Source organism: Tyto alba, unplaced genomic scaffold, assembly GCF_018691265.1.
Source record: "Tyto alba isolate M040663 unplaced genomic scaffold, T.alba_DEE_v4.0 Super-Scaffold_42, whole genome shotgun sequence".
NCBI lineage: Eukaryota > Metazoa > Chordata > Aves > Strigiformes > Tytonidae > Tyto > Tyto alba.
The window spans coordinates 6200553-6488233 of NW_024881318.1; the positions used below are offsets into that span (position 1 = coordinate 6200553).

The window sequence follows — 287681 nt, forward strand, 5'->3', positions numbered from 1 at the left end:
GAAAAAAAATCCTACAGTCTAGACTGGAAGTCTGAAGCTGAGAAACTCCTGCAGTGACTCTGTCCAGGAAGAAGAGACAAGCTTGCCCACGGCGTGCCAGTGTAAGAGAGCTCAGAACAGGTCTCTTCATTGTGAGAATCCTACAAGCACATATGACCATGTGGTTACCTGAAAAAATTTTTGGTCTTTTATTAAAGCCCATAAATCCAAGTCCTATTCATGTGGTGCATGGGGATTGGAACTGGGCTGTAGACATGTCTCTCCACTCCATCTTCCTAGGACCTACCAACTTCATTGCTTGTTTCTTTTATGGCTGACCTATCTGCCAATAAGGTCAACATCAGGAAAATGAAGTCCGTGCCACCATGCACTCCTCATGGTGTAGAACAGACCAACGCCAACTTCCCAGGCAGGGACAGGTCTATCTTTAAAGGCATTGTCCCCCCAACAAAAGTTCTAAATACTTTCAAGCTCTCCATGATATGAGTAGTAATTGAGGATGCTCTACCTCCCATGTGAACCAGCTTTGTTTCCAAGAATATCAAAAGTTCTTTAGATTACTTTGGCATCTCATCCGAAATAAGCCCATTGAGTTCTTGCTTTGATCATATGTACTAGGTTTGTCCAGCATTCCACAGAGCACAAGGCTATAGAATGAGAAGTAACTCAATCCTCTGCTTCTGTATTAACTTCCTCTCACCTCACATATCTTAAAAATTCCCAAGAAAACCATAATTGGTGTTTTTTATTATCTCTTAGTGTTAGTACCCTCACAATCCTGGAGGATTTCTTCAGTCTCAAGCAGTAGCAGTTCCTGCTCCATAATGGCTTAATATCCAAGTGACCGGGCAAGTCAACAGAGGGCCATCAACCAACACCTTGGAAATGCAAAGACCTTTAGGTCTTGGCCTGTTGGTAAGATCTGAGGTTTTAAACTTTGGTTATCAACACAGACAGGTAGGTCCTCCTGCTCTTCTAGCCCATGCCATTTGAGAGATCAGTTTAAGCTACACAAGAGGAAGGGGTTTAAAGTCCCTATGAGATGTCTTTCCTGAGCAAGGGCTATCTGGTTACAGTGGTACTATTCTGCTGCTAACTCTGAGCATAAAGACCAGTTCCTGCCCTGCCTGTCCTCACCTGGAGTGCTAAATCTGGTGAAAAGGCACCAGTTCAGAACTATTCACCTGGAGCCGCACCTGACTGGTGTTTACACCAATGACCAGGCCAGAAAAGCAGCACAGCAGGCAGGGAAGGGGCACTCTGCAAATACTTCATGAGCAGACCTACTGAGGGCAATGAAAGACATGATGACAACCGGCTTGTTTCAGCATGTCCTTTGATCCCAGTCCAGCTGCTCTTCTCTCAGTGCTATCCACATCACTCCATGAGCAAGCTGTGGACGAGCAAAGGATGTCCTGCTCTCGGGTTCACAGAGGATGAGCCATGTACCAGCAGGTAAAAGCAAGACAGCAATTAGAATGTAATATGCTGGTAGATAATATTTTGTCCATCATAGCCAACAGGGGACGTGGGGAGAGATGTGTCACCTGCAGTGACAGATGAACTCACATTTTGCAGCTAACAGCTTCCCTTGCATTCCTCTCACTGCTCTATACCACAGGCTGCTATTGCTTTATGGACATCTTCTCTTGCCCCACCCCTGGATGGGTCAAGAATGGAGAATGACTGGATTTCATGTTATATCACAAAGTGACAGGAGGTGACAGTGATATGTGTCCCCTCTACATGCCATTTCCCACGAGGCCTAGAAAAGATCATCATACTTTATTTTATGATCGGTGGGTCATTCATCTATATCTGCTTTGAAGCCACAGTAAACTTTTTGCCAATCGCTAATAGAAACTAAATAAACACAGCCAAACAGTGTCATCTATCTGTGTGGTGAGTAATTATGAGGGATTCCTCTTTAAATAGATGCTTAAGTAAATATAGAAATATCGTTTTACAAATGCTGGCTCAAGAAGAGATGTTGGGGAGTTACAAAGGAAGGACACCTCACTTACATATGTACATATGTAACAGTGTAGGGTCACATCTGCACTTATCAAGTACATAGCAAAGGAATTTATTTTGGCTTTTATAGACATGTGTGTACTTTCTTCAATGCACCATCCTCGAGATGGAAAAGTACTTTTTCTATTTCCAAAGCTTCATTCATAAAAATGACATTTTCATTTGAATGTTTTCAATCTAGTATGGAACACCATTTCCCAAGGAGGCTAGTGGGAGACTGTTTCATACAATAAGTTACACGAGTTTGTGCAATACGATGAAGGGTTCTCTACCCTATATATGTGTGTATGTGTGTTTATTAATGACCCTGTAGCACTGAGCCCAAAGTAGTGCGTGTTCTGGCTGATGCAAGTTATTTTGCTCAGCCTGCTTCAGTCCTTCCTCTGTGTCACCAGGACGCAGTATTCAGCCTCATCTCTGCTCCTGTAACGTCAGGCTGGGTTGTGGGTCAAGAGGGGGATGTTTCCCAGTGCCATGCGGATCCATTTGCTACCTGTAATGCAGTAATTTAAGGATGGGTTGGTTAGGGAAGTTCAGCTCTCGGTGAGAAAAGCTCAACTGCGGGAAGAGAGAAGCAGAAATCAGGAAGAGGAAGCGATGGGGAAGCAAAAACGGTTTCGAATGGCTCCGTAATTGCCTGCAGGTCAGAGAAGTGGCTGGTGATTCCTGCTGATGCCTGCCAGCATAACATCACGATGGCTTGCTCGGCCAGCTGAGTTCAACTGATTTATCTGCCAGACAAATAATGGAGATGGTATAGGGGGAAGGGGAAGACATGCAAGAGAGAGTGGGGCACAGGGCAGGCACGAAACCAGGGCACCCAAATCTGGAGAAAGATGGTAAGGAGGTCCCTGCCATGGCCAAGTGAACAGAGGCACTTGGATCATCTGGGGTTTGAGCACTGACTGTCATGGTATTTTTAACATTTTTTCTTCCTTCCCTCCGCAGGTCAACCCCTTCAGCCTGCACACACTCACAGACCCCCTATTCCTACCAATCAAACTCTTGGACCAGAATGGGAGAAATATGCAGGACATCTGCAATATCACTGCCATTGCATGAAAATAAGTTGGCAGGAAAGCCACGAGTCAGGATTCCTGGGACTCACAGGAGGAGACAGTAATAGGACACGGGCTTTTGCAAGAGGACATCCCTACTTCTCCAGTGCTCAGTGGCCCTGAGCTCAGCAGGATTACATGGCAAAATGCCATATCATTGTTTGCTTTCTCTGAAACCAGGCCATGCTGTCACTTTTTTAGGAAAATGTCTGCTTTCTGACTGCCTGCATCCATTGAGTGGCTGCTGTGGCCAGGCACATGGACTAGGTACAGATCAGACTGTGGGCAGCAGGGCCAGGGAGGGGATTCTCCCCCTCTGCTCCGCTCTGGGGAGCCCCCCCTGCAGTGCTGGGGCCAGCTCGGGGGCCCCCAACAGCAGAAGGACCCGGAGCTGCTCGAGCGGGGCCAGAGGAGGCCACGGAGATGCTGGGGGGGCTGGAGCAGCTCCCCTGGGGGGCCGGGCTGAGAGAGTTGGGGGGGTTCAGCCTGGAGAAGAGAAGGCTCCGGGGGGACCTTCGAGCGGCCTCCCAGGGCTTGAAGGGGGCTTAGAGGAAAAGTTTCATAGGTCCTGTAGCCATAGGACAAGAGGTAATGGTTTTAAACTGAAAAAGAGGAGATTCAAACTACATAGAAGGAAGAAATTACTGTGAGGGTGGTGAGACACTGGCCCGGGTTGCCCAGAGAGGTGGTGGATGCCCCATCCCTGGGAACATCCCAGGGCAGGTTGGATGGAGCTCTGAGCGACCTGATCGAGCTGAAGATGTCCCTGCCCGTGGCAGGGGGTTGGACTGGATGGCCCTTGAAGGTCCCTTCCAACCCAAACCGCTCTGTGGAACAGCTGCTCCCAGCTGGGCGGTGGCACCATCTCCCACCACGCTGCTGCAGACCTCCTGGATGGAAGCGTTTGTTGGGGTGCAGAGCAGCCGTCCCCAAAACAAACCTTGCTGAGCTGCAGCACATCACCCGCCTGTGCCTCACCCTGGTCTGTGCCTTACCTGGGCCACGCAGATCCCTGGGCATCTTCTGGGAGCAAAAGGGGTCCCACCAAGGTCGCTTCACCCACACTGTGATGGGTGTCAAGGAAAGGGAGAGGAATTGCCCTCTGGAGGGATTTGTCTCCTCTCAGAAACACTGAAGAGATCCTAGATGACATGAGAACAGAAATCTAACTTTTATCTGGCCATATTTAGGTAAGGTGAACACTGTCTTATAAATGGCCTGGACAGGTAAATACCAATAGCAACATGAATTATTTCAACCAATATCAAACATTCTATGAGTTAATTGAATTTTACCTATTCAATCTAGAGTAGAGAGATGAAGTGCCTTGGAATATGCTGGAACAGAAATACACACTGCCCTCAGGGGTGCATATAATGGCATGGGATTTCTGTACGTTACAACATTCCTTTAAAGCCATGTCATCTAATAACAGACTTTCTTCTCTTTGTGGGGAGGGAGAGAGAAATTAGCTTTGTTATACAATTTCCTCCCTCTTAGCTATTTCTCATTTTAGTATTCAGATAGATGCACATCATAGAACATATGTTAACTGTAAATAAAATACATGTTCTGCTTCGTAGTACCTGCCTTTTCAGAGCCTTGGAGGAGTAACTGTGCATCTCTGGACTGCCAGTAGTTCATCAGCCTTGGAGTAATAACTCAGTGAGGAACCTGTGAGTAAGCAAGGTTACAGCCTGGTAAACTGAGGGAGGGGTTTGACCCTATTAAAATACAGTATCATGGACCAGGGATTAAACCAGCAGTTCCATACAATATATGAATATATGAAAATCTACGCAGACACACAGACCCTCTGAGGGTGAAGGGTGGTGGGAGGGAATCCCCCCACCCACAGTGGTGGTTCCCCCCTCCTCAGTCCCCAGGGCTCCCCACCCAAGAGAGGACCCTGTGGGCAGGCAGACGGCTCAGGCTGCACCGAGACTGGCACAGGTTTTGCGCGGGGTTGAGCAGGGCAAGCGCCATGGGTCACAATTCTATATGTTAAATAAATCATAACTAATTTTATTATTTCTGTTACCAAATATTTCATGTTTGTGCAACTGAATGGTGCTCTGAAGTTGTGGAGCAGCTTGTATCTTTTATCCCAGGGCTGCACCCCAACCGGTGCTGTGCAAGCAAGAGCCTTGGGGGAGGGGGGGGGTGTTGTCAGCAAAATTTTGTACGTGCTTAAAATAGTTCAGATGTATAGAAAACAAATCCCTGCTTCTGAGACTGAGTAGTCTTGTGTTCATGGTAAATCAAAGCAATTAAGAGGGCTTTCTGGCTTCACTTAATCTAATTTGCCACATTTTTTCTCTAATGAATATGTTGCAAAATAGTTTAACTAGTCCAAACTAAACGAACCTTCAAATTGGGGCCAATTTACCTTACCTGCTGTTCTGCAAACTGACATGCTCGCTGGTGTGCAACAGAGGAAGATAATGCATTTAGACTCACCTTAAGACTCACCAGAGGTAACAGGACAACATGTCATGATGTTTCTAGCTTGAACTGAGAAGCTGAGATCTTGCTGTCCCTTCTTTCCCTTTCCATTCAAATTCCTCACTGATTTTATGAATTCAGTTATTGGAGTGGAACATGAAAAGCTGGAGTTTGCAAGCATAAATGGCCAGCTGTATATTTTCTTCACATATATATGGGTCAAATCCATAATCAGGATGATGTAACTGGTCCTAGCAGGGCCTTGCAGGGGGCCAAGTGCTGGTGGGGGAGCCCTGAGGGCTCTAAAATCCCACTGACGCCCTTTGGAGGTGAGGCTACTCCTCTGAGGAGTCAGCATGGTCTTGAGAAACCTGAGCTGCAGACTTCCTAGAACATCACCATAAACAAAGAGAGTAATAATAATAATAATAATAATCATACTTAGCACGTAAGGACAATAGCTTTTGGGGCTGTGAATGGGATGGTTCTTGCAAACCTCTGGTTATGGTGCCAGTGATATCACTCAGTCTGGCAGGAGGTCTGCAGCTCGGATTTCTTAAGGTCTTTAGGAGGTGGTAATTGTCTCACTTTTGCTTTAAATACAGTGTTAATTATGTTTTTAAACAATGGCTATAAACATGGGCTTTAATACTTTGTGAAGTGCTCTTCCATGTCTCTATGATTTGGGGGGGGGGGGGAGATGAGTGTTGGAAGATGTTGGGGGGCATCACAGTTAAATACTACTGCTAGGGCTATCAAATGAAAAATAAAATTTAAATTTTGTTTGTAGTAGTTGATACATTTTAGTCTCAAAATTGTGTCTTTCTTTGAACTTGAAGGCACAGTTAGCACAGTATCCATTACAGTGCACTTTCTCTGCTTCAAATCAATTTTCTTCTCTATTCCATAAGTCATGTTGGGTGGTTGAACTTTGTGTCATTAAGTTATGCCAGCAAACCCCTTAAAAAATCTTAAAATAGGGAAAAGAAAAAAAAAAAAAAAAAGTTCCTGTTACATCATTTGAATATTTCAGATCCAAACTTACTTTGACGTCTTTGAAAAAACTAATATTAATACATTTAGGAAATGGTGGGCCCTGTTCTGCAGTCCCTAGAAGACCCATCCAGCAGCCCACAAGTATCTCAGCCAGTATGGCTGCTTTTACCTTCTCACATAATATGTAATTTTTCCTCTTAAAAAAGAGTAAGTCTGGGCTTCCTTTGGATTAATCATTGCTATCAGATGGCATGCCTTCTTCCCTCCAGATGAAACGAATGTGCAGGTTTGGGTAAGGTGCTTTTGAAAATCCAATCTTTAAATTACACTTTACTATTAATACTTTCTTTTTCTTCAGTTCATGCAATTTGGATTGTGAAATCAGGGTAGTCAGCTCTTGTCCAATTCTCTTTCTTGTTTACCTGAATCTCTCCTATTTCAGGTTCAAAGGAAATGTCTCATTCTGGAGGTAGTCACTATCAGACAGGATCCCCATTTCACTTCAGTGCCACCCTCCAGTTCTCAAGCAATTTCCACCACTTGGATATTTTAGAGGAAAAAAAATCAATCCTAAGCAGGTTGCTTTCCCTGGAACTGGTCCATGTGGGAGACTGTCATGAAAGCATTTCTGTTGGGTTTAATATTTGTAAAAAGCTATTAAAAAAAATCCCAACCCTGCATTTAGACAAATGAAGACTTTTCAATTATCTATTTTAATACACTGGCTCTACTAATTCATAAATTATCAGGTACGAAGGGCTATTCCTACTGTCTAGACTACCCATCTGAGTAACTCAGGGCAGAAAGACTCCCTGCATCTGTACAGGTTCAAACCAGCTGGAGCTCATCTTCTGAATACCACCAAAACCTCACTTCAAAATTATTATTGACAGAGCATCCACCACAACCAGTGGTTAGTTACTGTACCTGGATCGTTACTGGTGGAAGAACGATGCTTTGTTTCTCACTCGTATTCTCCTGGCAGAATGTCCCAGCTTTTGGTTCATCCTGTATCTGAGAGACTCAAGAAACTGTTATTAAAGCCTTTATTCCCCCTTACAGGTATTTTGTGCCTAAGTCATTGTAGACTTCTAGATAAAAGACTTTACTTGTCTGCAATCGTTCTGATTTTGGAGCATCTTTTAATTATTGGCATGCATCTTCCCAGTTCCCTCTTAAGTATAGCATAGGGGTGTATCACACAGAGCCCAAAATGTTGTCATATAGAGATATAATGATCCCATAGAAATGGAATATAAAGAAGCATCCAAGAATTTGTTATTTAAAATGAGAATTTGTACTGGATTTGAGGACAAGAAATCTAAACTGTGTCCTTTAAAGCAGGCTGTTGCACAATGTAACTGCAATACTCTACACTTAAAATGTCAGTGGTTTATAAAGTGCTTGCATCGCAGATGTCTGATCATTGAATTATGTTTTTATGTCAAGCTGTAGGTCAGTATGAGGAACACAAAATTCCCATTAGCGTCAGTGGGAATTTTCCCTAGAAAAGTCTGTGAAAAGCATAGACTGGTATCTTCACCACCCCTGAGAACATGGCTAATGTTTGAGGGAGAGAAATCAGCTCCACGATGCATCTGGCCAGGCCCCCGTAATAAACACAGAAAGACACATAAATGATGGTAAGGTCATGACCTATCCCATTAAAAAGGAAGGAACTCCAAAATTACACCCCTACCTGCTAGCAATAGGAAACATAGAAGCTGGTGATTTCCCCCTCGCTTTGCCTGCTACTCTCCCACCCCCTTTACAACGATTTCCTCCTGCCAAAAAGGGGTTTGGTAGTTTTTGTTTGTTTTTAATGGAGGAATTGCAAGTGCCTCCTGCCAGTAAACTGGTCTGCAGAGCAGCGGCACCTCGGTCCCCTCTCCCGGGGAAGGAGCTGGTGCCGAAGAAGGGCACATCCCCACATCCATCGTGGCTGCCGTCCCTGCAGCCCAGCTTTCAGGATCTGATTAACACCCCTAAAGCTAATGCCTCCCGCCAGAAATCAGGGATTAGCGTGATAACTTAGGACCGAAATGCTGTTTTTAAGTGGCAGACACCCCACCCTTCCCAAGTCCCCCAGGCATAGGTGTCATATATACCATATATTCAGCGCCCAGGAGGCCGTGGATCCGCAGGTGGGAGGTACCCCGAGGTCTGCAGGCACAGCTGGACCACCAGCTGAAACCAGAAAGTGGCTGTCTCCAGCACTACTCTGGACTCCAGAGGTTTCAGGAGAAGGAACTGCTGGGTGACAGACACCCTGATTTCCCACGTCAGCCCCAGCTCTTCACATATACCCCATTACCTGGTCCAGAGCTTGCCATGGGTAACTATAGGTGTAGAGAATTAGAACCAGAACACTGCAGTTCTTACGTCTGGCAGACGTCCTTACTTGAAATACGGAGGATTTTGACTTACACCACTGAAATGAAAATGCTGAAAGGGGGGTTCCAGCTATATTGTCCACATGTGCCCACCTTTAACATGTTTCAGCAAAAAACACCTTGCTTTCTGCTTCCTTATAGAAAAAAAAATCCCCTTTTGATACTTTGCGTATCAAACCAAGCCTGAAAATTTGAAATATTTACTATTTTGGACATCTGAAACCCATCAGAAGTATGTGCACAATACAAATGAAGGAAGAGTTACGTGTAAGGTGGCACATTAAGCTTGTATATTTTATTTTGAGATCCACAGAGTACATACAGATCCCACAGGCATCGGGATCACTGGGCTGGACTGCTGGGGGAAGAAATCCTTCTTTTCCTCAGCATAGTATGTAGCAAAAGGGATTTGCAGGCTTTATCTGTAAAGTCAGATATTCCACCCGCCTCCGATCCTCCCCTTTACGTCTCCCCTTCAACAGACCCGCGTCTCCTCTGTCTCGCCGGTGGCTCCCAAACTGTGTCACGTTCTCCTGCGCTGCAATCCCCAGCTCCCGGGTCATCCCCCTCCCAGACTGCCTGACCTAAATCCCTTTCCTCTCACCTCCCGGTCATCAACCCCACCGGTGGCATTCGGCAGGAGCCGGGCTGATCCTCGGCCCCACGGGTGAGGCGGCGGGGCCGTCGCGGGTTATTTGGGGGGGGGGGGGGACACGGCGGTGTGATGTGGGCGAAGACGCAGGTGTGACACGGATTACCGGCCGGCGGGGATGCCACGGAGGGCAGGCACCGCTCCTCCCGCCCGCCTCGGGTCGCGTCGCGGCCCTGGGACACCAGATCCTCTTCTGCAGCAGCACGCGCCCTCCGACACCGGCCCACGTTCCTGCCTCCCTTCCACGCAGCACGCTTGCGTCCGGCCTGACCCCTGCACCGTGCACATTCCTCTTCGACGGACATCGTTTATACCAGCATCTTCTGTGCAAAACAGCAAATTAGGGAGAGATTATACTGATTTAATATATATTTATATGCGTATGATTTCCTTTACGTTAGCATAAGGGAGTCCAGGTAAGGAAAGTGCCTTGTTTAACCCCAGTCTAGATAAAAAAAAAATTAAGCAATGCACCATTTGCGTGGTTGAACCATAAAGCTAACAAAATTTCAGCTGTCAAAGCACATACCCGAAGTCAGGCATGTGTGAGTGCTTTGATGAATCCCAGTATTCCGTTGACTGATGAGTCCCCCAGAGCCAGTGCCGGTGCCTGCCACAGCTACTGATGGACCACTTGATTCGGATGGAGAAAGGAGTGGGTTTTTTCCCACCCCTGATAAGCACAGGCAAGGGTCCATCTCATGGCATCTTTTTATTTTTTCCTCATTTATTCTACTCAGCTGCAGTGAATCTCTTTCCAACAGATGCAACCTTGGAGAGGCTGACAGCACCAGCACTGAAATGATGGCTTTAGCTTGCCATGACGGGTGAGAAGAGAGAGGACACGTGAGGTCCGTGTCCCCCCGTGACCTGCTGCTCAGCACATCGCAAGGCTGCTCGGAGAAGGGTTTTCTTTGCAGACCTGAGGTCTCGTAGCTTGAATTTGCTGCGTGCTGTGTGAGCTGCTGGAGAGGAAGGAAACCTCGGCTACAGCCAAAATGGCATCGTAACCCAGACTTTGAACACTGCTTGAGAGCTCTGCTCTGAAAATAATGCATAAAAATAGAAGCAGGGCCACAAGCTTAGCTATTTCTAAAGTGCACAAAAGGATGGGAGAGTGCCAGGAGCCTGCCCGCGCTGCCTTTGCTCTGCCATCAGCCTGGGTTGTTCTCTCCCACCTCCCCTGAAAGGCTTTTCATTGCTGTTAAAAAAGAGAGACATACCCCCAAAAGAGCAAAGTGTGTTTGTTATTGACCCTCCCCTGGAAAGTGTATGAAGAGGAATCAGCTCTGTTTGTTTGTACCCAGTAATGATGTCAGGAAAAGGTTTTTTTCCCCAAGTCTGGTTTTATCCCCTTTGTTGGAAGTGCCTTTGGTGAGTCTCACACCCTGGTGCTGTTAGCAAAACAATTAAGTTAACAGTGCCTTGGCTCCAACTGTCTGTCAAAGGCTGAATTGCAATGCAAATGAACTCGGATTTAGCTCTTCAAAGACAGCTGGGTTCAGGGAAGGTCCCCAGAAACCTCCATGAGAATTGAGGTCTAGGGATTGTGAGTGTGGCCTCGGTGGGATTTTACATACAGGACCTAATGTGTTTCGCATGAGGGATGCAATGCATTATAGAAATACATTCTACAAATGCAATACATTATACAAATCGTTTCAATACTTACAGGGGGCTTACAAGAAAGATGGGGACAGATTTTTTCGTACAGCCTGTAGCTATAGGACAAGGGGTAATGATTTTAAACTAAAGGAAGGGAGACTCAGACTAGATAGAAGGAAGAAATTCTTTACTGTGAGGGAGGTGAGACACTGGCACGGGTTGCCCAGAGAGGTGGTGGATGCCCCATCCCTGGGAACATCCCAGGCCAGGTTGGACGGGGCTCTGAGCAACCTGATCGAGCTGAAGATGTCCCTGCTCGTGGCAGGGGGTTGGACTGGATGGCCTTGGAAGGTCCCTTCCAGCCCAAACCATTCTGTGATTCAAACAGATCTTATTCCTTCCTTTAGGTTGGCAGCAACCCTGGCACATTTTGGGACAGGTTTCTGGTCCAGGCTGACGTTTACCTGCCCATGAGCAATGCCACCCACAGCAGCACAGGCTGTGGGCATCACTCCCCCCTTTTTCCCCAACCCAGGTACCATGCCCATTTTTATCAGCTTTTTTATGCTTATTTCTGTGTTTTCCATATGGACATATACATATGGCCTGTTTAAAGAAGCTTGCAGGGTTAATTAGAAAGCAGTTCTTTATCAGTTATTTAATATTTAGCACTTCTGGAGTGATTTTCACCTGCAGAGATCACAAAGACAGGCAAGTGCTGCTGGCCCAGCTGTACTGATGGGCAACCAGAGGTGCTAAAGCCCAGGTCCCTTACTCATGGGGAAAGGGATGTACCCAAGGTCACCTAGAGTACCCACCGCAGGGCCAAAAAAATATATTAACTCCTGGACCCCATTCCTATTCTCCATCCCTTCACAGCATACACCATGTTATGCTTTTTGTCACTTTGTTCATGACAATAAAGTAATTGCAGTCATCAAGTCATTGGCAATGCAAGAGGAACTGCAAGGGGGGGGGGGTGGGGGGAAAGACATCAATCTCATTTATAGCAGCCTGGAAAGTTTTTAAAATTTAAAAAGTATAATGCATGTATTAATGGGTATGTCCAGTGTGCCTTTCACCAGTAGATATGGGAATGAGACGGAACTCTTTTTTTTTTTTTTTTTTTTTTTTCCCTATCAATTTACCATATGCATCACAGTGGAAAAGGGATTGAGGTTCTCTAAGGAAATTGGCCTCTGTGTACATGAGGTCACTCCGGAGGTTGGTGAACAAGATGTCAAACTAAAAAATGTTACCAAATTTCCATTTTTCGGGATGCAGAAGCGACCATTTCAAAAGCAGTGGGATTTTCTGGCCGAGGCAGCAGACCCAGACACTGACACTGTCCTGCTTTGGCACCCTCCTCTGTCACCCCAAGGCCCGGTGGCTGCACCCCGGCCACCCCGTAGCTCACCCGACCTCTGGAACGGCCTGGGCTGCTGCATCAGCAGCGGCAGAATTTGATGGGCCATTTAATAGGCAGCTCATACTCGCGCTGTTAATTATTTGGAGGTGAAGGGAGGAGTCCATCCCATTCCTCAGACTCCAGTTTAATAACAAACCACCTACATTTTTTTATTTTTTTAAGATGCTAGGAAATGTTCTTCCCCTACTCAATTTCTTCATGCTATTTATCACCAAGCAGATTTTGGGCTTGGGCCCCTATAGTCTCATTATCATTCAACAAGGTTGCACCAAAATCTAGTAGTCCCTTTCTAGTTAATGTAGATCCAGGTGCTGCAAATACCGCGAGCGATTCCGGGCCTGCTAGGAGTCTCCCCTGCCCGCTCATGTGAACATTCGCAAGGCTGGGGTCTAAAATTATCCCCTGCACCTGAGGCAGGCAGCCAGGACAGACAACCCCGGGAATACCCTGCCTGCCCCACGCGCTCGTTTTGCCCCCGCTGTGTCTCACGGAAGGGTGTCGTGTTTAGTTGGGTGCAACTGTGTTAGAATTGGGTTTGTTTGGAGCTGCCACGATTTAAAGAGTCTCGGCTCCTGCTTCCAACGCGGCAACTGACTTACCGAGTGACCTTAAGCAACTTGTCCGCCCACAGTATGGGAAAAAGGAGCCACTCAGCCGTGGGTGTGCGTGGGGACAGGGACCCTCGGGGACTTCTGCCCCGCACACCCTGGCACTAAGAAATCTTAAACCGTATTTCCAGGCTCCCCTACACAAGCCGCACAGGCTCGTTGGTGACTCAGCTCCCCCATCCCCGGCAGGATCTGGCCAGCAGAATGCGAAGGGGGGGACCTGCGGAGTACCCCAGGTGTCAGAAATTATGACAGCCAGCTGTACCCCCCCCTCAGGAATACTGCTACGCGCTCATTACTTCTGCTTATTTTTGTGAGGATTGGGGTACACTTACCCTCTCTGAAATACTTTCCTTTGGCGACAGGTGCTCTAAAAGTGCACAGCGTTATTAGAATTACTGCTTTTTGTGATGTGCCCTCTTTCGACGCCCAGAATCATATTTATATATTTTAATTATTTTTGTGGCTGAATCAGGTTTAATGCTTCAGTACTTACAGCGCGCTACAACCCCCCCCCCGCGCCTCACCCAAGCTTCGGGAACAACCCCCGCGCTTTGCCTACGCGGGTTTGCCGCGCCTGGGTGGGCAGGGGAGGGAAGAGCGACCAGCAGCTCTCCGCACCCGCGCAGCGCTGCCGGCGGACCCCCGGGCGCTGCCGGTGCATCCCCGCGGAGGTGGGGCGGGGGGAAGCACCCACAACCTTTCAGTAACCCGAGCCGCCGCTTGCGCAAGACGGTTTGAGATAAATATAATATATATATATATATATATATTTTTTTTTTTTTTTTTTTCCCGGAGCGACACAGTGTCTAGACGCCCACGTGACGGGGCCGGGGCCGGGCCGGGCCGGGGCCGCGCCGCTGCGCACTGCGAGCCGCCGCCGGGAAGGGGGGGAGCGGGGGGGGGGGGGCGGGCGGGCGCGGCCGAGCGCGTAGGATCCGCGCCGCTGCCGGCTCCGCTCCCGGGTCGGCCGCAGGGGCTTCCCCCCAGCTGCCAAGGGAAAGACGGAGGCGCTGGTGGAAGGAGGGAGGGCGGCTCATTGCAGCGAAGGGAAGGAGGGGAAAAAAAAAAAAAAAAAAAAAAAAAAAAAAAAAAAAAAAAAAAAAAGGAGAGGGGAAAAAAAAAAAAAAAAAAAAAACAACCAACAAAAACCAGCCAACCCAAGAAAGGAGGAGGAGGAGGAGGAGGGGAAGGAAGGCAGGAAGGAGGAGAGAGGAGGAAAAAAAAAAAAAAAAAAAAAGCACCAAAAAAGCAGCAAGCCAGACGCGCCGGCAGCACGGAGAGGGTCGCCGCGGGCTGCCCCCGCACCCATGTAAGCACCGCCGGGAGCGGCGGCGGCTGACAGCGGCCCCGGCGCGGAGGGGCGCGGAGGGGCGCGGAGCGGCGCGGAGCGGGCAGCCCGGCGCTTCCCCGCCCGCAGCACGCTTCTGGGGAAGGAGGGGACACAGCCCCACTTTTTTTTTTTTTTTTTTTTTCCTTTTTTTTTTGTTTTTCTTTCTTTTTCGTAGCAGCCGGATCAAGACTCCGTGTGTGTATGTGTGTGGATTAAAACCTTTGGGAAGAAGGAGGAAAAAAAAAAAAAAAAAACCAAAAAACCAAACCCAGACCCCGCATCAGGACGACCTGGGCTTTAAAAAGGGATACAACACTCTGGATGCGCTTGTTCTTCTCTTTTGTGACAGATGCTTAAACCGATTCCGACGTCTTGAGTCTTAGGGTTGGTGTTTTGGGTTTGTAAAATTGAAAAATTTTTCGATTTTTTTTTTTTTTTTTTTAATAGGCATCATTTTGGCTTGCCTTTTTTATCTTTTCGATTCTGCCCTGCCTCGCCTCAACCCCGGCTCTCCCACCCCCTCTCTCCCCCTCCACCCCCCCCATCCCCCCCCCTTTACCCCCCCCCTCCCCAGCACGGGCGGGTTGATGGGAGCCGCGGCCCCCGGGAGGCCGAAGCACACCCGCGGCTCCAGCCGCGCTCCGCAGCCGCGCAGGGCGGCGCGGCGCCGGCACCCTCAACCCTCCTCCCCCAGCGCGATGCGCCGCAGACTGTAGACGGGCTTTTTCATTTTTCTTTTCTTTTTTGGGCAAAGCCGCAGCGAGCAGCGGCTCCCCCCCTTCTCCCCTCCTCTTCCCCCCCGCTTTTTTTCTTTTTCCTCGCCCTTTAATTTTTTTTTTTTTTAATTTTTTTTTTTTTTTTTTTTTTTTTTTTTTTTTTTGGGCTGTGCCTCTCGCAGCGGGCAGAAGCGCGGGCCGGCGCAGCCCCCCGCGGGAGGCGGCGGGACCCGCGGCCCCAGCGCGGAGACTGGCGCATGCCACAGCCCGCCTCGGCCCCGCCGCCGCCCGCCGCTGCCCGCCGCGTCCCGGCTCCCGGCCCCTTCATGCGCGGCGGACGACATGCCCGTTTTGTAGCCGGGGGCCCCTCCTCACGTCCCGCATGTTCAGGACCAAACGCTCGGTGCTCGTCCGGCGGCTTTGGCGGAGCCGTGCGCCCGGCGGCGAGGAGGAGGAGGAGGAGGAGGCGGCGGCGGGCGAGCCCGGCTCGGCGGCCGAGGCCCGGGCGCATGTCTGCGGCGGGGGGCGCGGGTGCTGCCCGGGCAAAGCGGGCCGGGCGTCCGCGGGCGCGGAGGCGGAACTGAAGGCGCAGACCCACGCCGTGCTGAAGCGTTTGAAGGAGCGGCAGCTGGAGGGGTTGCTGCACGCCGTGGAGTCCCGCGGCGGGGCGCGGACCCCCTGCTTGCTGCTGCCCGCCAAGGCCGACTCCCGGCTGGGCCAGCACTGGTACCCGCTGCCGGTGCTGCTCTGCAAGGTGTTCCGCTGGCCCGACCTCCGCCACTCCGCCGAAGTGAAGCGGTTATGTTGCTGTGAATCCTACGGCAAGGCTCACCCCGAGCTCGTCTGCTGCAACCCGCACCACCTCAGCCGGCTCTGCGAGCTAGGTAAGCGGGCGCGGAGCGGGGCGGGGGGGGGGGGGACGGGGCACCCCATCCGAGGGCACGGCGGCGGGGTGGGGGGGGGGGAGATGCAACAACACCCCCCACACCCCCTCGAACTTTTATTTTTCAGAGGAAAGCCACCACCAAAAAAACCAAAAAAACTTTCCATAGCTGCGCTTGATGATTTGGGGGGGGGCTGGTTGTTTTTTTTTTTTTTTTTTTCCCTTGTTTTTTTTTTGTTTGTTTGTTTTTATTTTTTGTTTGTTTACTTGCTTTTTTTTGTTTGTTTGTTTACTTTTTTTTTTTTGTTTCTTTGTTTGTTTTTAATTCGGGGGGGTGTGTGTGTGTGTGTGGTGCGATGGGGGGGCCCCCGGCGCTGCCTCCCCGCCGTCCCCGCGCGGTGCCGGGGGATTAGGGGCCGGTCGGCCCCGGCGCTGCCGCGGCTCCGCCGAGCCAAGGAGGCCCCGATCAGACAGCCCGAGCGGCAGATAGCAGGGAGACTGGCGCCAGACGGCCCCTTTTGTTTATCTGACAGCTAAATATCAAGGCAATCACCGCCTCGCTGCCCTGCCTCCAACCCCCAGAGCTAAGACAAACAGTTTTGCTAAAAGAATGCCACTGTTATCATAAGTTCCTATCTTTTTTCTTTTATTTTTTTTGGTTTTGTTTTTTTTTTTTTTTTCCCCTTTCTCGTGGCTCTGCCTTTATTTTCTCTCTCCTCTTCTAATTCCAGAGTCTCCCCCTCCACCCTACTCCAGATATCCAATGGATTTTCTCAAACCAACTGGTAAGTGGACTTTTTCAATGCAGGCTGCAGATAAAAAAAAATAAGGAAAGCAGCCCCTTTCTCAGGGGAAGTGTCTCCTGCCTTTTGTCACACCGCGGTGCATTTTGCTTGTGGTGGGCTGCTTGCGTGCTTCTGTGCCTTCTGATACCCCTGGAAGAACTAACGTACAGTTTATCTGAGACACCCCCCTGCACAAAGTAGGATTTTAAAACTCTGGCAGGAAACTTTAGGAGGGATTGCAATGCAGCACAGGCCTTCGCTCCTCGAGTCACTTGGAAAGCCAGGAAAACTATGGGCTTCCGTTGCAAATGGCAGTGCTCCCGTACCCCTGGGTGAATTTGTAGGGATTTAGGTTGGGATGCAGCAGAACTCTGGCTAGCATCTCCCTGATGGCTGGTAATCCCAGTGAGTCCTGACAAATGGAGTTGTTAGAAACCTTTCTGTGTTTTAAAGGAGCCTAATCCTGCCTTGTCAGGTTGAAAAAATTAAGAAAGGGGGTTGAAAAGTTAGGGGGTTTGTTTTTTTGTTTTTTGTTTTTTTTTTTTTTTTTTTCTCTACCACCACTCTGCATGCCTGTTGCTTGTAATTGAATGTCAGGGTGCCAGGGGAGAAGCCCATTTGAGGCTGGCACCAGCTCTTTTGCGGTTGTCTGCATAAACTCTTGGTTGGCAGCGAGCTCGCCGGGTGCGAGATAAATCGGGCTGGGAGAAGGAGGAGAGGTGGGGAGAATCGGAAACGGGGGGGGGGGTGCTGGGGGAGGAGCAGCTCCTGGCTCCCCGAGGATTAGTGGGTCGGGAGTGTTGGCTGGAGCACGGTGGTCTCTGTGGTCACGTCCCTTGGTCACAGCAGGCAGGAGGGGCACAGAGGTGCAGGGAGGCAAAGATGGATGTGTTTCTGAAGACCAATACCAAGACAAGACTTTTTTTTTTTTTTTTTGTGGCCGAAAGAGAAGTTTCTGTAAAGTTGCTCCGCTTCAGTTTCTCGGGACTGAAAGAAACCCCAAATTCGCTTTGAACGCATGGGGGAGCCTTGTGGGTTGGTCCCATCCTGCCCACTACTCCATGGGACTCTGGACTGTTGTTTTTCCCCCTCTGCAGACTCTAAGATAAAGACTACTAAGTCTTTCTGTGCCTTGTGAGAAATAAGCAGAGCTGTTTAACAAGCAGCTAGGTTGTAAAGCATGAAATACTTTGCCTCTGCATGGAGAGACAAGAGATAAGGCTCATGAATGAAAGGAGGGATATCAGGAGTAGGTTCAACAACCCGAGCAGGTGCTGGGATGCAGAAAGGTTGTTCTGTAATAGAGGCTGAGAGTCTGCTGGGCTGCAAAGCTTTGTGGGTTTGGGTGAGATTGGCATCATTTCGACTGCATCCCTGGTGGGGAATGCTCCGCTATAAGTTTGTATTTCTGCCTTGATTGCCTTTCTTTCTACCCAGCGGTCATCCTGGCATGGGACTCAAAGGGGTTCAGAGCTGCAGGAGAGAAGGGTTAAAGCTTGCCTGGGGTTTCCTGTAAAGATGTTAGGATAAATCTATTAGCAGGGTTTAAACATCCAATCTGCCTCTGCCAGGACCTCATTTTCAGTTAGCCGAGTGATATATTTATTCATTAGCAAGTGTTGACATAAGGTAGCAAAATGTGTGTAAACAGAAAAGCCGCAGAACATGAATGTGCCATTTCGAAAGGAAAAGTTATTCCTATCGGCCAATAGGAAGTGATTAACGCTGCCCATCGGAAACGCAGAAACAACTGGGTTACTCACCAAAAAGTCCTCCTTTTTTTTTTCCCTTTTAAAAGAAAAATCCGCTTGGCAGCTGAACTCTGACTAACGGGGCCGTGACAGGCACAAGCGGAGCCTGGAAGTCTGTTGTTGCAGGTGGGTTTTGCAAGCTCAGGGTTTCTCGGCGTTTCCTCTGCGGAGGGACCGAGGGTTTCCCGTCCCGGTGTTGGTGCCATCTCCTGCGGCAATTTCCCAGCTGGATGTTGAGGATTGCTCGCCACGGGCTGGCTAGATGGCGGAGGGACAGTAGATGACGATGGCAAGGCGTGAAGCCTTTTACCTGGCTGATGCACACGAGACATCTTCTCCCCTGGGACCTTGGGTGGGAATGGCTCTTCCATTTAGACTCGGGCAGCTGCGTCTGGCAGTGGAGCTGGGAACGTGGGCTCGACAGGAAACTTGTGCTTTTCCATCAAGCGTGATACTGGTCATAATATTTAAGGATTTAGTGCTACATCTTGTAAGTGCTTCGTATGGACAAACAGGAATACCTGGACCAGCATGGGCTCTGGCAGCGGTCGCCAGTGCCCACAATCATAGAATCACAGAGCGGTTTGGGTTGGAAGGGACCTTCCAAGGCCATCCAGTCCAACCCCCTGCCACGAGCAGGGACATCTTCAGCTCGATCAGGGTGCTCAGAGCCCCGTCCAACCTGGCCTGGGATGTTCCCAGGGATGGGGCACCCACCACCTCTCTGGGCAACCCGTGCCAGTGTCTCACCACCCTTATTGTAAGAAAATGTTTTCCTTCTACCTTGTCTGAATTTCCCCTCTTTCAGTTTAAAACCATTGTGATGGGGATTCCATTTATTTTTGGAGGTGGTGGAGGTTGGGACAGGCTGTGTCGCTGGCTGGGGGAACGCTGGGATGGACAGGGAGCTGAGGGGGTCTGCCGTAGGCAGTGGAATGTCACGTCGGTCTGGGTTGATAGGATAGAGCTGGTGTTCGTGTGCTTGGTGGAGAGTGGGAAGATCTACCCTTGACAGTTGGATTACCTGCAGGAAGGCTGTAGGTCCAGGCTGGCTTGCTTGTTCATCAAGAAGAGGACTTTCCCTCTTTCTTAACGTGGGATGGTTGCAGGGATGGGTGACGGTGGCTTGCACGGGGCCGGGCCCACCCTGCAATCCTGGAGGTGTGCGGGAGCTCAGCATCCCCAACGTCCCTGCAGGAGCTGCCACTTGCGGCTGTGCTGGAGGTGAGATGGATAGTGGTGCCCCCAAAATTATTGAAGCAGATATTTTGACCCATCATTAAGTGGGACAAGGGGCTGCGAGTGGCGGTGTCCATCGTGCTCCTGGGTGGGTGGTCATGGTGGTGCTGGAGTGTGAGAGTGCAGGAAACCCACTGAGATGTCGCTGCAGAGCCAGCTGCCCTCCCGTGGCGTTGATTTTCAGGGGCTTTGGAGTTTTGGCAGCTTCCAGGAACTATTCAGCACCGTACAAGGTTGGGCTGGTGGCCACCAGGAATAAATTGTCTCTGTGATGGTTTTATACTGCGGGAAGACAGTTTTGGGAGGAGATTCACCAGAGTTGGATTGATCCAACCTCAGTGATCCTGTGACCTCTGTGGTGCTGAAAATAAAACAAGCCTGAGTACCCTCTACTAGCACGAGCCCTTGGCGGATCTGTGGGTGATAGGAAGAGCGCAAGGATGAAAACAGCCATGTGTAGGGCAGAGAGCCCAGGAGGGTCCTGCATTTGGGCTTAACCCACATCTGACCATCATGCTTGGTCTCGAGTCAAGGTGCATCAGCTCTGTGTCCTCTTCAGAGGCTAATTAATTGATCAAGGGAGCTGGACGTTGGATGATGGGGCACAAGAAGGGAGCTGACAGCTGCAGAGCTATCATGAAAGCGCATCACACCATTGCTAGGCATTTAAGTCGGGATAAGATTTTTCCTGCCATCCTGTCCGATGTGCTAGCAGAGGACCTGGTCATGTACCTAGAGCAAAACAACATGGAAAAGGCAAATTGTTCCCTGTATCCCACAGGGATTCAGGGAGCTGTAACTGGGGGCAGGTGGAGCCCAGTGCAGGGCAGGGTCATCCATCCTGCGTTCAGAAAGCATCTGTAGCCCAAGCAGTTGAAGCCATCTCAGGGGAAGGGTAGGGGGACTCTTCTGTCTGGACTAGAAAGGGTTAAAAAAAAAAAAAAACCAAAACATATTTCTTTAGAGCATAGAAAGCACAACAAGGCATTTAGAGAGTGTATCGTATACTGTATTTCACAAGTAAGTCCATTTCCTGTCTACCCTATTGTTTTCAGTTTGATTAAGTATATCCTGTTAAACTGTATATTCCTGTTAGGGCTTCTACTTCGCTCTGATAAAATGAGGTTATGCAGTCAGGAATTTGATATTCACTGGGATTTCAGGGATGAAAACTGGAAAAATTCCTGTATCAGTAGGGGCAAAATTAACTCTGCTCTCCTGTTGGTGGCCCCTTGCTTTGAGATACAGCCATGAGCAAAATGATGTCATTAGGAATCCCAAATCTGATGAAACCCAAAGTCCCTGAGAACCTGCTGAGGACCAGAAGGTTGCATGAATTTCATGGGTCTTCTCAGGCTTGTCCTTGAGCTTGTCTCCCCCCATAGTAGTGACCGAAAAGCTGGAGTTTACCTGTAGGACCAGGGGATTTGTGTTGGCTTCTGGCTGTTGTCACCTGGAGGAGCAGTCCTGGGATGGAAAGGTCCAAACCTTGAGCTTGAAACACCTCCATGCATCAGGGGAAACCTCTAATGGGGCAGCTGCTCTTGCCCTGCCCTTGCCCTTCGGTGGTGCATGGGGAAGTAGGTCCAGTTGCCCACCTGTCCCAGGAGGTGACAGCGGGGTGTCAGATCTGCCAGCAGCTGGCAGTGACGAAAATTGAGCAGAAGAACACAAACACAGACCGTTTGCCACAAAAGGGTGGTGACGAGACATTTCCCTTTCGGTTCCCATTTCGGTGAGTTACAGGTGTTGACTAAATTGGGTGCATGAAGCCACGATTTAAGCATTTTTGGGAGCTCGCTTACATCAGAACGACGACAACCTTGATCTCATTACCCGGTGACTTGGCCGGAGAGGTGGCAGCCAGTCTGTAATTTTTGCTGGTCTATAATCAGCGTTGGCTGGTGATGAAGCGCAGCGTGCAGCCTTGATTGAGGCGATGGGTTAGGGTGGATGCTTCTTGATGAACTACCGTCTCTGCACGGACAATTAGTAATCGCTTCCTGCTAAACCCTTTGGAATGTGTGTTCTGCTCACGGCGATGCTGGGAGCCTGCGAGGAGCTGCCTGTATCCTGATTTTTTTTTTTTTTTTTTTCTTTTCTTCCACTCCAGCAGATTGTCCAGACTCTGTGCCTTCCTCCACTGAAACAGGGGGAACTAATTGTCTAGCCCCTGGGGGGCTTTCAGGTAAGACATCTCTCATTGCCCTTTATTTTGGCTGCGGGTTGCACTGACCAAGTGTCCCAGCGGAAGGTGAAGTGGTGCTGGGGAGTTTTGGGGATGCATGTTGTTGAGAAAGGTGTGCTCAGAGGGGGAATTAGGTTTCCTTTCAGTAGCAGCTGTGTACCTCTTGTGCAGAGGATGTGTTGAAATCCCATCTGAGGCTCTCTATCCCCAAAAGACCATATTTCCTTCGAATTCCAGCCTTAAGCTCCATTAATTTTTGGAGTGAGGCAGGAAGAGGCATCTTGGGGAAGGCTAAGCAATGTTGGCCACCCGTTTGTTCGGACGCCACCCGTTTGTTCGGACGCATGGATTATTGGAGCAGGTGCCGTTGTGCCTTGCAGAAGGATTTGGTGTCAAGTTCTTCTTGAGTTGGTGGCACCTTTTGTCTCTGGGAGGAGAGCCGTGCTTGGGCTTTGCTCCTGGTAGGGTAACGAGCATCCTGCATCTAATGCACGAGGCTCGTGGTGCTTGGGGAGGAAAGTTGACCCCTTTTTTTGCAGAAGGCATTACAAAGGGAGTTGGACTCCATCCTTACGGGTCCCTTCCAACTTGAGATACTTGGTGATTTCCCTTGTTTTCCCATTTGTCATCTCCTTCAGCCTCCAGGTGCCGTTACGGGACGGGTTGGGTTCGGAAGGTGGTTTCCCCACCCCTCTCGGGCTTTTCATAGAATCCTAGAATGGTTTGGGTTGGAAGGGATCTTTAAAGGTCATCTAGTCCAATTCCCAACACCTTTTTTCAAGGTGTGATGTCTCATCTTCCACCCCAGACCGGCCGAGTCTGTGGCTGGGCTCTGTCTCTACCAGGATTAAAGTGTCTGAAACCATGTACTGCATGTACTTGCTGATGTTTGAAGGTGCTTCCCTTTGTGGGGATGTCTCCTTGATTTATGGTTTATTCAGCACCCTGAAACTGGAATTTCAGAAATAGATCGTCATCAGCCGCACACGTGCGTGCATCTGCCCCTGCCTCTCTCCAGGAACTGCGTTTGGTGTGGATGTCTTTAAGTGAGCCTTGTTTGTTTTTCTTTGGGTGTAATATATACCCTGTCTGTTATTTGAGAGGGGAGCATATTGTTTGTTCAAAGGCCCTAATGAGAATTAATCAAACAGAAGAGGAGAGGGAACAGAGAAACTTGTTGCTGTTTTTTTGTTTTTTGTTTTTTTTTTTTTTTTTAATGCAGAAGACTTTTGGGTTTTTCTTTATTTTTTGCTATTAGAGCCTATAGCTTTAGGGAAGAAAAAAAAAGAGACTGTAAAAAGAAAAAAGACAAGAAGCAAAACAACACAATAAGGATGTTGTTAGATCTTTTTTTTTTTTTTTTTTCTTTTTCCTCCTGAAATACACCCTTTGCAGAGGGGAGGAGAGAGTTCAGTTCCACAGGATACCACATGAAATAAGCAGAGGAAGTACTCGCTTTTAAAAGGGGGCTTTCTGTAAGGTTCAGCCTATTGATAACATCTCGTCTGGCTGCTCTGCCTCTGAAGGGAAGGCGGGAGGTGGGGGCTTGGGCTGCAGGAAATAACACCGCTCGTTCCTGGTGCCTCCCAGAGGGCTGCGGGAAGGAGACCCCCAGCTCCCTAGTAGAGCCTCCTCCCCAAAAGAAAGCACGTTCCCCTCTAAAAATGCAATTTTTTTTCCCCACTTATTTTATTCTGGTTTTATTATTTCATTGGATTGGGTTTTTTTTTTTTGGTCTTTCTTATCAAAGGTTCCACCCCCCTCCCTCAAAGCCTGGAAACAGAACCTTTACAATCATTAACCGCTCTTTTTTCCTCCCCAAATGTAATTGTAGCCATTTAGTTTAATGAGGAGCTGATAGGAGAGTTGACTCATGAAGGGATACGGTTAGCTACCCAAGCCCTGAAACAAAGCCGAATGCCTCCACATGAAAGAGCATTTGTTTTGAATTTACTCTGATTTACTGGCATCTCCCTTCCGCGCGCAGAAGTGCAGCGCTGAAAATTCCCAACTGGAGAGACTCAGTCGAGAAAGGAAAATAAACGCACTTTGCAGCAATCCTCCAAAGCTCACTTTCTCCTTCTTTTTTCTACCCCCTCCCCCTGCATATTTTAGTTAGCAGAAGAGTGTATTTGAAGAGGGCTTTAATGAGTTACTGGCAGGGTGCACGGGGAGTGCTTTGGCTTGGTCTTATCTAAGTTTGGGCCGATGGAGGTTGGTGATGCAGGGTGGAGAATCCATCATCTCGCATCCCCTCCAGACCGGGGCTGTACGTGCTGGATTTGCGGCTCCTTGATGAAAGGACGGCTTTAAGAAAAGCGAAAAAAAACCCCAATTTTGGTAGATTTGGAAGCTGGAGCAGGAGGCTGTGTAAGACCTCATGGGCGGATGGTGGTGGTGGGTTCCTGTAGCGTCATGGCCACCTAGCACTGCAGGCTTTGGTCACCAGCGATGGGCAGTGATGCTGCTGTAGTAGCGTTTTTTCAGAGCCAGTAGACCTGCCCTAACACATGGAAACTTGGAAGGGCAGGGTTTAGTGAGGCAGATCGCTCTTGGCGCCGAGAATTTGGGAACGGGTCCAGCGTGGGGTTCACAACTACGCTGTCAGGAAAACGGCATGGCAGGGGTGAGAGGGTGGTGGCAAGAGGAGCATTAAAAAGGGCATGGAAGTGAGCGCCCTTACAGCTCTCCCTGAGGATCCTTTGGTGATGAGGAGTCTCGGGTCCAACCAGCTCCAGGGTTGCAGTCTCCGGGAGGCTGAAGGCAGTTTCATTGGTGGATACCAGAGGTGCTGGAGGGTGTGGGAGGGGGAGTGGCGTGGCGTGGCCGGGGCGGGAGGGGGGGGGATGCACAGGGGGTGTTTCCCCCTTGTGATAACTGATCTGAGCCGCTCTTTCCCTCCCTCCTCCTTCTGTTCTCCTTCTTGGCCCAGGAATGCAATATTGAGTAGTCCTTCATGATGTGCTGGTGTCCTCATCCCATCCCACCTCTGCTGTCTGTCACCAGACATCCTCCCCTTCTCCAGCTGATGCTCTCCTTGCTCCCTGGAGGTGCTGGCTCTCCTTTCCATATTCTTGCCTTTATTTATTTTCTTTTATTTTTATCGGTGGTCACTCTGCGGGTAGGTCAGGACTTCTTGCTCACAGTGTCTCCCACCAGGATGGTTGTGCTCAGGTATTAGCAGTCCAGATACTTTTTATCCTTGATGTGGTTAAAGAAGAGAGCGAAAATATCCCATTGGAGATAAAAATAATTTCCATAAATAGGCAGAGGGTGGTTTTTCCTGTATTTTGAGCTGACTCGTTCTCAGGAGATGTGTTTGGTTGGGGCTGTTGTTTCAACCAAGCAAAGCCGTGCTTGGAGAGCCTGGTGGTGGCTGCCCTGTGTTCTGGTGGCATCTGATCAGTGAGTGCAGAATTCCTGTACGACCCGTGGAATCGCACTGCTCAGCGAGTAGGAGTGAGCCGATGGTACTTGGTGGTGTTGGTGCTGGGTCTCCATGCTCCCCACCCAGCCCTGGACATCTGCCTTTGACCTGTGTGTGGCATGGGGCTGGTGGGCTCACGGCTGATGGAAGATTGTGGTGCCCATGGTGGGTAAGAAGGTGTCCCTGCTGCAAGACAGATGGAGGGTACTGGATCTGCTGGCAACTGAAGATCTCCAAGAAGCCCATCATAGAGGGAAAGCAGTATGAGCTGGTTTGTGTCGTCGCCACCTCCATTGCTTTTTTATTATAGGGGTTATTCATCAAACACCAAACTCAAGAGTTTACCCAGATTTTATTCATAAAATACCAAACCTGAGAATTTACCCAGGGCAATCCAATCTTGTTGACTTTCCCTGACTCTGGAACCACCCCAGGGTCTCCAGGAGCCAGTGAATGTTGAGTGATGGTGCTTGGTGGGTGCTGGACCAAGGCTCTGCAACGCTTGATGCTGGGAGACCCCCAAGGCTCTTCTGGAGCAAGAGCAGCCTCAGTTTCTCCCTCCTGACTCCTCTGCACCAAAAAGATGGGAAAAGTCCCTCTGGGGCTTGGAGAAGTATCAGCATTCCTTCCTGCTCTGGCTCTCCCGGCGGTGGGACCTTGTCTGGTCTAAGGGACCGCTTGGGTGAGTGACATTTCATTCCAAAATCGCGGGCAGGCCGGGAATGTTTCACTATGCCTCTGATCCCCGCTGGTATCTGCTCGCCGGGGAAGAAGCACCTTGTCCAAATCTGGAGCTATTTGCCCCCCGAAGCAGCTCCCCATCGCTCCCCCCTGCCATGTAAACAGGATCCCGCACCGTTTCTCCAGCAGAGTCCTGCCTGTGTTTTCCCATTCCCCCTCCTTCCACCTCCTTCTCGTACAGAGTTTATAACCTCCTGTGAAATGCCTTTATTTACAAATTGGCATCCTATTATAATCTGAAATTGAGACATCTTCCTGTGGAACTAGGATTGTATATTTGTCCCAGGGATAAACAATTGCTTGGGAATTTTTTTTTTTAAGTCACTTATTCTTGGTTTATTTTTGAGCGTATGTCCTTTTAATATTTTTTTTATTTGCTTTCAGTATCGCAAGGCAGTGCACCCTTCACTTTCTAGACTTGTTGGAGACACGACCCCCCCCCCCCCCTCCACCTTTCCCTCCCCCCTCCCATCCCCCCCCCGCCCCCCCCCCCCGCCGCTTACCTAAAAACCACCGTCCCGTCCTGGAAAGGACAAGGTTATCAGGGGTTAACGCCAAGATGACAGCACTGGAGCCTCTGGAGCAAAGCAGGCTGCCTGCCAGACTAGGAGCCTCCCGGCTCGCCTCGCACATCATCTGACCGTGGCTGGCGGGGAGGAGGGAGCCGGCGCTTGGCACCAACCCTGGGGCTCTTGGCTTGGCCACCCGCTCTGGCTCCTTCAGCCCTGTGGGTTGTTTTCAGGTTTTTTTGGTGGGTTTTTTTTTTTTTTTTTTTTGTTTTTTAAGGGGGATCTTCCCCTGAAGGGACTCACCCCCCCCTCCTGCCCCAGGGACACAGATGAGATAGATCCCATTCTGCCAAGGGGATGCTTGGAGGGCTGGCTCTTGGCTAATTAACTCCCCCCTCCTTCAAGCAAATAGGACCCACTTCATAATTAAGTCCTTCAGAGCCTTTTGATCTTCCAGGATGGGTTTAAAAAAAAAAAAAACGTGATGGCAGAGGTGCTCCCCCCCACTAAGTGCTAGGTGTTTCAAACCATCCCCTGTCCATTAAATCCCACTTTTCTGGGCGCTGCTGGGTTTTCCCAACCAAACGGTGCCTTGAGAGCAGTTGACAATAAAATGCAGAAGACGAGCCCCGGCACTAGTGATTCCTTCATGGTGGGGACATGATGTGTACCACTTGGGTTTTATCCCTCAACCTGGCGCTTGTTAGGGGAGGAAGGAGGACAGAAAGGTGAATTTTGGAAGTCAGGTGCCAGTTCAAACCATGCTCTGCTCGCAGGAGGTGCCCCGATGAGCATGGGCAACTTGATCGTTGGGGACATTTAAAACTCGATGGGACGAAAACACTCGTAGAGGAGCAGCCCGGGGCTGGCAGGGATGCGGGCTGCATCGTTTCCATCCCTGCCGTCTGCCAGCGGGTATCACTTACACTAGAGGAACCAGTAACATTAACCACATGCATTTCCCCGCCGCCGGCATGGGGGGATGCCTATTTCTAACCGCGGCGGCCAAGACCGCAAACCTTGATGCGGGGAAAGCGGAGAGGGGGGAAACGGGGTACAGCCCATTTTGGGGTGCAGAGGGGAAAAATGGGGTGTCTGGAACACCTTCCCCGCCCCAGCCCTGAGCGTGGGTGCTTTAGTGGGGTGACGAGCCGGGCGGCGGGTGGGTGCCAGCCCCAACGTCCCCGGCTGGCTTGAATGACCCACGCCGCAGCCTGGCCGCCTGCCTACTGTCACAAAGGAGCTTCCTTTCCAGTTTTATTTTCAGCGCCGAGATATTATTAACCGCTGAGGCACGGTCTCTGTTCTAACCACCCTCGCTTTTTGCCTAAATCGCTTTGTTTTCAGCCCCCGTCGGCGTGCCGAGGCTGCCGGCTTGGCCGCGGTGCCGCCGGGGTACCGGCTGCGTCACGGCTGCTGTTGAGGAACGGGAGGGCACGGAGAAGCGAGCGGCCTGATCCTGCGCGGGGCTGAGGCCGGGGAAGGGAGGGAGCTCAGCGTCTTGCAGGATTTCCGCTCGCTGACTTTGGATTAGCCCATTGGTTTGGTTTTGTTTTGTTTTTTTTTTTTTTTATTGTATTTTTTAACTTCTCTTAAGGAAAGCAGCATCTTGGGTGTTGTTGGTTTCCACTTTCTTTGCAGTTTATTTTCTTTAATTTTTATTTTTAAAATATTTTCTTATTTTTCTCTTTTTTTCCTTTCTTTTTTCTCTTCTTCCTTCTTTTTTCCTTTTTCTTTTTTCTTTTTTCCTTTTTCCTTTCTTCTTCCTTTTTACTTATTTCTTTTTTCTCTTCTTTTTTCCTTTTTTCTTTTTTCTTTTCCTTTTTTCCCCTTTTCCTTTTCCTTTTCCTTTTCCTTTTCCTTTTCCTTTTCCTTTTCCTTTTCCTTTTCCTTTTCCTTTTCCTTTTCCTTTTCCTTTTCCTTTTCCTTTTCCTTTTTCCCGTTCCCTTTCCCTTTCCCTTTCCCTTTCCCTTTCCCTTTCCCTTTCCCTTTTCCTTTCTCTTCTTTTTCTTTTCCTTCTTTTTATCTTTCCTCTTCTTCTTCTCTATTTTATTTTACTTTTTTAATGCAAGAAAAGAGCTTTCCTGGGCAAGCTTTGCAGGGACTTTCCATCCAGAGAAGGGTGGGGGCCCACATCCCCTGTGTACGGACCTGCTGTGGGAGCCACCCCTGGGGGGGTTCTTTGCTGATGGGCTCAGTTCATCAGGTCCAAAAACCTTTTTCCAGTGGTTTCTGTGCCATTGGGGTATGATGTAGTGTTTGCTAACACACAGCCCTTCTTACCCCTTTCTTATTTATTTTATTTTTTATTTTTCCCTTGTTTTTTTCCCCTCCCCTCTTTTGGGTAACCATTTCAATGTGTGATGATAACTTTCACCCTGTTAATTAACAGGAAACATTGGGACAAGACAGGAAATTACATCAGTCTTTTATGAGGAAAGAGCCAAGGAAAAAAAAATATAAGAAAACATAGTTATTAGTGAAAGGAAAGAAAGTGCCGGGGGAGGAGAAGAAAAAAAAGAAAGGAGAAAAAACCCCCATGCCATGGGCCCTGCTTTTCCGAGGGAAGGTGCTCCAGTACTTGATTTTATTTTTATTATGGTGAATAATATTTGACTAGCGGGGTCACCTTTGCTTTAGCGCGACACTTGAGCTTCCCGAGGAATCTCTTTTTTTTTTTTTTTTTTTTTCATGCCTTTTCTCAGCTTCCTTCCCCAAACTGTGAGGCCTAGGAAGCTCTTGGCCGGGAGACTAATTTTGGTTTGGCTGCTCAGCCCTTCAAATTGGTCCCCACCCAGTGTCATTATCTTGGTTTTAACTTGCAAGGGGAAGAAAAAAAAAAAAAAAAACAAAAACCTGTAAGAGCTGGCTCAGCCCTTCTCTGCCCTTTTAACCTCGCTGCATAAAAAACCTCTCGGCTTCAGGTCACCGGTTGGGCTGTGCCAGCGACGCTGAAGCACCGCGGGGTGGTTGCAGGAGGTCCTGGTGATGCTCCTCCGTGTGTGATGACGGGTGCCTGGCTCTGTGGTCCTTCCTCATCCTCCCTCGGGGAGGAAGTAAGATGCCCGGTGGGGGTGCTGGGTTTTGGCGAGCCGTCTTTGGGGTGAAGTCCTGGCTTCTGTGGGCTTTCCTGGCTTTTCCCTTAATACCTGAGCAGGTGGAAAGGCAGAGTTCTCCATTAAATGAGTAACTTGGCGCCTCTCAGGCTGTTACGCCTTGTTGCAAATATGTACATATATGTGTACATAACAAACGAGGGTATGGATGGTTATATGTTCAAGCAAATCTATGCAATCTGTATATATGTATAGGTTGAACACATGTATTGAATATATTCAATATATTATATGTATAATTACATATATAGGATATATTAATATAAACAAACATCTATATAATGGTATATAATATGTAGGTTGAATATATTAAATATATATTGAATATTTATGTATAATTATATATATATAAATAGGTTGAATAGATTTTGTTTGTAGAGCCACCAGAACTGCATCTACAAGATCTGGCTTTGCACTGGAGAAACTCAGGTGTTGGGAAGGTGGTGAAAGTTGAAACATCCTTGGCTTTCACAGACGGTGAAGTTGGCTCCAGATCTGGTGATTTGTGGTGATGGAAACCGATGGGTTGAACCTATAGATGCTAGAAATTGAAGGGCATTGCGGCTGAGCGGGAGCTCCCTCCACGGCAGGTGATGCAAAATGGTACCGGAGGGGTTGTGCGTCTGTTTGCACGTTGGTGTGCAAGGTGAAGTTTGAGTGGAAAAGCAAGTAAAATAGCGAAATAATGGAGAAGTTAAACGGCGAGATGGGGTGCTGTTCGCCCACGTGGGACGGCTGCCGGTGACCCCGTGGCTGGGCTTCCAACGGCACCTTCCCAGGCAGAGCGGACAGAGTAAATAACTCCATAAAATCATCTCTTGAGCAGGAATCAAATAACAGGAGTTTTATTTGGAAAAGGAGTTGGGAGCCTGAAGTTACATCACTGCGTTTGAACTGATGAATTCATTTTCTTTGGAAGCCGGGCTGAGACTTTTTAGCTCATTATAAGGAACAAACCCATAAATCTTCATACGCAGAGGCCCGTAGTTTTCCTGTTCTTTGTCACAGCCGAGCATGGAAAATGTATCCTGGGTGTCGAGACCATGAAGCCTTGACACACCTGAGACGTTTGCACCACGGTTATTTTCTGGAGCAGCCGGCACGGTGCTGGGTTTGCTGAGCCCCAAATCCCCCGGGTTTTGCCCCTGTGGGAGGGTGCTGCTGGGTCTCGGTGGTGCCCAAATCTCTGGGGTTTGCCCCTGTGGGAGGGTGCTCCTGGGTCTCAGTGATACCACCCCGGACACGGCACGGTCCCCGCCTGGGACACAGCTCTGCCACTGCCACTGAAAGCGGGGTGGGATGAGCACAAGGCACTTTTTGGGTTTGATTTTTTTTGTTTTGGTTTGGTTTTGGTTGGGTTTTGTTGTGTTTTTTTTTTTTTTTTTTTTTTTTGTGGGTTGATTTTTTTATTGTTGTTATTGTTTTTTTTGTTTTGTTTTTTGTTTTTTTTTTTTTTTTTAATCGGGGTGCTGCCGACTTGCCCCATTTTATAGCCTGGGGCAAACCTCCGCCGGCCTCCGTCTGCGAAAGAGGGGGGGGTGGGTGCCAACTCCACCGGAGCGCCGGGAGGGTTAATTACTTAATGAATGTAATATTCTCTATAATTGCTAAGCGTTATTAATCCAGAGCAAAGTGAGAGGCGAGGGGAGGGGTGTGTGTGGCCAGGCTTGTGAACTCCATCCGAACGCTGTCTGTCTGTCCATCCCTTGCTCGCCCCCTACCCAGGTAGGGGCTGATGCTGTCCGTCTGTCGGTCTGTCCGTCCCTGGGTGGCGACCCTGCCTGTACGCCAGCGTGCTTCGCTGCCTGCTCTTAGGAATAGGCGTGATTAGATTATGAAGGCAGACAGAAGTAATGATTAACTTTTTCAGTCTGCATGCTGTCTCCAGTCTGGCGCTGGGTGTTTTTTTTTCCCCCTAAGTAGGCCCTGGCCCCGCGTCGACAGGGTATTAGGTTGTAAAGAAAGCCAGGAGGAATGAAGGCAAGGGAGGGAGGGGAAAGAGGGGGGAGCCTTTTCCATCGGATCCGGGACTGGAATTTATTGGCAGGAATGCAGTAAATGCTCCAAATGCCAGCCCAGCTAAACAGTTTTCATAATTGTTACGGAGCAGGGCACGACGAGCGTGAAAAGGACTTTTGTTCCAACCCTGCTTTTTGCATGGATTTACATCCCTGCAAGGGATGCCGCTCTGGGAAAGGGAGCTGGGGGAGGTGGTCGTTTTTTGAGGAGGTGCAGGAGGGTGGGGAACAACATATTTATGTCTGTTTTCAGTCTTTGGGGAGAGTTCTAGGTCGGTGTGCTGCGAGGAGAGGCTTTTTTTTTTTTTTTTTTTTCTTGTTACTGAAATGAGAGCGGCAGCGATGCCGTGTGTGTGTGGAATGCAGTTGGGGGGGGGGGGAAATCCTAACACACATCTGTGTATTAGGTATCCGTTTGGAAATCCTAGACTGCTCTGCCTCAGGTTTTATTAAGGTCTTTACAAGGTTTTTAACGTGTAACCCACATAGCTACATGTTGTCAGTGGAGAGCTGCGGCTTTCCTGGGGGCCGTATCCCTGCCCTCCCTGGGGCATCGCTGGGTACCAGGGGATCTCTCCCCCTTGCAAGAGCGGAGCTTTATTTTTAATTGCAAAAAAAAGAGTTTTAAGGTCTTTGTGCTTTCTAAAACTGAGCTCAATGGCTCTGTCGAGGTGGGGGGGGGGCTGTGACCATAGGGCTGGCGTGACCCGGTGGCCTCTGGTGGCTTCAGCATCCGCGTCAGTGATTTATCCCCATGCTGGAAAGGTGATGGGCAGGGTGCTGTCACGGGAGCCTCCGGCACAACCCAAGCCGGGAGAGGTATTTTGGCAAGCTCATCCTCGGGTCTGATTTGCATCGTTGTAAGTCAGGAGCCCTTTGTGCGCTGGTTTCTCCTTCTCAGGAGGTTTCTGGTTGAGATCTGGGTTGGGTATGGGTGGAGAAGAGGTGTGTCTTGGTATCTGCTGAGGACAAAGCATGGAGGTGTTCGCTCACCTCCAGGAGCTGGGGCTGGTACCAACTCTGAGTCGCTTGGTGGTCGCACGGCAGCATCTCATGGACGCAGGCTTGGGCTTCCTGTGTTTCCCACAGGAGCCTCTTGGCTGATTGTCATTAAAATGTGATTTTTCCGGGTTGCTGTCAAGGCAGGGGAGGAGGTTGGAGGGTGAATGGGGCTGCAGAGCATCCTGCAACACCTCCCGAGCCAGCAAGTCCTCCCAGGACACCCTCCCCAGCACGGGAGAACAGCAGCAGGGAAAACAGCAAACATAGGATTTCTGGGGGTTTTCCACGTAGACCTGCATACCCTCGTGCCTATCCAGGTGGCCTGGGGGGTAGGGGTGTCTTAAAAAGCACATGAACGTTGGCAGCACCCCTCTGGAAGGGTCTCCTTTCTTGAAGCATCTCTTCATCCCACCTGGCTGCCAGGTTGGAGCTTGGGGAAGGGATTCCCGTCCTACTGCTTGTTTGAAACAAGGGAAAAGTTTTCCCACACCTTTGAGGAGTGCAGAAGGAGAGGCAGATAAAGAAGGTTCTTTAAATTAAAACTTCAAAAATAATTAGACTGACTGTATACTAAACAACAGCAAAGAGGCCCATTTACTGTAAATATTATGAATGGATTTGGCTGGCTTCTTCATCCCCACCCTTCCTCTAAGGCTTTTCTCTGAGCTGAGTTGAAATTCGGCCTTCAGACAGCATGGTACTCTATAATTTGCATGGCTGATGAGGCCTGAAGCCTGGTACAGAGGAAACTGGAGTCAGCTGGCTCCTCTCTAACCGCTGGAGACAGGCAGACAGGCATTTTTGGTGTGTGCCTCTGTAATTTTTCCCCCCTCCTTGTAGCTGCAGCCTTGCTTGGCTTTTAAAGAAAATGCGTACAAAAAAAGTTTCTTCTTGAGTCGTTTTTAGCCATGGTAATTGATTAATCACCGTAATTAGACAGTAGCAGTGACTAATAGGATGTTTATGAATCAAATTTCTGGTTTGGTGGACTCCATGAACTCAGCAGTTTCACTTTGGTTCTTTCTTTGCTGTCCTTCAGTGCAGGGGACATCAGGGAGCTGGGCTTCCTTCACATGTATATATTGATTTTTTTCAAGCTTCGCCATCACTCCTGGGCCAGCCTTGGCATTTGCCATGCTGGTGCCCGCTCCTGAGGCTTTGTAGGTCTGCAGCAGCATTCTTGCAGGGACCCTTTCTCGGTTTGTTTTCTGGCTTTTGTGTCCCATCCCTGAATTAACCCTCAAAGGTCAGGGCTGGCTTCCAGGCTGAGAGAAGGTTGACTCAAGGCACGACCAAGTTGGGGTGGGAACCTTAGGGGATGTCCTCAGGGATCAGTCATTTCTATCCACAGTCTTACCTGACCTCATTTTTGTCCTGATTTCACAAGAGGGTTTTCCAGCCATGGTGAAGGTGTTGGAAGTTCTCGTTTGGGTCACCAGGGGACTGAGCAGAGCACTCCCAGCCTCATAGGTTGCTGCTAACATGAGTCTGAACCAAAGCCCTAGTTACAAATACCAGGAAATCCCAGACTCCTCCCCCCGATGGCTTCTGCCAGATTTTATCGGTTGTGTCCCCATCAGGCTCACAAGGTTTCAAAACCTGTTGGCAACATCTCAGCTTCTGGATACCAGCCCTTCAAAAACTTCAGCAAACTGAAGTCTTGCGGGGGAAACACAAGCGGACATTTATTTTCATGCAAGGTTGTCTTACTTTGCAGGAGCAAGGAGTCATTTAAGTGATTGGGTGGACACTTGTTAATAAATTGAAGAAATAATCTTAAGGCTCTTTAGCCTGCATGACTACTGTATATGCTGAGTAATAAGAACTGCCTCATTAGACGTAGACACAAATTTATGGTCTAGCCTGTCAATCTGCGGATTAAGGACTCTGTAAGTACCTACTGACACGATGGGCTGTAATGGTTCCTAAAGAGATGTTATGGTCTATCGTGTGAATAATCCACAGATTAAGGGCTCCCTAAGTAAGTGTTGACATGACCGACTGTCCCAGCTCTTTGGGGGCTCTTGTGTTGATGCGGTGGAGGGACCCCATGGGCCACCTTGGGCAGTGGCATCCCTGCAGTAGGTAAGGGCTTATTTTCTCTGCAAACAACAGGAGCTTAACACATGACCATCCTCTAAATTAGCCTTTCAGAAATCACCCCAGCCATCAAAAGCAGGGGGGGTTGTCAGGGTGAGGAAGCTGAAGCTGTCTAACCCTTGTGTGCAGGGAGATATAAAAGGTTTGGGGCAAACATTGCCATGGGTGGTGTCTCCAGGCTGCCCACAAACTCCGTTAAAGGCACAAAGACCCTTTTCTGCAGCAAGATATATCCTTTAATTTGGATTTTTTTTTTCTTTGCTTTTGCAAAGCATACCTGGAAATCTGGCTTTGAAGGATTTTTCTTGGGGCTTTTTTTGTTTGTTACCCTGCCGAAGTAGCCTGTAAATTACCCAAGAGACTAGAAAGGAAGTAAAATTTCCATTTTTGGTGCCTGTTTTTCTTTTCTTTGATGAGCTGTGTGGTTACACGTCATGCTCAGCGTTGTCCTCACCTTGATGTAATGCCTGTTCGCTTCTTGAGTAAGAGTTGAGGGGTGTGTTTTTCCTGAGATCCTGCAAAAACAGCACTTGCCAGTGACACGAGGGGCAAAACTGCAACAGGAGTACCCTGAGTGGCCCTGAGGACCCTCGAGAAGAGCATGCAAAAACCCATAAACAGCTCCGGGGTTTGTGGCACCATCTCTTCCATCTAGGCGAGCAGAAGATGGGGGGGCATGCCTCTGCCCCGGGCTCACAAATGCTGCTTAAGGTCAGCCAAGAGAGATTACCGGGCGTGAGACACGCTGAGCTTGGTCTCAGCCTTGGCCCCGGTCAGACGACACGTTGTGCTGACACCAGTCCAGCCAATTTTTTTTAAGCACAGATGCCCTCCGCGTGTGCTGGTGGATAAAGGAGGAAGGACCGCGTGTTCATCTGCTCCTTGGTGGTGCTCGTTTTCCATCAGAAAGCTGCCTCCTGGGAAGCCAGGCAGGGATCTCACTACCCTTCCAGGTCTCCTTGCTGCTTCAGGAGCTCACGTCTGGGTCCTGGTACTTTTGGGAAAGGTCCATAAGACCAGTCTCCTTTTGGTGGTATGATTTCTTGGTGGACACCTGCATTAATTTATCTGTTGCCTTTACCCATTCGTGTTGGGTTACTGGTCGTGTGCGTGAGTGGCCCAGATGAAGGTACCACAAAACCTGAGCAACCCGGTCTTAGTTGAGGGTGTCCCTGCTGATGGCAGGGGGTTTGGACTAGATGGCCTTTAAAGGGCCCTTCCAGCCCAAGTCGTGCTGTGATTTCCTGATTCTATGAAAATGAGGAGACATGAATGATGCTGTGGTGAGTATTGTGACAGGGCTGATGTTTGGTGTCAATTCCAGCCCCAGGGATCACAGAGGAATGAGGGGGAGGAAGGGGTGTGATGGTGAGAAGTTTAGGAAGAGCATGAGAAGATGTTTTCCTAAAAAAAAATAATTCTATAAATACATATATATACACATATAAAAATATATAAAGAAATATAAATACATAGTTTGAAGCACTTCTACAGTTGGATAATTTAATTTGCATCTAATTCTCATATCATTGAGGAAAGATCCAATTATAAGCATTTAAAAACCTAATCAGGAACACAGTTGTATTCCCATTTTCAGCGACAAGTTGTTATTATCACAGATATCAGTGACAATTTAGATAGCTCTTGACTTGATCAGATGGGAGTAGTCCCGGCGGGTGAGATAGCTCAGTGTGTGCTAAACTTGCTGTTTTCTTTAGAGGTCTGTTGATTACAGGAAAACCTTTAGCTATGTCAAAACAAAACAAAGCAAAACAAAAGATTCCCAGCCCACCTCCCCTCTATGCTCATGAACTTGGCACTGGGACAAGGCTGAGATCCAAAAGCTGGCCAGGAGCTGCGCTGGTTTTGTTGGGGTTTTTTGTTTTGGTTTGGTTTGATTTTTTTTGTTTTTAATTCAGTTTTGCTCAAATGTTTTAGTTCTTCCTGAATGAAAAAGGAACTTTCTTCCCATACTCCTAATAAAACTGTCGAAGCTCAGAAAGAAAAAATACAGATGACATAGTTTCATCATCTTAAAAGCTTTCATGCGTCGAAAAGCCACACCATAAATTTTCTGCCATTTCCAAGTGATGTGAGTGAGATGTGAGTCCTCCTGCCCCAACTTGGGAGAACCAAGTGTGGGGCTATTCCTGATAAATTTGGGTGTTTCCACAGTGTGAATCTCCCATACCCACCTTCATCTGGACCTCCTTGGTTTCAGCAGCTTTTAACTTTTGGGAGTTATTGCTCCCATGTCCCATTGTCCAGGATTTCTGTATGGATGTAGCATTTTCTGCAGCATCCCTCCTTGGAGGAGGATGATGCCCCGAGCCCTCGGGCAGCATGTGCACACCCAAAGCTAGAAAAATCCCGTCTGTGGCCTTTTATCGGGCAATTTTGGGCAGGACTTGATGTTCTCAAGGGTCAAGGCAGGTGGTGGGGAACCTCACAACGTCTCATGCTGGTTGATGTGTTGGGAAGTAGCTGGCATGATACTTTTGTGGAGGAAATTCTCACCAAGGGGTGCTCTGGTAAAAGTCAGGGCAGCCTCTCAGGAAAATACGGGAGGGTGTAGAAAATACAGAAGAAAAAAAAATTTCTACTGGGAATGTGGTATTGAATAACATGGTTGCACTGGGGCACTGCAGGCCCAAATTTCTAAAAAATGTTACCCCCAACTTGACTTTAGGGTTTCAAGTTACTGCCTTTATTTCTCCACTCCATGCAGATGCATTCTGTGCTTTGAATGGCGGTTCTCTGTAGGCCTGACAATGAGTGATCAATACAGCTAATTCTCTAAATTCCTGAGGGCTTTATTTTCAGTTATATTTATGTACATTTTTTTTTCACAATAAGCTTGCACAACGCGCTGGGGGAGCCTGATGGAGCCCCTAGGCAGGCTGTAATGCAAACCATGAAAAATAATAATAAGCCAATGATAGCAGTAAATGGAGGGATGCTTAATAATGAAATAAGAGCGCGGATGTTTATAGCATTAAACATTATCATTGTTTGCTGGAATATGGGAACGCTCCCAGTTTGCTGGGAGTTTTCCAGGCATTTAGAAAGGGATATGTTTGCTCCGAGGAGCTCATAAAAATGATGCTTTTGACTCAAAACAAGAATCCCAGTGCGTTTCTCAGCTGTTTCTGGGCTGTCAGATGCAAGGATATGTTGCGGGTGATGCGGCGGCAAATTTCCCAGGATCTGGGTTTTTGTGTGGGTTCGCAGCAGGCGGAGGTGGGAGTTGGACTGTGGGTCCAGACGAACCCGGCGGGGTGGTTTGGGGCAAAAATCCACCTATTTGCTCCATTTGCCCGGATCCATACTTGTTGCCACGAAAACAGCCTTTTTTTGGGGAAAAAAATCTCCGTCACTGTAGGAAGCATCTCTGCCTCATTTTTTTCCTCCTCTCCTGCAACCTCTTCTCCAGCCTTCACTGCCCGAGTGATGCCACCAGCTTTTCCCACCCTTTTTCCTGGCAGATGCAAGGATCAGGGAGGCGGGTGGGAGCGGGGGAGCTCTGCCGGGGTCCCAGCAACCATGAAAAGCGGCTTTGGTGGCGGCTGGCAGGGAGGCCTGATCCTGTTTATCCAAGCTCAAGTCTTATATTCTCATGGCTTTTTGACTAGACATCTAGTCAACAGCTGAAGCCCGCAAACGGAAGAGGCTCTGGCATATTTATACTGTGTGCTGGCATTAGCTCCTTAAAAAAAAAAAAAAAAAATCCCAGATTACCTAAGACTTGTCCTTGAAGTCTGGTCACCCCATGTCATTGAAAAACCTAGTGGGATTCATTCATGAACTTCCAGCCTTCCATAAAGGTCTGTTCATTCATAGCCAAGGCAGTTTTCTTTCTTTTTTTTTTTTTTTTTTTTTTTTTTTTGGTGAGCTGGCAATTAAATAACTCTTTGTAAGTGGCAATGAGCTACTTGTTAAGTGGTCTTCACTAATGCAAGCACAAATATCAGGTGAAAACATCTTTTTTTCCTCCCCCACCTCCTTCTGACAGGGATGCTTTTATGTTCGAATGAATAAAAACTTACAGGAATTTCAGCAGGGCTCAATGGCTGTTGCTCCAAAATTCCCTTAACTGCTGTAAAACAAAAACCAAGAAGCTCTGAGCATCGCTGGCAGGCAGTCAGTGGGGAGGGTGTGGCAGAGGTGATGGATGGTCAAGATGGGGATGGATCCAGGAGCATCATCCCCCTGGATCCAGGAGCATCTCCCCCCCCCCCCCCAATTCCTCTGTCTCCTGGGTGGGTGAGGGAAATGCCATCCTGGGGCTGTTTTCTTGCCCTGCTGGGTGCACCCTTGGGTGGGGGGCACCCCATTTGGGTTAGGGGGAAGGTGACCCAAGCTGCCCACCCCGTCCCCCCTCGGTCCCTTGCACGGTGCCCAGTTTCAGCAGCATATAAACTTATCCTCAACAAAGTCTAGGGAGGCACCAAAAAGGGGAGATGGAAGGACAAACTGGGGCATGCCTTGATGGATGCTGTCTTGGGGACAACCCCCCCCACTGCTGGAACCCCCGTCCTCGGTCTCATCTGGGAGCAAGGGTCCCTATTTTGGGGGGTACACAGTCAGGCCCATTTTTAGTAGCTGCCTCCAGCAACTGGAGGAATATTTTCCTCACTGGCGTAGAAATGAGGAAATTAAAAGTGTGTGGTTGGGCTTTTTTTTTTTTTTTAAAAAAAAAAAAAAGGCACAGTGCAGGGCTTGAAACACAACTTGGAGACGGGAGAAAAATGCCTGTGCTGGGGAAACAAGCTTATTAATAGCAGAAAATATAGGAAACAGGGCAGCCAGTGTGCCGCTGCCGTTGCTCATGCTGTGGGGGGGAGGTTTTTGGGGCTGCTAAGGTGATGCAGGGAGAGCTTTGGGGTGCTGGGTTACCCACTGTCCCCAGTCCCATAGCTGCTCCCCTGTGCAGGGAATTATTTCAGTAGCATTCACTAACTCACATTCCCAGCTTAATTTTTTTTTTTTTTTTAATTTTTAAATACATTATTTTTTTTTCAGATACAATTATAGTGATGAATAGTTCCCAGGTCTTAACTTGTCTACTGAAGCTGGAGGGAATTACCCACTGAGCAGCGCCAGGCTGCTAGGGATCCTCCGTCAGCAAAAGGGGTTTTTTCACATTTTTCAGCCCGCCCCCCACCTTGCTTTTTCCTCCTACGTCATATCCTTGCTGTTGCACAGGGTAGCTGCGGGCAAGGGGGTCCAAAGAATGGCTATGGGAACAGATACCTGGCTTTTCTGGGTATTTTTTAGGCCATTTTTGTTAACAATTTCTGATCCCCACAGGTCAGGGCTACATTAGACATCTCCACCCTCTCCATCACCCAAGCTCTGCCTACAGGCAGGGAAAAGCCTCATGAGCTAAAGCAGGCGAGTCCTTGTCCCCTCTGGTCCCATGGGGTGATGTTCAGTGTGCTTTTTGTAGCAGCACCTGATTTTTTTTTTGGCTTCTCTGCACAATAGGTAGTTGTTTATGGAAACAGATCCATTGTGTGGTGGGTGCAAATAAGGTGTTGTAGGGTGTTTGGTCTTGCTGGATGCAGCTGGCTGGAGCATATCATCTCTCCTTTTGGCACTGAAGGTGATCCTGATGGTGGTTTGGGTGAGGGATAGCTGCGCCATGGGTGCTGCTGGCGGGTGTCAACCCACTTCTGATGGTGGAAGTGGTGATTCAGGACCCGTAACTCCAACCAGAGCCAGGCAGTGAAGCAGCACAGGAATCCCCCAAACCTGGGTCAACTTAAATGGTTTTAATATTGGCCTTAACACGTAGCTTTTGGACGGTGGATGTTTTATGGGTATTGCTATGTGCATGAAGAGCATCACAAAGACATGGGCAGCCGAGGACCTGCCAGCGTGACACTGCTTTTTGGTCACATTTCGCCCGTGGTGCTCAGTTTCTTCTTTTCTTCTTTTTTTTTTTTTTTTTTTTTTCTCCTGTTGTATAGATTCCCAAGTTCTTCAGGAGCCGGGGGATCGGTCACACTGGTGCGTGGTGGCATACTGGGAAGAGAAGACGCGTGTGGGTCGGCTGTACTCTGTCCAAGAGCCCTCCCTGGATATCTTCTATGATCTACCTCAGGGGAATGGTTTCTGCCTCGGACAGCTCAACTCGGACAACAAAAGCCAACTGGTGCAGAAGGTCCGCAGCAAGATCGGCTATGGCATCCAGCTCACCAAGGAAGTGGACGGCGTGTGGGTGTACAACCGCAGCAGTTACCCCATCTTCATCAAGTCGGCCACACTGGACAACCCCGACTCCAGGACGTTGCTGGTTCACAAAGTGTTTCCAGGCTTTTCCATCAAGGCTTTTGACTACGAGAAGGCGTACAGCTTGCAGAGACCCAATGACCATGAGTTCATGCAGCAACCATGGACCGGATTTACTGTTCAGATCAGCTTTGTGAAAGGCTGGGGCCAGTGCTACACAAGACAGTTTATCAGCAGTTGCCCGTGCTGGTTGGAGGTTATTTTTAATAACCGATGACTTGAGACAGAGTGGACTCACAACATTTATACTACTTTGCTGCTATTATTTCCTTCTGAGTGCTTGCTTTTCATGCAAACTTTTTGTTTTGTTTTGTTTGTTTTTCCCCCACCCTGTTTTGAGAAATAGCTTATGGAAAGATGTTTTTGCCTTGGGTATTTTGATAAATATATCTATTTTTTAAAAGTGTGAATGACCAATAACTCAGAAGGCCGAGAGGAAGGTGCAGGGGGATGGATTGCATGTGGTTATTATTTCACGCATCTGAAAGGATTTTATCCTATATGATCAGTGAATTTGTAAGCCACTTGCTATATGTTACAGCTCCTTCTCTCGGTTAAAACAACAAGATACCTGTATTTTTTACTCACCACCTTTCCCTTGACATCCCTGGTGACGGTGACACCAAGACCCCTTCCCTAGCAGTGCTAACCCCACGTTGCCGCCAAAGGATGGTGCAAAACCTTCCCAACCAGGTCTTTACCCACCCTTTTAATTTTTATTTTATTTTCCTTGTTGTTGGGTTCATGTCTTGTCACTGTGTTGATCCTTCCACTGCTTTTGTTTTTTGTTTTTTTTGTTTGTTAATGATCATAGATTGATGCAAGGGGAGAAAACAACAGCAGAGAAATCTCGTGCATGGCCTGTGCTTTATAATTTCAGCTGAGATGCAAAGCGACAGAAGCCTAAGCCTAAAAAACCAAAACCAACAAAACAAATGAAAAACAAATGGGGAAAACAAAAGAAAAAGTGTTCACGATAGTTGGTCTGCTGTAACCTGCTTAGATCAGGTTATCCTGGTACCATCCTATCTGGAGATACAGTTGTGCTTTCATTTCTTCTTGAATTCATACACGAGTATGATACTTTTACACTGTTCTTAGCTCAATGAGCATGTTTAGACCTTAACATAAGCTATTTTTCTAAATATAAAGGTTTAAATGAACAAGAGAGCATTCTCATTGGAACTTTAGCATTGTAGTGCTTTGGAAATAAAACACACACAAAAAAAGGACTCCTTAAAAAAACCCTGAGATTTATTAAAGAAAAAAATGTATTTTATGTTATATATAAATATATTATTACTTGTAAATATAAAGACGTTTTATAAGCATCATTATTTATGTATTGTGCAATGTGTATAAATGAGAAAAAATAAGAAAGATGCACTTTGCTTTAATATAAATGCAAATAACAAATGCCAAATTAAAAAAAAAAAAAAAAAAGGAGAACACAAGATTGGTGTTTTTTTCTATGGGTGTTATCATCCAGGTGAATGTTTTTTTCTAAAGGAGTTTATGTTCCATTAAAAAAATAAAAACATACACTTGATCCCAGACTGTGCCGAGTGGCTTTTTTAGTGGCGAGGGTGAGGCAGGCAGGAGGGGTGCTGCTCTAAGCGGTTACTGCATGGGGTCAGCGGTGGGGACACCCACCCCAGCCCTGTGTGGGACCACTCCGGCGTGGATAGAGTCACTCCTGAGATTTGGGCTCCACTGGGCTGATGCGGTGCAGGTGGCTCTGGGGTCACCAGCTTGGGTGCACCCAGTCGGCCCAAGCCTGGAGGGGCTGGTTGGATCCGGGCAGGTTGCACAGGGGTGCCCAGCTCAATTCCCAAAACCTGCTGGCGTTATTTTTGTTATTATCCCCATTTCTCACAATTTCATCGTGAAAGAACCCCCGTGCTAGAGACCCAGCTTCCATTTATTTCATGCTGCACCAGTCCCTGAAATAACCAGGGGAGGCCAAGCTTCTGCTCTGTGCTGGGACACTGGTGGCCCATGCACCTAGGCAAGTAGGAAAACATAAGAAGAAACAAGGAGGAAATCCAGTCCTTGTTGTGTTTTCCTCCAGTATTTCCTGCGCCCTTCATCTCTCATGCCTCTGGAAATAAATATTAATTCTCCTTTTGGCCCACTCACCCAGCCTTCAGATGTTCACTGCTCCACTGTATCGCACCCTGCTTGCATGTGTCCTCTGCCAGGGAGAAGGTCCCTACAGCTAGTTCCTGCCTTATGTGGAGAGGGACCTTGAGTGGAAAGCACCAGCGTCCTGGAGATGGAAAGATTTGGAGAAATAGAAGGTTCAGATGGGCTTGTAAGCTCCCGCCCTGCCAAAGCGCCTGGATCTCGGGAATGTGACTTCCAGCCTCTGCTGTCCTTCACGTGGTTGATGGCCACGGCAGTGGAAAAGGCTTTGTGAGCATCTGGACCAGGTTTGCTCAACACTGCCTTTCTGTTCAATAATGTGCCCAATCCAGAGGCATTTATTGAGATAGTATTTGGTTTGTTCTGAATGGTGTGTGCCTTTAGTTGGAGTTACATCACTGAGCCCATGACCCAGCTTCAAAATGGCTTTTGATCATGTTCAAGGTTTGCATTGTCATTTCAATTTCCAGGCTCTTGCATCTCGTCCTTTAAGTGGAAGTCAGCATCAAAGGCTGAGGGCATGATGAGTGCACTCACCCTGTCTTGATTGATATGCACTGAGAGACACTTGAAAGGGCAAATGTTGGGACAATGTCATCTACGCTACAATTCGGCTCATATCCTTTCCAATCTGTGCCAGCAGACATGAAGTATCCAATAATCACATCACACTTTTGTGGGCCAGCAGCAAAACTAGCACTGATGTCTTGCATCAGAAGCTCAAGGAAGAGTGCTCCCACCCATGTCCTAACACCCACCCAGGCAACACACCATCAAAGGCTCTACAGATGAAGGATAAGCCAATGACTATTGCAAAACTGGCTGTTGACTCCTTTGAGCTTTTGTAGCATTTATCTGTGGGATCAGGCTGTGCAGGCAGTAGAGATCTGGGGTTAGAAAGATCCCTCTAAGTCTAGGAGCCACCAAGCCAATGGCCACACTAGGGTTACGGTAAACTGACTGAAAAGTTGGCTTTCACTCTGGAATAACCAAAAGATAGGGATTACTGGGCTCACTCATACTTGGCAACAAGCCACATGGGCACACCAGAGGACTCCGCGTTTAAGAGATGTTTTGCAGATGTTTTCATCATGTTCCAGATGTTTTCACCATGTACGTATCATATCCTTGTGATTAAAGTTCTGACACCAAATCATAGCATAGATGCTGTCCCTTGAACTGAGATCTGGTTTCTTGTCCCTATTCATCGGTCCATGAGATGTGATCAAATCATTTAATGTTGCTGTTTCTCAGGATTTCCACTTGTGAGATAGAGAGGCTACAAACCTTTGCTCCTTTGGAATGGATGCAGATAGAGGGTGGAAATACTGTACCCCTAAACGAGCACTCTTCATAGCAGATTTCCAAAATGCGTAAGGACCAGAAAAATGATCTTAGGTCTTGAGCAACTTTGCTATGAGGCCAGGCTGAGGGAGTTGGGATTGCTGAGCCTGGAGAAGAGAAGGCCCTGGGGAGACCTTAGAGCCACCTCCCAGTACTTAAAGGGGACTCAGAAGAAAGATGGGGACAGACTTTTTTGTACAGCCTGTAGCTGTAAGACAAGGGGTAATGGTTTTAAACTAAAGGAGGGAAGATTCAGACTAGATAGAAGGAAGACATTTTTTATGATGAGGGTGGTGAGACACTGGCACGGGTTGCCCAGAGAGGTGGTGGATGCCCCATCCCTGGGAACATCCCAGGCCAGGTTGGACGGGGCTCTGAGCAACCTGATCGAGCTGAAGATGTCCCTGCTCATGGCAGGGGGTTGGACTGGATGGCCTTGAAAGATCCCTTCCAACCCAAACCATTCTGTGATTCTGTGATAAGGCAAAGAGGAAAAATGATCCAGCAAATCCCAGAGGCTGACTGTGGAGGCATGCCCATGATGGGTGCAGTGCTTCTGGGCTGTTGTATGACTTGGAAGGTGCAGCGAGAGTCTGCGGGGCCTGGGCTGTCCTCCACACATCACATTTTACCCTTGTCCTACGTGACTACCCCTGGCCGTGTCTGGAGACATGTTGAGCTGGCTGGACCTTCAGCTGGACATGGCTTTCCAGCTCAAATGTTACAGTGATCATCTGGAGAATGAGCTGAAACACCTCGTGGAGCACTTTGTTTTATGGGATCTTTACTTGCATTCATCTGTCAAAATAAAAGACCAGGCGAAGCTGTTCACAGTAAGAAAGCTGGGAAATAATCAGCAAAACTATGGCTTTTCAATACTATGGCAGCTTTAGCTAAAATGTTCCAGTCTTCACCTCCTGCTGAGCTAATTTTATCCCTCCTTCAATGCAAAAAAAAAAAAAAAAAAAAAAAAAGAATGCAACAGAAGGGTACCAAGCACCAGTTCATGTGTCCCCATTCACCCAGAGCTTATTCAGCTCCAGGGCTGGTAGATGCAGGGTGGCAAGTAGTCTGAAGATTCAAATAGAGATTGGGGGTTAAAACGAGAAAGAAATTCCCCTTGGTTGGGGTTTGCCAATGCTGTAAATTCATCTTTAGGTCTCAGAAAAACTGCAGCCACATAAGACGAAGTGCTGACCTGGTATAAACCTGGTCCGACATGGTCCTGGTGTCATTGTCCTGTCCAGCTGGAGACTTTGTCTGGTTGTACCACTCTCACTTTATATGAGACCCTCTGCAGCTGGCAAAAAGCAGGACTTAAACACACACGCTTATATAAACCCCGAGTGCTGGAGGTAATTTGTCAGAAATGCAGTTATGTGGCCACTCTTGATCTGGTCAAATTTGAATGACCCAGTAATGCTTGGATTAGGGAGCAGAACCACAGCCCTGACCTGCCCTTGGACGGAGAAGCTGTGGGCAAGGGCAGAGCTGGCTCCCTCCCAAATGAAAATGCTGATGTCCAGCCTCCAGGTCACTTCTGTCCAGCAGCATGATGTCCTTCTTGATCCATGCCCACAGCACCAAAATTCAGGCCCCTCCTCAAGCATGAGGACCCCAGCTGAATGGGCATCCATGGACATCTTCCAACAGAACAGTGGTGGCCCTAAGACATCACGTATCATCATGCTCTGTACAGCTTAGCTGTGGTTTCTGCTCTTCCCTCCTTGGAAATCACCTTACAGAAATCTCATTCTCGTAAGAGGCTCAGGCATTAGCTGGTTGAGACAGTCTGAAGTCCTGATTACCCAGTGGACGGCAGGACATGTCTCCATCCCCTCTTCCTCATAAAAGGATTTCTCTGGAAATCAGTCTATTCGAGTTAACTGTAGTCTTGCTTTGGACCACGGCTCCAGCATAATCAGTGCTAGATCTTCTAATGATATACTGGAACACAGTAAATTACAGCACCATTGAGCCTTTTTTCCCCAATGTTGCTGAGTGGTAACTGAAAAGTGAAATAAAGAAGGGTCAAACGATGTAAGTTTTTGCTGCCAAATCGTATGTGAAATATGCTCAAAGTGTCAACTGCTGGTAAAAAATGACGTCTATAATGGCTGATGTGCTGCAAGAGGAGGAGGTAAAACTCCACCACCTCGAGATCATGGTTTTCCACATAGGAAAACCATTTGAAAATGGATTTCCACTGGGATCATGGTGCAGAGCAATGATCCCAGTCTCACTTATGTGATGCTCATTCTCCATCCTCCCCAAGGCATCTGTGGGCTCTTGTCTTGCAGATTGTTTGCAAGCCCATCAGGTGAATGGACCCTTTTGTCCATGCAGCCCTCAGGACAATGGGGTGGCTATGGGTTGGCAGGTCCAGACAATTTGAAGAGTGAGTCCCCGGAAAACTATTTGCTTTATGCTGGTTGTACTTTGCTCTCACTGTTGGTGTAAAGTTGCCTCAGTGGAGCTTATCTCAGTCTGCACATGGTAGCTCATCTGGGTCTGTGGATATATATGTAAATCCTGGTCTGCAAGGGCTCCTGGAAGCAAAGTGGTGAAGAACTGGATTATGATGACATAATAAAAACCACCCATGTGTGGAAACAGCATTTGCTTTGCTTTGCTTTGTCTACATCTGTTTAAAAATGAATCCTGGTTTACTGGGCACACAGAGATGAGATGCCAATGTGGGGATACACCTCTGGTGGTTTAAGGGAGGAGATGAACGTGGGCTGGGACAAATGGAACATTGGGAGAAATGTTCACAGCAAGAAGTGATGGTTGGAGCAAGACCAGGTTTGGACTTGAACGTCCAGCCTATGGTTGGAGAGGTCTATCCCCCATGGCCCCACTTTGCCACCAACCTTTGACAGGAGGATGTCTCTGCCCAGCCTTTGCACATTTGCACAGCAGAGCCAGAGGGACATCCCTGGGCATTCCAGTGAGTCATTGCACAATTTTTTGTGTGGCTTAAAGATGAAACAAAACAAAAACTGAAACACTTGAGTGGCTCAGGCAGCTCTTGTGGTTAACAGGGAAGTCACCACTGTGTCACGTTTACCAGCCAAGGTCCCTGTCATCAGCTTTGGTGGAACAGCCTGGGACGTTTCCTCTTCATCATGCTGACTGGACCAGCATCACGAACTACCAAATTACTCTTGGTGATGAATCTGACCATCCTCTTTTTTCTTTTCTTTTTTTTTTTTTTTTTTTTTTTTTTGTAAACCCTCCAGTTTCTGAAAGCCAAGAGGGTCCAATGCTCACACATCTGTCTGTCTGTCAGCTGCACACCAAATTACTCCTGAACCTTGTGACAATGTCAATCACGTCTGAAAGTGTGATGGAAATCTAAGAGTGACTTCAGTTCCTGCTTTCAGAAATGAAAAATGGTGGGTGAGGGGAGAAGACCTGAATTAGCAGCTGCCCTGGAGCAGAAGCTGGTCAAGCTGTGCCACGACACATCCTCCTTGAAAGACACTGTGGTGAAAACAAGGAGAATTCCTCTGGGCTGGGGCAGTGGTCCTTCAGTTTCCAGGCACTTGAGATGCTCACTGGACCAGTGAGGAAGGAAAAGCAGGACTGAGCAGGAGCAGGACTCTCCCTCAGTGGATATGACACCCTGTGCAAAGGGACATTGATGACCCTGTCCCAGCCCCAGCGTGTGGCTGGTGCCATATGCAATAGTGAGATATTTATTGAAGAAGCTGGGAAGACCATGCACTCTCTCCTCTAAATTCACACCCATTTGAGCAGAAACAAGAGGGGGTCCCCTTACACCCTCCTCTCACCCAACCACCCACAGCTCAGTCTGTAGGCACCATCAGGAGGTGGGGGCTCTGAGCTCCTTCAGCCAAGAGGTGATGAGCCCCTCTGAGCCCAGTTGAGCCAGATGTGGGCAGATGCTCAAAGCTCCTGGATCCGTCACTTGCGGTCTTGCATCTGTGCAGGGTTGGGGCTAAAGGAAGGGGGTGGAGGCCTGCTGGATGTTAGAGTAGCTCTGGGAGTAAAATCTGGCTGGTTTCATTAGCTTTCAGCGGTGGTGAAGTGTCTGCAGTCTTTCTTCCTATCAGACAGGAACAAAGCAGTGTAAGTCAGATGATGATATGGGTGCTGTCAGTTACCAGGGTTACAACATGCATGGGAAAAAGGAAAAAAAAAAATCTATATAGCAAGGAACTAGCTATCAGTTTTGCTGTAGTGGCAATACTTTGAACTGGCATCACCATGGGATGTATTTATATCCTTTGTCTTGTAGAAAATATGTAAGATACTCTGAGGTATGTGCCTATCTGGAGCTGGAGCTGGGCCAACAGAGACCTCTGGGGAGTTGTGTGAGAGCTGAGGGGGTTCCCTGTTGTTCCCTATAGCTGCCCACATGAGAATGCCAATCTGAATATGCTTAAAATTAGGAAAAATCACCTTCTAACCCCAAAGGTATCTGTTTTCAGCAAGGCATCCTGCAAAAAGGAGTAGGACAGCTCAGGGTCCCATCATTCAAGCAGTGAAGGGACATAACTGGCTACCAGCATCACACTTACTGAAGCTTGAGAGCTCAGTTTAGAGCCAAGCTACAGTGGAAAATAAGTCAGAAAACTAGTTTTGCCTCCCATGCCCAAGGCAAGACAAGTCTGAGAGCTTGCGAGAGAAGGAAAACATGAAATAACCATTGTAGAAGGGGTCTGGTGAAAGAAAGCAGAAACCGAGTGTCAAGGCATTTGCCAGAGCCCAATGGATGTGAAAGAAGGGCAACAGGGCAACCAACCTTCTTGATCTTGACAGGAGCTGGGGAGGCTGGAAGGGTGGTGGGATCTTGCAGAGCTGTGGATGGGCAGGGTGCTCAGCTGAGGTGGCTGTGGAAGCCAAGGGGGAGCACTGGTGCCAACAAACCAAAACCTCTGGAGATGCTCCAGCACCCCCAAACACCCCACTGGAAGTGGTATTTACTCCTTCCCCTGAAAGTGCAGGCCCTGTGGTTTGCTTTTTCCAGGCCAACATGCCATGAGGAAGCTGGGATGAATTTCACGGTTGGAGAATTTTTTGGTTTTAATAATTGATCGAGAGCGAGCAGTGGGACAGAAAGGCCTCGTGCAGCAGCTCGGTTGCCTGTGGGCTCCCCGGAGGAGCCGCTTCCAGCGGGGAGACGAAGCTGAGCAGGGCTGGAGGCAGGGCAGTGTCTCCCCAGGATGGGCTATTAAGGGTTTAGTGACTCCACAACCAGGCAGAAGGGATTGCTTTCATCTTCCTGCCTGCAACATCTGGAGCATGGACTCGTAAAACAGTCATTGTTTCTTTTAACTCTTCAGGTCCTTATTTTTAGTTTGTTGGTTTTTTTTTTGGGGGGGGGAGGGGGTGGGAATGAGGTTGCAGTTGGTAGAGCAATAAGCCCATGCTGCAGCATTGCTAGTTGGGGGCACTGCTGGCTCCGTCTGCTACTCATGGAGAGAGGGACAGTGGGGCCTCAACCCACAGCTGGGATCATCCCCTGGAGACCTCTGGCCTGAGAGATGCTGTTGGGCTGGACCACTAGCAAGCACTGATGTTTTAGTGGCTATCCTATAAAAAACCCCTTTCTTGGGACTTCTGAGGTCTTTTTCAGGGATGCATCATCACTCTTGGCAGCACGGCTCCAGGGTTGGATTGATTTTCAGCACAGTCAAGCCTGATGCTCCTAATCCAAAGCCTTTTAGCTCTTGGAGGTCATACTGAGTTCAGGAGGCAAATTTCTCACCTGAGGCATATTTTTGTTTCAGGAAAACAGATCTCCAGATAGGGACCTGCTTTGTTACAGGAAACTGATTTCCAGATATAGACCTGCTTATAGCTTGGGAAACTCCAGGGAGATGGAAACAGGGCAATTTTGGTGATCAGAGCTCAGAACCTTCAGATACATTCACCTCCTTCCAGTGGAGATGGAGAGCCCAGTAAAACCACCTCAGCTGAAGCAATAAGGGGCACAGGATCATGATAAAGCAGAATTCAAAGAATGTCTAAATTGGGCCTGAAAGTGGAGATGATTGACATGAAGAGCAGGAAACCACAGGGAACGGTAAATCTCGGTCATATGCTTCTGCCCCAAAATCTCAGCTGCTTTTTTAAGCTCTGTGTAGGGTTTCCACCCATGGGCTCTGCTTGGTGGCTCCTGGGTGTTTACCAGAGATTCACAGGCATCTGAGAGCTCCAGGAGCTGTGTGGGCATGAAAAAGCTGAAAGCACACACAACTTTCCAGTCCTCCAGCTGCAGGAGAAATTTGAAAAGTGTAGGCTGAAGACTCATAGGCTGGACAGGTGAGAAAATAAAAGGTTTATTAGGAGTTATCTTGACTTTTGAATCAGCCTGAAGATCTAGGTGTTTTTTTTTTTTTTTTTTGTTTGTTTGTTTGGTTTTGTTTCGTTTTTTTTTAATGGTTGGATTAGCAGGGCTTGACTGGGCTCTGGGGCTCCTGATGGGAGTAGCTGAGGGACATCCCCAAGCTTGACATGCCCAGGGGTATGTAAAAGCTCCTCTGTCAGGCACTGAAACTTTCTAAACTGAATGATGTGAGAGATTCACCTTGTCCAAGTGAGCTGCACTGTGCTGAGTAATGTGGGAGGAGGGAAAACGGGAGACCTCACACAGAGACAAGTCGTCACAGTGGATGTGGATATATGCTTCCATTTCCATCGTCTCACGAAGCAACAAATTTCTACCCCTCCGTGGTTTTACTCTGAGTGGTTGTATCTCAAGGTCTGCCCCAGAACCCTAAAAGCTGGACTTTAAGCTTGGCTTTTAGTATCTGGCCCATGGGCATGATCTCTCCCTCGCATCTCATGGTTACGCAGTGGTCCAAGGTCCATGGTAGCCTCACTCTGACAGCTTCTCCCACTGCTGCAGCCTTTATGATGCATCCCTAAGCTTGTCACATCACATAAACACTCTGAACAACCTCAGACAAGCCGATTCTGCCTCAGTTTCCCTTTATCCCAGATATCAGCCCCTGTGCCTTGACAGCATCTGGGGTGACCTTCCTCCACCAGCAGACGCTGCTTATTTTAGAGGCTGGTGATGGCTTCTCCTCAGTCTATTTCTACACTCGTTGCCCAACTGAGTGCTGGAGATGAAAGCCACATGCCTTCCCGAAGGAGAACGCTCCATGGGAAGGGTAGGTGCAGCAGGAACATTAGTGCCGCCGCCGCCGCTGCTGGTGTTTGTTAAACCTCCACGCCAGGAGACATCAAAGAGGGTATGGCACCCTCGGCTCCCAGGCAGCGGGGAGGTGAAATGCCCTTCCAGTTCAGGCATGCCTCAGAGTTTGTTAAAAAAACCCACTTCTTATTAATCTGCGATTGAAACTGTAATTATGTCATCGCTCTGAACAACCCCATCGACAAGTTCAGGCATGAGGAGAGCCTGAATGGTCGAGGCTGGTGCGCTGCATGCTGTGCACAGACCAGCCTGGCCTTCCCCACTGCACTTGCTGTCAGGGTTATTCAGGCTGGCGAACCCCACTGTGGTCCATGGTGTCCTCTCCAGTGGGGCCAAAACGCGTGCCAGGGTCCCCGGGGGGCAAAGCCGCTGGTGGGAGGTGTGATGGGCTCGTGCGGTGTGGGGTCACCGTCCCCCTGCACCACTGCTGTAGTCTCGTGGCTGTCCCTACCCTCGTGCCACAAATCTGCGTGCCCATCTGTCACCACCTTGCCTTCACCCCGCCTTCGCCAAGGTCAGCTTCCTCCATTTCATGCCCGAATCGGCACCCTTTTGCAAATGGGGGGCTCAGCTGCTTCTGCAGGATGCTTAACCCAGGCAGCAGACCCTCGACGCACCCGGGGCTTTGCCTGGAGGGTGCCTGGGTCCCAAAAGGGCCTCAGTTTCTGATGCTGTTGGTCTCCTACCTCTCTAAATGCCACCTTGAGTGACTGGTGCTGTCCCCACACTGCACACAGCCCCAGGAGCCAGCATGCACAGAGCATCTTCCATCCCAGGAATGCTCAGCCCTTCCTCCACCCAGGGCTGTTTGATGCACCAGTCCCCCCCCAACCACATCTCTGAGCTTTTCTCTCCCTAGGAGCTTCCACCTCTTCAGGTGCCCCTCATCCCCCAGTAAGCCAACCCTACTCCCCCAGCCCAACACTTGCCTCTGCTCCAAAAACTCTGGTTTCTGCTTTCATTGCTCTCAGATGTTTTTTTGGACCTTATTAAATAACATTGCAAATGCTGATGTTAATTAAAATTCCTCCTAACCGCTCCCCGCTCACCCTCGTCTTGTAACCCCTCCTTAAAACCTCATTAATTTTTGGGACCTTCCCAAGCTGAGGCTCTCCAGACCCAGCTTTATTCAGAGTGTTTCTCCATGCCACATGCCTCCTCTGTAAAAAAAAACTATCTGCTTTTTCTTCATCACCATCTTGCTATCATTTTAGCTATCCTTGGAGTTTAAGCTTGAAGAACATCGAAAAGATTTATCGCACTTATGCTGGTCTTTATCTGTGCCAGGAGCACAAGAGCCCGCACTATCAACAGATACTTAACATCTTGTGAGAACAAGTCTTCGTCTCCCGTGTTCAGGGTTGGTGCTGGGTACACCTCTTCAAAATATGACATTTTAGGAGCCAAGCTTCCATCTGTTCAGCATTGGACCTTAAATATCTGAAATAATATTTACTAAATCCTTGAGGTTTGCTGTTAGTAATCTCTGCTCTAGGTTTTTTGGCCCCCCATGTGTGTGTCCTTTGGAAATTTGTTAGCCTTGCTGGAGGAGAAGCTGTCTTCCCTGCAGTAAGACTGGTCTGCAGGCAAGGGAGAAAGATGCTAAGAAGTGAGCCATTTCCTTAAATTTCAAAATGCAACCCAATCAAGGAAGAAAAATAAACGGAATAATAGAAAATGGGGCTGGAAGAGAGCACTGAAAATCAGCTAATTTAATCCTAAACGCAAGGACAATTTAGCTATTCTTGAGCCATCTGTGATTGGTGTTTTTCCAACCTGTTCTTAAAGATCTTAAATGCAACTCTACTATTGTTTCAGGCAATTTTTCCAGGCCTTAATTATCCCCTCCACTGGCAAACTGCCCTCTGTCACCCAGGCTGAATCTTCCTTCCTGCAGTTTAAGTCCATGACTTCTTAGCCCCTCCTTTGTGATTAGGAAGAGTCTATTTCCTTTTTCTCAGTAAGTACATTTTACAATTTACTGTATCCCCTCACCATTTTTTCTTCTCCAGACTAAACAGCCCCAGGTCCTTCAAGCTTCCTTTTTGGGATATCTTTTAATTTTCTAAGCACTTTATTCACTCTCCTCCAGACTCCCTCTATTACTAGTTCACCACCTTCATTACTAAATCATTATCTAGCATTCATTAGACATTACTTATTCAGGTAAATGCTATTTATTATAATATCTTTATTCTTCTCATTATTATAGCATGTAATAGCTGTTGCCCAGCCATCTGCCAGCTCTTTATGGCTTTACAGAGGTGAGGGACGGGTGTGTTAAGAGCGGTTATTCTCAGCACCGATTTGCAATGGGACCATAGGGAGCTTGGGTGGGTTGAACGAGAACCAACTCAGTGGTTCCCAGACTTCCCAACCACCGTTCGGACATGCTTGAGGACCCTGTTCCCAAAAAGGTGTGAAACACACACCAGAAATTTGTGGTTCCGCCGAAGCCTACATGGTTTTGGGGAACCCCTGGATTTGCAGGGTCCTGTGGAAAATCAGGGTGAAGTTCCTAGATTTGTGCTGGGCAGGGAGGACCACAGCAGCCTGGCCACGTGTTAGATGAAGGCAGGAACAAGAACACCACTTTTTATCCATTTTCAAGTGATGTTTTTCTCCACAAAGGCATTTTGGTAAGAAAAAGTATTTTGTGGTATTTATTGCAATTAACTCTGAGTATTTGGTTGACTCTGCTGAAGGTAAGGACCCTGGAATTGCAGAAACAGCATCAGCAATGAGATAAGCAACAGCCATCAGTACACAGTGGTTATCTGTTTCAGATGGAGGACATCAGATCCCCTACTAGAATAAAAATGTCCAGTCCTACCCAAACACGCACAGCTAGAAATATTTTTTCCAGTGGAAGATCTGGCCTGGGATCTGTATGATAAAGCAGAAAATCAATGCACGTGCACAGAATTTTTTTTTTTTTCCCCTGCTTGAAAAGCGTGTTTTTGGTGATGATGTCTGCATGCACTGGAGATGCTTTGGTCAAAGAGCTCCACTTACTCTCCTGCAGATTTTAATTCAGGCCATTTGAGACTAAAATGCACACTACATCTAACTGTATCTTCACTAGCTTTTAATGGTGTCAGCTCCATCAAGGGTGATGGTCCCAAACACAACCTCCTGAGGCTCAGTTTCAATCCCACTGCTGCTTAGAGAGGTGGGAGGAGGTGGGATGTCCATGGCGTGGACATCATTCTGGAGTAGAGACACCTCCACTAACGATGGGCAGAGCAATGAATTGCCCCCCAAAGCTCTGCTCCCTGGATCAAATATGTTGGATCTGGGAAGTGGTGGCTGATCCCAGGGAGTTTGGGCCTCTGAGATGTTTAGTCATGTCCTGAGAGCCATTTACTTGAGAGGGAGAAGATGCTCAGGCATTAGGGAAACAGGAGGGGAGCACGGGGAGCAGAGGCACAGGGAGGAGGCATGAATTTCCGTGCAGGATCCAGATGGCTTTTCCACTCACTGCTTGAACGTCCTCTTCTTTTTTCCCCTCTTTCTCCCTCCCTCAGGCCAGGACAAGATCTCTTCCTTCATAAGTGCCAGGTACCTTTGTGAAGTGACCCTTAGACTTTTAGGTGAGCAAAGCCCCCACCAGCCACTGCTGATTAATTATTACTTCCATCCTCATGCTTCTCAGCCTTGGAAAACTGATCTGTATTGGGTAATTCCTATTTTTTTTCTGTGTTCACAAATGAACAACAGTCAAAATATAACTTGCCCCAGGCTTAAAAAGACATTGCCTACCAAAACTGCAGGTCAGAGACAAGAGAATCTTTTGGAAAAGGGACCATGGATGGAGAGATGCCCATGGGGATGTCCCACCTCAGAGGGTTAACCTGCAGGTTAATCTGCACCAGGGCAGCGGTATTTGGGAGCAATATTTTGTGGTGACGTTAGTGGCCTGGCAAAGGGACATGGTGGAGGCTGGCTGTTACGACACTGAGCACTTCTCAGCACGATTAACACTGGCACCTGCATTGGGAGCCAAGCGGGAGACCTTTGCTCAGCTTCCTATTAACCATTTAGTTTTAATTAAAGGCATTCACCAGTCAGCTGTCACTGACCACCTGAGAGACTGAATGGATGATCCCTAAACACCATGTCCACCTATTTTTTTTTTTTTTTTGACTAATCTGGCCATTTTGGGTATCACAGAGGAGGGGATGAGATGGGTGCAAAAGGGGTGCTTAGGTGTGAGGTTGTGCTGGAGCTTTTGGGGAGAAACGGCAGGAAAACTCTAACACTGCAGAGTGCAGAGGGATGAAGGAGACAGTGATGCAAAAGCCCTCTTTGTCCAGCCCGAACTTGAACCCTCTCCCTGTGTGTTATTGTGAATGGCTAGTTTTGGGAGTGCACACCCAAGAAGGAGGGTAAACGCATCACCCCAATCTACCCCAAGTGCTTCTGCCCCGATGCCCCCCGGCTGACCCAAAGGGTGGGGGAGCTTGGGCTGTCCTCACCATGCCCACCCACCAGCATCAGGGCTGCAAGTACCCCTCCAATGGTGTCCCCATGCCCCCCCTGCTCTGTCTCTGGTGAGTCTGTGTGTGTGTGGGGGGGGGAACAGCAGCAGGGTGACCAGGCTGCTGGTTGCATCTTATCTCCTTCCTCTGCCTTATCTGTTTCCAGTAGAAATTGAATTGGGAACCGGCACCCTGGGAGCGAGGCGAGGAGCTCGAAATGGAGCAGCTGATGGGGGCGGCTGATAACGGCGTTTCCTGGAGACGGAGCACTTGGGCAAGGACTCCTAGAAACAGCTCACAGGGACGGTGAAGCTGAGATGGTTGAGATTAAAAAACCCCTCTGCATCGCTGGATTCCTCATCTGCCTGCAAAACAGCCGGCGCTGAGATCCTATCTGACACCTCGGAGACAAAACAAAGTGGCGAGAGACCCTGAGGACCTGGGATGACCCCGCAAGGCTGGGGGAGGATGGATGATGCTGGTGGCCAAAGCTGCAGCTGCCATGAACAGGGAGTGAACAGGGCAGCTCTTGCACCAGGCATGGTGCAGGAAAGTGGGTCATGGCTGGAGATCAAGACTTGTCCTAAAAAACATCCCAGGGGCGGCCAGGTCAGGTAACTGCCCATGGGGTGAGCGATGTGGGTCAAGCCATGGTGAATACCCCTTGTAGGCGAGCACAGGTACACGGTCCCCTGGGACCAGCGATGCAAACACGGGAGGGATTTGCACCAGGGCAACCCATCACCATCTGCCCTCATCCCACGAGTCGGTCGTCCCACGTAGTGGGGTGCAAATCACCCCCCCGGCAAGCCCTTGGAATGACGTGGGGTTGGGGTTTGCATATGTAAGGGTGACAGTAAGGGACAGAGGCCACCGGTTGTCCTCCGGAGACCCCGGCTGAGCGCCCTGGGTGGAAAGCGCGGCGGTGCCCTGACGTCTGGGCTCCCTTCCAGGCTCGTCATGGGACTCCCAGCAAATCCCCCAGAGCAATCCGATCTGCAGGACGCGGGGCACCTATCCCTCCCTCCAGCACGTCGGGTTTTCCACGGTTTAAGGTGCCAAAGTTCATTGACAGTCCTGGCGGCTTGGGCACACCCACAGCTTGTGCCACCCTTCGTGGGATGAAGCAGGTCGCCCAGCAAGGATGAAAGAATATACGGTGCAATAGGGATAAAGCCATTTTGCGCCCATACATAAAACCTTGGGGGAAAAAGAAGGAAAAAAAAAAAAATCACCCTCCTGACACATCCCACTTAAGCACCAGAGGTTATATTGCTGCTAGTAGATGTTAGCTGGTTTTATTTCACGGAGCAGTCAGACTTGATGATGAAACTCTGTCTGAAGCTTCACGGAGACAAATGACACATGTTTCCCAGTAGTCCTTGAATGGCTATCAAATGTGTCATAGTTAGGAGCCAGCCTGGAGGGACTTTTTCTCCAGTAGCTCCTGTTCCAGGAAATGAGTCTGCCTTGTGCATTCCCTAAATTTGTCGGTGATCTAGGAGGCATCTTTGTTAAAATTAGAAGGTCTGTCTTGGTAAAGTTTCTACTAACTCTTGAGTAATTTAGGAGGTGAAATACCCAGGTGGCAAAAGGCTCCCATCTGTTCTGGGAAGGGATGATCGGCTTGTTGGGAAACACAACTCACCCAGGAGAGTGATGCCGTGCCATTTGTCCCATTGCAGCTCTGCTAGGGGCCCGATGTGAAACCTTCATCACCATGTCCCTGTGTTGGTGCTTGCACCAGCTCCCATGGCCCCGAGGGGACTGTCACCCCCCCGAGTGAGGTGCACAGCCCCGTACGTGCTCTCTGCACCACCCACACGCCTTCGCCCGGATGCCAGCAGCTTGTACAACCCACGGGGCCAGGGTCAGGGCCATGGAGCATGGCTCTGGCTACAAGGTCCCTTGGCACATGTCCAGGCAAGCAAACTCACCTCCACTAAGGGGTGGCCACATAAAAACTGAGGATTAGGAGTAGTGTCAGGTCCACATGAGCCCCTCAGTGGTGCTGGAAGGTTGCCTGGAGGGCCAGCTAGATGGCACGGGACAAAACTACGCCAAAAAGCCCTTGAAGCACCTCATTGCAGAGCACTGTGGTCCTTCTGCACAGTGTTTTACCCACCAAAACCACTCCCGTTTTCCTCTTTGCCTTCTCATTCTGGGCTGGGCTGGGCCAGACCCAGAGCCAAGCTAAGGGAGGCACAAGGAAGTCTTGGTCAGCCCTGCACTACCTGAACCCCAAATATCTGACATGAAATAAACAACTGCGGCAGTATTTGAGCCACCACATCACCATCTCGAACTGGAAATACTGCGAGAAGGGCCTTTCCACGCAGATGGAACACCAGCAAAATCACAGAGAGAGCATGTTAGCAAAAAAAAAAAAAAAAAAAAAAAAATGCAGTGCCCCCCCCTGCTTCTTGCCTCCCTCCCCATGAACTCTTTTGAACTTGGAAAAACCAAAACAAACCAGGGCTGAGTTCAGCCTCAGTTCAAGTCATAGATAAAGTTCAATCTACTTCTAATTTTATCCCAAGAGTTCCCACCAGAAAATAGGCTCCAGCGCGGCGCCGTGGGGGCAAACCAGCCCTGACACTCACCCCTCAGCCAGCTCCCCTGGGTGCCCCCAAATCCCTCTGACCACCAGTTGCCATGTCCAGGTGGAACATCAAGAATGAGGCCATGTGCCCCAGCCACCCCACAGCAGCATCTCCTGGAGGTGGCCGTGGTGCATCACCATCCCATGGGGCTGGTTGTCCCCTGCTGTGTCCAGCCAGGGACACACTGGGCTGGGCCAGGTCTCCACGTGATGGCTGGTGTTGGACTTGACTTTGCTCAGGGCTCCTCTGTTTTTTTTTTGTTTGTTTGTTTGTTTGTTCTTGTTTTGTTTTTTTTTTTTTTTTTTTTGTGTTTTTTTTTTGTTTTTTTTTTTTTTTTTTTTATTGCTTCCCTTGGGAGAGGCGCTTTGATCCAGTGCCACAGGGGCAATTACGTGAAGTGGAAAAGAGGGTAATTAGAGGAGGAACTGGGAGGCAGTGGGTTGTGCATGGAGGGATGGAAGGAGCAGGGGGAGAGGAGGCTCCCTGCCACCTCTTCGCAGCATTTCCACGGGTGACATCGATGCACACGGTGGTGGCAATTGCTGGTGGGACTTTGGGATGCAAACCCAGCACGCACCAGGCAATGTGTCTGCAGCAGCTGAAAGTGTTAAAAAGGGAGAAAACCCTTGTGCAAGGAGCTGGGGATCTAAATGGGAACTGCAGGGACCAGGGGTAATCACCAGTCCCCAGAAAGGTGAGTGCAGATGGGGACTGGCACAAGGACAAACCATCATCCCCAAGAAGGAGACCCCCTTGGCTGTGGAAAGGGAGCCAAGGTGTCCAAATGTGACAGCATGGAGCTGGAGAGGGAAAGGAGCCGTCTCTGCAAACAGAGAGAGAAAAGAGTAATTCAGGTTACAGCACAAAGAGCAAATAGGGAAAAAAAAAATGGGCAAATTGAGCTGAAAAACAGAACCCAAGAAGCATAACTGGGTTATTTGGGCTTAACCAATTTGGGACAGTGGTAAGCCCCCACAGCACTGTTTTTAAGTGCTCGCAGAAGCAAAAGAAATGCAATTTTATGTAAAGAATATGTACAGGAGTATCAGTCCATGCAATGGTTGTAAAAACCACCTGCAGTCTCCACATGCAACACAACTCCTCTCCCAAATGCTTCATCTCCCTGAAAACAAGAGACTGCATTTATCTTTAGGAAATCAGCACAAAACCTATTCTAACAAATACGCCACATTTTTGTGCTTTAGAAAAAGAGCAGAGCAGGCCTAAGAACTGGGGTTTGATTTCTCACACGAGTTGTAAAATACACCCCTAGGCATAGAAGTTACCTTAGCTGTAAAACAATCCACGAACTGGATTTCACAACCTTTGTCGTCTTTCTTTCCCCAGAGCAGTATTTTACAGCGTTTTCCCTGAAACCAGTTTTTCATCAGATGATATGTGTAATTACCACCAGACAGGTTTTTGGTAACCCGTCTCCTGACGCAGTTTTAACTCCCACCCTCATGCTGTGTCGCCTCTGATTTACTGAATCTGGCCTCTTCAGACTTGTTTTGAAAGGTGAATTTGAGCTCTTCTGGAGTTCAAAATCTAAAAATATCAAAAAATGTAGTTTCAGAATCGATCTCTGAGCTTGAAGGGTGCTCTTTTTGCCCCAGTGTGCTGGTGACTTTGACTACGGGGAGACGTGGTGTCAGTTCTCTGCCCATGGGACCGATGGATGAGGAGAAATGCCTGGAGTTTTCTGTAGTTTCTGGGAGTTTTTGGGAGGGCCAAGTCCCAGCTATGGTCCCTGATTACCCTGGAGGGCTTGAAGGGGACATGGTAGGTGAAGAGGACGGTCCTGCAAGACTGCTGGAGGGGATGAACCTCCAGGAGACTGGATGCATCCCACTGCTATGGGCCCTTCTGCAATGCATTAAAACACAGTTTTCCCCTTAGCACCAGTTCTGGGACCAATTTGGGACACACTCACCTGCAGTAAGGGAGATCTGTAGCTCTGGGGCATGGCTGGACAGCACACAGGAGGATTTGTCCCTACCCATGATAGGCCAAACCTATAGGAAAACCACGAGGATTCAGGAGATGTTATCAAGGCAGAGAGTAGTAAATGTTGATCAGGGTTTTGTCCCATGGGCAAAGAGGTCCCAGTGACAGATAATTTGGCTGTGGTTGACACATGGGACCCAGGGAACCCCTCAGCTCAGCTGAAGCCTGGCCATGGCACGTCAGGCTGATGCTGCTCATGACCCACCAGTGCCCGGCACCCCGGCTCCAGCTCCTGCACCGGGGGTTGCACATCTGATGCTGGACCACGGGGGCTGTGTGCCAAGAAAGCCCAAGGTCCTGCAGAGCTCACTATTATTATTTTTAAAGGTAAGAGAGAGCTACTTACTCCCCATCTCCATGCACAGGACAACAGCTAGGAGGAACTCCTCTCTGGCGTATGCATGAAGCAAGAGCCGATGGGATTTGTCTCTTGCACCAAGAAGATTGAGGACCCCACCAATATTTCCGAGCATCCCCCAAGTAAAACTCAGACTCCGTGCTGCCTGCGGAAGTGTGGAAATGGCCTCCCTAACCAACCATTTGGACTTTGCACAGGTCCTAGACGCCAGGGAATCTCATGGACGGCTTTCTCCGCCTCTCGTGCACATGCAGACACTCGCTGCAGTCCAATTCCTCAGTCGGCTCAACCAGTTGCAAAGGCACCGATTTGCTCCAGGACCTGGTTTCTTCTCACAGCTCCATCACCAATGACCACTGTGGGGTCACCAGCAGCACCAGCGGGGTCGGTGCAGCTCCCTCCCCGTCTTGGCTGCGAGCCCACACGTTCATGTCACGTATATGGATGTCTAAGAACGACACATGTGGAGACAGACATAAAATGTCCATGTATTTCCCTTGGGCAAGGCTGGGAGGAGACACGCAGGGGCTGAAGCAAGCCCAGGACCATGCAATGCATGGTGGAGGTGACTGCTCCCATCAGACCTTCGCCACCTCCCGGCATCACTTTCCCAAAGTGGAAACTTTTGACGGAAAAGCTCTATGGGAAGCTATTCAGAAGCTCTGTGCTAATAAAGTCCAAACACTTTGTTTAAATGTTATTGCTGCAGCAACGTAACATACATTAAAACAAAATGCTTTGTTTGGTGAAAAACTCGGGACGATTTAGGACAGAAGGGAGTTTTGAAATCTTGACATTTCTCTTGAGAAGGACTTTCCATTTTTTCCCCATTCACTCTGTGGCATGGCTACGATTGGTGGGAAATGGTTAGTCAGCTTTGATCCGGCACAGGATGAGGCCCTGGCTCAGCATCTGATCCACCAAGGCTTTGCCCTTTGCAGCGTCACTAACCCCGGCCAAAGGATGCAGCTCCGAGGGGAGTGATGCCTTTGCACAGGGTGGAGGAAGCCAAACCTCCCTAAGAACGCTCCATTTCGGTGGCCTGCCCTGGGACCACCCATCCTTGAGACCCTGCGCTCATCTTTAACAGCGAGGATAACCAGAGAAACCCTCCAAGAGTTACAGGCAGTGTCTGCATCCCTGGAAATGTTTAAATAATTGAATTATAGCTCAAGGATGGGATATTTTTTTGCAGAAATCTGGCTCTAGGAATTAATTCAGAGAAGTCCTGAGTGGGATAGACATAAAGCTAGGCTCAGTAGTCACATCTGTATAGCCACCCAAGTCTCTAGCTTTATAATTAGTGATCACAACATGGAATCCAAAAGGAAGAGGCCATATAGTCCTGTACTGCGCGTTATTGTTTTGATATCATTGTTCTTCTCGTTGCACCCCAAGCATTAATCATTTAAGCTACAGTTCAGCTTGCAAATATGGCAGCAATGCTGTTTTACATTAACTGTGAATGTGCTTTGTCACTTAGGATTTATCTTTGTTATCCATTTTGTCACCAGCACAAGCATTTCAAAACTCTGCTTATTATTCAGTATTAGAAGTGGAGCTGCTGGAAGAGGAGAACATCCTGGCTCTTTGCAGGTTTGCCGTGTTTTAAGAAAACCAAGTGAACTTACTCTGATTCATGGTGTGTCTTTATTTGCTGCTGTCTGGATTTTTTTGGCAGGCACAAGGAATTCACAGAAATATTCCTGCATCTTGAAAGCTTCAGATCTGCACCAATGCCCACCCATCTGCTCCAAAATCTTGTGTTTACTGCAGGTTATTTTCTCATTTCATATATCTCAGTGGTCCCAGGTACCATCCCTGCTCTTGGCTTGGCTGCTCCCAGCCCAATTCCAGTGTTGATAAGCTCTTTCCAAAGCTGGTCCAGATACTCACATCGATTTGGTGGAACGAGCCAAACTCCAGCTCCAGCACGCCCTGGAGCTTAGGGTCTGGCTGTAGGTTGGTGCTGTTGATGGGGATGTTTAGGGATGGATTCTTGGAAAAAATGGCTTTGGAGGAGAGATTTGGATCGTTTTTATTCCTCATTCACCAGCAGTGATTTGTCTCACTTGCTGCAAAACTTTCTCCCACCCAGTTGATGCTTCCTTATGGGAAGGACCAAGGTGTAATTAGAAATAACATGACAAAGCCAGTTCCTACTGGTTCAGCTTTCCAGCGGCAGATGGCACAAACCAGCTTACTGTTTTTCCCTGTGCTATCATCAAAATAACCCACAGTAATGTCTGATGATTGTCTGAAGGACGAAACAGGGGGTTTATAGATGTCTAATTTACAGCCCTATGCGAACATCCAGGAATGACCCCGTGGTCCACCACAGGACATTTTGGGGGGTCAGTGGGGAATCTGCCCTCGATCACCAGAGGTTTTATGAGCAGGCTGGACAAGCTGCCCCAGGAAGGATGCTGGTGTGGTTGGTCCTGCTTTGGGGAAGAAGGATGGATCAGGTGGTGCCCCACATCACGAGTAACGGTGCCTGGTAGACCATGTCAGCCACCTCCTGTGGCAGTACAGAAAGGACCAGGACAGACACCACTGTCTACAGAAAAGACACCACTGTCCCCCGCAGCTGCAGCAGAAATGGGCTTTTGGGGTGGCAGATAAAACACAAGGGATTATGAAAAAGGAAAGCAAGCATCATGGATCAACTTGGTTACTTTAAGGTCACTCTCCACCACCTGACCTTGCGCATGTCTAATTTACCAGAGTGGATAATGCTTATGATGGCTGAGACCTTGACGGCAAGGCAGAAGAGCAGAGAAAGGCGAGTTCTTTGGAAAATCGAGATGAACTCAAATAAAATGCTTTGCATGGACTTTAGCATTAATATCTATCTTCTAGGAGATGCAAGAGGAGGTGATCCTGAGATCAAGCAGCACAAGTCAGGAAGCATTTAATGAACCCAAGGCTTTTTGCTTAGGCAGGGATGGGGTTGCGTGGAGCACTGGGTGGCTTGCGCCGGTGGCAAGTGGCCTGCACCTTGTTTTAACATCTCATCTATTTATTTGTGGCCTTACAGCAATGAGCTGAACCCCCAGCCAGCAGCAGGGATCCCTCTGCCAAGGCGCCACCTTCTTCCACCTTTTTTATATTTGTTTTGTGGCTCAGCTGCGTCGCAGCGAGCTCCGAGCACACGCACATGGTCACGTAGGCCATTTCGCAAGAAAACTTCTTCAAAAGCAGGAACCGCTTCACCTCCAGTTTTCCGGCCGGAGCCCGAAGACACATGGGCACAAACCGCTCACCTCCAGTGATCTGCGCAGCTTTCCGGGCCAACACGCATATTTCAATTAGCCAAAAATTAATTGGCTTGGGCTAGAGGAGGGTTTTGCCAGAGATTTCTTATAAAAAATTAATTTTTAATTTTTTTTTTTTTTTTTTTAAAGAGGAGGCCGAATGCGGTAAAAGGTGGAAGTGGCTTGCGAGCCCCCCGCTCCTGCTGCGTGCTGTAGCGTTGGGTGAAATGGATGTGATAAACTGGGGGGGGGGGTTCCTCCAGCAGAGCCCCAGGACCAGCCGAGGTAGGACACAAACGGGCAATTCCCCTGGGAGAGAGGCTGGGGAGCGGGTGGCTGTGGAGGGGCCCAATCCATCACCCACGGACCTCTGAGCCCTTCGCACCAGTCCCATGGGCTTCATCCTCACCCCCCGTGAGAAGTGATGGGGAGAGGGGACAGCCCCAACCGGAGCCTCAGCACCACGCAGGATCCCACCCAGTGCCGGCAGCACGGGCTGAGCCATCCCCGCAGAGGGAAGGATCAGGCCCTCTGCTACATTTCCAAGTAGACTCTGTTAGGGATATTTTCCCCCGCTCTGTATCTTCCTTTTCTTCCATCCGAAACAAAAGGAAGGTCTCTCCCAGACCAGCACAAGTACCCACAAAGAGATGGGGAAATGTCAAGCTTTAAACATTTATTACTCAGATGATGCATTTTATAGCATACAGTGGATCTGGATGTTCTATAAACAAAGACTGAATTGCCACAAAGAGTTATTAGCTCCCTTGTTTTAACAGTCTCTGAAATTCTGAAAATGATGAGTTTGTGTTTTCTCTAGTATGAATAGCTAGTCCTTATTCTCCCCAAAACCTTCTTCCTTTTTTTTTTTTTTTTTAAATTTTTTTTAAAGCGCTTAGTTTAACAAATATGATTAAATTAAAAATGTCGCTTTTTCAAATGCAAATAAATACATTAAAAAAAATAATGAATTGCTAGCGTTAACTCCGTGTTCTGCAGGACACCGCAGCTCCCTTGGCTATTGACAGTGGACTTTGCAACCCTTTGTGTTATTTCTCCTGAAAAATACTGGAAGTAACACCAGGACTGGCTAATAGCTAACACCAAGAAGAGCAAAATTACTGTAAAGCCATAAAATACCCAGCAGGGAAATTAATAATAAAAAAAAAAATCATATTTAAGATTTTGAGAGACATCCAAGTCAGGGATGTTATAAAAATAAGCATGAAAATAAATCATAAGTTATTCTGACAAGTTTTCCTTCAAAGCCATCAATCATGTCAAGAATAGATACTAATTAATCTCCTTCGGGGGAAGAGGGGAACTAAGCAAATCGCTTACTTTTCCCTTTTTTTTTCCCCATTTTTGTTTTACCTCCGTACACATGAGACGTCTCCAAACAGGGGTGAAGTCCCTCATGGAGAAGTTGAGCAAGTCACGTTGTGGGCAGCAAAAATCTTCAGTTCGGAAATAATTTCACCAGAAATGAGGTGAATTAGTTGCTGGGGAGTCTGGCAGGGCGCCGGCAAACCTGCCCTACATCCGAAGGGGACCGGTGTGGTGGTGGCGCAGATGCTTCAGCCACTACACCAGCCCGAGGTTTGGCCCCACACGTGTTTGGCCCAAGGAGGTTATTTTCACCTTTGCTGATGTAGCCGCATGGGGAAAACTTATTAAAACCCCCTGCGGATACTTTTATTGTACAGTGAAGACTGAATCTGGCTAATCGGGGGAGACACAGCTGGTGGCTTCACACCTTCAGAAATGCAGATTGTAGAATTACACTCTTTGGCGACCATTTCTTAAGAAAGCCAAAAAAAAGAGAAGAAAATACTCAGTGACATCCCTAGGTGCTCTCACCAGGAATCCCAAAAGCTTCCCAGTGCTGCTCCCCATACTACTCCATCAAATGACCTCGTGGTACCTCTTTCGCTAACATGGTACCGTGGTTAATGACACCACATGCCTGTCGGCTTCTTACTGATGGACTTCAGAAAGATACCATTGGCAGCATGTGATTTTGGGGAAAAAACCCCCCATTTTTGGTCAACACTTTGATTCTCACGTATCAACGGAGCGACTGACATATCAAAGCGGTTAATGGCTGGATGAATGTACGTTAAAGCGGAGATAAATGGCAAGACATTAAAAAACGACACATTTCACATAAAAGTTCTTCAGTGGGAGAAATCCCAGTGTTGGAGGGGTAAGTCATGGGCCAAGCCTGGTCGGTGGGGGTTGCAGGATTGTACTCCAACAGGAAAATTGAATAAACCCTCATGGCTGGTAGGGAAATGCTTAAGCAGAAATACTGCCATGTGGCTTACACTTTGCCTCTGAATGTCTCCTGATGCACTGATGGATGAAAATTCAGGTTTTTAGAAGCAAAATCTGTTATCTGGATTTTTGTTTTGTTTTGTTTTTTTTTTTCCTTCTTTCACTACATCCCAAGAGAAAATTCTGGGGGAAGGGGAAGGGAGAAGCTGCAGGGGCCGGAGCAGTGGTCTGGATCGCTGCCGGCAGGATCCCTGGCACCCCGACCCATCAGGCTATGCCCCTGTTACAGGATTTTTTTTGTTCTTTAAAAAAAAAAAAAAAGAATCAAGACAAAACTGGTTTTCAGGTCTTTTCCCAGAAGACTGATGCTGTGCCTGGGCGCACTACGATGGGTGTTAAATCCCCTTATCCTCCGCTCCCAAGAAATCAGGGAGCAGAAAAAGCCAAGAGCAATGGGCACAACCCTGAGCCTTGTAATACTGATGGGCTTTGCTGCCTTAATTAAGTTCAGCTGCTCATTAATACTATCAAACTCCATTGCTACTAACATAACTGACCCAACGCAAGGCGCTGTCATCATGTGAAGCTTCCAGGCTCAAATCCATGAAGCAGAAATTAATTTTTCCAGACAAGTCCAGTGCATCCAGCAATAATTTTGCTGCTTTCTGGGTAGACAGGAAAATTGAAGTTCCTGGTTCCAGCTCGCTCCTCTTGCTGCACGTGTGGATTAGAAACCGTATCAGCAGACAACCAGATGAAAATTCAAATAATATTGAACTGCAGCATCAGGACTCTCATCTCCTGCAATGCATTTTCTTCTGAAAATTTCTGCCCTTTAAATTTTGCAGCGAAATCTCTCTCCCCATCGCGGACAGACCAACACATTCATAAGGCACCCAAGAACATACTGCACGTCCAAAGAGGTTGGGGCGAAATCTCTCTTTTCCACAAGCCACCAGAAATTCAACGTTTTTCTTGGAAAAATGGGTATGAGCTGCTGAGTTCAGACCCAGCCTGCCTAGTCCAGGGTCCATGCACGCCCATGACATGGCATAAATTCTCTTCTTATCACTGGGAAAGAAAAGTAAATTGAATAATGGGAAGAAAACAGGACAGGCTGCCAGCGTCATGCCTTCCTCAGCTCCTCTCCCACTGCGCAGAAGGGATGGGGCAGCTCGCACCCCCATTAGCCTTCACCGAAATGAGCACCAGAAGTGATGTAGTAGGTAAAAGCATCGCTAGGCAAGAAAATAAGGAGACCGCCAAGCGATGCAACGGCGTGGCGTGTCCCTCCATACCAGCCCCCTCGCCCTCCGGGCACCTCCTCGCTCAGGCAGCATCCCGCCGTCGCCCCCCGCAGCCGCCCCCTCCCTCGGGATGCTCGGGCACGGAGCAACCCCAGGATCCCGGAGCAAGCCGGCGATCCCTGAGCAAACTCTCCCCCTCCGAACACGTCACCCGTCCCTTGAGGACATGGTGCCTTTTACAGCAACCACAGGACAGAGCTGCTGCTGTACACCGCGCACCTAGAGACACTGTATAGCAAATTCAGCTACTTAGAAGCCAGGCTCAAAACCTCCCATTTTTGGATTTACCTATTTTTTCCTCTTCTTTTTTTCCTTCTTTTTTGCCATACATTGCTTGTCTTCTCCTTACCAGTCTCCAAAGAACATCAAACCTTCATTTCTCCCTCGCCCTGTACATCATTAGGCCCAACTATAAGAGGCCTGAATTTAAATGTATAATTACAACCATGACAGTAATTACAATAAAAGCACTCCTTCAATGGAAACAAAAAGAATTATTACCAAAAAAAAAAAGGGATATAGTAGCTGAGGGATAACGGTGACTTGAACAGCAAGTGCTGCAGAATCCCCTGTTCCTCAGAGCTCCCAGCTCAGAGGACATATTTCTCAAGCCATCGAAGAGGTTACTGGCAAGACGACGGTGGCTACGTTACATCTGCAGTGGCTTTTGGACTCCTTTAAAATACTCCTTCTGCTTCAGCATCACACATAAACCATTAGTCAGCTCATGGGAAAGCATTGCTTTCTCCATTTCCGAGCTGCTTGCAATTGTCCATTCAACGACACAATAAAATAAGAAGAAAATAGAAACGCTCGAGAAAAAGAACACCCAGTGCAAATAAGAAAGTCGTCCCGCTCTCCATCCGCTTTTGAAGGGGTGGTGGGTAGTGGGGGACACACAGAAAGTTGAAGACAAGAGGAGGGGGGGCTGGAAAAACCTAATGCAAGCCCCGCTCGACAAAAGCCATCAATTATGAGCGTCTGGTGTAGTGTGTGTCTGGCTTTGTCCTCCCGAGACATCTGCTGCCTGCTGTCTCCTGCCAGTTGGCCAGGGCAAGGCGGGAGGACGGCGTGAAAACAATACTAGCCCCTACTTGGATTTTTTTTTTTTTTTTTTCCCCAAATTCTCCGTCTTCTTTCGAAAGCCAAACAATAACCCGGCAGGATGCGCTGCTGCTGCTTGAGCAATGAGTTCAGAAAAAGAAACCCCTAAAACAAAACCACAGCGGGGAAGAGGGGTGGCACTTGGCGACGCGGCTGAAAAACAAACATGCTTCTCCCTCCCCACCCCACAAACGTGTTCTCGAGCATGCTGGGGTTTGGTCTGCTGGGGGATTTAAATCGGAAAAGCTCTTGCCGGATCCCGTCAAGGCGCACGTCTTCTTCTTGTCCCTTCCCACCCCACCTTGCCCTGCCCCTCAAGCCGTCAGTTTTTGGATGGTCTTGTTGTAGTACTGCGTGATGGTGGGCGTCAGGGGGTTCCAGTTGTTGGCGTGCAGCTCGATGACCTCCAGCAGCAGGGACCGCGTCAGCATGGACTCGGAGGGACACAGCATCTTGTCGCGTGCTATCGCCAACAGCTCCGTCATCATCTCGGGCAGCTGCTCCTCCAGCAGCCGGCCGGTGCTCTGCAGCTGTCAGGAGAAGGATTGGTCAACCACGGAATACGGATGCTTATGGGTCCCTTCCAGCTTGAGATATTCTACTGATTCTATCATTCTGTGATATTAAAACACCCCGCCGGCTTTCACAGGCGCCCTCCATCCCTCCAGTTCTCCCCTGCTCGGTGCAGCGGGGTGAACAGGCGAGGTTAGAGGCATCGTGGCTTTTGAAAACCAAAACCACTCTGCAGCAGCCTCCAGGAACCAAACATGAAGGGTGAGGTTTTCAAAAGCATCCGTGCCGGGTTGCTGCTGGAGCCGATGGTTCAGCTCCCACTCACTTCAAAGGCAAAAGTGCTGCATTGCTTTTGGAAATAAAAAAAAAAAAAAAAAAAAAATCCCACCTAAAAATCACGCTATTGTCAAAACAAAGTTGCAGGCTGTGATGTGGTATTCCTGCCTTCTACCTGGCTCTTCCTTCACTCGCTGATTCACAGCTGTCAGTGATTCCCAGTCATTAATCAGAATAAGCAGAGCCCTCCTGTATGCGTAACAAATCCTGCCCTACCAAGATCTGCATTTATACCTGTCGTGCTTCTTCTCTGAGGACAGGCAAGGGCTTTATAAAACAATTACTCCTTGGAGAGCCTCCGTGGAGCAGCATAATGTGGTCCCACAGAAGAGAAGGTCCAAACTTGGAGTGGACAGCAATGAGTCCACCATCACAGAACTCTTGTGGGAACTGAATGCAGAGCTCCCCAAGGCCCTAACCTTAAAAATTCAAACTCTTCTCAGTTGCCTGCTGCTTTGCTGAATTTCACCATTCAGGCTGCAATTTCAAGTTCACTCTGCAAGGAAAGCTTCCATCCCCACGGGCCAATCACTTCCCAAAAGTGAAACTAATGAAACTCTGCTATATTTGTACCAGCATTTCTCTGCAAAGCTGCTGCTGAGCACAGCAAACCTCTCCGTGTGAGCCACAGGGCAGCTTTTGCTCCAATACAGATGTTTTTGTGCTTAAAAAATAAATGCAAGGTGAGATCTGAAGGAACCAGAATGACATAATTTTATGATGAGACCCCAGCTACCAAAAAAATTGCATGCATTTACATACATCACAAGTTCAGTGATAGATTCTCAAGGGCCATCTCTTAACTCATGGTGATGGCTCTTATCTGCTCCGCTCTGGGGAGCCCCCCCTGCAGTGCTGGGGCCAGCTCGGGGGCCCCCAACAGCAGAAGGACCCGGAGCTGCTCGAGCGGGGCCAGAGGAGGCCACGGAGATGCTGGGGGGGCTGGAGCAGCTCCCCTGGGGGGCCGGGCTGAGAGAGTTGGGGGGGTTCAGCCTGGAGAAGAGAAGGCTCCGGGGGGACCCTGAGAGTGGCCTCCCGGGGCTTAAAGGGGGGGCAGGAGAGGTGGGGGGGGACTCTGGATCAGGGGGTGGGGGTAGGATGAGGGGGGACGGGTTTAAACTGTCAGAGGGGAGATTTAGATGAGATGTAAGGAAGAAATTCTTTAAGATGAGGGTGGTGAGATGCTGGAACAAGTTGCCCAGAGAGGTGGTAGATGCCCCATCCCTGTAAGGGTTCAAGGCCAGGTTGGACGGGGCTGGGAGCGATGTGATCTAGTTGAAGATGTTCCTGCTCATGGCAGGGGGGTTGGACTAAGTGACCTTTAAAGGTCCCTTCCAACCCAAACCATGCTGTGATTCTATAATGCAAAGAGGTAACATGGTTTTGGAAACATCTAATAGCTCCTTGACACATGAGTAGCCAAAGACAGAAGGGGCAAAGCAATGAGGACTAGGGCAGGTGGTGCAGGTGTGTCCCTACCTCCATGGAGCAGCAAAGCACAGCATCTTCCTTCACATCCTGAGATTGCAACAACTGCAAAAGAGAGAACAGAGGGGTGGTGAGAAATGTATGACCTCCTCCCTATTGACCTTCCTTCCATCTCTTCGTCCAGCCTGGCTTTTGCCACTTCCAAGAGGAAAGGACAGAAAATCAGAAAGAGTTGAGGATAAAGATTATAAACACAAAAAATTAAGAGAAAGAGTGATAAAATGCAGGGTAAATGGTATCACTAGTGTATCCACTGCTGAGAGTGAGCTACTGGGGCAGAATATAGAGAGTTTAGATTAACAACTTTCAAAATAAATTTTATTTAGGTTACATTGCTTCTTTTATCCCATGGCAGAGAATGAGAAAATGAACTTGTTTCACATACACAGCAACTAAATACAACCATCAGACGACAGCATTCGAGCAGCACATCTCTGGGAGCAGGGCTTCTTTGGAAGGGAAGAGGCAGCCACCCAGCACTGCACCTCTCTGTCCCCATGGGGATGCTTCTCACAGCCACAAAATTTCCTGAAAGTGTTACATCCAATATACCACAATTAATAGGGCTTCTTCTAGACTGATTATATAGTGGTGCAAGTGCAATGGGTTGCAGTGAAAACCACGGGTGCACCAACTCCAGCCCTGCTCTGCTCTCCATGAACTTTGCATTACAAACATGAGCTTGCAAGCACGAGCAACTTTCAGGAGAGACCCAAAATGTTGCCGTGCATGGCGTGGGATGGTGGAGCAAGATGATCACCCCTCTTAGTTCAGACTGGGCGTGCAGTGAGGGTCAATGGCTCTACCTGGCAATGGCAAAGCATAGAAGCTCAGCACGTCCCACCCCACAAACCCTGGAACCACAAGCAAGGACCCTTGAAAGGGGATCAAAACTACCCATTTTTCATTGTTTTCATCTTTATGACTTTGTCACACACATGAAAGTGCCGTTCCAGGTATTTTGCTAAGACCACAAGAGAAAGCACAGTTGTTCTAGTTGCTTTACAAGTAGATAAAATACTGAGATTTTCAATCAGCCAACAAAGTGAGCTGGAGCATTATAAGAATCACTGTATCACAAAGTGGCTGATAAAATTACAAGTGCTGACAACACTTGAAGCTAACAGCCACTTCCACTACATCACCTTGGGTTGAAGAAGACCCTGAGCTAATCCCTGTGTGCAGCGTGGAGCTGAGTGCATGCAATAAACACTGAGAAAAAGTAGAAAAATCGGGAAAACTGGATTCATTAGTATCTGAAATTCATCAGGGAAAGGCAAATTTTGGAAAAGCGGTTGGACTAATTAAAACTGTTTATATAAAAGTTGCTCAGCGTAACTAAATGTGCTTCAAAGTCACATCCTTTAGTTCACAATTCAAATTTTCAGCCTTATCATCTCTTCTTGCCACTCTCATTTTTTCATGTATCCTTTCCTTTACAAATAAATGCCCATTTGCTTACCAGCTCCACAACTGCTGGAAAACAGCTAGGGAAAAAAAAAAAAAAAACATAATCCAAGGAATTACCATTACTCTCAAAGTTTTGTCTTCACCCTCTTCTGTTTTCAGCAGATAGTAGTTTGTTTGCTTTGAAGACGATGTTCACAGCGTCTCGATGAGCATGTGGTCCGTTGGGTTTTATCTTGCATTACCCAAAGGTTCAGCCAGGGTTCTGAAGACAAGCAACAGTTCCCCTCTCCAGTTTATCTTTCTGCTGAGTTGTTTGGAAAATGTTAGTTAAGCCCAAGTATGAGGGACGAGCCCCAAGTGACTGTACGGTGAGCCCGGGCAATGTCCCCACAGGTGGGATCTCAGTAAGTCACGGGGAGAGGCCTGGTGTCACTTCTCTTGTTTGACTGGTGTCTCAACCACTCCTGGAACTGGGGCAAGAGAAGGTTCCAGAAGTCCAGAACTGGAGCCATAAATAGGGGCACGTGCGAGTCCAGAGGGGACTCTCCACATCAACCCTCCCCATTGGCAGGTCCAACACTGGATCCAGGACTGCTGATCTCTCTCTCATTCTCTCTGTCTCTCTCTCTTTTCCCCTTCTCTTTCTCCTTCTCTTTTCTCTTACAGTTGTTAAAGTGTTAAATGCCTACCTTGGCTTCCCATGAAGCCGCATAGTTTAGGTAGACATAACTGTGAGAGTGCCAATGTTTACAGAATATTTGTTCCCATTAAAGTTGGTGTTTATGTACGGACCTTGAGTGTTATCTCACCTTAATCCACAGCGAGGGGATTTGTGAGTCTTAGTCACTCAGCCCTCCCCACAGGTGGAACGTGACACCAAGCCACATGCTCTGGGATAAATTCTCACAAACAGTTCTTAGATTATTTGCAAAAAATCCCGTAAGATTATTTTAAACCCAACAACAGCAAGGGAAAAAAATATCAACTGGGGACAACTATAAACAGGCAGTAGTCCAGAAATTAACTCCTGAGGTATTTAGCTCATCAGCACGGATGAAGCAGGGCTACAAATTAAATATATATTCCTACTTTTGCTATTCTTTACTAAAGGACATAACACAAAAATTAAAGCAAGAAAAGTGGAGTTAGGATTGATTAGAAAGGACCTATGGTGGCCCAACTCCAGCCCTTTGCTGTGGTCTCCTCAGTGATCCTGCTCTCTGCTGGGGATACGTGGGCAGGTAAAGGCTGCAACTTCACTTGGGCTTTCCTCGCCCCAGCTTCCCACCCACAGAGCTGGGACACGCTTCCCTACCTCAGAAGGTGGTTGTGAGGATGAACGTGTCACTGTAAAGTGCTCAGATATTTGGCTAATGAGCAATAGTCTTATCTATCTGTGATGAAACAGAGACTATATCCTGCCCTGAGACTTGAGCAAGCACCCTCTACCTTCATGCTGCCCTCTTGGACTTTATCTGACATGACTTGGCTGAACGAGGAAAATGTATGCACTCCACCTTGTCCATCAGAGCACCATGTGCTCCACCTTGTCCCCTGAGGCACCATGTGCTCCACCTCGTCCATCCAGGCACCACGAACTCCACCTCATCCACTGAGACACCATGCTCTCCACCTCATCCATTCAAGCACCGCGTGCTCCGCTGCTCCATCCAGGCGCCTGGAGATCCCAGTCCCAGGAGCCACAGTTCAATCACTGCCTGTGATACGTGGGTTGTGGAGGCCCACAACCTGCCCACCAAAGCCAGGCACGGCCCTGCACAGCAGAGCAGGGCCCAGCAAGCAGATCTACTGGTACTTTGGGAACCAGTGTCCAAGTCCATGCCCACAGACGGTTGTCAGCCACCTGCATCAGTCCAGTCTGAAGACAGGAGGATCAAAAAGATGTCACCATTTCTCTGCATGGTCCTGATCATAACTATGCTTCTAGCATGCTGGAGAGGGGGTCCAGAGTTTCCCTGGGGTGTAGGCACCAGCTATCTGCTGCTGACCCCTGAGTGCTTGGACAGGAGGAGATCAAGGAGCCCAGTTTGCTGTCCCAAGTCTGGCATGGGCACTGAACCACTGCTGCAGGCAGACAGCAAGGGTTGCACTACAAGGACCGTGCTGCCTGGGGTCCTGCCGTCGATGTCCTCACCCACTGATGATGTTTTGCATGTATTTCTCAATGGGTGGTTCGTCCCCACCCACGGCTGCCCCATGCAAGCACCTGTCACCCCAAAGCAGCGAGGTGGTTGCTTCAGCAAGAGCACAGCGTTTCCCAAAGGTCTTTGACCCCCGTGTCAGCCCTGCTGGCACTGCAAGAAAAAATGGTGCAAATGCTTTGAGATCTCCAGGGAAATCACAAGCCTGAAGTACCAGTACTCGCATGACCATAAACCTGAACCCAAACAATTGCATTCATCCTTTGCAATCTAATTCATATTTACTTAAAATATTTTAACGTAAACAGGCTATACCCATTAAATTAGCACTCCCACATTGGAATTATTATTTATTTAACTATTTATAACTGCTCCTCCCTACCGCGTGCATCTGCGCAAATCCCACCATGGCACCATCCCATCCCTCTCCACTAGGTTCCCACACGGTTCAAACTGGCTGATGAACGTGGATGAGGGAGTTGGGAAAAGGTGTGTGAGGCAGACGACAGGGCAGATGAGATGAGACTCACACACTTCTTGGTTTAACCTGTAATCATCCCCCCGGGGGCTGGGGCTGTCTGCGAGAAAAACTTCCCTTTGCTCTCCAGCCGGTTTCCCCCGTATCGGGCGAAGCCGAGCAACAAAAGCAGCAGTTCCTGCTGGAAAGCAGACAAAGAGTCTGCTTGATTTCCTAAGAGAGGAGGCGGCATGCCAGAATCTGCCCGACCAGTCACATAATACCCAATCTCAGTTGCGAAAGGCTTCTTACTGTTTTTTTTCTGGTGCTGGACTAGCAGCTTTGCAGACTGGTGGAAGATATCGGGCTCCTCCTCTTCCAAATTTCTGTGTCCTGCTGACAGATGGAACACTGGGCAAAGTCCTCTGTGAGGCCAACGTGCCCAGGTAAGTTATGGGTGCTAAATATTTTCATAAGCGACCCAAAATAAATTATAGGGTCTGCTCCTGGAAGTGCTGCGTGTGGTGGGGGAGCTGAAGTGCCTTGCACAGTGGCTCCTGAGTGCAACTGGTTTCGGTGGCATGCTACTGGCACCAGTCTTCCCTGGGCTCCATGGCCCCAAAACCTACTCTTTATATCTTTGCAGAGGTAAGCACCGTAAAGAAGGCATGCAACGGCTGTTGAGGGGGAAAAGAAGCCCCAGAACTGCAGCTGTGCTTCATCGTGGAGAGAACCAGCTTGGTCGTCCTGAGGGGCAGTGGTTGCAGACGCATGCGGTGCAGACCACCGGGAGCAAACTAGAGAGCTAAGCTGAAGGGATTCACATACCCACAAATATCTGGGTTCATGATCTGTTTTCTGAGATCACCCGGGCTGCTGAGAAGATAAAGTGCTTACTTGGTATTCTCAGGGGTGCCCATGCCACAAGCAGGACTGGAGAACCTGCCCTACTATCCCTTATCACCAAACCACGCAGGTTCAATTGTGTTCTTCAGCAGTTCTCCCCAGGAGATGGAGTGGGAGCAGCCCAACGCATACATTACCCTTTCCAGCTGCAACGATATTTCTCCTGCGAGGCACAGTACTAATTACTGTGTATGATATCACTTGCAAAATGACATATAAGCAATGCTTGCCACAAACTACCTCTTAGCATGCAGTGTTTTCTGACGCTTTGGTTATGACTCCACCGTGAAAGTGCGGAAAGCTTGAAAACATCCACCCAGAGTCATGGAGAGGTTGGGATGTCTCTGAGACCCAGCGAAAGCTGGATGGACCACAGCCCACGTGCCGCCTGTCCCAGCTCCCCAACGGGCATCTCAGGTTCGTCCATCCAGGTGGCAACACGCATGGACATCCAAACAGCCTTGGGGCGTGAAGCTCCAGCCTCGCAACCACTCTGTGGTCCCTGCCCACAGGTATGCTTTTCATCTAACACGTAGGTCACGAGGAAGTGCCTGCTGGTATTCCTCCCGGGGAGTGTGGACCACGACCGCAGAGGAACCAATGTGTTGCAAACGCATCATCCAGGTGCAGCAACCAGCTCACTGGTGTGAAATGAGGCAATGGGTAAAAATGGAGACATATTTCGAGTAGAAAGAGGGAGAAAACCAGCTACTTGTGCCACGTGGACGCTTAAGCAGAATGACCATACTGTACTTGAAAAGGTGCAGGAGAGATGCTGCTTCCCAGTCCTGTTTTTAACGAGAGGAGCCCTAGGGAAGAGCTGTGATGGACTTTGTCCTCAACAAGACAGATCTGTTCCAGCTCTGTGGTCAGGATCATCATGGAGACCCCCTTATAAGCGGGCTTGTAAGAAAGATGGGGACAGACTTTTTTGTACAGCCTGTAGCTGTAAGACAAGGGGTAATGGTTTTAAACTAAAGGAAGGGAGATTCAGATTAGATAGAAGGAAGACATTTTTTACGATGAGGGTGGTGAGACGCTGGCCCAGGTTTCCCAGAGAGGTGGTGGATGCCCCATCCCTGGGAACATCCCAGGCCAGGTTGGACGGGGCTCTGAGCAACCTGATCGAGCTGAAGATGTCCCTGCTCGTGGCAGGGGGTTGGACTGGATGGCCTTGGAAGGTCCCTTCCAGCCCAAACCATTCCATGATTCCATGGTTCTACGATCTTCCCTTACAACTGGGAGTGCCGTTCAGGCACAGGCTGTGCTGCCCTGCTGACACAGCTCTGCAGGCACTCTTGGTGGGTCTACTGAACCACAGTTGGGGAAATCCTGTCCCAAAAACCTCCTGGAAGCCCTGTGGTCTGCTAGATAGGTCTGTCTGGGAGCACAAGCCAGTTCTGCTGCCCTTCACAGGCTCTCCACAGAAAGACATCAATAGCAATTTTCTGCTTTTCCAGCAGCCCCTTATTGACCTACTGTTGCAAGTCTTTGAGGAAGATGCCTGAGATAAGATACATGGGACTGCTTGGCTGCTCTGCATGGGGAGAGTCACGCACTTCTCTGAGCTATAAGCAATTGCTATAACTTCACTTTTCTTATTGTCACAAGGCATGGGGTGGTGAAAACAGCCAAGACTGGGAGAAAATGCGAAGTACAAATGAGGGTGTAGGGGATGAGTAATTACAAAACACTCCACCAGTAAGGCCAGTCTCAGGATTTCTGCAATCTGCTCCCATCAGAAGTATCAGCTCCTCAACCCAGGACATCAGAAGGTCAGGTGGGCTGATCCTGCACTCATCAACAAGCTGTGCCAGTGCCACCTTCCCTACAGAGGTACTGAGTGGCTCTCTGGGCATACCTTGGGAGCTAGGGGTGTCAGGTGAGGTGAGACCTTTCCATAGAGAAGGAATGAGCACTTGGATATAGCAGCCCTTTAGAGGTCCACAGGCATAAGTGGCATCTTCTCTGCTCACCAATTTGATGCTAAGGTTCTCCAAACACAAAGTTTTAGGGAAACCCTTTCCCTTTTGGAGCTGCCTGTGCTGATCTCTGCACAAGGCACAGGCTCTGCCATGCTCCAAAATGTTATTTGCTGGGTTCCAAAAATCCAGCTGGGCTTGGAGAGGCAGTCTGCATCCACTAGTAATGGTGCTTCTCTCCACGTAGCCTTCTGCTCATGTCTCTCTGGGGATCTGCTGAAGCCTTCAAGCCCACTGAAGATACGCAAGGTGCCATCAGCCTATGCATCTCATGGTGGGGTCCCTCTTCCCAGTTCCCTGACTGGGGTGGCTTTGTCTCAGCCTGGGTGAGAACATGCTGAAAGCAATTCATGCTGCTCCATTAGGAGAAGGCCACCAGTATGGGTCACTGCTGGTCCCACAAGCAGCTGCCCAGAGGAGGTGTCACAGGGGGAAAGGAGCTCTGGGCTGGAGCTGCTCGTGCTGGGCACGGCTGTGTTGAGAGCTGTGTTCACAGGAGGCACTTTCCCTAACATTTTCTTGGACAACTTGAAGGAGCTTGTTTGGTGGCACCTACTCCTTTCACAGTGATGTGTTGCTCTCAGCTGAGGAGACTTCTGTTCTCCTATTACCCAGCCAGGACTCCCTGGGAGGATGGTAGAGAAGAGACTAGTTTGTTTATTGCATCAAGTGAACCAAAATGTTGGTTATTCTCCTTGTCAGGCTCCTGAAGAACTCACAGACACTTAACAGCGAATTGAATTAAGGCCAGAGGAACAAAACCCTGTACCCAGTTGTGGGAAACTCCTCCTACTCCTTTCCACTGTAGACAAGGGAAACCATGAAACATGACTCTCTCTCCCCAGATCTGGAACAGCAGAGGGTATTCCTGAGAAGATGGAAACCATTAAGAGGCAATTACTGGAGACAGTGATGAAGAAAATCTGGTCACTCATCAACCCAGACACTGCAAGCCAACAGTAGCCTGGTGGTTACACATCCCCTGACTGGAGGTGGACCTTCAGGACCTGAAGGTGGGTGAGACAGACAGACAGAGCCACCCAGTCTGCACTCACAGGGAGACTGAGCCACCCAGACGGCTGGCTTCATCCTGCCCAGCCAAAGACATAATAACCCTGGGAGAGCAGGATGTGATCTCATCCCAAGGGTCCCGGGGAAACACAAAACATGGAAAGAAACAGTGGCGAGACCATCGTACTTGATTGCAACGGGCTCCACCCTGGCTCGCCGGACGCTCTCTGCTTTCCTGGCTCTGCGGAGGGAGAGAGCGCATGGCGGCAGACGCAAATAGTTGTGTTTACATCCCATTGAAAGGGTTTTTGGGAACTAACAATGTCGGGTACAGAGGGCGAAGGAGAAAAACAAAGCCACGCGATGGAGGAGGGACCATCCTGTGAGATGGTATCTAGCTTCATTTCTTTATCTGTCCTAATTGCTTCCTCTCCCTTCTCCATGGGTCCCAGAGAAACAAGGGTGGCATTCCCTCTCCCCTATTTAAAATATGCCATTATGGTTTTAATGCTGGGACTAAACTAGTCCTGTAGCTTTCCAAGAATACATATTCCTTCCCATAAAATACTCAACAGACCAGCTGGACTCAAAGGCATCACACAGCCCTCCTTGTTTTGGTCTGTCCTCATCCACTCCCAAATAATATCCACTCTCCTTCACCTTAGCTCTGCCCTTTGACCAAAATGATGCAAATTAAAGGGAATTTTCTTTTCCTCGTACAAGCTGCATTCACAGGAGGTGCTTCACCAGAGCAGGTATAGGGGGAGGTCTGCGTGCACGGGAACTTTTTTTCATGGCTATTTATTGACTTATTGCACAGCAGGCGTGGAGGCATGGGGACATCCATCCCTTCTGGGAGCATGGTCCTACAGACAGACGCGTGCTTCTCCTCTTTGCAAACGCCTGCTCCTGCACACTACCTCCTGCCATGGCTCTGAAGGTCCACATCACCCCACACATCAGTGTACCCTGCTTGCTCCAAATCCCAGACTTCTCTCCCAGCTCCTCCAGGTCTTCAATCCTCCCATTCTGGATTCCCACAGTTCCCTGCTTGTTTGCTCTCCCCATTTCTCCTTCCTTCCCGTGTCTCTGACCCCCAGTCTCCTCTTTCTTCCTCCTTCCCTGGCTTCCCTTCCCTCCCATGTCCGCATCCTTCCTCCCTCCTCCATCCTTACAATCTACAAACCACGTCCCAGTTTGTCCCAGTCCTGCCAGACTGAAGACCAAACCATATACCGCAGAACCAGATGGGGGGACCAGAAATAGACATTTTTGATGAAATAGGTCCCCTTTTCCAAAGAGGACTTATTTTCTTCAGTTGGATGTGGCCTTATAGAGCTACTTGGGTGGAAGGGTGGTGCAGGGTCAGGATCTGGCCCCTTTGGTGACTTTGCTCATTCAGTAAAGGAAAAATTCTGTATCATTCTCTGTCTAGGAGAATAATATTAAAAATCCTAGCATCTCATTATACTGTCAAAGACCCTTTTGTGACTCAAAAGGATGATGCTTTTTAAAAAGTGAGAGTGATTAAAAAAAAAAAAACCCAACATGTTAAGATACAATTTTCCTTTCCAAACAGCACCACCCTCCCTGCTCATCTGACTGCAGTCAGGAAGGTTTTCCTCTCTCTTCCTCTGAAGGAGACAGTGAAAAGGCAGTGCCCTCTTGAAGTTTAGACGTTAATTACTGTGTTAGAATATTTTGCTAAATTACACAGCATGGCCCCAGGAGATAACAGGCACTAAGAGAAGGGAGGGGAGTGGATACCCGTCTACATGCTGCACCGCAGACTCAGACGTGGGGGAAAGGCAATTAGACAGGGAGTATTTATCCTCCCTCCACCACCACCCCGAGGCTTTCAGTTAGCAGCGTGTACCAAGGCAGAGAAGCGATGGGAGCGTGCCAAGATTTTAAACGATGCTGAAATGGGACCGTCTCTGCCAACCAGACTGGAGGTAGGAGACAACTCCTGCAGAGGAGCAACTGTCCTGCCTGCTGCCACCCTGCTGGGTCTGCTGCTCGCTGCCTCTGTGGGGCTGACTCACCTTTCCCAGGAGCTGCCCTCAGTCCCCAGGGTTGGTAATAAGGCCATAAAAGCATCTGTCTTGGGTCAGGCCAATGCCCACATCTCTCTTATGGGTGGTGATGCTCCAGGTGACACCTCCAGGGTACCAACCGAGCCCCAGCAGCAATAACCCCTTCAAGCTGAAGGGGCTTCCATGAATTGGTCCTGCAGTTACAGCCTCCTGCATGAAGGAGTTTTGCAGTTTAATTAGTCTGTGATGAGCTGCTTCCTGGGGTTTGCTCTGAACCTGCTCCAACAGCTCTGTCTGATGCACCCATGGGTGCTGAGAGTGAGACAGTGCTGCATCAAGGCTGCTCCCCGTCACCCCTGGAATCCAACCCCCTTGTATCCAAGCTAGAACATCATGGGTGGACAGCCAGATGAGTAAAAAAACTGGTCGGGTGGTTGGGCTCTGAGATCTGTAGCTATCGAGTTACAACCCAACGATGCCTGGAGGCCAGTCATGAGGAGTACGGAGGCATCTATCCCAGGACTTGCCCTGTTTATGGTCTACCCTTATCTGTGACCTGGAAGAGGTGAGAAGCATGCTCTTCTGAAGTTTGTAGATTACACCAAGTTGGGTGGAACCAGTGCTTGAGGAGCTGCCATCCAGAGGGACCTTAGTGGACTGGAGGAAGAAGTCAAGAGGAACCTTAAACATTCAATAAGGAACAAGCCCAGCACAGCAGAAGAGCACAGGGGCATGGATAAGGGGTGGAAGAGGGTTATTATGGGGGATGAGAGGGGGGCAGAGCCAACCCTATGTTGCTTGCCCTTATGGGACCCCAATCGGCAAGTTGCCTTGAAGGCACCGCAGTGACACCACCACCTGGCATCTTGTTGAGCTTTAGGTCCCACAAGCCAGTTTTTCCACCTCTTTGCTCTGCTGCCGTAGGCAACTGCTCAGGTTACCTGGCTGTAAAGCCAGGTCTGACTGCCGAATGGCGTCATAAAAATAAACAAATGCATCCAAAGCAGCAATTGACACCAACCACCTTGGCTGGAAGCGGCTCTTCCTGGCAGAGGGCTGGCAGGAAGGTGGCAGCTCCCAGGCCCAGAGGCACCTCCTGAGTTGGCGTCCCACCAACATCCAGTGGGGAGGAGATCAAGACACAAGAGAAGCCAAACCTCCCGACACCACTCATCTGTCCTGGCTTCTGCAGACCACGACTGTGGCTCCAAGCTGGCTACGATCCTTCCTTCCCTGCAGACCACAGACATCACCAAGAGCTAGGACAGGTCCCTCAGGACCATGTCCTAATGCTTCTCTTCCCCAGCAGCATCTGGGGATGAAGCGGGGAGAGCAGCAAGCTGGGCTGGCCCATGCCAATCCCACTGACACACATGTAGCCACGGGCAGCACAGACCTGGATGAAAAACAGCCAGATCCAACCATGCTTATGAAAGAGCTAGGAAAGGCCAAAGTGGTGATAATCAGTGAACAATAGATGGCAAATAATATTATTTATTATCTCTACATCTTCGGTAGCCACGGGGCACTTGTTGCACCAGGCATAGGGCTCCGGAATGCTCCTGCCCCACTGATGGTTCAACTGACATTTGCTGGTCCCTGGTCTTAACCCATTTTTTACATTTTGCTGACTCCGATGAAGGCCGCAGAAAAGAATAAATATGGCCAGGCTGCAAGAATCGACTTCTCTTTGTTGTCCTCCTGGTTTTATCTGTTTTTGGGGGGACATGCAATGTGAAGTATCGTGGGAGCGGGGCTGAATGTGGCCCTCAGTGTTTGGACCCGGGGCAGAGGCTTTGGGGCAGCAAGGATGTCAGCATGTTCACTCCCTGCCATCTTGGAGGGGCGGAAGGAGGTGTACAGGGACAAATTTGGTGTGGTTTTCCAAAATAAAGTGAGGCCAGGATTAAGAGCACATGGGCTGTAGGGCTGGGAGAAGACAGTGGGCCATCCCTCTTGCTTAGACCATCAAGCGCGGGAGTCAGGACAAATTCTTAAAACTGCTAAAAGTGTTTTCAGTGAGACAGATAAAAGACCTGTGGAGGAATGTGGTCCTGGAAGATGACACCACCGGTCCCACGTGAGGTCAGCCAGGGCTGGAAGCAGGCAAGGGCCAAGCCTGCAGTGCTCTGGCTGCATCACAACCATCCCTGGGGAAAGACTTTCCCTGGGAACAACTCCCTCTTCTAGCTTGCCCTCAATTCCCTGAAGCTCCAAGGGAAGAATAGGAGGAAAGCTCTTTCTTTTATTTCTATTTAACTTCTCTTCTTTGTTATTCTTTTCCCAGGCCTCCCAGATTTGACGGCTTCAATAGTCCTCTGGTTCTCATCTGCAAAGGGCTCTCCTCTGGTCACCGTAAAAATCCCTCCTGTCCCCCAGCTGTCTTCAACATTGATCTCTGGGCTGAGCTGGGGTATCCACTTCCCTTCTCCAACCTAAACTATGCACTATTCCAAGTGGAAAAACATGTTTTGATCCAAACCACCATCCAAACTCACTGTGCTCCATCAAACCGTTTTAACGAGAGCTGGACTCACCGTTTACTTCTCTTGGCAAACCACCTCTTTGCCTAAAATCCCAAAGTTGACCCCACAAGACCTTGTGAAGACAGTCTCTGCCTGCATAAATCTCACCCCAAGCCCTCAGAATGGTTCTGGAAATTAATTTTTTTTGATTCTTTGGGGATCTGGCTCCTGGGAGAGGCAGTCACCATGTCAGACACTGTGGCAGACCCTTCCTTCTCTCCCCACCCTGCTTTCCAGCAGGCAGCTCAGGCAATTGGTGCAGTGGAGGATGAGACTGAGCACCCTGGGATGGGGTCTTGGTGTGGACCGTGTTCATGCCAAGGGGCACAGCCACTCCCTTGGCTCCTGAAACGTTGCCCAAGCAAGGCGGCAGTTCTGACCCAGATTTCCTTTGCCATGATTAAACACCCATTCCCGTGGCTGACATGAAAACACAGTGATCTGTCTGTTTCCCCGAGGATGGTGATGAACGCTGGTTTGATTAGCCAGCAATCCCCCAGGATTTATCACTCCAGCTTTGCCTGAAATGAACTTCTATTTTGATTTCTTTATTTTTTGTTTTTTTTTTTTTTTTTTTTTTTCCCCCAGCCCACAAAACCAACCCATCCACACTGCTCAATAAATAACACTAGTGTTGCCACCCGATTCCCCCAGCCTCCTCACTGGGCTACCCAGCACTGCCATCCTCACTTCCTCCCACCCAGCCCAGCTCCACAACTAATGATGGTGTTAATAAGCTTTTATTTGGGGGGAAAGGAAAGGAGCTAGAGAGAGGAAGCTTTGCAGGGGGAAGGGAAGAGACATTCCTGCTTCAGTCATCAGGCAACTTTCCCCTTCCTCTTGCTCACTCCCTTGCTGACCTTTGGCTGAGTCTGACAAAGCTATAAAGGAAAAGGGAAAAAAGAAAAAAAAAAAAAAAAAGGGACAGAAACTAAAAAGCAAGAGAATCTGAAAGGACAAGCAGAGGGAGAGATGTTAACTCACCTCTGGTAATGATTTATCATCAAAGGATGGGTGGATGGAGGCAGAGGGAGATAAGCATGATTGTGGGCAGCATGGAGGGGCTTTGCTGGGGGATGCCCAAAGGGGAAGGAGTTAGAGATGAGGGGCTGAGACTGTACACGGGGATGTACATGATGATCAGCAGGAAGGGGAAAAACCCGTGATGAGTGCTACTACACCTTGCCAAGCTGTCCCGAGGCAAGTGGAGGTCACAAAGCTCACAGGCTGTCAGCTTTGTCCCTACCCTGGGACACCACCCCATGTCCTTCATGAAGCTCACCAAGGGATGAGTACTCTACACGATTTGGGAGTTTCCGTCATCTCATGGAGCACCCGGCAGGGCCAGCCTGTGCAAATGTCACTGTCCTCTCCTGGGTGCAGCTAGGTGAGCTCACCACCACCTCCTTGGCTGTGTCTACAGCCTGGCTTTGGCGCTGGCAACCACCTCGGAGCCTGGCACCCATCACTGCTGATAAATAGGTGGTTCTGTTCTCCTGGGTTGGCCCTGTGTGTCAGGATTAGCTGACGGTGGCAAAAAATGGTGGCAAGACGGAAACCCATCCCAGAGCCATGGAAGAGGACTGGTGTGAGTCAAGGTTACAACTCTGTGGAGCAATAACCATTTTGGGACAGGAGAGCTGGAAGACTCAGGCTGACCTATGCCAGCTAAGCTAGGAGTCTTCTCTGACAAACGACACCATGGGGACAGAGCTGTCCTGCTAAGGAACACAGAGATGTATTTTTAAGAAGCTAATTTATGCCTGATGCCTTGATATAATTAGTAAAGGCTTTTTATGTAGCAAAAAATATCCCTGATATGTGAAATTCATGTCCTTCTGTGCACCTCTAGTGCACCACTGTGTCCCCACACACTGGCAGGCAACAAGAGGGACCGTGGTGGCACAGCAAGGGCAGACAGGAGTGGACCGGGAAAAATTCTAGCAGAATCAGGGCTGGGTTGTGTCATGACTGTGATGGGAAGTGAAGGGGAACAGGGACTTTGCTAGACGCCAAGATCTTCCCCATAAGGTGACACATACTGCTGTGGGCAGAGATTTTGGGGAAGTTAGGCTATTCTTAGCATCCCTCTCCCACCTCCTCCTCTGGATATGTGTGCCTCGTCACGATGCCTGGACTCTTCCTCACTGCTACAGTCACCGTCTATGAACCCTACCCACAATATTACTGCAAAGACAAAATGTTTATGATGTGTTTGCATTCAGAGAAAACTTCCTATGCGTGTAAAAAAGTAATCGCTGGCAGTTTCTTTATCCTTCCCTTGCCCAAGGTCTAGCAGAGAACTTATTTTACAGCAAGTTATTTATGGCCTGACAGAAGTGCTACTGACAATTTGAGATTCACAGCTCCAACTCTGGGCAACAAGACAGATTTTTCTGAGAAAGTCTTCTACAGATAGCAGCCAGAGACAAAACCATCTTTAAAGCAGGATGGGAGAAAGCCCTCTCCTGCTCTATTGAACATTAACACTTGAGTTGCCTTTTCTTTTTATCCTCACTGAGGATTCTACCACCACCCTGAACCCCAAAATGTAGAAAACGGGTTACGACCAGGGAAGCTCAGGAGCTCAGGCTCTGAAATGAGCTCATCAGGAGCTCACGTTCTGAAATGTCCCCAACCCTGGTGTCAGGGCTGGGTTTCTGCTGCACTAGGTGGGGAGTAAGGACATATGGGACCTCACCTCTCTCCCTCCTTCCTCCTGTCAGTCTGTCTATCTATTCAGGAGGCTTCCCCTACTTTTAAGAAGCTTTTTAAGCTCCTTCAGTGGGGATTTTCGCAATGTTGGGATTTGCAAACTCAAAAGCTGTGATTGCAATACCAACTGTTGAGCTTTGCAAACTCTTGGACAAAGAGGTCTCTCTTGGAGCACGTGCTTTTAATCAGCAGAAACAAAATATGCAGGAAAAGTCAAGCATCCCTGCAGATGCAGGTACTTTTGGGGTGAGAAGTGTTGATGCTGGCAATGCAAACCTCTAGGAATCACAAAGCAAACGTCTACGAATCATGGGCACCTCAGCACTGAAACGCAATGGCTTGGCCTACCAGTGGAGAAGGACAAACTCTGAAGGCATTTACCTCCCTGAGGCAGGTATAAATGGGGCAGACAAGGACTCGAAAGGGCTCTCCGGTGCTGCTCCTCATGGTGCCGAAGACTTCGCAGAGAAAGGTGATGAACCCCAGCCAGCGCTCCACGTCCCGCTGCTGCAACTCCTCCCGCATGGTGAAATCCTTCTGCAAGAGGGACAGAGACAACAGGCTGCATCAGCAAAACCGCACTGCCATGGGAGAGGCAACGGCTGTCTAGAGAGAGAATTAGGAGGAAATTGAAACTGAGGGTGGGGGGGGAGGAAGACAGACAGACTGACTCTTTAGTAACAGCGGGGAGATTACTCAACGCACGTGGAGTGGCTGGAATTTCAACACAGCAAAGCCACCAGAAAGCAGGTACTGTAGAAATATCACCAACCCCTGTAATAACTGTCACGGCTTGCACTAGAGGCAGCGTCCCTCCCCTGCGCCCTGCCCTTCCCCTCAGACAGAAAGAGGGACTCTTCTTCAGATGCACAACCGAGATCGAATAAAAGCAGCAGCAAAGAGGTTAAATGAAATGTAGAGGAAACCCAACGAATGCTGGTGGCCATGCCGCGCTTGGTGGTCCAGGTGGACCTGGCCAGCCCATTCATTTCAGTATATTCAATAGACCCAGTGTCTGGCCAGGGGCATCCTAATGGCCTGGTTGCTCCCTGGGGTCTCACAAAATTATGACAGAGACTGTCTCCCTGCCCGACCACAAGATCAAGGCAGTCCAGGCTTGGCATTAAAAGGTCACCCTGATCCTGATCTGATGGTTGCCATGACCCAAGGATTATCCAAATGACATGATTTATGAAGCAACATCAAAAGGGAGCATGCAGGGAGATAGCTGCCTTCCCATCAGTCCTCCAGCTGGGGAGAAAATAAGGGGTTTGCCCGAAGGCAGGATATGAAAAGGGTTGTGTGTGATGGGAGTGTGTGGCAAAAAGCAAGTGGCAACACAGAAAAGCAAATAAAAACCTTTCTAGAAGATGGCACAAGAGAGTGCACCGCACTTAGAGCCAAGAGGGTTTCCCCGGGCTCCCAGCGATGCTGCAGAGCTTCTTGCAAGATGTCCCGCATGACTTTGCTTGTCTGTCTCCATAGTGACCTTTCCTTGGTGTTAAAAATTAGTAGACACTAAGTAGGGGAAAATTAAAGAACAGGACAAGTTCGTTCTCAACACCGTGTGTTCCCCGTGTGGATTGCACAACATTTGAAATCCAGCAACTAAATAAATTATCTTATATCTTTTTCATCTCAGTTTATTCCTACTGCCTGAGACAAAGCGCTTTGCTGCTGCAAATGTTCCGACCTGCAGCTGTACTCTGCAAAGCCAGGGAGATATAAAAGCCACCACACCAAAGTTTGCTCTCATGCCCCGGACAACACACTGGAGATCTTTCTTTTGAAACAAAGGTAAGTAAAGCAGCTGCTAAAGAAAGCCAGGCAAAAGCATGGTGATTATTTTCATGACACGACTGTATGCATACAAGATCCAAGACAGGAGCTATTTATATGTTTCATTACAAAAGGAAAAAAAAAAATATATTTGCATATGCAGGAAAAAGACTTGTAAAATAACCAAGGCACTTATTAACCAAACAGTGATGACTAATTTCTCTCTACACCCATTTCTATAAGGCAATTGCCCAACTATGTCTGTGACTGAAGTCAACCTACAGCCAAATCCTGTTGAGTCTTTTCAGACTCTCTGGGGGAGTTTGCAGAGTTTGTCCTTTCATTATCCAGGCAGTCCCAGGGCAGTGATGGAGGAGAGGGTTATTTGCCAGTTCAGGTTATCATCCCAGGGTTACAAAATTACTCATTCTGGAATTTTCACTTGAATTTCAAATAAAAAAAAAAAATTAAAAAAAAAAAAGGAAGAGAAATGACCTCCCGACTACTGAAACTTTTATAAAAACAAGTGAGAGCATCCTGTGCCCCTCATCTGCACTGATGGGGACCTCCAGCCTTGCCCACCCACAAGGTCACCCTCTGCCCGGGGACAAAAAGCACCCTTTGCACCCTGGAGCTCTGCCTTGATGCCCTGAGACCTTTCCATCTCCTGGCACTGAGCTGTCTCTTGCATCTCACGCAGCATCCCCCAAGCCCCCAAGCCATCCTGTCCCCCCAAGGCTGGATGTCCCCCAGCAGCCCCCTTGTCCTGCCTGGGAGGGCCCATACTGGTGTGCCCAGGGAGCCGTGCCATATTTTGTGATCCCTGGGGCATGATGGAAAATTCGTAGCAGCTTGGGATAACTGCATGGGCTTTGCGGTCCCAGATTACTGGGAAAGAACAAAAACCACTGCAGGAAAGTCTCCTTCTTCCCGTTCCTGCTCCAAACACATCACCCTGCTCTGCAACCTTGCAAGACAGAAAACTGCCTCTTCAACATTTTCTCTTTAAAAAAATATTTTCCATAAAAATCACATCAAACCAACTAACTAAACAAAAGCTTTCCATAAAACAACCACCAAACCAAACCAAACAAAAGTCATCAGGCCTGGGATGGGAGCTGGGCAGGAAGGGATGCCACCACCCAGCACCCTCTTTTTTTCATTCTGCAGCACCCGGTGGGTGATGCCACCCAGAAGATACATCAATGAACACTCTGCCCCCAACTCTTCTGCTGGAGAAGACCCTTGCAAAAGAAAAGGGACTGGGGTCCTCTCCCAACCCCCGAAGTCACGAAAAAGATTGTGCAAACGTTGACAGACCCTCATGAAGGTCGGAGTGGGAGATGAAATGTGGGATGGATGCAGAGGTCACCATGAACATTTTCACCCAGAATGCAATACTGCAGCAGGAATAATTTTGTTCCATTTTCAGCCTCGGGTTGGGCCAAATTTCACACAAGGAGATTGTTTGAGGGTACTCTGCAAAAGCAGGGGTGTGTGCGTGTGATACTGATTCCTCTGACAAAGTTGGAAAAGCACCTTGCCAGAGGTAGGAATTATGTCCTTTGGACCATGCGTGCCTACAGACAAAAGTTGGACTTGCCAGGAGTTGAACCTCTGTGGTAGCAGGACTTGCAGCGCCAGGGCTCTCCTGAAGCATCTTGAGATTTGCTTCAGCCCCACAGGATGGTGCTACACCAGTGCCACAGCACGCATAAGGAAGGTGGCCCAGGGAGCTTTGTCCTTAAATTTGGCCTCCAGACAGCAGGTTTGACCAGTACCATGGCATGCACAAACAGGCAAGCCAACACAAACACTGCCTGTGCAGAGGTGTCCTACCTCCCTTGGGGTGTCCATGTTTGAGGAGGCCACTGCTGTCACCTAGGTAATTTTGGCCAAAGGAGTTACAGGTGCAACTGACCTGGCTGCACGTCAGCCGTGCTCCCAGCAGGACCCACGACCCATCACGCCGGGGCACGGAGAACGTGGAGAGCAACTCGGTCACTTTTCCAAAGGGCGTGCAACCAAAACGGATGAGCCAGACCAAGAGCATGGTAGAGGGGAAGAGCTGGCCAGCGGCGAAGAGCGACTCAGAGAACAAAATCCATGTCCCATGTGCCTGGGGCACATCTGGTGGAGCCGTGCCCTGACCCGCAGACCTCCACACCACTGATGAGAAGCCTTGAGGAGGCTGAAGAGTGCTGCAACCAGACGGCCGGGTCACTGCCCTGCCCAGTGAACTTTTCTTGCTCTGGAAATGCCTCTGGGAGTTATATAAAAATAACCTGTGGATTGGCCTGCCCCATGCTTAGGTGGTGATGTCAGGGCAGTAAGCAAATTATCTTTCATCAGTTTGGCTGTATTTTTAAACACGAATTGTATTACTAATTTGGGGGTGCCCTGACCTGTAGATAATCTGGGCACGTTTACTGGATGACCTTCCTGCAGTGCCTATAGTTTAAAATAAAATGTATATATTTATTATACCAGGTAGTAAGGTTGACATCTCTTCTCTGCCTTGTTTGGGAGAAGAGTTCACTGGGAAACCATGTGGCAAGTGGGGGGATGCCAAGGGGACCTCTGAAGAGGACTTATACAGAACAAGTTTGGGGTATAAACCTGAAGGCTAAGCATGTTCATCACGTTGGGCCTTGCGATGTGTGACGGGTAGGTTAGGGATGGCCCATGTTCAGGCATGATAGAGATGGGCCATGGCTCAGCCCACCCTCTGACATCCCCCATCGGACCCTTTCTAAGCTTGACTGAAGCTCCTGCCAGCAACGGAAATAGAAATGTCTTTATGTTGGGGTTCTCCACTCTTGCACCCAAGTGAAAGCCCACTTCTCATCTTGGTGTAGATGCAGCTCATGCAACGCTATCGTTTCTTGGCCCAGACTTGAGACCTCTCCAAGACCAGGACCAAGCTAGAAGAGCCAAGAGGACTGGCCACTCCATGGGAGAGGAGGAAAATCCATCCTCTAGCATTTCTGGTGGGCAGCAGAGTCAAGGGGGGTGAGAAGCAGCATTTTGCAGTTGCATCTAAGCCCTGCTCCAGCCCAGACAGCTGCAGCTGAAAATCCATCCCTTGGGAGTTCGCCACACTTTTTTTAAGATGAGTCCCAAATAACTTTCCTCCAGATCTGGGGCCACCAACTCATGGCTGACTCTGTCAGCAGCAAGCTAGAGGGCAAAAGTTTAGCGTGGGATAAAAACGAAGGTTAATTTAAGCATTGCCACCTTCTAATGGAAAAAAAAAAAAAAGACACATTTGGTCTTGTTGCTTTGTAAACACAGGGCTCTTCCTCTGGCAGCTCTGCTGTTTACTCAGTCATTGTCAAGGAGGCAGGAAATACTGAGTCAGAAATACTGCACAAAAAGAAATATATAACGCTTAGATACCAGTGCTAGGTGCTATATAAAAGCTGAGAGAGGCTGTGCTAAATACTTTATCTTACTGGCAATGTGCTACAAAAGGTTGGAGCCTTAAATGGCTCTTTGGAAAGGGCCTGAGACAAATAAAATGGGTTGGAGGAGGGAGCTGGTGGGTAGAAGCTGGGACAGTACCCGTCCCTTGCCACTCTTCTGGAGGAGCACACCTTCCGCCTGCTCCCCCCCTAAACCCTCCCAGAAAGGGCTCCACTAAATGACACACTTAACATTGCTGCATCATTCCCTGGTTATAATTTAAACAATACTTGTATTTAGGTCCTGGCTTGAATGAGGCTCTGGAGTGTAGCTTTGTTTTCTGGGGAGTATAACCCCGTGAGATGAGTAGGTTTGAGTGTTCAGAAGCTCAGGAGGTGCTGGAGAAACCTGTGGCAGCACCAGGGAGTGATTGAACACCCCTGCCCATGGATGCTCAGGGTCTCACCGAGTGCCTCTGAAGCAGAGCTACTACCACCCACAGCTTCATCAGGAACCTCTCACTCCACAGGGACATCACTACACAAGCTCCTTTGCTGTATTAAACCACCGGAGATGGTGGGACATGAGGTGGGACCCTCAGCTCTTCCATGGGCTCTGCTCTTCCTCCAGCCACCCACTGCAACACGCCCAGCCTCTCTGACTGAACCCTGCTGACACTCCCCGAGGACCAAACCATACCGAGATCCCACCACACCATTCCTGCTCATGTTTACTGCCAGCACAGGGACAATAAGACAAAGCAGAATATGACAGCAATAGAAAACCTGCTTTGAGCCAACAGCTTCCACACAAGACTGGGAAAAAGCAACATAGAAGACTGAGATTTATTTCCAGTCCTCCGTGGGTTCCCATCACCTCTGTACCCCGACTGGTAAACGGGAATGATTTACTCATCTTCCTCTGCAAAGTGCTTTAGGGCGTGTGACTGAGACATGCAAATCATGGTAATTATTATTACCCCAACAAAGGAGCTATTGACATTTAAAGAAGATAAAGCTTTTAAATTACAGATGACACTGTGCCCAGCCTCGCAAAGGTCCCAGCTTCACCCAGCCATGAGGCGTTTTACTCCCACAGACTTTCATCACACCATTTTCTCCAAGATTGGTCTGCACCAGATGAACACGCACCAGCTTCTTCTCGGGGTGTTTTAGCCACTTTGGGAAAAGCAGCAAATCCCACCGGTGGCCTTCTTCAGTGTGGATGTGGTTTCATGATGGTCACAGCTCTGTGAACATTTCTAATCACAGAGGTCCAAAATGCATCACATGGGGAAGGTCCAGGTTACCAGGACTGTGACCACCACCCCATGGGCATCTACCACCCATCAGCTGACCACCAGACAGTATATAACTTGCATTAAATGCCACTCATCAATTCCACAAGAACAACTCACTGAAGATCCTGCAGCCACCAGACAGACACAAATAGTGCTTATTCCTCTCAGAGGGATTTGGTCAGGAAGGGGAAAGTAAGGTCAGAAAAATCCTGGTTCTTCTAAAGGAGATGCTGAGCAAACTCCCGGGATTAGCAACATGCATGAATTTTAAATTCCTCAAGTTTAGGTAACTAAGACAGCTGATAACCAGAGCCAACAGGAGCTGTGGGTACTTTCTGTGTCTCCAAACATCCTGAGGTGACCAACTGGGTGGTGACTCGAACCTCCTGCCCCCTGGTCTCACCATGACCTCTCTGTCTGGCTCCAAATCTGGGACCAACAGCAATTACCCACCCAACATGGGTGTCTCATGGCTTGAGCTAGTGATGTCTCTAATGTCCTTGGGGGATGAAGAGGTGCAAGCAGCTAATTATTGATTTAGTTGAGGATTAAAGCACCCAGGTGGGAACATAATAATGGATGTGCAAACAGAAAAGTGTTGCTGTTAACCTAGCAGTTGCTAGAGCTCTTGGACCACTGTCTCAGTGAAAGCTCTGAGATGACCAGAAGAATGAAATAGCATGGTCTGCACACCACAAACAGCAAACACCATTTTGTCCTGGTGTAAAAATCTTCTTTAATGACCCTCTGAGTGAAGAGAAAGCAGAGCAAGAAGAGGCAGCTCAGAGAAAATCTCCTAATCTCCTGTTATCTCCTTTTCTCTTGCAGAGGAGAAAACATCAGAATTGAGATGTGGCCACATCCTGGGAAGATAATGTGTCCACAGGTCAGCAGAGCTTACCACCGAATTGGAGCAAATCTCATTTCCACCAGAAGGCATCCATATCTCTGCTGAGTTATCAAGGCTTATACCACGATATTGTAGGACTATTTCTCCAAATAATTTTCAAGTGGGATAATGCACAGAGCACAAATATTCTGGAAAAGGGAGTGGGATGCTCTGGGAGCTCCAGTTGCTTCACCAGAGGATGTTTGCCAGCACCTCCTCCAGCAGTACCTGGGTGACAGAGTTGTCTTCCTTGTTACTTAATTTTTATTGCCACCCTTCCTACTATCTAGCTTCTTTCTGGATTCCCAAACATGTGTCAGGGTGTTAGCTCAGCTGGATAACAGCAGTTTATCACCATTTTAAAGCCCTGTTATCCCACGAACCCAGACACAATCACACAGCAAAACGTCATCGCCTGCCTCAGCCAGACCCTCCAGTGAGCAGAGGGACACGGACAGACAGCAGGACACGCTGGGGAGACAAGGGATCGTGAAGAAATACAAATTAATTTCCTTTCTGGGTTGTCAACAGAGTGGCTGGGGAGTCTGTTCGACCTGGCCCTGCAGACACCCCATGGCTGTAATGCCCGGAGGAGGCAGCTCCCTCTTGGCAGGCTTGCTCCTCTGCAGTGTTGCAGAAGATCCTTGTAACAATTATTTAAGTCTCAGTGTTGTGGGTACCCTGAGGCAGCGATGTGCTTTTTGCCTTTGCGAGTGTGCGTGGGGAAACCTCGGGTTACCTTTGGATGTTGGGAGACACCATGAGTCCTCTCTCGGGCAGACGTTCCCTGCGATGGGGACAAAGCATCCATGTCCCCAAGAGCACCCCATCCCTGGGCCAGAAATCCCCTCCCTGATCCACAGACGTGATAGGAAGAGAGGGGATGAAGCACAGAGGATCCCTGCCCATCTGCAGCAGTGCTGGCACCCCCACTGCATTGAAAAATATATTAATATAAATTTTCCAGCCCATGGCCTGTGTTCCCCAAAGCGTGAGCTCAGTGTAAAACCATGCTGGATTGAAGAAATCCCCCAAGTGAGTGTATAGGGGCTGTTTTATATGGGTGGGGATGGTTTGATGGATCATTTTCAAGCCCTTCGTTGCATGAGGGCAACGTCTGAAACCCAACACCATTCCCAGCATCTGCTCAGAAGGCCACTTCTGGGCCTGAAAAAACGCCCATCCCATGCCCAATTCCAGCTTGGCATGATGACTGGGACCCCAGTGGGTGCTAATGGATGGATCCTGCTTGCAAATGCCACAGCTGGAGATGCCCAGCCTTGCAGCCCAGCAGGACGCATGAGGGACCATCTGGATTTTGTCAGCTGGCTGCATTCTTATTTTATGCTCTGCACATGTAGTGTGTCCTCTTTTTAAGGTGGAGGTGCTGAGGGATCGATGGGGAAGGGCCACGTTTGCCAAAGGGGGATATAAGAAGAGGAAAAGTGGCCACGGAGGCAGGTGCTGCTTTGTCTAGGCATCGTGGCTGGAGAAATTCTGCTTGCATTCAAAATGATTCTGTGCCCACTGAAACACCAGCCTGCTCGCGGATGACCAAAACCAGGCAGGGAAAAAAAGCAGGCAGCTAATTCCATTTGCCGTGGGGAGCTTTGCTGCACGGGTGCTCCTGGTTTACCTCAGCTCAGTCCTGAGGAGGGATTTTCGGGGGAGCTGGCAGCAGGATGCTTTCCCCGTGGGATGCTAAGGTCTTTCTAGCAAGTATGTGCTTGGTGGTGCTTCACCATGGGTGGGACCATCAATCTGCTGAGCTGGCTGTGGAGTGCAAGGCACCGAGGCTTGAGCTTTGCTTTTCTGAAAGCCAGGACCGGCGGGTGAATGAAGCCCCCGATGGCTTCCCCCATCCCCAAAACCTGCCCCTTTGTGATGGGTGGTGCAGGGAGGTGGACAACATTTGGATGGACCTCAGTGCACATAGATGACTACAAACAGGTCCAAGAGGCGTGGGGCATTATAGAATCATTGAATCATCACATGGTTTGGGTTGGAAGGGAGCTTTAAAGGTCACCTAGTCCAAGCCCCCTGCCATGAGCAGGAGCATCTTCAACTAGATCACATTGCTCCCAGCCCCGTCCAACCTGGCCTTGAACCCTTACAGGGATGGGGCATCCATCACCTCTCTGGGCAACTTGTTTCAGCATCTCACCACCCTCATCTTAAAGAATTTCTTCCTTAGATCTCATCTAAATCTGACCTCTTTCAGTTTAAACCATCCCCCCTCATCCTACCCCCACCCCCTGACCCAGAGTCCCTCCCCACCTCTCCTGCCCCCCCTTTAAGCCCTGGGAGGCCGCTCGAAGGGCTCCCCGGAGCCTTCTCTTCTCCAGGCTGAACCCCCCCAACTCTCTCAGCCCGGCCCCCCAGGGGAGCTGCTCCAGCCCCCCCAGCATCTCCGTGGCCTCCTCTGGCCCCGCTTGAGCAGGTCTATGTCTTTCCTGAACTGAGGATTACAGAGTTCCATTATGGCTAGAGATCTTGGCTTTCTCCTTTAAAAGAAAGCAAGAAAAAGGAAGATGGATGTGTGAAAATGTGGGAGAGCACCCGGGGTCCTGCAGGCAAACGGCCAGATTGCTCATGGGATGGATTCTCTCTTCATCTGTCCAGAGATTGAACTGCATGGGCGAGGAGGGAACTGCAGGAGTTAACAGACTCCCAGCCAAAGATATTCATGGCACCCAGAGTTCGTGTAAAGTTTCATACCGGGACCCTTTTCTAAATTCTTTTGGTCATGGGAGAAAACATTGCAACTGTTTAGTCTGCAGGGAGGTGGTGGCTCTGGCCCAGCACTCAACGTCGTTGAGCAAACATGCTGGAAGGCAAAGGGGCTGACAACCCTCTTATCTCCTCTGCCTGCTTCTCACCCTGTCTCTCCCACCACTGTGGCCAAGCATCCGAGAGGCATTGGGTACTAGTGCTGGACTCCCTGCTGGAAACGCAGCACTGGGCTCCCTGGGATGGGGGACAAGTGGCCACTGAAAGCCAGGACCTGGAGGTGAAGTACCAGTCTGCTAAAAAATGTTATTTACACAAGAGAGCTCAGAAAATCTTTCTCAGGGGCTAATATTTACAAATCCTACGAAGCCAGGGAGCTTCTCCTATACCAAATGTTGTATTTGGCTATTTTTTTTAAATGGATGTAAAAGATGCATTAATCTTTTCTGCTCATCCCCTGAAGCGTGCAGGTATGGAGCACTCTACAATGCCTCTGAAGCTGCCCATTCATGCTGGCAAGGCTCAGATAACAGAAAAGAGCTGCAGAAAACAACATTAACCTGCAAAACCCCTTGATCCCACTAAACCTTCTGTCTCTAAAGGGATGCTCAGGATTACTATGTCATATTTTGCAGCATATTGGCAGAGCGGCTGACTGTGAGCATCACTGTGTAAGACCCCCCGGATGGCATGGGCTAGAGTATTAAAGAGATGCAAGGAAACACACCTTATTCTTACTAACAAAACAGAAATGGAAAGGTTTTGTTTTTCAAGCCTGACACTATTTCCTTAGCCAGTGCACACTTTGCTCTTGCTGTCTTTGCTTTCAGTTCCTGCTGCTCTTGGACTGGAGGCAGTATCACTGGGTTTGGGTTCCCAGAGCTGCCAGAGATGCTCCTCCTTATTAAAAAAAACCAATATGTAGAGCAATAGTAATTTAAAAAAAAAAAAAAAAAGAAAGAAAGAAAGAATGAGAAGTGGAGAAATTTATCACTGGGAGGGGAAAAGGAAGCATCAGTTTTGGATGCTCGGCAAGAGGGGAGAGCATGGGAGGAACCTCTCGTGTGGCAGCACTGCTGGTGAGACCAAAGGATGTGTCATGATGGGCTGGCATCATCCAGTCACTCATCGTTTGCTCCTGTCCCCAAGACTCAGATGTTGTGTTTCGCACTGTTATCAGCCCTGGCCACACATGGGACAGGGACCTGAAACAATTCTCACGTGTCTTATTCCTCACCCACTGCGTATCCTCCAGCTCCTCCAAACCCACGACTCATCCCACCAAAACCACTTCACACCACTATTTTGCATTTGCTTCTTTAAATGTCAGCTGCAGGAAAAGGTGAGGCTGTGCAAAATGATACCCACAGGGGAGGTAAAGTGGACGTGGACTCCACGGCAGCATCGATTCTCCAAATCCAGATTCTGACAGGTAAGTACCCACAAAAACATCTAGCAGTGAAAAAACTGAACCCAAGCCTGGCTGGGGGATGCTGAGGGTGCCCGTGCTGCAACACTCACACTGCAGGTCCCGTGGGACTGTCCCTCCGGGGTGCCACTGCAGCAGGCCAGCTAAAAAGACCAGCAAAAATTCACTCCAGGCAGCCCGTGCTTGAGCACATCGTTCAAGCCTACTTGGTTGTGGGTCAGCTACAAATCCTTAAAAAAAAGAGATTTCTTGCTGGTGAGCACAAGAGCATCCCCTGTATCCTGTGCACCTGTGGCGGAGCAATGGCAGGGATGGGCAAAGCACAAGTTATCCCATTTTCCCCCTTCCCAGGAAAGAAAAAGAGGTGTTACCCTCTCCAATGTCTTTTTACTCAAACCCCAACTCTGGGCTGATGCTGGTGCCTGTGTCTGCTCTGGCCTTGGCCCCGGCACCTGCTTCTCCAGCGTGCTCCTCTGCCAGAAGGATGCTCCATCCTTAGCAAAGTGCCTGGGGGACATGGGGCATTGCAGGATGGGCCCCAGGCAGGATGATACATTGCAGGGTCTCAATAAGCCTCCAAAAATCCTGTCCCCAGGTGAGGTGAAGGGAACCAGCTCATAGCAGGGGTGGCTGCAGGTACCAGCAGCAGGGATCTTCCAATGCTGCTACATCCCAAGATCCCCACCTTGGGATGGCTGCCGCAGCCTGAGCTGGATTTATGCTGGAGGGGGCAGGAGCAGATGGTCTGGCAGGATGGTGCCTGAAGTCAGTTGAGTCCCTGGGCTGGCAGGAACGTGCTCCCGCATCCCGGGGTTGGATTTGAGCCTTTCAGGAGAAAATGGACAGCAGGAGCTTATAGCAGTCCAGACTGGTCTGAGGAGACCTCCTGCCTCCCGTGTAGCAGGCGGAGGGGGGTCCTCAGGCATTTCCTCACCTCTCAATGGATAAATGGATTTTGAGGCTTTTTTTTTTTTTTTTTTCTCCCTCTCCTACTAAAACCCCAGGGGAACCCTGTGTGGCCCCGAGCATCCTCACCCACCAGCAATGGCTGGGAGCAGCTAGGAGCCCACCCCACCGTTAGCCCGTTGCCTGGATCTGGCCCAGAGCTGCAGGCAGGCTGCAGGCAGGCTGCGCAGTCTGCAGTCTCCACCTAGAGCCCAGAGGAGCCTCTGCTCCCCGTCGCTTCTGTGCTGCAGCCCAAGCACAGGGTGTGCACGGGTCCCACCTCCCAAAGCCACCCTGGTCTGACCCTAGCTGTGCTTTGAGCAGGCAGCAGGCAGCAGCTCAGCCAGGGATGCTCCTGGCTTTGCTCAACGCCAGCCTGCAGGACCAAGAGGAACCTCTGCTGAGTCCCACTGCCACTGGAAGATGCCCAGATAGGGCATCCACCGGCCAGAGAAGGTGATGGGACACCAAGCACCATCCCTGAGGTCACACCACATGCTGGAGCAGGGGCTGGTCACCACCACGGACCTGCAGTCTCAGCCTCACCAGGGTGAAAAGGAGCCAGGAGAAACCACACACAACTTACAGAGTAAAGGTGGTGGCTATTTTTTCCACGACACACCTGAGCATTGCAAAATAAAATCTTACCAGCACACTGAATTCAAGCCAAATAAGCTATCCTTCAATGCTTTTTTTTTGCCACTTAGTCCTGCTTCCCATCAGTCTGTCAACTGCATGATGCCTTGCTCCTCAAAACTATACACTTTCCCTGTGCAGTGCCATGAGCATCGTATGGACTCCAGACCCCAGCTACCCGTAGAGCAGTGGGGACAACTAACTCCCTTAGCATCCCCCTGTGACGCCCACCGATACGTTGGTGGCCCCATGACCACCTCCAGCTGCAGCTCAACTCCTGGAGGGGCTGCGAGACCCGTAACACACCCCTGGGCTTGGGCTGAGGACTGACATGCAGTGCAGTCCCACAGCTGATTTAATGTGGGGTCCAGCTCAGCTATTCCCAGCTTGGAGGGCTCCTAGTGCTTGTGGGGCACAGCTCCCCATCCCCATCCCCTTCTTCCTATCTGTGGGAAACCGTTGCCTTTTTATGTGCACTGCATTAAAACCCCAGATCTTGGGTTAAACACCCCCACCCCCCCCCCATCTCACCACCAGCCTCCAAGCAGGTGATGCCCAGTGCCCCCTCTCCCACGCCACGCTCCCACGCCGTGGAAAGGCTGCGGGAGGAGCCGGACGGCTCCTGCAGCCACCGCTCCGCTTGGGAAAAGCAGCAGGTTTAAAGCACACAGCTCGATATTTAATCCGGGGCTCTCCAATAGCTCCCAGACCCGCATGGGACCTGCCTGCCAGTGGCTCCCGTAACCTCAGCGGCAAAGCCCGAGCGTTATTACTACGGGCAGACGGCGCTGGCTTGGCCAGGCTCACGGGTAACGACGGACGGGGCCAGCTCTAATTGATGCCCGGCTCTGCCCTTCACCTGCCCATGCAGGCAGGGTGCCAGCCCGCTCCCCTGGCTCCCTCTCCTGCCCGCTGCCGACACTTGCACGGGTTACGCTGGGCCCCAGATGACTATGCAAAATAATAAAAAAAAAAAATTATAGTAAACTAACGAAAACATAAAACTATTAAAAACTAGCAAGCACAAAATGACAAAACTAATAACAAATAGTAAAAATTAAAATAATAAATAATCTGCTGTAGAATTACAGAGCGCCTTCAGAGACATAAATAGGGGGCAAATGAGAGGGAAAGCATCTCCTTCCCTCTCCTCCTTTTCTCCATGCTTGAGAGCAGGCAGCTGGTGATGCGCCTCGGAGACACCCATGGGGCTGTGCTCCCTGTCCCCCTCCAAGCCTGTATATATATACACTATGTATATGTGTGTGTGCATGAATTTAGAACTGCCATTGAATTCCCTGGGAATATAGGAAATAAATCCCACCTGCAAAGCTGCATTTAGCAGGCAGCTTTAGCTGGTGGGTCCCACCACAGTTTATATAACCAGGACAGCACTGTCAGTGCAAAACGTACGGAAGAAGCTTCCCAAGTGCTGCAAGTTTCTGCCAACCCCCAAACGAAGGTGTTTACGCAAGGGTGGTATCATTTGCTATTTCTCTGCCTGTGCTGGGCTCCTGCAGGGCTGGCAGAGCCCATGCACACATCAACTCTGAGGTTTACTACCAGTATGTGCCCATGGGCAGCAGCTCGAGCCGAGGAGGCTTCCCCCAGTGAATCACCACCTCACGTTGGGAAGAGCTCATCAAACTCTTCTGGAAGAGAAACCAAAGGCAGTGACGCTGGGCTGAGACACAGATTGAAGAAATGGATGTGGAGCTGAGTGTGCAAACCCTCAGCGCTGCAGCACTCAGGGTGCATGTTTCTGGCCTTGGGATTTGCTCCAGGGACCTTGGGGCCTTTTTTCCCCCCTTAAATGCTACCTATCTTTTAGTGAAGCAACCTCTCTGAAGTCTCCTGGGCAATGTCTTTTCCGAGACAAGTGGTACCATTGTGCTTTCTGTGCACAAACAGGACCATCTGTAATTAAATTAAATTAAAAACAGACATGGAAAGAGTGCCAATGGGTTTTGCAGCCAATTATGGACATGGCATACAGGTCAGACACTCTCCAGCCATGTGTGGATCCTCCTGCCTCCACCTCTGTCATACCAAAAAACACTCCTTGCTGAAGACTCAGACCTCAATCATGTTAAGCGGAAAAAACATCTGCCTTTCAGCATTAACTGTATGTATTACTTCTATATCCCAATTCCCACAGTATCTCCTTGGTGTCTTTATCCTCACAACCCAGACAAGGCAGAAAGGGCTTCTATTACTGTACGGTTAAGTCATTTGCTCAAAGAAAGGAGGAATTTCAGCTCATTCCTCCCAAATCTTTGTGCTCAGCATGGTAAACACTCCCCTTTGCACACTGATTGATTCTCCAGTACCTAATGCCACCTCTACATCCCAAGAAGGGCTCCAACCTCAGTTTTTCTCTTCATCCTCCGCCTGGGCTGACAGCAACAGGTTTTTGGCCCCCTTCCTGGTTGAGCCTCTCCAGAAGTGGTCACACCGACCATCTCAAACCCAGCTGAGTCCACTGAAATACAAGTGTGACCTCTGCCAAAACCCATGGGATTCTGCTCAAGTTTCTACAACCAGAGTGAAGCACAGCAAAAAAACAAGGAAAGGCTGATCCTGGGGCATCAAGATGATGAAGAAACTTTGGGTATGTGACAGGGTGTACAATAGGGTGTGAAATAGGGTATGCATTAGGGTATGCAATAAGGTACACAATAGGGTAGGCAACAAATAGCCCTTCTCCACTTGCACCGAGGCATTTCCAACTGCAGGGCCGTACCAGGCGCTGGCTCTGGCTGCAGCGGGCTCTGCTGCTCAGTGTCTAGATGTTCATTTCGTGGTGTTCCTTTTTTTTTTTTTTTTTTTTTTTATTAAAAGAAGGTATCAGCCTTCTGTTTGATGTGCTGTTGGCCGCGGTTGCTAAGGGGAGCAGTGTACAATTACAGCCCCAGTGATGTCCACTCTAATAATACCCTTGGCTCTGCATAGCTCAGATGCAGACACAGCTCTGCTATAAAGAGCACGGCCATTTCAACAGAGGAATACTCCAACTTATGTTACATGTGAAGGGTTTGTGGCACATTGCTTAACACCACCCCCAATGAAAAAAAAAAAAAAAAAAGCACCACAGCCTGGACACGCCAGTGAGTGAAACTATGACAAGCAAAAACCTCTTGCAGGACACTTACTTTACTTTAAATTTACTAATTAAAAAGGTATTTCTAGAGGAGTGAAGAAACCATACATGTGTCCACCAAGACGTTCTTCCACGCCTTCATCCACACAAGCTCCCTGGGACCAATTTGGCAAGGCCCACCCCAAAGGCTTGCGCAGCTCAGAATCTGTCCTTGTACCAAACACCAAACCAAACTCAATGAGGAGAAAATCAAACCCAAGTGGTTCCCTCCACTGCAGAGCTCCCGCATGGCAGCATCTCCCTGAGCTCAGACAGCTGCCCACCACAGGACTCCCCTCTCCATATCTCCCTTCAGCAGCCTGAAAGGTTTGCAGCACCCAAATTCAAGGCGCAGCCAAGATTTGGGACCAAAACACAGAGCGAGGGATAAATTCAAACCAGAGTTTTCCCAAGAGATCCCCTTAGAGCCTGAAAAAGGTGCGATGCTGGCCAGGAGGATGCTCTGCAGAGGAGCTCCTGGCAGGGAAGGGGGATGACATGACAGCATTCCCATGCTGCAGCACTGGCATCTGTTTTGGGATCAAAACAAGTCCCCTGAGATAAGGCGCGAACATGTGCGGCCCCTGAGTGCGAGCATGTTGTCAACAGCTGAAAAGTGTAAGAGGAACTGGGTTAAAAAGGCAGTTTATTCAGTTTATTGCCTGCTCTGTGGTAAAACCCCTTGCTGCTTGGTTTAAGGTCCGTTGGGGTATATGGATGCTGTCTATAGGTCACCGGGATGCTGGCAGGGCAGCTCTGTGGGTTAATGTGTTAATTTATGAGATTCTCTGGTGGGGCTGAGCTGTTGCCATCACAGTGTCTGGAGAAAGGGACAAACAAGCCCCTACAAAACAGAAGCATCTGCTGGGAGCAGATGGGGGGGTGAGCGATCCGGCCCTAGGCGCCAGCAACACTGAGGGGGGATCACGCTGATCCCGATTTATCACACCCCGGCAGAGTAATTCCTCAGCTTGCTGGTGCCCGGCGAGCCGAGCTCCTTACGTCGGGGATCAGATTAGTCTGAAAGGTGCTAGAGAGACGTAAATCCAGCTCTGGATCAAGCGTTTTATTAAAGTTTTTTTTGTTGTTGTTGTTGGTTTTTTTTTTTTTTTTTCTTTTAAATTAATGGTAAATTATCTAGACATGGCTGATGGAAAGTATCTGATGGTAAAGGGGCCAGGACTGGAGCTGGGTAATGTTATATGATCAACTATATATCAAGATATCATAGTGATATTGATATGTCAACATCGTATCATCAACCACCTATCAATATGATATCCATATTACTCTATAATAGCCATGTATTATCCAATATACCATACTGATAATGATAATATATCATATATCAATACCATCAGCACCCTTATTTCAAATCAACACAGCTGCAATGAGTCTTTTGTGCTGGGTCTGTCTCCAGCCAGGGCTATCAAGCCTGAATGCATCACAAAAATTCCCAGTTTAGGGTTTGACCAAAGTATTTCATGAATCTGTGTGAATGCATCCGATTATTTTGGTTGGAAAAAGAAACTGTGCTTGGAGAAAGTCAAAACCCTTTACTATCAGAAAGGAAATGTTAAATTATTTATTCGCATAGCACTTTGCTTTTGACCTGTAGTGATCTGTCACCTTTTGCCCCATCAAGGCATTTTTGAAAGATGTGCATTTCGGGGCTGAGCAAGTCCCTTCTGCACATTTTTCTATGCTCCAGCACATGAAGCCAGTCACCCGCACACCCTGCTCAGTCTTGGCATTTCATTTCTTCTCAGTTTTCCACAATGAACATAGTGCTCCCATCACACCGAGGCTGGCTACATGTTCCTGGGAAGCACTTTGGGACTCTCTGGAGACATGAGATGTATTATTTATCCTACATTCATGCCACGAAGAGCTGAACATGAAGCCAATTATTACTGCACGATGCTGCAGTGTAGATCAGTCTACTGGGTCTGTTGGTAGGGGTGGAAATGCTGGGGCAAGAGAAGAAATCAAGTTGGAAGAGTTCTCCCTAACCCAGAAAGAGTGTCATCATCCTCAATTTTTGGGTAACAGCCTGCTGTTCCCTGGCCATCACTCCTGGACTTTATTTTGGATTTCTTACCATCATTCAGCCAAACAGGGGAAGACACAAGAGTGACCTGTCATGAGAAGAGTGGGATGCATGGAGGTTTTAGAGCCCCCTTCCAGCCCTGTGCTGCTAAATCTGAGACTGATGCTGACTGCAATTTGTCTCATCCTGCTTTTATAATCGCTTTGGAAGTAAATTGACAAAAAAAAAAAATCACTGCCGGGCACACGCAACGGGCAGGTGTGTGTGTTGCCCAAGGGCACTGCAGGGGAGAGCAGAGAAGGAGTGGCCACAGGAATTGATGCTGGGTTTGATATGTACCCAGAGCAACGAGAAAAGCAAAACTGGATCAGTGACTTCGCAGAATTATGTTAGGTTCTGTTAAATATTGATTTTAATTATTTTCTTTTGCTCCGTATTTCCCTGCTTGCTGTGTTGCCCAAAGGCCAACTCAGCCTGCACAAGGTATAGGCAGCCAGGCACAGCATCCAAGGGATGATCTTCAACAAGAGCAAGGAGGGCAAGAAGATGTGTCAAAAACTGACATGATGCTGGACACCAAGTATGTATGGAGAACGGAGAAATGAAACAAGATCTTTGTACGTGCCACAGATGACACGTATGTGTGAAGGAATGGCCAAATGGAAATGCATATTAATTAAATATAGCAATTCATGGTTTCACCTCTTTATGTCCTGTCTCGAGAGAGGCAGAAAGACAGAGGTCAATGTGATCCCCTCCCCAGAAAGCAACCCTCACTTTGATGGTGACACTACAATAAAACATGCTCCCCCCCAGTAGATCACAGGCAGGTGAGGACAGTCCTGTTTGCCCATCATACACCACTATCAAAGACCAGTTATCTGAGACACTGCTTTTTTCTTCCCCCCAACTTTGGGGTTTGGATGGTTTTGGAGCAGAACAATCAGCAAGCGCTGCATATACTGATAAACAAGTCACTCAGAACAGTTAGCAAATACAGAAATTATTTCTCTCTGGGTTGCAATCAGAAACCAGAAGGGAGCCCTTCATCCAAGTGATGCAACCAATGGCCTACACAGGGACCGTGACTTAACCTGTTATTTCTGGTGCTGAGATGGACTTCTGCCCAAAAAGATCAGCAAAGACCCTCCACTGTAAGATCTTCTGAGTTTACTTCTCTTCATGCCATTGGGATGCTGTCACAAGTAACCCACTGATTTCAGAGACGGGCCCTTGTTTGGGGTAACATAATTCCACACACAGCTCTTGAAATGGGAACCAAGAGCAACTTGACAATGCCATCAGTGCCACGTTACCTATGGTAATCATTAAAGATGTGCACAGAAAAAATTGCAGGTACACTTCTGTTCTCCACTCATCAACTGAGTTCAAAAGGAATTTGGTAACCGCTCAGGTCCTGTCCAAATACATGGTAAGACCAGGTGGGGTGAAGCTGCAGGCATCTCACCAACTAAATTTATCTCATTACCTGTAACATGTTGAGGAGCAGACTCCGGAATTTGGTTCCTTCCACCATGAATAGGGCCATTTTGTCACAGAGCTTGGCTGCTGTGGAAGCAAAGCTGCGGTCTGTCACTGCTTTCTGGTAGATGGTCTTGACTATCTCCCCCAGCATTTCCTCAGAGTTGGTAGAGTTCTGGGCCTCCTCCATGAAGTTGGTGAGCTTGGAGTCAACATCGCTGCTGTTGTTCCTCATACTGTTGAGGATTTCAATTAATTTGTCCATTTTGTTCTTTTCAGGATTGGTGTTTTCCACCGTGACTTCGTCCTGGTCCGTGAAAAGGGAAAGACAAGGCGTCTGTTACACAAGGAAAAAACAGACATATCAGCCCTTGTCCTTCCACAAACAGCAAAAGGGGAAGGGGACTGGGGAGAAATATAAACAGACATAGAAAAATCAAAGCATCTGTTAGAGGCACAATGGTCTCAATGTCAGCACTGAAAACCAAAAGTGAATGAGTGCTGCCCCAGAAATGTTCTTTTTCCCCATTTCCCACAGCAATCAATCCCAGAGTTCTCCCTCTTGGCTCAGGGAGAAGATGTGCTCAATGGCTTTGTGCCAGGATGCCAAGGTCGGACCACCCCTGACTGCCTTTGGCATCTTGGACAGGTTTCTGGGAGTGTCTGCATCGTGGTGATAATGGACATTTTTTTGCCTCTATTTCGAAAGTGCACTGGTGTTTGCAAAATGCTCAGATAACAATCCTACAAAAATACCTACTTTTAATATATACTTAATCATCTACATTGAGAGAAAAAATATCACATGGTCCCAGCGTTAGAAAAACTCTTAACTTTTCCATCTTTTGACTGTTACACTTTTCACTTCAGGACATTACCACAGAATTTATTCCTTCTTTTCAACATTTAATTATTAGAGGCATCTGCCTCTTTCCCACAGTGTAAGCCATCCATCCCACTTGCTCTGGTCTGCTCCCTTCTCTTCCTCTAGTTCAATCTGAAAATGTGCTATCCAATACAAACCTGTAGCAATTTTTTGGACAACCCCAATGCCATCCAGCAGTTGGAGTTGTCCATAACTCCCATTGGGAGGCCAGTTGTGTTGACAGCACCCACCCAAGAGTGGGTGCCTATGTGATGTGCTTCTTATAAGACTATAAATTCGAAGGGAAAGCATTAAAATGAATACTCTGAAAGTCTCTGCTATACTCCCATTGCTTTAAAGAACATAAAAATAACTAACAAAATCTCTTCCTCCCCCTCATGCCACATACATAAATAGTAAATACACATGCATTCAAAGGTATACATTTCCAACATGCACTCCCATGGAATTGTATATGTTCAGGTTATTTTTGCTCCACATTTTGGAAATCTCATTGGAGATACCCCCACAGATGCATTTTCCAGTCTGACAAAAGAATATCAAGAGAAAGAATCTGAGTTTCACAGGGGGCAAATGGAGAAATCATCTCTGAATTCCTCAGAAATCTGAGGCTGAATATTGTTTCCAAAAAGGATTTCTCCTCCGTCATTCGCATGCAATAGTTTTGTTATTGTTGGGTTGCTGGAAGGAAGGGGAAAAGATAAGGGCATTTCAATTCATTGCTGAGATAACTGGATATCAACTTCTAAGTAACTGACTCCAACTGTTCAGCACTCAAAAGTCAAAGTTTTGTAATTGTGGAGACAAGCTCCCTTTTTTAGACCTCTTTGCAAAGAGGACGAGCTCTGCAGACTGGGAGGCAGTCAGTTGGGATCAGCTGCTGGGAAAGGAGTGCCGATGTTGCCGTTCAGGTGTACACCAGCCTCTCCAAGGGTCTTTGCATGGGCAGAGGGAGAGTTTTCAGTCCTTCTTGGAGAACTTAAGCTGGTAGCAAGCTTAACCAAGAAGTCAGGCTAAGAGCCTTAGCTTTGCGTCAATAAAAGGCCTCCTGAAGAAGCATGAACACACTTCATGTGTTGACACTGGGAGATTAAGGTAAGTTGGGTGCATTCATGGAAAGGTCCTTTGAGCCCAGCCCACCCTTTGTATGGAGAATGGCCAACAGCCACACTCTTGGAAAAAGGGAAACTCAACATTTCCCTCAGAAATATTACCTTTTCTTTTAGTCTCCTCCGCAGTCTGTCTTTGGAAGACTGAAGCAAATTGATCTTGGGTCTTTCCCCAATGCGCTCGTGAATACTGTCTTTCCGCTTGGTCTCTGACTCCTGGATGTACTGCTGAGACTGCTTCTCCACAGCCTCTGGGCCCCGGTGTGTCTCCACGGGAACATGCACCGTGCAGACAGAGGTGTCCTCAATTTTCAAATTCTCAGTCTCTTTGGCGTTTCTGTGCGTTTCTTTGTCGTTGGGTGAGTGCTTCTGGTTGTGGTGCCATCTCCGGTTCTGGCTGTAGCCGTGGTGGCCTGTCCTGCCTGATGAGTGAGGGGCCTGGCCTCCTTGGTAGAGTTTCTGGTGGTCTCTGTTGTGTTTGGTGCCACCTTGCTGATGATCTGCGTGCTGCTGAGACTTGTTCCCACCAGGAAGTCTCTGCTGTCGCCTGGAAATTCAAAGGAAGTTGTTAGTTCACCCTTTCCTGCGTAGTGCAGTTCGGTCAACACATCTGTCCTACCAAACAGCCTGGCCCTTGACGGGTTGGCTACCTACCACAAAAGGGGAGCCAACTTCTTGGCATCTAATACAATCTAGCACCAACTCATGCCTCTAAATCTCTCACAATAATACGCATATTTCAGCTGAAAGTTTTCACGAACAGTTAGATAACATGACTGGTTCCCAGGAAAATCTCTCCCAGGTTACTGTGTTTTCTGTGTTGCTCCCACACCAAACCAGGGAAGACCTGGTTAGTCCCAGATGAGCAGGAGGAAGTCAGGCAAGCAAGAAATATCAGGAGATATTTTTTTCTGAAGACCTAAGGAGCTTCTGATACATCTGGCCTACACCATCAGTTACTCCTCTTGCCTGCCACCCCTGCTGTACCAACATGGCACACTGTTGCACTGGTTTGCAGTAAATCATTTTATTTCTAAGTGGGGAAAAAAAAAAAGCTAAAAAGCAAATTACCAAGTAAAAGAGGTGCCCACACCAAAATGGTTTTGTTTGGCCTTTCTTTATTAATGTCCTTCATCATTGCTACACTGGGACAGGACATGTGCATGGATGAAGAAGCTGAGGACCACGCTTGGCTCCAGCAGCACGGGGAGCCAGGCCCATTACCTCCGGATAGGAGGCTGTGTGAATACTACACCAAATGGGTAGCATGGAAATTCCAACAGCCACAAAGAGGAGGAATGGTCTGCAAATGGCTTGCTTGAGAGACTACGACAGCTCGGAAGGGGTGAGCAAGCCCCCATGTGCTGGCTCTAACCGGTAGCCAAGTTGGCAGGTCCCTGAAAAACCAATGGTCGAATGGAAGAAACGCTTTGGCAGCCTCTGACATTTCAGATTTCCACATGGGCTGCAGCGCGGCTGTCCCGAACAGAGAAGGTGGAGCTGGAATGTCATCATCACGAGTGCAGTTAAGATGGAGATGGTCCTGGAACTGGTTGCCTTCAGCCAGGACAGCACAGGGTCAGCCCTAAGCATGGCAGCAGCCCCTTGCCTGCTTGCTGCCTTTTTAACACTCAGTATTGGCTCCGAGAGCATGTGGGATGCTTTAATGCTCGGCTCCTTACAAGGCTGCTGGGAGCCGTGCTGGAGGCTCACACAGGACATCTCCCCAGCACCATCCCCCAAAACAGGGAAACAATTGTGAGCGCTGTGGTGACCACACTGGTCTGCATCCATCCTGGTTTTGCAGCCGTTATAATCCCCCTGGTCAGCCTCATCCCTTACCCCAAACCACTGCCTCCATTCGGATAAACAGCAGTGTTTATTTTAAATATGTCGCACAGCAATTAATTTTATTTTCATCATCTGTACCACCCAGCTAAGGGCGCTTGGACGAAGGAAGCGGCCATTCACAAATACATTTCAATGGTCAGCAGCTAAACAGTCTCCAACCCTGCCTGCCAAAGCCATCTGCCCATCAAATCTGTATTCCTTGGCATCCCCAGGAGTTAAAAGCCTATTTTCCGACGCCAGCTGGCTCTTAACCATAAAGAGCAAGGGCTCATGTTTGGTGAACGTGGGACCAAGAGGCTTGTTCGTGGTGGCAGTGGAAGGAATTTGTGTTTAGACCACCGGATCTGGTTTTCTGAGATATTCAACGTGTTTTGGCTTTTTTTTTTTTTTTTTTTTTTTTCCCCCTTGCTAGCTAAATGGCAAGGAATTAAAAAAAAAAAAAAAAAAAGGAGGAGATGGGGGAAGCTTTCCTGTTTGCTGGAGCTTACAAGCATTTTATGAGTACAGATTCTCCACATCAAGTTTTCCTGGCATTTCTTTGTTTCCTCTCAGTAACGCAATCACATAAACCGCTTTGTAAAGAGCAACGCTTATTAAAAGGGGAATGTCAAAATAAAAGTTAGTTAAAACCCTTATCTAGTACTAAGCCCTCACATGTTTAAGCGTGTAAGAGTTTTGTTGATACAATTCAGCGTTTGCTTTCTGTGGTTTTGCTCTTCCCTCCCCTCAAACATCTGAGTTTAACTGTTTGGGTGCACTTTCAGTCTTGCGTTATAAGCCAGACAAGCTGCTACTGAAGTACTAAGCTGTGTTTAAGCTGCAAATATTGCACAGAAATTATAAAAGTTGCACACAGACACAGCTTTAACTTAAGCAGAGGTAAGGCAATATGCCTGGAAATGAGCTGGGAACCAACCTCTGCCATAAACTCTTGCAAGAAATGCATGCAGGGACATTTTTTTCCTACAGACATAATAATATTATAAACCAAACTGTTTCTGTTTAAGGGCTGTAAAAGAAAAAAACCAAAAGGTTTAAGATTAAAAAAACACCACTTAAGCCAATGTGGAATGTGCAAGATTGTTCGGTTTGGGGCTTTTGCAATAGGACAGGGAGAGGATGGGCAGCTCCATCCCTGTACAGAACAGCTAAAAGGCAATATCCCCATGGTAAGGAGCAGAGCAAACACACACTGAAGCTCTGCAGTCACGACAGGATGGAAAACACCACAGTTAAACTAAGTTAAGGAAAAAAAATTGCAAGAAATAAAAGGCAAAGGAAGGAGAATGGCAAACAAGAAGCAGTGTCCGTGACTTGGCAGCAGGCACGGGTCTAGATGATCATCCAGCATTCAGGCAAAGACTCGTTGTGTGCTTTTATCTTCCCAACACCCCAGCAAAGAAGAAAAGCCAAGAAGAAATAGGACTCTGCAGTGAAGAGGAGCCAAAGCAGGGAGAATGGGGCCGAGATCTTAAAACTTTTTTGAGTGCACAGCATTGCAAAGCCTAGGAGGTTGGGATGACCCATCCTTACTCTCAGGTGTGACCAAGGTGCCGGGGACATAGAGAGCTGCAGAAAGGGGCAAGATGGGGACCAGGGCACCCCACCACATGCACCGGCTGTGGGCTGAGTTGATGGAAACAACCTCGTGCTTGTTGAAGGGCAGGAGTGTAGGTGCCAAGATGGTGGCTTGGGGTGACCCATCGAGCTTAGGGAACCAGATCATGTAGCCACACAAAGGTACTTCCCAAACGAGGCTTTTAGGCTTGTGATGCCGAAGGGAGGAACAGCTGAAGCTTGAATCACACAGCAACATCTCTGAGAAAAGGAAGAATTCACCCCAGAAAAATGCCACAGCGACTGGGAAATTCTTCTTCTGTCCCTCTTTGCTTACCCTTTGCTGTAAGGACACCGTGCTTTGCAGGGGACCCTACTTCAGCTACAAAGTAAAGTACCTACACAGCACAGTCGTCTCTTACCTCTTTATTCCGTTTAACTTTAAATAACTATGTTTACTTCAAAGGCCAAATTCTGATTCAGCTCAAAACTCCCCGACCTCAGAGGGACTGGGGATTTGGCCATCAGCCAACGTGGAAACTAAAGAGACATTCAGAGTCACAAAGAAACTGCAGAAGTACTAAAAACCAAGGGGAGACAGTCAGGGTTGCCAAGCTGGAAATAGGATAGTATCGCTTCTGCTATCGTTTCTCCACCGATTTTTTTATTTAATTAACTAAATGAGATACCTTTCAACAGAATTTAGATCTGACAAATGTCTGCTCTCTTGGAGGAGCCTACGCAAACAAATCTAAGGCTTCAGCTGTCTCGGTGATTACCAGCCTACGTGCTCAGAAATATGGGATTCCTACAAGTTTTTACTACATCGTTTGCTCCCAAGGAAAAGGGCTGGAAGGCACAAGGCTGGGAAAAATAACTCCAGACACGTGGACAGCTGTGGTCTAAAACACAGTTGCTCCGTCCCATCAGCCCTGCTCATATCCCTCCCCGAGCAAGACAAGTCCTCCGAAAGCCCCGACCATTTGTCTGGCATGCGGAGAGCTGGAGGACAACACGGGGTTACATTCTCCTGGTGGTTGCACAGAGATCTGGTTAGGCAATTCTTACAAACACTGGGAGGCAAGGAGCTACATCTCCAGTGGCACTCGAGACTTGTACCCCACAGTGTAGAGCATCCCATAAGGCCAAATGAACCAAGATCCTGTCCATGGGCTCAGGGACTGGGTGCTCTGGACATTCTGGTTCTTGCCTTTGAAGAACTTGCCTAGGCACCACATTTGCCTTCAATGTCAGGCAACTCTCCCATGGGACAAACCTTCTGGGGTATGCTGAGCTCCTTGCATGGGAGGGATGGTGGTTTTGTCCCACTTTTGTGCAGAGCCTGATACCTGGTGGGCACGGCCAGTGCCACCCAGCAATTAACAACTAATATGGACTTGGAGCTACTCAGGGAAGAGGCTGAGAATGAAGAGTGGTGCCATGGCCAAGGTCAAACCTTCTGCATCCCTTTCATCCTTCTGGTGCTTGAATGAAAATATTCCTCACTGAATTCTGCAGATAGAAAGTTTCTCTCCACCGTTTTTTCCTGCCCAGTCACTATCTCATCTCTGTGTGAGGACTAAGACCAGGAATATGATGCCAAGTCTTGGGACTACCTCATGATTAGCTTTGCTATTAACATGCCTGCAACTAATTAGCAATTGCCCTTACATGAGCTAGATTAAGGTCTGCTGCAGAAATGGACTCTGTGGGACCTTCCACGCCCATGAGTACCCCAGATCCCACTGATCTGTGACAGCCCTCAGACCTGGAGGAGCCGAGCACACCCAAGGCATGCAGCAACGGTACCTGCAAACGGAGGACTGATGGGGCTGACTCTGTGGGACGAAGGGCCACCTCTGTCCACCTTCTTTTTGAAAATCCCACAGTAGTTTCCATGGAGGGAGGGAAATTAGAAAAACACCTTAGAGCCACCACTGAAAAAAGTTAAGTTCACAGAGATCAACAGCAACTGGGATCTTTCTGGCTGTACTAGCTAGCTGCCCAAGATACTCAGCCTGAAAACAGGAAGGGCAGGAAGAAGCAAAGTCCTCTGAAACACCTCCTGAACAAACCACTTGCTCCAGGCCCAGTCTTTCTGAACTAAGCATATTCCAGCCAGACCAGCTGCCTCACCACCTTATGTGCTGCAGCTGCACAAAGAACCAGACTGGCACCCCCAAGCAGGCGCTGCTGGAGGGGTTTGGGCATGGCAGTGCTGCTGTGGTCAAAACCACCCATCATCACTGCCTTTGGGCACCTAAGAGACATCATGGTCCAAACTGGAGGGCCTGAAGGATCCCAGTTACGAGCTAGTGGGATTTTAAAACTGGCCCTGGAGGTCTGGGAAATACTGCTATTAAAATAATGAGGAGAAAGGTCTGAATTTCTCTTCTAGAGGCCTAACTTCTCCCAGAAGTATTCTTCACTAAGCCTACCTCCACCAAAGGCACTCTAATGTTCTACACACATGTATAATGATAAGCTAGTGTTGCTTTGGTTCAGGGAGCATCACCATCTAGCCATGGCTATTTTCTATCTTTGCTATGACTGAGAATGGGAAACACTCTGACAAGCTTGACGGTTCCACACAATTTAATCAAAAACCTCAAAACCCCACAGAAAGCAAAAACCACCAGCTCCAAGGATGAAGAACACAAGACTTGTGTGTCTTCCCTTTGGCTTTCTCTTTCAAACTGGTTTCGCTTGGCTCCAGTTTCATTTTTGTTTGCATTTTTCTCAGATGAGAAGGGAACAAGATGTCATGTTCACTCCTGAAAACAAAAATGAAAATATTCACACTTCTTTTATGCCTTTCTGTCAGTAGAGTTAAAGTCTATCCCAATCACTAGACCCAGCACACACATCTGGATGGACACAGCATTTTGGAAACATGGAAAATCCACCTGTCAAAAGGGTGATGATCAGGATCTAAAATAATCTTTGAACAGTTGAGAGGTAATGCATACTTTAGGTCTCACGCGTATGCATCCTTCAAAACATACAATGAACTCCAGAAGGCAAGCACAGCCAACAAAAACAACACTGTGAGAGTAGAAATGTTTTTGATGAGGCTCACAGTATCTAGCTGCTGGAAAAAGCATTCTGAAACCTTCAGATAAGCTGCCCACATGGGCATAACTTCTCTTGTCACCACCTTGGCCTTGGGGTACCGCTGCTGATGACAACCCTCCCTTGGGCATGGACATCACATCTGCCTTTCTCTGCTCGATTATTTCATATGACCTTTACAACATAACTAGACTCATTATAAATCATCAGGGTAGCATTTATTTTTACGGTGAGGGTGGTGAAATACTGTCCAGACTGCTGCCCAGAGAGGTGGTGGATGCCCCATCCCTGGGAACATCCCGGGCCAGGTTGGACAGGGCTCTCAGCAACCTCTGATCGAGCTGAAGATGTCCCTGCTCGTGGCAGGGGGCTGGAATAGATGGCCTTGAAAGGTCCCTTCCAACCCAAACCACTCTGTGATTCTGTGATTCTGTCACTGAAGGACTTCACACAGAGACACCCAAGGTGCTCAAGAAATAATGCATCTGAAAAATGGGTGCAGGACTGACACAAAGCACGGTTCATCACGGGATGTGCTATCTTCTGCTATGAGACACTGACTGATTTGGCCTTTCCAAACACAGAAAAGGACCCAATTTCTCCATGTGCCCTCCTGCAGCATCACTTCACACCATCAGTGTCCACTGCTTCTCCCACCACAGGGATGGACACCCCATTCAAAGGACCACCAGATGAGCACCCAGTCTGCAAGGCTGTGCTGCAGGAGCAGAGACAGGGCTGCTGGGCTGAAAGGACGTGACACAAAGTCCATTGGAGTAGACTCAGCAGCACATTGAAGAGCAAACTTGACTGCTGCTGAAGTCCAATGAACGTCCTCACATTCTGCAATGCTTGGCCGCACAGACTGCCTGAGTCAGCTATTTTCTTCTAAGCTTCATGGAAATGAATCTTCAGGAGGAATTTAAGTAGTTGTTTTGTAACACCAGCTTGGGAAAGACATCCGAAGTACAGATGGCATGTGAGATAGCTCCAAAACAGTTCTTTAAATGTTTTGCTGGATCTCCCACAAGTCATTAGGGATGTCCAGATGGAAGCCCTTTGTTGCAGAGAGCGGGCAACCAGCGAGGAAGACACCCCCCGGACTTCAAGGCTGACTGCCCAGACTGGTGTAGAAATCACTGCAGTGATTTCACGTAGAAATTGCTTGGAAATGGTTCTCTTCATAAACTACATTACTTGGAATTACGCTTTTGGATTCTTAGCATACTGTAAACATGATTGCAAAAATTACATGAAAACCATATGAAAATACAGTGACAAGGAACTATATCCAGTTTAGTTGAAACAGTTTAAACCTGAACGAGAAAACCACAGTACATAAAGTTTCCTGAAAATCTGCTGAGCACAGACACACACAGATCCTGGACTGCTCGTAAGAATGTGACATGAATGAATATAGATTCATCTTTTACTAGTTTGCAATAAAAGAGCTTATATCTCAGACTCCAGGCTGCCTCCTTTAAAAATACACCAAGGCTGATCAGTTATCCCGAGATCTGATAATCCTCCAAGAAATATAAACTTTAAAACCATGCCAAGATGCACAGACACAGCCCACCACCATCCCTCCATGGGCTTGTCCCTCAAGACACATCCTAAATAGTATGTACGAGTCCCCACCTGCTGCCTTTTTGTTCAGCTGTCTTCCTTTAGACCTCTGTGACTCTTTGACCTGCAGCAAGGAGACATCCTAGGTTTTTTCCATATCCTATTTATACCAATGCTTTCTAGTGAAGAAATAAATGTCTTTGCTGTAGAAGCTAAGGCAAGATTTGACAGGATCTCCTAACAGCTGTCCAGACATATGAGATGACCCAAAATCAACAGCAAGCAATTACTTCCGACACAGGGATCTGGTAAAAACCAACCCAAGGAGCAGAGATGCTTTGGACTCGTGTGTGCAAGAAGCCTTTATCAAACACACTAAATAAATGTATTTTAAAATGATGCAGCGTGCTGTAGCACTTAGTGTAGAACTTTGGGAGCCAGGATCAGTCTGGACATTGACTTATTGCAACCCAGTGACAACCCTAAGCAGTTCCCCAAATGTTTACCTAAGCCCGTCCCACTGTCAAAAGATGAGTTGTCTCCTCTTGACCCCATTCCTGCCTCCTCTCTCATGCTACCCCTAATACTTGCATGGATGCGCTGAGGTGTGCCACTTTCTGATCCACTCCAAAAATTTACGTTCTTTTGGATGAGTTTTGGAGGGTAACACATCCAAAAACAATGCTCTGGGGGAGGCACAGGGCTGGGTCACCTTCTGCAGCTCCAGTGCCATGTAGCCGTTGGCCGTTGCTGCTTGGGGACCAGCACCCCCAGCTTTAATCAGGAAATGAGGATGATCAATAGCATCTGCACAATGCTGGGAATGGATGGAGCAATGTTAGTTTAAACGAAAGAAAGAAGCCTGTTGTCCACTCGTGCCCTGGAGGCTGTCATGCTAAATAAAGACATTATGAGAGAAAGAGCAGATACTCAGCGCTTTCATGCCTGTCAGTGACCCTGACACCTTCCGAATCAATCTAGGGACTCTCCTTCCCACAGATGGTCCCTTGGAGACAGACTGCTGTGTCTTTAGTAGGAATAAATGGAAACAAAACAGTTAACAAATATCCAAAAATAGACAGCAGTTAACTTTTTTTTTTTTTTTTTAATACAGAGATGAAAAATCCCTGGGTGATTTACATGCCAGCAGAGATATTAGCTGTATATAATAGATGCAATATTTTTAATACTAATATTTTGGGCTGAGACAAGAGCGGGAATGGAAAGTATTTCCAGTGCCTTGACTTCTTTATTTTGCAAACATTAGTTGCTAACTGGGGTCAGACAGAAATATTGTTTCTGCAACAAGAGTCCAAACAACTCGAGCTGGCAACTTCTTCCCGCACTAACTGTGCCAGAGCTTCGGCACGTTGCTCCCTCTCAGGTCTCCAGGGCCAACGTCCCCAACTTGGGCTTGCAGGGAGAAGGAGCAGGTAGTGAACGGTCTCCTGCAGAGAGGGTGGCTACTTGTTGTGGCCAGAAACTGGAAGCCATCACCCAGATTGTGCAGCCACACTGCTGAAGCGTTACTGGGCTTCTTCGAACAGGCCAGATCTCATGGAAAGATCTTGTGTGACACAGGGGATACCATAAACCACACTTTTTTACTCAGCAAAAGCATCAACCTCTGCTTGCCCTTACCTCTCAGTTCACTTGCCAGATAACTTTGGAGAGTGACCTGGCAGCAGAAAGCCCTTACTGCTCGTTTCGAGCATTCACCAGCAATGGCACATTTATATCTGAGGATTGAAAGCTGGAGAAAGAAGCAAGTTATTTCACTTTATATTCACTCCAGCAACCAGCTGCTGACAACACCTCCATGAACTTGTGCTGGAAAACAACGTGTAGATGGATAAACCCATTTCCAGTACTGAGGAGCCATGCCGGAAACACTCCACCAAAGAGAAAGCCATTTCAATAACAGATCGGTTTCCTAGTGCAGAGGAACCTGCCGCTATATTTCCTTCCCTCAATTCTGCCTGGCTGAAATAGCATCACGTAGACGGTTGTGTTTTGCACTACATAACACTAAAAGAGCAGCCTTGAAGGACAGTCTCATGGGTGATGTGGTTCACACATACAAGGATCTAGTGGCCACGGGTTCACTGCAAGGTCTGCAGTGGGGGAAGGTCCAAACACAGTGCCTTCCCTCTTTTCTGCCTCAGTTTCCTTGCAAGGAAAAGGGGGATGCTGAGAGCAGCCCTCTGCCAAAAAGCACTTTCAGGTTGATGGACAGCAAAACACCACAGCATTGTTTCATCCCTGGCTGTCTTCCCTGGGGACAGCTCCTGCACTGCTGCTCCATGACTCTTCCTACAGCTGAATGACTGAAGAGCACCCTACACTTGCCCATGGGATGAGGAGTTTCCTGCCAGATTGGTTAAAAGTAAGTCACATCATCAGCTACCAAAGCAACACCAAGATACCAAGATGACCAAGGTACCCTGGGTGGAGGGCCACAGAGATGCTGGGGGGGCTGGAGCAGCTCCCCTGGGGGGCCGGGCTGAGAGAGTTGGGGGGGTTCAGCCTGGAGAAGAGAAGGGTCCGGGGAGCCCTTCGAGCGGCCTCCCAGGGCTTAAAGGAGGTTAAAAGAAAGATGGGGACAGACTTTTTCATAGGGCCTGCAGTCATAGGACAAGGGGGAACAGTTTTAAACTAACAGAGGGGAGATTCAGACTAGGTAAAAGGAAGAAATGTTTTATGATAAGGGAGGTGAGACACTGGCACGGGTTGCCCAGAGAGGTGGTGGGTGCCCCATCCCTGGGAACATCCCAGGCCAGGTTGGACGGGGCTCTGAGCAACCTGATCGAGCTGAAGATGTCCCTGCCCGTGGCAGGGGGTTGGGCTGGATGGCCTTGAAAGATCCCTTTTAGCCCAAACCATTCTGTGGTTCTATGATTCTATGATCCCAGAGCAGGCAGTGCTGAACGCTTCTCTTGATGGTCTTGCTTTCAAAATGGCAAAATCTGTTTTCAATGCTGACTCCCACTTTGCTGAACACAACTGAAGAGCTAATGTAATGCTCAACGGTCACTCAGTCCGCAGGCACAGGCACGTGAGCACTTTAACCCTCATGACACGAAAAGAAGGATGGTTCAAAATAAGTAAAAGGAGGTATTTCTTCACATAATGCACACTTAAACTGTGGAGCTATGCTATAGGAGAGGTGAGTACCAGGAGTTCACAAGGGTTTAGAAAGCACACTGCCAAAGTCGTGAAGGGAAAATCCATCAGGAGCTACTGCATGCAAAGGTGAGCAAATGAGGACCTGCAGATCCTCAAAGTGTAAATTCCTGGAGAATCACAGAATCGTTTTGGTTGGAAAAGAACCTTGAGATCATTGAGTCCAACCATTAAGAACAGGAGAGCGCTGCTGGGAGGCAGCGTGACATGCATCTCACGCTCATCCTCGTGTCCACTGCTGGCCACCAAGCCAGGTGCTCTGGTGTAACCCATCACAGACCTCCCCCCGCTCTTACTGACCTCCCAACCAGCTCCAGTGCACCACCAGCACATCTAATTGCAAATGAAAAAACTCCTGCCTCTGCGCTGATGCCGGGTGGTATGGCAACCATAAGATAAGGCAAGTTACCTCCCAGCTGGGTGGAGGAGCTGCAGCTTAAGGCACTCTGCACACACAGCCAGCGGCACGCGCAGGCAATTACTGCCGCTCAGCTCACGTGCCGTAATTCATTAAGCCGCAATAACGCAATCACCCAGCTGAGTCCTTTTAGGAACAAACCGCTGAGACAATATTGTCCTCTGGGGACCTGCAGTTCGGAGAATTAATTTAGGGTAATAACTCCCAGTGATGTTGCGGACAATCAAACTGAAAGAAATTATGATCTGTCTCTAAATTGCCTGTAACCAACCCCTTGGCTGATGCCCGCCAGCTCTGCTCAGTCAGGCAGGACAAGTGCTGACTGTTTACTTGGGACTTTCATGCATATGAACAACTAATCCTTGAGGAACCTCACTGTGAAGGACCAGCACTCCAATGAAGAGTTCACCTTGTTCACCAGGATGCTCAGCTTCAGCTGGCACGGCTTTCTTAGTCATATGGTTTAGTTTCAGGTAATCCTGTGAGAAGCAGCAAGTTGGACTTGGTGATCCTTATGGGATCCTTCCAACTCGAGATATTCTATGATTCCTTTCTGAGATGCACCTTTAGCGCGGTTGTTCCTGAAAACGTGGTCTGTCCTTCACCACTGGTTCAAAGCTTCTAAATCTTAAGCAGGACAGAGACTATTATTTTAACAGGATCTCTGCTTAGGTGCTTTCAGCTGCCTAGAAGAGTTTTTTGCATCATTACACTCTAAACACTACAATTTAGCCAGATGCTAGTCTTGCTACTCATCATTGCAGGCAAGTACACCACCAGAGACTTACTTTTGTCCTTAAAAAGAAAAAAAATTATTGGTCCTGAGTTTTCTCAGGAGAAGAACTCTCCTACAAATAGCAGCTTTTCACAGCCACCATTACACTGGCTCAACTCCTTAGCATGGACGGCTGTGACATCCCCGTTGGGTTTGGGATGTTCCCTCTGCACCCCCACAGAGAGTCTCCACGGTGGCTCCAGTAACCCCCAGCAGCTCCCAGGAGGGCATGGAGAAGACAGGAGCATAAGGAGGAAAATGAAACCTAATTTCCAGTTGCTGCTTCAAGGGTTCAGACCCACATGATGTTAAACCTTATTAATCTGACTTGGAAATACTACTGAGAAAGAAGAGCGTGTTTCAACCTTTTAAACTCCTTCCTCTCCTCTTTATTCTGTTTCAACGCCATTTGTTAAGTTTGGTAAATGCACTGCAAATCATTTAGCTCAATGCTAGTTTTCAGCAAGTACCCACTCTGTCTGCAACATTTAATTTTATTTCAGTGTGGAACTCCATTTCGGCACTAAAATAACATCTTGATATTGTTGGTTTCTTTAATAAACATCCTCTCCTCTCACTGCAAAGCCTTCAGTGAATGGCCCTGGAAGAACAAAAGACATTTCTGTATTGTTTTAAGTTCTCTTCCTTTCTGAAAACCTCAATTAAAACGGTGAAAAAGCAAACGTGTTGCTACTATACCCTGTAATTATGAACTCATTTCTATTCACTCACCCAGCAGGAGAGGTTTGTCCCTGTGACCTCTGAAAATGGGTTTCTAAGGGTTTTCCAAAATTTCACAGCCTTAAAAACGACAACTTCATGTCAGCCATAAAACATGTTCACCTTTGCCTTCCCCCAAAATAACTTCCAATCTTAAAATCCAGGGTGAGGGCCATTCTTGTCACTATTTTTATTTGTGAAAGGAGCCCTAGCACTGGCCATGAATAGATTGGCATGGGAGTGGCCCTGGAAATAGTGCAACCCTTCAAGATAGTGTGAAAATTTCATGAACACGGGCTGTCAGCTTATTGTAAAGAATTTTCAAAAAAATACCTTGCATGGCACGCTCTTGAGTGATGGTCTGACTTTTCTTAGCAATCTTTCCAGCACAAAACCTACTTGGCCCGACGAGTATGTGTGCAAGTGTGACCCAACCTCCTGACATGCCAATGCGATGCTTGAGGGAACAAGTGTGGAGTTTTCTTTTGGTAATGTCACGCTGAGAAAACATTTTGCAAGACAAAATGCTGGGAAAATATGGTACGTATGTATATTGTCTTGGTTATATATGTGTGTGAATATATACCTTTAGGCAGAGAGTAAAAGATAAGGACGGTAAACAAGAGGGAAAATAATTTTTTTATGAGAGATGAAATGACAGGACAGGAAGACGATGCCTGAGAACTCAGAATGAGGTAATAATGAATGCAGAATAGCAGATTTTCACATAAAATAGAAGTAATAGTGTCCCATGACATACCTAGGCTTACATACTTATTTTCTCTTAACATTTAGGACCAAATCCAAGGGAGCACATATACATCCACAACACAGCTTAGGCGGAGCTGAACACTCTTACAGCTCATGAACCTACTCCCAAAACCCCATGTAACATCAAGGACTGGGGTCAGATCACATTTTGTCTGAAATGTAAGTGCCAGAAGCATCACTGACATGCATGTCCTGAGATGACACCATCTCCTCAGACTCCCCCCAGCTCAGCTCCTGCCTTAGGATGTACCAGATTTTTCAGCTGGGCACCTACCCACCACCTCACTTCTGGAAGAAGCCTTCTAGAAGAAGGTGCAAATTGTTAACTGAAGTGAAAATGAGTTTGGGGTTGTAGCAGGAGTTGGTACAATGCCTTTGAGGGGTGCTCAGGGCTAAACCCTTCCACCCGTGATGACAACAGCTCTGTTGACACCTGTTTATGAAAAACCAAGGGAAAAAGAAGAATACTACATACTTCACCCAAGTTGCTGAAACACTAGTGACTGGTGTCAACTCCTGACCATCAGCAGCATGAAGCTAGCTTGGCTGGTAGACCTCGGTAAGATTTACCTATGCAACTGATGGGTAATGGGGGCTCACCCTGGACAGTGAGGCCAGGCTGCCTCAACAAGAGGTTGAGATAAATGCAGGTGAGGAATCTCATCAGCTGTGTGCATCTTCCAGGTACAGACACCAGCACATTTTCTTCAGACACCGGAAATACTTCTGACAAGCACGGTCTGGAGAATGCTGCCCCTAAAACTTCTCAAGAAGTGTCAAGGTGGCACTCTGAGAGCATGAAAATGTCTCAGTAGAAATCCTTGCTTTCCTTGGCTGAGAAGAGATTTTCCTTTAATGAGATGGGAGAGAATGGGATTCCCAGTCCCAAGTCTTTGTTCTTGCTAAAGAGAGCCCAGAAACAAATCCCTGTCCCAGTGCTTCCCCTGGTGAGTGGTGTTTTGGCTCAACCCCTCCCACAGCTCTTTGTTTTTCAGACTTCCTTGGTTCTGGTCAACTTGGAGAGGCAAAATAAAGCACGGAAACCTATTCTCATAAGATGGACAGACTAATTTTTCTTATGTGGGGGCCAGAAGATCCCAGTGAGAAGCTTTCCGGGGTTCTCCAAGCGTCTGTGATTGCCCCCTTTAGGGATTCCTACCTTGTCCTAGGGGAAGGGGAAGCCTTCCTCCTCTCCATGCAGCACTGGATTACTGTAGGGTTGCTCACAAAGTTCAGACTTGTTCAGGACTTTTACTAGAGTGCCACGGTGGAGACCCTCAAGCCCCATGCACATGTGCTTAAGTGTACAGAACAAATGCTCCCCAAACAGCTTACAGCAGCAATGCATTTAACACAAGGAGAACACAGGCATGGGGAGGGGGTTACACAGCATCGCTCAGAGGGTGGGTTCAATTTGCCCAGTTTTAGGTACCTGAGATATTAAGAGGTCAAATTTGAGGTGGGGACATAAACTCCACGGCAGCCCAGTCAGTTACAAGCAGCAGAGAGTAGGGAGGCAGTCACCTGGCCAAATGCCTGCTTCATGATGAGGTGAACCAAACTTCATTGACTGCATCTCCTCTGACCACAACAGGACTTGGGCACCCAGTTGATATATGGTCAACATAGTTATGGACACATGTAGGATTCAGATGATGGTGTCAATGGAGATGCTTTATGGCATCTTGTCTGGCTCTCACCCCATCCTGATGCTGGTTTCACAAGGTCTGGTGTCTGCTAGCTACTTGAGTGGATATGCTAGGGCATCTGAAATAGCACCTGTGGTCATGGTGGTGAAGCCCAGCAGCCTGATAAAGATGAGAACTGAAATGAGGTCTTCCATAGCCCGTCCCAAGGCCTTGGACACAAGAGCGGTTGCTTTGCTAACCTTCTCCCTAGTTGTACAGAGACCATGAGCTGCTCCCTGTTCCCAAATGCTCACAAGAACGGGCAGCAGCAGAAAAGGAGTGAAGAGCTGTTAGTGTCAACAACTCACCGTCCTCCAGACCAGCCCCTGCTGCAACACAGGAACAAGAGACCTAATAAACAATGAGATCTGATGAAATCAGGTGTCCCTCCACAACAGCAACACACTGAAGTTCTCCTGGATTTTTTGCTGGAGCAATTGTTTTGCTTTTTGTGAAGTAACATCATAAGACCCTGAGCTTATCCAGAAGGACATTACATTTCTATTGAGGTTTCATAACAGTAAAATGTTTTGCCGGTGGTACATCAAGTCTTTCAATCAGCTGCAGAGATGGAGAAAAACAACCTGCAAAAGCCTCCTGATGCCATAAAGTCTACTGGCAGCTTGGCAACTCAGGTTAAATTTAGTCTGTAGGACAGGGTTCACTTCAGTCGCCAAGATCGTAAAAAAAAAAAAAAAAAAGGAATAAAAAGTCTTGTGTTGCAGAGTTTTTATGTAATGACAAAGCCGCTCTCAATAGAGAGGTGGCAACCCTGCAGCTGGGAAATGCACCCGGCTCTCTCCTGCCACTGCCTCCTGGCATTAAAAAAAAAGGAACAATGAAAGGAAAGAATTAAATTTGCTTAGATGAGTACCTTTTAACCCTTCTGCACCATGCCTTTAGTTAGGCACACAAGGAGGATGGAACAGATATGGAAAACAGTAATGGTTACACATCTCCTGAAGTCCTGCTCATGTGGAGCGTGTCCTGGTGAACCCACAAAGGTTTATCTGTCTCTTTACATTGGTCTTGAGCCCACGGAGCGCTCTGATATTTACAGAAGGACATTTTCCCTGCATCACATGAAATGAAAAATCCTTTTCGTTGTTGCTAGCGCCGAGAAAGGAGCTGTAAACACGGCACCGTCTTCCATGGTGCGTTTTGTCGGCAGGATCTCCGCCGCACCATCTGCCTTCGGGGGTGACTCACGGCTGGGCATATTTTCACTGACACCCTCAAGTGCGTGAGGGCTTAGTGCTGATCACAATGGCAGAAACAAGAGCAGCCGGGTGGAAAGCCTCTACTTACCCCACCACAGCTTGAGACGCCAGCGACAGGCAAAACAAGCTCCCTGATGGATGCTAAATACCAACTGCTCCACCTTACTGCTACTGGAGCTTCATGGGGACTGCTTGGCTAATGGGGAGACCCTACACATGAAGCTCTGGGGATGGTGCTGGGGCAGGCAAGTTGCTCTTAGATGAGCCAGTCCAGGACTGATGCTAAATATAAACTTGGTTGAGATGGCTTTTGCAGAGCTACTTGATCATCTGTGTCCTGTAAGTACTGGGGCTCGGATTATTGCACAGGGATGGTGTTGGACTATTACAGCCCTGTGCCAGGCTGTGTCCTGTTCGTTGAGCCCAGAGCACGGTGCAAAGGCAGGGACAGGTCCTGATGGAGCCAAACCACCCCCAGATCTCAGCTCCAAGAGGTCCCTCTTGAGGAGAAGTGGCAGTGCTGCCCATCAGTTCCACCCATGGCTGAGTCACCTGCAGCCAGATGCCCGCGGGTCGTCAGGAGGCAGCTGTTTGGTCATTTAAGGACTGCTCCTTTAACCGGGAGCCTGGTGCAGGCTTTGTTCTCAACAACCTCCTCCCAGGAGCGGGGTTCCAGCACTGTGACTCCTGGCAGACCCTTCTCCTTGCTGCCTGGAAGGAAGGGCAGCAGGGCTGGGTGATGCCAGTGTGTCTGGACAGCATGGCTCCGCAGGTTGAAGGGGCTCCTGCTTGACCCCTCCTGATACCATCTCTGCCCTGCTCCACCACTGCCTTGCCCAAATTGCAGCTGATGGACTAACCAGGTCCCAACGACACCAGGTCTTTCTATGGACCTACCCAACAGCCTCATGAGAGGGTATGGGAGTAACTACAAACACAGGGAGGAAGGACCTTGTGTCACTCCAACCCCCTCCAGTTCCCTGCATCTGTTACTCCCTTGGTGGTAATCAAGGCAGACCTTCCTCTGATCTCCAGTCTTAATTAAATGGCCAGTTTTATCCGCTTGCTGTTTATAGCAGCGTGTTTCTTCAGCAGAAGGAGCCCTTCTCCCCCTGTGCCATTTACCCCTGGGTACCTCGAGAGCATCCGCATCCACTCCCAGCCCTCTGCCCAGCAAGGCTGAACCAGCTGACACGTGTGAAGCAGCATTTCCTTCTCTGGGCTTTCAAGTTTATTTTATCCTCCACTTCCCTGGGTGACCCTGGATCCTCGTATTAACAAAGAGCCAAAAAAAAAAAAAAAGGCAGAAAACTTTTGCTTTATGCCTCATCTCAAACCCCCCTTGCTAATGGCTCCATCTGACTCCAGCATCATGAAGTCTTGCAACTCCCACCCGACCCCACACCTTCTCCCTGAATGAGGAGATCTTGCCCTTGAAGGAACAAGCTGGGCAAAGCTGATTCCTGTGATGTTTTATGACAGGGTAAAGTGGTGGAGTGCCATTTATGATGTTTTGAAAGGAAATTGTACAGGAACAATGTCCCGAGCAGCGTGGCTATTGAAAACCCTTCACAAAAGGAGTTTGCCACAAGAGGAAAAGCAGCTTAATCAGTCGAACTAATCACTGTAGGTGGTTGAGTGTCCCAGAGGGTCTGTAAAATCAAATATAATGGGAAAATAAATATATCACAGCTTGCCTACGCTCCTCAGTGGAGCCACTAGCGGATCTGGGACATTCCCTGCCTGGCCCCGAGCCCACCGTGACTGTCCTTTTGGCCGTCCCTATGCAGGACCACGCTCATCTCCATGCGAGACCCTGGCCAGGGCCACATGGATGGGCTGGGATGAGCCCCGGGAGGTCCCTCAGCAACATGGACCGTGGCTGGGGAGTCAGGACAGGGGTGCCCACCCCCACGCGCTCACCCCAGCTAACCCGGTTTTCAGCGTGGGTGTGAGCAGGGGGGGGTCAGCGGTGCTTACACAACCCTCCTGCTTCAGGAAGAGGAAACTGTCCCTGACAGCCACCCGGGGCTCTCCGGGGAAGGAGGATATTTCTACCTCCCCCAGCTCTGAATCTAATTAAAACCAGAAAACAACACACACACACACACACACAAATAATCCAGTCTGTTTTTTCCTGATCATTTAAGTGTAAAGCCAAGCTAATGGTAGGAAGCAAACTGGGATAACGCAGGAGAAAACTTAGGAACATTTCTGTAATCCTGTTGTCAAAAGCTGTAAGTATTTGGGGCAGGCTGAAAGGAGATGGGAAAAGCACATGAACCTCTTTGTTACCACCCCTTCTCTCTGTGTATGAGCCAAAAGGACCTACGCAGTCTTCTGCTCCAGCTCCTGATCCCCATGCAAGGGCTTCATGAAGGACGGATTTCCCAGGTGCAGAAACACCCCTCTTAAACCTCCATCCAGCAGAAGAAGGAGGAGATGACACGAAGCTCACCTAATGGTCCTTCACTTGAGGCTGGCCGTGGACCCCAACAGCCCTGTCTAGAAGAGCAGTGGCTCCAGTCATAGCAAAGCCTGGAGACACACCAGCTGTGCACAGAGAAAGCACAAGAGATCCACACCTTTTCTACTGAAAAGTGTAATTCAGATGCCTTTTGGAAAGAGGGGATTGGTTAACTCTCATGTTTTTACTCCATCCTCTCCAAGACATGGAGCTATGCTTCCCTCTGCCATCCTCTCCTGACCACCAAAAGCCCCATGAGATACCATTCAGCATCTATGGACACATGAGGATTTGCTTTTGGTAAGGTATTCAGGCTGATTTGACATCTGAATCCAACCAGATGTGATCGAACCAATGTGATTATGATAGCACAAACATTTTAAAAGTGTCCCCCTACAACCTTTCTATGGTCCTCATGTCCCCTTCCTTAGGTGGTGCAGAACAGTTTCAGTACTCTCATAATCAGAAGACCAAGAAGTAGGTTCAAACTCACCTGTCTTAACCTACTGCAACTCCATATACTCTTTGTAAATCCAGTCTAAACTGGGCAACATTTATTATTACTCCTACAAAGCTGGGGCAAGCCTCTGTGCCTGCATTTATGGGCTATGGGGTTTGGCCAGCCAGACCCTCCATCCCAAAACACATCATACCAGGATGCCATGGGAACTGGAGAAACCCTGTGCAGCACCAAGTTGACTTGCAATGCTTTGAGAGATACTTAAGAAGTGGCATTTTTGGGAACTTCTGAAAAACAAGGGGCCAAACTCAGAGTCCACCTGTCCAAGGACACTGCATCCCAGCACAGCTTGTGGTCTGCTAGCAGAGAGGCTTTGGGTTGGGAAGGGTCAGAAGAGGGGACTTGAAAAATGGGTCCACTGTGCCCTGTATCCCAGGGTATTTTTTTTCTCCCAACGGCTTGCAGGAGAGAAGGGCAGGTGAGGTCCAGCCACTACCCAGAGGAAGTCCCTCTTTCCCTAGAGGTGTCTGCCTATGGGAGGTCAAACCCAGTTGCTCTTGGTGATACCTAGGTAGGGTGGGTCTCGTGTGGCAGCAAACAGCAGATTAGCATTTGGGCCAATAAAACCTTCATCTGTCTTTAACACTTGTTCACATGGACATCTGCAAAAAAACTTGCCTCTGCTGCTCTTCTTCAATCATCCCATAGAGTGGTGATGCTCTCCATCACCCTCATCAGGAGCTGGCAGTTACACTTTGTGTGTCTAAACCAACAAAACCCAAACCACTGGTTGTGGGATTTCTGCTGGGTGAGGTGGGGAGGGAGATACCTCTCCCTGCTCTCCTGCCCTGATTATAAGGTCTTTGCAGCAAGGATGTCACCACCTCCTGTAGGATTTTACACCTTGTGCAACCAAACCCTCCACCAGAAGTGTCTTTGATGTTGACCGCTGTTACCAAAAATGTGCCCAACAGACTCACAGTGTTTTTCAACTAGGAAAGTCAAAGCCTGTTTTAATGACACCTGTAATTTGCTCTTTGTATCTGTCTTACACAACAAATGAAGCATGGAAAAATGACTTGTGAAACCTAAGAACGTATCGTATGTGCAAGGAGAGAGCTATGGTTGCATGCCCATAGGGTTGTTTCTCCCCGGGGGAGTGAAAGGTGCACGGCAGAGACCTCACGGTAGGTGAGCCACACTCCTCTGCAACGCGGTGTCAGCATTTCCCGAGGAAAGGTGACAGGAAGGAAGCGGGGACAGGCACTATTTACAGCATGGCCAGACATCAGCGTCGTTTTGCACGAGAAACAAAACGTGCTTCACTAGCCGCAGACTTGGCCCGTTTTGAATGTCACCATCACGGAGGGGAGAGGAGCCTGCTCTGGGGTGGAACTGGTATCATTTATAAGACCAGCTGGAAATAAATAGGCAGATTTCTGGGTGCCAACATGCTTTATCATCTCTTTTATAACAGCTGTGTTATATAAAGTATCAGCCAACCTGAAAGTCAGCTAGAACCAAGCAAGGCCAGCTGGACCTGTGCGTCGTGCAGAGGTCAGTCTGGGGGTTGACTCCTCAACCCAAGCTGGATGTCCACTTGCGAGCAGTGACTCCTGCATATGGCAGGAGGATGCCCCATCATTGTCACCTAGGATGTGCCATCCTTCTCGGATGAGTCAGGTCCTGGGCAGGGAGTGCCAAGTGTTCACCACCTTCAGGTGATGAAAACCAGACCCAACTGCACCAGGGCTTTGGGGCCACACCTCCTTCTAACCAATGGAGCAGGACCTTTTTTCTTCTTGAAAATCCACTACATGTCTTCCCTACTCCCATCCCTGCCTGCTAGCAACCCCCTTCTAAGAAACCAGATCTTCTTTCCTTGGGTCTAAGCATCCATAACTGCTTCCTAACCCACTTCCCAACCCATGCATCCCAAAATGGTCCTGCTCAGCCTCTCCCAAACCTCGCTGCCTCCAACGCCCCATCCACAGTCTTGCAGTTTTGAGTCTCTCCATATCCAGATGAGGTTTAAAACAAAAAGCCTGAAACGCCCAACTGTTTTGCTGGCCATAAAAATCTCATTCTGAGAGATGTTTGTACCACCTGAGTGGCTCCACCAGCTCCGAAATGAAGCTTTTTCCCCCCAGAATGATGCCTGGCACATTAAGATAATAGCACTGCAATAAAGTGTGAAGAGCTTTGTCACTTTTTTGTGCTCCAATACCATCTGGTTGTTTTGGACTTTATTTTAGCTATTCCTTTTCTACCCTTTTTTCCCCCTACTTCTACCACATTTTTCTCATAAAATAACCGTTCTGAGACCTCACAGACTGCTAGAAATCAATTTTAAGGACTGAGTGCTCTCTGGGGGGCATCTCAAGTGACACGAGAAGCAATAAAACTCCCCTTTTAGTTTCAAATGTACCACAGAGGCAACGGGACCCTGAAAAATTCCCAGCATCAAACCATGTAGCATGGGGAAAGTGGGGCTGCTGAGGTCTCCAGCTGAAGTCTAGGGGATGGGATCATGTCTTTTCAGCTTAAATAATTAAGAGACTTGTTTCACTCCACTCCCTCAACCTGGGCTTCTTGGCTTTTTGCAAATAAAATGTTTTTCTGTCTAAGCTTGGACACCACCATCGATGTCTGTGCAGGACTTGGGCAGGACTGCATCTCCTCTGCTCTTCTCATTCTATTTCATACATGACTGCTTAGGGCTGAAATGGTCCCATGTCTCCTCCTGCATGATCCATACCAACTGGGTTTTAAGGCTTCTGTCTCTCCTCCTGCAATATTACCCCAGTGCTGCTTGGTCTGGGCTGTATCTCACCCCATGATCTTCCAACCCCAGCCCAAGGCAGTTTCTTTTGCTATCTCTCTTTGCCATCTGTGCAGGAGGCAGGGATGCCCTTGGGGGCTTAATGCTTCTGTCTGCTGATGGTTTATCTGAAGAGACCAGAAAGAAAAAGAAATAGAAATACACATCTGATGTGTTCTCTTGGATGGCTGTTTTTTTCGGATGGGAAGGAAGAACCAACATGCTGTTCCATGGCTCTGATCCAGTGCAGCTTTGAGCATGGGGCTTCAAGCAGGAGACCCCTTGACTCTGCAGGTCTCCTCTCCCACAGCATCATGCACTCTTTGGATGGCAGAGGAAGACCCATTTGGTGAGCCGGCATGGGAGCAGGATGCTCCAACCTCCGCTGCAATGTCCTGGAGACCCCAGCCCAGCACTGCCAGGAAGTCCATCCAGCTCTCTCTTGCAACACAAGCAGACTTCAGCCTGGTTTTAACCACGTTTCAGTGATTACAGGGCTGAAAACCACTGAAACAAGCCTTTTTTTTTTTTTTTTTTTTTTCCTAAATTACAAGATGCAATTGTCTTTCAAATTGCATACAAGAAAAAAGGAGGGAGCCTCAAAGAAGAGAGAAAATGGAGTTTGCTGCTGCTGAACCACCCTGCCCACAGAAAAATGTTTCTAGGATGCCTGAGCAAACTCTTTTCAGTTGTTTTTTGGTCTCTCGGTAAAATTTAGGAAAACCAAACCAAGCACAGAATTAACTACATCATGGTTGTTCACAAGTTGGGAAGTGATGGAGAGATTTGACGACACGTTCCAACAACTATTACAGCTGTCTGTAGGACTCCCCTGATAATCTCCCTGTGAGGCATCACAGCTCAGACACAGATTTCAGATCACTGTGGGAAAAAATACTGGCCACTTTTTCTCCTGTTAAATAACATTAATCTCACACATGCCTGGTTTAAAACGCTTTATTGGCCCAGTTGTGTTGTCTCAGCCATGGCAGAACACACTGGCAGAAATGAAGCTGCATGTGCAACTAACTCCCTTATTCCCCACTTATTTTCACATTTAACCACAGTCACAATTTATATCAAGGACGCTAGATGCCCTCATATAATTGAATATGCAATTTACACAATTAAGTATACAATTGACTCAATTAAATTAACTCAATGAATTGAAATCACCAATGCCACAGGAACTCAGCTGCCTATTTAGTACATCCCCTTCCTCACCCAGACAGGCATCCGATGCTTGCTGAAAACCCTGCTCATCTATACCCACTTTGCAGGTGACCCTGAAAGTCAGCAAATTTTACTTTTCAACAGAAAGAGAGGAAGCAATTCCCAAGGACTCAAAGCTTTTACAGATAATACCTTGCCAGCTGCCTCTTTTAATACAAGTGGGGGGATCTGGCTGTGCTGGAATAAGTATAAGGGGAAAAGGAGGTCCTTAAGATACTCCTAGAGCAATATAGGACATACCCCAGATTTAAAAGACAAACCAGGGGGATGGACAGACTCTGCATTTTCAGGATATTAGTGCTCAAATAAGGATTCATGCATTAACCCAACACTAAACTGCTGAACAGCAGTATTGTCCAAAGACATTCCATGAAGCAGTGGGGGAAGATGTGCGATGAAGAAGAGATTAAAAAAAAACCATTAAAGAAGTTTCACTTACCTCCGGTCGTTTCTCCTCCTTCTGAACAGTTTTTTGGTGTGTGCGATTTCAGCTTCATGAGGCAATGGATGGTAACCCTGTAAAACAGAGAGAAAAGCAGCGATCAGCTCCAAGATACAGAAGGCACCAATACGGAATGGCTGAGAGTGAGACAGAGCTGTACAACCAAGATGTGAGCATGATACAAGAAACAGTTCCCATCCAAACATCCTTACAACATCTCAGATTTACTGAAGCAGGTCTGGAAATCCACAGACTTCTTGTACCCACTCAGGGCCGGTGCACTGATCAGGGAATTAAGTTATTTGCAATTTCTGTATGGGAGAAACCACACAGCGACGATAACTGTACCACATATATACCACCTATAGGTGGTATATATATTCACCCACTTCACAGACAACACTGCCGATACTGGTGCACTTAAACCATCCACTTTCACTGGGTTGTTTCCTTCATATGTATTTATTTATCTAAAACCCAGGTGTAAAAATGTCTGTACTGGGACGATGCTCAGTAGCATTTTGAGGATACTGGGAGTAAGCAAACGTGAGCCAGACCGTTGGGGCTGTGCCCCCAGACTGTTAATAAGACAGTGACTTTGTCACAAGCATCTTGCTGTGCTTGTCCACTGTGAGCTGGTCAACCCATGCCAACCCTGGGGTAGGGATGGGTGCCACCTACCTAATGGAAACAACTGAAATGACCGGGACATTACATGGTTTGCCCCGGTCACATCAGTGGAATAGATGTCTGTAACTCAAGCTGCTGCCCTGGCCTCTCTCTGCTGAAGGTGCCAACTCCCTGACTTGGTATGTTCACCTGATAAGTGGAATGATGCATTTATCATCCTACTAGGGGCATCATGAGGCTTCGCTAATGTGAGCAAAGAGCTCTGAGGTTCCTGGATGAAGGGCACTATGTAAGTGCAAAGTATTATTTATCTTCCAGGGACCACAGAGCTGTCATAACCATAATGAATTTTATTTATGCAGTATTGTACTTCCCCGGCTGGCAATAAAAGCCCTGTAAAAGTCGCTCCTTTTATTTCCATCGCAATCTATCTTAGCCTCAGCATTCCAGCCACTGCCGGTGAATCACCATGCGTGAGGGGCCATGGGGGAGCAGCTTGGGCAAGGGCAAGGGCTGGGTGGGAATGTAGCTCATCGAGCAGCAGCTTTGTCACATTGGCATGACAACATAACATACCGACTTAGGAAAAAAGTTCGTCTCTCTCTGCATGAAGAGCCTTAAAAATTACAGTTAATTTTAGTAGTGGTTACTGAGATAATAGTATTTTGAGTTTCCCTGGTGGAAGAGATGTAACGGAGGAGAAAGGTTGCTGGGGGTGGTAACGAATTTAGGCTTGCAGACCAGAGAAGACATCCCCAAATCCAAGACCAACAGGGTTTATTGCTTCCATCCATCCTTGCCAGAACTTTGCTCTTTGAGGCTTCAAGCAATGAAGAACTCACCAAGCCCCTGGTAAGTCCTGCTGCTGGCTTTCACAGCCCCATTCGAACCTTGATTTGGCTGCAGTCTTGAAGTGTGTTTCTTGAGAAGGTAGTTTCTCTTTTAACTTCCTTCTTCAGTTTTAAGTCTTCCAGAGAAAATCGGGTGCATCGTGATCATACGGTTTAGCATAGGCATTAGAAAGCATGTTCAAGAGTAGTACCTACTCTCCATGACCATATTATTCTTCTCTCCCACTAAAACACCCTTATCACCCAGAGGTGCTGCACCAGACACAGCATCCTACAAGATCCCTCGTAGCAATGGTACAGGGGCCATTGTTACAAGAAGTTGCCTCAGCTTCCTTGCGGATCTGCTCATCCAGCGAGGATCTGCTCAGCGACACACGATGTTCTGTGGTCTTCTGCTCACGTCCCTGCAACCAGCACCAGAAAGAGCTCTCCTCATGCTCCCTAGGTCTCACCTCACTGCTCAAACATAGCCCATCTTTGACTAATAAGAGGTAGTTTGGGAGTAGGAAAAGCTGGCAAGCTGCTCACCTGGGGCTGTGGTTGGGTTATCACCTTGTTAACCAGGTCTGACTTGGGCTTCTCCTGCAGCCAAACACCTCATGGTTAAATCTGTGTGGCATCTTTGATGTCTAATAGCTTAGAATCATACTGAACCTTCGTCATTACTGAGGGCTGTGGTTTGAGTCTTCCTCATCACTTATTTCCCCTGTACCTTATTTTCACTGAATGCATAGGAGGAGCTTAATATTTCCAAGATCTCTGTTCCTCTGAAAATTTGCTTGAAATTGGCCAGTGGTTACCAAACCAAATGAGAAAAGGAAGGGAGGGAGCAGACACACACAGCCCAATCACATCAGCCGTGCTAGTTTAGGAAATCAGGCTAAAAATAGCACAATACTCAGCGAGGTTGTTTCCAAATGTTGTACTACCACAGCAGACTAAAGTTTGGGGTATTTTTAAGAATTTAAGCTGCATTGCAGGCACATGTGCAAATACCATTACCCTGGAAAAATGAAACTATTTCTGCAGAACACAAGGACCTAAAGCACCCATTTCCTCAATGTGAAGCCTTCACTAAATCTCAAGAGCTGCCTGGTTTCTCCAACTAGAAATCAGGCGTACAGTGGTGCACTGCTGAGTGTCCTCCTTACAGAGCACCCCTGTGCTTCCTCAGACCTCTGCCCACCAACGGCTGACAGCATCAGGGTGAGAGATGGATTAATTACATGGGAATCAGGCTCCTAAACCGAGGAGCACTTCTGGACACTGCCTGTGCCTGAACAGAGGAGAACTTTGTGTCCCCATTAGGAAAATTAAGCATCTCCCTCCTCCTGCTGAGCAGTTCCCTTCCTTAGTCCTAGTCATGAGACAATGTTTTGGAAAAAAACAGTGACTGATCCCTACTCTTGTCTATTTTGGTGCAACAGAGCTAAATTTGGAAGGGAAAAAAGTTGACTCTTTTTGTGCAGCAAGCTGATGTAAAAGGAAATATCAGCAACTTGCAAGAAGGGCGGAGTGGCTGGAGGAGACTAAGGGTGCTGGGTGGGTGGGGACAGGCCAAAGTCCCAAGGACACGGTGAGCACTTTGATGACATGGCTCTTGGGTTTGTCTGGAGGCTGGCTGCCTGACACGGGTCATGCAGGACAGCAATCAAAGTGTCTTCATTAGTGCTGGCTCACTGAAGACAACATGGATCTGAAATGCAGCTCCTCCATTTTTCAGTGGACACCCTCTTTATGAAGCTGAAATCCCTGAACAGAGCCAAAGGGAAATGTCTTGCAAGGCAGAAAACCACCCTCTGCTCCACAATGGGTCTACAAAGACCTACGCAAGAGTGATGGTTCTTGCTCCTACTTGGCTCAGAAGACACCACCAAGCCCAGGTGCTCATGGTGCTCATCGGCAGGTCTGCAGCTTCTCAGTGGTCAGAGAAATCACATTTGGTCTCTCTTGCACATTGGTTTTATTTTGACATTTATTTGCAGGTGGCTGGAGGAGAACGTAACAAACGAACATTTCAGTGCTGATGGTTCTGGAAGTGAAGGGTGTGGGAAAAGCAAAGAACAAGGAGCCTATGGACTCAGGAAGGATCACTAATAGCGGTCATTTTCAATTTTGGAGCTAAACACTCTGCGGTTTACATGGTGGGAAGCTTGGAGCAGAACCCGAGAAGCCCATGAGATTTCTAATGCATGTACGTGTATGTCAAGTTTAAATCATAAACATGCACGTCTGAACATGAAAGGCCAATAGCTCTGGAAAAGAAGGGGCATTCAGGAATGGTCTCCAGGCTAGTCCCCTAGAGATCACTTATGTTGTGATGTGCATATTCATTTTCAGATGTTTTGGGGTAAGCGGCTTTTGGAGAAGGGAAGCTGATGTCTGGCAAGCTTAGGTGACTGTCATGCAGCCAGCTAGCATACGCCAAAGGAAGTCTGTCTTCTGCCGAAATTGCTGCAAACAGATGGCAGAGGGGAGCATGTTTGACACCTGTGTGCACTCTTTTTGTGCTTTACCTTCCCAACGAAGGTGTGTGCTCAACCCTCAACCCCATCCACCTGCCCATGGGAATCTAGAAAGCCAGCAGCTGACTCTCTGCTGCCCCAGACCCATTTACATCAAAGTTTAATGAAAGAACAAATAAAAAGCTTTCAAGATCTTGCTGGCAATCTGCAGCAACCCAAGAGCCCCTGCCTCTCCCTCCACCAATACCTGCCCCTTCCCAGCAACATCCCTCTCCTGAGCCATCCCACCCCACATTTCAGCCCAGTAACCTGCGAGATACTGGCTTGGGAATGACATGAGAAAATGGGGCAGGACCAGAGGAGGGAAACGTTTGGTTTTAGAGCAAACCTGCTATGAGCAGGAGATTTGCTATCACTTTTTTCAGGCCTCCTCTGCAGCAGCATCAGTGGAAGAAGTTGGAGGAAGGCATCAGCTTTGCCTCTTTTACTGGTGATGGTAAATCACAAAGACATAGGCAGATATGAGGCAGGTTTTTTTGCTGCTGCTGGTCCTTCTGTGACCACTCTTTAGGTAGCAAACCCCAGAGACTCCTTCAACATCTGACAACAACTACCTCATAACAGGGATGGTCCTATTTGGGACCAACTTGCACCCTCTGTCCTTCTCCTCCACTTCAGCACTTCTCAAGTGCAACTGTTGCCTGGGGTGGCCAAATTCATGAGTGTTTCACACAGACCTGGTAAAATTCTAAGCTATTATGAGAGGCTGGGGTTCATTGCTTTGTCCCCACAGTCTTCATGTCTGGTTAATGCAACCTGACTTTCAGATGTGAAACTTTGCCCCACAGAATGACTGTCTTCACTCATACCCACTCATTCAGCCTTTTCCGTAGATGTTTCCATTCAGCAGAAATGCTGCCAGCCTGTGATGGTCAAGCAGGCGAAGATGCCTGAATGGGAAACAGCAACACTGAAACCCTGGGAGTGAACAAAAGGTTGAGAAAAGTAACAGGGCTGATGGAAAAAAACAGTGCTGGGGTGATGAGAGAAGGAAAATAAATGATCCAGCCATATCGCAGGATCAGGCCGCATGAGCTTTATCTCAAGAGCCTTTTGTGCCCTCAAGAAATATCTCCACCCTTGCTTATCTTAAACAAATGGTTGCAGAAGGCCTGAACTGAACAAACAGGTTATTAGGCCTGTGGTAGGCACTGGGAGTTTCGCTCAGTTTTATTGCATGTGAAGTTCAGGGTGGGATTTATTTTCAGGGGAGGTGGGAAAGGCGAGGTGGGGCTGGGCTCATGGCAGCCCTGAAGAGGCCCCACTTGCCTGCATAAAGGTGACAACAGAAATATGGAGGCTGGAGGGAGTGTAAAAAAAGAAATATACTGTGGTTCCAGAAATGATCTGCAGAAACCAACCCAGCTACTTGCAACACCCTGCGATAAAGCTTTCATCTCCCTACATGATGGATTATCCATGTCAGAAAAATCTGGGACAGCACGGAGCTGCATATACATTTAACTTTTATTGTACCAGTTCCACACTCCTCATGCCTATGGGGTTGAATGTGCCAATGCTCAGTACAACCATCTCAGCCACCCAATTTCACATAAAAAATGTGGCAAAGGCACTGATGGCATCACCCCCATCATCTCTACCCACCCGAGGCCAGCATTTATCATACACAGTGTCCTGTGGGCACTTCCAGTAGAGCCATCTCCTTGGAGGCTACTTGCCGTTGCCTCTCTCCCTTCCAGAAACTCCCATGGTGCTGACCCACCATCCACTCTCCTCTCTAACATGAGGGGAATTTTTTACCTCTTGAAAGGAGAGGGCTGAGGCACAAACCAAAGCCTTGACCTGCTTTGGAAGCCATGGAAGAATACCAAACAATATCAGGAAGCCGCCTGGAAATGATTTCCTCTCCTTTAAAATTTAAGTGACAAATTTGTTCCTTCAAATTGCAAGCTATTCATTTTTCCTGGAAGGTGCTTATAATAATAGTTGCTTCTGTATAAGGAATCAATCAGTACTCTCCATCAGTGGAACAGGAAGCGCAACAGCTTTACATCATACTCCTCACCCAAGATAAAACTCAGGCGAATCCTTAGAGCACTTCATGGTTGTGGCTCTCCCATCACTTCGCACCCACAACACAGCACACATGGGTCCTGGCCACCTCCAAGGATGCTTTCTTCAACCTCAATCATTGGAGCCAGGGCTAAATTAAACTATAGGGCTGGCAAAGAGGACTTAGTTTCCAGCCACCCAGGAGCTGGAAAAGGAGCAAAACTCCCCCGGCTTTGCCACCACTGATCCAACAAGCCCCAGAGCAGAGGAGGGATGCTCCGTGGGACCTTGACAGTAGGACGTGCTTGTCCGATGAATCATGGCATGGCGCAATATGCCTCAAATGGGAGGCATAGGAAGTTTTTTTTCTTGGGAGGTGTCCCGGTTTGGAGAATTGCCGGATTAACTGCATCTTTGGGGAGCACAGCCTAAATCCTACGTTGCCAGCAAAGGCTGAATGCATAGCTGCAGCAGACATGCCTCGGTGATAAGCACCTTGGAGGAGACTCTCTTCCTAAAGAAAGAGTGGGAGCACAGAGGAGCGATGGCTGTGACAGTGATCATGACTGTCACAGCTAAACACCACTCTTTAGTTATCACTGAAAACACCAGCGGCTATTCCCTACAGGGTTCTGCCCTCCCACGCTGCCCCAAGGATGGAGCCTCCTGGATTCCCACTTGCTGAGTGTTAATGCTGGTCTATACGGCCCCTAACAGAATGGTGAGCATTTTAATGAATTGCAGACTCTACACATGCAGTCCCAGACCCAAAGATGTAACATTTAAACCTTTATCTTCCCACTGCCTTTCCTTGGCATTTGCTATCGGCTCTTGGCAGAGAGCGGACACCCAGCTAGAGGGAAGAGAGCACTTAAAATGTCATTAAATACTTGGTGGCAGCTAAGCTGTCCCGCCTCATCCCTCTGCAGCCAGCTCTAGGATGAAACAAAAGACGCACAGAACGGCAGAACAACCCAGCATGAAACTCCCCGTGCGGGGTGAAGGATGCAAATGCAATTAAAGCATCAGAATAATTAGGCAAAGCATCCCAAGTGAAACGTACCCTGAACCTTCCTCAATGCCTTCTGCTGATTACTGACAGTGAGTTTTCTGGGGTCTATTTTTAACTCTTGGCCCCTAAGCTCCTGAATTATACATAATTCAGAGATAATAAAACTTTAAAATCCAGGACAAAGTCTCCTAGGAGGAACTGTCTCTGCAAACACGCACGTGCACATCACTGCAACCAGGATGGGTAGGAAGAAAAGCCCAACCAGTGGCACCAAGCCCCAGTTAAGCCACTGAGATGGGGACAGGCTGAAAACACGGCTGCACTGAAGCAGGGTGCTCCTGACACACCGACACACAGTGCCATAGGAAGAGTATAAATAACAGACAAAAGAAATCCCCTTTTGTTACAAGAATCCGCAAATCCAAAATCAGTTACAAGCTGACTTAGGAAACGGAGCTTTTTCCCATGTTATAGCAAAATGGGAACAATACTTTGTGAGTGGAAGTAACTCTAATTGTTTTAACTGATGTTATTTTAGTGTTGTTTAGGTTTATTGTTTATTTGTATGTATTTCCTCTACCCCGGTCAGGCTTAAAAACAAACCTTACTGTCAGCAGTAAAGCATCCCATCCATAAATACATTTATCCAGTAAATATAGATATAACCACACCATTGCTTGGAGTCCTTAAATGCAGAATATTTAAAGAATCATTAAAATAAATAGCGCTGATGACCTGGGTTTGCTTTCCCTTGGAAAAGGGAGCCCTTTTCAGTGAATATTTGGAATAAATACCACCCACATCACTTGCAACCAGGAGGCACCACACCTGGTATTTGGTCTGCAGTCTGTCCAGGTAGCCCAAGCTCATCCCGAGAAAGGGCTGTGCCGCTCTGAAAATCTTTTCCTACATTTTCCTTGGCTTGTGCTAGTTTGGGGGTGAGGGAGGAATTGCTTTAGCTGGGACTTAAGAGTGTTATGAGGTTGCTATGGGAATAAGTGTAACTTGAGCTATTTCAGTCCCTCTGGGACCTCACATTTCTTTAAAGCATACTTTTCCTCTATATTTTTCATGTTCCTCAGTCTGGTTTTCCCTGTCTCTTGTCCTCTTCGAAGCCTACCACCCCCATTTGTGCGCCTCAATGTGCCGTTTGACCATGTCTCTCCAGCCGAGATGAAGCGGGAAGGAGCGATGGCAGGAGGACCTTCATTCACCATCCACACTCAACGCCTCCCCATCAGGCCATCGTGGTGGATGGTGTTGCACGGAAAAGACCTGCAGGCAGAATAGGGACTTCCTCAATTATTTTTTAAGATGATCTATAAACAGATCCCCATAGGACATCAGGGGGTTTGGGACCAGAGCCCAGGTCACCCTCTAAGCTGGAGGGTCTGTTGGATCTCTGTGCAATCCCCAGCATTGGTACAGCCTCCTCTGGCCTGGTGAGCTCACCTCAAACCTCAGCATCGCTCTCTGCAGGAGGTAAGGGCTGTATCCAAGTACATTTTAATTTCACCCTTACTATTAACAAAAGATTGTGTGTTTTCCATGTGCATTCGTGCAATCACCCACAACCAGGCTTCCACAAATCTTCCCCTCTTGGGTGGACTGGGGTTTCAGCCCATAGGAGCTCCAGCTCATGCAAGCTCCCAGGAGTTGGGACAGCCCAACAGTGATGAAACCCCTTATTTGCAGAGTGATAACTTCACAACCTCACCAACAAGAGGTGGCTTCTCTTTTATTTCAACATGGGTAGATCCAGAGGTACTAGGAGAACTTTCTCACTGCTCAGCCCCTAGCACTTCCCACTGGAGGCCTTCCAAGTGCATGAAGTTTCGCAACACCCTAGGATCACAGGCAACAGTTAATAAGTCAGTGAGCATTTTTTGCCATAATCCATATCCCTGTGATCCATACACTGAGCCACCAAAGCAGAAGGGAATTTTGACATCAGCTTTAATAAGGTCATGGTGGTGGCAGCCCCTCTTGGTCTACCAGTGGTCCTTTTTTGTAACCCTTCATGGCTGAAGCAAGATGTGCAGGATATCACGGTCCTTTCCTTCTCCAAGCCCCTTGTATTGTGTTGGAAAAATTGTCATACAACAGATATTCCTGTTTGCAGTTGGCTGAAGACACAGCCATTGCACTTTCCCTGGGACTATACCACAAAGAAATGTTTTTTCTCCTTTCTGAAGTCTCTGCTTAGTCTAGCTCAGCCCAGAGAGAGCAAGTGAGGTTCCCATGTCACAGCCACCCCAACTTGGAAAATACCCCCATGTGCAAATGCCAACTTAATCCTATAAAAGCCTCTTTCTTCCTTTTGAAAAGTCCCATTCCTTTGCAGGAGTGTGGGCTGTGCAACACAAGGGTTTGACTTTCTCCTTGCCAGGTTACTGGCAGTTTGTACCTGGGCAGAAGAAACTGCTTCTTGAGTGTCCGTCTGCTCCCTCCAAGGACTTTCCTTTTATGCATAAAGGATTAAGATTCCTCCTGCTGTAATGGATTTTAATGCAAGGACAAGCACAAAAAACATTATGCACTTGCCACGGAGTATCAATCATATCACATCATATATTAATTATGCTGGTGTTTTTTCACTGGTGCTTTGCAGACCTCTGGGAGCCACAGACTACTTTGAACAGTAAAACGAGGACGAGTAAGAAAAGCATGTTTGTAGCTGCTTTACAGCAGTCTCCAAATGTGACATTTGGAAATGGATCTGGCAATTACACAGAAAAAAAAACCCTGAAAAACTGTTTTTTCTCCAAAGCTGCTACAGGACAGGCAGGAAGACGACCATATCTGCCCTCCTGTGACTTGGAAACGCTGAACTTCAACCACGACAACTCCAAAGACACAGGCATCATTCAAACATCAGCTTTCCTGCCAGTGAAAGCATGAGTTACAGCTGCTTTTGTGACGACTGCCAGAAGTTGGGTGAAGCCCCTTCAATTCATTTCACGTTGGCCAAGGGGACACCTTCAGGTGTTTCATGAGAACCAAGCCAGGACAAAGAAGAACCAGCAACAAAACTCAACAAACTGACCCAAGTCACGGATATTATCATGTGCCAAGCGACCAGCACCAAAGACCTTGCTTAGTGGGATGTCTCAAGTCACACTGCCTCCCCCTGCTAGGGCTTTTTAAGGTCCTTTCTCCTTTCCTTAGTGCCCTTCTTGCTGACAGGGTTGTGGATGTGTGATGGGCAATAGTGGGCTCCAAAAGCTCGGAAGCATCTCAGGTAGCGGTCTCTGAGAGCAGTATGACTGATGAGCCGAAAAGGACGTGATGGGAAAACTGCAGGCAGCCCCGAGCAGATGCACTGCATTGTGAGCAACTTGGAAGCGGCTGTCAAACTGCGCACCACCAAGGAGAGCTGGGAATTTTGGCAAGCAGCACATCCCCCCATGGCCATTCAGCCAGCTCCCTTCTCTGCCCAGGACCCTGCCCGCCACCGTCAGCCCCGCAGCCACAGGCATCCTACAGATGCTACGTCTTCATGGTGGCTCTGAAGTCATGCAGGGACCCTACGGCACTTCCAGGATGCCAAATGAGGTCTCCCACGCTACACTCCACATTCACCTGGGCAGCTCTCCTGTGAATCTACCTATGGCCTTAAATTAGGTAGCTAACTACCTTATCGGAAGTTGTTTTAGACATCCTACCTGGCATATTGCTCTTTGCCCACTGTATATAGTTACATCCGTGTACAAGATGCTAAAGGTACACGGGGTCCTTCCTCCTGCCTACATCTTTACTGGGATTGGAGACAAACCCAGGCTCAAGCCTGCCCTTCCCAAAACCAAATCATCAGATGCCTGTGTTTCTGTGCTTGGCAGCCTCAGCCTTTCTCTCCTTATCAACACCAAAAATCACTCATTTAACATCCATGGCCTTTTGCCAACAAGAACGCCGCATGAGGAGCAGAACCGTCTCCTCTGCTCCTCCAACAAACCTAAGCAACAAAAGCAAGGCTCTTCCTTGTGCAAGAAAATAATAATAAAAAAAAAATTCCCACCAGCTAAGAAAAGCTGGAGGTTAATATAAATTCCATGGGTTTGAGGGGGAAACGGAGCTGCATTCAAAGACTCGATGGCTAACCACGCTTCCTTCATCTGGCAACGGCCCGCTCCCCCAGCAGAGTTATTGAGGAAGTTAGACGAGCGCTGTATTTGTTCCAGCTGCAGATTTCCCTTAACCCCTGGTAGTGGTGTTTTCAAAAAACACAGATCTTGTTTTCTGATGGTGGCTTTTCATTTTTGCATATGCCACAGCTACAGTTACTGGCTGTAAGTGCTGTCGTTCATAGGTTAAAATTAAAGAAAAAGAACCTTTGCCATTCTGTAAAGTCCAGGCTGGATGAGCAAAAGGGGGATTAAACGAAGGCTTTCAGGAATTAGCTTGGAACAGAAAAGAAGAAGATAAAGCCATTATAAAACCTTGTGCTAATACAGGACTCCTTTTTGTTGTAAGTGTTAATGCAGCCACACAAATTCCTATGAAGATTTATTAGTCAGGTCACATAATCTGCTCTCCTTCCTCTTCTGATGATAAAATCAAGGCTATTTTCCTCCACTCAAATGTTCCTCTCTCTCAATTAAGAGGAAAAAAATTATTCCTATTTTCCAGGACTCTGTGGTATACACAAGGTTACGGGTGAGGCTGATGCCTTCAGAACAGAGAAACACAGACACTGAAAATAAGGTACCCATTTAGAGGCTACACCATTAGGACGATCCCCATAAGGCAAGCACAGCCCCAGGTCCGTGGTACCCAATGCTGAATAACTTGATGGAGCTGGGTTATGCAGCACAATCCCCTTCCACCATCCCAGACCTGCTAGAGCATCCAATGTCCCACGGGACTTCAGTCCAGTAAAGCATTTACTTTATGCGAATCTGCTCCTAAATCTACTATTTGCCTTGGCCTTCAGCCAGCCAAGCACTTAGGCACATGCTTAAAGTTAAGCACAAGAGTAAACAGACTGAAGTCAGGGGGACTTAAAATTAAGCACATATTTCAAGGATTTGCTGGATAAGGGCCTTAACCCTGGTGTGTGGCGTTTAACTGGGATGGTTCCCAGCTGATTAGCTCCCCCCTTTCCCCAACCTCCCCTCCATCAGACCAGGCAACAAATGGTTTCTGTTTTGCCACCACGCTAAAGGCTTGGCTTTAAAGAAACCTTGTCTAGCCTCCAGGCAAAGCATGTCTTTCTTTAATTATACCTGCCTGTGAAATACCTTCCAGAAATCCCCACCCAAACAAAGCCTCAGGAAAGGAAATAACGGAAATTCTTGATGATTTCCACCAGGGAAACGATCCTAACCAGTGAGACGAGGCGCACGTAAGATGAGGCTGATGACTGTTCCTACTGTACACAGCTCCCAACCCAGACAGAGACTCCTTAAAGCTCCAGCAGAAATCCTCAGCTACCACAGTCCTCATCTCCCAGGGCAGGAGCCTTCTTGAACCTGGCCCCTGGACGTGGCTCTCTGCATGTGTTAAGATCTGAAAAGCCTTTCAGTGGACACGCAGGGGAAGAAGAGACACATGGCAACACAATGAAAGACAAGAAATCGCTGTGCTCTCTCCCACAGCAAAGTGCAGCACCCAACAGGGAATCTTCCAAGAGGCCACATAGCTTCTAAAGGGCTGGAGATCACCTGCATGATTTTTTTTTTTGCCTTCCGTGCCCTTTCATGAGCTTTTCTAGTTTATGTCAATTGCATCTAGCCACGCTAGGACCTTGGTGGCTGTGGGCATGTGTGGAGGTCTGGCAGAGCAAAAGCCCTCTTGGCACAAAGAGGCAAGCACTCCAAACAGGCAGCACAGGCAAGACTTGGAAGATATGGACAAAATGGATGAGCAGAAGATTGGAAACATGGACACAGAAGACAAAGATTTGCTGATTTCTCCAGAAACAGAATTGCCTTCATCAAGGAGCAACAACTTGCCCAGACTTGACAGCGGACTAATGGAACATCACCAAGTCCCGCTCCCATCCTTACCCGTCCCCATCCAACCCACTTCTAACCATCTTCTGAATAATCATCTGCTTCTGAACAGTCAGACCTTCCCACCAGGGTATGAACATCTGATTTGCCTGTGCTATGCATAGCAATGGCACTGAATAATCAAGTAACTTTGGAAAAGCACCTGTGAAAGATGCCTGGATTACTCCATCCAAACTGCAAACCACTCTAGGTGACCAGTAGTTCATCAGTTTTCAGTGCAGAACATGCAGAAAGACTTCTGTGCTGCCAAAACACCATGATCCAACCTCATGTCAGGAAACGTAACACAGACCTCCCAGAAGAAGGGCACGGCCACCAGCTGCTGCACTGCAGCCTTACCCTTCCTGAGCCAGCAGCTCTCAGAAGTTGAGGACTGGCAGAATAAATTCAAGTCCTGTCTCATATGCAAATTGCACCATGAAAGGACGTGGCAAGTACAAAGCCAAACAAGGCGATCTGCTTCTGCTTCAGACAGGAACGGCAGGATGGCCAAGTAGTCACGGAGCTCCACCTCTAATGCAGCAGGTTCCCAGCCTCATGTACACTTCCAACCCTTGGAGCTACTTGCAATACATTTCCGTGTCCTCGCTGGCCACGGGCAGCTGGGCATTACTTCTTCTTCTAGAGAAGGAAGAGCAGCAAAGGAGCTGTATCTTGGAAGTCTGTCACACTTCATATGCCTTCCACCATGGTCAACATAGCCCTTGTAATTACCATTTATTACCTCTGCAGCCATGCTGCTTGGGAACACCATCAAAATCCTGGAGCTAGATGCAGTATGCAGAGATCAGAAAGCTGCTCTAGTACTAAGAGAGAAAAGCAGTATAACACCAAGGTTGAAAGAAGAACCCACAGCTTGCTTGCTTTTACCTTCAAACAAGGGCATTCGTATAAAAAAAATAATTAAAAAAGAGAGTTTAAGCAACAAATCTGTTTGCCTAAGCATTTATAAATTGAACTAAAAGTAGTTTTCTTTTCAACTAAAGGACCCCACAGTATGTGTAGTCCCAACACTGTGGCACTGCAAGAGGGGTGGGTGTGAGACCCTGAATTTCCCCCTGGCCATGAGCATTCCTACCATGCCCTTGGGGCTTCAGGCAAGACACGGGACAACTCCCCCCATCTCCACTGCCAGGGGTCCTGGTCTGTGACAGTTTTCCATAACCAGGTTTGGTCTTGCTTCAGCCCTCGGAGCACTTGCAGAAGGTGAGGAGCTCCCACCCGCCTGCGCTGACAAGGCGGATGAGGGGAAAGAGGAGCCGCCACCGCGCTCCTCGGATCATGTCAGGTCGCACGTATGTTTGAAGTTGGCCACCCCGTTCTCAACAGACAGGAGCAATCTTGTAACGGCTACTTCCTCCACCGTTCACAGAACCGATCTTCAGGAAAGCTCTGTAGTGCGAGGAAATCCTGACCATCGCCACCAAAGCGTTATCGACACAGCAGAGGAGATAATAACCACAGGAACTGCCTTACGGCAGAATCACCATCGTGATTCATGCGACTGCTTGGTGCCAAGACCCAACAAGCTGGAACACAGCGAGAGGAGGTCACACATACTATTAGCTGGTTAATGTGTTAAAAAAAAAAAAAAAAAAAAAAAAGGAAAAAAAAAAAAAGAGAAGAGGTGGGTTCCTACAATTTGATGAGCACCATCCACTCTCCCTCTGGCAAATGAACCAGGTCTTCAGTGCATGATACAGCTTACTGCATGGAACTCACCCTTTCATAGAAGGCCAAAGGTCCCACCTTCTCCTCTGGGAAGATAGGTGGCATCTAGCCTGGCAGATGCCAAATATCACCCCAAATTAATACCACCATTTAAGGCGGCAGAACTTAGCGTGGTCTACAAGTTTTGTGACTGCTCTGAATTCACGAGAAGTGTCACAGAAAGCACAGCAGCTCTCTGAGCTGTGTACAACCTCCCCCAACAGAGAGATGCCTTAATGACGGACAGGACTGGTGGGCACACTCCTCCAAAGACCTTTTACTCCAAGGATTGCTGACTCAGGCCTTCATGGTCTGTGATATGCATCTGGGGAGTAGCAGGCACATCATTCAACGTGCTGGCTTGGAAACCTGGGTGCTGCCAGATGGTGGTCAATCCCTGGAGCAACCACAACGTGGCAAGCAGCCATGCCTCCTCCAACCCCATCCTTGCTGGAGACCATACACCACCAGCACACGGGCTTTGCACGTGCACTACGAGAGCAGGAGAAACGCCCCATCCCGCACAACCAGAGAAATGGAGGAGGTCAAGGGCTGGGGGAAACACAAGGGTCCACCTACCCTCAGTGGGGGTTTGGCCCCTTGTTGGGCAGACGCTGAGGAAGATGCTGCTGTGGCACCGTGGAAGCACAACTACGCGTGGTAATGGGACAGACTTCCCCCCACCATGAGAAACACCCATCGGTACCTTCTCCAAGCAAAACGCTACACCAGAAATAGAGCACCTCAGAGACTTCATGTTGTTTTTTCTTTCTTTTTTTTTTTTTTTTTTTTTTCTTTTTTGCAGCTCGGGATTACTGAGTTCGCAGAGTCTCTCTTTAATGTCACATGTGTGGCTCAGGTCCCTCAGGCCCCAGCAGAAGCAGCCTGGGATATTTGCACAGACCCCTCACAATGGAAGGAAGAGGGTGTAGGAGGGAGGATCAGGCTGCTGACCCCTTTATTGTTCTTGGGCCAGAAGAAAGCTTCCTCCTGGCTTAAGAACCACTGTGCTGAAAAAGTTTTCCAGCCAAAACGAGTCAGATGGAGTCACTGGGTGGTGGTTTTTATTTTTTTTTTTCTTTCTTTCTCCTTCCCCTGCCTCCCCCTTCGGTCAAGCGACGGGGAGTCACAGGGTTGTGCTCCATTCACAAAATACCTGCTGCACATCACGTAGTCCTTCCCCCCGACGGCGGGGAAAGGCGCTGTAACCCAAGCAAACGAAAATAAACCTTTTTTTTTTTTTTTCCCTTCTCTGCAGATTTAAAAAAAAAAAAGAAAGGAAGAAAGGACCCTGCTCCCAGACTGACGCCTCCAGCGTGCGCCCGCCGGGGAAGGGGTAGGCGGGGGGGAAACAAGACGACGATATGAAAGAAAACAAAAACAGCAAATTCTGATCCGAAAGGATTAAATGGAGGTTTTCCAAAAAAACACCCCGCCATTATATAATGAGGCTTAACTTGGAGTCACCGGGGTCATACGATGCAGCAGACTGGAAAAACCAAAGCGCAGTGTAGCCTTTTAATTGTTAAGCCAACCATAAAAAAAAATATAATAGAAAAACGATATTGTGATTGCACGACAAGGTGGCCGCTCACACTCTAATGGTCAAGGTATTTTTTTACCCCCTTTACTCTTTCTGCCTGAAATACCATCTTAGTGTGCGTTCAAATCCTTCCCTTTCTGCTTATCAGGGTGGTGACCTGTTTTGCTGGGACACCGCTGGTGCCGCGCAGCGATGCCCTGAGGAACACAGGACCCCGAAGCCTTAAGGCACATGGGTCTGATCTGCACCAAAAGCAAAATAAAACACAAGTGGCAACTTTACCCCAACAATCCAGGCACCAAAACCCATCGCTGAGTTTCCAGATCAAAATCTGCATGCAAGGAGATGATTTTTTAGCACGCTGGTTGCTTCTACAAGCCCAACCGTGATCCATGGTCAACTGCCTAGGCCCCAGGTTCTCCACAGCCTTTAGGTTGATCTCGCTGTACAGTCACAGGCAACCCTGAAGCTCCTCCATCCTTGACATCTCCCAGTGCTGTCCACACCGGAGGTCCCAGATGCAGAGCTGAACAAGCTCCATGGATGCAGTGGCATGGATAGGAAAAAATACAAATGAGAAGAAAGCTTTAAAAAAAGCCCACCCTAGCCCTCTGCTTTTGGAAAGCCAAGCTGTCACTGACCACAGGCCCAACAGCTGGAGTGGACTGGCCACCACCGTCAAGCTGTGGTGTGCACAGGAGGTCCAGCAGCAGTGGTGGGACCTGCTGGTACCATCAGGCTGGAAACCTGGAGGTCATCCTGGACTTGTATTTTCTTTTAAATTACAACAAATACAAATTTGTGCTTCATATTTGAATCTTAAAAACTGGCTTTGGTCCAGATTATCGTTGCAGAGCAACCACGAAACAACATGACAAGGTGTCTCATCTCTCCTGCTGCTGCTTCAAACCACATTCATTCAACTACCGACCCCCAATCTTTTAATTCTTACCCAGTAAACATGCAGGAATCTGGACTTGAGGAACACATATTTTTATACTGTATTTATTCATAGCCCCAAGAGGAAGGCTGGCCAAACGAAGGCATATGCAGCCCACCAGCTTTAAGGAATAACTTTGCTCACAGGCGCGTGGTGGAGTAAGACTCGGCAGCTCCCTCCCCAGGACCAGCAAGCCGAAGCAATCCATATCTTATGCAATACCTGCTTATTTTGCCTAGCCAAAGGGAAACAAATGGCTCCTATAAGCATACATATTTTCTTTCCGTTCGGACAAGGCGCCTCAAAAGAATATACAATGAGAAACGAAATAATCAAGCGGGTCACAAAAGCAGGAAGAAATGAAGCTTTATCATTCTCCAGTGGTTTCTCTGCTCATACATTACAGGAATTAAGAAAAAAAAAAAAAAAAAAAAAAAAGACAGAGTTAAAAAGAAAGCAAGCCAACAATGAGAAATTTCTCCACAGTGGTACCAGCAGGTGAAGGGCAGAGCGGAATAACCCTGTGAGACATGGACACCGGGGCAGCATCATGTGGCCGAAGGGGTGGAGACCACGTTCTTCTCGCTATTTCTATTAGCCCTGATGAAATCCTCTGACCCCAGCATCCAGCAAAGACATTTTGGGGATGGCACAGAGTTTTCCTTCACTGACCACACCAGCGTGTGTACAGCTGAGCGCTTGCCACTTTTAGAGCCAGCAGAGAAGTTCATGCAGTATCTTCAAAAAATCCAAACAAACCCCAAAGGTATTTTTATAATCATGAGGAACAATTTGAAAGTGGGACTGGAAAGGACCTCTGGGTTACAGAGGTTCATTTGCTACCACAGGCGAGAACATCATTTAATTCCCTTCATAAACAGTCTTTATTTTCTCCGTGGAAGAGACACCCAGGCGTCATGTGCAGCAATAAATTTCCCACTTAAAGGACAATCTTTGACCAAACCACCTTGGACTGCAATAAACACTTATCCTGCCACTAAATACCTATATTTACACCCATAGCTATATATACATCTCCCCAAGCTGGACGGGATTCACTTACCTGCTGCCTCCGGACAGGAAATTCGCATTTTAAGAACTTCTGGTCTCGTTTATTGTATCAGTTTCTATTTCCATAACATCAGAGGAAAGGCAGCAGAAAGGGGGGGAGCATCTTCTGGTTAAGAAGAAATTTTTAAATGCAACAGGAAACATTAACCTCATATTTTGTCAGACAAGGGAGGAGGACATCCCCCATTAGCAGGATTTTTAGAGAGCAGTGTGTTTCTAGGCTCTGTAGGTCCATCCGCCAACGGGGATGTATGCACGTCTCTCTTCTCTGGTCCTGTGGTATGTCTACTTTTTTTTCAAATGAGAAAATTCCTTCCTTCCCTTTATTTTATTAAAAATTCAGGTCTTTCACAGAGACCAGGGAAGGGGATTAGGATGTGGAAATAGCCAAGCCAGCAGAAACAGCTGCTTGACCAGAGACATTGAGTTTTTATTCGTGATCTTCAGAAATCCAGATTTTTTTTTCTCTGCTACTTTTCGTAACTTTTTTAAACTTAATCATTACTCCACAACCAGCTTTAGGATAATATTCAGCAAATTCACTGGAGTGCAGCAAAAGCCCTCTCAGATTTCTAATGAATCCTCTGGGAAAACATGGGAGATAAAGATGTAACACTACTCAGAAGTTAAAATTCAGGCAGGATTTGGTGGGGTGTGTGTGTTACAGTCTATAGAAAAGAATGAGGAAAAACAAAACAAAGCATTTCAGGCTTGCTTCGGATATTACATAGCTGCACAAAAGCAAACCTTTTTGAAAGGGAAGTCAACAATAAGGCTGAGAAAAGCCCATGTTGTTCTCTGGTGCGTTTAAGCCTGAGCACAATGTGGCAGCATATTTGAGCCTCAAATGCCTGTGAAGTTGTTATTTACACCACAGTACACATCTCCATACCCAAATCAGTTAATTCCCCAGAAAATTGCAAGTCTCAGGTCTAAAACTACTCCTGAACTCCTTAAAAGCAAAATAGATGTTTCTTAATCATCCTCCCAGGAACAGACCTACCCATCTCCTTGCAGTCTCTGATGGTGAACCCAAAACCCACCACCTCCTATCGGTAAGCCCAGCCTAGTCCTGCCTCTCAGCCACTTCATGTCCACCCCTCCGTCAGCTTGGCCCAGGGAAAAGATGCAAAGCAGCCGAAATCCCATTACTCATCTTTTTTTTTTTTTTTTTTTTAGCACAAACCAGTGCCTGGCAAACTGGGGTCTAAGGAACAGAGATGGTTCAGCAGCGGACATTACCATGGTCTTCATCTCCCTCCTGCTTTGGTTGGCATGTCCTTCAAAGTGGAGTGGGGACAACACGGTAGATGGGGGACAGGGACAGATGGACAAATGAAAACGTGGGTGTTCAGAGGAACATCCTACATTTGATGGGGTACCAGCATCTTCCAGAGAAAGGGAGGACCCCTCAGCACATCTGGCACCGCTGCTTGATGTGAGAAGCATCGCTTCAGACTGAGCCCTGCCAGAACATCCCATAGGAAATACAAGGATTCCATTTACAAAAGTGGGCTTTCCAAGAGGAACTGTGGAGGAGTCTTGATGAAACCAAGGAAGACTTGGGCTGTGAGGCATGCTTAACCCCCAGGTGCCAGCTCCCCTCAGGTTTCTGGTGTTTGGACAGGGCAATGATGTGAGTTCACATACACCTTCAGTTTTAACCCTGCTCTGCTCAGGGCCTCCATCCGCTTTGAGGCTCACAACAATGCACAGTGCTATCCAAATTCAGCCCCAGGTGCAGAGAAACACCATTCCCTTCCGCAAGCCCCTGGGACCCCTGTGCTGGACACGCACCCTGAGCCCAAGGTGCAAACAGCGGGATGGAGAGCAGCACGACCTGGCGCAGGAGGGTGTGAGATGCAGCCACAGCAGAGTGAGGTTTCTGCTTGGAAAAAGCCTTTGGAATTGTTTCTGCTGCCCAGAGCTGTGTTTCGGGGCCGTGCAGTGAGGCTGCAGTGCCCTCTAGTGCTATCGGGCTCCTTCTGCCACCAGCCCTGTCCCCTCGGCCACCAACATCAAGCCAACCCTCAGGGCTGCAATGTAAGCCAACCTTGCCTTTTCCACCAACCCTCCTTCCACATCCCAAACCAGCGACTCTGAACCCAGTCAATCCAACTGGGGTGTGGGAGCACCCCAACGACTCCCACCCTGGCAGGAGGTTCTTACAGGTCCACCACTCTCTGAACAGCAGGGCTGCCTGGCCCCAGCCCTGCTCAGCTGACCAGTACCAGCTCCAGGAACCACAACATAAAAGGCATCTCCATACCAACCAGGCTGGGGAGACATCTCCACAAATCATGAGCCAACATTGCTAAGTCTGCTTGAACTGGGTGACAGCCAGAAAAATAAAACCAGCTCCGAGAAGGCAGAGTCCATCTCATTTGTTACAATTAGAAATGAGTTCTGAACCCTAACAATAATAATGACGATGATGATGGAAATGTCGAAGCTCTTGGACATTCTCCTGGTGTTTCCTTTGAGCAGAAAATAAGTCTGTCATATGATATGGAAGACCATCATAATCTGAAAAACCTACTGGAAGACCTTCATTTTTCTGCATGTCTGATAAAAACCATGGGGTTTATAACTTGGTTCAGGGCTCACAGCAATTGTGCTCTACTTCCAAAGCCCAGGCTTGGACCTTGCAAGAACCTGTGAGCTGGTGACCTGCATGGAAGATAAGCCAACCTTGGTCCAGACCTTTCCTCTCCAGTGCTTTGGAGATGGTAACAGTCTTGCCTGCCTTCCTTGGTCAATGGTGGCCTTAACTCTAACATGGGAGCGATGCTGAAGGGGTTACAGGTGACCAGGGCAGTTTGCCCTCTCAGCCCCAGGAGACAGTCATTCTCAGTTGGGTTACATGCAACAAAAAACAGACCACAGAAAGATCATTTCTTACTGGAACTCATGGCAAAACAAAAGCTTTTTGCTCAGCAGCAGAGATCTGACTCCCAATACGTTGTGACCTATAACTCAAGTAAACCTTGGCTCTCTGACAGGGACTTTCCACAGTGGTTTTAGCAGTTACAGTATTGGAAAGACCCTTGGGATATGGGAAGCTGGCTTGTTAGACTAGAAACCTCTGAAAGCAATGCCATGCCTACATGCTCTGGATGGAGTCCAACAGGATCTGGGGGTGGGGAGAAGAAATCCCCCTAGTTTGAGGCTCCTAGGAAGCCATCCCAACTTGTTCGTTAAGTGTTTGGTGGACATGTAAAAGACATGATGAGGGGCAGGAGCGACACAGAGCACATGTGGCACACCACAGGGACTGGGTCCCTCCCAGTGGGAGGGGATGCCAGACAGAGGGGTGAGCCCACTTCAGCTCCACCAGTGCAGAACAGCCTATTTAGAGATGGCCACATTCCTGTGGCCAAGGTCCTGAAAGAAGAGGTATCTGGGCTGGCTAACAAGCTGGCTAAAACAAGAACTGCCCAACCTTATAGTGCAGAAAGAGGAGGCAAGAGAGGATGTGGAGAGGATGACTCTGTACGGTGACAGTAAATAACACCACCCCACCAAAGAGCTGCCCCTGTGCTCCAAAGAGACACGTCCCCCTGCCACCATGACCCTGGAAGGGTCAGCGATCTGTAGGGTCCATGAGCAAGCCCTTACACCAGTGCTGGACACCAATCTCCTCCCCTCACACGTAGACTGACATCAGAGGGGATGTTTGCCCATGATTTGCCTTTCTCTCCCTGGACATCTGGGTTGGCTTCATCCCTCTTAAGGGACCTACCATATCTGGACAAGTTCACATGTGAGCTGCCCCCTCTGGGCTCCTTGCAGAGTTGAGAGGGAAAGGACATGGGTATCTTCAGATGGAAATCATCCAATCTTCTCTAAATCTCTACACTGAGATGCAACAAATCATGCCCCAACGTGTCAATGCCCCTCCTGCAGCGGGAACCCCAAATGACCAGACAAACACACAGGTCCCACCTTTACTCACATGATATCTATACTGAATTGCAAGGTCTGACTTGAAAATACTTGTCAATGAGGAGAGGTCCCAAGGAGAGGGGGCAGAGCTGCCTCTTAGGTGCCTAAATTCAGCTGGGATCCCAGCAAGGCCAGGAATCCTGGTGCTTCTAAGCCTGTTTGGACAAAGTCAGGAATACAGTAGTGCTAAGAGGAACAACTTACAGAGTCTGACTTTCTCCTAAGGAGCTGCTCCCTTGTTTCTCATCCAAGAAGGAAGCTGGATGACAACTGTAGCCAGAAGAGAAACAAGCAGTTTATTGTAACTCCAAGCATATGACAAAAAGGGTCAAAAATCAGTAAGGAAACAGAAAGAGATGAGCTGAGAAGCAATTAAGATGCCAAACCAAACGAAACCAAAGCTGTCTTCCAAGTTTATCTCATAGCACCAGTAAAGCCCAGCACGCCTTTCAAAAGTGCCACGTAATTTCTATCTCCTAAAACACAAGACAAGGAGAGCTGGCCAGCAAAGGCACAGCGACACAGTCCAGAGGAGGGCAGGCCCATCCTGAAGGCATGAGTCCAGCAAACTGAGAGCCAAAAACTTCAAGATGCTAGTCCAGAAACCCCTTGGGATGTGTCCCAAAACTCTCTGCTCAGGTCTAGCAGCATTCACAGCATGCCCCTACGACATGCAGCCTCCTGTATCCTTCGTGAGCTGCAGCAGCTTCACAGGGAGGATGGGGGTGTATCTTGCAGGACATGACCCTTTGAGCTGTTTCCTCGGGTAAGTGTAGAGTTTGCCAAGGGCTCGCAGTCTGAAGACCGCATCTAGGACGGGGACATTTGGCTGTGACACGCTGAAGCCTGAAAGCCTTTCCAAGTGTTTGCCAAAGGGAGCAAAAGCAAAATGCACTGACTCAGCTCTCCCCGTGACGTCTTCATGACACCACGATGGTTACATGGTCTCCTCCAACAAATGATCCGAGGTGAAAGCAGGGAGGATGATGAAGACTGGCTCTGCATCTAAACTATGTCTCCCTAACGCAGCAGACAACTGATCCTCCCTGGCGTGCAATAAAAAGCATATCTTATGAATGAGGAATACTTATCTTCAAGAGATTATTTTCTTCAAGAGTTTGGCAGCACTTAGGTAAATTAGTGCCCAAATCCAACTACAGACTCCTATGAGCATGGAGAGATGAAGAGGTTACAGCTCACAACCTGAGCCAAAGCAATGACCTCATGATCTCCCAGCCACGAAGCTTTCAAAACAAAGCTTATTTACCAGTGAAAACAAGCACCCCAGATGCGCTTTAAAAAGATGGGGCAGGAGGAAGCTTCAAAATATCAGCTGTCACGAAGAAATTGCGGCCAGCGCCGGAGCGGAGCTGGATTCGCCTGCCAGTGCGTGTCCACGAGATGGCAGAGCCCGCCGTGCCCGGGAGCCTCTCCCAGGAGCAGGATGCACGCCTGCTCCAATTTCAAAACAAAAGGCTGGCGACAAGCATCTTGCCCTCAGACAGCTACCAAGAAAGACGGTTTTGGGGAACGTCGTTAGGTATTTTGTTTATTTTTTTTACCTTTTAACTGCCAAATAGTCCTAGGCTTTTCTTGCAATATTTGGTTAAAATGCTACTGATAGAGTTCAGAAGCAAAAGTCACATATATATACTAACATCCAGATACCCAGAATATTCTGCTTAACCCATTGAGAGTTTCACTGTATCTCTCTGTAGAGATACACATACAGACCTGGATGTACACTGAAAATTATTTCTAGATTCCTGTCCTAAATCCATCAAAGCAACCAAAATTTCCAAAGCAGCCTGCAAGTAAGATCCGCTACCTCTCCCAAACTTGGTCTCTTAACCCTGCTATAGCTGCTGAAGCACCTTCAGCAGCAAAACATTTGCATCTGAGTCATGCTGGAGGATGCTTGGCCTGGCCTAGTTGTGCTGGAGGATGCTCAGACTGGTCCCTCTATCCATGCACGGCTGCTGTAAGCAACCCATGAGCTCTTAAACACAGACAGAACAAGAGTTTATGTATCTCCAACCTGAAAAGCATCTTCAGGATATAACACAAATATAACGGCACTGTGGGAAAGCCCCATGACAGGTGAAAGATTTTTCTTCCATAGGCTCACACGAGTATTTTCCCTTATGCTGTGCCCCCCCAACCCCTGCCCCCAGCCATTTAAAACAAGGGATAAAGACCAGCAAAGTCACTGATGGCGTCGCACGATTGCATTCAAATCCAGTTAACAATGCCATGTCAGGATAAAACCAGCTGTCTGCAAGTATTTCACTTGTCAATGCCGAACAAGACAAATGCTCACCCAGAACTACCCGGCTCGTAGTTCCCACATGCACATATGACTGTACATGCCTAGGTAAGCGCGTCTCCAAAATAACACAGCATTGCACGAGTTTGCCCAGAGGCACAAACAAAACGCCAAATCCAGCATTCCCACTGGGTCTTCCAGCTTAGAAGTGTCACACTAACAATTAAGCTAAATATTAAGGTATATATTGGAATTAATTCACCAGAGTCAATGGACTCAACCTGGTGTTAGGACAGGATGAGATGACAACCAGACCAGGAGGACCCGCCTTATTTAACAGCTGTTGATTAGAAAAGAAGTTAAACCCTAGAGAAGAAAGTCAGCTCCTTGCACCAAAGATAGATTGACTGTCATTTCCAATTATTCTTCAGGGGAAGTAACCTTATTTTGCAGAATTACTGGGTTCTGTACCAGCTGAACCTGATATCTTCTCCCCGTGAACTGAAGTTCAGACATACCAAGCATGGAGGAGACTGAGCAGAAAGCAGCTGCAGGCAGCACTCCTCCCTGCCAAAGCCAGCAGCACTTCTCCACTCCTTCCATGGGTTCACATATTTAGTGCGGGCTACCTCACCCAAAAGAAATAGTAAGGCAGATCATCACATGGTTTGCAGGATGAGCAAAGCTTTTCCTCACATGATGCATGAGCAAGAAGCCCAGTGAGCTCTTTGCTTAGCACTGAAAAGGGTAACACTACCACAGCACGTGAGATGTCTCCACCCTTCCCTCTGGAAGCAAAGAGGAGACTTCACCAAAAACACGCTGAGCATCCTCAGAAACTTGCCCAGCCTCAGACACTCAGCTCCTTCGAGGACTAGGGCTCTGGAAAGTGAAAAAATACACGATGCTGAGAAACTGACCTATTAAATGGGACTTTTTAACTGACGGTCTTATTCTATCATTCCCCAATATCTGGGCATCAAAGATAATTTAACCAGAACTACAAGAACTGGGCAGTAGAGATAGATCTGGAGAAGAATCAGGCTGGAGAAAACATACAAGTAAATGACCATTGCGTATAATCAATCATATGTGCACTCTAAAGGGGAAACATCTGGGTCAGCAACACCATCACTGCTGGCTTCCTGGCAGCAATTTATTTTGGAGCTGTCAGGAGGCTTGGTGCTTTTCAGAACCTCATTTCCTGAAATATATGAGACCTGTGTCCATGTACTTTATATATATGTGTGTGTGTGTGTATATGTATGCATACATATAGTGTCCCCAGTGTTTCACCTCCCAAAGGACCACAGCAGATCCATCCCAGCAGCTTTCCCACTCCTGGGGAGGGTTCCCTAAGGAAAGCTGAGGCAGGGAGCTGCTGGTCTCCACCATGACGAGTGCAGGAGATGTCCTCAGCACCTACCTGCCACACTGGAAGGACTTTCTCTATGTCGTTCAAGTTGATGCCGTCACCATCCTCGTATTTCCCTTTTCCAAGCCTGTGGCAAGAAAAAAACAAACAAAACCATGTGAAACCTCACTGGGGCCAAAGTTAATTCTCTATTATGGCACATGGGGAAGATTAGTTCTTACTGCAAAGTACCCTTGTGAAAACAAAGAGGCTCTCTGAAGCCAGTATGCTGTGCCTCCAAAACACTCCCATGTGGGCACAAAGCTGTTAATAGAAAATTAAGTGCTTTTCTCAGTCCTCTCCACCTGCACCATCCGTTACAGTGTTCAAATGCTTTTGGTAATAGCAGCAGTGAGAAAACCAAAGGCAGTCCTGAACAGTAGTGTTCAGTGATTCAATTCCCAGACCAGGCAAAATGGAAAGCACAGCCCACCTGGAAAAAAGAAGAGTGAAGACACAAAAATGTAATGAAAATGTTTCCTTTGAAGCACTGCTCATTTGTTTGTCTCCACAGGAGCTCCAGTTCCCCTGTGAAGAAATGTGTTGGTGAACAAGCACAAACATACATCTCAGACAGCAAACAGCAATTGATATAAATACAAACATACAACTTGAAACGCAAAAAAACTGGGGTGAGAAGCCAAGTACTGACAGACTAAACACAGACCTGGCAGCTCAAGGACTTTCTTTTCTCAAGAAAGGAAAAAAAAAAACAAAGATAATTACTGTCTGGCTGCAGAGTGTTACAGAAGAATTAAAAATGTTAAGTAAATATCATCCTTCTGCATTTATAAACTACTTAGGTGATCAATTTTTACTGTGCAAGAACGATAATGTATTTTTTGGTCAATCAGTGACAAGAGATTGTTAAATAACATACATTAGACAGAAACTCTGATAGCAGCAGACCCAGGTAATCAGTGCCTAGAAGTCAAACAACAGATCTTGGTGGAACTACAGCAAATAGGGGAAAAATATCCAGAAAAATGGCATGTGCTAAAGCACTGGGCTCAAAAACCAGCAAGCTGAATGGAAACATTTAATTCAATTAACACCCTAATTCATTTATGGGAAATGAGAGGCATTCAACAATTGACTCTCCTTTCTAGATGAAATAGTGACTTTGATTTACAAAGGCAAAAATATAGTGTGTATATATATAGAAATGAAAAAAAAAAAAAAATATATGTATTTCTGAAAAAAATCAAGTCAAACATCTGAGGACAAATAATACCAGTACAGAATGGGCAAGGATATCAGAGTAAGAAGTTATCTGAAAAGGTTGAGGACTATCCCAGTGTGAGTGTTTGGTGCTGGACTGTGGCATGAAGGCAGAAGATGAGGAGGTAGGGATTACGGGGATGAAGGCAGCTTTCCTCTACGGGCAGCATGGCTGAGCCTGAACTACAGGACTGTAGGCAGTTTGGGCAGTCAAGCTTCAAAGAGGTGGTAGGGAAATTTCTTAGGGTATGGGAAAAACTAAAGTGATACACGGGCTTGGGAGACACCTGGAATGGGGAGAAAATACCAGCTACAAAAAGTTGTTTGAACTGGAAGAGCAATGGCACAGCAAGAGCTGATGCTGGAAATTAAAGGCAGACAAACTCAGGTCATAAACGAGGTACAGTTCCCTGGTTTTCCTTAACCATTCCACTTTGATTATTCAGCATACCAGCAAACTCAGTATCTGCAAACAAGATCTGATGTCTTTCTGGAAGAAAACACTTCAGTCAAGCAAAAGATGCTTGAGGGTAATCAAGTGGATGCAACTCCATGGCCAACCTTGGGCAAATGATCAGACTAAGGAATAAAACAGTCCCTTTTGTACTTATAGTGTAGAAAACACATCCCAAACAGCATCTTTCCTTTTTTTTTTTTTTTTTTTAATTATGAAATTTTTCATTGCACAGCTAGCATCTTAAAAACCCACACACAAGAAAGAGGTAAAATGCCCAGCTAGCAGGTAGACATTCTTGGAGGTTCAGCCAGCTGAATTGCGCTCAGCACTGTTTCAGCAAGGAGAGCTGATGAATGCGCAACAGACACAACTTTAAAAGTTAAATAATAAAAGCTATTTTGTCTGTGCTTCCTCTATTCTAGTGCAGGTTACTTATGTGACCTGCATTCTGGGTGATGCACTGCTTGTGCTGACAGCAACTATTTAACTTTTTTGCATATACACTAATTCTTATTCCATCTTTACAGCCGTAATATTTAGCAGTGATTAAATAGCTCACCTCCATACCGCCGTCTCTACCTGTTTGCACCCCAGGCATTCACAGTACACAAGGAACTGAAGGCAAACCACAGAGCAGACACTGCTGCACTCTCCTTATATGTAGCAGATATTGCTGGTAGGATCATCTGGCAAGTGCCATCAAACATGGAGGACATTATATCTTACTTTACAGAGGGCTCTCCATCTCATTTTTCAAAACCGTATCTGGATATAGGAGTAAACATGACTAAGGCACTTAATGACTTAGAAATTTAGGGTTACATTGTTCCAAATATTCTGAAAATTGCTGTTTATACACCTGCAGTAAATACTTACAGTGTAGAAAAAAAAGCCTTACACCTTTGTGTGAGTCTGCCTGTCACGATATGGTATGGGAGTCTCCTGCAGATGCTGAACTTGGGCTGGGGTGGGATTGCTAGCCTCGTGTTTCTAAACAAGATGTGCAGGCCAGGCATGTGGCACTGGCCCGTACTGTGGCAAAAGCAATTTATCAGCAGAAAAACCTCTCTAGGAGAGGATTTCCAGCCCTACATACAGCATGGCAATGGGAAGTCACTTGCAATCTTCTCAACCCCATCTTTTAGGCTCATTCTGATTTTTTTTTGCTTCCTCTCTGCCCTGAAGAATATGGAGAGGAAAACCCAAACTATGATTGTTTCTCAGTTTGCAGAGAACCTGCAGAGAAACGGTGATGTCCATCTAAGCAACACTGGCGATTCACTTGGTGCCAGTATGCACTTGGTGGGCTTGACCAACCGACAACCAAAGAGGAATCCAGCAATACCATGGAAGCCCCTGGAGGCTGTCACCACCAAAAGGAGCTGTTGAATGTTTTCACAGTTTTGTGGCTAGCAGATGGGGGATGGACACTTGGATCTACATGGACCATACTGATGCTCTCTCCTTCCCTGAAGTCCTGCTGAGGAGAACAGCATAAGCCCTGTCACTCATGGGAACTGTAATCGGGATCAGCGCTAAGCCGGGATCTTTCCTCCAATATTCAGAGATGTTTAAATCTAGGAGACTTAGATCTAGAAGACCTGGATGCAGTGTGGTTCAAAGACTGAACTCTACCAAGCAATGTAAAATGCAGTGAGCAACTCTGCTCCAGCCCAGAACTGAATGGTAGAGGAGCCAGACAGACTGGTTGTGGCATCCTCAAACCCTGTGTGTGGTCTAGCACCTCTTCCCCATGTCCTCCACATGAGCTGCACCACCAAGCTAGTGTTTCTACAGCAAAGGAGAAGTTAGAGACCTTGCTGGAGAGCATGGTATCACACACACAGCACTCACCCTTCTCTGTCTATGTGAGGCAGTGGGTGTTTGGAGGTGTTTCGCAGCTTCCTGTGAAATTGGGTGAAATCTAGTTTCTCAGGCTGCAAGTCCCACGTCGCACCACTAGGAGAGAAAAACAGAGAAAACCAAAGAAATAAAGTCCCCTACTAATTAAACACCACCAAGCTGAAGAGAAGAGCCTTCAGACAAGGAAAGCTGGTACTCCTGGAGGCACTGCTCCCTGCTGCAGAGCACATGGATGTGGGCCTCCAACCTTCACACTGCTGCATCAAGTTTCTTTTAATTTCTTCTAATTTTTTTGGCGACGCTCCTGTTGCTTGGTCTAAACCCATAATTTTTATGTATGATGCAGCATGATTCAGCACATACCTTGCTAGCCATACTTGCTCTCTGTATCAAGGGGATATTGCAACAGATAGTGGTCTGGTTCATGCAATGGAGATGTTCTCTCCTGCACAACCTGTCCATTCCAACTGCCTGGGGCAAGTCCCAAGTGGGAACTCAACCCCTGCAGACTCTTGCAGTGGTCCAGGCACAGAGATGCATAAAACGGGACAGAAAGCATATTTCACCACTTTCCCTGTGTTGATGAAGAGCTCTTCCCAGTAGCAGAGAAGCCAATGCATGATTGCACTTCCAGTTAATGAAAAAGTAAAATCCTGGAGCAGTAGCTCAGGGCTGCCTCAAGTCTTGCCTGCGCAGCTCTCAGATGACTACAAGTAATACCAGTAGCGGTTTCAGATGTTTGGACTGCAAACCCATCCAGTGGTCTCTCCTAAGCACGTAGGATGCTTTAAGTGGATTGATAGTGCTTATTTCTGCAGGCGAAATGAGGAGGAGGAGGAGGAGGAGCAGCGATGTGAGTACTGGCAGGGTACTCACTGATGCCTGGGTACCCGCAGGGCAGACATGCGGGCAAAGGCTAGAGTGGGCACAGCCCATCTCTCTCTTAAAGCATTTTAAAACTGGCTTACCTGAAGGAGTCAAAGGTGTTGGCAGCCCAGATGTCCGTGCCCAGCATGTCAAGGGAGCTCTCCTTGTTGCCATTCTAGGAAGGAGGGAAAGGTGGTTACTCGCTGGAAGGCACGCGGTGCTATGGGCACCACGGCACAGCCTGGCACAGCCTCTCCCACCACCAGCCACGGAGATGTCCCGGCTCTGCACGTGGGCTCCTCTGCTCCTGTGTGAATCCACGCTCACTGCAATGCAGAGTCCCCTCGCCCGCGGCAAAAGCACACCATGAAGGCAAGGAGTGGCAGAGTTTCAGCCTTGGGGACACAAAACGGTGGACAACACGGAGCAGACAACACATAGGCTCAGGTCTGGCTCCAGCCCTGTCCTCCTACCCCACCGCTCACGATCTCCAAGACACATCAGGGTCCAGTGGGCAGGCTGGCATCCCAGCCATGAAGACACTCAGCTTCACGGACCAGTTGAGGTGGGAAGGGACCTCTGAAGCTCATCTGGTCCAGCTCTCCTGCTCAAGCAGGGCCACCTACAACCAGTCCCCCAAGACCACAACCAGAAGTTTTTTGGATATCTCCAAGGATGGAGATACTCTTCACCAACAGCTACCAGAGTCTGCTGTCACCAGTAAAGATGAGGAAAGACGTCCTGCTACTCCAAGGAGTCATGGTGGCATGACTTCTTGTTCTAACAGCAGACAGGGGATGTCAGAACCCTGCACCATACCACCTCTGCCATGGACACCAGCAAATGAGTTCACACGGTTATTCTGGTAAACATCCCACCAACACTGAGGTGATGGTTCCCTCCCCTGAGAAGTAAAAGCATCATGGTATAATCAGGTGGGAGTTATGACAAAACTCCAGCAAACTGCAAAGCACCTTGAATTCTCCCGTTCAGCTGCTTTTGACAAAACAGGTGACCCAAAGCAAGAGATTCTAAAGCAAAGACATCACACGCATCCTTCACGGCCCCTTTACAGTCATCAGCCTACACATCCTCGCTGCAGAAGGAGGGATGCCCTCTCCACCCTTTACAGGCAAAGAAGTAAGGTAAGTATGATTTTGCCATTCAAGAAATCATACTTGACTCAGACTCATCTGGGATGGACACATAAATGCATTACAAATAAGGAGTCCCATATTACCAATTTTCCCTCAATATTTCTTACACATTCTCAGATTATTCATAAACTTACACATATTCAGATTTTTAAAGTATTTCAGCCCAAATGGTCCCGCTCAGGTGAAACAAGTGCTGGAGAAGACAGCTTCCATATATTCCCCATCCTATTATTTCTGACATTTTCAAAGATTATTAATAACCACTGAGACACTAAAAACTCAGAAAAATTTGTCCATTTCTTAATGAATTCTCAGACCTCGATCTGCCCATAAAATGAGCACTTTTCCTAATGAGCAGGACATGCATCTTTGGTGCATGCTACAGACGGTCACACTTTACAGCCATTCCCAGCACAACAACCAATTTAAATACCAGATACTCCAAACACAGCCACACTGCTCCCTTTTTTGTCTCTTCCAAGGGGTTTATGGATTACAATTTTAACCTCCAGGGATTTGCAGGCCAACATGTCTCTGCACAGAAACAAACTACCAGAAATATATAAAATTCTATCAGTTATGGAAGCAGAGCTTTTCATTTTAGGCAAATGTAAGCAAAATTTTCTCCCACTAAGGAGAGAAATTAGTCTTCTAATACTTAGAAACATATTCATGCAGTATAACGAAAATATATGTACAGGTCTTTATAGCTATCACCCAAAGAAGAGATACTGCTTCTTGCAGACTGATCCATTTCTCTTTCCTTTTCCTATGGACATGGGAAATTTTAAGTACCTGTCAATGAGCCATCTACAGCAGGATTTCTGAAAAGTATCTGGGTTCAGAAGAAAGACTGGGAACATGTAACCAGTTGCAATGAGGCTGAGACAAATCATCAACAAAGAGATCAAATAGCAAAAAATTTAAGGTAAAGTGGGTTCCTAATGCAACAGGTTGCATCCTAAAATTGTTGCCTAAGTTCAGCTCGGCACTGGGATTCTGAAGAGTCCCTTCTTCATCCCTGAAATAAATTGCCTAGAAATTACCCTCTGATGCTCGGCTTGCAATCTGGCTGTGGAAGCCTTGGCACCGACACCTCCTGCTCTGTGGCCCAAGTGGAGGCAGCACAAGCTGTCCCACCCAGCTTCCCCCCACCTTCTTGGCAGATCAGCCCATCGGTGCTTGACCAGTGGGCACAGGCGGGTCAGCCCCCGCACTAATCCCTGCAATTAGGGAAACTGCAGTGACAGTTCAGGTGGTGCAAGCTCCTTCAGCGGTTGGATGCTCTCACCCAAACTAGACTGCAATTCCTGGTCCTCCTTGATGATGTCCCCATGACCTCTCAGAGACGCTCCAAGCATTAGCCAGACTCCATAAAGCCGGCGCCAGGGCCAAACGATAACACACCTTGTTATTAAGTCATGAGTCACTACGGTCATTTTGAGACATCCTTTTGGTATTCGATGACCTGTCTTTATAACCGGTTTCTGTCTCGACTCACAAGGCAGGGAGTGTGTTTGCTGCCCAAGTGAACCTGCACTGCAGGGTGTTTACTAAAATCTCACAGCACAGTACCAAGACTTAATAATAAGACTTTAAACAAGCCAATTCTCAAATCTGGGGACGAAAAAAAAAAAATAAATAAGCTACATATATTTAAGAAAAGAAGTGACCTGCTATCAGTTCCTCCAGGACTGCAGTTATAACCATAAGCAGTTTTAACATGAAGCTCCCAATGACCCAACCCTTAGCTTTAGATAATAATTTTCACCACAAAAGTGTTAATACTGCTGAAAAGTAATTAAGCCACTAGGAATGATGATTGAAAGACACACTGACAAGAATGACATCAATGCTCAGAGAGATCAGAGATCCGGTGGAGCAGATCCTACACGCAGCATGGTTTAAATGCACGTCCATAACCTCTGCCCTCCAGCCCCTGTGAGCACACATCACCTCCACCCACCTCTGCCCAAAACACAAACAGAGGGACGGGCCACGCCACCCGCCACGTGGGCTCTGACTGTTTACTCATGCATGCAGCTTCAGCAAATTCCCCACAAAGCCAGCATTTGCATTCACGCAGCAGCTTTCCAAAGCCCAGCTCAGCGCCCCACTGGTTCCTCTTGCCACTCCTCATTACCATCCTCCAGCAAACCACTACAAATACAAAATCACGCTCTTTGTCGCATAACTGCCACGACATTAGCTCACCCCTGCGCTTGGTATCAACGCAGAACAACGCCAAGTGGTTGGCTGAGTCCATGGTATAAATTCAGGGATTATTCTCTGTCATGTGTTACTTCTTAAGCATTTTTCAGTTCTACATTTGAGAAGATTCCCACACCTTTCCTCCTCCTTCTCAGCTGCCCATAACCCCCGGCTGCACTTTGGTGGAAAACAAAAAAGATAGATACCTAGCTATCTGAAAAGGCTCCAGTTAAAGGCTTCCTTGTTGAAAACTGCAAGTTTTCATAAAAAAAAAATACAGACATTTTGAGGAAGACAGTATTATCCCTGCTTAAAGAAAGAAGGGTATGTCGAGTCTCGTTCCCACCAGAAAGGACCATCACTTTCCATCAACAACATGGTTCTGCGGGGTCCTCTCCCACCACAGCATGGTTCAGGAGGACAGACTATTTCCTCAAGCTCCCCAGGATGAATGGACCGGGACTTTGACCAGTGGCACCAAATCTCCCAGAGTCCGTCCTCCACTTCTGGCACAACCAGTGCTCACGTGTGCAGATATACAGTAACTCCAAAGGAGACAGAAGGACAGAGGTCTGACTAAAACATGCAGAATAGGTCCCTAGTCTGAGTTCAAGGAACAGACCTAAAACCAAATCAAAAGCAAATTCTTAAAGTCTTTTGCAGAGCAAGAAGGTAACTCCCCATCTAGCCCTGCTGACAGCTCCCACAGAAAGCAGCTGGATTCAAGGTCACCATTTAACACCATCTATGTGGTGTCCACTCATATATCAATTCTAATGAAGACTTACTTGCCAAAAAATAATTACAGACGTCTCTTAATTTCCTAAAATTAAAATACTCCAAGGCTTCAAATAAAGAAAAAACTAATTTCCTTTGCACTAAACCAGATGACTAAGGACTTCTTTCCCAATATTAAGGCACGCAGCATACCTCAACAGACTTCTTGAGCCTGAAGAACAGCTACAGCCCTCAGCAGCCATTATGTGTGAATTAAATAGGTCTCTGAGGTGTCCTTCATAATTGACATGCACTCACACCCTATGTGTACACACACACACAAAACACGTTGTTAGGAGATGCCTCTGATAAACAGCAAGCAAAGGACAGAACTTGAGCACATCGCTACCAGGTATACCTTGGTCGATTGCCTGAACTGGCTGCTTCTGCCGTGGCTGCCAGACCTGGATCCAGACCCACGCCTGGAGCCCGACCCCGGCCGGGATCCTGCGCTCCCACTGCTGCTGTGATCCCACTCTTCCTAGAAACAACAAACAGCTCGCTTTAGTCAAGGGCAATGCCTTCCCGTACCCACAAAAAACACTGACCTGGTGAGCCAGAAGAGCTCCAGCTCCCAGACCTCACATGTAAGCACCTACAAAACCCATGCCCATGCCCAACACCCTGATTCTGGGGCTTTAGCAGAGTCCTTTAACATGTTCTGTTTACACATTGCAAAGGGATGACATTGTGGGAGGCTTCAATGAAGAGAAGATTTATCTCTAGTTCTCTAATCTATGCATAAGGAAAAATAAAACTTACCTCTATCTTCATGAGGATTAATTATGCATATTCAGCAACCCCACATCCTCTAAAACTGCTTAAGGGCATTTAGACAATGCCCCTAACAACATGCTTTAACTTTCCGTCAGCCCTGAATTGTCAGGCAGTTGGACTAGATGATTGCTGTAAGTCCCTTCCAAGTGAAACTATTCATTCTATTCTATTCTATTCTATTCTATTCTATTCTATTCTATTCTATTCTATTCTATTCTATTCTATTCTATTCTATTCTATTCTATTCTATTCTATTCTATTCTATTCTATTCTATTCTATTCTATTCTATTCTATTCTATTCTATTCTATTCTATTCTATTCTATTTCCTTAATTCCCCTCCCAAATCCAAATCAACTTCTCAGTCAGTTTTTCCATCTGCTTAGCCCACTGCTGGAGTCCAATTACTCACATACTGGAAAACACTTGGAGTTCACCAGGAGACACATTACACAAATAACTATTTTTGCCTGTTAAGGAGCTGTCCGCAATGTTCTCCTTTATTCTCCTAACACTTGTTCTGCTGTCAAGCAACCTGAAGGTTTCTTGTTCAGCCAGCAGCCCTCAGGGCAAGATGAGTCATCAGAAAACCAGAATAACTCACCCCACCAGCCCTATCTACCCAAACATCCCACAAGGTGCTTGGGGAGAAAGGTGGATATTGTCAGGGTAATTGCTCCAAAAGCTTTGCTCAGAGGCTTGGGAAAGGCATTTGAAGTGACCTAGGATGATTAAAAAACCATGAAATCACAGAGTGCAGAATATCCAACTCTTTCAAGCACTCTGAAAATCTGGGAATTACAAAGGGGAGCATGTGTTTCAGGACTGGTGTGAGAGCTGACACTTAAAGAGGGCTTCTCATGTCTCAGACATCCTCGTGGGGCTACACGAGTCCCTGTGGACACTGCCACAGGCTAAGACAAGGGCTGAGCCAGAAGGACTCACCAGCAAAGCAAGGTGTGAATGAACTCCTTCACACACAACAGCCAAGTTGAGGTCACTAACCTGAGGGCAAAGACCAGGTCCCCGGTCCACCACTCCCACTTGGGCTGGATGGGGCAGGAACACAGCTGCACAGCAGACCCTAAGGTACCTAAAGTGCTGCTATGGAGTGGTCCAGCGCATGTGAAATATGTAAGTATTTACCCAACGTGAGGGAATGTAAGCAAAATGCATCAGTACTGGTTTCTGCATTGCTACAGGTGCACGTTCTCCATCCTCAAACCTAGCAAGTCTCAAGCAAGCTCAAATATATCCTGGTTGCTACAGCCTAAAATCAGTACTGGCTTCAAAAGAGGTCAGCTGGTTTTCAAGTTGTATATAGATGAAATTTGAGAGGTTGTGGTTGTTTCCACCACGTTATAACAACAGTAAAAACACCTTCTTCCTTCCTCATCACACTGTGGTCTGAATCTCTCCCAATGGCTGAGAAATACCGAGCGACACAAAGTTAAACGAGTTGTTAAATTGGCATGGAGGGAAAACCAAACTTGATCAATGCCACTTGTGATACACAGGCAGGTGGCCACTTTGGGAAGCCTTGGGGACGAGACAGTCTTGCAGGCATCCTGAGAAGTGAGAGATCTCTCATTTGATGTGGGAGAGACATGCACCAACTGAAGAGGTGGTTGGGAGAAATGAACCTTCACCACCATTAATGTTCAAAGGATTAATTACCAGTTTACTGTATCCTACACACTGAACATCTTGTTCATCCATGTATGAAAAACTTCTGTGCCAATGGGACCAAGCCAGCATATGCATCCTTTGCTTTAAAATAAGACACGATGAAAATAATCACCACCATTCAGTTATATTCAGTTGACCCAACTTTTGTTTGTGGTTGCCTGCAGACAACCTGGGTTTATGCAAATTCCAGAAATGTGGCTGGCCACAATAAAACCCTTGTGAGAAATGGGGAAATAGGTACCACCATGTATCAATGTTCAAACTCACCAAGACAAGCCAGCAGATATGTCATGAACCAGTTAGACAAAAAACACAGGTACTCTTCCACTAAATCAGCTTGTCTCCTGGCTCTAAATCATGGCCTGGGGTCTTTTCCCCGTTCACATTCCTTATCGTTATCACACCCCATTAATGTTTATATTTAAAACCAAATTATTTTAAAAATAAAAACTGTTGAAACTTATGTTGAAGTTGAAACAGTTTAACTGAGTATGGCCTAAATACACTCATGTTCATACTCACCAGCACAGCCAAGCTCAATATTTTACCTAAATTTCTGACTAATTGCCAAAGATGAACAACTTTTTACTGCTACCTTACTGAGGGAGGTTCAAATCTCCAGAACAGAAACATGTCCACCAGAAACTCTCCCAGACGTTTCTGGTGGCTTTGTGTCCTCTGATAAAGCCCTTTTGCACTAAAGTGAACCCTCTCTGAAGACTTCCTCTGTGTGGGAGCAGGGAAGCTCATGGGTGATGATGGAGGAGTGGGTGAGAGTATGCAGGTAACGACCGTTCCTTAAAAAACTAACAACTGAGCAATAGAAACCCTCCACCAGCATCATCACAAAACCATAAAAACCCCATCCCAAACCCATACAGGCAGCTGGATTTCAGAAGAAAGCTGAGGCTCTGCACTGGTGAGACATGGCACTGCTCACCCTCCATCCTGCAGCATGGCCACCTACATGTCTCCTACACAGCACTCTTGCTGAATTAATTCAGTGTGTCGCAGGAACACATTTGTCCGCAGCTCTGACAAAAGCTGGAGAAACAGTTGTAATGGCATGAAGTTGTCCATCCCATGCCCTTGCCTCCTGCCAACCCCAATCCCCCCATCATCCGGCTCCGTTACTCTGCTGTGCCCTCAAAAGACCAAGACTCTCCTAGTTTCTCCCAACACCCCAAACATCCCTTGGACTCTCGTTTCCAGCTCTTATTTGGGCTTCTCCACCTACCATTCAGGGTCTACACTCACCAGCAGGAGATGAGACCTCAGAGCCACACTTTGGGGCTCACAGGGAAATGTCATCCCCTCCAGATCGATTCCCAGCAGCTGTTCGCATCCATGCCAATCCTTCTGGCCAAGCTCTGCATCCTCTTGGGAACAGTGAAGCTTGTGCACATTAACACTGCCAGCCACACTCCTTCGGAAACTAGCTGTCAAATCTAACATTTGCATTTTAATGAGCAATAATCATATGTTTCACTTACACTGAAATTTTCACTTTCACAGCTAGCTCTTTGAGGCATGAACTAATTAATCCCTCTCCCTTTGCCAGCTCAAGAGTTAATACTTCAAGCTGCTTTAGTGCAAGTTTGAAAATCTCATTTGAAGAAAAAGGAGATAACCTTCCCCAATGCACAGGCAATAAACAGAAACACGGTGACCACCTATGTGGTTTTTCTCATTGACAATAAGTATGGGTGAAGTTGGCTGTGTTGGTAAAGGTGTAGACCAACCATGGCAATACAACAAGCTTTAAGTGGCCCGAAGACATCAGTGGATTCTTGGTGGGATTCATGTTCAATTGTAAGTCAAAACCTCAATATTCAATGTACAGCATTCCCAGCCCAAGGTGGGACAGAGAAAAAGGAGAAACATCAGAAAGCTAGAGGACTTCTCAGGACACAAAAGCCTCTGAGATATCCCCCAGCATTAACAACGGTTTCACCACTGCACCTACAAGGAGCTCCCTAGATCAAGTTGTGGGGTAACCTTCAAATGACTCCCAAACTTTGAGTCTTAATCCTGGTCGGAACAGAAGACAGCTATCATGTAAATGGTTCTTTTTGAGTTTTTTCTGTAGCACATGATTTCATGCACCCACTTTGTGCTGCAGCTAAATCTTCCAGTTATACAAAATTTTGACACTGGACTCCAAGCATCTCCCTGCTCTTCTACACCTATTCAAGAATTTTTCTATGGTAAAGTAATTATTTAAAATTTTTAATAATTTTAAATGCATCTTTTAAGAAAAAAAACATAAGATTACTCCAAACATTTTAGTAGGGACAAATTTCCAGCTTCTTTCTTATAAACATACAATGCAGAAAACCCAACCACTTTGAGTCTGCTCCTTCCCTCCCCAGGTCAATGTCCACCCTCCCCAGCTATCTCCAACATGTTATGGTACCTGATCACTGCTTTGATAAAGGCACAGCAGAAGGGACACCAAACATCGCTTGGAGCCCTTCTCCCACTGGGAAAATTAAGGTTTTACCTATACCTGTGCCACGTTACAGGACCAAAGGATGTCATGAGCTTGGAGTTAGGAGGTTAAGCCTACAAGACCTTTCTGGACTTCCCAGGAAAGGGGCAAGCCTGTGTGGTTGTGTTCCTTCCAGATAACATTGGAAGAGATGTATTAGCCAAGAATGTGCTAGATAGCTTGTTTACACACAAGGATGAGGGTGAGAAGGAGCACTGGAGAGCACTCAGAATGGCACTGAGAACTTCAGACATGCCATGGAAACCCAGCAGCAAACCCCGGCCCGAGCCTCGGAGGAAATGGCTCATATCATCCCTTCCCTGCCAAGAGCTTCAGCACGTGTTGACCTATCAACCAAATCTGGAAGAAGAATAAAGACTTCAAAGGTAACTCAGCTACTGCAAGTTTCACAAAAATGGAGCGTGGGAAGCTCTCCCTTTGGTGTGCAGACCAACATCAATCACCCTGTCCACTCTACACAAACAGAAACTGAGGGTGAGATGTCCTCCCACGTGAGTCACTAGTGACACCAGACCTAGAAGACACCTTCCTCCATCCTCAGTAAGCAGCAACAGTTCTCCTAAATCAGGCTGCAAAGCAGTGAAGCATTTCACTCCCAGATCTTCGGAAACCCAAGCAGGTGTCTGCTTCATGAGGAGCAGTGCGCTTCACAAGGTGTATCCCAAACAGAAGTCACAGAGAAAGTGAAACCTATATATTAAGCTAAAGGACTTCATTTCTTTCTCAGCAGTTCTCTCTGACTGTAGTTGAACCAGGCTGCATTCACTACACAGAGGGAATGTCACCCAGCAATTACAGGCAGAAAACCATTAAGTGACCGGTTTTCTCAGAGCTGCTCTTTGATCATGGGCAGGTCACCCCACTTAAAAGATTTAATTTCTTCCTCTGTCAGGCAGGGATACACCAATCTGTATTCACTGGCAAAGCCTCAAAGTAACTCCCTGTCTTTCACTTTCTTTTTTTCTTTTGGAAATGAGGCAACGGCGACTGCAGCACCTGCCAGCACCCACTTGTCCCAACAGGTCTTCAGCGTGGTGGCCAACCTCAACCAAATTCAGTGTACAAACTGGCCCTGGGCTATGACACAAGCAGGGTGGTGAGATAGGGAACATCAGACAACCCCCAGGATCATTCCTCACATTTTGCTGAGCACAGAAATCACGGTGCTTTGGATCTGGACTCAAGGATGGGCAACTAAAGCCAGGCACAGGCTGTCTACCACCACAGGGAAGTGACTTCCATCTTCAGACAGATCTTTCCAGGCTCTTCACAAGAGTATCCACCCACTCTCCAGTGCAGATCTGGTTAGACAAAGATTTGGGGCATTACACTCTGCCTGCTGATGTCAGCAGATTTAAGCCAGCAAGAAGATGACTTCACTGCTGACTTGAGAAGTTTACATGACAGTGGTGCTGGTCACAGAAGCCTCAGTCCAACTCTGGACCTAGTGACATGGCCACTACCCAAGATTGTGATCCCATGCCACCTGCCTCTGGGGCATCCATCGGGCAAGATTTCCTGGTGTTTGACCCCAGGCAGTCAAGCAGGATTGATGCCTGCAAAAAAAATCTCTGGAAATGCAAGAAAAATCTGCACTGATACTTTGTTTTTTTCCACTTTCTATAAAATTAAGTTCCACTGTGTACTGAAATTTGTTGTTACCCAAGGAAACACCTTTGTGCATCGCCCCATCCTTCCTTACTATTGCCTTTGCTTTGGCAATGTAGCATGCCATGACTTCCATATGGTTGGAAGCCAAATGCTCATCACTGGAAGATGTTTTGAGGTTCAGGTGAGACACATGAAAGAGGGACCTGAAGGGTGATATTACATTTGATTTTGTGGGAACTTCTCATGCTTTCCCTATCAGCAAGGCTTGGGCCTTGGGTTCAGACATCATTTGGCAGGATGTGCCAGTCTCGGTGACGACGGCACACAATCGCCGCAAAGCCCTCCGTATCTCCATGCTACTGAATAGTACAGGACACTCAACATCTTACTCTGTTAACTTATCAGCACAGCCCTTGGAATGCTCTTGACCCCGGCCTGCTAGTCCTCTCCAACCAAGGCCTAAGAGTGGAAACCCACCACCTCCGCCTGCCACAGGCATGCTGCTGTTTCTACTGGCTTAAAGGGACAGCAAACCAAGTTATCTCCTCTACCACCTGCTCCTTGGAGAGGACAGCAGAAGGGTGGTACTGGCAGGGTGTAGGATAATCCAGATGTGATCCACACACCCTGCCTGCTCCTTCACTGCTCAGTAAATAGGCAACATGACCATCAACTAGGGAAGCCTCTGAGGTCCCCAATCACGGAACAAGTCCCTGCTGCACCTGGCGGGACATGGACACACATGCAAATAAGCAGTGAAATAAATTGCAGTCCCATTTACTGCCAACAACACAGGCTTTTGCTTGGTGACGATGGGTGACAGCCAACAACCATGGGGGAAGGGATGGACTTGGCCAGGAAGGAGGATTTTCAGCCTTCCCTCTCCCACTGCCTGGAGAAATGGGACAAACCCGCAGAGTTGATCTGTTTTTTGTTAATGCCCTTTACATAAGGGGAGCCTGAGATGGAGCTGCTGCCAGGCCTTTCATGTACCAAGAGCTCCACTGGCTCTCCAAATCCATACCATACTAGAAGTCTTTTACTTAATGAATTGCTCCCAGAAATATATCAAAGAGCTTCCTACTTGCATCAGCCTCACAAGAGGAATGCAAATAAAGTATTACATAAAATCTTCCCACCGGGTCTTTTCAGAAAGAAAATAATCTAAACATAAAAAGATTTAAAATGATTCCATTATCTAAACTTTCCCCATTTGTAGAGGCAATAGAGTGCTCAGATAGTATCTTGTGTACCTCAATGGAGTGGTCTTCACCCCAGAGGCTCATATGGTGCTAGCAGACCTTTGGGGGGGCACGCAGCTGGGCTTAGCGGGGCATGGCAATGCCATGCAGCAAACAGAAGTGTTCACAGTAGGAAACAAGGGGAATTACAGGTGAACTGAATGTAATTGTGAGGCCAGGATTTTCTCAACACACCAGGAGTTCACGAAATGTATCTCATGAGATCCTCCATGAGCAGACCATCTTCTTGCAGCCACCTGCCCAGAGAACCAGAAAAACCAGAGTAAAAGGTTTCCAGGGGAAATTTTCTCCATTTTTAAGCCACTGCTTTGTACGGGATGTATGAGTGCCAGTCTATGGGCACTGACACCCATATAAGTCTCCCACAGCTGTTAATAGCAGATGCTTCACCAAGCAGTGCAGGAGCAGGGCAAGTATGGAGTGGCCTTTCCCAGAGATGCCTGAAAATGTTGGAAAAACAGCAATTTAGGAACATCCTGGACTGCTGGTTGCATCAAAATGCCTTATTTTTACCCTTAAATTGCACATTATCCAGGAATTGCTCTCCACCCCGAATTTATACAATGTCCTGTGGATGTCTATATACACACATTATATATAAAAGACTATATAAATGCATGACACACCTACAGACATACAAAAAATATTATTTCTTTTATTTGCCTTATCCTTGCTGGATCCTACAGACAAGAACTTCAAAGGCATCAGGGATGCAGAGGGGGATTTTCAGGCATGAGAAAGCCAGCTTCACTCTAGGCTCCCCTACAACCTTTAGGAAGCCAATTAATTTTGAAAATGCGGCCCTGGACTACTCTGCTTTCACAGAAAAGAAACCAGATGTTGAATTTATTACCAGGACTAACCTGGATTTCCATATAAATGCCCTTTCTGATCACCAGGTTAGCACTGTGTGAGGCATATTGTGGTCACCAATATATAACCCACATTTTCACAGTAGCTGAAGCCAGCTGCAATCTCACATCCAAGTATTTTTTAACTACGTCTGGTGCATATTGTACAACCAGCAACGCAGAAATAGCAGCTGGAAATAAAACAGGAAAACCAGGAATTTGATTTTCTAACTGAACCCCTCAAAATTAATAAAAAATTGCTGCCAAAAAAACCCCAGTCTCCCTTGGGAAATAATTACCCAGCTTTTTCCTTTAGCAGGTTTGAAGAGTGATTGATAATATATATTCAAGACAGACACCTTATTAAGGAATATATATTTTTTTAAAGTGTTTAAAGCTACTAGTGCAAAATCAACAGCCAGAAATGGTAATAAACTGAACCTAGTCCTAACCAGCAGCATTTCACTCATATATCAGCAACAGCAAGAGAAACGCTTGCCTGGACAGAAGAACAATAGCTTGCAGCTCCTCTTTGGTGCCAAGGAAAATTTGTTACTCGCTGTTATAGGAAGCCCAACACAGAGAGAGATAATTACTAGCTCCGCTGCAGGCTGGGAGAGAGCCCAAATGCAGGGAAAACAGCTCGGGCATCAGCAAATGTTATTTGTATATAGAAAACAAGCTCCTTGTTGGAGGAGATTGAATAGTTTTAATTCCTAGAGAAAAAAAAAAAAAAAAAAAAACAACCAAAAAAAAACCCAACACCACAAAAAAAAGCTGTAAGTCGAGACAAAAGACAGCACAGCACCAGGCAGATGAAAGGTGTCAGGGCTATGTTGACTGGAGTCAGGAAAGCATCACTTGTCCGTGACTCCTGCATCCTCCCGTGGCACCCGCAAGAGACTGGCATGTCAGCTGAGCCCCTGGGTGAAGAGCCAGGGACCTTCTTCCCCAGGGAAAACAGCCGGTCCTGCTAACACCCGAGCAACCCAGGGAGGCTTGATGGAAACGGCCAGCCTCCCAGCTGAATTGCAAGCAGCTGGCTGCAGCAGTGGGAGGGAGCCCAGCCGGGGTTTTTCTGCTGAATATTTCAGAGCAGATCAAAGCTATAATAAATTAAATCCACAATTCTGTCTGCCAGCTTCAGAGGTTCACCTGAAGCAGTGTCTCCATACAGCACACAACTTCCTACACAATATCATACCTTTGTTCTGTGCAGGTGTTTGTGTAGATGCTCCCAACATCCCTGCACGCAGGCACGTGGCAGGGAGGGGGCATGTAAGCCCCCATCCCGCAGCCCAGCAGCTTCCATCGTGGCTCTACATGGGAAGAAACTGTGCCCAAAACAGGAGCTGCAATACACACCGCTCAGACTTACACAGCCTCTTGTACCACCCTGTAAGGGGCTCCCAAGCTTCTTCTCACGGACCCCATGTGTGGGACTGAAGTCTGGATGTCATCAAGCAGGGCAAGAGCACCAAAACCACCAGCCTGAAGCCCCTTCTCCAAGTGGGATGTCTGTCAGCCACAGCAACTGCAAATGCTGCTTCACCCTTTCCTGCAACCAGCTCGGTCTCCTACTTCCTCAGATGAATGCTGCTGTTCCAGAGTTGATGGTTTCATGGTGGCACAGCAGCTCCTCAACCGGGTGACGACGGTCAAATCCATGCCTCCACCCTACCCAACCCTCTCCCATGCTGGTGCTCACACAGAGGAGGGACAGCCACCTCCAGCGATGCCACCACTGCTTGGTAAATACTCTTCACTGGTGTTCACACCATGTACAACCACCGAAACCGACTCACACCCAGCTTCTGTCACTTCAGACCTGACGCAGGCTCTCAGCACGTGCAGTTTTGCTGCATCTCCCAGCTCTACCCTCTCAGCTATTTAATCCTCTTCCCTGCAACACCATCCTTGTGCTGCAGCACACAACCAAGAAGCACAGCTACACCACGATCCCTCATCCCAGCTGCATCTCATACTTCCAAGTCAGCTTCAATGCTCCAAATATGTCCCCCGCACAGGTGGCAGTAAGAAGCTCCTCAGGAATAAATGGGACTCCCCATAATTTTTCCTCTTTATCACACAGCAATAAGCTTGTGGTCAGAGCATCCACCCACACACCAGGATGTTGCCTATCTCCCAGGGTTTTGGTGGGAGCAAGTTTTTGGATGGCAAGCAAATGGACACATCTCCCCTTCCACAGGACGGAGAAAGCTGGCAGCATGGGCAGACTCCACGCCGTCAGATGAGGCAGTACAAGAACAAAAGCAAAGGTTTGGTGAAGAAGAGCTAAAAACAACCCCTACCTGATTGTGTTCGTGAGACGACGAGCCCTTCCCTCGGGATGGGGAGCAGCTGCCATCAAGCTGCTCGCTACAATCCGCCGTCCACTGTAAAAGGGATAAAAAAAGGGATTGTGTAAAATAATAGCTGGGCTGGGGAAAACTGCTGCGTCAGTCCACAGCGCACAGCAAACATGGTCTGGCCGTGAGCATCACTGTACACGTGCGCCCTCCCCCCCCGTCTGTTTGAGGATAATCCCAAAGGCTTTGGCTTGGAAACACTCCACCTGCCAATGGTGAGCAAAGGGAACATGCAAGAACAATTGCAGGAAGGCACCTGAAATGATGCTTTGCAATAAAATCCACCCCCTGTATTTCCCTGCAGGTTCCAATGGTGTTTGGTATCCCAGGTGTGTGCTATGCACCGGGACAGCTTGGTTTGATTACTCTTTTCCATGGAGTCTTCCATGGGAACTTGGGAAGTTTCTACTTCTCCCAGCTCTGTTCATTTCAGGGACAGATATGAGCCCTGAGCTGCCAAAAACCTGTGGTTTTATTTTAAACAAAACAGGAAACAGAGCTCAAAGCTGCACGTTTGTCCACTGCTGTGTGCCACAGCGGGGATGTGCAGCCTGGATGGCCACCCTGCTGTCACACTGGTTTTGCCCCATTGTGAAGGACACGGGCATCAGGGGACTTCTTGGCCATAGGGAAAGCTTCTTGACAGGTATGAATGAGGCCACAAGGTAAGAGGAAGATCCACCACTAGAACTGCCCACGATCCCTGCACAGCTCTGTCCTCACTGTGGAGCCCGTTCTAGCTTACCAGACACGGGGACCTCAGCCTTGCCTTTAGAAAGCTCATTAAAGAACCACCCATCACTCTCCTGCCAACTCTGCTGACCTACCTGCAGAAGCTCTCAGTGCTATCACACTTGAGAGCCTTCTGCTAGACCTACGCCTACCTCCTTTAACAATTCTGGGTGCAACTGGGTGCCTGGAAGCATCTCCCAAGGTGCAGCTCACCCATTGTTATGTCCACAGTCAAAAGAAAATTGCATTTTCCCTGACTCCCCTTTTTCCCAGTGAAAGTAAGGTTGGAGATGGAGATATCCCCAAAATGGGCACGACCACATTTTGGGATTCACTAGGCTGGTGATGGATTCAGCTCCCCTGTGAGTGGAATGGAGGATGAAGTAGTGTACAACGCATCCTTCCTTCCTTTCCCTGCACGGAGAGCAGTTAAAAGACCTCTTCAAAATAATCTGTTCTTAAAAAGGTTCCTTTGGTAATTTCTTCACACCAAGCTAATATATAAAGGGTCCAAAGCGCTGGATCAAATCCTCAACTCCAGCAACCCTGTACAGCTCAGATGTATCAGAAAAACACTGCAGATAATGATGGGATACTTCATATATAGAATCACAGAGTGGCTTGGGTTGTAAAGGACCTCCAAAGATCACCTAGTTCCAATCTCCCATCCATGGCAGGGCCCCCTTCCCCCAGCCCAGGGTGCTCAAAGCCCCGTCCAACCTGGCCTTGAACCCTTCCAGCAATGGGGCATCCAGAACTTCTCCGGGCAACCCGGTACAGCGTTTCACCACCCTCACAGTGAAGAATTTCTTCCTTATGTCCAATATAAATCTAATCTTTTTCAGTTTAAAACAATTACCCTTTGTACTGTTGCTCCAGGTCTTGATAAAAAATCTGTCTTTCTTATAAGCCCTCTTAATACACTGAAAGGCTGCAGTAAAGTCCTCCCGGAGCCTTCTCTTCCCCAGGCTGAACCCCCCCAACTCTCTCAGCCCGGCCTCCCAGGGGAGCTGCTCCAGCCCCCCCAGCATCTCCGTGGCCTCCTCTGGCCCCACTCGAGCAGCTCCGGGTCCTTCTGCTGTTGGGGGCCCCCGAGCTGGCCCCAGCACTGCAGGGGGGGCTCCCCAGAGCGGAGCAGAGGGGGAGAAACCCCCCCCGGCCCTGCTGCCCCCCCTGCTCTGGCTGCAGCCCAGGGCACGGGTGGGTTCTGGGCTGCCAGCGCACGGGGCTGCCTCACGGGCAGTTTTCCCCCCCCCAGCACCCCCAGCCCCTCTCCTTGGGGCTGCTCTCCAGCCACCCCTCGAGGGCCCAGCCTGGGTTTGTGCTGGGGATTGCCCCGGCCCCCGGGCAGGACCTTGCCCTTGGCCTTGTTGAACCCCAGGAGGTTCACATGGGAGAGCAAGCTCCTCTCTGCTGGACTTGGGGACTTTGGATTTTGCACAGTGGGGTGCATGGGGCAGGGGATGGGAGAAGCAGGCACCTCTGGCAAAAGGCAGGAGAGCATCTTGCCCTTGCTACCCCAACTTTCCTCCCATTTTAAAGGCAAAACAAAGCCCTAGGGAAGCAGGGCCTCATTTCTAAGCAATTAATAGACTTGACCATGAAACGAGAGACAAAATGACCTGCAACAAAACTTCTCTGCATGGTGGAGGAGGTCATGGTCCTGGAAAAACCTAGCCTAGACTCTGTCCGTCTCCCCATCATCGTACACCCCAACTGGCTTTGCCACATAGTCTTGTTAGCCATTAAACTAAAATTAAAGCTTAATGCAAAGTGCTCCAAGGATCTCTGCTTGGAATCAGCCTCCCTTGCACCTCATATAAGGAAACAAAGACCCAAATGAGACCAGGAGACCCCTCCAGCAGTTTGAATAATCTCACCTATACAATGATGGCCATATCCTTACCTTTATGACCCTTCAGTCTTATTATTATTTTGTCCTCATAACCAGTATGTAAGTGATTTCTAACCTAAATTTTATCTGACTGGGAGCCCTGCGGGGTAGGAAAGCACCTCTATCACAGAGGATGACGGCAGCCTCACAAGCCCAGTGGCATGGACCAGAGCTCACTGCTCTCTCCACCATGGGCTCCGTATCCATTCAAATGTTCACATCTTCAGCACGCTTCTGGCACACCGTGGCACCAGAATACAAACGATTTCCCTCCAACAACTACAACAGCAGTACAGGAGGTTTCATTTCTCCTTGTGTTGGACCTAAAATGTCAATTTTAGGAACAAACCTAACTAGGACCATACCGCTTCTCATGACAACACCAAACCACATCTCCGCTAAAACAATCCCCCTGTTTGCTGGGTATTCCCATCCTCTCAAATACAGAAATCTCTGACATAACAACCACGAAGCAAGCAAACTGGTTATTACACATATTAAAATGTCCACAAACCCCACAGTTTTGGGGATCATTAGGGGATTTTGCTTGACCTTCTGGTCCTGGTTGTTTCATGGACAGCCCTGTGCATATGGATGGGAGAATATCTCACTCCACTGCAGCCTCTGCTGCTTTTCCCAATGCCTCCAGGATTTTTCCACCGTGGGGAAGCAGCATGCTACCTGGAATGGATAGAACCACCCTTCTTTTACAAATGAAAAGCCCTTCATTTAGAAATTGGAACCTTGGAGAAGTCAAAAAGCTTCAGGGCATGCACCTTGAGAACATGGAAAATCAAAACCCACTTGGCAAGAGACCTCTACCAACTGGTTGGAGACTTCATATCTGGCTGAACAACCAAGCTGCCCCAAATCCGGTCTTTTCTTATGTCCTGCTTTACACCTCAATGCTCAAAAAGCTGCTTCAGCTGGATGTATAGCCCCAATCCAGGCGACAAGCCACCAGCATCCCCAGGCCCTCTCCCAACCCACACTGTGTCCTTCACCCACCTGTGAGACGTGGGACTGCATCTTCTCGCTCTCGCCGTCCCCCTCTGTTTTATCCGTCAGCAGCCCCTGGACCTGGTACTCCAGGACGTAGCTGTCAATGAAACGCTCCAGCTCCTCTATCTCCTGAGAGCGGCTGCTCCCCGCCTCCGAGGAGGCCGATGCCACTGACGAGTTCTCCATCCCTTCAGGAGAGATGCCGAGAATGGAGGGGGCCTGAGAAAGTAAAATAAAAAAAAGGCAAGAAATTATTTCCCAGTAATCACAAGAAGGTTAAAAAAACAGTACCCAAAGCCTCTTAGTTACCACAGGCAGGTTACTTTTTTCTGTACATCCAGTAACATTTATAATAATCCTAGGCGGTCACATTTAGAGTTTCCATGCATGAACAAACAAAAAAGTGCCATTTCTGTAATATTCCTACATCTAAGGACAACAGACATTTTGCTTATCCTCATTAAAACCCAAGCTACCGAAAACCCCCAAGGACAAGCACAAGAGAAAAACAAACTTAAAAAGCTTAATTTAAAAAGCCCACAGCATTAGCTGTTCTGGATAAGGGCGATAAGCTGGGGATGATGGACAAGGGTGTGAAGAAGAGGATGACAATTGAAAAGTTTCTCTAGGACGGTGGCAGTAAATGATGCTGAGTCAACTGCATGACTGCAAATGGTCCAGCAAGGAGGTTTGCACATGGAGATGAAACAGAGATCACACCAGAATCTATGTTTAAAACCTCTTTCTCTGCAGGAGAACACCTCTACAGAAGATACAGGGAGTTTATGATGCTCTCCTCCTTCCTATTTCTCCATGGCTGAATGCCAATCCCCACTTAAAGAAAGAAACCATCAGCTCCTGTATCTGGGCTGGGCATGTTTGAACATGAATCAAGTTTTGGACCAGTGTCTTGTGGTAAGACTCATACTCCTCCTTCCCTGCACTGGGAGGGAGAAGACATGGGAGCTCCTACCACATTGCAGGACTTCATGCTCCACCCTCTCCTTCACCAGGAACTGATATTTACAGTCTGTTTTGAGAAGCATATAAAATTACCAAGCAAATTCGAAGTGAGTCACATGCCATCCGGAAGGGAAGGGAAAAAAAAAATCTGTTCCCAGCTCGTTTAATTTCCAGCTTCTGAACTATTTCTCATCTGTCACTTCTGAACAATTGTGGCTTCATTTGGAAACTGCTGAGAACGAGCAGTTCTGGCCTAAGGATTTCATCTGCTCAAGGAATTATTCCCAAATGTGCCCAGACTGTCAAAAAGGCTCATTATGTAGATCAATATCACACATTAGCTCCTGAACAAAAATCATGTGGCGTAATATAAAAGAGAAAAAAAAATAGACAAGGAAAAAAAAAAAAGTGGAGCCCCAGAGAGCACAGAGCCCTGGAGGATGGCATACTTCTCCCCTTTTAGCTAATTAGTGCCAATTACCAAATTGAAAGCACCAATTATTAAACAGAAAGTGCTAAAGAAAGAGTTGGGAGAAGAGGTGACTGAAATGAGTCCTGGAGGTCAGGACGGTGTGGGGAGGTGATGGCATGAGGTAGGGGACAGCTGATACTGGTGGCATCATTTAGGATGGAGCAAGCTGTCTCAGGGGTTATCCTCCATCCTCTTGGGCCACACAAAACAAACCCAAAGGTTTTTTGCCTTTTTTTTTTTTTTTTGGTAAAGGTGACACTGGAGGAAATCAAGCCTAGGGAACTGCCCTGGGGATGCTCCCCATTGAACACCCACGATAAAGCATAAAGCAGAGCAGGGGCTAAGACATGACTCCACTTTTGGGGTGCTCACCACTGTGCCCAATCAGCATTTTGTTTATTAGCAACAGGAGAGACAGTGGACTGAAATGGAGTGGATTTGTCTGAAGGCACCAGGTCCAGCAAATGAGCACAAACCATGTATTTGAGGTATTTATGGATCTCTAGCAGAAAACTCTTAAAACCAACTCATCTTGCAGTACCTTCACCTCTCTCTAAAGGAAGACAGAACTTAGAAGAAGAAAACTCCACTGTGTTTAAGGGTGATGAGTTGCCACATACACCTGAGATAGGACCATCATATACAAAGATCTCTATAGCAGATGTCCAGGCATAGACAACGAGTTGTTTGACATCTAACCCTTTTAATAAGATAAAATACTAACAAGTCACGTTCTGTGATCTTCTTTATATGCTTAGTCTGCACCAGGTTGGTGTGAATCATGTAATGACACACAGACTGGCTGCCCAACATGGACATCCCAGTGTGCTGGCTGTGCCGGCGCCACTGCCAATACGTCACCATCACCAAACCCAGGGTCAACAAGCAGAGGAACATATTGACTTCGTGGCATCTCCTGGTACTCCCTGGTAGTGACCAGCTCTGGGTTTTCTGAATTTGTCCTTTGAATTCCCCTTCTGACCATGCTCCCTTCCTAAACCAGGGTTCATGGTTAGGACCACACATGCCTGAACACTACAACAGTGAGGTAATGTCCAAACTTGATGCCAACCCTGCCTGCAGCAGGTGGTTGGACTAGAGACCTCCTGAAGTCTTCTCCAACCTGAATGGTTTTACAATTCCATGATATGATGTTCAAGCACTTCATCACTTATGAAAACCTCCTCTGCTCTCTCAGCCTACTTTCCATACTTCTTTCTGAGCAGCATCACCCATTTTAGACGAGTCTCTCCCAGTTACCATGTAACTGCCTTCTGCAATTCCACCAGCCTGCCCAGAGATGTCTCAATGCTCAGATAAGGGTTGATTTCGTCACCATCCTCCAGAAGCTTTTTCAAGACAGGGTATTTTCATCTGTTACCCACTGATTTCTGGGCTCTACCTAATTCTACCAATTGTGAGATGCACATATACAAATGTGTTTAACAAAACAAACCCAATATAATCAGAAGTTTACAGAGGCTCATTTGCTGGGTCCTGTAAGCTGGTCCCTGGTTGAAACTGCCTGGCCATTCAAAAGGGACAGATTTTGGAGCACATAAGGTGACCCTTCCTCCTTGGCAGCAGGCACTTTGGGAAGGGAAGCATCCACCTAGATCTAGACCAATTCAAGTCCATCTGCAACAGTTTACTCTTCACAGTAATGCTAAACCTTCTCCCCCTTTCCTAAATTAACCCTCTCTGCCAGGAAGGTGGCACAGGCTGGATGGTCTCCTGCTCTTCTTGGTGCCATGTGTCAGGAAACCTCTGTGCCTGGAGCAGGTTTCCCATCTCATGGTGCCCTCAAAACATGTACAAACACTAAGTTTTTCAAAGAAAATCCCAAACCCACATTGGAGCATCAAAGTGGTTGATGTCTTCCCAAACTGAGCAAACACATGTTCTTGAGAGCTCTTCAGGGGAGTGGTGATCCCTTGGATCTGTGTTGGCATAGCATCTACCACCAAGGATTCCCAGACTCCAGATAATAATGATAACTTACAGAGATCAACCTCAAATCTATTTTTTACCATGTTCCCCCCTCCTTCCCCTTCTGTGTCAAAGAACAAAGTCTGTAAGTTTTGGAGGTCTGAAAATTACCTTCCACACCCCTCCTACGAAGCCCCTGCCATGCTCATTGCTATGACCATAAACTGAGGAATCATCAGCAGAAAAAGGCAATAGATATGCACACTGCTTATTATAACTTAGTAATTATCAGCATTACTGTACTATACAATTATTATTAATAACTGTTATTTTAAAGAGTGATCTAAATGGGGTTCTTGCTCTAGCAAGCAGTTTATGTCAATTACACAGTTTTACCCTTAATCAGCAAATAATAAGAACAAGCATTTTTTTATGGCATTTGTACGTTCATTCCCCTTTTCCCAAAGGTGCTCCAGGCTTGCTGAACTTGGGCAATCAAGTGGTGAGTCTGGTAGGTGAAGAGCAGCAATACAGAAGGAACCCATTTGGGACAAGATGGGTAGAAGGTAACAGCACAGGGGAACCTGCAACCAAAGTTATGTAAGAAAAGGTGAGTCCACGATGAGAAGACATATACATTGGGATAGCAATGCATTTCCATCAGCTTTCTGCAGTCTGGGTGAGAGGACCCTGTATGTATGTCCTCCCCAAGGAAGATGCTCCAGTCATCTTTTCTCCAGCATACCAAGACAAAGCTTATTCACATAGAAATAAGGAGGAAGATGAAAAACAAGGAGGTGATTGGTGACAGCCAACAAGGCTGATTCACTAAGGGCAAATCATGCCTGACAAATTTGGTGGCCTTCCACAACGGGATTACAGCATTGGTGGATAATGAAGAGCAGCTGATGTCATCTACTTGGACTTGTGCAAAGCATTTGACACTGTCCTGCAGAACATCCTTGTCTCTAAATTGGAGACATGGATTTGACGGATGGATCAGACAGTGGGTAAGGAATTGGCTGGATGGTTGCACTCAAAGACTTGCAGTCAACAGATTGAAGTCCAAGTGGAGAGCAGTGACGAGTGTCGTTCCTCAGGGGCTGGTGTTGGGCCCGGCCCTGTTGAACATCTTTGCTGGGGACACGGGCAGCGGGATCGATGCCCCCTCAGCAAGTTCCCCGACAGCACCGAGCTGTGTGGTGGGGGGCACGCTGAGGGCAGGGGTGGCATCCAGAGGGACCTGGGCAGGCTGGAGAGGGGGGCCCGGGCAAACCTCCTGGGGTTCAACAAGGCCAAGGGCAAGGTCCTGCCCGGGGGCCGGGGCAATCCCCAGCACAAACCCAGGCTGGGCCCTCGAGGAGCGGCTGGAGAGCAGCCCCAAGGAGAGGGGCTGGGGGTGCTGGGGGGGGGAAAACTGCCCGTGAGGCAGCCCCGTGCGCTGGCAGCCCAGAACCCACCCGTGCCCTGGGCTGCAGCCAGAGCAGGGGGGGCAGCAGGGCCAGGGGGGGGATTCTCCCCCTCTGCTCCGCTCTGGGGAGACCCCCCTGCAGTGCTGGGGCCAGCTCGGGGGCCCCCAACAGCAGAAGGACCCGGAGCTGCTCGAGCGGGGCCAGAGGAGGCCACGGAGATGCTGGGGGGGCTGGAGCAGCTCCCCTGGGGGGCCGGGCTGAGAGAGTTGGGGGGGTTCAGCCTGGAGAAGAGAAGGCTCCGGGGAGCCCTTCGAGCGGCCTTCCAGGGCTTAAAAAGTCTGTCTCTGTCTTTCTTACAAGATCCCTTTAGTAAGGCCTGTAGGAATAAGACAAGGGGTAATGGTTTTAAACTAAAAGAAGATAGATTCAGACTAGATCTAAGGCAGAAATTCCTCCCTGTTTGGGGGTGAGTCGCTGGCCCAGGGTGCCCAGAGCAGCTGTGGCTGCCCCCTCCCTGGAAGGGTTCAAGGCCAGGTTGGACGGGGCTGGGAGCCCCCTGGGCTGGGGGAAGGGGGCCCTGCCCGGGGCAGGGGGGTGGGAATGGATGGGCTTTAAAGGTCTCTTCCAACCCAAACCATTCTGTCATTCTATAAAAACCTGGACTGCAGCAGCACCACAGGGCATCCTCACAACTCTTCCCCTGGGGTGGGACCCACCTGTGCCCCAGCCATCTCAAGGCAGCAGGAACTCCGACCTGTGCTGGGTTTCTGTGGTGGGGTTTATAGTAGCAGGGGAGGGGGCTACAGCTGTTCCCCCCTGGGAGAAGTTTCTTGAAGCTCCCCCAGCTCCAAGTCGGCCCCACCTCTGGCCAGGGCCTAGAGCCAATTAGCGATGGTGGCTGCATCTCTGTGATAACGTATTTAACAAGGGGAACATGGGATGGGGTTGCGATTTGTGAGGAGGAGTGCCAAGAAGGATGAACACCCAGGCCAGTGGAAGGAAGGAGGAGGAAGGGGAGGAGGTGTGCCAGAGCAAAGACCCCTGTATCCTGTGTGGAGACAGCAGGGCCACCCCCTGCCACACATAGAGGTCCATGCTGGATCAGAGGCCAACCAGCAGCCTGTGGAGAAGGCCACACCAGGACAGGCATCTGCGCTTAAAGGAGGCCAGGACTCTGAGGAGAGAAGCAGCTCCCACTGTGGTGGCTGGGCACTGGCAGGACTGGAACACGCAGCAGGGACCCACGCCTGAGCAGCTCAGGAATGGCTGCAGCCCGTGGGGAGGACTCACACCGGAGAAGGTTCATGGAGAACTGTCTGAATTGAGAGGGGAGCCCCGTGGAGCAGGGGAGGGATGTGCGGTGTTCCCCCCAGCTCCCGAGCAGGAAGGAGCAGGAGCTGACTGTGACCCCCATCCCCTGCCCCTGTGCCGCTGGGGGAGGAGGTATAGAAAGTGGGAGCAGATCTGAGCCCGGGAAGAATGGAGGGGTGGGGGAGGTGTTTTTTGGATGTAGTGGCACTTCTTGCTGTCCCACCTTCTCTGTTAAGTCTTGTCTTTGTTAGCATTTGAATTAAAGTGATGTTCATTCTCTTTCCCTAACAAGTCTGTCTTTTGCCCATGACCCATAACGGATGAGCTACCCCTCTCTGTCCTTATCTGGATTCCTGAGCCTTTTACTTTATTTTCTCCTTCTCATTCCTGAGGTAGGGAGGCGTGACTGAATAACTGCATGGTGCTCATTTGCCCTCTGGGCTCTGACCATGACACAGCCCCATACAAGCATCATTCCTTGAAGTGAGAAGTGGGGGCTTTTGGTCAAAATATGCTGACATGGCAACCTTGTCAGCAAGACTGCTGCCCATGAAGACATCTTCCTAAGACAATTTTTGCTCCAATTCAGCAAGACAAACCAACACCTTAACCTACCATTAAGCCAAGAACCACACATCTCGCTCCTACCCAAGGTCCAACCCAGTCAGGCATCAGCAAAGGAAGCAAAATAAAGAGGTTGGATTTGCCATTTTTTCACTTCTATTGGATGGATTCTGAAAGCTTAAAACGCCTTCTCACACGTGACAGCTTCTTTTAAGGTTATGGCCTTCAAAGGCAAGAGAACCAGGAGCCCGGCACTATCACCTGCACTCAAATAGTAGAAGTTCAAGTGGATTTACCTGACAACTACACTGCCAGGAGTTAATACTCAGTGGTAACACCTAGGTAGGATGATTGGAAAAGATCTCTAAAATAGTGTTCAGGCAGAACTGCTTAATGCAATACTTCACATCAGGCTTCTTCAGATTTAGGCACCTGTATCAAAATTCAATTATCAAGAGGTCCAGTGACCACCAAATCCCAATAAATGGCAAGTGCCCAGCCTATCTTTCCAACCACTCAGCCTCAGCTGCTCAGATATGGGTTTAAAGAACTCACTTAAGGCATCTCAGTTGGAAAACCCGTGTCTCCTCCTCAATTACCCTCTGATAAATGCTGAAAAAGTTTCTATGCCAATCCTCTGTTCCTCCACAATTCCAACATAGGGCAGGAGGAACATGGAGCAGCCTCCCTCTGTAAAAGCTTTATTCTCCAGAAATGCCACCACAGGCCAGCTGCCAGGCTGCTCACAGCTCACATGCATGCCATGATGGGCTCCAGAGCTACCCTGACTGACCACTGAAAGCCTTTTCCTTGTCATATGGGATTTAGCATCCTAAGTTTTTCTAGGAACAAGAGATGCTTCCTATAAAAGTCAGCCACAGTGCAAATTCTTCATGTACCAGCACAACCACTTCCTTATAGAGTCTTCTGTGGTAGGACATCCAGCAGCCCTCTCACATTCACTCTCCCTGGGGAGTTTACAATAAAAAAATTTAAATACTGCTGTGATCCAGCAAGTCCCTTCTGCTCTGAGACACCTGGGACGTGAACTGAGAGGCACCCCCACAGCCCACAGATTTTCTTATCTGTGCCTGCATTTGATGATGGTAAAATCAAACCGAAGAGACCCCCAGTCTGAACACCCAGGGAGAGAGTCCAGCCCAGCCCCAGCCAGCAGACACCACGTCCTGCCCCATAAGCAACCAATATCAATTTTCACATCTCTTGCCCAGCCTCTAAAACCCACCCCATTGCTCCATGCGCCCTGCAGTGAAGACCTGTTGGACATCACCTCTCAGTGAGATGACACCCTCTTCTGCTTGGTGCCTCTCTGGGGCTGAGCAGAGAGGAACGGCACGTGGTCAAACCCTTCATCCTCACTTCCCTCACGCCGTCTGCCCAATGTCTTCTCCAAGCCAGGCTTTCCAAAGCTGTTGCTGAAGTGCACAACATGCACAGGGAAGGAGGTCTCTTCAGCCCCAGACCTGGGAGGAGTGGGACGCTTTGGCCACACAGACCAGGGCAGAGCAGCTGGTGTAGGACGACTCTCCCACATCTTTTCTGCTTCTTTTTAGCACCTTCAGGTCAGGTGAAACCCTCTGTGTGCTTTGACTCTGCAAATAACCATCCACCAGTTAACACTGCAACAGTACAGGCAGAAGGACCTTTGACCATCTGCATTTGGGGACTGAACTCCTGCCTATCAGCATGGCACGGCCAGTGGACAGCCAGCTCGCCTCCCAGCATCTCCCTTTAATGAGCTCCTTTAGCAATACTTTCTCTCCCCTAATCCATCCCATTTCCAACAACAAGTAATTAGCAATGTGTATTTCTAAAGCGGTGAGAGCATCTCAGTGAATGAAATGAGCAGTTTACCTTTAATGCTGGCAGCCAGCTTTCGCACCCAGCAAACTACAGGAACAGTTACTACAGAAAATTAAAGCAATCAAGAGGAACCACGACTCCCCGCAGCCAGGTATTGCTGCATCTCCACGAGCACACATGAAGCATCACACGTCTGGTTCGGATTTGCTGCACAAAGCCCATATCTTTCCAGACGCCAAAACATCAAGCACAGCAATGTAAATTATTATATCCTGGATCTGACCCTTTTCTAATTAAAATGTAAACACCCTTGAAAATCACATCAAGTGACTGCTGCTGGAGCTAGCCTTGGGCTTTTCAGATACTGATGCATCCATGCCTGGCTGAGCATTTTGTATATTTCATCATTTGCTCAGTCTCAAGTCTGGTTTCTGGTACCTGGTGATGCAGAAAAGCCCATGTGACAGGACAGAAGCCCAACAGCTGTCACACCGGGGTGCCATCCACAAGTCTGGCATGAAACAGAATGGGCGAACACACTGAAACAGAGCCATTAAAATAAACACATAAACAAATGGGGGGGAGCAAGGGGGGAAGGGGGGGAAAAGGAGAGTGACAGGAGGCAACCAAGTGCAAAAGGCCACAGAATCCAACCCAAACCAGCTGCACTGACACAGATCCAGTGAGGAATGGAGAGAAATAACCAGAAATCCCTTATTCTCAGCCAGATGATAATTTATTATGTAGATTGCTTCACTACAATAAGGAATTTTTTGTGGCTGGGAGGTGGATTTGTTTTTTTCTTTTTAAACAAAACCAAAGCCTCATCACCTTTAGAAACACAAAGTTGCTTAGTGTGTCAAATCTGTGCACGAGGTTGGAGCAGTTTCCCACCAGATGGGCTTCCTCGCCTGTGGAGGAGATGCTACCTCTAGCTCGTGATGGATGTTGCCAAGAAAAAGAAAGGAAAAACCAGCATATAACTAAGAAAACCGCCATCTGAACTTCAGGAGGTGAATGGAGGTGGGCTTATGGGCCATCTGATGGACACTGGTCCCACCCTGTGGTGGGATGCTCCACAACACAGGATGCCAGGGCAAGGACTCTGCTGGAGCATCACCCTGGCTGCAGCACAACAGCAAGGCACGCTCCCCATCCCGATTTTTGTACAGATTTAATACATGGAAATACATCAGCATTTCTAGAAATAAAACCTGAAACAGGTCATAAAAAACCTCCAACCACCAACCCCTACATCAAGAGCAGCCTGAGTTTTATAATCTGTTTCTACATCAGCTGATACTAAAAACTCTGACTTAATCAGACATAATCCATTTTCACATTCCCCTGCTTCTACTAAAAGCTAATGGAACACGAGCCCACATTACATCTTATCCTTGTTATTTTTCACCTTTAAAAAGGAAACGTTGCCAAACAAAAACATTTGAAGAAATAACAAAAAAAAAAAAAAAATGCAGATTTCACACATGCTCCATGATCTCCTCTTCGGAGCTGCACTGTTTCTCCTCGGGGAGCACACAGCATTGCACCGGCAGGCTGGGTAGGACTTGCAGGCTGCAGGGATTATGCTAGGAGACGTGAACGAAAGGTGCTCTCCCACTAGCAGAGCTTGCACACATACACCGTGCACACGCGTGTGCCCCGCTACGATGCACACCGCAGGGAGCAACCCTCCGGCAACCAGCTCCTGTGTTTTGCCCAGCTCCTCCGCAATCCCAGGGGATGAGCCCTGATCCCACGGAAGCAGCAGGCAGGGTGTGAAGCTCCCCGCGCAGGCAGCGCTCTGCAGGCAGAGAGCACAGCCCACGTCCCAGATAAAAGCACCAGAATAACGAGCTGATCCACACGCTTTGCAATCGCACGTTCTGGCCGCGTGCTCACGCGCCGGCCGCCACGTACCATCTTTTGCAAATGACCGAAAGGAAACACCATTATCAGAACGTAAATCTTTTCTTTCCAGGCACCCAGGCAATATAATGAGCACTTGGGCTGTGAAAAGCCCTGTAATCCTAAAAGACACATCCAACTCTAAGTTGAGACGTCAACCTGCTGAAGTAATCCATCCCACGGGTCGCTGCTGGTGGGGAGGGATGGGGCGGGAGCAGCATCACCCGGTCAGCAGCAGGGCAGGCGCAGGGGGTGCTTAATCCCTATTAAACCGTGCCCATAGTTTGCTGGCAAAGAGCATTTTTGTGCCCATACGCCAGCTTTTAGCAGCATTCAGAGGACATACCTTGGCCGCCAGCCAGAACACCGGAGCTGCCACTCTGGATGGATGGAGGGGATATTATGCTAGGAGAAGCCAGCTGGTCCTCTCTTCCTGGGAATCACAGAATGGTTTGGGTTGGAAGGGAGCTTTAATGGGCATCCAGTCCAACCCCCTGCCACGAGCAGGGACATCTTCAGCTCGATCAGGTTGCTCAGAGCCCCGTCCAACCTGACCTGGGATGTTCCCAGGGATGGGGCATCCACCACCTCTCTGGGCAGCCTGAGCCAGTGTTTTACCACCCTCACAGTAAAGGGTGAAAGAAAAAAAGTCTTCCTCATATGTACTCTGAATCTTCACCTCTTTTAGTTTAAAACCATTACCCCTTGTCCTGTAACTATATAATCTATTAAAAATTCTCTCCCCATCTTTCTTCTAAGTCCCCTTTAAGCCCTGGGAGGCCGCTCGAAGGGCTCCCCAGACCCTTCTCTTCTCCAGGCTGAACCCCCCCAACTCTCTCAGCCCGGCCCCCCAGGGGAGCTGCTCCAGCCCCCCCAGCATCTCCGTGGCCTCCTCTGGCCCCGCTCGAGCAGCTCCGGGTCCTTCTGCTGTTGGGAGCCCCCGAGCTGGCCCCAGCACTGCAGGGGGGGCTCCCCAGAGCGGAGCAGAGGGGGAGAATCCCCCCCCCTGGCCCTGCTGCCCCCCCTGCTCTGGCTGCAGCCCAGGGCACGGGTGGGTTCTGGGCTGCCAGCGCACGGGGCTGCCTCACGGGCAGTTTTCCCCCCCCAGCACCCCCAGCCCCTCTCCTTGGGGCTGCTCTCCAGCCGCTCCTCGAGGGCCCAGCCTGGGTTTGTGCTGGGGATTTCCCCGACCCACGGGCAGGACCTTGCCCTTGGCCTTGTTGAACTTCATGATGTTCACGTCCTCATGGAATCTCACCTCCTTCCCCACTGATTGTTTCCCTTCATCACGGCTTTCCTCTTTTTTGGAACTGAAGCTCTTCTGTGCAATAAGGCTGCAGGCAGGAGAGCTCACGGTGCCTCCCACATTCAAGGTCTTTGAAAGATGAAATGGGAACAAGGAAGCAAGGTGCTTTTTGCATTTTCAGCAGTGAAGAAAAGCAAATCATCCCTGGATTCCTGCTGCTCCGATCACGGGGGAAAATCCTTTCTAGCCTCAGATTGGGTGACTTTTGGACCTGGGTTACACAAGGAAGTCAAGGAGTAGAATTCAAGGAGAGACAATTCCCTACAACCTAAGGCTGGCTCGTTCACATGGGACCTCCCATGTCTTCTGCCTAACATAAACTGCTCAAATGGAACCGGAAAGACAAATCATCCAGTAAATCTCTGCCACTTCGCAGAGGAAAGGGAAAATACACAACTTACCATGCCTCTCTCTGAGCTACTTAAACTTATCTGAAACACTCCATGCACAGATAAGTATATTCAGGGATTTTCTGAATCCTTAATTACCTTCAGTGTTAAAAAAAAAACAACCCACAACTAAAAACCCCCACACAGCGACACCCACAAACAAAATTTCCAAAACCTGCCTCTGGATCCTGGACCCCCACTCCTCTACCACATTCAAATGTTCAATTTATAAAATAAGCAGCAGATTGGCTTTTACATCACAGCCACCTCGGGATCATCAGTCATGAACCTTAACAGCTCCCATACAGGCAGCTGCCACGGCACTACCATCAATCAGCTCTTCTAAATATTCTAGTGGAAAAGAACAAGAATTCGGGAAACTGGCAATTTTGTACATGCAGAAGGAAAAGAAGTCCCTTCCTCATAAAGCTTCTGGTTTAATAATAATAATAATAATAATAATAATAATAATAATAATAATAATAATAATAATAATAATAATAATAATAATAATAATAATAATAATAATAATAAATTGAGTGTTGGGGAAGCACACAAAGTGCTGGGGAAGCACAAGGCCACAGGAAACCCTGTGGGGTCAGTCAACACAACATGAGCAGGTCTACCATGGCACAGAGCTGGCCAAGGAACAAGACATCAGTATCATGAGAGCTGAGATTTCTGGGACCACTGTCCCTAATTCTGTTTTTTTCCCAGATTTAAACATACCAATGTAAGAGCTGCAGCCACTTGTAAACACAGGGAAAAAGCCATGAGCATCATCTCCCACACCCTGCCTACATGTTGAACCTTCTGCTTGGGGACACAGCCCAGCAAGGTGCCCAACCCTCACACACATAAGGACAGGTTTTTGACCCAGGACTAAGTTGGTTGTCAAAGCTTTCCCTTCCCCCAGGGCTGGACATGGTGTCCTTAGCTCCTGCTCCTGGACATGTGGACTGGTCATGGTCTAGACAGCGGGTTTCCATCCAGCAGAGCAACTGCATTTCAGAGAAGTGATTCTCACTCCAACCAGAGGGACCATCCGAATTAAAACCAGCTCCCTGAGACTGCTGTAGGCAAAGGGCATCATCTAAGGTCTCTCACAGCTTGGGAAGATGTCCTTATATACCCTAAATCCATTTTTCCAGCCAACAAGGATTGCCTGCATCTTCTCCCATGCAGCTTCCCATAGCAATGAGCAGAGCAAACATCAGACCCAGCCAGACCCAGGGTTTGCACTGGGCTTCCAACAGCTGCCCTGTGAAGGGACATGACCTGGTGCAGACATCCCAGTGCCCACCGAAAATTCCACTGAACCGAGGGACGCTGCCCCATGGTGATGCTCAGCCCTGAACGGGTGGGGATCAGACCCTTCCCAACCTTCACTTTGCCCAAGCAGCATGAACCAAGCCCAGAGGCTCAACCCTCCTCTCGAAACTATCCCCAGCTTTCAGCTCCTTCCAGCAGCTCATGTGACAGATTGAACCAATTCACTGGGATAAAGTCTCCCTTAAGGAACTGGTCCTGCAAATACCAAGCAAAGCAACTCCCCAGACAGGAATTTCTGGGAGTTACTGACCAGCCACCAGCCTCCTTTTTGCAGTTTGAAGTGCATTTTTTCACAATCGCTCCCAGACTTCGCTCTGCTCACTGGATGCTCTGCAGCAGCAACACAATTGCACATCTCCCCAAAAGCCCTTCTTGGTTGGTCCCACTCCCCCTTCAGTTATTCCCCTCTAAATTGCAGCAAGTGAGGGGGTGACAAGAAGCCAGCGATGGGGATGGAAAGAAGAGCAGCCTGCTGAACCCTGGGGGGTAAAGATCCTGTAAGTATTTGCACAGCTACATTTATGGCCCAGGGGACCACTAGGTTTGATTAATAAGAGGTAAATGAAACAGCTCAACTCGGCTGAGCCCCAGCAGGCAGGAGGAAGACAGGGAAGTTTTCATTAATACAATGCAAACTGAGAGACAGGTACTTCCAGGACACGATAGCTGACCTATTTTGAGATGAACATGAGATCAAGTGAGTTTTGGGAGCGTCTATTTACCTCCACCAGCAGCAACAACAGTCTAGACGACTGGCCCAGATCAGGACAGCTGATGTTCAGCCTGGGGATCCACCAACCCTATGTCCTAATGTACCCTCCTGACAGTGTCCTTGACATCAGCCCCTTCTGCAAACCTCAGGTCTTACATGCCCCACTGAGCCCCAGCATTGCTGCCAGTGTAACAAGTACAAGAATCTCAAGTTTGTTCCAAAATGTCCTTCAGCTGTTCCTTGCATCCAAGTCCTCCATCCATCACGGACCCAAGCACGCCACATGCTGCATGTGTGACTGGGCTCTGGGCAAACGACCTTATCTCACCTCCTTGTCTTGTAAATCACAGCAAGCCCTGTTAGGACTTACCTTAAATGCTTGTCTTTCCCTTCTAGCTCGGGGAGGAGGAAAGTGGTCTTGGAGCTTCAAGGTGCTACCACGGGGAAGGCATCAGAGATCTAGAGGGTCTTTGACGAACATCAGAAGTTTGGTCTTAGTTTTCAGAATGCCTCTGGGGTGTCTGCATCGAGTAAATACCTGGCAGCTCAGGAAACCAGGCCAAGAAAGCACCAAGAGAAGTTTTTTCTTCACAAATACAGCTTGGTTAGGGATAGTGTCAGAAATACTTATTTTGATAAGTCTGCCTCCTGACTCAAAAGGAAACGCTGTTCTTACCAGGCTGATGACTGGAGGACCCAGGACCACCTGCAGACATCAAACCAACAGATCTATCTTTCAGGACAACTGTGTCCATTCCAAGACCCCACCTGCAGTGGAAAACTCACCAGCCATGCCCAAGACTGACTCCCCCACAGTGACTGGGGGCCTACAGGCATGAGAACAACCCAGAAACACATCCACAAACAAGTTTTACACAGATTTTTGTTCTTTTGTTGAAGGGGTCCTTCATGTTCATCACAAGGTCATGTTCATCACAAAGGTTTTCCCATGATGACCTCCACCGTGTGGCAGCCCCACCGAATACGGCTGCAGGAACCGAAGGAGCTCGTGCCGGGCCACGTCAGCATCTGAGAAAGTCCCCTCCTGCACTTCCCTGCACCAGCCAACCTCTGCTTACACCCAAGGGAATAACAGCCCCCAAAGTTGGTCATAAGAAGAACATGGGGGAAGGACTGTAATTGCTTCAAAGTAGAGCAGCATCAGAAGTTTCAGCAGAGACATCATAGCAGGACGCCTGCTATTCATGTACCTTTGACCTCAGAGATGCAAATAAAGAGCCCAAACTATTCACCTTTGGAAAAAATAAAAGAAAATAAGTAGGGGAGAATTTGATTAATCAGAGACTGTATAATACTATATACCCAAATAGTATCTCAAATTAAAGGGCCTTGCAGATGGAAGCCCACTGTTGCTGGCTTTTGGATGCCTGTACAGTGCAGGTCAGATGAAGGCATCTGAGGGATCTTTATGACCCACCAAGTAGCAGAGCTTAACAAGTGACTGGAAAAGCCACTTCTGGAATAAATTATACAATATGAATGATCAAGAAAATAATCTCCGCGCCTAGCCCTGAGTTACTGCAAGCATCTGGAGACTTCACAGGAAGATGCAACAAATGTCAACATAACCACAAGACACAGGGGCCTGGGTCAAGCTTTCTCCACTCATGTTAGAGCTTTCTTCAGGGTTTGCTGAGGAGCCTCAGTCCATGGGGACACCCTGCTGCTGGTGAGCATCCCCACATGTCCATGATGTCCAGAAGAAGCCCAATGCCTTCCAGCATCAGGAACCAGACATGACACAGGGCACTCAAGTGCCATGTGTTCCCTCCTCTGGCATGGGACAAGGGTCGTATTTCTCCCCTGCCACAGTCACCCAAAGAACTGAATCCACCTTTGCAGAAGCAAAAGGTTACACCCATCAAATAATAATCATCATAATCATAATAATTTTAAAAATCACTTGTTTGTCAGCAGCCTAGCTTTGGCTTGGTGAATTTTAAATAGCCTTGGTCAAGTCACCGCAGCCAAAACACTGGGAAGAAAATGCTGGAAAAAATACGTTCGGGGTTTTTTTTAGGGTTTGGTATTTTTAAACAAAGGATTTTTACTTTTATTTCATGGTGACAAACACTAAATTTCCACAGCTCTCCATTACGGTTTAGAATACTTAAAAACAGATTTCATTTAGGATTGAATAAAGCCTCTTTGACTTTGTTTCCTGTTTTAACAAAATAAAAATATCTATTCCCATTGGCTCCAGCTAAAAATCCTCTTTTATCCCCCACAACTATCCTTACTACCATGATTTTTCTACAGGCTAATTATTTGAAAAAAAAAAAAAATACAGTTAGTATCAATTATTTGCTCCACGGGCTGATGCTGAGGAACACTCAGAATATCTGATAACTTGGGGTATCCACCTAAAGGATGCAGCAGTGCTTCAGGACAGAAGATGTAATCTAAAGTGTTACTGTATATGTTAGAAAGTCGTAAGAACCTCAGGAAAGTTCACCTTTTCTTTTTTTTTTTTTTTTTTTATAAAGAGGGAAATAAGGAAAATGAGAATCCACATCTCCCCAGAGAGAGAAGGGTACTGCTGCAGCCCCATTTCTGCAGGCAAGGTGTAATGCGGGGCACAATCCCAGTGCCAGCCATTTTTGGCTTTATCCTCCCAGCAATGACTCTGTTTTGGCTTGTTCCCAGCTCCTGTACCACCTGCTCTGCCTCAGGAGAAAACGTTTACTCTCTGGAGACTATCAGGCATTGAACAAGGTAACACCCAGGGCTGCAGAAACCCCAGCACAGATAGAGCCTTGCTGATGCTGTGATGATGCCCAGCTGCATCCTCTCCTGCTCCCCTTCAGGTCAAACTGGATCTTGTACATAACAAGGGGACAAAAGAAAGAAAGAAAGAAAAAAAACAACAGAGGTTTTCAGGATAATGCTGCTGAGTTGCTGTTTTTCAAACCCTCTGCCACCAAGCCCAGGCAGTGCTGCTGACCTCTGTTGATCCCATCAGGTGGTTTAACTGGGAAGCTTAGCGGTAAGCCGTGACCCTGCAAGGAGGGACCAAGTTATACTGGGTTATTCTCTGCCCGATGGGGACCACAGAGGCTTTCAGATACCACAAGGATAATTCCCAACTTAAATTGTCAGGAAGAAAACTAAGTTTATGTACGGTGGGAACTCACCCCAAGAGGCAATGTTTTGCTGTTGTCTTGGGTTTGGCTTTTTTTCTCTCCTGTGCTTTATTTTATTTATGCTGAAGTAGCTGTTAAATCCTGTTAATGTGCTGCAAATCCCTGTCTTGCTGAAAAAATAATGTGGCAACTTTAAAAGGTAGCTGGCCTATATCTGTACCCAAATAAATTCCTTATGGAAAGGAAAGGAGGCAGGTAGGGAAGACAGTGTCTGCAGTGGGCACGACAGAGCAGCAGGAGGGGTGTGGCAGAAAGAAGAAAAAATGGGATAGGGAACAACAACAATAAAAAATGCTAAGCAATTAAAAAAAAAAAAAGAAAGGGAACAGGCAACCACAAAAAAAAAAGGACAATCAACAAAAAGAAGGGGATAGGCAAGAATGCTGCATCCATGAGCAGGACAGAAAGTTGCAAAGTAGAATTTTCACCCATTCCCTTCAGCAGCCAGAGGATTTCTGCAGTAAAGAGGATGCATGTGTACAGTCAAGGCAGGAGGAAGAGGAGGGGGGTCATGATGAAGAGCAGGGCTGCAAGCAAACACATTCAGGGGGACTGCCTGGAAGGTCTGGCAGGCTGGGGCCAGCAAACCCAGCAGGATGGCCATCAGAGCAGGAAAGGTAGTTCACAAGTATTGGGCTATATCTGGCTACAGACCTGATTTGCTGGCTTTACCTAGCCTGAGTGAACAAATAATATTGTTAAAAGACAGATGAGAAATCAAACAGCAGCTTGGAGAAACCAGGAAAGCCTCCCGAGAGCCAAGGAAATCTGCACTACCTAGGGAAGAGCGAGATTATTATAATTAGGTCAGTTGGCGATAAACCTTCTCAGTGCATGCCAGCACACATGTACAGCTGCCCTGCTAGGAAGTGGCGATGTCCCCAAGGAGCTGAGAAACCCCACAGCAATATGCCAGGGGCAGGGAAAACACCAGTAGCAGAAAGCCTTCTCCAGCAGCAAACCACGGTCTGAGGACTGGTATGTGCAGCATGGGAAACTCCAATGAGATATTAGAAAATTCCTTCACTGTGAGGGTGGTTCAGCACCCAACCAGTGACCCAAGGGGGGTATGCAGTCTCCATCCTTGGAAAAGAGCATCAAGACTCGGCTGGATGAGGCCCTGAGCAGGCAGGTTTGATGAAGAAGCTGGACCTGTGCTGAGCAGAGGGCTGGACCAGAGGACTCCCAGAGCATACTTCAGTCCAGATTAGCTCCAGGAACTTGCCCAGGGAGACATTGCCTTAGCCCAGACTTCCAAGACAAAGCCACCAGGTTTCACCTCCAATTTAATCAAAACTAGAAGAAACTTGTTCCCAGCAGAAAGTGACCGGGAAGTCCACACTGACCTTTAGGAGAGGTAACAGAGGTTGAAATGAAGCTCAAATACACAACAATCACTCAGAGCGAGCAAAGCCTTCTGCTCCAGGAGGCAAAGAGGATGGTCTCATGCAGCAAGTGCTGTGCAGGGTATATATGCACTTCTCCCTGAAAAAAGGGAGCCGGAGGTTTTCTATTACCCATCCCTTCCTTCCTGGATGCTTGACATCAGCTCTGCCCATCCTGGCAGCCTCAGGGCTCAAGCACTTGAAAGAGCCCCAGAGCGAGAGCTGGCCCGAGCTCACATCCAGATGTTCCACACTGGACCAAGAAAACAGGAAAGGGAGACCAAAGAGGAGGAAGTGCTCGCTGCCCTGACCCCCCTTCTCTCTTACTCCCCATCTGTACCACGGAAAAGCCACCATCTGTCTCTGATTTGACCGTCCAACACCAGGGCCCAACAACCAACCCAGAAGACATAAACCAGTCACTTACTGCTTGGGCTTGAGGGTCTCCCTCCAGATGGTGACCTGAATCAAACCCCCACCTTCCAAGAGCCACTTGCTGTTCGTAACAGTGGAGGCAGATACTCCTTCACTGGTCTCTCCAAAATTTTTTCTAAGCTGCTTCTTTGTGAATACCTCACCAATATTCTCTCCTGTCCCTACAACCCACATTAGCTGCCTGGATCGCCCAGGGCAACCCACACACCAACCAACAGCATGAAACTCTTGTGAAGCCTCACACTTTCAGACCATACAGCTGTCCCTCCAGCAAGCTGTGTTGATACCAGCAAGCTTTTCCCACCAGCCAATTGCTGAATACTCCACCAAACCATGGAGTCCTTCAGGACATACTTCACTGATTGATTGATCCAAGCGTCGTGGTTTGAGCCTGGTGGGCAACCAACCCCCGCAGGTGGTCACCCTCCCGTCCCCCTCCCCACCTGGGAGTGGATTAGAAGGGTGAAGGGAGACTCGCAGGCTGAGATAGGAACTGTTTAATAATGGCAATAAAATGAAAACAATAACAATGATGGGGGGAAAACAAAAATAAATATATAACCAGGCAATGTGCAGCGTAATTGCTCCCCACCCGCTGACCAACCCCCAGCCCGTTCCCGGCCAGCGACCCCGAGATACCAAGATCCCACGGTCGCAATCCTGGAAGGGAGAGAGAGAGAGAGAGAGAGAGCCCCTTCCCCACCACCCCTCCTCTCTGTAGTGAGCATGACGTGCCATGATGTGGAATATTTCACGGGCCAGTTTGGGTCAGGTGCTGTGGCCGTGCTCCCTCCCTGCTCCCTGTGCCCTGGCGCACGGGCAGGACACGGGCAGTCGGAGAGTCCTTGAAGTCTCAGCAGCAGCTGAAAACATCGGTGTGCTATCAGCATTCTTCCCATACCAAACCCAAAGCTAAATCCAAAACACAGCACTCATCTAGTCCCTGAAAAGGCATATTAACAGCCCAAACCAGGACACCAAGTTAAACCAAATCTTCACACAAGAAGAGCATCCTGCAGACTCAACTGCCCTGTACATGCTTCACGCAACCATGAAGTTCCTGCAGTCACTACGGTTCACCAGCCAAAACACAGCAAGCCCCCTTAAATATACACCAATATTTTTCCATGCTCCTAGGTTATGCAGAAGACCCTCATGCACGATGCTCATGCTCAGCCTGCAAACTCCTCCTGTTAGCTTCCTGACCAATGCTCTCATTTCGTTATGTACTCCAACCTCCCTCCAGCACATTAGAAAACAGTGGCTACAGTTTCTCACGGACTTTGAATCAAAGTTCTCTGCTTTTTTGTTAAAATAACTGGATAATCAAATCCATTGCTTCCAAGCTGACATTCCTCCTAATGCTTTAATCAATAGACAGAGATGCTCAGAAGACAGCTAATACAGCCTGAGCTCAGTGTAGGTGCTGTGAGGACAAGGTTACAGCTTTTCATTCATGTCACTGGATTATGTGGAAGACACCTGAGAAGAGAGAAGCTGGAAGAACACAATGAACGAGTCTACTGTAATAAAGTGGATAAACAGACAGAATGAAGGAAATAAGTGGAAAATTATAGTCTGAGGCTTATTAGCCTATGGAGAGAAGGGGAGGAAGGCTTCACTGGTTGACACTTCCCATCAATCTCAGTGTAACGTGTGTAGACACGTGAGAAAGGTGAGAAGCATTAAGGGATGGAGGGGAGGGCTTGCCAACAGATCCACCTCTTGACATCCAATTGGACAGATCCGAGAGTCACACCACTGGATGCTTTACAACCACCACACAGGTTAACCAACAGCCTCTGACAGGTTTCTGATTTGGTTGGATCTCTTAAAAGAAAAAAGTTGAACACTGCAAGCAAAGCCCAAGCTGGGTGACTCAAGCATTTCTAAGTGATGACCAACTTCAGACTTCCCAGAACACCCTACACCTCCATGCAGATATTCTTCTTGGCTGCTAAATTTCCACAACTCCTCCATTATGAGTTTTTTTCACAATATCTGCCACCACCTTCTCAGAAAGCAAGTTTAAGGCACTTTCCTTAAAACTTGACTTTAAGGCCTGTATTGTGTCACAACAGCCAGAACTGGACGGAAAAGACAAGGTGATGTCCCCAGACACCCACTCTCCACCTGCTGCAATGGGCTGGCCCAGGGCAGGGGCCAAGAAGGAAAAGAAGCATGTATGATCTGACACGGGTATTACAAGAAGCAGTAGGACTAGTACTCTGGGCTTTCTTGTAAAAATACCTGGAAATTCTCAGAGTTTACATTTACTTACTAAAGACAGCTTAACCACCAGCAAAGCCATCAGCGTACCACCATACTTGTTGACTCCCAGACCAAAGAGGTGGCTTCCTTCCAAAGGGCCTCCTTCATCTTTTCAACCAGCCTTTATCCTTGTGCATTTACGGATGACACTGCCAGGAGAGCCTTCCCCTATGCACTTTCCATGGCAAACAGCTGCTCAAGAAGGTAAGTAATGCGAGGAACAGGTGAAACATGAGTCCTGCAAGGCTACCACACCTTCTCCAGAAACATGTGGCTGAACTTGACAAGTCTGATTCAACAGAGATCCCAATTAAGATAAGACGTAAATTCTGGGTCCTGAGCTCTGCGCTCCTTACCCCAATATTTTGGGCTAGTCAAGACCCTGTTTTGGTGCACTCAACGCAATACCTTTGCTACCAGCAAACCACATGAGCTGTTCAACACAAGGACTCCCAGGTAGCCCCTATGCACTTGGAGGTATCTTAGAGATGCTTCAGCCACACTGCAGAAGCTTGGTCTAGCCCTGCTGAAGCAAGCCTAGTATTTCCAAGGTATTAAAAGTTCTGCTGACATCCGGGTGTCATGACATGAGGCCACGACCCACTGTGCCAAAAGGCCTTGCTTTTCAGTTCTTCTCAAACACCTGGCACAACAGGGTCATGATGAAGGTCCACATCAGTAGCTACAATCCTTGGTGCCAAATGAGGTGTTAATATACACACAAAAAAGATTGAATTTTGTGACCACCAGTGAAGTCTTTGATGATAACACATGAGCTTCAATAAGGCCATGTCTGGAGTTACTGATGTTCTACCAAAGGGTTGTGAAACCCTGAAATTCACCACTCACTGAAATTGAGCCATGGCAAAGTGGGATCAATCTCTGCTGTGTGCCACACAGACTGAGGATCGACCAATTACCACAAGCTGTCAGAGAAACAGTGCTCAACCTTCAGCAACACATGGTCATAAGACACTGCTCCCAGCCAGAGCCAACCCAGGAGCTGAGAGACCACACAGGAGAGCTGACTGTTGGCAAAGGACAGCAAAGGCACAGGACCGCTGCCAAGGAGGTAAGATCTGCCCCACAAGGATCCCATCATATACAAGAGAAGATAAAATTTGAGAGAAGAATAATTTGAGACAAAGCCAATCCCCACTCCAACAACTTTATGAAACAAAGGAATAAGTCGCACGTGCTGGAATTGCCTGCACAGATCAAAATTGCCTTCAGGGTTTGAGTCTCTGGGTTTTGGAGAGGAGAGGAAAGGTTCTGGAGGGCCTGGGATTTTCTTCTTCTTGCTGTTTTCCCTTCTCCTCTTTAGAAAGAAGCAGAGTTTGCAGCCAGCTGTGCTGGCTTTTAGGATAGGAGAACAATTAACCTGAAATGAATGCACTTGATTTTCATATAGTACATGGCATGCCAAATGCCTGGTATCGCTTAGAGGGGCAGACGATTTAGTGACTCCCTCGCTCAGCAGCAGTGTCTGAAAGCCCTGTGGAGAGAAAGCGATGCCTCCTCCCTGGTGTTTAGCAGCCAGTTCAGCTCTGCCATGAAAGGCAAGCTGGCAGCAGTCCTGCAGGGAGCGAGCATCATCATCCATCCATCACCCTCGCAGACCTCTCCCATCAGTGCCCCGGCGAGCACGGCATCCTTCAGCAGTGCCGGCAGCATGACCGGACTCACCTCCTCTCTCTGCTGAGTCCGTGCCACCAAATTTCATCAATTTCTTTATAGTACGACTAGGCTAGCCCCCCAAAATTTAATCTGCGTTTGCCTGACCCTCCACAGATGTCCATGCTTGCAGATGGGGAGCGGAGCAGGAGACCTGGAGCTGCTGCAGGTCTGGCAGCGTGTCCTCCTCGCTGCATTACTATCCTCCCGGCAAAGGGAAAGCTCATCCTCCCCCACTGCGCCCTTCCCCACTGAAATGTGTGGTGACAAGGCAGAGAGGCTCCTGCTGAATGAAGTGAGCGTAACTGGAGGTGCTCAAGGAAAACCTTGGCAAAGCCAGCAAGGGATGACTGTGCACACCAGAGCAGGGGAAAGGCTGAGTCACTTCCTCCCCCAGAGCCCTAAATAGAGAAGAGCGTAAGGAAAATCACTCTCCGAGTTGACAAAAAAGGAAGAGAATCCCCAGTTTTAAAAAAAAAAAAAAAAAAAAAAAAAAAAAAATCAAAGTGCATACAGTGACAGCAGAAGGGGAAGGGACAGAAAAGGCAGCCTCGTGCTGCAGCTGTAGTGGGAAAGGCTGTCAGAGGCAGAGAGGGGCAGAGCATCATCCCCGGCTCCTTTGGGAACCAGGGGTTTGCTAATCCCTTTTAACAGCAGCTCCAGCTTCAAGTCAAGTTCACGGACCATCAACAGTGCTGAAAAGCCACTGAGCTGCTCCTTCGCCTCCTCCAGGCCATGCTGCCGTCCACGACCTCGGTCTTGATAGGAAACTGCAGCGAGCCTGGGCAAGCTTTTGGGGACAGATTTTATCTGCTCCCCAGTGTGAAAACACTCTATGCAAGCTTCGAGGTGGAAGCACATGAAACGTCACTATTAGGAGTAGTAACAGTATAATACCCGATTATCCATCCCAGCAGGTATGCAGCGAAGCTAAGCTCAAAGCTGGAAAACCCTTTTGAACGGTGCAATACCAGTACAGGCAGGAGACTCTGGAGGTAAATTAGCTTTTCACTGCAAGCTCAGTGGTCACGCACAAGCACAAAATCCTGGCACAACAGCGTGGCAGCAGAGAGTAGAACAGTTTGGGTTGGAAGGGACCTTAAAGGTCACCTAGCATCAGCCCATCACACCCTCCCTGTCAGCACCCCCACAGCCAGCTCCTCCTTCCCTATGTTCAAGACAATGTGAGTTATTTCCTTAGAGAAATTTCAGTGATTTATTAAAGGTAGTTCTGAGTTAACTGTCCTGCTTGCATCCAGACAGATCATATTTAAGCTCACGATTGCTGCAGCCTCTCCTTGTAGTCAAGAAGAAATTTGGGTTTCCCTTTTCCACGCTCTTTCTGACAGCCTGTAACTCCTTAGCTTTGAGACCTGCACTCCTTTATCAAATCTGGCTGAAATTAGTCCCTGGGTTAAAAAAAGCTTCTGGAGGAATAGCAAGTGACAGCCAGCCTGAGTGCATAAGCCTCATTTCTGTTAAATAAAAATAAATAAATAAATAAATAAAAGCACAGAAAGACAGAGGAGAAGCTTCAAAGTGGCTGTTTGCAGTCGATAAATAAAACTTTCACCTCATGTAATGCAAATATATAAAAAAAAAATTAAAGAAAAAAAAAAGTCATGCAAATATCGTTTCTCATGAGCTGATTCTGAGAAAGATGATGTGTGCTTCACAGATGGTCCAGAGGGAGGGAGGGAGGAAGGGAGGGATGCAAGGGAGGGAGGGATGCAAGGGAACCAGCACCCTGGGGTGAATCTCTGCATTAAAAGCACCCGAGTAGGGAAGGATGTGGCAGCTCTGCCAACAACCAAGCGGTCTATAGTGCTACGATGTCCTGCCCACCACTGAAGCTGCTCTGAGCATCCGCAGAGGCAGGAACAAATGCTCCACTGCCTTCGTCAGGCCAGCACAGGGATGGACAGAGCTGGGATGCAGGGAGGGATGGAAAACTCGCTGTTCACCAGAGGAGCTTTCCAGAAGGGTGTGTTTCACTGCAGAGCGGCCGTCAGGATGTGAGAAACTGCTGGTGTCAAAAGAAGGAGAAAGACATGCGTCACCTCATCACAGCTAATCCCCTGCATCTCTTCAGCCTCTTCATCCACAGCTGTGTCCTCCTCTTCCTTTAGAAGCACCTGTAACCATTGTGGTGAGACCCCACGGACCCTGAAAACTCCACCTAACTCATATACTAGCTTGCAATGATGTAGTACGCACATGGCAAGAAAAATAAAGAAATCATTTCCAAAAGCACCCCAAGGCTCCTCATCTTGCTGTGAAGCCTCCAGCTGCAAAAATTATTGCTGCAAGTTTTAGGACCGCCAGCCTGGCTTCCTGAGCTGGAGAAAAATATAATCAAAGATGCCTCCAAGCCACCTGCCTGGCTGAGAAGAAGAATGTCTTGGATCACTGATATGCCCTGATCTAAGGGAACACAGCTCCCACGGAGTCAGGCATCCAACCCTGCCTCTTCTCACCATGCAAAGCAAACACCACCTTGTGCTGAGGTTGTCACCTCCAGCTGACAACCACAGCACAACCACAACCCTTCCTGCTTTCTTCTTCTCTCTTGCCCAGACACCCAAGATGGTATTTTTCATGGCATAATATTAAAATCCCCTCTGGCTTTGTTGCAGCTGGCCACGGTGCCCAGGAGCCTTCTGGCCCAAGGGGTTTACTTCTGGCTGGGTGATGAAAGGAGGTATCATCACCCTATAGCAAAATAGTACTTGCAGATCTCTGCTTTGGGCTGGCTTGGCTGGACCGAGACTACACCACAGTCCTGCCAGTGACTAGAGCAGACACTTCTCTGCAGGACAGAAAAATCCTTTAAAATTCACTCCACGATTATTCCTGCAAGATCCCCCATTAGCGAGCGCTAAGATATGGCTTGGCAGACCTGAACACACTTCAAAGCCACCCGCAGAAGCTGGTGGCCCCCAAAATGACGAATCCATGGACCGTGCAGCAGGAAGAGCAGCTCTCAGGCACGGCCATGGACGAGCCCAGCTCTGCAAAGCAACCGTGCCAGCCCCGATCTCACCCACGAAGGCTGTGCCACCCACGACCAGCTCCATGCTGGCCGGCTTCACAAACGAGATGCTCAGTGCTTGTGACCACCGAGACCCCTGAAACATTTGCCAACCCCGCCGCTCGCCTCCCACACCAGCTACCATCCAACGCAACCGGCAGCAGAGGGGTAGCAACAGCCTGGTTGTGAACACCAGCTTCTCCCAAGCTTTTCCCAAGGTCCTGGTGAATTCAACCCAAGCACACAGCTCCTCCAGGATTTCATCAGTTCAAAAGCATTTTTCAGAGTTGATTACAAACCCTGCTAACAGTTCCCCGCTGCAGGTGGCTGAGGAAGCTGGTGGCAGTTGTGTGTCTCCCTGTAGCTTCTGCTTTGGCACAGGGCAGGCTCCAGTGGTGGTGAAGCCTTCCTGGGGCGGTGCAGGCTGTACAAACCAGTCCCAGCAAGCCAGGCCAGCTCCCGAGGGAGGTGGAAGGTTGGTTGCGTTTTGGTGTTTTTGTTTTTATTTTTTTTTGTTTTGTTTTGGGGATTTTTTTTGCATTAAGACAAATTAAAATCACTGGTGAGAAACAAGAAGCTTGTGGGCACCCGTGTGCATCCTCAGGTCACCTGGGCATGACGTGACACACCAAACAGCTGCCCACCTCCACTCCCCATCCCAGGGACATCTCCACCGTGGACAGCCCACCCATAACCCTTTCTGTCCTGCCACCCAAGAGATTTAGATGACTTCCACCACCACCCAGCAGCGTGGTGGACGCAACCATGATGGGGAAGGAGGAGAAGCTGAGAGCTAGTGCTGGTGGCCACAGGGGAGACGCCCTCGATAAATAGCTGCACATTATGAAATACTCCTGCAGCAGGCTCCTGGACAACAGGCGCGGCAGGATTCAGTCCTGCAGAGATAGCAGAAGCAGCAGTTTAGTGGTGTCACCACAGCTCCTCCTACCACCTAAGAAACCAGGTTTTTCTTCTCCTGTACCACAACTGTTGTGTGCCTGGGAAAAAGGGGAGGCCAAAGGTTGTCTCTGCAGGAGAGAAGAGAGGAGCAATGGCTTTTCTGAAGTAAGCGTGAGACTACCCCAAGTCAACCCGTGGTCCCTAAAGCCTCAGGGGTCCATGGACTACCTCAAAGGAGCCTCTGAAAGCCAACTCAAAACAACAAAGAACTCAAATCCATTACAGAGACACCATCCCCATTCCCGGAAACTGTCGGGATACCTCTACATTGCAGAAGAACAGCAATGATGACACAGAGTCCAGCGAGACAAGACTGACCATGCCATAGCCCAAGGCAGACGTGAAAGAAACCAAACCTCTCTTTTCAGCTGGAAAGTTGATGGTTAAATGCACGAAAGTTTTGAGAACATCCAGTGTCATCTTCATTTCAGTCTGAACTAATCTGGTAACATATTTCTCTTAGGATCAGTAGCAGGGCATCTATGTTGTAAACAAGTATACATATATATATATGCACACACACATGTATATAGATAAATAAAAATAAAATAGCCAGTCTTTCAAACAAGCACAAAATGATTGGTTAGCTACACCAGCTCTTTATTTCAGATGACTCAGTAATGCACTAATTATACTCAGGTAGCAGAACTGCACCTTCTCCAAGGAGTTTCACAAAAACATCCCAAAGTATTTATGCAGATTACTCATTCAGAAGCCTCAGCACTTCCAGTTTTCCAAGACTGGAACAGTTGTTTCTCCTCCAGTCTGATGAAGACCATGAGCTACCCCAAACAGAGCAGCAGACTGTTAACTCTGAAACTTAACAATGGCATGTGTAATGTAAATATCGTAATGCTTCTGCCAAACTGAAGAACAACGAAATCATTGGCAATATTTAATTGGTCCACTGAAACAGTCAAGCAATATGCTAAATGTGACCCCAAACAGCTCCTGAAATAGTTCATTGGCTGCGCCCAGCTTCTAGAAACCACAGAGTCTTGCTATACTTTTAGGTGTAGCTCCTTACAAATACACAGGACTCTAAAGACTCACTTGGACAGCAAGAACATGAAATTAGGTAAGGTCTAGGAGGGTCTTCTTGCTGCCCTGCAGAGATCTTTGGGCAAAAATTCAACCAGTAATAACTACTGCAATTTCACACCAGTCCTGCTAGGAAATGACCAAGCAGCAGCAAAGATGGCTTCAAGGAGAAACGGGAGAGAAAGAAACAAACTTAAAAGGAAGAGGAGAGTCAGCGTAGCAAAATTTGTCCTCACCAGGACACCAAATTAGAGTGAACTCAATGGAGCACTTCCCCACAAAGTGAGGATGTTCAGAGAGCAAATAAAGGGTATTCTTCTCTTCCAGACAGCCAAGCCCCTCAGGTAAATCACTCCTTTCCCACATCCCCCTGCAAAGGCAGAACTGGTGTTCAATCCACCTCCACAAATGGTTTCTCCACTCCCCCACTAGGCAAGGAGCTCCTGAGTACTGGGCTCTACATTTCAGCTCTCCTGAGACAAGTTGTATCCCCATGTCACCTTTACCACACAACCACTGCTCCTCTGCTTTCCTTTAAAAGGAACCTGAGATCTTACAAATGATTAGAAAAAAAAAAAAAGCTTCCTAAGAGCTGGACAAGTCCCACAACACTTTAACCACAACAGCTTAAATTCGCAGAGCTCTGGTGCAGCACCCACATCGCAAGGAGGGCTCGGACAGAGCTTTACATACAAGCACAACCCAAGCTTTCCCAAAACAGACACCGCACGTCTCTGCCAAAGATAACACACTTAATGCGGGGAAACCACAGCCTACAAGTTTTACTCAAGGCTTGAGGGAATAAAATCCAGCACAAGGTTTTGCTCCTGGACCTCAGGATCAACAAGGGCAGAGCAAAGCCTTCACGGTCCTTACAGGGAAAATTAACATGGATTGACGCAATATTTTTTTTTTTTTCCCCCACTCACTGGAGACAAAGTATGAATACTTGCTTGTCATGGTCACAAAAGCCATAAGCAGGGCGGGATGCTTCGCCCTCCACCCCACGTGGCACCCCCTGCCAGCATCTGGACGCTCAGAGGATGGTCCACCATCAAATAGCCTCCCTAGATTTTGGAAAGGAGGGTCTATTAAATCACCTGGTCTTATTTTGGTATCTTTGGGTTGAGAGAAACAACCTGGAAGTTCAGTGTATCCTCTGCTTCCTCCCATCTCTTTCGTTTCTGTTAACGAGGCCGTGACTTCAAGCTTAGTCCTATACCTGAGAAGTGGAAGAGCAGCACGGATTACCGGAGCAGGAGTGAAGGTGGCACTGATGGGCACGTGGAAATGGCCTATTTCAGGGGACCCACCATGTCTCCAGAGAGGCCTGGGGCACCCCAGCCCTTCTCCTCAAGCTGGGAAACAGCACCTGCCCCTTTCCAATCTAATGGGATTGCTACCTGATCCAGTGTGGGGTCTTTGTGGTGGGGGCTTCACCCCCTTCCAGAGGAGCCTGACGCAGGGAACAGCCCCGGGAGATGAATCTTAGTCTCATTTTATGGAAAAACAACTCTCAAGGACTGAGTTTTGAGGCCCTGGGACACCCAGCAACTCTCCCTCCAGACACACAGCATTGCTGGGGGCAGCTGCAGTGAAAAACGTCCCGCGACTCCCGGCTGCCCCGCTGCCACTAACATCTGCTGTCCCTTGCTGTCACCCACGTGCAACCGGAGTGACTCTGCAGGAAAAACGCTAATCGTAAAAAAAAAAAAAAAAAAAAAAAAATCACAACAAAATGTAGTCCCTGCCAAGTCCCCGCTTGCTACACCCCAAACCCAACCCTGCGTCACGGGCGGGGAAAGCACCTCCCAGGAGGTGGGAGATGCTCCCACCTCTGGACCGCACGGCTCGGCGAGCATCCCACCCTGAGGGGGGTGTGGGGGGGGGGGGGGGGATGCTTGTGTGTGTGTGTGTCCCCTAAAGATGCTCAGGGTGGCACCTGGGTCAAGATACCGAGGTGGCAGCTTTGTCCTCCCGGCTCTGCCGCAAAGGGGACAACGACAGAACGACGCTTAATCGCGAGAGGGACCGGCGGAGGGTTTGCATCCGATGGGTTCCCCCTCGCCTTATTGTTGGTTTTTTTTTGTTTTTTTTTTTTTTTGTCTGAGGGGTGCGCGGGGGGGGGGTGGAAAGGGGGTGTCGCTGGAGGGAGAAAGCCAACCCTGCCCTTCGCCAGGGCTAACGAAGCTAATGAAGCTAATGAAGCTAACGAAGCTTCCAGAGGCCGAGCGGTGAACCCGAATCCGGCCCCGGACCCCCCGCTACCGCCCTTCCCGCCGCCCGCCTTTGCGAGGAATGGGGAATATCGGGGGGTGTGTGTGTGTGGGGGGGGGGGGGGTGCTCCACCTCGACGCAGAAGGGAAAAGAAACCACCCCCCACCCCCCACCCCCCGCGGGACGAGGCCGCTGACGCCAGGCGCTTACCGAAACCCGCCGGGAGGCCAAATCCCCGCGTCCCGGCTCCGGCTGCAAAATTAAAAAACCCAACCCCGGAGGGCGGGGGGGCGGCCCAGCCAAGCCACGCTGCTCGTAACCCACAGCGCACGCACGCGTGGGGTTGTTTATTTATTATTTTTTTTTTTTTTTTTTTGTTAATGATTTCCGACGGAGACAAAAGCCCCCCCCCTCATTCTCCCGCCCCCCCCCCCCCCCCCCTTTTCCCTCCCTCCCCGCCGCCGCACCGGCTGCTGTGTCATCCCCCGCCCCGGGCCTTACCGAGCAGTGGGGCCGGGCGGTGTCAGACCCCCGCCGGGAGGCTCATGGGCGCCGCGCTGAGGTTTGGGGAAAAAAAAAGGGGGGGGGGGAAGGTAGGGTAAAGGGGGGGGGGGGGGAACGGGGACACGGGGGGGACGGGGACACGGGGGGGCGGGGGGGGGACAAGGGGGAGAGGGGCGGGGACACGGGACGAGGGGCCCCGCCCGGCAGGAGAGACCCGGCTCCGGCGGAGGGACGCGCCGGGGTGTGACGCGGCCGCGCGCGCACCGACCAGCCGCTGCCGCCTCCGCCGCCGGCCCTGACGGGAGATGTAGTCCGCGCCCGGCCTGCCCGCCCGTGATCCACCCCCACCCCCCCACACACACACACACTCCGCGACAGCCGTGGGGTTCTTCACCAGCATCCCCCCTCCCCAGCCACCATCCGTGGGGTTCAGGAGCAGTGGATGTGTCCCCGATAACCGAGGAGGACACCCGCCAACCTCAAACCGTCCGGATATCAGACTGGCTTTTGTGGCGTCATTTTAAAACTATTATTATTTTTATTAATTTTTTTTTTTTTTTTTTTAACCCCAGCCCTGCATTGAACGCTGTAAATTCTCATTTTCCCGCCTCCGGCGCCGGCCAGGCTGCAACCGTCGGGATTCAGCATCCTCTCCCTTCCTATGCGGCCAAGCAGCATTCATCCAGGCTTTAAGGAGATGGGGTTTTAAGCTGAGTTTTAAAAGATGAGCTTGAAAAGATGGGGTTTAAACCGAGCTTAAGAAGGGAAATGAAAATGGTTCCATATAAGGCAAGCGTTTCCGTATAAATACTCAAAACTCTTCAGTCAAGAAATGTAAAAAAACAGAATTCGTACCTTTTAAACACCCTCCTAGCCAGCTGGATCTGTTTAGCCCCTTCAGACCTGCCCAAAGCCACTTGGAAATGTTCCTGCAGGCAACTTATATCGCCTTCTCCTTACCCCATCAGGCTCTCTAAAACACCAACCCACCTAATCATCCCCCCTTCTCTTGCTGTTTGGGGTAGATTCAAGAGGTAGCTTTATTTCTAGCCAGGAATTCTTTGTTGCTTTCCCTCCAGTTACGCCGCAACATTCATCGCGATAAATGGATCATGTTAATGAACATCAACGGAAGAACCGCAGCCATAAATTAATCAGAAGAGCTGGCCTCTGAAGAAACCTTAATTCTACTTTGACGGCAAATTCAGATTCAGAAGATCTCTCTCCCTGCTGTGCTTTATTTTTGGCCGTATCGTTTGCTGGGCAGGTTGCCATGACAACCTTATATTCACCAGAGGGTGGCTATAATTGGGAGAGCACATTGTTAATTTAGCTCCAGGTTTGGTTTTGGTTTTTCTTTTTTTTTTTTTCTTTTTTTTTTTTTCTTTTTTTTTTTTTTTTTTTATTTTGTCGTATTTTAAGCAAAGGGGAACTGCCTGGATTTTCGTATTTTTATCTATGAGCATACTACGGTTTAATTATTAATCCGAGCACCAATAGCATCACTCCAGCTGCCATGTGGAGCTCGCCGGGGCAGACAACAGCTCTGCCCGCATCCCCTTTCCCTGGGTCATCTCCTCCTCCAGCCCCCCGAGGCCCCAAGCTGAGAGCACCCAGGTTCAGGATTTCCCAGGGATGTTCCGGATGTGTGAGAGCAGGGTCAAGGAAAGAAAGGAAAAAAAGAAAAAAAAAAAAAAAAGAAAAAAGTAGGATCCACTCTTGCATTAATAAGCATTTTTTGAAATGCCAGTGCGATTGTGATTGTCAGCTTTAACGGGATAACAATTCATCTCAGCTCGTTATTTGTAGCAAATTGGCCTCTTTGGAGAACACTGGCCCGTAATATTAATGGTGTGAGCAGGCTGGCGTGGGCGACGTCCTGCTCCTGGGTGGGCACGTCAGGTCCTGGCCCCGCGTGGTGGGACCTCTCCGTGCATCCCGCCCCTGCCCCAACCTGCTCAAGGCATCCCTCGGCCCGCTGACATCGCAGAATGACACCCCCCAGCATCCCGGGCGCTCGCCCCCCAGCCTTGCTGGAAGCAGAAGGGTGGCTGGGGACTGGGTGCTCTGGTGGAGGAGCTCATGCGGGTGCTGGGCCAGGGCACAGCCTGAGATTTTGAGATTTTTTTTTTTTTTTTTTTTGGATGGGGGGTGGGAAATGACCCGTCCTGCACAGCATGGTGTCTGCAGGAGTGCGGGATGGAGCTGGATTAATTCCTCTAGGAGGTAGGGGGGGAGTTGGGGGAGTGGGGGGGGGATGGCAGCAGGGTGACTAAAGGGAAACCCAGGGAACGTGGAGTTGGGAAGACGAACCATCTCACTCCCAGCCTGGCATGGGTGGGAAGCTCCACGGTCGCCCTGGCCGGGGCGCGTTCATTATTAACCCGTCCCAGCAGGAAGAAAGCGCAGCTCCACGCTCGCCGTGGACTTTTCTCCAGGAGCTGACACAGCTCCAGGTCCAAAGAGCAAAGTGGAGCTGCTGGTCCTGTCCCCGTGCAGGTGCAACCCCGCGCTCCTCCAGCCCCTCCGATCTGCATGCTCAGCAGCTCGGCCTCCTCCTTTTGTCCCCGCTTCTGGCTTAATCCCATCACAGTTTAGAAAGGAGGGAAACAGGAAAGAAAGGTTTTCTGCTTAAAAGGAAAAAAAAACAAAAAAAAAAAAAAAAGGAATTATGAAAAGCCGGGGTTGGAGGAGGGAATGGAAACATCCTTCTTTCAAGGAAAAGATGCTGTGGCTGCTGTTTTGGGTACCATACACCAGGTAATAACACGAGATGACTCAGTGCTTGGGAAATTAAATTGGCTCTTTATTAAAAGAGTGTGTTTAGAGAGGTAGTGAGGCGTCAGGGGAGTTCCTCCATCGCCTCAGCAGAGGGAACTGAGGCGGGCTGCCTGGCTCCTCATGCTGCCAAGCACAGAGTCCACAAGAAGCTGGGACCCGTGCAGGGAGGCCCGTGTCCTGCCTCAGCATCTGCCCAGGGTTGTTCCGAGGAAAGCGCCGAGCATCTCTGGGAAGATGTTAAGAGCCTCCCTCAGCTCCCTCCCAATTCAGTGGGAACTGGTGGATCTCTGCCAGTGGGAAATGCTCCAGCCTCAAGATTTTTGTCCCAGGAAAAGAGACGGAAAGAGCAGCCGGGGACACAAAGATATTGGAGAGCACAAACTGCAACCAAAAAGATGCTGTGCCAAACGCTGCCCTCGCCTAGCAATAGCCTTTAAAATGGCTTAGTAATTATGGAAACCTGCTGCTCCAAAGGGGGAATATAGAATATTTACAAAGAACCGTGCTTGTAGCTGTGGTGTGCTGGTAGCTTGCGCTCCCTCAGCACCTCAGAGCAAATCTCGGCTTCGCAGAGTGTAGCTGAAGGCAAAATTCAACGTACTGTGTTCTGCTCAAATTATACATCCCCTGTGTGGAAGGATCAGTTATACATACAGATAGATACTGAAAAAATCAACTAGAGAAGGTAATTCCTTTCTTCTTCCCCAAGTACTTCTGACACAGGTGGGACGTTGGGAATGTCTCCCAGGATGGAGACACAGTGATGGCCTTAGCAGGTTTCTAGGAACTGACCTGCAAAATGCCACCGTGGCCATCAAGTGCTTAGATGCTCCAACAGGGGCTCCTGCATGAAAAGAAACCCTTAAAACAGTTGGGTCAACAATCTTCCTGCCAGAGTCAGAGAGATCATTATTTTGGCCGGGCTGCAGTTGACTTGAAAGCAAATAGACCTCCTTTAAAAAAACAAATAATAGACCTACTGTAGAAGCAAGGACTGGAGACAGAAAAGGTCTTTATTCCCATCCTGACAGAGCCTGAGCGAGCAGCTCTGCCCTCCTTCCTGAGCACAGAGATGTCTGTCCGTGCCTGGGGGGCCGGTGTCATTGGACGTGGGGCTCCAGCGGTTCCTCCTCCACCCAAATCTTATAGGATGAGCTAGCCTGGCTGAAAAACTAGAGAGAAACTGAGGCGACGGGACGTGAATGCGGCCAGCCAGGAAGTTCACGGCAAAAGAGACAGCACAAAGATGTCAAGACTGTCTCCTACATATGACTATAAATCAAATTTAAGAGCATGGTACCCACAGGTGAAGCAATGCTTTGCTATGGCAAGAGAAGAAGCTGGTTTTGAAACACTGAGTGCGGGGACAGGATCCTTCCCCCACTTCTCAGATATTTTTAGAAGGGCATTTGTATCCAGAGCAGCAATCGGTGCCAAGGCTGTTTTCAAGTCAAAGCTAAATTCACTGATACTCAGCAGAGGTCTGAAACAGGACGGGGCTGGGCTCCTGGGGGGGCTGGGTTTATAAAGGCTGCTTTGCTACATATGGGTTGCAATCCAGCTCTGATGCCGCTTTCCCTACTGCAAATGAGAAGATGTGACTCAGAACATTTGGATTTTCTCCTCGACCTCCTGTGTCCTTAAAATAATATCCCTAATTTCCCATATTTCTCATAACTCAGCCAAATAATGAGGCTATCTGGATGTAATTCATTATTTTCCTGCCCTGATTTAATTCACAGCTACATCTTTGGGTTAAAGAGGCCTTAGAAATTCAAAGTATCATTACCCAGGTAAGAACAAATTACCAATTTAAAGGATTGCCACTGATCTAGCCCCAAGGAAACACATGGGCATTTGCAAAGGTCAAGCTGCTGAGGAGGCCGAGCCAAGAGCTGTCAGAGGTATCACAAGGACTTGAGATGGGTGATGAAGAATGTCTTTCCACACCAGGCAGGGCGGATCCTGTCAGATGCCTCTGCAGAAAGCATCTCTGACAGGGACATCAATAACTCTGGGTTTGCTGGAGAACGATTTCAAATTAACCATTGATAAGCACATTTTGCAGAGGCACGGCTGGCCAGGAATTATTCCAGTAACCCAGAAATATCTCTCTCTTCCTCTGGTTGCAAATGGGATTTTTTTCCATACTCCCTTATTGTGGATATTAATGGCACCAGAGGATTGCAGTGCTGCTTAGAGGGGTGCAGTGGGAGGGAATTTCTAACCAGTGGGTTGGGAGAAGAAGCAGGGGAATTCCGCTGGCATTACGGTGAGGGGTGTGGAAAATCCAGGGTGCTGAATGGAGGACAAGAGCAAGGCCCTCTTCCAGTTTGTCTCTCCGGGGAGACCGTATTGAGGCCTTTCAGTACTTAAAGGGGGCTTAGAAGAAGGATGTGGACAGATTTTAGTAGGGTCTGTAGCCATAGGACAAGGGGTAATGGTTTTAAACTAAAAGAGGGGAGATTCAGACTAGGTAGAAGGAAGAAATTCTTTACTTTGAGGGTGGTGAGACACTGGCCCAGGTTGCCCAGAGAGGTGGTGGATGCCCCATCCCTGGGAACATCCCAGGCCAGGTTGGACGGGGCTCTGAGCAACCTGATCGAGCTGAAGATGTCCCTGCTCGTGGCAGGGGGCTGGGCTGGATGGCCTTGGAAGGTCCCTTCCAACCAAACCATGCTGTGATTCTGTGATTCTATGATTCTACAACTTGTCCATTTCATCACTCGGTGTTACGTTCCATACAGGAGTTTTATTGACACCATTAACTTTTAAGCAAGCTATATCCCCAGAAGACTGCCTGTAATGAAGTAGTAACAAGAAGGAGAATAAAACTAAGAGGCTTTGGAAGAAAGCCATGCCTTAGGCAAGCTGGAGAGCTAGCACTCTTTTCCCAGGTACACTTTTCGTTCAAAACAAGGCTGACGAGAGCAGGCTGGGCACCACACTGAGCCGTGGTGGTTGCACCGCACAAGCCAGTTCTGTCAGAGCCAGGGCAGGTACCACCATGGGGCTGGTAGCCCAACACTTGGCTGGAGAGGTTTGGAAGGCAGCATGACTCAATGGACTTGGGTTTGGATGACCAGGGCTCTGTCGCTGGTGATAATAGATGAAAGCTGTCAGTTCTCTGCTTCAGTTTTCCTCCCCTGAACCGGGTAGTTCTTACCCTGTTGGTAAAGCACCTTGTGAGTCAGCTTTCACCAGGTGTAAATCACCACCAGTGTTAGTAGAGGTGCCAGCAGTTCTGGGTTAGTAGGACTAAGAAAGACTCTATGAACATCTGTCTCTAGTCCTCAGGATAAAGACCTAGGAGAAAATCTTCCTTTATGGGAATGAGAAGTGTCTCAGGGTATTACAGTCTTGTGCCTCATCGCCTTCAGGGTGGTGGCAGCTTCCTTGCCTGACCTTGGGTTACTCCGGGATCTGGTGGGGAAGACCATGAAGCCCACCAAGGAGGCTTTCACCACATCCCTACTCCCACCAACAGCCCAGCTGCTTGCTTCTCCTACTCCTGGGAACCCACAACCTCTGCAGTCAACTTCCTGCACCCTCTGTTATCTCCCACGCATCTTCTAATGATGCCTTCCCTGGCCCTGACTCACCTGCTGGTATGGAGATCCTCCCTTTCTCCCCAGATCCTCTCTCATCTCTGCTACCAGCAAAGCCACCACAAACAGGAAGGAGGTTTGGCAGCAAACATCACTCCGGCACCCATCAAGCATGGATGAGCTTGGAAAATATGTATATTTTTGTCAGGTAAGTATAGTTTCTATATTATGTGCAACGGAGAAACCATCAGGGTTGCTCAGGCTCTGTTCCTTCAAGGGGAAGGACTTACACACCCACCTCCACCAAGGAAATGTGGCATCTGAGAGCACCCAAGTCTTTCATCCTCTTTTTCCCACTGGGCATCTCCACACTGTGAAATGATTGTCCTTAATCACATAATAAACGCCTACCCTGGACAAGGCAGCTTGTGGTTTCCACATGCCAGAAGGTCAGATTGAGCAATGACAAGAGCCCAGGATTTATTCTTGGTCTGCTAATAAAATAAACAAGTTTATCTTCATGCTTCTTATCACATCGCTTTGGTAAAAATACACCCAGTATGGAAAAAAATCCTATTTGCAACCAGAGGAAGAGAGAGATATTTCTGGGTTACTGGAATAATTCCTGGCCAGCCGTGCCTCTGCAAAATATATGAAGTCCTTCCCTCCCTTCCCCAGAAGCTGCCGAGGGCCAGTACCCCAGTTTAGGCCCATTTGCCTTCCCAGTAAAGTGACTTGGGAGGAAAGGGAAACATTTTAATTCCCTGCCCACTGTAAAAGCTTTTAGAAGAAAAGGGCTTGACATGCTTCTGCTTCTTATAGGGGGCAAAAAAGACATAACATTACCAAACTACAAGCACGCTGGGTGCGTGGCTGGCATTTTATCATGCTATGGCCTTTAGGAATCAGAGCAAGGCTGATTTATATTGACCATGCTGAGAGAGAAATATATACATGCTATAGGTATCCTCATATATATATATACAGATAGGACATACAGGAGATGGAAATTTGCAGCTGCCAAATAACCGATGTGATCTGCCCCATGGAAGTTAATTGCCCCCTCTAGGATTGGCACTGTCTAAAGATTTGGCTGTTTGAGAGCAAAAGTTCTATTTATTTGCCCCCAAATACACAGGGCGCGAAGTGTGACATAACAGAAATAGCGAAAGATCTTTCCACCTGGGTCTGACCGACAGGCCTCCCACCTCCCATCACCCCCGGGGGCTGCCACCCACCCACCCCTTCCTCGGGTGGCCTAGCATCACCCTGCCATCAGGCTGCCTGGCACCTATTAATTTGTTTTCCGAGCAGATCAACACTTCCCAGCCAGCAGCCTCCTTCCCCACCTTAGCATCCTTCACTGCTCTCACCAGACGTATCTGACCTGCTACCTTCCTTTTTTCATAGCTCTTCCCCCCAAAAGCCTTACTTGGCCCCCACGCCGTGACTAACACCTAGAAGGGCAACTGAGGAAAGCTGCACCTGGGGCTCTCTGCATCTCCAGGGTGGTGGGTAGCTTCTGCCTCAGCAGTTCATAAGCGTATCATGAGGCATGCTGAGCAAGTGCTTTAGCTACATCGGGTGGTTTTACCCAAATCTCCTCAAAATATTCCATTGTTCAGATTGGAGGAGACAGGAGGACCTCCGTTCCTGGAGGAATGGCTTGCAGGATGTTGGGCTGGGACTTCGAACAAACATGAGGATCACCGGGAGCCTTCATCTCCTGCTACCTCTTCTTCATGTCTCTCTCCCCATCAGCCAAGGACAAGAGGTGAGGTCCAGATTCCTGATGGCAAATCCATCAACCCCAAGGCTTTCTCACCCTTGAAGTTCATGCCCAAGGAGGATGCACACATCCTTCTCCCCTCTCCTGCCTCTCCCTCCACCACCAGAACCACCGAGTTGCCTATTTCCTAGGTTTCTGGTAATAAAAAGACAGCTGAAGGACCACTGGCTTAAGACATATCATTCAAATGCTATAAAAAAAGAGGTAAGTTATTCCAGGGCTCTGGCCATAAAATGAACTCGCTTTTCTAATATCTTACTGTAGCATGATGGTTCTCTAACCCATCTGGTGACCACCAGGCAGGGATGGTCCCACAGAGTCTGGCTTTCCTGTGTACCAGGACGCAACCATTTTCCCCAGGGATGGGACACAAAGAGAGTGTTTCTTATGTTTCCCACCTACGTTGAGTGAGGAAATTCCCTTTGTTTTAGAAGTGACAGTAAAATCTGGGAAGATGCTGAGTTCATCTCTCCTTAGCTTTGCTCCTGTGAATAAATATTAGCAGGTCTTTGGAGCTAGACCAAGAATAAACAGGCATGGCCCTTCAGTCAGCAGTTATTCCAGTGTCCCCTCTTCTACTGCTGAAATAAAATGTTTAATTTAACTTAATTTCTAAATTATCCTAATTAAAAAGGGCTAGCAACACAATTAAGTGCACTCCACAGCGAGAAACTGCTTTCTTGAAAGGAAAGTAATCATGAAAGACCTGTTTTTGGATTCCAGGTAATATAATTTCCAGCAGATAATGTTTGATTTCTGTATAATAAACTCATGTTCCACAGCTGGTCTTCATTCACATGAGTCGAAGTGCAGACAGTTATAGCAATAGCAGACTCAGACCTTCATCAGCATATTTCAAGTCCCGAAGCTGAGAAAAACCTTATTGGTTAGAATTCCATGGTGTTTGCAAGGCCCTTCTAGCCATTTGGAGAAGCAGAGTATTGCAAAGCCAAACACGTCGAAATCCTCAGCATCTTCTGGAAAACCATGAGATCTGGGGTTCTAGAAAAGAATAGTACAGGTGGAAGGGACCTACAATGATCATTTATTCCAACTTGTCTCCTGCCCAAGTTCTGAGTATTTATGGAGCACTTAGCAATCACACCAGGTAAAATCCTTTCTTAATGATATCTCTGATCCATTTTTGGATTCTAGCAAGTTGTAAGGAAAAGAGCCAGATATTGCCAGAGTCATGCTACAAGTCATGGGAGAGCAAGGTGATGGGAAATTATTTTCTCCAGTTTTAAAGAAAAAAAAAGACTGCTCACGACTCCCAGGTAACGTATTCTTCTTGGTGGGGATTTGACTTCAGAAAGGGCTGAACTTTGCTACAAAGATAGTCCTGAATAAACCTCCTTCTATTTGTTTTCTCCAGGACACAGCAATTACAATTGATGAGAAATTATCACGAAATACAGGGATGCGTGGCAGGACATGAAAGATGAACAAATTTAGTTGCAAGCATTCGACAGCAAAGGTAATTAAGGGTGTGGAACCTGGGGCTGTGGTGGATTCCTCATCAGCTGGAGTCTTTAATCAAAGTTGGTTCTTTTTTGTGTGTGTATTTAATAGAGGCTTCTAAAGTAGTGTGCTAGGGTTTAAACAAAACGGGGGACATTGTATGGGGATTACTGGGTGTGGTCCTTTGGGCTGCATAAGAGAGGGCATCAGAGGAGACCGTCCCTCCTGGCCTCGAGCTCAGCAAGTCCATTCCTGCTGACCTTGGGAAATAGCTATGTGCAGACATTGCCTGAGAAACCCCGAATGCATTTTTTGGGTGTGCTCCGATGCAAAGAGAAGCGTCAAACCTTGTGGCATCCCTGGCTGTGGCGGGGCTATGATCACCCTGCAAGGGCACTGGCAGACTGAGGGCATTGGGTAGAAAATGCTGAAAGAAAATAACTCTATCTGGAGAGACAAAAGTTTTGGTCTTTAATCGATATGAGTTTTGTGAATTAAATGGGCTCTTTGCAAAGGGTCAGATCTCAGTCACTGGGGCTACCAACATCCCTCACAGTGCTGCAAGCCTGAAGATTGGATAACATACCTGATGGCCTCAAGTAGCTAAGATATTTCCAACATATATAAGGAGGTTTCTGTTTCCCATCTTCAGCATTAAACTATTGTTTCTGCATGCCTTGGGCATCTGCTGCCTGGCTACCATGGGGTCAAAGGGTTTGGCAGATGTGTTGATAAACTACATCCTCATAACATATGGGAATATATTCTTCCCCATAAGAATGGGAGGATATACTTCCCCATATCATATGGGAATATATAATTCCTCATAATATGTAGGAATTATAGGAGGACATTTCAGAGCAGCAAAGGTCCCTTTTGTGGGTGCACAATACCTCCACTGAGGACCAGACAGAGGAGCTCCTCCTCAGTCCCATCGGACTCTTTAACTAACTCCACATCAAGCACAAGTCCTGCAGACCCACAGCCCCATCTTCCCCCATCCTCTTCCCGCCTCTCAACTTCACAACCTATTTGAGACAAAATCGGGGAATTTGCTGCCTGTCCTGCCCCAGCAGCAGCACACCCCACACCACATCCAACAGCAGCTCCAGCTTTGAACACCGGCACAGACAAAGCAGGCATCAGCCTTTGAAACCGCCGCCCGGGGCTCCTGTTGCAGTTCATGGCAGGTGAAACGTGGCAGCAAAGTTTACATACAGCATAGTCAAACAGAACTCAGTTTCTGCCTCTGAGCCGTCGACTGGAGCGGCTGATATTTTGTTGGCTTTCTATAGGCCTGATGCAATAGCTGGTCACACGGAGAACAAATTGCAGGAGTGCTCGTGACCATGGTGAGAATAGGTTCTCACCACCCTGACCCTGCTATACCAGCAGCTTCCTCTTCCCAGCCCTTTCCCCACATGGGAGCCTGTGCCAGCAGCTGCCAAGCCCCAGAGCAACCTGAGTCAGGTCCTGAACAAGCACCGAGAGGAGTTGTCTCATTCCCCTGCGGCTGTAGCGCGGAGCTTGCTCCATCCTTGGACATTTACTGCTCATGAGACAGAGGTGTCTGCTGACATGGGTTATTCCTGTTCTCCATCTGGCCTGAGGTTACCCAGCCAGAAATAGAATCCTTGGCGTGTTCACCCGGGTGTTCAAAAAACTAACCTGGAGCCACATTTCTCCACGAATGCTACTGAAGCACGCGATGTACCAGGCCCTTTCTCTTACACCGTTAGACCGTACCTCTTAGAGACCTTCCCCCTCAGCATCCCCAGCCGTGCAGTAACACACCGTGCTGCATCCCCAGATGGGAACCTTTTCTCACACAGATGTTGTTCCCATCACTCCCATACCCATCCTCTGTCCGACTGAAGTCACCAGCAGCGGTGAGGTGCGGAGTGGGCATCAGGACATTTTCTTTTGGATTTGGGAGACCGGGGAGATAAATCTAATTTTGAAAAAAAAAAAAAAAAAAAAAAGGAGGGTTTGTTTTGTATTATTTTGCAGGCAAGTCAGCATAACAAATAGAAAGGGCTCTATTTAAATGTCCAAACACAGGTGTTTTATCGCAGCTGAGGCACCCTAAGGCATCTGGGTGGGCACACGGGTGACACAGGACCTCCAGTACCCCTCTGGACCATTGCTGGGGGAGCTGGGAGCCCTCGGAGCATCCCAGGTGGATGCCTGTGTTCTTGCAGGTGAACCAGCTCTAAAACACCTTGGTTCTGTAGAACAAAACCAAACGGTACAAGCCTGAAACAGACGTCTGGGCACACCATAAGCTCAGGAAACATTGGAAAGTCATGCTCAATCCACACTGGCAGGAGCAAGCCTCTCCCTGCAGAGACCCGAGAGACAATCAGATGCCTACAAACCTCCTCTGTTGTTTGCCTGCCATGAAGCTACCTGCCCCTTTGACCTCATCAAGCTTTAGTGTTTGAGACACACTAAGTCAGCTGAATCCTTTCACATCCCAAATGCCTGGACCCCCCCGACTGTGTTAACAACAGCACTGTTGCACAGTTGTTTCCAAATGCTTTACGGTCAGATCAAGCCCAGAGCCCAAGAATTATTGTTTACCCTACCTACAAGTTAGGGGGATAAAAAATCAGGAAAGAGAAGGATAGAAGAATCCAAACTTCAATATTCAGGTTCTTAACACTGAGTAGTTAAGAGAGTGGGATTAAGCATTTTTTTTTTTTAAGCAAGAAGTCGATGCTTCTCCATGAGTCTGTCCTTGAACAGAAGATGGGATTAAAAATGCAATTAAATGTAGAATAAATATATCTATATATGAGATAATATTTAATGCATATGCTAGGTATAAGAAAAAAAGATCACCAAGCAAACCAATGCCTTCAGGAGAGGTTGCCATTTACTACTACACTGACTTGTATGATTTCTTTGTATAATTTTGAACATTCATGTCCTTTGGGGTATCAGAATGAGCAGATCTCATGCTCAACCCTCTCAGTCTTGAATTAAAAACAATGTCATGCTTTCCTGCTTTTTCAGGTCTCATATTGTTTCATTACTGAAGGCAGGAACATATTCTCTCTCTCTGATAAGGAAGCCACCACTGTCAGACCTGGGTGCTTCAAGCCCTGGCCTGTGACAGAATCAGCTCAGGTTCAACCTTTTGAACCAATTTCCACAGCAAACATGCTCTGCTGTCTCAACAGATACAGTTTAAACCAGACGAATGGATATTAAGCTAAATACTTAACTCCCACCTGAAATCGTTTTAAGAAAGATCCTAGCATGCTACTTAAGCTAATCTGCATTTTATATTTAAGACTCAACACACCTGTATTTATGGTGCTGTATTTCCATCCCAGTCTAGAACGTTATCCTGAAACCAGGGTGCTCCTCTTTGCTTCATCTTCATGAAACAATTAGATCCAGGGGTTTGCATCTGTCTGTGCCTTGTCAACCTACTGAGGCTGTTAAGTCATGACATGTTTCCAACAAGCTGAGGGAAGAGCTATCTCTAATAGATTATTAGCGGGTTTTCTTCGGTGAGAAGCTGCAGGATCCCATCCCATCCCCATTACATCCCATCCCATCCCTTCCATCCCATCCCATCCATCCCATCCCATCCCTACCCATCCCTCCCATTCCATCCCATCCCAACCCATCCCTCCCATCCCATCCATCCCATCCCATCCCATCCCATCCCATCCCATCCCATCCCATCCCATCCCATCCCAACCCATCCCTCTCATCCCATCCCATCCCATCCCATTCCACCCCATCCCATCCATTCCATCCCTCCCATCCCATCCCATCCCATCCATCCCATCCCATCCCCATCCCATCCCATCCCGTCCAATCCCATCCCCATCCCATCCCAACCCATCCCATCCCATCCCATCCCATCCCATCCCATCCATCCCATCCCATCCCAATCCCATCCCCATCCCATCCCATCCCATCCCCATCCCATCCCATTCCAACCCATCCCTCCCATCCCATCCCATCCCATCCCATCCCATCCCAACCCATCCCATCCATCCCATCCCATCCCCATCCCATCCCCATCCCATCCCATCCCATCCATCCCATCCCATCCCATCCCATCCCATCCCATCCCATCCCATCCCCATCCCATCCCATCCCATCCCATCCCATCCCATCCATCCCATCCCATCCCATCCCCATCCCATCCCATCCCATCCCCATCCCATCCCATCCCATCCCATCCCATTCCAACCCATCCCTCCCATCCCATCCAATCCCATCCCAACCCATCCCATCCCATCCCATCCCATCCCATCCCATCCCATCCCATCCCATCCCATCCCATCCCATCCCATCCCATCCCATCCCATCCATCCCATCCCATCCCATCCCATCCCATCCATCCCATCCCATCCCTCCCATCCCATCCCATCCCATCCCATCCCTCCCATCCCATCCCATCCCATCCCTCCCATCCCATCCCATCCCATCCCATCCCATCCATCCCATCCCATCCCATCCCATCCCATCCCATCCCATCCCATCCCATCCCATCCCATCCCATCCCATCCCAGGCGTTTGGCAGCCCAGTGTTTCCAGCCCACCTGCCCCTAGCTTGCAGCATGGAACCAACACTGTGTTTGCGTTTCCACTCATCCTTCCTCTGCACCTTTTGGTTCCCCCGTGGAGACCAAGCTGACCCTCTCTGGCTTCTTTTCCTGCTCATTAACACCTTTGTGCTCCCCTCCCTGAACACTTCAGAAGGTGTTGGTGGATGGCACGTAAGGGTGAGAAACAGCTGCATTTTTCTATCTCCATGCCATGCTGAAAGCTGAGCACCCATCACAGTTGAAAACAGAAGATGAAATGGCTGGAAAGGGCCCCGGAGCCGAGCCTTGGAGCAGCAGCTGGCTCAGCCACCAGTGAAGCATGGTGAGACACAACCTCTGCTGTCGTGGTACCAGCGCATGGGCCTTGGTGCCATGGGCAGGGTCAATGACAACCCAGGGAGCTATAGAAAATGTTGCCGTTGCTAAACCCCACGTGCAGGGCATGAACGCAGCTCCACGCCCTGCTAAACCCAACCCAGCTCTAACACCAGCAAACCTGAAGAGACATGGGTCCTTTCGTGGCCAGCTTGAACACTTTTCACTCAAGGCAGATGTTTTAGATCCTTCCTGGATTTAATGGAACTTGAGAGCTCTCAGCACTCAGCAGCCTCTGTCCCCAGTGTTTCATCTTGCTCAAAGTCCCCATGAACATCTACCCACATGTTGGCACGTGGCACTGAAGCTTTATCACCCCGGGGTTTTAATTGCATGCACTGACCACTTCCACGAACAGCTGGTACAGGGGTTCAGGTCCCTGCACGACAAAACAAGTTTCTCTTTGGAGCCAGGAGACTGTTCTGTAGAGTTTAGAGGTGCTCAGCAGCCCCAGATTGGGGTTACCGGAGCTTCTCTCCTGCCAAAGCAACCTGGACATGAGTGGCTTTTCCCGGGGGACGGGTGGGCAGAGAGGGAGAGCTGCCCACCTCATGTGTGGAGCGGCAGGATCGACGAAAGACAAGAAAATCAGCTGTTACACCAGTGTATTTGGTATTTTCTGCCAGCGGAGCAGAGCCTGGGGTACCTCGCAGCACACACACGTGCAGTTGGGCACCTCACGGTCATCACCAGTGTGAGAGAGGACTTGCAACTCCCCCAAAACAAGGACTGAGAAAAACAGCCTGAGAGAAGCACAAACAAGGGTGAGAGAAAGATAAGGGATGGGGTGGGGGAGGAAGAGGAGGCCCTCCGAGCAGAGGAATGTCTCAAACACTCACAAGTAACACAGCTGCAGTCACGGGGTGGATAATGCGGAGTCTGGAGCTGATAAGGGGCCTGATTAGCGCAGGATGGGGCTGGGGGAGGGAGCCCTGGGGAGGCAGGACGGCTCTGCTCTGGGGCAGCTTGGAGAGTCTCAGGGGCACCTGTCTGGTGAGAGACCTCTGCTCCATTATCCACAAAATGCATATTGATGTTGAGCCCCCCTGCATATGCTAACGAAGTTCAACAAGGGTCTGCTGGTTCCATCATCCCATGAAGCACCTCACCCCTCCCCATACATGGGTTTTGTTGATATGTGAGGAGAGACCCCAGGAAAGTGTGTATAATTGGAGGGGGGGGGCAAGGAATGAAAAAGAAATGAAGAAGTGAAATGAAGAAGACGGATACATCCTTGAAACCCTGTCGACAGGACCAACCCAGACCAGTGATCTCTATTTCTACCTCTCCCTTTATCTTTCCTCTTTTCCCCCTTTTCCCTTATTATCATTAGGTAACACAGGACATATCGTACCACTTGCTATAATTCATTACACACTTAGTTATCATGTATCCAATTAGTACATTGCGGGAAATTAATAAATACCAATGTACGGACTTTAAGACTTGACCCATTGCTGTCCACTCTGCTGGGGATTTACCAACCTAAGTCACTTGTCTCCCTCACCCGAGCGGGGGGGTGACAATCAGGTCTCCACCACCCCCCGCGCCCCCCTGCCCCGACTGGCCCCCCCCCCCCCAGCCCATCTCCGTGCCCGGCGCCAGTTATCCCATCTGCAGCCTTTGCAACAGATGGGTTGGGAACGGGACGGTGCCTGGTGCGCTGCAGGCTGCTGCTCCCCCACCCCCGCGCTCCTGCATCCCTGCCCCACCGTCTGTCTCCCCCCCAACTCCCCCAAATCCTGATGCCCCCCATCCTGATGCTCCTGCAGCTCCCCCCCCCCCCCCCCCGCCTCGAGTTCCTGCATCTCGGTGCGCTTCCATCCCACCCCATCCCGATACCTTCCTCCGCCCTGGTACCCCTCCCATCTCTGTACACCACCCCCTGCGCCCCCTCTATCCCCGGCCCGGCACCCCCCGGCCCCCTCCCAGCGGCGGGAAGTGACGCTGCAGCGCCCCCTGGTGGCGGCGAGCTCGGGCTGCACCCACAGAACCCACTGACCCCGGCCTGCACCCACTGACCCCCTGCCTGCACCCACTGACCCCCTGCCTGCACCCACTGACCCCCGGCCTGCACCCACTGACCCCCTGCCTGCACCCACTGACCCCCGGCCTGCACCCACTGACCCCCAGCCTGCACCCACTGACTCCCGGCCTGCACCCACTGACCCCAGCCTGCACCCACTGACCCCCTGCCTGCACCCACTGACCCCAGCCTGCACCCACTGACCCCCTGCCTGCACCCACTGACCCCCTGCCTGCACCCACTGACCCCAGCCTGCACCCACTGACCCCCTGCCTGCACCCACTGACCCCCAGCCTGCACCCACTGACCCCGGCCTGCACCCACTGACCCCCTGCCTGCACCCACTGACCCCGGCCTGCACCCACTGACCCCCTGCCTGCACCCACTGACCCCCTGCCTGCACCTACTGACCCCAGCCTGCACCCACTGACCCCCGGCCTGCGCCCACTGACCCCCTGCCTGCACCCACTGACCCCCTGCCTGCGCCCACTGACCCCCGGCCTGCACCCACTGACCCCGGCCTGCACCCACTGACCCCCTGCCTGCACCCACTGACCCCCGGCCTGCGCCCACTGACCCCCTGCCTGCACCCACTGACCCCGGCCTGCACCCACTGACCCCCTGCCTGCACCCACTGACCCCCGGCCTGCGCCCACTGACCCCCTGCCTGCACCCACTGACCCCCTGCCTGCGCCCACTGACCCCCTGCCTGCACCCACTGACCCCCTGCCTGCGCCCACTGACCCCCTGCCTACGCCCACTGACCCCTGCCTGCACCCACTGACCCCCGGCCTGCACCCACTGACCCCCAGCCTGCACCCACTGACCCCCTGCCTGCACCCACTGACCCCCTGCCTGCACCCACTGACCCCAGCCTGCACCCACTGACCCCCTGCCTGCACCCACTGACCCCGGCCTGCACCCACTGACCCCCTGCCTGCACCCACTGAACCCACTGAACACTGTCTGCACCCACCGAACCCATTGACCTCAGCCTGCACCCGTTGAACCCTGCCTGCACCCACCGAACCCCTGCCTGCACCCACTGAACCCACTGAACCCCTTCTTTCACCCACCTGCACCCCTGCCTGCACCCACTGACCCCGGCCTGCACCCACTGAACCCACTGAACCCTGCCTGCACCCACTGAACCCCTTCTTTCACCCACCTGCACCCCTGCCTGCACCCACTGAACCCCTGCCTGCACCCACTGAACCCACCGAACCCTGCCTGCACCCACCGAACCCCTCCCCGCACCCACCTGCACCCCTGCCCTCACCACCACCAGGCCTGTGGGTCCGGGGCTGGGGGGCAAGGTCCTTGCCCGCCCCCCTGCCTGCACACCCACGGCTCCCACTTGCAGCAAGGTGACACGGGGCGGGGGGCGCCCTTCCCACCTCAACCCACGCCAGGCATCTCCCAAACCTCCCCCCCCACCGCGGGGGGATGGCGCAGGGGGTCCCGGCGGCGTGAGGGAGCAGCCCCTGGGAAGGGGTGAGGGCAGGAGGGGTGCGGGGGGCGGCGGGGACGGGAGCTCAGCAGGTGGGCCTGCCGGGGAGGGACCACGTCCACGAGCTGCTGAGTTGCACCCAAGCCCACGTGCGCCGCAGGTCCCGCTCACCGCCTCTCCTCCGCCCCACGGGGCACCCTGCTCTTGCAGCCTTTTCTTCAGGCCACCCGCTCCTCCCTTGCACAAGGTAAAGCTTTTTTTTTTTTCCCTTGCGCCCCAGAGCCAACAAGAAGGGATGGGGTGTTCCCAGCCACCCCCGAGGGTGTCCCTTCTCCCAGCGACCCACCGCAGGGCCCCACGGCTGTGACCAGCAAGCAGGTGCCTTTGCCACCTCGGTGTCAGAACATCCTGGCAGGGCTCATCTACGGCCAGTGGAAGGTCTTAAGATTTCTTGCTTGGAGGTTTATCAGGTGGCTCTGCTCTGGGGGAAAGTTTGGTCGGCAGGGAAAAAAGCTGTGGCTGGTGCTGGAGGTGGAGGCACCAGAAGATCCCGCAGCTCCTGCTCCCATCCCTGCTCCCACACACGGCAGTTTGGATTTACCGCCGGCTGCCTGGCAAAGCCGTTTGTCGTCTGGGCTGGAGGTGCTGGCTGCTGAGGGGGCTCCCGTCGCTCCAGAGATGTTCAACACCGGGATTCCAGTGCCCAGGCAAGGTCCTGAGCTGAGCACTCCCATGCTAGAGCAGTCTGGGTGTTGTTTCCTCTGCCCAAAGCCATCCCGAGGCTGAAGACATCCTCAGGAGAGAGCCCTCCGAGTGTCACCGTGGTCAGACCCACTCCAGACCTGCTGTCAGCCCGGCTGCAACGGGCTGCAGAGCTCAGGGTGGTAGAGCAAGCTCTGCCCCCGCCACGGGGATGGGTATCGCCTCCTAACCCTGCCTCTGCAGGGATGAGGAGACTGCTTGGGGACATGCTGCCAGCAACAGCGTGGTAAGAAGTGACCCAGCCTCCAGCAGCCACGGGTTAAAGGTGCGAATTGGATGAAGCTCCCGACTCCACTTCTTCTAACCACCCTTTCCTCCGGGGATGCAGCCCAGGGCCTTCCTGAAGCCAGGGCTGGAGATGAAAAAGCAGCAGCAAGTCCCATAGCTGCATCTTTGCAAGAAGATGCTTTAAAGTTTACTTTAATTTGCTGTTTGACCTCCTTTGGATCCTGTCTTGTTCTTCCCCAGGAAGTAATGAGTACTTGGCTCTCCACAGGCCATCTCCACACCCGTTATGTGACTGTATCTTCTCTGCTCTCAGCCTTAAGACTTCATGGGCATAGCTCAAGACCCGTGCCAGCTGCCTGAACTTCATTTTCACTGGGGAAAGTGTTGCGAGAGGTAATTGGGGCTTCAGAGTATTTCAAATAACGACAATTTTAAAGTACAGGACTCTGCCAGCAAGCTAAGAACCGGTCTCAAGGCATGAAGGTCTGCTGGGACACTGGGAAGCTCTTCCATGACCAGGAGAAAGTCCAGGGCTCTGTCTAGGCAGAGCTGGCTCCCCTGCCAGAGCAGATGGCTGTGTCCCAGCAATGCAGCTCTGTACCAGGAAGGATCTGGCCCAGGAGATTTCTCGTGATTCCCTGTGAATCCACACAGCAACTCAAAAACACGATGGCCTTTGATTTTAAGATCGGGACCTTGCCTCTGCCCTGACTGATGAAGCTTGGTGGGTGCTGACAGGGTGGGTGGTGCACGGGCTGCTCTGCTCGGCCCAGATGCCCTCTCAGTGGCCATGGTGCTGCACAGAGGGTAGCATTTGGTGGCACTGAAGTGACACGGAGCCCACTGACATCCTTCTCTCCAAACGCATCTGAGTCAGGGCCCTGAGTCCTGCTCTAAGCCCAGGGGCTCTCATCTACACTCTCTACCATTCGGAGAGGCTTCCAGGCTCTCCTTGCTCCTGCCCATCCTGAGCACGGCTGCTCCCCCACATGCATGCGGAAACCTGCTGCCCACACATGCCACATGCCCACCGTGTCCCTGCACGTGGCCCAGGAGGGGCCAAAGTTGGCAAGGGCCACCTCGGACCCTGGCTAAGGCAAGAAATCCGGGTCCTGCTTCCAACCCCGACACCTTTCCAAGGTGGGTCTAACCCCTCCAAGTGCTTCCCCACCTCTCCCAAGAAGTGCAGAGAGGGGTTTGGAATGGGGGTTGGGGAAAATCCACCTTTCCTGAGTTCCCAAGGAATGGAAATTAAATTAGGGAGCAGCCTGGGGAGCAAATTCAATGAGAGGGCTGGGTTAAACAGCGAGACAAGCTGGAAGCCAGCTGAACAAGGGTGGAAGGAGATCCCTGTTTCTCAGGGCACCGTGCTAGAGCTCGTGAGAGCAGGTTCTCGCTCGCCTGCTGGGATCTGCTGATGGGGGGTGCTGGAAGGAGACTGGGAGGCCTCAGAGTCCTCCTGACCTTGGCCAGAAGTGGGGGTCTCAGCCCCCTGCAGAGCTTCCCACCCGCAGCGCCCGGCTGCGCTCCCTGGTGCTGTTGGCGGCTGGCTTGCAGCACCGGAGTTGTATTTTTAGTTATTTTTGGTTTCTCATCTGTTTTACCAAGGAATTAATTCGGGGAAGATGGACAAGGGGGTTTAACCCGGCTAACAGCATCACTGCTGCACCATCCATAGCCTTATAACACTATCAAGTCACATCACAGCTATCACCATAAGCTCTCTGTGTAGAAGCAGTTTATATCTCCACTGACAGCAGTCAGTCAGTGTAAAAAAAAAAGAAAAGCCTCATTTTCTTGCTCCCCTGTCCACACAGCAGCCAAGGTCCCGCCCTGGCTGTGCCCAGGCATCGAAGCCCAAAATCCTGGTCTCTTCCTTAATGCTTTGCTCTAGGTGCCCATGTCCATAAGGACCTCCTGGCCCTGCACGGAGGACAAGAGGGCTCCCGTCCTTCACAGGGGCTTGCTGGCTCGACAGACGGGATTTAACCTCCCCTGTAGACCCTTCAGAGATGCTTCCCTGTCCTCTCCCCTTGCCAGGGAGCTGCTCCCCAGGGAGAGCTGCTGTCCCACCCCTGCCACCCCGGGCTGTGATAGTGCAGGTGGCCACAGAGGGGTGCCAGAGACTGGCTGTCTGCAGCCCTCCATCCCTCTGCCAGGCACCAGACCCACCCCAAGCATTGCTCCTGCTGCTCCAGAGCAACAAACTGTCCTTTCAGGAACGTGGTCCAGCACCCTGGACCTTGCAGGCCCTTTAGACCCTGCAAGCTGGGACAGCCAAGCACGCAGAGCTGCTCGCCACCCCGGAGTTACGGACCGCTGCCAGTCTCGCCAGCTCTCAGCACAGAGCAGGATGGGGAGTGCTGCAAGCCAGCCCCTCAGTAATCCAGGAATAAGGAAAGAATAATGCTGAACGCTGTTTACCCAAGTTCTGTCCCTTTGCAGTAACATTTTCCTGTTGTGTTATCAGAAGGTAGCAACTATTTGCAAGGAAAAGGAGGCGTAGAGGGCTCGGAGCAAGCCATAAGAAGCAACCCGTAGTTTTGAGGAAATCCTCATCCCCCAATCCTGGTCTTCAGGGAGACCTGAGGAAGACCAGAACTTTTTTTTTTTTTTTTTTTGGCCTTTCACGAGGCGTCACAAACCTCTCTCATCAAGTCCCACAAAAGAAGAATTTACCAGTCCCTGAGATGAAACTGGTTTTAAAGTGTGTTTTGTAAATGTAGTCTGGAGAGATCCCCCAGCTGCAAGCATGGTGCTTTTCATGCAGCTGAGATGCTGCAGGATTCAGTAGACTGATGTGTGCTGCTTGTTGCATGCATGCTGCGTCTGGTAGATGCTCTTTCTTTATCCAAAGAACTTCCTGGATGCTCCTTGGGCTCTGCTCGCTTGTCTTCCTCTCTGCTTCCTTTCTCCTGAAAGCTTCAGAGGAAGAAAACATTTCCTGGACCGCAGTTACTAAAATATACCAATTTTAACAAGGTTTTAGGATGCCCAGTTGCTGCTGCAGAGAGTGTGCAGCTGACCAAATGAGTGTTTGAGCAGAGGCATTGCATAAGGCACTTTGCAAAGGCAAGGAAAAACAGAGTCAGCTGAAGCAGCTCAGGGTAGGGGGATAACAGCTGTAACAACTGGATGAACAAGGGGTGCTCACTGGGAGTCAAAGACAGGGGTGTTTTTATAAGCTAAGTATGCATCCACAAATCACAGAACCCCTGCTGGTACCTTGACCTCTTGTGTTAATGAAAATGCAGGATCTGCAGGCAATTAAATCAGGAGCCAGACTGAAGCACTGCCAAATTGCCCAAATTTATCGTAAGTCACATAACAACGTTACTTAGGGCCCTGCTCCAGGGATTTAGAGCATCACATCTCCTCTTCCTTTTAGAAATAGCCCCCGTCACCCAAAAAACAATTAAGTTTCTAACCCTCATAAAAGGTGGGGGAGAAGAGGAATGGAGGAACCTGGAAAATATGAACCAAGTTTAACCTCACAGTTCAAAAAAAAAACTCGGAGAGGAAAGAAGACTTGGAAAAGTTGAGGGAGCAGGGGGCTGACTCATGGTATTTGAATGCTTGGGGTTGGCAGCGCTGCCTGTGGCATTTCTGTTCGTGTCCAGCTCATGAAATCCTGGAAGTTTTGCAAGATGCCGTTAGATGATTTCTAGACCAAAACTATGCTTCAGTTCGGAGAGTCTGCCCAGCCCTGCTCTGACTGTGGCTTGTGACATTGATTTTTCAACGTCTGTTCAGGGATCGAGTGGAAGGATAACTGAAGGCTAACATCCCTGCCGTTACCCTTGTCCTCAAGCCAGCGTTGGAGACCCAAAGCAGCATGCTGGAGTATGGTTTTGGCACTGATTGTGAACAACCAGTTTTCTAGCGCACCAGCCACTCCAAAGACCACACGGTCATTTCAGGCACAGTCTGACTCGGGGACAAATCCACAGAAAGTTTCTGTGTCCCTCCCAGCACTCGTGGCACGTTAATAGCAACTCACTTCCTCACATGATGGAGGGAAGCCCGTGGGTTTCACAAAGGCTGGAAGAGGTGTGCTCCTCTGCCTGGGTCTCCTGACGCAGGCAGTGCAGGAGGGAAAGAGCGAGATGTTTCAGGGGTGTGCACCTCCATCCCGGCGCTCAGGCACTAAGCTCACTTGCAAAGCCTTGGACCGAGGCTAAGATTGTGCCCAGAGGGGAATCTGAGCACCAGGTTTGGAGATCTCCACACTGCGCAGCTGGGGCAGGGTACCACAGGCAGCAGCTGGGACCCTCAGGAGGAGGTGGAGGCACCAGTCGGTGGGAACAAGATGAGCTGGGGAGGAGGGAGCAACTACCGAGTGCAGGCTAGCTATCCGAGTAGGGAATGGCTCCGAGCCAGCCGAGCAGATCTGGAGATGCAGGTCTCCTAACGCTACCGTCCGAGTTGATTTGCTGACCAAAGGCAGCTAAAAATAAAGTCAGGTAGACAAAACATCGCCTGTTCTACTGACAGAGCACATTAGTAACTAAGGGTGGACTTAGAGAACAAGATTAGTGTGGCACAGCTGGATTCTCTGCAGCCAGCTTGATGCTCATCTCGCAGCCAAGGACTTCCAAAACACTCTTCTTTCTGCCTTATTGACATTTCAGGAAGCTCTCCTGAAAGCTTTCTCCTTGCTGGGGCACTGAAAAGGTCTTTAGCTTCCAGCTAGCACCTTATTTCCATGTAAGGCACAAAGGACTTTGGGACTCCTAGCCCTTTGCCAGGTTGAAATATATCTAATAGCTTTAGAGGGGGAGATAGGCAGAAGATGGAGTTTTTTTAAGAAGGTAAATTTAATCCCTATCCAGCCTTCTGCCTCCCCATAAATGAATAATCATGGGAACACACTCTATTACAGAGTACCAGGATGCTCCCAGCATCGCTTCCAACTCCACATTTATCAGGTTTAAGGAAGTCTTCTCCCTAGGAGACCCCACCACTGTTCTCAGCCACCAAGCCTCAAAAGATGGAGAGGTAATTTATAGCAACCTGCTCATTCTTCCCCCAGACTTTTCCCTTTGCCTGCTCTCGGGGGAGCACAGGGCTTTCCACTGCCTTGCTGCAGAAATGGGGATGCTGCCTCAGCCTTAAGGGGCTCCTGAACCCCACTGAAAGCCAACAAGAGCAAAAACACTTTCTGCTTTTTTTTTTTTTTTTTTGCCAGGCTCACAAACTGGCCTCTTCTGAGCCTTGTCCTCATCAAGAGCCACCTGCCTCTTTCCTTGGTGTCTCAAATTATGGATCTCTTCTTTATTCCTGTCTCTTTTTGCCCCTCCTGGGTCTCCTCCTCCAGTCCAGGGCTGCAATTAAAAGTTCAGGTCTCTTCCGTTTCCCATGGAGAGAGTCGCAGAGAGTCACCCCTGCCAGAGGGGGGATTTCAAGCCTTCATCTGTGATGTGTCTTACCTCCAGTCCTTGGCCTTGCCTAAACTTTCCCAGCCCTTTCTTGTGGCTAGGAAGAGAGTTCTACATAGGATGCCTCATCAAGAGACTTGGGTAAATCTGGAATGCGGGTGCCGTTTCCAGCGGTGTATGTTTCCCTGGAGCATTTGGCTGTCTCCTAATGGGAAAATTGCCTGCTCGGATGAATCCAAGGGCCCAAAGCTCTGAGGTCTTTGAAAAACATTTTGCCCGAGTCTACCACTTGAGGCAGGTAAGTAACATGGTTAGGGTTTGGGTTTTTTTGGTAGAAGAATAACCAGAGCTACACAACATACCCATCGCAAAATTTTAGATATCTCCCAGGCTTCTTGTTTCTGCCATCCTTTCCCATTTATTTCTGTTGCCCTACAGAATTGCTGTACGCAGCTGGAATACAGCTCGCATGAAAGATGCTGCGTATTACACCTTTGCGCTGCGCACCAGCACTCGCCAATGTGACCTTGGTTGAAATTGGAAGCCATCCCGGATCCTTCTCCTTCACTAATATATTTAGAAGCCTTTTCTGAGCCTGGCAGAGCAGCACTAACCTGCGCACTCACAGGGTGTCAGAATAAATGTGCTGTGATGGATAGCTTAGGAATCGCAAGGCTACAGTAGAGCAGCAGGCGGGGGATTGGACTGGGCTTGAGGATCATCTGGACCTTGGGTAAAGGCTCATCGAGAGACAAATGATATAGTGCCTGTCCCAGAGGCTGGCCGGGGGTGCGTATGCTGGGTTTGAGGGAGTCTAATGTATTCTGCTGGTGGGAACTGCTCAAAGACACCTTTCTGAGTTGTACATGCTGATGCTCAGGTTTTTGAAGCCTTGCTGAGATGAGTGCCAGGATTAGCCTCCCTTGCACACTTCCCAGATCTTTTTGCCACTAGAGCGAAATATCTTGGCAGGAGATTATTTCTCTTTCAGGAACGTGAGAGCTGGGAGCAGCAAGAAGGGAGCTTGCTGCTGGAGGTCTTCCCACCCTGGCTATTCTGGAAGTGACTGATAATAGTTATGAGTTATAACACTTCAGATTATCAGAACTCAAGGGAAACCTTCAGGTGACAGACACAAGGACTGTCACCACCTCCTACCAAGACAGATAAATCCGTGCATCACCCTCCTTAACCTTGCTCAAGGTAGATGCCATTTGAAAAGAGGATAGCTTCTCTCGTGTAGTTCTCCAGACCCTTCCAGCACAACCATCATGTAAACAGAAACATACAGGTGTGATATACCGATACTTACAGGGTAACTGCATTTAAATTAAGGAAGCTGAGAGCGCAGGCATAGCTAAGTAGGGAAGCTTAATGATATCCTACCACAGCTGAGTAGCTGTAGCAACTGTCCTCATGCATGATCTAAGCCCATAACAAGTGTCAGGTATTTCAGCCTGCTAACCGGAGGGATATAGGTGTAGAGCATAGATATAGAAACCACAGCTTCTCTGGTGAACAGTGACTTGTGTATCTCAATGTCCAATCCTTCTGACTATCAGAGATCAGCGAGCTCAAAATCACTGGGGGTGCTGTCTCCTTGTAGAGCCTTGCTGAAGCCTGAAAATCGCTCTGCCTGTGGGCACTGGTGGTATGATTACGGATGGATGAGCTTGGAGGACTGCTCCATGGACAGAGCCTAGCTGCGTGACTGGGGGTGACCGAGATAAACGCATTTCTAGCCCATACGAAGTAGGTTCACAACAAGGTTTCTGTACATGGTGATTTATTCGCGACGAGAGGTACCAGCCTGGTCCAGGCTGCCTGGAGTTGTATTTGCTGTGTTTACACGTGCTGTGTGTAAGAGCACGGAGGACCTCCTCGGTATTCAGGGGCAATGCAGACTTCTACATGCTTCAATCGGCCTTAAAGAACCACCTCAAAGCTCAAAGGTGTTCAGTATCCATGCTGGTATTGTCCCTTGGCCTTTTTCCCGGCAATATTATCTCCAAACCCAAACCACTTAGCATGTTATTAGTTTGATCCTGGCTGAGTTGAACCAGCTACCAAGCCCTCTCAGGCACCTGGCAACTGGTACCCATGCTCGTCTGGTTGCTGCTATCTGCTGGCTGTTTTTTTCTGGTCTTCTACTTGCATCTTAAGATCGAGATCCAACAAAGAAATGTCAGAACTGTTTGCGCTGCACCGGGCAGATCCCTGGTTGAGATCTGCTTGTGCTGAGGTAATGCCACATCCAACTGCAGTGAAGCAGGACTGAGAAAGTGACACCAGTGATAATGTGCTTTACAATGAGTCATTAATAAAGAGAAAAGTGCTCAGAGGTGACAAAGTTCCTATTAAGCTTAATAGCATTAGGCCTGTTTAGTTAAGTTTAAGAGGTAATTGCTATAGTGACATGTTCACATTTCTAAAGCCCCAAAACAATAGTTCCTTTTTGCAAATGTTAAGACATTTCTCTTGGAAAAGAGAAGGGAGGAATGAATGAATGAATGAATGAATGAATGAGTATCAGCTTGAGGAAGCGAAGGCACATGCATCACTGAAGAAAAAATGAGTATTTTAGCTTGGAGGACATTTAAAAATAGAAGTAGGAAAAAAAAAAATCCAGAGATCTCTGCATGACTTTGTGCTCTTGCTGGAAGAAAGGGCTGCCCACTGCAGTCAGCCCTGCTTGGGAGTGGTTTTTTACCTCTGCTGCAGAGATAACTCTTCTGAGCATGTTATCAGGTGTTGGAAACCTCCAAGGTCATAGCTGCCAGCCCAGGCACCCTGTTAATGCCTGGTAATGACCTTGGAGGACCTTTTCATGGCAGCTTAAACTGATGGAAGGGGTTGCTGCTGCAGTCCCACCCTTGGCCATACGCCAGTCAGAGATGAGATGTCATGTAGCGAGTCAGAAGCTAAATTGGTCCAAAAGAAAGAATCACTTAAACATCATATATCATGGAAAGGTTTGAGTTGAAAAAGGCCTTAAAGATCACCTAGTCCCACCCCCCTGCCCCGGGCAGGGCCCCCTTCCCCCAGCCCAGGGGGCTCCCAGCCCCGTCCAACCTGGCCTTGAACCCTTCCAGGGAGGGGGCAGCCACAGCTGCTCTGGGCACCCTGGGCCAGCGCCTCACCCCCCAAACAGGGAGGAATTGCTGCCTTAAATCTAACCTAAATCTCCCCTCTTTCAGTTTAAAACCATTTCCCCTCGTCCCATCCCCAACCCCTGACCCAGGGTCCCTCCCCACCTTTCCTGTCCCCCCTTTAAGCACTGGGAGGCCACTCAAAGGTCTCCCGTAGAGTCTTTATGCTGAGCCCACACAACAGATGCTTTAGCTCATGGTTGCCCTAGCCAACCACTTACCTCTGCCCACCTTCTACCCCACTCCGTCCCTCCTAGGACATCTCATGCACCTCCTGGCTTCAGGTGGCCCAGATTTTTCCCCAGCCTGAAGAAGGGTTTGTGCACCTGAGCGCTTGTCTAGTTTTTCTGACTCTACCAGTTGTCCTAATAAAAGATAGCATCTCCCCGCACACACCACTGACTTCAAGGAGACCTCGCATGTAGCTGGTTCTGCCCAAGATAACCTGTCACTCCTCCGGCTTTGTGCTTATCTGTGGGAACAGGGTGTGTGCAGCGGGAGCCTCGCTTGGTTCTCTGGGTTTCCCTCCCTCTTCTGCACCTGAATGCGCTTATTGTTTGTGCGTCTTTGTCTGTTGGAGGGGAAGAAGGAGGCCTTAAATGAATTGGGTCAAACAAGTTTTTCAGCTGCATGCAGGTTAGGAGAGGCCACAAGAAAAGAACCACAGTCCTTTGAAGTCAGGCTGCTCCTTTTCTTTTTCACGGGCTGTTTTTTAATTCTGACAGTGAGTGATACTTTCTCAGATGGAGATCAATTCACCAAACACAAGAACAAAGGCTCTCTAAACACACCACTATCTAAGGGCTTGCATTGCAATGACATATCACTGATGGAAGGCCAGGAGGCAGCTCCAGCTAAATCATGTTTATAATAAGGGCAAACCTTTCCTCCAGGGCCTTTCACACTAAAAAATGCAGGAACTGGGCAAAAATTAGGGTATCTCTCCATTCCTAAGAAAGGAATCTGCCATTAACAGATGTTAGTAACTAGGAAAAAAATAATTAACTGTTCCAACCAAGTCGGGCTGGTGACATGCCTTCTACTCACCAGACTCTGTCATTGGTTTTGCCATGCAGAAACAGAGCAGGAACCCCACAGCTTCTGCAGGACAGACCTGCATTTATGCTTCACCTCATCTCCACCAGTTGGACCTCTGGACCTGAAGTTGTTGCTTAAGAGGACAGAGACAACGTCAACCCACTCCCTGCCAGAGGCAGCGCTGCCAAAGAGTGACAGGGAAAGACAGCCACTGCCAGCGATGCCTCCTTCTGCCAGAACGCGTGTGGTTGTGGAGGTGTTGTCCCGGGAAGCCCTCTGCTCCCCTGCTCCTCAGTCCTGGGGGATATTCTGCTGCGATCTTACTAAGGGAAATGAAAATTTTCCTTTTCATTTTATCGCTTGTATTTAGATGGCAAGGTGGCAGGTACTTTCAGAATGCTTGGTCATGTTGATGGCATTCAATCCATGAAAGGACTTAGGGCCCGAGGTCCACGATTGATATATATGGTCTCCAGGCTTCACTGATCCCTGGGCAGTGATGCTAACAAGGCCACTGTTGACCTGGAAACTCCACTCTTACCTCTCCTTGTTAGTCTTGGTTTAACTTTCTGGCTTCCTTTGGGTACAAAGAAGGTCCTTGGGTAGAGTCTGTGGAGTTAGGTGTAGTTTTCTGTTTAACTTGAACAATCTTAAGAGCAGGGACTGGGTCTTCCCCTTCTAGATAAATGCCTAGGCAATGAGCTGTAAACTCACATGTTCTCTCTGCCTGTCTCTCTCTGACAGTTAATTATTTTATACAAAACAGAGAAAGAAGCTGAACAAGCCCCACTCCAGAATAACTTGCCAGGTGGCTCATGTCCTCAGAGGTGGGAAGGGGTCTTCAAGGTCTCCTCAAGCATTTCCAGATGGGTGCACTAGCCCACGGGTTATTGAGTAAAAAGGCACAGCTTCTCCATGGCACTATTCTGCAAGAAAGGATTAACTTATCTGCAGGAGATGGACCAGTACAGACCCCTCTGAGGAAGACTGCACCTCCTTGCTGCCTGTAAGTCACCTGCTCCCCATGGTCTCATCATCCCCACGGTCTCATCATCTTCTCCCAACCAGATAAGGCAGCTCACACAAGCTGCCACTCAGGCCACGACTATGTGATCAGCTAAGCACATATCCAGACCTCGTCTCAGGGTTAGGTTTGCCCACTGTCTTTGCTGCAAATGCTCAAGCTCAGCCTAAGATGGCATTAGGCTGATTGCTGAAGCTTTTCCCCTTGTGGCATAGATGCAGACCAGCTTTGCCCACACAGACCATCTCACTCAGGACATAGGGTCTCCTACAGACATGGTACAGCAATGCTGAGCTCTCTTCTAAAGCATTTTCACGTATGCAAATGAGGATCTGCAGTCATATCTTGACACAGGCTGAAGAGCTGGCATCACAAAACTAGGATTTCTTCCAAACTGCCACTGGGCCTCCCTATGGACATTTTGGAAATGCCAGGACTCTTCCTTGGGGTTTTTAAAGAGCCTTTCTGGGATGAGTAACAGAACCTGCAGAAAGGTTAGCATCAAAATAGCTGTGTGAGCATCTGCAGGGGACGTGTAGCCAGTGTCACCGATGCTGTGCAGCTGTCCTATGGCTAATGTAAAAGTCTGTATTCTGAAAAGGTCAAAAAGGCAATTAAAGAGACAAAAGACCAGCCCTTTCCAGTACTGAAGCAGATGCTCAGCCAAAACATTTGCCTGTAAGATTGTATTTCCTTAAGGTTTATTAACCATTAAGTGTTTTTAAGGACTGGATCATAAAGATAATGAACTGAACGACAAGTATAGTCAGGATTCCTTCGCAAATTATTCCCGTTGGGTTAGACAAGTGTTTGAAAAGCAAAATGCTTTGTTATGATTTTATAACAACAGGAGACCCAGAGCTTGTCCGTGGCAGCTCATTTCTGCTTTAACTTGCTGGTGAAGCCAGGTATCCTGCTGGGTTAAGGGAAAGCCAAGGGAAGCAGCTGCATTGAACCAGCAGCAGGGTGATTTGCAAGGACTTTCTCCCTTGCAGCAGTGCCAGCTTAACAAACTTCTGCTCTCTCCACCAAACTGATCCAGCTTAAAAATAAAAAAAAAGAGTGAGGGGATTCGGGGTGGAGTCTGATGCCAATAACTGGTTCAATCAAACTACCTAAATTTTCAAATGCAGTTGTGTTTGAAAACATTATTTTTAATCTTGTTTTGCAATGACAATTCTCCCTTTTTTTTTTTTTTTTTTTTATCCCTAAGACATTTGCTAGTAACTATTAAAACATGCTGATTTTGAACTAAATATAAAAATTTAACATTTTTCTAAACTTTATTTAGTAGATGGGTATGTGATCAAAGTGGAGATTGTGGAATACCCTTCACTGGAGGTCAGCAATAACACATGAGAAGAAACTGGTCCAGAAATCACAGCTAACCACGTCTTGCGTGTAGGGAATGGAGGAGCTGAACAGCTGAGGTCCCTCACAGATCTGTTTTGCTATGACTCTAGGACAGAAGCACATATTTATATCACCATAGAAATCAATACTTATTTTTCAGAATTTTAAAGCATAGTTTTACATTATAGAACACGGGATGTTGCACATGCCTTTACTCATTTGTGCCAAATCACAGAATGTAATAGAATTTAATTAAAATGTAGTGGAGAAAAGAATTATTAGTGAGTTTATTCAAATTTATTCTCGTGGACCTGAGACCGATGCCCCAGCAAGCAGTCTGTAGAGGGCCACCCTGTTTTGAAGGATGAGTCAAACAACATGGACACAGGTTGGTCCTGGTCAGAGCTCTTGGGGATGAAGCTTAAATGTGTTGGATAAATAGAAAGGGAAACATCATTTTGTTTAAAACCAACTTAGATGAAGAAAGTCCTGTTATTGGTGACCTGACTTGGCAGAGGTACGTAGTGACCAGAAACAAGATTTTTAGAACTAATGGATTTTCACACCTCATTTTTTTATCCCTGGAGGATTAAAACACTCTTTGTTGCTTACTTCAATTGCCAATTTTCTTCTGACTCCTGGATGAAGAAGTCATTGAGCTGAGCTAGGCAAGCAAACAGAAATTAAGTAAAGAGCCTCTCTGCATCTGTGGAAACGTTGGCTTCCGTCAAAAGGTGCATTAATTCCTCAAGAAACAAGGGCTTCATGTGCTTCACTTTGACTGTGACTGCTCCACTGATCTGGTAGCATTTGCAAATTTGATAATGAAGGAAATTTAATAGCGTGTAATAAGCCTAGGACTTTCAAGAAGTTGTAGTCCTTTATTTCTAAAGGTGCATGTGATTTAAATACAAAACCCTGCTCTAAGTAAAAGGGATTGGCTTTGGTCTCCATCCTGCTGCCTTACTGCATCTCAAGTAGGAGTTGGGGATGTCTGATCTGTGTGCAAGGGAAGTTGAAGTCCAGGAGGCAAAATGAGGCTTGTTCTGCTCCCTACCTGGATCTTGTGGCCATCAGCTGTCCTGGCCAAGCTCTGGAGCCCTCTGGAAAGGGGTGGCCAGACATACCCACCACCTTCCCACAGTGCACTCATCCGGACAGCCTGGCTGAACAGACAGCCTGAGAAAGTTACCGCCAAGCCGAGCAGCAGAAATGGGACATCCCAGGACAACCTGAGTGCAGCATGGACACCGAGGGCTCAATTCAGGCCTCTAATCCCATGTGAGATGCTCTAAGTACTGAGACAGAGCCTGGTGGGCATAACACAGGGCTCACAGGAGACGCATCATGAAGTGGTGGCTGAAGGCAAGGCCAGAGATGGCCTCAAACATCTCAGCTAACACAGGAGAACCTCGCTTAGGCAACCCAGAAGCCCATCGGCCTGAGCTGCAACCACGCTCCTCTCCAGTGACCCATGCGGGTCATGAGACTCCAGTTGTGCCTGTTAAATTCTATCTTCCCCTTTCAGGGCAAACTGTCTTGAAACCTGAAGGACTTCTGGGCAAAGCAGTGGATGAAGCCAACAGAGAACCCCCCAGGACCTCTCAGCTAGAGCAGACCTTGCCTGGCTCCTGCCTCATCCACCACCCAGAGCCAGAGGCGGGGATGCATCCAGGGCAGCAGGGGCTGGGCAGGGGGTAGGGCTGAGGCTCTTTGTACTCTGATTGTTCCCAGATACTGCGTGATGCATTAAAATACTTGGCACGGTGGGGAACACGGGCTTGTGTTTGCAGAGTTTGGAGCATGGGGAGGGTAGTCATCCTAGTCTCTGCCTTCCTCTCCTCCCCATCGTGGGGATGCCATTCAATCCACTTGGGCTACTTTATATACGCAAATTAAACCCATCGGCCCCTCCTGCCTCTTTACCCACTTCTGCCCCCACATCTGTATTTCCTGATTGTACCTGCTAACGGCAGCATTTGCTACACCCAGGGAAGGCCAGTAACAAGCCCATCTGAGGAACTGGCACCCATCCCTTTGCGTGGATGAGCTTAAGACGGACTCTCAGCAGAGTTGTGCTAAGCTCTTTTTCTCCTGGAGGCAAAATCCGCATTCCCAAAGTACACTGCAGCCAATTTACCCTGGCACAGAGCCTGGGAACAAGAGACTATTGCTAAACTCAGACAGCCTCTTGAACTAGGGATGCTGCTCCGTGCCATTTCCCCCAAAGGCAGTTTGTGTCAACGCCTCCATTCTTAACAACCTTGCCTCCACTGGATGGCAAAAGTGCGTTTTTGGCATCTGGTTTGCAGCATTATAAAGGAAGACAATCTTCTTGCCAGGACGAGAGAGTCAGATGCTATCTGCACTCATGTCCACGGGGCACGCTGTGGGGCTGGGTCCAGACACCCAGTGCAAGCTTTAGATGTCAGAGGCAGGGTGCCGGGAGGAGTAGCCCAGAGCTCCAGTCAGCTTGCCCTGCGTCTCTGCAACGCCGTGCTGCCGGGTGGCAAACGCTCCCATGGGCACCCCGGATCAGTCAGCGCATCTCCACCATATGCCAGCTGAAAATCCCCTAGACGTGCTCCTGAGGCATCCCTGCTCGCCCTCAGAAATTGCCTCTGGGGTGACCACATGGCAACCAAACTCTGAATCTCTTTCTGCTCTCCCTGTAGCAGCTATGAGAAGAAACTCTCCCTGCACGGGAAGGCTCCTTAGCTCAGGAGGTGACCCAGTGTTGAGGGCACCTGCTCCTGCTGCCTCTGTCACCAAGGGGAAGTGTTTCTGGAGGAGCAGGGAAAGGGTGCTTGGTCCTGTACCTCTCACAGGAGCTTCTTCATCATGATTTCTAGGCCAGCTTGTGTCATCCCTCTCATAAAGGGACGTCCAACGCCACCTTCTCATTTCTGATCCCATCCCAACACCTCCCACACTCACCTCTGAAGCCCTCTGCTCTCCCCGGCTTTCTGCACTTCCCCGACAATTATTTCCAGTGCTGGAAGCAGCCATTTCGTTCTCAAGCCTTTGCAGTCCTGGGCTGGAGTGTGTCTGCTGCAGATAGTCCACAGAGAACAGAGTTGTTAATCTGTGACCGGATCTGTTGAGCACATGCAAACCACGATTTGCAGAGCTTATAACTAATTCAGAATTAAATAAACTTTCCTGGAAGTGGCAAATGGCACTTTTTGACAGCAGGACCAAATTTCATGCTCTTTCTTCAATACATGGAGGCTTTTTTCTCTTATAACAGCTTCATGGAATTATTTATTTTCAAAATCTGGGCAAAACACTGCGCTTTCCCCTCATTCTTGGAAATGGTCAAAACCGTTTGGCTGAAACTTCTCAGGGAACTTCAGCCTAAGGCATACATCTGGCATGGAAAATTTTTTGCCCAAACAATTATGGTTTGACGAAACTATAAGCTGAATTACCAGTGCCTTAAGTGGTAAACTCTGCTGTGCCGATAACTCTGGATATACCGGGGATTTGCACAGGCCATGGGTGTGCTCTGTAAACATGATGAAGCTTTAGGGTCTTCTACTTTAGGAAAACGTAGGGGAGAGCACAGCCACGAGAGGGAGTGTAGTTCCTTATTCTCAACATGCAGCACATCCCTGCTGCCGGGAACCACACCAGCCCTCTGGCTATCAGCTGTGCTTCGGCGGTGGATGGGTTCTGGTGCAGGCCCTGTGCTGTGGCAGGTCTCACCCAGTGAGAATTATGAAGAAAACGATAGAGCACCACGGGATGCCAGGCTATTTCAACATCTGGTATTTTGTTTCTGAAAGAGAAGACGGTAGGTCAAAAGTTACAAGGAGATTCAAGGAGGTCTCAGTGCTGGATCTCAGGAGCTTGGATCCGAACTTGTGGATGCATCCTAGAGAGGACACGGAGCACGGCATATTTGTCCCACCTCCCTGCAGCACCAAAGGAAGAAGGCAGAATTCAATCTGCAAAGATCCTGGCCTTCCCAAAGACACTAGAGAGGGGACGGGCTAGCTCAGGGAAATCAAATCCCCATGCTGTGGTTCCCAACCCAAGTACCTCTACGTGAACACTGGGCTCTGTCTCATTTTCAAAGTGACCAACTCAATGAGGTCAGAACTGCAGTGGACTTTTTGCTCCACATGGGATGTAGAGGAGATCGTGCGGGGGACCTGTTTGCATCCAAGCAACACCGCAACTGCTGTGTGCTCCAGGCATGCTGTATTCACTCAGGGCTCAGGCCAAATCTGGAACACACCATCAGATGTGACCAAGTTATTGTAATATAACAAGTTATGGCCCGTGAGCCAGGCTGCCTCCTGTGCGTGATCATGGCCTGTCCATGTGGTGAAGGAAAATGTGTCAGCTGGACTTGCCACGAATATGGTTTACACCACATGGTTTACTTCACAACCAGATCACGTTAAGAGCTTACATGAGATCAGCAGCTCCAAGACAGGCTGGTAACGTAGGCTGCTGGGGTAACAGTCAACAGGAGAGGTTTGAGCCAATGCAATTTACCTCCCAGTTTGAGCTGTCTTCTAGAACACACCAGGACAATCACAACAGCTCAGCTGAGGGGCAGCCACCATAATTCAGTTGCTTTGGTTCAGGAACCTAATGCCACTAAGCCTTGGCAGGCACAGGCAGGGAGATTTTGCAGGCGCTGGACTAGCCACAAGAGGGGGATCACAGGGAATGCAAGAGATGCTGGAAAGTGTCTGGAAAACTTGCTGGAGCCCCAGACTTCAGGGGCATGGATCTCCCTGTTCTGGCTGCTTTATCTCCCATTCACAAACCAGTCTCGCTAACAACACCTGACGCTTCACCTAAAATTACAGGTGGAGGAGAACTGCCTTTTGTTTGCTGGAAAATCAAGAACATCTCTTTGTACTAAGTATTTCAAATACAGCCTTTGAAAAGTACATACGTTTATATGGGCCAAAGCATACAGGGCCTTACCCAGGCTAACCATCGCATCTTGCAGTGCGGCCAGAAAATGCACTTTATTCTCTTATCCTGTGACTTTTATTACTGACCTTCAGTCAAGCCCATGAGTATCACATATGTGACCACACAGGGAGAGCAGGCACAGCAGTTATGGGGAGGAGGACAGACTCCCAGGACTTGAGCTATCAAATAATCACCGTTAGCTGTTGCGGGTACAGGAAGATGCTGCACAGCCGAGCAGGATCTGTTTTTTTCCCTCTCCGAGGGGTGGCATACAGGCACACTAGTCATGGCAACTGTCATCTTGGGTGCGATCAGCCAGGTTTTTAATTGGCTTGCAGATGTTGTGCCCTGGCCATATATATTATTTTCACTTAAGTTTATGTCAGCAGGAACAGGACTCTACTAAATTTATCCCCTGTGCTCAAGACTAACTGCACAGGCCTTGAAGGGTATTTTTAATAGGAGGTAAACCTCATCCACAAACAGTCTCTCATTTCAGGCCTACAAATGAGATATTTTCCAGTCCAGTTTAACTCCAACCCTGCCCCTTCCTTCCACAAGCCCCAAATGACTGTTTTCTCCCGATTCTTTGGTCATTGTGTAAGTGTGATATCCCTTGGCAGAGCCTACAAAAGAGCTGGGGAGGAACATGGTTCCTGCCCATTTGGCTCCTTTTAGGGTTAAAGCCAGGATGGGTTTTGTGCCTAAAGCAACATCCTTCACGTAAATGCCAGTATAACATAAATTGTGCCGGGCTCTGAGGAGAAGCAAATGTCAAAAATTAAGTTATTCTTCTGCTTGACTCACAAATCCAAGTAGCATGCAAATAAAGAGGAGCCATCTGTTCAGTCCCTGGGCCATTTCAAGTTAAGCATCCAGCGCCAGCTTCAGCTCCCAGTTACATCAGGTCAGCCCTGCTGGCTGGCCTCCACAGGACTGCTCAGCCTTGCCTGGGACCGCCTGTCACGGCACAAGTGTCCGTAACCCTTCACACTCCTCTTGAGCTCCACTGGCATTTTGTTGCCACAGCCACTTTCGGCAGCTCGCACTCAGATGCACGGTTTCCCTATGTCCAGGCATCTTCACGAGCAGGATTTCAGGGTCTCCCCTGTTTTGTTTCCTCCACTGCACTGCACGTACCAGGCCAGGTCCCTTGCTGCCCTGTGGTGCTTTGACAATGCATCAGAGCAGTTGGTGCATTGATCTGAAGTCAGATTTGTCACTGGCTTCCGTGGAGCCTGTGCTACCCCCATGGCTGCCTCCCTGCATCTCCAAGGACACTTTATTATCATCAACACTAATGTAGTCTTTGGGCAGCACACTGAAAATGCAGACCTGCTGGGATAAACATCCTTGGAGGAAAAGAGGATTTCCACCTCATTTGTGGGAGAGGGCCAAGTGGAAGGAGAGCTGACCATACTGCAGATGGGTGCAGAGATGTTTAGTAAGCTGGCCATGACGCAGTCTTCAAGCATTAGCTTGAGAGAATCATCATACCAGGGACAGATCGCCCCGGCAAAGCCTGGCTGCGTGGCTTGAGCTTGTACATCCTGAAGGACTCGGTCTGCGTTGGGTCCAAGAGCTTCACTATCCCAGCTCTCCCATTTGCTGTGCAAGACGTACTCCAGTTGCAGGAATGATGGCCAAAGCTATGTCCACGCAGCGTGGGCAGTCCGGCACGGACTGTGTGTGAGCGCTCGAGCAGGTTTTACTTCCACACACCAGGCTGAGGTCTACCAGGCACCCATCACCAGGGGACCACAGCTGTAATTGTGAGCAGTATTTAGGGCTGCCTAAACGTAAGAACAAGGAGGGCTCTAGGTGGGAGATAAGGTTAGGAGGAGGGTTTGAGGTCTGTGCTGGGGGCCAGTAATTAACCACTGAGCAGCAGTCCGGGGTATGGTTTCCATCTGAGCGCTTCCGTCTCACCGCAGACTCAGATGGGGCAGTTTAGGGCATCGTTGACTGGAGATTGCACAAGCCCCAAGTTGGCTGCTGCCCGTTCTCTGTGATGCGCTCCTCCCAGCTAAAGCAGCCTGGTTCCAGTGCCTCTCAACTCCCACTTCTTCTCCAAGGACCCCCTTCCATCCCACCCAAACTGACAGAAACCCCAGGGGAAGCGAGAAGTATGAGGTTGATGTCACTGCAAGGGGAGAACAGGAGATGTCAGTGAGGGAACACCCCTTGCATCCTCAACGTGCAAATAGAGTAGGAAAGAATCCTATCTAGTTGTGTCACTTGTTGAACAGGCAGCTCAAGACCAAAATCAACGACCGGGTTACTGGAGTAAAGCAAATAATGTTGCAATAAGAGGAGGACCACTAGATTCCTTGGCTGAATCCCACACTGGAGCAGGAGCACTCGAAGGGGCAGCACACTGCGTTTGGAAAGGCTGACACTTCAGAAGTGTGTATCTGTGATGGACGTGGTGATGTTCATTTGGAGAACACGTTTTTGGCATGCCAGCTCCTTCAAACAGGAATGGCCAAGACCCTCACCATAAACATGATGGAAGCTCGGAGAGAGGTTGCCTCCTCCTGCAAGACGGAGCGGGTTACCACAGCCTGTGCTCCCCGCGCCACGGGTTTCCAGTCCAAGCCACTGGCTGATATCTGCAGGTGGACTGAGCTGCACCACACTCCACCTCATGCAGGCTGGACCTAATCCAGACTGGGAGTGTCTTGATCCTGGCAAGAGCCCCACACACGCTTTGGTGCCATCCCTCCGAAGTCTGGGTTTAGGGATTTCCCTAACAGGGCCTCGAAGGCTTACAGAGCTGGGATGGAGAACAGACGCAGGCACGCTGAAGCAACCATGACACATTTGCTGAGAGGTAGCACCAAGGGGCTCACTGGAGAGCTTTTACCCTGTGAGTCACTCGCTGAGCCCCATCTCATGGCACATTAAGCAGTATGAATCAAAGACTGAAAATGCAGGGCATGTCTTGCCCTACAAAAACACCGCCAACCACTTTACTTTTTAAGTAATGATTTGCTATTGATTATGTGCATGAAGATGAGGTAGCTCCCTGCCTCTCCTGCCAATTTCCACACTCTCAATCACATTACAAGCAAATGCCAGGCTGAGCCTTCTCTGAGAGTAATAGAGTCGATCGAAGACCTCCGTAAGTACAAGTGGAACAAACATGGTAGTAAGGCAGGGGTGGCCACGTCTTCCTGAGCCTATAAACCACATGCCAAAGTCTTCACGAGTCCAACAGCCACAAGAGCTGCCAGACATGCCTTGGAGAGTTGGCAGGAAACACGGTCTAGACGCAGGGTGCTCATGCAACATGGTTCTTAGGCGCGTTCAGGTTCAGTGATCCTTCCTATCAAGGGAAGGTGAGCCAAGTGCCAAGGACGACCACAGCACAGGCGGTGTCCTCACTGCCCTGGATGTAGTCCCACCAGATCTGAAGAGGGTTGGCAAGGCTAGATGCTGGTAAAAAGGGACTACTGAGAGTCCCAGGCAAGGCGAGGGGATGAACTGGATCCAAGGTCCACTTGGGAGCAGTGGGAGCAGGACTGGACACAAGGCTGCAAAGTAGGTCTGACACACTGACCCGAGAGCCAGGGCCCCGGGCAGGACTACAGACGGGTGCTCCTACAACACAACTCAGGCAAGGTGCACTGGCCTGAGCTTAAGTGGAGCCTCTGGACTAATGAGTGGAGCATGCATGGGTGGAGGTGAGGGTGGTCAGGGTAATTAAGGCCAATTAGTGCACTCAGGACCCTGACACAGCTAGGTGTGAAGTGGAGCAGGAAAAGTTCTGTTTCTATTTTATCCATTTCTAATCTCAGACCAAGGTCTTCTTTGGGTTGGTCCCATCTCAAGTATGCCTGTGGCTGGGTAGGAGGAAACAATCACAGGCAGATATAAGGGGCACTTTCTGCCTCGTGACATGTCTTGCCTAAATCTGCCCTCCCTCGTAGCCTCTTCCCTGCTGTGCTGGTGAGTGTTTGCCAGGCGAAGGCGTGCGGGAGTCCTTAGCACACGTCTGTCTTGTGTCACACACTCTCTCCAAGATGCTTTTGCTGCCGTGGGTTTGGGTGCTTGGGACGGCAATATCATCTCAATGGATATTTGAAGGCAGGACATGTACCGGGGAGATCAGGGGGTGGCATCACATTGCTCCTGTCACCGTGTTTTACACGGGCTTGTTTAATCAGGTGCTCACTCTGGATCTAGAGAACAAGATAAAGCTTGGGGTTTTTCTATAGGTGACAGAGGGGATTCCTCCAGCCTCCCTGGGGAAAAACCCCTCTGTCCCCTGTGGACAGCTTCCTTAGCTGGACCATATTCTTCCTCTGGATGGAGAAGGGCTGCTGGTCCTTCGTGGCTGCTCACCCCTTGCATCCTTCCTCCGAAAAAGCAGGTGACACAGCGGATTCAGAGTTTTATCATATAATAGCTCCCTGCATTTTTTTGTGAGGTAGCCCCAAATCCTGCCTCCGCTTTCTGTGGGGAACACACATTCCCCCCTCAGCAGAGAAAAGTCACAGCAGCAGCTCCTACCTTTTCTAAGTTAAACCTTTAATTTAAATCTAAAAATGCACTAGTAATGAAGGATGTGCACTGGAATCAGGGAGTTTTGAGTAAGTAAGGCATTCAGAGTCAGGTCCCAGGCTGGATCAGCAGTTAGCAATGGTTAGACTCAATCTTAGAGATCCCAGGTTGAACTGGAGCACTGCTGTGACAAGGTTCCTCCACCCGAAACAGATGGATTGCAGAACAACGTACCCTAAAGGAACAGCTTGAAATGGTGTTTCATTGGAAACATTTGATGAAAGTTTGCTGCAACCACTGCAGAAATCTTGGAAAATAGCATGCAAATATGCTGGAAATGTTCTAAGCACACATGGGGAGGACACCCCCTCCGAATAGCTGGTATTGAGGGTAAAGACTCAACTACTTTGAGTTTAAGCTGACAATGTTCTTCCATGACTCAGCATCGTGCCGACTGCATTCAAGGACCCGGTGGGAAAGCACGGAAGCCTGATGACAGGGTAGGCTGCCAGATGAAATAAAAACAAATTGTGATTTTGGCTATGTCTGACTTTAAAAAAATCAAAAATCCCAAATCCCCAAAACAAGACCCTGCCAAAGAAAGCCACCATCAAAAAAAAAACAAAAACAAAAAAAAAAAAAAAAAAAAAAAAACCAAACCAAAAACCTGCTGTCAGGACTTTGATATTTTTCTCCTTTGGAAAACCAGTTTTGGGACCAAGTTGGTTAAGCATATAAAGGAGGCTTCTTGTTGTTTTAATATCATGAAGTTAGCAGGATTTAGGTGCATTCTCTGCCTACTTTCTCTGCAAGTCGTATTTTATTCCTTCACAGCCCAACCCTGAAGAGGCTGAGGAAGCGGGAGGGGATCATCCCAAAGTTTTGTCAGGCTGGATGACGGCAGTATAACAAACCATGGGGCAGGTGGCACCCTCAGCTTGTGATCCACTTGAATGTGGGAACGGACCCTTCCAGGAAGTTTTTGCGCTTCGACTTTTTTTTTTTTTTTTTTTTTTCCCCTCAAAACTTTGGTCTTAAATCCCTTCGCAGTGTATAACGCGGGCGGGCCGGGGTGATTAGGAAGGGGATGCAGAGAGGATGCAGACCCGTGGGGGCTTCCCCGCTCCTCCGTGCTCTTGGCTGCGAGTGGGACCTGGGGTGATGCTGCTGGAGCAGCCCTTTTGCTCTGCATTTTTTTTTTTTTTTGTGTGTGTGCGCTTTCTTTTATTTCCCCCCCCTCTAAGCGTTTATTCGGCTGGAATTATCTAGTCGTCCAGGGCACGACGGTTGGCCTGAGTTTTCTCTCCAGGGGGCACCGCGTTTGCACAGGCGGCCTTGCGAACCCCTTCAGCGGCCCTCGGGGGTGGTGAGGGGTGGCTCTGCGTGTGAGGGGGGTGAAGGTGGGCGCCGGGGAGCTCCCCCTTCCCAACCGCACCGCTCCCCCCCCCCCCCCCAAAAAACCTGCCCGGCCACAGGGCAGGCTCCCCCCGCTCCTCCCTCAGGCGGGGCGGAGGGAATGGCGCCTCGGCGCCCCGCGCCGACAGCTCCTATCCCCCGTGAGCGGCCGTTACTCCCCCTCAGAGAGCCCCGGCCAGCCGTGAGGGGAAGGGCGGGCGGCGCTTCCCGCCGCCCCGGGCCCTGAGGGAGGAGCGGAGCGGCGCTCAGACCCCGCCTCCCCCCCCCCCCCCCCACCTCAGCCGGACCCGCCCCTCCTCCCCTGATTGGCTGAGCCGCCCGCCCGTCCGCCGCGGTTTGTTTGGTCGCGTGGATCTGTCAAGCCCGCCGCCGGGGCGGGGGGGGGGGGGGTGGTTATGTGTAAGTGTGTGAGTGAGGAAGAGGAGGAGGAGGATGATTGGGGGGGGGGGCGCCGGTCCCACGTGGCAACGCGAGGCGCCCCGACGGGGCGGGCGTAACGGCGGGTACCCCCACCCCCCAAACACACCGCGGTCGGTGACAACCCCCCCCCCCCCCCCCCCCTCCGGCGGAGGTGGGGCCGCCCCGGGCGGTGGGTTGTGTGTATGTCTGTGTGTGTGTGCGGCGGCGGCGGCGGCGGTCGGCGCGGAGGGGAGGGAGCGGGCTACTGACATCCGGGGCCTTCGCTCGCCGCCGCCGGTAGCCGGACGGGGCGGGAGGTCGCCGGCACGCAGGTGGGTCCGCGTCCCGGTTGTCTTCCGTCCCCCGCCGCCCCCCCGTCCCCCCCCCCCCCCCCCCAGACACATTGGAGCTGCCCCGTCCCGCCCCGGCGCGGGGGGGGGGGGGGGGGGGGGGATGCTCTCCCCTCTCCGCGCTGCCGGCGCTCCCTCCCTTTTAATTTCCTTTCAGTCGCTAAGTTTTTGTTTTTTTCTTTCTTATTTAACGCTAAAAATATAAGAACCCTCCTTCTTCATTTTTTTTTTTGCGTGGGGCGTGTGTGTCCCAGCGCCCTCCTCCGTGGACCCTCCTGCGTGGGGTGGTGGCGGGGCACCCTCCCCTCCCTCCCCCTCCCCTCCTCTCCCCCCCTCCGGGACGGGGGGGGACGCTGCCCGGTTCTCCCGGCGGGGGTGGCAGCACCGGAGGGTCCCCGAGCCGCGGCAGCATCGCGCGGAGGCAGCACCGCTGTCACCATCCCTCCTGCCTTCCAGGTCTGCTATTCCCCCCCCCCCCCCCCCCCCCCCCGCCCTTTCTCTTTATGGCATGATGATTATTATTATAATTTCTTTTTTTTTTTTTTTTGGTCGATTAATTATTAATTTTCATCTTTTTTTTTTTTTTTTTTTTTTTTTGGTACCGTGGCAAAACTTTTGCTGGAGTTCCTGCTGCCTCGCTGCAGCCGACGCGGTCCTGAGTGCTGCCAAGCGCACGCTGATTTACAGGATCAGCATTTACTTGTAATTAAGGACAGGATGCAGAAGGCGTTTGTGTGTGTGTGTGTCTGTGTGTGTGTGTGACCCCATCGCAGCCCACCCCTTCTCCTCGGCACCTTGCACTGGAGCAGGGACCTGGTTGCTCACCCTCCTTCTCCCCCCGGTGCTGGGGACCCCTCACTGGGCTTTTATTGCGGTTTTTTATCCGTCTGCTGCCTGTGCCGGTGTAAACTCGGAGGCGGTTGCGGCTTGTGCACGGGGTGAGGGTGGCACCTCGGGCGAGGCATTGTCCCCGCTGGTGCTGAAGAGCCTCATGCTGTATCATCGTGTCACTTAGGTTTGTCTGGAGGAGGATCTCCCCACTCTTTAAACCTCCCCCCCCCCCCAACCCCGGATAACCCTGCATCCTCCAGCACCGAGCCTCGGCGATGCGGTACGTCTGCCGGCGTGTGCTCCCGCTGCGGGCAGGAGCGGGGCTGGCTGCCCTCCAAGTGGGGTGCCCGGAGGAAAAGGGGGGCATAGGAGGGGTGCCCGGCGTGCCCAGGGACCGGTGGGCATGGTGACGAGCATCCCTGGGACACAGGCTCAGCCCTGGTGCGGGGGGGGGGGGGGGAGCATGGGGCGAGCATCCTCGGGACGTGCTCATCGTGGGGCGAGAATCCCTTGGGGATGGGCTCAGCATGGGGCGAGCACCCACCCTGGGGTGTGCTCAGCCCCGGTGCGGGGAGCGTGGGGCAAGCACCCCCGGCCGTTGTGGGTGCTTTGCCACCTCCGGCACTGCTGGCAGCGGTCCTAGCATCCCCCAAATGTCCCCGCTGCCCCCCGGCCACACACGCCGTGCGGCGGGAGGGGGAGCTCGCACCGCGCTGGCTAAAGAGGATGGGGAGCTGCGTGGGACAGGGGACAAGCCCATCCTGTGTGGGGTCCCGCGGGCCCCTCTCTGCCTCAAGCAAGGGGAAGCCCCTTCCTCTGAACCCCCGTTTCCACCAGTCCTCACCGCAGCTCCAGCACTGAATTTTCTCTGAGCCCTCCTGCCTATATTGTGCTATTGATTGCTGAGCTGAACTTCCTCCCGAAATCATTAAAGCTTAAAAAATTGATGGCACAATAGAGCCCTTTATTAGCTACATAACTTTTCTGGCTTTCCTTCTTTCTTCTATTTTTTTTTTTTTTTTTAAATGAACACAAAAGGGCAGAGCCTGAGCTCAGATTTGTGTCCTGTTTCCCCATGAGAGCTGGGCAGCGTGCCCTCCTCCACCCCAGCACAGCCATGCCAGGCTATTTATTAGGAAAAAATAGCAAAGAAGAAATCGATGTGTGCAGGTTTTTTCTTTTCTTTTACTCTCAGCCTCCTCCCTTTGCAGCCTGTAGATAGGTCTATTTATTTCTGCTCTTATAAATAAAAATATTTGAATGGGGACTGAAATATTTTATTCCCTGTCGTGCACATCCTTTGGTCTAACGGTGGCTGAGTTCTTGCTTGGTATTAACTTACCATTTTAGTAACAGTTGAGTTTTCCTGAAGGAAATCCCTCTGGGCTGACCATTACTGTGTCATTGTATAACAGAGCAGAAAGAAGGATTACCTGGATGGATCTCCTCCAGCGTGACTTCTCCAAGTGACAGACTTCAGCTAATTCATCCCTGCTCCTGTTGCAGTCATCAGGATTGGTTTTATAGCTTCTAGGAAATATTTGCAGTATCTCCTGGTGTGCGGTTGTAAATACAGGCGCTGATTTGCCAGGTGGGACTGTTGGCAGCATCCTGCTTCATGTGAAGCCCTGGCTTCTGGACTCAAGTCACCCCCTTTGAATTCTCCTTTAGCGGAGAAATATGAAGTTTTTACTTTTTCTGGTTATTCAGAGAGGTTTAGAGGTGTGCTTGAGTGCGTCTGGATGGAGGAGAAATAAGGTGGCAAAAAAGAAAATGTACATTTATATGTGCGAGTGTGTACAGATGTAAAATAAATCACACGGTTTTGAAGCCAATATAACATGTTGTTGAAGGATCCCTGAGTGATCCTGTGCCGGAGCAGAGACTGAAAGTCACGTAGAGGGGACACTGCCTGGCTGTGTGGCCTTGGGCCAGTCATTTATCTTCTCTGCTGCAGTGTCAGTATCTCAGGAGCGTGGCTGCCTGCGCTGCCCGTGTTTTCTGCTAGCCCTGTCTCTCTGCTGCATGCTATCCCCCTCCTGCTCCCTGTGATTTTCATGTGGCTCTCACACCCCGTTACTTTTAGGGTGCTGCATCAGGGTGGAAACCCCTGGGTGCAAAGCATCCCCCCCCCAAATGCTTCGTTCCTAGAACAGGAGCAATAGGTGCATCCCTCTGTGCTCCCCATTTTTCAGGGAAGAACATCAGCTTGGTTCTGGGTGGTGCCCTGCATGCCCCCCATTTGTCATTACTACAGAATATTGCACGCTGCTGCCAAAAATGAAGAAGCTATAAAACAAAAATAGCCCAGAGGGGTTTATGTTTGCAGATGACACCAAGCAGAGTGGTGCGGTGACATGCTGGAGGGACAGGATGCCATCCAGAGGGACCTGGAGAAGCTCGAGAGGTGGGCTTGTGTGAACCTCATGAGGTTCAACAAGGCCAGGTACAAGGTCCTGCCTGTGGGTTGGGGCAACCCCTGGTATCAATAAAGGCTGATCTAGTTTAACCCCCTGCCATGAGCAGGGACATCTTCAGCTCAATGAAGGTGCTCCCAGCCCCATCCAACCTGGCCTTGAACCCTGCCAGGGAGGGGGCACCCACAGCTGCTCTGGGCACCCTGGGCCAGCGCCTCACCCCCCACACAGGGAGGAATTTCTGCCTTAGATCTAACCTAAATCTCCCCTCTGTCAGTTTAAAACCGTCACCCCTCATCCTACCCCCACCCCCTGACCCAGAGTCCCTCCCCACCTCCCCTGTCCCCCCTTTAAGCCCTGGGAGGCCACTCTCAGGGTCCCCCCGGAGCCTTCTCTTCTCCAGGCTGAACCCCCCCAACTCTCTCAGCCCGGCCCCCCAGGGGAGCTGCTCCAGCCCCCCCAGCATCTCCGTGGCCTCCTCTGGCCCCGCTCGAGCAGCTCCGGGTCCTTCTGCTGTTGGGGGCCCCCGAGCTGGCCCCAGCACTGCAGGGGGGTCTCCCCAGAGCGGAGTTGAAGGGCAATTATGCTGTGTCGAAAGGGGCTGAGTTTGCCTAGATTGGGGCTTTGCAATTACCTGAACCAGGTGCCTAAAAACATATTTAGGCAGCTAAATCTTTGTGAAACCCTTCTTCCTGGCACGCTCAGAGCATCCCTACTGTCCCAGCCACCGTCCCACCACAGTGTCACGCTCTCCTCGGCAGCGAGGACTCTCCGTTCTCTTCTCCTGCCACGCTTCACAAGCTTATACAATTTTTTTGGCCCTTTTCCCCGAAGTCATTATTCTGGGTAACATGGTTTGTTTGTTTATACTGTTTGGTTTTAATCATACTTTTTTTTTTTTTTTTTTTTTATTGTGTCTGAAAAGCTCCAGGGCTTCCTTTCCTCTCCCCACTCCCAGATGGTTGCCTATAAAAAAAAAGGAAATATTAGAATAAAAAAGGAAATAGTTCGGTTCTGTAATGAATGAAGTTTGGCTTTTCCAGAGAGGATGTGGGAGAGAAAAAGCAGGGGGGAAAAAAGTGGCAGGTGTGTTTAGAGGGAAGGGTGTGCCCTGCCGTGTATTTTAAGCTCAGCTGGGGCTGTGCCATTCGCTTTACAGCACTCTGGTGGGAAGGGATCCGGGTCTCGCTTTGCTTTTAATCTCACTGTGACCAGCCCAAAGAAGCAGCCCTCCCCATCCTTATGAATCTGTTTCATTTATTTCATTAGATCTTAATTCTCTATTATCATCACTGGAACTGGAGGTGCATTGGCTTGTTTACCTAAGCTAGTTAGTCTGAAAGGGTTTGCTTTATTTTTTGTTTTTTTTTTTTTGAGGAAGGAGCAGGCAGGTGGGGAGCGGTGGGGCTTGCCAGGCTGCTGCTTTCCCCTCCAGTGGATCTCCAGGAGCAAAGAGGGTTGCTACAAGAGAGGGGTTCAGAAGAAAAACTTGAGAGGGTGAGGTGACACTGCCTGTTCCTGGTGGCAAGGAGAACCAGGAGCCAGTTCTGCTTCCGTTGCAGATGGTGGTACGATTCCCAGGGAGCAGGACTAGGGCCTTGGCAGACCTCCGTGGTGTGGAGATCCACCCCATCCTGGTGACACTTTGGCTGCAGTGGCTGGGGGTGGCAGCAGCTTGCTGTCACCCATGGCCACGGTGGCTGTCCAGACTCACAGTCCTTCATGCAGTGGGACAAACATCTGGCACAGGTAAAGGAGGTGACACAGTGCCTGGCCACAGTTGTGGAGTTAACCCACATCCCCGTAAGTGCTGATGGGCCACGTTATCCTACTTCTGGACAGCGTGGTGGCTTCCTCGGGGATGGTGCAGGTCTGCACCTTGCCAAACCAGAGCTGGGATGTTGCAAATTCACCCACTGCTTCTGCATTGCTCACCAGCAGCAGGGCTTGCACGCCGCCTCAGGGCGCTCTGTAGAGGAGAGGAGCATTACGGGCTGATAGCATCTCATCCTGAAGGTCCATACAAAGCAGCGTTGGGTGTGCTTATTGTTCCTGCAGGGAAGTAAGTGTCTGGGGTGGGTAGGGAGGCTGTCCCAGCTAGGACAGCTTTTTCTGGGACTGGCTTTGCAGAAGTGTGAGTTGATGGCCTTTAGTTGCTCTTGTCACAGTCTAGATGTTTTGGTGGGACACGCATCTCAGCATGAAAGGTCTGTCTGAGATTCCTTGTTCTACCTGAAATGGGTCTTCTGTGGTCCTCTTCTGGTTAAAAGCTTAGATGGGTGCTTTGTTCATTGGGGTTCTCCTTCTGTTTGTTTTGCTGGGGTTTTCCTTGGGAATTGTGGACATCGTCCGGTTTTATCACCATTCCCCACCAACACCAGCCATGATGCTTCCTGTTCTTCCATGCTGTCTGTAAAGCTGGTGCTATCTCTTGCTGCTGCTGTCAGGCTACATATTGATAGCACAGCTTCAGTCATGGTTGGCACCTGAATGAATTACTGCAATACAAATAAATAAGAAAAAAAAAATAATAGTATTTGCAAGAGCAACGGGTTGGAGATCTAACATTTATGCAGGGCCATTCATCAGAAATGACACCCAAATGTTCTGTAAACTCTCACATGCACATAAAACACTGCTCCCAGGACTCAAGGCAGCATCAACTGTTTAATAACAAAACTACACGATAGTTCAGGAGCTGAAATGCAGAGTTACTGCCTCCACTTGGAGCTGCAGGTAAAATTTGGGTCCACAAATAGGATGAACCGAAACAGAACAGGAGACCCCCTGTGAACATGATATGGACAGTTCATTTATGTCTTCCAGTGGCCAAACCCACCAGCTCTGTGCTTTCACCTTATCTGAAAGTTGTCACCTCTGCCAGCCAGGCACCCCCAAGAGGAACATGGTTCCTTTTGAGTTCTGGGGTGAACGATGCTCTAGAAAGTCCTAAGTAAACTTATGGGGTACTGATTTGCTGAGAAAAGTCGTGTCTCCCAACCTGTTGTTGCTACTTCTTGCAGATTTTGGGTCTAGTGCATACAAGATCTACCAGTCTGCAAGACAGCCTTTGCCCTGTAGGACGTCTTGGTCTCTGTTCCTGGTGGAAGGAGCATTTCCAATGGTATCTGAACCTTCTCATGGCATCATGTTTAATAACATGCAGCAGAAGAGGAGGTTGGGGGGGGGAGGAGAAAACTTTACTCCTTGGCCTCTTTTTTCAGTTTAATCCAAAAATGGTATTTTTATTTATTTATTGGCTTGGACCTTCTCCTTTCTCCAGGCTTTGCCTAGCATAAGACCTGAAGATTTGCATGCTTGATCAAATCCGATGAGAGTAACCAAATCAGCATTAGCAAATCCATGGACCTGAAGCTAATTGGCAGGTGATGAACTCCATGACTGAAATGAAGTTGAGGCCTTCTGTAGAGCATGTTGTACCTTGGCACAGGGACACGAGTAAGGAGCCATTGGCAACTTTTAAATATAAATCCCTTTGGGGGATTTATTTTTAGGTTGCCTTGTTCTGTGATGAACACACGATCAAAGTAAAACCAAAAAAGGGTGGGCCAGATCATGGTGACCTCAGCTAGGTCAGCAGTGAGCTTGAGGTTGAAGTCCAGAAGATTCACCAAAACTGGTGACTTTTTGCAGCTTGAGAATTAAGTTCCAGAAGTTAATCACGGTGATGCGAGAAAAAACATTCGGGGTATTCATTGTGGCTTTTAAGCATCCTGATTGTCAGTTAAACAGAGGAGAAGAGAAACATGACTGATGATAGTCACTGAAGTTGCTCAGTGGGGATTTGCAGGCAGCGTTGTTATTGCATTACCGTCTGCCGGCAGCGCTCCACTTGTCAGCCTTGCCTTTATAAATTGTCCTTTTTTGGATGTTTGCAGCTTGGAGTTTCTTTTTGGGGCTGGAATTTGGTATTGAGGGTCCTGGTCTTCTCTTCAACCCAAAGGCACTGGGTCAGTGCCCTGGATCGATTAAATGAATGCCTGATACACTGTTTTAGAGCCTTTTTTTTTTTTTTTTTTTTTTTTTTTTTTTTCCTCAAGTAAAACACTTCTTGGTCAGCCTGTTGAGAAGCATAGAGATGCCATGTGAAATTGTAAGCAGGAAACAAGCAGCAGGGTTTCTTTAACAATCGCTATTTGAACTATATATGAGCCCTTTTGATCATGTGCAATTAATATGACAATGCATGAATTTACTGAGTTCAGGTTGTAAATGTAAAGTGACCCGTAACCCGTAAATGCAAAGTGATGGGCTTCACAAAATCAACATCAACTTGTAAATTAATTTAGTGTCAGTTTACAAATAACTCATTTTATGATTCTCCTTCAAAATATGAAAAAGAGGGTGTTAAACTTTTTTTTTGTGATGTTGGTGCAACTTGAGTATCCCACTTCAGCAGCTTTGTCTGTACACATATGTACGTACTCCTGCAGCACCGCCTGTGTTATTTTTTGATGCCTTTTTTTATGTTTTATTATGGACTGAGTTTGCAGTACTTCCAGGTGTGCGTGAATTTATTTGCCTGGCTAGTCCATTGATTTCGGGAGCAGATCTTCTCCACGGCTGTGTGTGCGGGGTTATTCTAAGACCATTATCTTTTATCAGGCTTTGAATTGTAAAGAAATGCCTGGCCATGCTTGTAGAATACCTGTTCTCATTTTGAGTGTGCAATCCCAGCTGAAAGCAAGAGGTAGCAGAACTATTGGGTTAAAACACAGTGAGGTTTAAACGTGCATCAGTCTGAAGAGAAGCAGGGAGGAGAAGGCTGGTGTCATCACAGCAGCTGTGGATGGATCTTTGAAGGTCACCTTATTTACACCAGCAGCTAACTGCAGACCTGAGACTTCTTTAGAGAAGCAAGTCGGTGCCTTCAGCGAAGTCCTGGAGTGAAGTGCCATCAGCAGGTGGTGGCATCTTGGGGTTTGTGGTGCTGAGAGGCTCTTCACACCGTGATCTGTATTGGACCTCGACCGCTTCCTTGGGATGCGCTTGCTGCAAAGCTGGGAAAAAAAATAAGCGATATTGGAGCTATTTGTCCCGGGGCCAGCCCGAACTGAAGGACCGCTTGGATTTTTTTTTGTGGGGAGGAATAGAGGAAAAAGGCACTTTTGATTTTGAAACATGAGTAATTGTGGAGGCTGCTGCTGTGCCAAATGCTGAGCCTCTCTCCCTCGAGCAGCCGTGGATGAGCATGTCGTTGGGATGTTCTTCTTTTGGGAGGTGTAGCTCAAAGGCAGGCAAAGGCGTTAAAAAGAGATACGTAAATCCCTCCTCCTCCCTCCCTCCCCTCAAGAGTTGGTGGAAGTTAAAGTCACCTTCCAGTCTTGAGTGAGTTTCATCTGTTTTAGCAAGAGTTGGTGCAGCATTGGAGGGGAAATCTGTTGTAACTTTCCACTGTTGCTGCCCAGAGAGGCTGGATAAAAGGGACTGAGGTGTGGGGAGCAATGAGGGTGGGGATTTGGAGTGCCGGTGGCAGGATTTTGGGGAGATAACGCTTCCCTTCACCCCACCCAACACGAGGTGGTGATGCCTTCCTTGGTGGAATGAGTAGGGGTATCCTCGCCTTCACAGGCGCATGAGCATCCTTGATGAGGTGGACCCCGAGGGGAATGATTTCAGGTGGAGGAGCAGCGGGTGGCTGCATGGGGGTTAACCACCGTATAGTATTGAGACGTCTCTTGGTCACCTCACCCCCTGGTCCTGGTGCCACTGCAATTCTGGCCCTGATCCCTACTGTCTTTTGCTGGTGCCTCCTATTGCTTGGCAACCCCAGTACTGTTAATGGGACTTGGGCATTCTCCAGTGCTCCTGTCCTCCTCCTCCCCAGGAAGAGGAAAATGCTGCCCAGCCAGGGTGGTCGAGCATGGCCATGCTTCCCTGCCAGCCCCTGGGCTCCCCAAAATTGCCTCACAGCTTGCCAGGCTGCTCTCTCTGTGAGGAACGTTGGACTTCCACAATCACCAGAGGCAAAGAAGCTCTGGCTGGAAGACTGGCTGCTTGTCATTGGGGTCCCCAGCCCCAGGAGAGGACCTGGGGAAGGGTGAGGAGCAGGGTCGATCCCTGCCCCCCCCACCCCCCCTGCTCTCTGTTACCCCAAATCTGTGCAGCCCACCTGGTCCCACAAGGATGGCTTCAAACCAGGCTTATTGGGAGGCTCTTTCCTTCGTTATTTCTTCCCTGGCCGGATTCTGCCGGGTTGTGTCTAGGGGTGAAAAAGGACTTTGAAGAAACGTGCTGCCTCCAAGTCTGCGGGGGTGGCTGGTGCACCCCGATGCTCTCTCAGTCCTCAGAGCATGTTCTCTGTGGGATGAGCGGTAAAAGCATTTCCATCTCATCTTTTAACTGGATGTACCAAATGTTGTCAAAACCTCCAGGCAGGCTGCTGCCATGCTTGCGTAGGGATAGGATGCGTTCTCCATCATCTTTAGTTCAGGATTGGGTCTCTTCCTGAAAAATGTGCTTTAGCTTAAGTATCACATGTAGGCTTTATGAGGCTCAACTCTTCAGGCTGAGGTAAAGTTAGGTCATCTCGGAGGTCCTTTATAGATAAAATCTTGTGAATTTATTAAAAGCGGTCTGGGATCGGTGGATGTTTTTAGCCCTTACTTCTGATGGAAACCCATAAAAGGACTGGAGGATGATCTTGAGGTTGGGAGCAGAACTTGGAGACAGCCCATCACCTGGGCCGCTTATCGAACTAGGAGATCACTCCGTGATGAGGCCTGAATTTAGTAACTGCATGCATGCAAGAAGTGAATCTAATTGGCCAATTGCATACTAATTTATAGTAATTATACATGCAAATTAGCTGCATAATTTTGCATTCATTTTGTGCAGGCATTTATGCGCAACGTTTGCTGCAAAATGCTGGGATGGTTTCCTGCCAGCTGTGGTCCTGGATGGGGACATGCTCATGATCCTGGTGGCAGGAGAGGTCAAGGGTGTGGTGTGCTCAGGCATGAGAAGGAATCCAGTTTTCCGTGGGATTTCCAGAGCTGTGTGCTTCTTTGTCCTTGGAGAACCACTTCACCTTCAGCTCTGTCCTCTCGATGGTTGTAGGGGAGAGTAGACATGCAGGAGGGGCATCCCTGAAACTGTTCTAGGAGATTCTGCTTATTTTATTTTATTTTTTTTTTTCATATAAAAATAAATGAACTAATGACCAAAGGGGCTTTTTTTTTGTTGTTGTTCTTTAGAAGGCGCATAGACTTTTTAATCTCTGCTCAATGTGTCATGAGCTGGAATCTGCATAGACCTGTGCCTGCTTCATTCCTGCCTGCTTTGCCTGTCTGAAGAAGTCGCATTAGACACAGTTTGCTGCCTGTGCTATCCAGAACCACCGTTATTGCTTCACACTCCAGAGCCTGATCTGGGATGTAAATCTCTAGTCTCTGTTTTGCCTTTCAGTTCACTGCATCCTGAAGCTTGTGCCTTTACAAGGGCTGTCCTAATCATCTCCAAAAATGTTTCCTAATCTCTGTCTGCATCTCTCCACTTAATAGCTATGTGTATTGATGGTGGGCAATGAAGATGTTTTGATATTCATCTAGCACGTCCAAGTTGCCTTGTAGGCAAGAACATTGGCGTTTTCTTCTGTAGGCAGTCCCACATAAACACCAAGAACGTTTTTAGCCACATCACACCACCTGTATATTGGGTGTATGTTGCAGTTCGGTTTATGTTTTATGTATGTTAGATGTGTATCTTGGGAATCCAGGTTGGTCGGTTGTATTTAGGGTGCATCTATGAGGCCTCCAGGAGGAACGGGGAAACAGTTCACTTATACCTGCTCTAAAATAATCCAAAAATGGAGTGCTGACTGTAATACAGCTGTAGTTGTGATTTTTTAGGGTCATCTCCATTGGAGCCCAGTATGTCTGGAAACTATAAAACAAAAAATAGTCCCAATTTACCATGGCTGAAAACCCCCCATGTTATTTTCACATGTTGCAACAATTTGTACTTTAAAGGCAACATTTCAGTAAAGCTTAATATTGCCCCTCCTGCATTTTAGACTTACATAGTTTTGCAAGAGATAATTGCCTGTTTGGGAGACAAAAAGCTAATTTTGCCTAGGGCTCTATTCTTTTTCTTAACAAAGTTGATCCTTGTTGGGAAGCATCTTGCAAGCAGTGAGTGTTTGGATGAGTCTGGAGGGGAATGAATGGGTGGATGATGTGCAGGTGTGGCTTCTAAAAAAAAAAAAAACAAAACCAAAAAACCCACAAAAACACAAACCATTTTTCTGCTGCGCTGGATACTGCTGCTGAACACCTTTTCCTTGCATCCTCTGCCTCATCTCATGCTCCACTGTGAGCTCCTGGGGATGGGGACATCTTTGTGGAGTTTGGTAATCACCATGGTGGGATCAGCGTGGGGTCTGCACCCCCAAAATATTCTCTCCTATTTTGCTCTTAAGCTATTTTTGTTAATATTAGGGGATGGTTTTATGTGGTTCCAAATATGCAAACGTTCAGACGGTGCAGTCTGAAGCAGGTGGCTCCACGCAGCCTTTCAGTGCTTCCCCGGGGCTCCCCGCGTTGTGCTGGCCCTGGGGCTGCTGGTGCCTTGGGTGACTGAGGTGGCTGATGAGTGTCTGGTGACTCAGGTCCTGGGGGGACACCCAGGTGACTGAGATGACCCAGAGGGCTAAATCTTCTCCTCCTGCTGTGCCCCATGCTAAGGAACGTCCTCTATGACATTGGCCTTGTGCTGTGGGGCTTCCCCAGAGTCCCTTACTGGGATGATATCCTCCCCACCTTCCCACGGGCTCTCCTCCTCCCTCCCCACGGCTGAAGCTCATCACCTAGCCACCTCCAGGTCAGATCCTTCCACAACTGAGCAAGAGGAGGTTCTGCTGCAGGTACGACAGGTTGGCTGGCCAGCTATGCATATAGCTTATCAATAATAATTAATTAGGAACATAAAGAGGCGGTGTGTCTGCATGGATCAGCTTTTCTTCATAGCTGGGGGATGGATGCTGGTGGGAGGATTGTGATAGGTGGTTTTGCTGTCTGAGTGGGCTTGGGAAGGGGGCTGTGCTGGTGCCTCTGTTTTCTGGAGGGGCAGCAGCCAGGTTTTGCTCTCCTTTAGAGCTGGAGATGATTGAGATAAGTCTTCAGGGAGGGCAAAAGGAAAAGGGAATCCTTAATCTAGGCTGAGCACTGTAGAGCCCCATGGGGGAGGTTCTCAGCCCCTCTCGTTTGAGATCTGATCCACGTGGAAGTGGCAGATCTTCAGTCTTTACTTGGAGTTCATCTTGTTGAGGTGTACTCAGTAAGGTGACCTCGTGCAGGCTGGTGTGATGTCACCCAAGACATCTGCACCGTTTCTGACACTTTTCTGCCTCTAGTTTTGGTTACAAAAGAACTGTAGCTCACTGAGGCTCAGTCAGACAAAGGTACCAAAAGCAATCCTCAAGCCACGTGCTTGCTCCCAGCCCACTCTCCGCCTTGCTGGTGGAGATGGAGGCAGTGGTGGGACATTAACCCTGCAAAAATGGATGTGATGGAAAAAAACCAGACCCTATTCATCACCAAACTCACTACCCAGCTTTGCAAAGCTCACAGTCTTCCGGTTTATATTAACTAAGGGTAGGGGTGGAGAGCTGGCTTTATTTTTTATTGTTTTGATGTGAGAGTTTCAAAATCCTTATTTCATAGAGGAATAAAAAGGGAAGCTTTGGGTTTTAGCAGGTACCCAGAGAAGCGGGCACAAGGGGGTCTTGGTCCCATCCAGGTGTCCTCTGCGACTGGGACCGGTTGCTTGGCCATAGCATTGCTGTAGTCACCACGGCTCACGTGGATGTAGCTGAAATAGCTGGAGTCCTGTTAAGAGAGAGCTGCCACTGTGTGAGGCTTCCCCGAGTTGCTGGGTGTCTCTGAGGGCTGGCTCTGGGTGCAAGCGGGGATGGGACGTGGGTCAGTGGGATGCAGGAGGTGCTGTGGTCTCCTCTCTCTCTTCTGCAAGACAGAGGGAGAGCCTCATCCTGCCTCATGGAGCTGAGGTAAAAATGGCTTAAAGAGGAGCAAGCTCTGACGTGTGCAGGAATAAAAATACGACTTAGATGTATCTGCTGCAGTTGATCATTTTGATTTTTTTTGTTTGCAGCTTCTAGCACGGAGGGCCCCAGCCAGTTGTGGGGTGGGCCAAGGGGGTTTTATGGCTGGTGCCAGCAGAGGAGCACTGGTGTCTGTAGAGGGAGAGCAGACCCTGAGCTGGGCTCAGCATGGCTTTGGGCTGAAGGGTTGCTGGGGTGTTTGGCACCAGCTGAAGATGGGCTTGGTGGCTTCTCTTCTGTGCCCGGTGCTTGGCAGGATGTGCTCATGGTCTGGGGCAAAGCCTGGGCAGTGGTGGCCAGAGCTGTCCTCTAGGTCTGGGCAGCTCTGCTCTGCCCCAGGAGGTCCCATGCATGGGGGGAGATCACTCTGGATGAGGGTGTCCTGTATCTCCAGGCAAAACCAGCCGTGTGTGGGCAGCTCTTTTTCACCCTGGTGTCTTTTCTCCACCATAACTTTGGACTGAGACTGGGCCAAACCTTGAGTGCATTGGTAATTAAAAGCAAGAGACTTGAGTCCCAGTGTGATGCGTAGAGAGCCAGGAAGTCCTCCTCAGGCAAAACCTTTTCACCCTGTTCAGGCTAATCGTTGCTGTCCCTCCAACTCCTCCACTAGTACTGAGAAACATGAGTTGGGCTTCCCTTCCTGTCTGATATGGGTGTTTCTGCTGGCAACTTGGCTTTAGGTTATTGGCTTTTTTGAAGTCCCACCAGAGTGGATCTGTCCCACGATATTCATCCTTCCCTAACTCCCACGCTTCCCGGTCCATCATTTTGATTAATCTGTCCTGAGCCCTTCTGAAGTGCCTGTATGATGCAAGAGAACTTGTGTCTATAGGCGGTTGTTTAGTTGGGATTCTGCTGGTTTTTGTTTTTTTTTTGTTTTTTTTTTTTTTTTTAATAAAATACACAATTAATATGCATTTATACAGTATTTTGGGTTCCCTTCTGGGTGGGCTTCTTGCAAATGCCATTTTTTTATAAATTAAAGTACCTTGCTTGTTTTCATTATGCCTGAAGAGAGGAGTAAAAGGTGGCCCAGATATGGAGATAGTTTTGGCTGAGGAATAAAGTGTGGTTTCTGGTCCTTTTACAGTGGAGGATGCAATGGGTGAGATACCAAAGCAATAGGAAAAAGGAGAGATACGGAAAAAATGTGTGATACCATGGGGTGGGGCTTGTAAGGGTGGTTGAGCATTTGGGAGGTGGTTCATGCTCTGCAGGTGAAGGATCTGATCCGAAGGTGGCTGGAGGAGACTGAGGAGAGAAGCCTGTGAGGAAGGGGATCACCCCGGTGATGGACTCTGGGGAAGCCCCACGGCGTGAGGCTGCTGTGATGAAGGGGTGCCTGAGATGGGGGAGCAGGAGAGGGCACACCTGAGCGTGGGGCGCAGCAAGAGGCGAGTGTGGGCCTCAGGGCCAGCAGTGGGGCGCTGGAAAACACCACGTTTTCAAGCTTTTCTCTGGAATGATGAGGGTGACGAGTTTTTAAGACTTTACTTTTTGGGTGAGCGCAGCTGGGGCTCTGCTGTGCTCACCCCTTCGGGAGGACGGTGCTTGGGGAGAGGCATCGGCATGGACACCACGGCCGGCGTGCTTGGTGGCACCTCGTGCGTGGGCAGGGCTGGAGGGCGCTGCCTGCTCCTCCTTGCCCACAGCATTTCGCTGGCATCTCGCCCCGAGGAGCGGTGGAACGGGGCGTTCCCGCGCCCAGGCTTTGCCAGCCAGCCAAACCCAGCGCCGGATGGCTTCGTGGCCGTGATTCCTCATTAAAAAGCAACAAGCAGGGAGAAACCTGGGGAGCATGAAAGTATAAGCCTGGTGCTAAACCGAACCAGATGCTGCTCCGGCCACGATGCCCTGTGGTCTGCAGGAGCCAGGACACGGAGGCGGTGGCCCGTAGCCTGCACGGGGGTGGCGGGGAGGGGAGAGGAGGAAGCAGAGAAAGCCAGAATAATCCCTTTTTGTCGTTTTTTTTTTTTTTTTTTTTTTTTTTTTCTGGAGCGTTTTGGTCTCGCCCCTGGACAAAAGCAGGATAGTGCGGTGTGTCATTTCCTCCCCGGCAGCCATTCAGCATGGCACCGTGTGGGCTCTGCCACCCCCTCCCCTGCCCCGGGCACAGATTGCTCCTTGTTCCAGTTGTCTGTACCACCCAGGGTTTCCTTCCCAAGTTTTCTCACACCCTTTTATAACTGTGCAGAAGAAATCTTTAAAGCCATGCAACTGAAGAAACGAGTAGGCAGGAGGGATATCTTTAAAACCCAGGCATGTTTCTCTGCCTAGCCACAGTGATGGAGATGGTCTGGGTGAGCTCTGGTGATGCCCTGCACAAAGAAGATCAGGTTCAAGTCCTTAAATAAGCTCCTGTCTCGTAGCCAAGAGGGCAGCTGGTTATGTATGCTGTGTATCAATGAGTCTTTAAAAATGAAAGCAGCTGCATTTTTAGGTCCCAATCCAGGCACAGAGGCAGGCTGGGAGGACCGAGTCCTGAGTGGGGTGAATCTGAGCTGGAGAGCACTGGTTGCCCTTGCTGGAGAGCTGGCTCAGCGCAGTGGTGCAAATGGTGAAAGCATCAGGTACGGTGGTGTCTCATACATTTTGTGGACAAGGGAGAAATCCAGGTTTCCTGATCTGGGCACAGGATCAGTGTTAGGCTGTCCTGCTTTCTATTTTTCTTGCGCTGCTCAGCAGCTCATTTCACCAAGGAACCATCATGTGGGCAGGACCTTTTGCCCTCACCAGTTTGCTTAGGTGGCAATCAAACAAATGACCTAGAGGCAAGCAGCAATTCATTACAGCCCCCATTTAGCATGCGATAAAATGTGCCGTACACCTTGTCTTTTGGTCAATAAGTTGCATATTACACAGAAGTAGTGCACAAGTCGATGTCTTTACATCAGATGAAAGGTTCTTGCAGACTCCTTTTTGCTGGAGTCTCTTGTCCTGGATGACGGATTGCTGCTCAAATGATGGGGGGGTGATATTGTTAAACAGTAATTGGTTACTGAATTATTTAGCTGCACAATCCCTGTAGCAGCAACAACACCAGCGAACACTTAACTTGCAATTGTCTCAGCTGGGAAACAAATACAGGGCGCTGCAAACTCAATGGAGCCCAGAGGCAGAATAATCATGTAGAGACTGTGCTTTGAAATAAAGGTTTATAGTTACTTTGTCGATGACAGCCTCATGCAGTGGAAAGCGTATGCTAATCGCTTATCAGCTGCTGCCTTTTAATTTGTAAGCTGGATTATGCTGCTTTTCTAGGGAAAAGGTTATGTTAATCCATTGCAGGTTTCCCAAATTAAAGGCCAGCATCTCCCTGTGTGTTCTGAATTCAGCAGCGTTTGCTGCAGATGCAGCTGAGTTGCGACTCGTGGGCTCCCGACGTGGGTCCTAGGAGACAGGCTCATTCACAGAGCAGCCTGACTTGGCAGGCAGAAAACCCAAACCAAGTCAAGCCTTGCGTCCCCCAGAGCCTTCTTGTAGTGGCTTGCAGTTGGTTGAAGACCACCAGCTCTTTCTGCGGATGGTTCAACACCAGGTGTTGCAGTGGTGATGTTCTTCTTGCACTAACCTAGAGCAGAACCTCACCACTCACGATTCTCTCCCCAGTTTTCAACTTGGCCATTGCTGAAAGTCCTCTGCCTTTGAGGTGCACCTAGAAAACCCACCAGCAGATACTGCACCATCAGAAAACCCGCTCTTTGTTGTGTTTGCCTGCAAGTTGCAGGCAGCAGAGCCAGGCAGGAGGCTTTGCACACTGATACCTCTTAGTACCAACTTCACCATGACTGCAGCGCTCCACTTAGAGCAATTCCAGTTCTTCCCCTGCCAGGCAGTTTCTTCAGTCTCTTTGGTGTCTGTGTGTGTAGGAGTATCTAAGAACTACCTGGTGACTCTTCAGGGTTTGCTTTGAATTGGCCTGTGATCTGGCAGCTTAAATCTATTTCTCCCATGTACGTGCCACCTGTGTTCTCAGTGTGGCGCTTAGGAGGGATGGCATGACCTTGACTGGATGTGTTAGTCGCTCTTTTCTTCTAATTAAAGGACCAAAGCTAAATTATTTTGCTCCCGTGGATGCAGGGCAAGGCGAGGAGTGGGGGAGAAGGAGGTGCAGGCTGTTTGCAGGGACTTGTTACCAAGCTGCTTGTCCCAGCAGTGCCTGGTGTTTGCCGTGGGATGGTCTGTTCCCTCACTGCTTTGTTTTCTGAGTTTGTTTAGCACTGAGGAATCAGGAGGTTCCCCTAATTTAGGGATGGAGGCTGCAGTACGTGCCATGGCACACCCTGGAGCAGCAGTGAGTCTCCATGAGTGTCCCCAGTGACCAGCAGCTGAAGCATTCCCATCCCACCACATAGGTGCAACCGCTGGTAGATGCTCTGTTGACTTTCACAGTTGCAGCTTGGTTATTGCTATTAATCAGTTATTGACTTGCTCCGGTGCCTGGCAGACCCAGCACTGGAGCAAGGCTCTGCTTTGCTACATGGGGCATAAATATTCTGCTGGAATGTCCCAAAGAGCTGATTTTCTACTGCTTTGCTCCTGTCCAGTCCCACAGCAGGAGGTTTGATGCTCACCAGCCCAACTCTGCTTTTCCTTTCCTTCATGCAGTTCTGTTGACACCATGTAACTGACGACAGGATCCAACCCTGTGATTCAGACCTTCCCATAGATGCATCTTGGGGAAGATTAATCTTCCTAATGGAAGCTGGGCCTGTGACAGCTGTGACTTTCAAACGCTGGTCTGTCTTGGTACCAAATAAACCAGAGAGATCTGGAAGTCTCGTAACTTCCTGAGCAAATATATAAAGCAAAATAGTTGTAATTAACTTAAAAGCATGAAACAGTCTGCCTTTCAAGCAGAAAAAAAAAATAATTCCTCCCTAGGCTTGGATTGAAAATGGGTGGGTTTTCATGTCACATTAGCTGTGCCTTTAAAAAAAAAAAATTATTTTTTTTTAATTCTGAATTGTAATAGGTAACTGATAATGAAGTTCTCGCTTTCATAGGAACAGTGTGGTTCTGTCACTGGGGTGAACTGCTTGAAGTCCTTGTGTTTGGAAACAGAGTTATTGTTGTATAAATCAGCATGCTGGTCACTTAATTAACACAATCAAGGCTTTGTGGGTCTCTGGCAGCATTGAGCAAAGGCCAGGGCAGAAGGGGCAGCAGGGCTGCTGCTTGTGCAGGGCGTGGAGATGGAGCCTTTTGCATGATCTCTATGTCTATACATGACCTGCCTTGTAGCTGATAGAGGCGAGCATGGCATGTATGGATGGAGAACATGGGAAGACCATAAAGAGCTTTAGACTTTGTCCATCTCCCCATGTGGATTTTTTTGGGGTGCTGCGTGGACTCTGCGTGCATCCCGAGCTTGAAGGATTTGGCCATTGCTTTCCAAGTACCGTTCAGCAGCTCCAGCTTTGCCGCCCCACGGTCTCCTTCCTGCACGGAAACGCTGGGTGAGGAGTTTCTTCCGACACAAACCCTGCGTTGGCAAGGCGGCCCCGTCTCTGTTTTGTGCATCGTTGCCTTCGGCGTGGAGCCGGAGCTTGCATCTAAGGAAAATAATACATATAGAGGAGGCCAAGACAAACAGTGTCTGACTGCTGTTTTTATGTCCTCTTGTCGTTTCTCCCAGCCATCAACACTATTCCCTTAATAAAGAACGTTTTGGTCTCCGTAAGGGACTTCCTTACTTCTCATGGTTAAAGCCAAGGTGGTTGGCAAGGGGAAGAACTGGACAGTCTGGGGGCTACTGCTCTCTGCAGCCCTTTTCATGGCAATGTTTTGATTTAGATCTTTATTCCAGTTCAGAACTGGGGATGATGAGCAGGTTTTAGACTAAAAGAGGGTGGATTTAGGTTAGATATGAGGAAGAAACTCTTTACTGTGAGGGTGGTGAGGCGCTGGCCCAGGGTGCCCAGAGCAGCTGTGGGTGCCCCCTCCCTGGAAGGGTTCAAGGCCAGGTTGGCCGGGGCTGGGAGCCCCCTGGGCTGGGGGAAGGGGGCCCTGCCCGGGGCAGGGGGCCTGGAACTAGGTGGTCTTTAAGTTCGCTTCCAACCCAAACCATTCTGTGACCCTCTGAAAAGGACTGTTAGATTCTAGTGGGAAATGTAGGCAGTGCATTTTAATGAAAGGCGAGATGCCCCAGCTGGTCTCATCCTGGTGAATTCAAGCGCAAATGGTGGCCCCGGCACCCCCAGGGCCCTGTGAAAACCCTACCAGGAACATTGGGTAGGTGCAAATAATTCAGCCCAAGGCCTGGGACAACAGCATCAACACTGTAATTGAAGCCCCAACTCCTGGCATCAGATGCTGGTGTGGGTTGTCCTCTTTGGCTGGTGGAGTGAAGGGCAGAGCAGAATGCGCTTCTGCCTTCATGGTTTGGAGGAGAAGCTCAGAAACTTGTCTGCCATTCAGACTTACAGGCACAGAAGTAATTTGTTTAAGCCATGGGAAATTTTTTTTTTTTTTGGAAACTGCCAGAGGGGTTTTGAACCTCCAGGGCTTGCAGTTCCAAGTGTGACAATTAAAAGTTTGGGTTATTTAGTGAACTCTGCATAGCTGTTTTTCCTCTTTCATAGTTCCATCATACCTTCTAATTAATTCCTTTTAATTGCTTTTAATTTCCTTTCCTCCTTATTTCTCCCTATGTATAACTAGTACTGTCATCCTTTTAGTTTGCCTTTCATGTTGGAGACTTTCTATTTGATTTTGTTTCACCCACGTTGTGTCTTGAAGCTATTTCATTCCTGGAAAGCTCTGGCTCCAGAGATAAAATCTAAGTGGATTCAGAGAACCTAAAAGGATTGCATGCTTCATGGCTTTCTCTTTAGTAATATAGGAGATAAACAGAACATAATAAAAGATCCATCCTCCTTGGAAAAGGGCCATTTTCCATCACCTGTATTTTTGTGGTACCGTCATGGCATGGATGCTCTTAGTCACCGGTGACAACGTAAAGAACCTCCCAGTATCTATCGCTGGCGGGTGTCTGAGGCTGAAAGGGGCTCTTAGGATGACACACTGTCTCGCTGTATTTTGATTTACTCACTGCCGCCATCCTACCTGTCAGCCCCTCAAATTCCCACTGCTGGGACAGCAGACAAGGGGCTGGCACCTTGCTGGCAGCCGTGATCCCTGCCTGGACAGAGGGGACACAGAGAGTGTGGCAGGGTGCTGATTTCAACCCGATTAGGATTTAGCCTGTTATTAAAATTTTGACATTTGTTTCCAATAGCTCTTGGTTTCAATGTGCGCTAAAGGTCACGGTGCATTTTGATTGAGGTACTTTCCAGCCCAGTCAAAAATAAAAAATAAGAGCAAGCAAAGCCACTGACAAACACTCAGATGAGTCCTAGAGACGTGGATGCATCCAGAGCTCTATGGAGCTTGGCTAATATACACCCTCTGAAGAGCTGGCTGAGGGATGGGAATAATATATTTAAGTTTTCTACACCGTCTCTCTTCTCGAGTGAAATTGTTATTGCTTTATCTGATCTAACTTCTTTTCCTGATGCTCCTCCAATCATAATGGTATTTGAACACTGTCTACCCCTATGTTTTCCATGGTCCAAACCTACCAGGGCTTCAAAACCTCCTTGGCAGCTTTCTTCCCAGATGCTGAAGGATTTCTGTTTCCAGCGCTGTCGTTTAACTGCCTCCAAGGACTGTGGGAGTGAGAGGAGCAATGCTCTGAGTACAGAGCTGCATTTCTACTAGGCTGCACTGGTGTCCAGCACTGGGCTGTCTAACAAAGGTGTTGGCGAGACAGCATCCACCCAAAAGAGCTAAGTGAAGTGGTGGGGGCTGCCTGTCTTCTTTGGAGGAGAAGATGACCACCAGCATCTAATTCCATCTGGAATTAGACCTGTTGTCTACTTTATATTGTAATGCTGGTAAAGCCCTGGAGGAGTTAGAGCTGGGATCACGACGAGTGTGGCTGGGAGTCAGCCGAGGGCTTCGGTGGTGAGGAAGGTCTTGGTGGGGAGCAGAAACGTGGAGCAGCAAGGGCTGTCCCAGCCAGGGCAAGTTGCGGGTATGCACCTATGGTAGGGTTGGGTTGTAGGACAAAGTTTCAGAGACTGGTGGAGAAACTTCTCTGGGCAAATCCAGATGCTGGAAGGAAAGCTGAGTTTGTGTGGAAGCCATGATAGTGGAGTGGGCCCGGGACTTCAAGGTGCCAAGAAGCGTGGTGCTAGAGACAAAAACATCTTCTGCCACCAAAAAGACTGACTCACGCTGCCTTGGAGGTGTAGTATGGATTATTATTACTATTATTCTCCTAGCAGCCTGAATAGTAGTAGTAGTAGTTTGGCTTTTTAGGGTCCCCAGCCAGTCCTCCCTGAGTCAGCAGCCTGTTCTCGCGAGTGGTCGTCACAGTGAGATGGTGGAGCAGAGGCAGGTGGGGAATGTTCAAGGCTGGTCTGTGAGCTGAAGGGTCTGGTTTGGGAGATTCTAGCACCTTGAAGTCCCCTTTTATAGGATGATGGAGGGCTGTTAAGGAGGTCTTGGTGAACTGTCTGCCTCTGAGAGGGGAGAAGTATTACAGCAAACAGTGTGCTCTGTCCAGGTGGGACCCAAGCTATGGCCAGGAGGTGGTGACAGCCAGGCTAGCCCTGGGGCTGTCCCCGCTGTCTAGGAGCCCAGGACCGAAGTGGCTCTGGGCCAGGCGGTCACCAAGCTGTAATATTTTGCAACAAGCTGAGCTGAGCGCTCCGTGCCTTTGCATTTGTGGGTGAATCACCCTGGCGAGGAGCCGAGAGCCGAGCGAGCCGTCTCCGGCGGCGCTGAGGTGGCAGCGGTGCAGGTTGCGGAGAGCCCCAGGGCGGGTGGCAGTCGTGGGGGAGCCTGCTTGTCCCCGTCCTGTCTGGGTATGTCCTCGTGGCTGAAGCTGGGGCTGACAACTGGGGGGCTAAGGGAGAGCAGCTGGCTGTAGACTTAGCCCCTGGTCCCGAGAGCAGCATCTTCTTGGGACTTCGGGGAATCACGGCATCATAGAAAGGTTTGGGTTGGAAGGGACCTTTGAAGGGCATCAAGTCCAACCCTTTGCCATGAGCAGGGACATCTTCAGCTCAATCAGGGTGCTCAGGGCCCCATCCAACTTGGTCTGGGATGTTTCTAGGGATGGGGCATCCACCACCTCTCTGGGCCAGTGTCTCACCACCCTCTTCATAAAACATTTCTTCCTTCTATGTAGTCTGAATATCCCCTCTTTTAGTTTAAAGCCATTACACCTTCTCCTGTAGCTACAGGCCCTGCTAAAAAGTCCCTCCCCATCTTTCTTCCAAGCCCCCTTTAAGCCCTGGGAGGCCGCTCGAAGGTCTCCCCGGAGCCTTCTCTTCTCCAGGCTGAACCCCCCCAACTCTCTCAGCCCGGCCCCCCAGGGGAGCTGCTCCAGCCCCCCCAGCATCTCCGTGGCCTCCCCTGGCCCCGCTCGAGCAGGGCCAAGCAGCAGGACTTGGAGATCTTTCTCCAGGGAGTGGTGGAGAGATGCATGTCTCCTCTTTAGCATGTCTCTCCCCCACAGAAGGGGAGCCAGCCTTGGACTACCACTCACCCAAGAGCCTGGCAGACCCTCCACCACCCCTGAGCAGGGCTGGGTGCTTTATTTCCTCGGTAGGAACCAGGTCAGCTTCTTCGGTCGAGCATCCTTCAGCGCTGCGCTCCTGGCTCTTCCCACTCCCATCTTAATAACTGTAAAGACCGAGGTTGCCAAGGTCTTCCCGTTGCTATAGTGAGATTAGATAGGGCAGAGCGCTGCTTTCCCTCTGCCGAGGCGAGGAAACACTCCTATCCCTTCCCTGGGCTTCACCAGCGAGATTTTTTTCTTCCACCAGCAGCTACTAATTGCACCTGAAAGACATGCTATGTATTTCACTGAAATTAATATTTCATAGCCGTAAAAAAAAAAAAAATTAATTATTGAGGCATTTTCTCCTGGAATCAACTTAAGAGACTCTGGCTAGAACGAGTTTACAGCACTAACTGTGAAGTTAAAATATTTATCTTCATAAACATGTCACTTGAGCCATACTCCTCTTCGCGGGGTAATTAGCAAGAGGCACGTTAGTCCAATCAGCAGGTGCCTGGGAGACACAGATTTGCCTTTTGCTTCTGGGCGTGGTGAGGAGATGATTTATTAAACGAATTTGAGAGCTGCGAGTCTGGCCAGACCTCTGAGTCAAACCACTGTAGGGAAAAAAAACACCAGCTGGAGCGTTTGCAGGCAGAAGATGGGACACAGTCATTTCGATACAGTCGATTATTTGCTGATGTGGAGGTGTCCTCCCCAAAAACTCCCAAGGATGTACAGCAACTGACCCAGGGACCATCGGATTGCAGGAGGTAGTTCTTTATTTTAATTTTCTTAGTTTTTATTTTAATTTTCTTAGTTTTTATTTTAATTTTTTTATTTTGTATTTTCTTTTTTTTGCTGTGCCGGGGGACTTCAGTTGGTTTATATAAAAATGTGGGTGAGATTTCCATGAATGTAGGAGCATGCGGCTTGGGGGGTGGCACACCGTCCCTCCCCTCCGCCTCCTTTTTTGGGTTTAAAATGTTATTTTCGAGGCCATAAAGTTTAACCCTCTACAGCCCAGTACTAAACATGCCCTGGAGAGGGATCTGTGTGAATTCCTGGGTGTGCATGTGGGATGGAGGCTTTAGGTAATGGTATGGTCTTTGGACTTGAGGCTGTATTTTGTGTGTGTTGAGTGCTGGTAGCCCAGGACGTGGAATGGGGTGAAGGACACGGCTTCTCTGGGCACATTGCTGTAGGGTGCACTTCCCAAAGCTCTTGTCTTTTCTGGGGAATCAGAGATGTTTGTGTCTGTAAACCTCTCTGGTCTTGAGGCTGGTGGGGAACATGCAAGGCAGGAGTTACTGGTGGCCCTGTAGCCTAGGAGAAGGTCCTTGGCTGGTGGCCGTGGCAGCCAGGTGAAGATGATTCAGGCTGAACGTCTGTCGCTGGGTTTTCCTCTCTGGAACCCCCTTCTGCTGCTGGGGCCCCCATCAGTCGTTTATGCAAACCACACAAGCAATGACACACGACCTGACTGAGATCATTCCAGGGTCTTGCACCCCAGTCGATGCGTGGGGCTTGCCGTTTGCTGCAGCTTTGGAAAGCTGGAGTGGGATTTGTGGAAGAGGTGTCTGGTGTCTGCCAAGTTTCACAGGTTCAGAGCAGAGAAGTGGAAAATGCAAGCGACGCTCAGTTTGTGGCCTGGGAAGGGTCTGGTTTCTCATTCTCTGAGCAGATAGATGTATTCTTAGCAACGGTCAAGATGCATTATTCTTCCTCTCCAACAGCAAACCTCAATTCTTAGTGAAATTTTTGAAAACGGATCTCCTGAGTGGCACTGCGAGGTCTCTGTGCAAAGAGGACTGTTGTCAGACATGCAGTTTTCTGTAGGAAACCAGTTCTTATGGAGATTTTCTGATGGGTCCCAATTTGTGCTGCTGTTGACACTTGCCTGCCATCCACCCTTGTCTCCTCACCTCCCTGTCCGCTGAACTTCCTCACATGTGCTGAGACTTACATCCAGAGGGAGTTGTCAGAAGATCTTTCTCTTTGTTTATTTTCAGGATTTGCTGTAGCAAACATTGCTTGGTTTTGATTGCCTGGGCTGCTCTGCTTAAGCAAACTCAAATCTTGATTCTCTCCTTGCTTCCACTGCTGCTCTTCTCCACTCCTGGTCAAGCTGGAAAGCACCGTCTGGTGCTCTCCACGTACTGTGCTCACACATTTCTCATTAGCTCTGTCATGACTTAATCTGATCATCATTCAGTGATGATGGCTAAATGGCACAGAGTGTTCTCAGCTCTAATCACTTGAAGGAGATGTATTCAAAGGTTACATCCTGGTGGTAAATGTCACGCCCTGTGCAGTTCAATCAGGGCTGATATTTATGTGATTGTGCTTCACCGTGAAGGGTGGAGAGCCTTCCTCCCAGGGAAACCCAGATGCTTTGGCGACAGCAGGATCTAACCCCCATTTCTGGGAAGTTTTATTGGCTTCTTCCCTGCCCTTTTCCAGCAGATGGTTCCTTCTAGCACTTGGGTTGCAGCTGCCACAACCATCTTTGGTTTATAGCAGTGGGGACCTTTTAAAGGAGAGGCAGCTTGTCTTTCACCATGGTGTGGCCAAGAGAGCAAAGCATGACATGGTGGCATTGCGGTTGGCGCCCTGGCTAAGCAGGAGAAGGATGGGACTTGGCCAGGAGGATGGTTTCTGGTCCAAGTCATGCATCTTTTCAATATAATATGGAGGGGAACTCCCCCATACATGATCCCAGTCTGACTCCTGTCCCAGTGGAGGAACTTGGGGGAGGTGTGACTGTGCATATGGAGGGGACCAGGTAGAATCTTGACCCTGGCTTGAAACCCACCCACGGGCATCCAGGGAAGGGAATCTCTTTCCTGAAAGCCATATGAGCTAAAGGGCATAATTTCCCAAAGTGGAGTGGGTTTATTTTGGTTTCCAGGGAGAAGAGTGTTTTGGGATTGTGTAGAACTTGGTCTAAGATTCTTTCAGGGGTTTTCAGGGAGGTGCAAAACGTATTGGTATTTTGGGGGAAGGACCAAAGGCACTGGGATGGGGGGGATCAGTAGTGGGCTGGGGAAGAGCACACAGGGGAAAATAAAGGGAAGAGGGGACTAAAAGCAGCTTCTCTGGATGTAGGGATGAGGGAGGGTCACAGCTGGGATGAGGGCTAGATCTGATGTCTGGGGGGATGTACCGGAGTCTGGATGGAAGGAAACTAGCTGAGATGATGAAGAGGAGTTCAGTAGTGGCCTGGCAGTGGGAATGGGAAAGAAAGTAGCAGCGTCAAGCTGCAAGGGAGCCGTTGCATAGGGTGCTCTCAAACTAACACAGAGACCTTTGAATGTGGGGCACGTCATGCCTGGTGTACTTAATCGTGCTTATAGCTGATTAAAGCTTACTCAATAAGCTTTTTTTCTGCTGTATGACAGAGGGGATGCGTGAGAGCAAGGTGCTCAGCCCTCATCCGTGCCAATGGGCAGCAGTTGGCTGGTCCACCAGCCGCAATTAAACCATCCATGTATTGCTGCTGCATGGGGGAATGCAAAAGAGCTGGGATATGTTGGGGGAGTGGGGAGGGAGAGGAGGGTATGATCCCAAATGCCTTTGGGATTCGTAGGGGGCACTTGGAGCTCTTAGTTATTCAGGGTGTCCAGTTTTTTGGCTGTGGTGCTCACCTCCTGCTTCCGCAGCTGATGCCGGCAGACATGCATTATGTATGGCCACTAAAACTCTCACCCTGTTGCTTCTGATTATGGAGAAATTACGAGTTACTGGGCCAGACTGTATGTCTGTGGGGCTTCAATGCCCCAAGCAGAATTTGGTCAATGATGCATTACTAAGTGCAGCAGCCTGACCTCAGCCCTGGAGCTCTTGGTTATCCGAAGCCTGGATTTCACAGGGAATTTGCAAGCCCTGAGACTTGCCTCAAATCATTTACATATTTTTTTTTTTTTTTAAGTCCTCCAAAGCTTTGGGCAAGGCATGTGTTTTGGGTGCTGTTTCCCGTGACTCAGAGGATAAATAGCAGTTGGCTGTGCTCACCTGGTTTGCTTGCTAAAAATGAAAGGAGAACAGTTCAGGGGTTTGTTTCCTGGGAAGATCACTTCTATTTCAGTCAAGTTCATCCCTGATTACGGGCTGTCAAACCTCAGAAATTCCTAGCTGTCAGTCCACTCACTAATTTTTTTTTTTTTATTTTTTTTTTTTTATATATGGAAGAGAAAAGGAACATGGCTCTCTTTTAGTGGAAAGACAGAAATATTCATAAGAGCAGGTGGATTTTACAGGACTCTTCCTGTACAGCAGATGAGGATGTGTGTCAGGGTAGCAATGGAAGCTTGGTGAGCATCCTAATTTTTTGGCAGTGGACAGTAAGCAATGAGGAGCCCTATCATGGGCACATGAAAACATTTACATCCAGCTCTACAGATCTCCTCTGGGTCATTTGTTGTGTTATGTCATAACTGGGAATGTCATGAAGAGGAGGACTGCATTTCTCTGCTACATTTAAGACCTACCAAACTTTAATTATAGTCATTATTTCAAGGCTGTTGCCAATTTTGTGGTGCCCAAGTGGAAAGACAGAAATAAAGAACTGAGTGGTGAAGACGTTGGTCTTGGTTTGGATTTATATCCAGGCAGGGATGTGCTTGGTGCTGGAGGAGATGGGATGATGCCAGTACGAGTCTTGGAGGAGATGGTTGCACAACATGGCAACAGAGGGGCAAATGGTGTTAGTTTAGGCCTGCAGAGATAGTGCTACACTGCTGCAAAGACTGTTATGCATCCCTCTGCCACATGCTGGAGCTTGCTGAGATCATCTTGGCTTGTAGGGGACTGTAGACAAGACGTTTGTGTGTTCGCCATCCCTTCTACTCAAGGATGAGTCTTCCCTGTCTGGAAGGACTCTGGGGGTGGCTCTGGGGGTGGCGGTGGGCTCCTCTGCTTCCTCTTTGATGTTCTGCCCTGTCCCCAGCACAAGAAGCCCAGCGGTACTTGGCAGCAGGATCCTAGTTGCTCCACACGCAGTATTTGCATCCATCAGTTTGCACAGGACTTCAGGCGGCTCGGTGCATGTGTGCATTGGTCTCGGCGGTGCCTGATGATGATTAACTCTCATACGGGTTTTCTTCTGGCAGAGGAGTGGCTTTTGAGGACAAAAGTTAAGGAGAGTTGAGGAAGTCAGGGGTACAAGGAAAGGTGCAGAAGGGGAGCCTGAATGTGAAGTTGTCTTTGAAGAAATGGCTTGAGGCTGGGCTTCCTTCTGGAGGTGATGGCAGTGTGGCTCTGGGGTCAGTGGATATGCAGGTATGAGGAATTTCAGTAGCAAAAAAAAGTGGAAGTCAGGGAGGGATAAGGAAGTGGTGGGTGGTGAGCGAAGGGTGTGGGAGGGCAGCTTCCTGCAAGCTGGAGTAGTCAGGGAGGGGTAGAATGTCCAACATTTGTCAGCAAGAGGATATTGGGCTTTGGCCAACACTGCAGGGTTCAGTCAAGCCTCATCATCAGGGAAGCTGCTGCTCTGGGAATGTCCCATCGTTTCCTCAGACTACATATATGGAAGAAATGTTTTATGATGAGGGAGGTGAGGACACTGGCCCAGGTTGCCCAGAGAGGTGGTGGATGCCCCATCCCTGGGAACATCCCAGGGCTAGGTTGGACGGGGCTCTGAGCAACCTGATCGAGCTGAAGATGTCCCTGCCTGTGGCAGGGGGTTGGACTGGATGGCCTTGGAAAGGTCCCTTCCAACCCAAACCATTCTGTGATTCCTCCTGGGTCCTGACAGTGGTCAGATCTTGTCTGCAGCTGGAAACCCTGCTGATCTCCATGCTTGCTGCAGAACAGGTATCTACAGACAGGTCAACTTGGGGGAGGAATTAAGATGAGGACAGGTAGCAAGAAGCTGATGTTGAGGACTGGAATTCATCCCAGGAGGTGGGGTGTCTCTGGAGGCACACCTGGGTGTTTCCTTGGCTTGACCATTACCTGCGTTGGTGACCATGGTGGGTCACTCCAGGTTTTGTGTTTCCACTGCCTTTTCTGTGGAGCAGGACAAGGATTGTCTTTGATGTTGCAAGTAAAACATTTGTAGCTTGCCTAGCATGTTAATATGCCTTCTTGGCTAGGTCTGTGGACCTCTCTGTAATATGGACAGTGAATTCTAATGATACAACATTCAGTCAATGCCCAAAGCCAGTAGTTGTGGTTCTTAAGATCTTCCACCTCCTTAATGAGTGAGACATCAGAAGGTCTGCAGTGAAATTACTCTGTTTTGCACTGACTATCCAGATTTTTAGATTGCTGCCAAAAATTGCACTTGCACAAAATACACTCAAAGTTCAAAATAAGAGATGGCTTGGATTTTTCTCCTTCTTTTCAAATACAAGGGTCCCCAAAGTTCGTTATTTTGAACTTTGCAAACTTTATAGAAGGCACTGATGAATTTGCATGGGTGGGATAATCACCTGGAAGGAAAGAGGTCAATGAAAGAGTTTTTGGCAGTGAAAAAGAGACGGTGAGCCTTAGACTGCTGATCATCCAGTTAACCCAAACTATAGCCAAGGGGTGTCCATCCCAGCAGGATATGGTAGCATTCATTGTGTACAATTCAGCTGGTGGTAGATGGGAATGGCACCAGAAAGAGAGGACGTGGGGTATCAACTGGACGGCACAAGGGAGGAGCACACAGCTCAGTCCCATCTGCCGGGAGGCTTGAGCTGCATTTTGTGGTGGTGCTAATTTCTGCTAATGAGCAAAAAGCAAGGCTTGAGATCCAGCTGCTTGATGGGTGGGTTGATGTTTTAGAGGAGAACAGGCTTGGATTAATTGCAAAGTAGTTTGGATCTCAGAGGGAGAGAGGTTTTATTCTCCCTTATAAAACCTCTGTGGGATCTTCACAGTTAATTTCTTAGTGACTTTCATGGTGTGAGTTCTGCTCAGACTGTGGTGTGTGACCTTGGCCAAGTCACTCTAGACTGAGATACATGATTTTGATGGGTACCTAAAGAAGGGCTGGAAGCCCTGTGGGACCTGGTCCTCAGATATGAAGCCCATGAATTAATCCCATGTGGGACTCACCATGTATGTAGACTTACGCATGTTTATCTGCTAATTGAATTTCTGTGCTCTTTTTCCCATCTGGGGGAGCAGAGATCATACTTTCCTCCCAAGCTCTGGGAGGCTTTTGAAGCATCTGGAAAAATGGGGCTGCAACAGTGTGGAGCTTCCCAGAAAAATATAGGAGAATTTGCCTTCTATCCCTTGTGATGGTGATTTGCAAAGCTGACTGCTGCCCATGTACTGGTGATCACAGACTGCCAAGGATGTATCCTGCAGGTCCCTCTGATGCTCTGGCTTTTTGCTTATCTTCAGATGGAGGTGGCTGCTCCACAGCACGGGTGGCTGAGCAGAGGACGAGCTTGTTCCTGCACTGCCATCACACATATCGACTTAAATGCCTCCAAACTCATATCAGGGTAGGTTTCCTGTTGCAGAGAGCAAAACCAGCATGGCCAGTAAGTAGCTAAGACCGGCCCTTCTTCTTCAACTCTTCCCAGGCTTGTGCACGTAGGGCTGCAGCAGCCTTCTTTGGGCTCAGGGCTGTGCCTGGCACTTGCTGGAAGAAGCCGAAGCCCTGAGGTTGACTTATCCCTGCTCTTCTGGTGGTTGACATGCGAGGCTCTCACCTGGACTCTGATGCAGCAAAGTGGCTGCCAGCTTCGTGTTGGCATTTCAGGGCCCCAGATCCCCAGGAGAGCATCTGAGCAAGTTGTTTTTGCTGTAATTTTTGCTTTTAGTCAAAAGCCCTCCCTTTCCCTTCAAACCCTTCGTCTGCTCTCTGTTTCCTCCACCAAAATCCTGTTACCTTCTTTCCACCAGGATTTCCTCCCTACCAAGGAAATTCAAGCTGCATATTTTAATGCTTGAGGTACCTCCATTTCAAAATGCCTGCAGTACCTGTGAAGGTTTCTCCAAGTAGCTACCTGCCTGAAAATATTGTCCTGAAGGAGCCTGGCATCTCGGAGAAGGGTTTTTCACAGGAGGTGACTGCGTGCTGGGGTTCAGAACGTTATTAAATGCTGGGCTGAGTGGTTCCCCTCCCATCGATGGATTTTTCCAAGCCTTTATTCCCATCTCCATACATCTGGGCTTTATCCCAGGCTAAGAGCGAACAGTCTGGAGGAGCTCCCAGCTCTCCGTACTGCTGGTGTAAGTCATCCTCACCAGGCAGCATCCCTAATTTTGCTCTCATTTACAAGGGTGCAGCTGTGATTGGTGCTGCTGGGAGTGCTACTGGTGCATGGTAATGGAGGAGTTGTCAGGGTTTTTAATCACTTATTCCAAGTGTAATTCCCAGACCGTTCTGAGTCACATCAAAACTGCAAAACAAGGCGTCTAGCCTCTGTCCTTTGCATTGGCGGCTGATGACATACATCGTCGTGGCGAGCAGTGATGTAGAGCACACCCAGCCCTGCGTGCTGTACTCTGGCTTTGCACACAGCCTGGGAAAAACGAGGTGCACAGCACCCTGTCTGGTAGGGAAAAAAACCGCAAGGGGAAAAACAGGAGCCAAAGGGCGATTTGCAGCAATGACAGTAAGTGCGGCTCTTAAAAATTGCCTCGGAGTTGTGTTGCAGGTCTGCGGCATCATGTAAAACACACGCACACAACAAAAGCCACCTGGCAGTCAGAGGAGATGTTGCATCTCAGGAGATTGCCTTGAAGGTTTAGGAGGCATTGTCTGCTCCCTGCAAGGACGGGTTGCTCTTAGAGAGTGCAGCTAGGTGGCTGTCAGAGAAGGAAGAAGAGGGATGTAATTATGGTCTCTCCTCTGTGCAGCCGTTCACCTTTGTGAGCTGATTGGTGCATAGAGGTAGAAAAGCTCGTGAGGGTATTGTACCCTTTAAACTGTGCTTGCTTAAAGTTTTAGCTGTGCAAGTGGGGAATGAGGTGGTGAAACCAGGAGGAGGAGAAGAGGTACAGACTGGTCAGCAAGACCCCAGTGACTTTGAGGTGAGCTGTTAAAGTCAGGGTTTTCCTTGCTTTTGGCTGGAGTTGTGTGGTGGGGAGGGTAAAGGGGATTAGATTTAAATTGCTTATTTGGTGCAAGAGAGGCTTCAAGTTCAGAGCATGTCCCCATGGTTAAGATCTGACACAGTTGATGATGTGTTCATCTGAAGGCTGATCCACAGGGAGTAATCACTGGATGAGGTACTGCCCACGCATTTCCCACATGGATATTTTGGGTCTGAAGCAAAAATGAAACAGCTTTTCTAAGGTAACCTGGGACTTCAGATTGGAGTAGACC

At 48.8% G+C, this 287681-nt stretch overlaps 2 protein-coding genes and 1 long non-coding RNA gene across 11 annotated transcripts; 2 read left to right on the forward strand and 1 right to left on the reverse strand.

Annotated features, from left to right (window-relative positions):
* Positions 1 to 15387: 15387 nt before the first annotated feature.
* SMAD7 (SMAD family member 7) lies at positions 15388 to 42871 on the forward strand. 2 transcript variants are annotated; one of them, XM_033011158.2, is made up of 4 exons: positions 15388 to 16153; positions 16884 to 16937; positions 22041 to 22115; positions 41001 to 42871. In XM_033011158.2, exons 1-4 carry the CDS (start codon positions 15652 to 15654, stop codon positions 41537 to 41539), a joined length of 1170 nt encoding a protein of 389 aa, XP_032867049.2. In that variant the 5' UTR covers positions 15388 to 15651; the 3' UTR covers positions 41540 to 42871. The 2 variants fall into 2 exon arrangements, with proteins under 2 accessions (XP_032867049.2, XP_042660765.1); XM_042804831.1 differs by having other exon boundaries at positions 22044 to 22115.
* Positions 42872 to 65370: 22499 nt separating this feature from the next.
* CTIF (cap binding complex dependent translation initiation factor) lies at positions 65371 to 213066 on the reverse strand. 8 transcript variants are annotated; one of them, XM_042804559.1, is made up of 14 exons: positions 212660 to 212800; positions 211372 to 211454; positions 182156 to 182368; positions 178465 to 178548; positions 167810 to 167932; positions 163408 to 163481; positions 162431 to 162535; positions 158911 to 158986; positions 132962 to 133038; positions 108823 to 109264; positions 106730 to 107059; positions 87320 to 87475; positions 71726 to 71779; positions 65371 to 69927 (listed from the first exon to the last, which is right to left on the reverse strand). In XM_042804559.1, the coding sequence occupies exons 3-14, from the start codon at positions 182333 to 182335 to the stop codon at positions 69712 to 69714; spliced, it is 1917 nt and encodes a 638-aa protein (XP_042660493.1). In that variant the 5' UTR covers positions 182336 to 182368; positions 211372 to 211454; positions 212660 to 212800; the 3' UTR covers positions 65371 to 69711. The 8 variants fall into 8 exon arrangements, with proteins under 8 accessions (XP_042660493.1, XP_042660492.1, XP_032866999.1 ...); XM_042804558.1 differs by having other exon boundaries at positions 211333 to 211454; XM_033011108.2 differs by lacking the exons at positions 211372 to 211454; positions 212660 to 212800 and adding an exon at positions 212951 to 213066 and having other exon boundaries at positions 106730 to 107029.
* Positions 212905 to 214626, forward strand: LOC122154637. The gene is made up of 2 exons (XR_006166666.1): positions 212905 to 213011; positions 214033 to 214626. It is a non-coding gene; the product is annotated as an uncharacterized LOC122154637 (long non-coding RNA).
* Positions 214627 to 287681: the final 73055 nt, after the last annotated feature.

Coding starts and splice junctions, on each gene's coding strand:
- CTIF (XM_033011104.2), bottom strand. CDS start 182,335: ATGGAGAACTCGTCAGTGGCATCGGCCTCCTCGGAGGCGGGGAGCAGC. Junction 163,482..167,809: donor AGTTCAGGCAATCGACCAAG/GTATACCTGGTA, acceptor CCTCCTTCCTAG/AATGGCAACAAGGAGAGCTC. Junction 71,780..87,319: donor TTTATACCTGCCTCAGGGAG/GTAAATGCCTTC, acceptor TCTCTTTTGCAG/TTGTTGCAATCTCAGGATGT.
- SMAD7 (XM_033011158.2), top strand. CDS start 15,652: ATGTTCAGGACCAAACGCTCGGTGCTCGTCCGGCGGCTTTGGCGGAGC. Junction 16,154..16,883: donor CAGCCGGCTCTGCGAGCTAG/GTAAGCGGGCGC, acceptor TTCTAATTCCAG/AGTCTCCCCCTCCACCCTAC. Junction 16,938..22,040: donor GGATTTTCTCAAACCAACTG/GTAAGTGGACTT, acceptor CTTCCACTCCAG/CAGATTGTCCAGACTCTGTG.